The sequence below is a fragment of the Tauraco erythrolophus genome, chromosome 1 (assembly GCF_009769465.1).
Source record: "Tauraco erythrolophus isolate bTauEry1 chromosome 1, bTauEry1.pri, whole genome shotgun sequence".
Taxonomy (NCBI): domain Eukaryota; kingdom Metazoa; phylum Chordata; class Aves; order Musophagiformes; family Musophagidae; genus Tauraco; species Tauraco erythrolophus.
In genome coordinates, this window is record NC_141465.1 from 69,994,361 (window position 1) to 70,282,718 (window position 288,358).

The window sequence follows — 288,358 nt, forward strand, 5'->3', positions numbered from 1 at the left end:
TTCTCCCCTCCTCCCAGCAGGACCACAATTCTGATTCTAGTCACACATATAAGTACACGCCACCCCAGCCACGTGGGTTCCAGTCGACTTGCTCTGGGATATGAAAACCAGGCAGAAACTACCACACATGAAGGGCTGGAGACAGACTTCCAGCTCTGCGGGCAAGCGGCACAGGTCTGCTTAGGTCCACGGCATTCAGAGTTAGGCATCTCTAGAGCAGACTTATCTTGCAGAGAGCAGGACAGAGCAGTCCAGAACAGATGGATATCTGCAATTCACTCTCTGCCCTCTTTTATTTAGCAGCTTAGATATCTCCACAGAGGCCCATGAGTATGTCTAGCTGCTGGAGCCTGACCTACTGAAAAATGTGGTTACAGCTCCTTTATTTTTAAAATAGAGCTGGAGAAGGTGATGGGGTACAGGAGGTCTGAGTGGAGCAGCTTTACTCCGCCCCATTTGTTGCACACAACAGCACAGCAGTCCCAACAGTCTCTTAGGAAAGGGGAGACCTAATGGCACTTCTCTGACGGTGAAAATCAAACATGCACCTAACCCTGGGAAACCTTTAACCAGCAGGCTATGAAACAGGCTGGAACGGACAGAGGAAAGCAATAAACAGAATGGGAGAAGAGGGACTTTTCCAACTCTCCTTTTAAGATCGTTGGGTCACTGTGCTGGAATGAATGTAAGATTGAGGGTTAAAGGAACGTGAACACTACTTAAACACAAGCAAGAGAAAACATGTAAGTAAGTGCCATCTATGTCTGTAAAGCTTGTCTATCTATCTAGTGTAAATACCTTCTCATTTTTACATATGTGAAATAGCAAGCACAAAATATGGGTGTCCCAGCACAAAACCTTTTTTTGCCCTCTTGCTTTCTCATATTTTTTTTTATCCCAAAACAGTAGTACTGATGTTGATACATCTTCAGCCAACAAAAGACCACTTCTCTTCCAAGAATTCATACAGAGTTCTGCTTTTGACTTAAATGCAGTTTCTTTCAGCTGAACTCTTAAAAACCCAGAAACATATAGGCAGTTCTCTTTAAAAATTTCCGCACATTAATGATCTGTTTATTGCTAATCTTGGCCATGTTTGTGTAATTGTTATCTCTCCATGCCCATTCAAGTACCTTCACTTCGAGGATTGGTACTCTGACAAAGAACAAAGGCAGACGACAGACCTCAAAGTACAGTTCTATGAGTACAGAAAGACCAGGAAATATAAGCCATTTCCTTACATGCAGCTCAAAAAATATTACGGAAATTATAATAAAAATATTGCAACCTGGAATCAAAAGACTCAGTACACCAACATTTTCTTTGATAAAGTTTTATAAGTTGCAGTTATGCGCTAACTTCCATCCTGACAAGCCCCATTCTGTTCTCTGCATCGATCACAGCGGCCCCTCTGAGCTGACTAAGTTTCACCAAGAATGGTTTGAGAAGGTCTGGGAGCTTGCTGAAAAGCTGAACTATGGCTGAGGGTGCTGACTGGCCACATGCCTCTGCAGTGTGCGCAGCAATGAGCAACACGTTTGGATGGCTCACGTGAGACTTCAGCATGGTAGTCACTGACGAGATTCCAGGCATGCCTGCGAGGCAGCCCTCCGTGTCACCCCCTGCCGGGGAGACCAGACCAGCCCACATCTCCAGTATGGACCTCTGTTTCCATCTTTGACCTTTGGCTGTCGAAACTCACATTAATTTCAAATTTGGTTTATGAGGCCCTGGCTTAGAACAACTAATTTTCTGATCCCTTTGAAAGAAAGGAGAAACAAATAAAGTAGCAGTATGACAAGGTATTCCTGCTGTTGATGAACCAGACAGAAAGGAACTTCATTGGTTTCAAATGTAACCGCACAGTTGTGTTTGCTCAATATCAGCATTTTACTCCTTAAAAGAGTTGAAAACATTTGTTGCCTGGATGTCAAACTTATTTCTCTAGAAACACGTATAAACAACCCTTCAAAACAATCATGGAGAACACTGTCAGCGGGGGAGGCCTGGATTGCCCAGCGTTAGGCTTGGTCTGGAAAATGCTCTGTCCTCAGAGTTACGATGCCAAGGAAGGAACAAGCCATCTGCAACCGCCTGCTTGCAACCCAGTAGCTACCAGTGCACCCAACAGTGAGAGCACTGTGAAGATCCTAATTGGCAAAGGAAAGGGAGAGATAAATTGGCACATTCAGAAAGAAAGGAAAAGATGTGGGTGTGGATCCTCTCTCCAACTGTTCTGAGAATTATTTCGCTAAGAAATAATTCTTTCTTTCATATTTGAATGGGAGCCAGAACCTTTTCTAGACTGGACGCATGGCTATTGAAATAATTTAGTGTGTGACCTCAATATCATATGAATGTTTACAATTCCCACCAAAAGCAGGAGATGTATTTACACATCTTTCAGTGACAAAAAACCTGTAGAAGGAAACTGGTCCCAAGAGGAACACAAAGAGACTTTCCACCAGCCATACTAAGAAAAAGCTGGCCCCTTAGCAACTGCCTAATGCAGTCTTCCTAATGCAATGAGAACAGCAATGCTTGTGGCAATCAACTATGAATTATCAATTGGTGCAGAGTTTCAAATGCTACTTCCTTATGATGGAGTGTATAGAGAAAACTGGGAGGCAGGCTGCCAAGCATGCAAGCAGCTCGCTTCGATTCTGAGTCTTGACAGGCATGGGAACACCAACAGTGGAGGAGTACCCAAAAGCAGCACTGCTCCTGGGAACTGAGATGCCTGTGCTCGATGCTTGGGGTGAGAGAAGGAAGGACAACAGAATACAAAGTCTCTGATGCTGAGAAGACCCCAACAGACAGAAAATTGTCTTCTCAAGAGTGTCTCGGCAAGTATGTTGAAGCCAGCAATGGGAAACATGAATTCTGCACCTCTCAGAAGTGAAGCTATAAAAGACTTTCCTCTTATGGGCTGGCCTGTGGCTCTTGATTATATGAACTTTCTGGCACGCGGCCTTGACTTGAAGGCTGCATAATTTCATTCTGAAGTGAAACTTCACAACTCCACATGGTCCCTTTATTTGAGGTACTATTTACCATCCCCTCTCAAATTAAAAAGTTCTCTTGTCGCAGTCTGGAGACACTGCCTTGTAATGACTGCAGAAGCCAGACACGATACAGTGTGAACCTACCTTTCACATTTTCATAAAAGCATTTCTAATTTTGTGGCTGTCATCCAAACACGTATTTACCCAGCAAACCAGATGGAATCCAGAAGGAGCTGCTGTGATATAGTAGGCATTCAAAAAAAAAAAAGTAAAGTCTTTAAAAGGCTCAGTCAGAGTGTTAATCTTAAAAGCTTCCTAACTATATAGTACAGCGATTTGAATAACTGTCCAAGGGTCTTGCCCACTTGCCCAACACGAGTTTTTTTTGCAAACAGTACACTTCCAAGCAAGCAGTGTATGCCGTGACACAGTCTCCCGTCAAGAACTCAGTGAATGGAAGTCTCATATTTTACAGGTAAAGAAGCTGGATTCAGCTGCATTTTGTCGTTTTTTTTCCCTCACAGAGATGATTATTTTTCCTAAGAAAGGCACTAGAATATAAGATGGGAAAATCCAGTTAAAACATTTTAAAATGCCAAACAATAAAAAACAGTCACTGCTGCAGAAAAAAATTATCACTGCTGCTTATTTTTGAAGAATCTGTAATGCCATGGGAAAGGGAATCCAAAAAAAGCAGCCACGGGTCTCTGCATGAATGTACTCCAGCTCTCAGGAGTTAATGAAGGAGGGTTAAGAAGCAGAGAGCTTTTCCTAGAACAAAATTGCATCCTGGGGAGGAAGAACAATGTCCTCTGGCACTTCCCTATTTGAGACAGGTAACTTAGTTGCCTAAAGGGATGACAACTTTCGTCTTAATCCTCAACTAACGCTTGAACATGCACTAGCAACAGAGAGGTGATGCTGCAGGCAAACTAAGCTCTTTGAAGAATGTGGAACCATGGTTGCAGATATCTCTTACATCCATGGCACACAGTGATTACAGAAGGACGATAAATGTGTTGCTCATGAGCACTCCATTTTCAGTTTCACCAACTTAAGAATCAAGTTTGCTTGCAGACAAAACCCCCAGATATAAGTCTAGTACGAGTTTGAAGCTGGAAATGTATTAATAAAGGTAAGTAAAGGTAAATAATACACTAATTATTACTATTAGTTAAGGCAAGCCCATTGGCTTCCCTGATTGTAATGAGAACTCAGACACCTTGCAAATATGTAGGTGCCTAAATTTAGGTGACTTCATGCCAATTGACTCTTTGTTCAAAATAGGAAATTTTAGCTAAATCTGAAAAGTAAAAGACACAGAAGTAGCTGAAGGAAAATCTGGATGGGTAAGTTAAAATTTGTTCTGATATTTTGCTAAACTTGATTCCTGTAAATGCATGCTTTTAGAGACGCATAATGTTTTAGTCTATTATCTTTCCTTATGAGACAACAGACTCTCATCTAGCATCCAACACGGCATTCCTCATCTAAAAGGATGGTGGTCTTTAGAGCAAGAGTGCTGGAACATCTTTACACGAGCCCTTATTCCCAACACCCCATCCCTAGAAATTAAGTGTATCTCCACAGAAGCTACTGAGGTGGTTTTAAAAGGTAGTACTGCAGGAGTCAGAAGTGTTTTCTAGTCAACAGTGATGAAGAAAGCTCTCTGACTTGGCGAAGTATACTTGCTAGGGAGTCTGTGATGACAAGCTACACTGAAAGGTACAGTTTGTTTCTCTTTTAATTTTTATTCTATTATTTTATTTTATGCAAACCACTGTGCATTTTGTATCGGATTTGCACAAGTGTAAAAACTTATGCAAGGCACAAGTTGGTGGACAGTGTAATCACTTCAGATATGCAGTTACACTGCACAGTGGATCAAAAATATTTTCCATAAGGAAACAAGGGTAAAGACACTGTCAGCCCTTAATCTGAATTTGGCTTTTGTCCAATATCTTGTATTACTGGAATAAATCCCCCTTCCCATCCCTAAGAACAGAAAGACATTTGTTCACATACTAGTAGCATAATAATGAAACACAGCATCCACTCATTAAGAAGCAATTTCTATATTTAACTACTTTTAGTTTCCAAAGTCTAGTCATTTTCAGTTCTGGAAAGACATCCAAATAATGATATCATTTGCTTCAAACAATAGAAAGTCTGGATGCTATTCTATATATGGAGATTTTTTTTAGTCTATTTATAAACCACGCCAGTTATTTGACCTGTCTAGTTTACTCACCTACGTAAATTGGCAGACTCAGGAAACTTACTTAAGAACATATTATTCTTAGTGATTGGTAAACCTTAAAAGTTGCTAAATTATACTTCAGATATGCATCCAGCACTTCTGAAAAATCATCTGCACCTATTACGCTCAGAACAAACCAACCTGCCAGTGTAGGAAACACTTTTGGGTTTGAACCAGCAGCAGTGCAATCGCATTAGCCCTGCTCCTGGGGCAGGGACTGACAGAAACCAGCCGCACGGCTGTTGGCGTGGTTTGTATCGGCTGTACTTGTTCGGTGTAGTGCAACAGTGCCAGGGCTTCCCGCAATGTAAGCATAACCACTGAGATTTTATTCCAGTTTCATGATTTTTATAATTCCTTAAAAATGCTTGATTGTGTATGAACCGCATTTATAAATTGAATTAGTTAGTTAGTTTCCCTCTGAAGAATGGTTGTTTACAGCTGTAACCTGCTGACCTGGTTCTTTTGCATTCAGAGATCCTGGGAGAGGTTTTTTTTTTAATCCTTGAGAGGGGTAAGGTGGGTGACAGTTTCTAATGGCCTTTATAATCCTGTTATGCCTGCGGAATCAAATATAGCAGAGAGAGAAAGGGAGCTGAGTTGGAGTTCTTCCTGCGAAATTATTTACTAAATTACAGTTAGAAATATATAGCAAGAACTGGAGGCACGGCGCTATCACTGCGAGCGTGATTTGAAAGGAATGGATCTGTGCAGGTTTATCGGTGATGGCACAGATTGACTGACACTGCTTTTGCCATACATGTTGATGGGTAAGTCTAGTTCAGTATAACTCTTACAGCCCTGGCTCAGTTTTCAGAGTTGGCTGTTAGACAAATGACTGTACTGGAAATATTAAACGTGGAAATTTGCTATGCAATTTTTCGGAACTGCTTCTCGGGACTGGACTGGTATTTCTTTAAAAGTAAGAAGAATGGGTAAGAGATTTGCAAACTGGAAAAAGAACTACATTAAATGATGGAAGTGTTTACTGCTGACTGCTTGGTCAGATGCAACACCCACCATTTCCTTTCCCTTTCAGTCCAGAAAAAGCCCATGAGAACCAGCTTTCTTACTGATCTATTTCACTTTTCAGTTTGATTTCAAAGCTTAAGCTACTCCTTGAGCCTTCTCCTCTCTGCTCCTGTGTTGCCACTGGTAAAAGCCTTGGGCAAAGCAGACTGTTACAGACCTCTGCAAAAGTTTTGCTATCTGCAATGGGGTCATGGCAGGTAATCTAAAATATAGAAAAAGGTGTTCAGAAAAAAAGAGCGATCTCTTCTTTGTTGATATAAAAACTGACAGTCAGCTATTAGCCATAATCTCTTTCCTCACCCATACACTTTTGATCAGCAAAATGTCTCGATATATTTTCTCAAAAGAGAAGAGACCTGCGAAAGCTCCTTTTTACATTTTTTTTTAATTTATTTTGCAAATAAGATGTTCCAATATGCGTAGGAAAAACCTGAAAAATTAAACCAGGAGAAATATTACAATTCTTGCTCTCGAAACTTACATGATATATTTCAATTCCCACTTCTACCAAAACTACTTACCTACTCAGGTGACAAAATCTATAGCTCAACATAAAGCTTATTTTGTGTATTTGTAATCTGTAGATGTCAAAATCTGAAACTTAGAAAGGGCAAATTAATTTCTTCTTGATACTAAAAGATAAATAGTACTAATTTTTTTCTTTAGATACTTTTTCATCCTTCACACCCACTTCTACATAAATTTTATGAGAGGAGTGGGAAGGGTTTTTTTGCAGGGAGAGGTTCCGTTTCTTTCCAAATATCCAATTGACTATACAAGAATATTACCACAGACACACCGTGAAATGTTGGCTCAGGAGAGGATAACGTAGAATGTACATTTAATCAGAATAAGAAAAAAGGGCTCATCTTTCCCATATGTACCTATATGTGACTTACAACCTGCTTTGGTTCAGTTCGGCAGCTGGCCTGATTTCTGCAATGTTGCAGAACCGAGTTGAATGCACTTTCCCAGAGTCGCACAATGAGTCACTTGGTCCAGGACCCAAGACCTTCCTGCCTTCCAGTCCTAACCAGCAGACAAACACTGTCTGCATTGCTGCAATAAGTCTTGTGGCTGAGTCTCTACACCAAAAATGCTCTTATCATAGTACAAACAACTAACATACTGAGATTATAAACAACCAAATATCAAGCTTCTTTAAAGTGACTTAAGTGATGTCATTCAGCTTCTCTTTCACATCCTTTCTCACTATATGCTTGTCTTTTTGCAAAGAGATACACAAAAATCCAGAAATGTTTATGCCTTGGAAATAAAGAGCAGAAAACAGACAAGAGTAAAGTAAAGAGCACACCTACAGTTCACTGTATTAGCAAGGAGATGGGCTTGACTCTTAGAAGAGGTAGAACATCGCACTGTGCTCATCAAACTCAAAGGTCTTAGCAACTTATAACTGATGCTTTATTCAGAACATGTTTCCTGTGTAAGCTGTACAGTCCAGATAACTCAGGAAGAATAACTGAATTAGAAATCCAGCAGAGGCAACCAGCAGACTGGATGTATGTATTCAGCTTTCCCATAAACAACTTTCTATGAAACTACTTTGAGATGATGTCAGCTCAAAATGTTGATTATGAGACAGAATGCCCACAGCCCAAGAATGGATCTTAGAAATACATTATCCGAGATGGTGTGGAAATAACCTGAGACCACAATGATCATGTTAAAGGGTCGCATTATTGTTCAAAAAAAAAAAAAGCTCTATCTCCTTGCTTGCCTCCCTGAAACTTCACAGATCATATCTCATGCCTCTGCTTGGAACAGATCTTCAGATTAGAGACCAGTAATGAATCATAGAAGCATAGAATCGTAGAATGGTTAGAGTTGGAAGGGACCTCAAAGATCATCTAGCTCCAACACCCCTGCCATGGGCAGGGAAATCCTCCACTACACCAGGTTGCCCAAAACCTCATCCAACCCGGCCTTGAACACTTCCAGGGATGGGGCAGCCACAACTTCTCTGGGCAACCTGTTCCACTGCCTCACCACCCTCAATGTAAAAAATTTCTTCCTTATATCTAATCTAAATCTGCCCTCTTTCAATTTAAAGCCATTGCCCCTTGTCCTATCACTACACGCCCTTGTAAAAAGTCCCTCTCCAGCTTTCCTGTAGGCCCCCTTTAAGTACCGGAAGGATGTGATAAGATCACCCCGGAGCCTTCTCTTCTCCAGGCTGAACAGCCCCAACTCTCTCAGCCTGTCTTCATAGCAGAGGTGCTCCAGCCCTCGGATCATCTTTGTGGCCCTCCTCTGGACCCGCTCCAGCAGCTCCATGTCCTTCTTGTGTTGGGGACTCCAGAGCTGAATGCAGTATTCCAGGTGGGGTCTCACGAGAGCAGAGTAGAGGGGCAGAAGCACCTCCCTCAACCTGCTGGCCACGCTTCTTTTGATGCAGTCTTGGACACAGTTGGCTTTCTGGGCTGCTAGAGACTAGCGATGTCTTCACAGAATCACAGAATGTTAGGGATTGGAAGGGACCTCAAAGGATCATCTAGTCCAGTCTCCCTGCCTGAGCAAGACCACCTAGATCAGATCACACAAGAACGCGTCCAGGCGCGTTTTGAACATCTCCAGAGAAGGAGACTGCCCAACCCCTCTGGGCAGCCTGTTCCAGTGTTCTGTTACCCTTACTGGGAAGAAGTTCTTCCTCATGTTTAAGCAGAACCTCCTGTGTCCCAGCTTATATCCATTTCCCCTTGTCCTATCATTGGATGCCACTGAGAAGAGCCTGGCTCCATCCTCATGACAGTCACCCTTTACATATTAATAAACATTAATGAGGTCCCCCCTCAGTCTCCTCTTCTCCAAGCTAAAGAGACCCAGCTCCCTCAGCCTTTCCTCATAAGGGAGACGCTCCACTCCCTTAACCATCTTTGTGGCCCTGCGCTGGACTCTCTCAAGCAGTTCCTTGTCCTTCTTGAACTGAGGGGCCCAGAACTGGACACAATATTCCAGATGCGGCCTCATCAGGGCAGAGTAGAGGGGGAGGAGAACCTCTCTCGACCTACTAACCACACCCCTTCTAATACACCCCAGGTACCATTGGCCTTCTTGGCCACAAGGGCACATTGCTGGCTCATGGTCATCCTGCTGTCCACCAGGACCCTCAGACATCCCTTTCCCCTGTGCTGTTCCCCAACAGTTCAGTCCCCAACTTGTACTGGTACATGGGGTTGTTCTTACCCAGATGCAAGACTCTACACTTGCCCTTGTTGTATTTCATCAAATTTCTGCCTGCCCAACTCTCCAGCCTGTCCAGGTCTCCCTGAATGGCAGCACAGCCTTCAGGTGTGTCAGCCACTCCTCCCAGTTTAGTCTTGGCCAGTTACCATCTTATTAGGGCAGTGGTCAGGTCTAAGCTCTGAAACATAAAACCCCAGTGCCTTTTACCTGACATAAGATGCAAAACTCTGCTAAACTCTGAAGCCTGGTAGAGGAAAAGAGCTCTGCACATGTAGACTGAGGAATGAGGACTCTAGTGAATCATTACCATAGGTATGGCTCAACCACTGTCAAGACTGTTCTGCAGGGGCCCTTTGCTCACCCACACAAAGCCACAGCTTCATTTTCAGGCATCAGAAGACCACAGAAAAATCACGTATTAGTTTCGTCTTTCTTTTCCCTGATTGTGGAAAAGTCAGCATCTATGCCATATTTTATGAGCAGGATAGATCTCAAATGCAGTAAGTTTCTGGAAGAACTCTGCTACGTTTCCCCTCCTAGCAGAATCCTCTCTCACCATTTAACTCCATAAAAAGAGAATCAATTCTTGAACTGCGGAAAGTAGGGTAAAATAGCTTCATTGCTGCTTCACAAGATCTTTCCTTCTGTGTTCTTTTTTTTCCAGCCTCTAATAAATTATTGCAGTTGGTTTTTGAAAGGCAGGTCTTTTTCTTAAATAGGTAACAGCACTGACACATGATGGATCATTAATGAGGTTTCGAGTTGTATCACACTTTGTCAGCAACAGCCATTGTTCGCAGATGGATCTCAGCACTGACTGCTCAGTGACTGCAAGTTGCACAACTAGAACCTCATTTCTCCATCTAATGAGATGAACAACGGTCCTTAGAAAATTCCTACTCTCTGTTTATATTGCTTATTTTGTAATCTCTTCCCTTATGTATCCTGAAAGGTAAGAAGAGGGTTTCCCTAGTCATCGGATCCTGAAACCTTTTTAACTGAATTGGAAAGATGCTAAAACAAGTCTTGGAGGCGTTCACTCCCAACCTCATCCTCTTTATTTCCTCAGTGTGTACTTACACACAAGTGTAATTCGTTTTCCAGCTGTGAAGTGTAATAGTTTTTCTTCTGGCTCTTTTTCCTTACTTTTCTGTTTCTTCTGATGAACAGACTCTTGAGTTCCACTCAGGCAACCGCTTCTCAGAAGCAAGAGATTCCGGATCAGCTGCTACCTTTGTTTCCATTTCAATTTTACTGCTGATGTAAAATCTTTTAGCACAGTTGGACCATTTTCCTCTACAGCTCTCAGTTTTCATGACATCAACCATTCACATAGTACATTCAGATCACTTATTCTGAAATTCTTATTTCTGATAACCCAAGTATAACATTTCTGTTTCCCCAGACATTTTTGACAGCTGCCCATTACATTCCCAATGCACGCACGTGCTTGGCCCTTCTCTCTGTACAACACTGAGGTCACCAGATCGTTTGGAGAACTCCCTAAAGCAGATTACAGCCATACTAACATTAACCCTTATTTTGTGGCATTAGTGATACCCACTGTTCACCTTTATGCAGAATACTGGCTTTGGTAGCTAAGGAGAGTGCTTCTTCCTACCGGTGTTTCTGTGCTTCTGTATTATATGTGAGCCAAATTTTGGAGTCTAGGTCACCACTCATGCAGCTAGGCAAGATACTAAGAGTATGGACTTGATAAAAACAATCCTTGAAGACCTTGGTATGGTTAATAATAAAGCCCCCTTACAGATTTCCCTTCTCCTACTTACTGAGCAGAAGAACAGGTATCTATAGCAACAAATTTCCCAGAAATTCTTTTTACTTTCTGATGCCCTGCTTCTTCTCACTCATGCCCAAAAACTGTCTCCCAGTGCAAATAGCCAGTAGGGCTGAACTCAGTTGTCCCACTAATCTGACCATATCCCTTAATCATGGAAACTGAGCTTCTTGTTGCATACTGGAGAACTTCATCATCCTCTTAAAGTGTGATGTTCTTGGCTGTGAATTCTTGCTAGTATGTGAGCTAGGATTTCATGGCAAATGAGAAAGATCTTCCTGCTTGTGCTATTTTTTATTATCTTTAGGTAACTAAGAAAACATTAGTTCTTGTGTTTTCCTCATTAAGCCACAACAATAATATAAAAATCAGGTAATAAGATACTGTTAAAATCTCACAATAGCAGAAACCCTCATCATCCACACAAATTTACTTATTTAACTCCTATAGACCCAAATTCCAGAACACTAGTGTTTGTACAAAACCACAACAAATGCCACCATTATCCCACGGTGGTAATAGTCTAACTCTCCTGTCATCTTTTTCTAGCAACAGGGAACCTAAATGAAACATGACTTACATGACTGAAGACATCAGTTTATGTCAGATGCTAAAAGAGTAAAAGGATGTGCTACAAAAACAATTTTTGAGTCTTGCATTTTGACCAAAATGACAAGTTACTAGCCACCCCTGTTTCCTACCTTATCTTTTTTTAACCATTCTATTCTTCCAGGGGGAGAGCAATACAGTGCTGAAATGCTTTGCTGTCTCGATTTTGCTAGGAATAGCTGGCACAGCTGGCAAAAGGGAGGTTAACTTAACTTCTCACTTCCCCCCCCCCTCCCCCATCCCAGGAAGGCAGTAGGAAAAAAGGAATTGTTCTTCTGAATTGCACATCCGTCCAGTCTCCTCCTGGGAAGAGACAGCTATTTCTTATCTCGGCTGTTTTACATCACTGAAACTTGAAGGGAGAATTTGAAGGAAGGAAATCAGAGAAAAGACAAGAGAGATCTCAATATTTCAGAGCATTGGAGGGAACTGCTGTCTACGTACCAGAAGAAGGGTGGGGTGGTTGGTGGTGGTCGGGACAAGAATGCTGTAGGTAATGATGAGTCAGAAAATCTCCACTGATAGAAAAATAAAACTTTTTGGTGAAAAGGAGATCTTTGATCTGCTATCTGCTCTTTATACTTTTTAAAGACATTTAAATAAATACTTTTACATTATTTCAGCCTGTAACCTTCTTGTCAATAGTCATTGTCCTCTGAGATCCTAAAGAAAAGATGTGTCTGTCTACATTATTCATGCCTCAAAGATTGAAAGGAAAGAAAAACATCCTTTTTGCACTATTCTAGGACACACTGCTCCTGGAAATAGGGACTTATGGCTATATCTAGTATAAATATTGTCATTTGGTAATACTTCAACGAATGATAGCAGGGTTAATTTAGCTTTCCCTCTGGGGATCATAAATGGACACGTAGGTTCTCTGAGAAGACACAAAGAAATTTTAATTATCTCATTTAGAAGAAGCTCTGTTTAAAGGACACAGAGTTGAAATACATGAGGGGCAAACTTCAAAAGATCTGGAGTTAAAGATAAGCACCCAAACTGGAGAGTACTTATCTGAAGCTTATCTAGACTATTTGATGCTCTGTGAAATGGCACCAGAAATCCCGTACCAGCAGGCCTTCTGCAGTAATTTCTGAACTTCCTTTCAGAAACTTGATCTGTTTGGTGGCAATTCCTCACCCCTGGACCTTGCGCAACACTGTGAGCGTGGCATGAGAACACGAAAACCAGTAACTTAAGAAACTCCCATCATGGAAGTGTTAACCAGGCATTTCAGAACTCAAAACTCCTCATGCAGCAACAGGAGCTCAGACAAACCCAGCCAGTTTCTCCTGTGAAAGCAAATGGTCTGAAGACCAGACCTTTCCCAAGGACTCTCATGGACAACGAGTCTTCTCCACAGCCTAAAGAAGGAACACCGTCTGTTGGCATCCGCTAGCAAGGGAACTGAACACTGGATCAGGCTTTATGAGGCTAAATTTAACATTTCTGTTCTAGCACATTGGGCCTTTGTGTGAAAAATATCTAAGTTTAAAAGTGTAGAAAATGGTTTGCACAAACACATTTGGAAAAACTTGAATAACTTCCCTGGGGCAAATGATAGTCCTAATAAACTCCTCTAATCCTGAGAAGTGGAGAAATGTGTCCATGTGGGGACAAAGATTCCAAGCAGATTATTTCTTTCTTTTTTTTTCCCTTTAGGAAAGAATGAAGACTTAATTCAGTAAGCCTGTTCGGCGTGGCTGAGGCTCTGTGTGGATCCCTGCATCGCTGCACTTTCTGTAAAGGACCAGAAACACCACAGGGACGGCTGCGCAGTAGCTGGAGAGACCAGAGAAGGGAGTAGTCAGGAAGCAGCAGTCGCAGCTACCAGCAGCAGCAGTGACTAATGGCAAAACCAGTAGCGGACAGAGTTCAGCGCGGCAAAACACGTGTGGGGGTTAGGGCCAGAGCAGGTTTGGCTGCAGATGGCGACCACCCCCTGCGTGACCTGAGCACCCTGCTCCTGCAGGGTCAGGGGACAGGGTGGGTAAACGGGAAGGCACCGGAGCCGTCACCCCCAGCTGCTGGAGGACAGTCTGACACTGCCAGCGTGCTTCGTGATGGCAGTTTTGCCTCCTGCTGTGGATTACTTGGGTTTTCCAAAATGACGTATGATTAATTGGGAGGTAGAAAGAACAGGGAAGTGTAAAGATTTATTTATTTAGGGCCTTTCGTTTGATTCATTGTTCCTGCGGAGGGAAGTACTGCTCAATAAGAGAGTGTAATTTAGATTGCCAGACTTCTGGGTGGAGGCTCAGACTGGTGCAGTTTGTTTGGCTCTGTGAGGTGAGGTGCTTTTTTTCTCGGTAAGGAGAGCCCAAATCGATTCTGACCTATACTGTTTCTTGCCAAAGAGGTTTCTCTCACATTAAATTCCCTGTTGGGTTAGACGTCTAGGTGAACGATGTGGGCAGGTACGCATCTCTGAAGAACCAATACACACAAGCAGGTATCAAATCCAGAAGCATCACTATCTCTTACAGAGAAGGACATGATGAACCATAATTTATCACTTGGATAACTCAGCCAGGACAGGCTGCTAGTGCAATCACATTGACAAATTACGTTGCTGCCAGTGGAGTACCTCTATGCAAAAAATACAAATTGGGAATGGCACAGGCTTTGCCTTTCTGGCTTTATCTATAACAGAAGCTTTTGTCAGCAAAATGTATGTATGTAATCCACAGATGGTTGGACTGGTAAAATTGCTTAAATTGACCCTTACATTTAGCTAGGTGACTAAAAGGATGCAACTGAGATGGCACAAAGCAACGCTGCCCATTACTTCGTAATAATAAGATTACTTGTAAATATTAAATGCCATAATCATATTATTCAAGCACATGCTTAGATATTACACATTTTTGATTGAGTTTTGTCTTTTGGGAGAGATCATATGAACTATGCTAATTTATTCTCCATATTAATTCTGCTTCTTTTTAAAAAATCATTTCTCTCTTTTCCTTTTTGGAAAGAAACTCCAGCGAAAACTGAAATTCCAGAGGAATTTATTCTTTTTCGAGAGCAAGCTGTGAAAATATGCAGAATTTTCTGCTTTCCCATAATAAAACTTGCTTGGCCTCTAACACCAGAACTATCCATTTCTCCAAGTGCAGAATACATTAATAAAATATTTATCATCTAGGAAAGACATTGGCAGTGTTTTTCATACCATCTGCATTCTAACTCTGGGACTTCTCAAGAGCTGACCAAGGGTGCTGCTTGGACAGCTTTCAAAAACCAAGCAAAAAGTGCTTGACATGCCACGGGATGCGAAGAGTCTGTGAGCTGAGCTGTTACTGACCCCCACTGTTCCAGTGCACCTTGCCCCACGTCTGCAGTCTGGACATCACGTTCCAGCTTTGATAAAAGCATCCTCCTTGCCCACATTTCTACAGTAGCTCCAAAAGCATTAATTATTTCCAATTTGCAGTGCTGAAACTGTGTTAGTATGTCAGTCACTTTGTTTCATCCTAGAGAAGCTCTGTTTCCATAACGTAGTACCTGTGGCATGTATTTCATAGTGTGGTTCAGTTCCAGAGCTCAGGACATGTACTTTTGCTGCACGATATTTGCTTGCTGCAGGGCAGATGTCCATCCTACCTAAATAACTCTAGCTGAAAACTGTACCATCTGAGGAAGTGATTAAAATCAATACTATCAAACATTTTCATCATGCTGGTTTTTAACAGCACATTACGCTGCTTCTACTAATTTTTAAGCTCAATTCTGAAGTTCAATATAGTGCCTAAAAATACATTTATATGCTTTCTGCTATTGGTTTTTTTTTTCAATCTTTGGGCTCAAAAGTAATAAAAATTAATTGTGTGTGGCATGAGACAGCAACAACGGTATCAAAACACATAAAAGCCTTTAATCGGCCAAGGCAAAGTTGGCAAATATTATTTATACTGGTGTTAATTTTGACTTGTTTTTGTATTGAAACAAAAATGTAACCTTGATTACAAAGAAGGTTTTCCCCAACTTTGACTACATGTTTTAGCTCTATATGGTCAGGTCAAAAAAAATTACATGAATGCAACATACTTTCTATGTACACAGAAAGCACAGAAAACTTCAGTATCAAAATGATAGGTCACTTGAGTTATTCATTTCTTCTTTCTGAGTAGGAATAAAATGTTTTTTGTATATTTTTCCATTAAATTTATTAAATGTATTTGAAACGTAGCTTCCTTGCTTTTAGATTAAATGTAGCACACACCTTCAGGAAAATAGTAATAATAGAAAGGTCAGGCAACTTTCTTTTCCATGCCTCCATATAGAGACTCAAGGCGCTGGTGCTCTGAGACACCTCCGCCTCAGGGAGGCTGGCCCAGCTCCACTTTGCTGGGGAGATGTGATAAGGCTTCGAGTTGGATTGACAGGACTGCAGGCCATGAAGACCAAAAAGATAGTTCCAGCTGCCTCTCAAGTACAACTGGAGCCTGCAGACATTACTGCTTCAGCACAGCCTTCTGCAGATCGCTAGTCAAAAGCACAGGAGCATCAATGGAATGTGAAAGGCAGTTTTGGTATCACTTTGCTGTCTGATCTCGTTGAGGCTGTAGCCTTTCTGTTGAGGACTTCTGTCTTCTTTCACTAAATCCTCTTCCACACTGAAGTTCTTTCTCTGCTGGCATTCAACTGCTCACTTTCTTTAGGACACGGCAACACCTACCACGTGAGGAAAATAGGAGGTACCACAGGCAGCGTGTGGAGCAGGTTCCTGGCTAGCAATGCAGAAAAAGAAAATTCTTCACTTGCTCATTTGCAAAAAGCGAACACTGCTGAGAGCTCCCAAGCCTCTGTTAGCTCTGTGACTGACCTTTGGTGAACAGCTGGCAGCAAAATGAACTTTCCAGGGTGGCTGAATATCAAATAAATGTGGGTTGCCTGGACTAGAGAACAGCACAATCACCACTTATCTTGTTATGACAAAATGAGTTAGCATATTTGTCATTCTTTAGTTGATAAATATAAGCAGACACAAGGGGTATGTGGTGACATAACATCATTGTCTTCCGATCTTCTCTGTAAGCACAGCATATTCTAAACTTAGAAAAACAAAGACTGCAGAAAGGTTTCTGAGACTTAGTTTTCTAATTTCATAATGGGAAGAATGGCTTCTTCTATACTTCCTGTTCTCCTACAGGTCTGTCAGCAGGTAGATGGAAAGAGTTGTCATTAAGAAACAGGGAGCTGAATTACATCCAAGTTTAAGAAAAGAAAAAAAGAAAGAGGAGGAAACTGAACTCTAGTACTAAAGTAATACCACATAGGTGGGTTCCCAGACTTGCTTGAGCGATGGCAACAATTCTTGATATGGCAAGTGGGTGTACTTATTCTTTAAATTCACAAACGATTTTGAATTCACAAATTCAAACCTGTGCAATCACTCCTTTCATCCTGCTTTTATACACACTCGCTCCCATAACACCCTAGCTCCAGTAGCCTCAGCCAGAGCTGCAGATATCCTCTGGGCTTCTTTGCAGTACGTCCATGCTTGGAGGCAGCAATAGAAATGGGTACTTTTGATTTTGTCTGCACGCAGATGGAGACTCAAGTGAGCAGATCTGGAAGCCATCATCTCTGGCCAGCACACACATACTACTTTCAAACAGTGTGCCTATATGGCTATTTCATAAAATAAAAAGTCTAGGAATCGCGCAGGACACTGCAGTAGAAATAAAATGGAAGTTATGTTCATTTGGAATGAAAAACACACCCAAAAATATTTGGCTCCTTAATGCAGCCCAAGACATAAGGCAGAGGTCAAACCAGCCTTTCTGCAGGTTGAGCTTTCGTTATTAGACATCTGGAGTATTTAAACTTATCTCTTATCTCTATGCTTGCTGTATATGGAATTTTCCAGAGGAATTTGTCTAGCAGATGGTTTTAACTAGAGTTGGTTAAAAGCACGATGAAGCCCCAGCAGGGAAAATAAATAACAGTGTTGTGACACTAGGAACTCAGTTGTCATTGTTAGTGATGAAGAAAGATAACTGCCTGCCCTGAGCAGGAGTGCTTTGGTGGTCTCACTAAAATCTAAGATGGAGGGAAACAAGTTGGACCAAGCAGTCAGGGAAGCATCAGCCTCATAAACCTTCAAATTACAACAAGACTTTATCAGGTATTCAGTAGTCTTCAATATCAGATTTCAGGAGCGCTTGCTATGTATCTGGAAAATAAAATATCTGGAAAAAGAAATTGCCTCTCACCCAACTGGAAACTAAGAATGAAAGGCTGGGCTCCTTGGACCTTTAAGATGAAAAACATTTATTCTACAGAGGAGTTGTTCTTCTTAATTAAACTACTGAAGATAGTCACAGGGGACACAGAGGGGCAGGGGGTGGAGAAGGAATTGGGCTCTCTGCATGTTTCATGCTACCCGTGCAGCTTGTTTCTTTCAGGCTGAGGAAGGAAAATGCCTGCAGGAAGAAATGGGGGAAAAATTCCACAGGGAATTTTGAAAAGATTTCCTTCCCTCAGTTTTCTCATGGAAGAAAGTGACCTGAACTCTTAAAGATAAAATAAATGCTCCATGAAGCTTCATATGAATCAACTTCTTGTCAAAAAAAGCCTGCTCTTCTACATGCAACACTCTTTCAAAAGTTCCTCTGGAACAATTTAAAATAATTAGTTCCATCCAATCTGCACAACTCCACCACTTATGTGCTGCATTTGCAATACCAGAAGCAAAATTGAGCATGACTGAACTCTTTTCCTGCAATGTCATGTTGCTACACAAATAGTAACTGGCTTCAGGCTACGACATTGTGCTGCCCTTTGAGTCCAGGTTAGCCTGAGCGGGGTGGCTGTGCTCTTGGGCCTCTTTGGAGATGCAATGAATGGACACTGTGGGTGGTAGGTTCCCACAGTGCTAATGGTCACAGGATAAAAAAGAAGCAAGACAGAGGGCAGGGAAGGAGGAAAAAGAAAGTAGAACCAAGAAGTGGAAATCTATTATAGATCCACAAAGCTCAAAGGGAAAGAATAAACAAAGCACTATTATTCCTTCTTATGCTGCTTTTTCTGTATAATTAATTTTCTCAGTGTTTTTTTTCTTTTTACTAGATTTCTTTCATCTTCCTGTCTCCTGATCTTTCTTCGGCAAAAAAATACCATGTTGAGATGCACTCGGGCTTAAAAAAGATTAAAAGCACCACACTGTACTTAATCTCTCAAGCGTCCCTTTGTGGGGAGGCACTTCCCTGCCTCCCTGCTGGCTGCGGACCAGGCTCTTGAGCCAGGTAGCAAACACGTGGCACGGCGCACTTCACTTCAGCAGGCACGCTCCCTCCTCCACTTGACCCCAGATCACTGCCGAGCATGGAGCAGGGTCATCACATGTCCCTCGGGGAAGCCCCTGCTCCCTGTCCCCTGGCGGGGGCTGAGCCAAAGCCACCTCAGGAGAGGCTGCGGTGGATGCCGATAGCTGCTGGCAGCTGGCAGGAGCTTCCCTTGGTTGGCAGAGATGCATTTGAGAAGGTGGAAGATGTTTCTCGTTACAGGCATGTGAAACACAGCTAAGCTGTGCCCTGCAGGTTCATTACAAACAAAAACCTCACAGTGATAAATAACAGTTCCTGGGGATTTAACGTGCTGGGAAACAAATCTTGAGTCCATGTTGACATGCACAAGCCAGTGGTGTTTTCTAAATGACAAGCGGCTACAGATACCTGGAAGATCAGATGTGCTGCTGAGACACCTCAGAAGGGCCTGTTTGACACTCATTGCTGCCTGTGCAACCAGGGAAGAGACACAAACATCTCCAGAAGACAACCATGTCCAGCTATTGTGCCTCTCTAGGCACCCACCATGCAAGAGGCTCTGCCGTGCCCGGTGGGTACCTCCTCCCTGGCGGTCAGCTGAGACCTACTGCAGGGCCTCCCCATGGCCAATGCCGGGTGAGGGGAAGCCAAGCCTTTTGGAAATCTGACTTCTCTGAAGCACCTCACATTGGACATTTACTCTTCGCATTACTTTGACCATTATGAAAGGGGAACCTTGTATTAATGAGTTTATCAGGTCGACAATTTACATCAAGCAAGTAGGCAACAAGCTTTTCAGTTGCAGAGCATCTTTCATTCACTTTTCCTGGTGATACGGAGAAGTTCTTGGATTAGTGGCAAGCAAAAGGAGCAATGGACGTCTACGGCACACATTCAGAAGTATGAAAAGAAATGGAAGGATTAGAAAAGTATGCCTGATAAGTTTCGATTTATTTGAAAAACTTCATTTTACTAAGTGTGGAATTGGTTTCTATAACGGAGTTTCCAGGAGACCCTATTATTATATCATAACCATTAAATTTACAGTACTGGAAGGCTTCCTTCTGTTTCTTGGGATACCTCCCAGGAGAGCCCAGCACTGGAATGCTTGACTCAGTAAATACTTATTTTTGGAAGCATAACCTTCTTTCCAGCAAATGTGTGACCTACAGTTATTTTTGCAAAAGAAGAAATTTGGAACTATCTATCTGCACGGTATTGTTTAATAGGCTGAAAAAAATTACTTTCCCTAAAAGGAAACTTTGAAAGATACTAAATTTTGTGAGTTATTAGAGCATATTTAAGGAAATCCACAGAAGGGATCATTTTCCATGCAGGATGAATGACATACATTAGACAAGTGTGTACAGAGAGGGAAAACTTACAGTCTGATTAACCCACTAACTTTGTCGCAAGCAAGATAACTTTTCAGAAAAATACCTTTCCTATAGAGAAAGTAGCACCTCAGCCAAAAAAGTGGACTCTTACAAATAGATTTTAAATAGTGAAGCCAAAACTGCCTTACTGCGTGCTTCCTGAGTTCCGACAAAGGTGCGTTATGTCCCGAGACATGCTAAAACAACTATTTCCAAAGAAGGGAGTACTTGGTTGCATAATATTCTTTTAAAGCAGAGGTCATCAAACAAATTCTTGATTTTGAAAACTGTAAACTCAAAAGAGGAAACAGTCCCCAAGCCAGTCTTATCCAGAGAGACAAAACTTTACAACATAATACTTTCCAATGAATGGTAACAGTAATTTCATCCCTCCAGTCCGAGAACGGCTGCACTTTCTAAGTACACTATGTTTGTTTCTTTGCATTATTTTATCACAAACATCCCAGTTAGGTAACATACAATCTCCTATTCCCATTGTCATCCTTTATAAACTTAATTAAAAAGACTAACTGGAGAGAATTGTTTGTAAACAATTGTAAACAATTCTCTTCTTCAATGGGATGACCTCTTTTCCTAGGTATAAAGTATCACAGTTTGAGTTTCTCTTCTCACCCTGTGAAGCCTGTCTTAGGAAACAACAACGTAAACCATAGAAAGAAAAGAGAAAAACCCACCAAGCTCTAGACCAGCTTAACTTAAAGAACTTGACATAATCTTAAAGAAGTTAATTGAAATAGTGTGGTAGCTTTTCTGATTAGTCTTAAGAAAATATTGCAGGCTTCCCACAGTACAATGCACTCCGTCCCAAAAGCACGTAAAACTTCAGATGAGTCCGCATCCATATGAAGAAAGGATGCTGCATTACAGACCAATCCTTAATTTGTATTAGTAGCTCTTAACAGACCAATTATAATGATCTTAACAGACCAACCTTTTTATAATGTCAAAACTATTTAAAAAAAGTAACAAAAATTAGGAGAGATAATCTGCCTCTGTTCCTGTGGAGCTACGGCCTGCCTTCGAGGTGATACTTCTAGTGCTGTCCTGTGCTGGATGGAAAGATCCATTGCTACCAGTGTAGGAGGTATGTATACAGGAGTCTCTGTATGACCCCAAAAAGGGGAAAAAAAACCCTTTTATTTGTGAATGGGGATTCAATTCATACTTCCCACCATTGCAAATTTGACAATGATCATCACAGCTAGCTGAACTGGATTTAGATTTAAGATTTAGGATTTCGCCACTGTGTAGAGTAAAATTGCATTGATTGGTGAAATTTTCGCCTTACAAATGTCAAGTTATACTGCCCAGTAACAGTGTCTTGGCACTATTCCACATGCCAAATAAGACAATGAAGTTAACATCAGAGTAATGTTACGTTTGTGGAAATAGGCCAACTGATGAATGACACATATTTGAATTTCCTTATTTCCTTGCACAGAAGAATTTATGTAAATGTAAAAACACAAGGGACCTAAGTGAAAATAAGTAGGATCGTTGGTTAAATCATTTTAAATCACCATGACTATCTTAAGAGAAAGAAAAGGCAAAATTAACCGGAATTCATTATGCTGTAAGGAGCAGGCACACCAATCTCAAGTTACTATTTCCAGCCTAGTACACACAACAGGACAAGAGGGCAAAGGTAGAAATTAAAGGAAAACAAATTCGAGCTGTCGGGAAGCATTTTTCACATGAGAATTATAAATGTTGGAACACTCTATCAAGGAAGGTTAATGAGGCTAACAGCTAGCAGCCAAGGAACATAAAATCAGATGGCATCATGGGTGGATGACAAAAAGGAAGCAATTTTGTAATTATCCTGAAGGCAAGAATGATTTTGATGCTCTTTGCATACCAACACACATACATTTGCCTTTCAGTCACATCTGCAAAAACTGATAACCATCCCTAGGGGAATTACACAGCATCAGTGACAGGATAACCTAGTCCATGGGTTTTATGGAAGGTATGTAAGAAACGGGAAAGGAAGGGTTATTTTTCCTTAATTGGCTGTGATTTAAAAACTACATTCGTTTTTCCGATTTGCTGTACTTCGCAAATTTCTTATATTCACTATCCAATTAGATAATACCTAAGAACAATGAGAAAATTTATTCTTAAACTGTTCTCATGGAGCAACAAAGATAACAATTTCACTGCATCACTCTTTGACGTGACGCTGCACAACATTCTGATATGAATCACGTAGGAAATTACCATCTGACAAAATCAACACAATATATCCTAAATGGGTTTTAAACAGATATTTTGCTAAGTGTCAGATTAAATTTCACTTAGAGAGATGGGAGTTTTTGGTGACACACCATAACAATTGATTCTTCACCTGCTATATGGCAGTTGTGCAAGTTACATGGAAGAAAGTGTAACAAAGTTAACTGACGTCATGAAGATAGGGCACTACAAAATAAAGTACAATCTGGATTAAAAGCTAAAATGGGAGCAATGAAAGTACAGTTTAGTACTGCCCATTGTAAACTCTTATCCACAAAGAAACTTCGGACACACAGAGTAAGAGGGACTCTTTTTGGGGTATCTGTTTCTCTGACAAGAGGCATAACAGGCTCTTGATAATCCATCAGTTCAACATGAAGTCCCAGTACCACACTTCAATACAACATTTGGCCATATAAACTGACTACTACTGAATAGAGATAAGGAGGTTATGCATTTTTCTTAATTAACACTAATGAAATGCTTGGTCCAGTTGTGACTGACAATTTCAAGCATGAATGGAAGAGGACTTGGAGAAAAGTCATAGGGAATGGTCAAAGACTTGAAAAAGAGGCTTCTTTAGTGACAAATTTCAGATGGCTAATCTATGTAGCTTCATAAGAAGAAAGTGAGAATAGGGGTTTAAAACAACTGTTTCACCAGATACCACTGTCATCAGCAAGGGTGGCAAACATCATGGGCATGTCATTCTCCCAGCTCCCTGTCTGGCCTTGTAGCACTCCAAAACGGGTTAAATGCTACAAGCCACACACACATATATATGTGTGTGTGTATATATATACGTATATATGTGTGTGTGTGTGTGTGTATATATATATATATACATAAAGTATCTATGTAATGAAACTAGTAATGCTGAGCTCTCTCATCTACCTTGCAAATGTAAAACAAAAGCACAGTGACAGATTTTGAAGCTGGATCAATGTGGTCTGACATCTGTGTTTGTTTATTGCAAGAGTAATCAACTACTGGAACAACTTAGCAAGGGCTGTGATAGACTCTCAGACATCAGAAAAACAAAAAATACAGATGGGATGTTTCTCTAAAACTGGCACTGTAATTCAAACATGAATTTAATTCAGGAAATTCTCACAGCCTATGTTATAAACAGTAGTCTTGTTTTACACGTTCCATGTTTTTCTTCACACCAATAAGCCACATGAATCAAGTGTACTCTATCAAACTGAGTCTGTACTTTCTACTGATGATAGGCAAGGATTGCAGATGAGAGATAAAAGACCTAACAGTTTAGTGCTGTAAGTCTTACATACGAAAGTTTAATGTGGTGAAGTGTCATAGGATTGAAATGAATAAAATTCCCAGCTGGCTGCTCGCATGATCATTATGGAAGTCAAACCCCAGACACAACTCCACTGGTTGATAATAAATATAGGTGATCAGTTTGGGGACATATTCTGACTCACTCTTCCAGGACCCTATCCTGAACTTCTGGTTCCTAGAAATTAAAAATTGAACCTGCCTATAGTAAAACATTTCTCAGCTCAGACAGAGAGATATGACATGCAAGTAAAAACCCAGGAAAGCCAAAAGAAGTGTGCAATGCTAAGTCACTCATTATTACCTGAGGGAGGCTCAGAAAGCAGAACTTCAGTAACGATTAACATGAAACCCCACTGTCAGCACACATAGGCAGCATTTCTATTAATTGTTACCTGAACTTTAAATTCAGTCAATCCTATTGTGTTCTGTTGCATCTCCCAGCAACCAACAGAAAAGGTTGAATTCTTACGTCCTGATCCAAAGTATGCTCAAATCCATTGATTTAAAGGGTGTTTCTACAAATATGCTGCAATATCACTTTAAAAACTGACTGAAAACCTTAGACCATTTGATAGCGACAACTTAAATTAGAATTTTCTGTTGAAGACAACATGCTGTTTGCTACAGAGTGTTCTACTGTATCAGCACTGCGGGGTGCTGGTAGCACGAAACGGCTCTCGTAACAGTGCAGTTAATCATTACAAAAAGTGAAACCAGGAAAGCATTGTGTTCTTCAGCCTTAGATATTTAGACTCAAAGCAAGTGGTCACATGTCCTTAATAATTAGACAGAAGTCACACGATAATATACCAAGATCACACACCGCTGAGTCTTTACAAAGCATGCTGAATATACTCTTTGGAAACATGTGACCTTTTGGGGCATGTCTAATGCTGCACGGAGCAATATGGCACAGAGATTCAGAAAGCGAGTTTCAAATGACCCACCTTGGGTACTGTATCTGGCCTACACAGTGTACGTGGCAGTGTATTTGTAAATCCTGCTAGAGGAATTCAATAGGAAAGTTACAGCTGCAGAAACACAGGGCTTACTGAAAGTAACTTTTACTGTGGCAAGGTAGCCAGCTCTGTAACCCGTAGTGATGGAAATCAGCAGGCAATAGCAGGCTGCTGTGAGAGCAGAAAGATTAACACTCCTTTCCTTGTTAGTTTCAAAGTTGAGAGGTGTTACAAATAATGGAATGCAACTGTGGCATGGATACAGGTACCGAATGCTAAAGAGGAGAAAACGATTAACAGCCTGCTTATATGCCAGCAGGAAGAGAGAGAAGGTGTTCCTTCTCCTCCATGTGCTTGGCCAGGCAATAAGCACCTGCCGTTATCACGTAGATTGGGGGATGGCTCACCTGCACCATGGCTGCAGGAAGACCAACATTATGGGTATGGGCTGAGGACAGTGAGTCCTGACCTGCTTACGCTCCCTAGTTAGTCAACGACAGCTCTCATGTTGGGATTATATTTTAACACAGTCTGCACGGCTCTGCTGTTGAAGAGGTTGATGAACAGTTTGACAATCCTGCTTGAAGCACGAGAGTTGCGTGGGTCTGCAGTGGCCAGTGTTTCCAGGTCTTCCACAGACTCAGTCGCAAGCTCTGTCCTGCAGCTGGACCCCTTAGGGAGCTGCTCTCTGCTTCTGCTTGTGAAATGCTGGAGCTTCCCCTTTCCTCAGGTCTTCAGATTTTCTGGTATTTGTCTTGCTGCTTTTGGACATGCAGAAATTTCGGGAACAGATCATCAGATCAAAAGGTCAGAAGTCTTTCCTGCTTGTGCTCTGGAGCACAGCCTTTGAGTACATTGCTCATTTGAAGGTCACAAGGGACAGCTGACGTTACTAACCAGGCTCTCTGCAAAGGCCTATCTAAATTTGCATTTGGTTCTGAAGTGTCAGAAAAAAGGAAATTTTTTCAAGCTATGGCAAAACTGAGTTGGTCTTTCGTTCAAAAAAAGAAAGAACAAAACAAGCGTCAACCTTGCACTTTTATTTTAATTCACCATTTTCCCATGTCCTTTCACAGGAAAACAGCACTCTTTTTTGACAGTAGGCAAACTTGGAAGTGGGAAGATACAGTAGAGATTCTGAGACTGAACAGCAAGATCTCTGCAGCTGAAACAACTTCAGGGCAATCGGACTACAAAAAGACAACAGAATGGTCCCAGGCCTGGCTTCTTAGCTACTGAGGAATAAGACTTTCCTCAAAGAAAAGAGTAAATTTATGTTTACAGAAAAGCTGGGAACAATGGGGGATCATGAGAGTTGAATAGTCTTAGGAGGGTCCCTGTCTCTCTTTAAATAAAAAAAAATCCTGTTTCTTTTGTACGTACATAAATGGGTTTGGGGACTTGACATTTCTGCCCAGATGAATGGATTACCATGGGGTTGCCCATTATCTGCATGCAGCACTGTACTCTCTCTACAGACTATGTCTGCAGGGTAAGTAGTGAAACTACTTGGCATGTGCATTTTCATATCCCTTTATCTCCTGAGAAGGACGAGCTTTAATGTCCCAAAATTAATTATGCTATTCTATCAAGTTACGTGTGCTTGTCTTAATAGAACATTTTTTTTTAAACCTAATGAGAGATTGGTAGCCTCGAGGCTAGAAGTACATGGCCAGGGCGGCTCTCAGTCTGTCTCTCATTCATAACGAATTATGGCTGTACTTCAGTTCCTCTCTCCTTGTTTACACTTGTTACTGGCTCTCTGGAAAACAGTGAATGATATATGACTAACATGGTAATCACATTAAATGAAAATTAAATACCTTGAAGAAGTAGTAAAAATTACAGATGGTGTACTTCCAATGAAGCAGTCGACAAGCTTGGAGTCCACCTCACAGAAATTGGATTCTATACACGAAGAGTTCCCAACATGCCAGTACAATGTTTCTGACTGCCTCTGATTTGGTCACAGTAACCGTTGTATGTTTTTCCTTGGGAAAAAAATCAACAGACCAGTTGGTTCAAAGCATGAAGCTGTGCATATCTATAAAGCAGTGCAGGACCATGCAAGCGTGTTGCTGTAGGGCTCACAGGGATTCCTTACTAAGACAAATTCAAGACTCCAGTCCCAATCTTCAAAGTGATTTATGATCCATCCTCAAGCTACCTCACTAATCACCCACCTACTCAACGGTGACTCTATGTAGTACTGTGTCCCTAAGGGAAAACACAAACCTCAAGCAAGAGATTGTGGTTGTGAAAGCAGAGGTAATATTTTCTTGAAGTTCTCTAACGTCTTAGACTATAGAACATACCTTATCAAGAACAGCTACTATCTTATTCCCTTGAAGGCACAAATGGTATACTCAGTGTTGAGTAACGACGACATCACGTAAAGCTTAAAACAAAACTATTGGCAGGGGTTTTGATTTTCCTTGGCATAAATTTGCTGTTCGAGTGGGTGACATGGCAATACTGTTGCAAAGCAAGCTGCAAAGATTCAGAATGCTAACTGACATTTTCTGCATCCGATTGTAAAACAGCTCAGTTCTCCTATTTTATCTCTGCTCAGGTAAAACTACCCAATACACTGATGTATGTGAGAAACGAGAGTGGGCCCTGATGTCCAGCCAGTTAATGTTACAGTCTGAGGCACACATGCTCCAGGTCTACATTAATGTATTAAGTAGCCCCGTGCCCCGCAGCTTGACCATCTGTACCGTTTTGCTGTCAAAAAGGTCCCATGCATACCTGTTGCTTGGGCTAGGAAGCTTTCACTTGCTTTGCTTCAGTAAAGCCCTTTCTGGGCATGGTGCTGGAGTCAGCATAATGTAAGGATCCCAGGCAGTCTCTAAGGGGCCATCCTGTTTTGGAAACTAAGGAGGCTAATTACCAAGGCTAATTACTGTTATGGACACGGACAGACTGTGCCAATTGACCACAAGGGCAGAGAATACACCTGGGACTCTGGTTTACTGTAAGGGACACAGCCAGAGAGGAAACAGCCCATGGGCTTTAGTAAGTTAAGAGGTAACAGATGTGCTGGCTACCTCGTAGGCATGGACAGAGGACAGAAGATTTGGGCAACTTCATACCTACTCCTTTACACCTATTCTTACCACACACCTTCAAAGCACCTGGGGAAAACCCAGCTTCAGCCACACACTGCAAGAGAAACCCTTAAATTTCCCCATTCACTTCTTTCTTTGAGCCAGTGTCACTTGAGATTTTCCAAGTGTCATGTGGAGATGTTTGGGCTGTTTCCAGCAGACTGTTTCTCTGGCTGCCGGCTCAGGGAGATACGCAGGCTTCCCATGCTCCGTGGCTCCAGTGGCTATTCCCAGCCCTGTGCGGGAGCAGCATTCCTTTCTGCCTACTCCCTTCACCGCAGCTCAGCCCAGGACATGCCGGCAGCCCCGGTGAGCCGCTCCGCTTCTCCACCCGGAGTTGCTCCCTGGGGTCTCCACACATATGTTTAGGATGCCATGAGGCTCGGACCAGGTAGCTGAACATCAATTACATGGGATTGGCAAGGCTGCAGGTCCTTTCCTCATCTGTTTGCAGCACGCCCGGGGATTGCACAGGCAAAGTAGCAGAAGCCAACACTGTACTGAGAGTGAGTCACACACAAGCACGAAAGGGAAAGCCCACTATGCTTTCCCTGTTTCCCACCCCTACCTTAAGAAGTTATTCTGCTCCCCATGGCTGCAAGGCGCAGTAAGCATGGGTAGGACCTGACAACGGAGACTCCTGCTGTACAAGCAGCAAATCACCGATTTGTACAGATGCACTTTGTTTTCCCTTCCTTCTTTTTTGTTTATTTTTATTTTTTTTAATCCCTGAAGAAGACCAAGTTTGTTTCCAAGCCTGCGTTTCCACAGGGGACCAGGGCATGCAGCAAGGGGTCAGCTTTCTGCCGAGCCAGGAGCTGCAGCCTCCCGAGGACGGGCAGAAGGGCAGCTGCACCGCTCTGCCTGCCGCACCCGGCACGGACGGCCGGTATGCCAGCTCCAGGAGCAGTGTCCCATGTAAATGCTCACAAGCTCAAAGCTGCGCTTTAGGACAAGGCTTAAACCTGAAGCAGTTAGTCATTTTCTAATGACACAAACGAAGAAAAAAAAATTTGCAGAACAGGACAAATGGAAGAGTTTGTGCTGTATCCAAAATATTTCACTTTATCTGTCAACCCTTTTTTGTTTACAGCCTGATTATACAGTCAGAAGGTAATTTTGACAAGCAAAGAACCTTTAAAAGCCTGGTGAAATACAAAAGAATAGTTGGAATAAAGAATTTATTACTCGGCCCATCAACCAATGGTGAGAGAAGGTGTGGGCACGAGCTGCAGCTAAGACCTGCCAAAAATAAGCCAAGCCCTATTTATCGGAATGATCTTTACTTGCTGACTTCAGAAAGCTACTTCAAAATGAAGGTTGGGATCAGTTATGAATAAGTAGGACGCCTGAAATAACCCAGTAAGCGTACATCTTTAGTAACTGATATGATCTAAATGTTCTTCTGATCTTGCAAGTCTAAAATAAAAATAGAAAGAATTGGTAAATTTATGTTGAAACTTTTTTTTTTCTGACAAAAAGTAATTTTTTTCAGGAACACCTGCTCTGTCAAGCCAAAAAGAAAGCCAAATATTGCCACACTTTCAATTCACACAGAAGGCTCTGATTAATTTTGAAATTCTGTCCCAGGCCTCCTAAAAGACGTTTTGCTTTTTTTTTTTTTTTTTTACAAGGGCATGTAGTGATAGGACAAGGGGCAATGGCTTTAAACAGAAAGAGGGCAGATTTAGATTGGATATAAGAAAAAAAATTTTCACTCTGAGGCTGGTGAGGCACTGGAACAGGTTGCCCAGAGAAGTTGTAGATGCCCCATCCCTGGAAGTGTTCAAGGCCAGGTTGGATGAGGCTTTGGGCAACCTGGTGTAGTGGAGGGTTTCCCTGCCCATGGCAGGGGAGTTGGAACTAGATGGTCTTTGAGGTCCCCTCCAACCCCAACCATTCTATGATTCTATGTTAATTTCCGCTGAATTTTAAACTCACATGCCTGCCTTTCCAGTCTGCATGCTTCCTGCCCCCCCGCCACCCTCCGGCTTCCCCCCGGCCAGCCAGGCTGCCCCGGAACCCGCCGGCCGCCTCCGCCGCCTCCAGCCGCGCTGCCCAGCCCAGGGGAGCACCGGGGCCAGCTGCCCAGGCGTGCGGCCAGCTCCTGGTGCAGCTGCGCGGCCGTCCCTCGCGGTGCGGTGTGAAACAAGCTGTGTGGGAAAGCGGCCGTGAGAAGCGGGGCTTCCCCCTTGGCCCACCGGCGGCTCGCGAGCGGGGGCCAGCCATGCCTGCGCCTGGCCCTGGGCCTCCCCGAGCCATGTACGAACACAGAAGCAGAAACTGAAAGACGGCATGAAACCGCACGGGTTCAGAAAATGCAGTACCTGGTCAAACACCGTAGCCGTCAAAGAGATGAAATTTTGAAACTGCGCTGCAAAACCATGATTCGGCTGAAGTATGTGCAAATACTCACAAAAATGCAAGTTCGCTCACAAACTTACTGTGAGAGCTTTTCCCTTGCTACATGTCGTTTCTAGGGTCTGAAAACAAGGAGCTACCCTTGCACGGCCATGATTCACTCCAGCACCTTCAGCTTCCAAATGGACAAAAACAGGCACGTGAAAATCAACAACGTAGGTCCTCAGTCACTCAGAAATGTTTGCATGATAAAAATCACATACTTCCACTTCGAGCTGAGTCAACTGCTGCTGTCAACTAGCTGCTGCCATTTAAAAGAAAATAACTGTTGATAAACATCAAGAAATACTGCAAATTTCACTGTGCTTTTTGCAACTCAAGAGAAAACGAGGCACTGCGAATAGCGCGAGGCATTTGCTTCCTAAGGGAGAAGAGGTTAGAGAAGATCAGCTGCCTTCTTTGGCAAGCAAAGATGTCTTAACTGTAAGTTACTAAATTAACTTTGAGCTTTCCCAAGATCTTGAATCGGTATAATATAATATGAAGAATGTTCCACTCCTTGACCTGTTTTTGGCTTTGGAAAAACAAAAGCAAAGAACTAATAAAGAATAGTCTGATTTCAAACAAGAAACACGTTACTGCAAAAAGAAAAAAAGATCCACTAACACAAACTGTGCTCTGAACTACCGAATTAAAATATTTGTAACAAATATGTTTGCTTATAGTATAACTGAATAAGCCACAATGCAGCTTTGCATTTTGGGTAAGGCAAATCTGTTTGGACTTATAAATCATTTTCTGCACAAAATTTAAAAAATACATGGTAGGTTTAGTACCATAATGCATAAAGACTTCCTGTGGTGCAATTACTACACAATAAAACCCAGATGTGCTACTTTAAAAGCTCAAGGAAAAGTGATGCTGAAATTTTGAAACTGCTTCAGCTACTTTCAGAGTAAGATGACAAACATAACAAGATCATTTCACTACATGATAATTTATCTTGTCAGGGGTTTTGTCTCTATCAACATTTTAACCTTTGAGAAATATGGGAAGCTGACAGAACTCTGCCTCTTCTCCAAATGCATGACTATATGATATGCCATTCAATAACCCTAAAAAATAGAATTACTCCAAATATATTATTGCAGACATTCATTGAGCATTCTTCTGATCTACTCATAAGAAAAAGTGAGTAAAGAATCTATGTGTGTCTTTGCACTGAGAGATTAAAGAACATGGACATGCACAAGAACCTCCTCCTCATTGCTGACTCCAGGGAGATGCAACATATTGCTTTTCGTGTAACCTGTCTTTAGTCCTTGAACGAATAACTCGAATCAGTGTTAGGGTATGACTGCATACAAAGAATGATCTCTCTAATTTAATCCACACAGACATAGCAGAAATGGCTCCTAAAGAAATCTTCCTAGGATGAATGATATGTAATTAATAAGAAATCAGGATGAGTATTGGTTTCATAGGCGTGGCAGCAAAGAAGAATTTCAAGTAAGAACTTGAGGAATAAGAAGGGAAAGAGACATTTAAGGAAACTCTCCTACTGATGAGTGGAGCAGGTAGCATGAGAAAGGACAGACCAGAAATAAGGAATTTATAGCTATGTACCATGACTGCGTTTCCATGTATGCAATACTTGCAGTGAGTGTGTTAGTCTGCCTGACATCGTAAGATGCTGAAAGGTGAAATCCTGGATCTGATAAAAGAAAATCAAAAATCCAATTCAGGCAGCTGTTCAGCTGCCCAACTACAGCCTGATGCACACTGTGACCCTCATAGAATCATTTACTCTTTGTGGAAACACCACTGTCACATCAAGGCATAGCTGTTGGTCAGTGAAAGCGAGGGCTTTTGCCTCATGCAGCTGCCTGGATGCCACGTCCTTCACTCAGGACTTCTCATAGTTCTTTCACGGAGCTGCCGCTTCTTTACAGCTCCATGAGTGAATATAGAGTCCTCTGAACTACCAGAGGCCGGGCTGCATGAGGCTTTGAGCAACCTGCTCTAGTGGAAGGTGTCCCTGCCTGTGGCAGGGGGGTTGGACCTAGATCATCTTTAAGGTCCCTTCCAACCCAAACCATTCTATGATTTTACGATTCTATCCAATAATTCTTTCAGGGTTCAAATAAATTTTGAATAAAATGATCAGATATGCTGGAAGGCTCTCCAAAAAGATGGGGTTTTTTTTGCAAAGCATCATTATTCTGTCCAATTTTCTTATGAAACACCACTCTTACTCAAAGATGAGCCAAACTGTACACTTATTTAAACAGACATAAATAAGCCATGTCTGCCAGCCTGGAAATGCCTGAAATGAAGTTGTTCTAAAATAGGATTGCGATATTTCTTTTTGGGGGATGTCCTAAGCAGAGCTATTTCTGAAGCAGTGCCCAGGTAGGGAGTCTGGTATTTCCAGGAAGAGATGGATTCACTTTGCACAAATTAAGTAGAAGAAATCGATACATCAGATTGACGACTCATTGCTAGATCACCTGGGCAGCATGCACGCGGTACTGCATTTTGCATGCTGTGATCCTAGCGCATACATTTGCAGTGTATGTGCTCAGCAGTATGGGCTGAGTGATTACTCCACCCTGGCTACTTTCAGCCTGGAAATCCTGGGTTAACATAGAAAGTCCTCCTGTTTCAACCAGACAAAAGTTTCCAAATGGAATAAAATAGGACACATCTGGGAAAACCTGGATGTAAGATAGCCAGAGAGCACTGACACATTTTAAGTTAGAGCATTAGCTTAGGCACCTGTGCCAGCAATCTAATTTCACTATGAAGCTGACAGAAAGAAGTACATAGTACTGTCAGCTTTATCCTCTCTTTTTAAGGATTGTTGCTTCTCTCTCTGATGCCATTCCCCCCTAATATATCTCTTTATAATGTCACAGTAAGACAAGAAAATTGTGTCTCATGCACTACTTTGACTCTATTATATTCTTTCTATAAAAATCTCACTAGACATCCATACATGCTCTCCTTTTTAACAGTTGCGATCTGTTACTTGTAGTTATTTTTGCAAATGTTATTCCAACTTAATTCTCTCTCGATTTTCTTTTATCTGACAATCATTCCCTTCTTTTCTGAGATGCCATTGCTCTGATCAGAATATAGCTTGAAAAAAAGTAATTTTCATTAGAAGCAGTTTAAAAAAATATACTAAGGGGGCACCAATGAAGTCACCAAATATTACAAAACTACTTAAGAAGTGTACTTTGGGAAAGACAGAAGAAAAAAATCAGCATTAGCAGAAGATGTATTCTCTCTGAAAAGGAAAAAAACAATAACCCAATAATGGTATTTTGGATGTAATATATTTGCAGGGACAGAAAGAGGGAGAAGAAATCTGCAAACTTGGCCAAACTTTGGGTAGTTAACACAACTTAATTTTATTTAAGCCAGATGAATATTTAGAACAGTTCCAAAGTTATTTGGGGCCTTTAACATCAACAGCCAGTGTATGCCAAAGAACGCTAAAGATAACTGGAGCCTGATCCACTTAATTTGGCTCTCTCTCCTAGTATTTCCTTCCAGGGCCTCCTCTTCCTTAGTTCTCTTCAAGCCTGCAACCAGCATCCTCTCCTCTTGCAGAGACATCATTTTTTCTTCCCCAATCCTCAGATATCCTAAACATCCTCCTCCTTTTCTTCCTTTCACTTTTTTCTTTGCTCAGAAACATCCGTCTCCCTAACAGCTAGCAGCAGCCTGCCAGGCAAGACATCCAGTCAAATGCTCTGAGTTCTCTTCTTTCTCTCCTTCCTGGCTTTCTCCTTAATCTCATTCCAGTTTCTTCCTATGTGCAATTTCACTCATTCAACAACACTTATCTCCAGCAGCTGTAACTTATTCACATATATAAGGCTGTCAAACTCAGCTGCTCTGTTTGTCTCACGACAGGCAGATCCGTGACTTTTTGAGATCTGGTCCTACAGGCTTTAATCATTCATAGTATTTTTTTTAATCCAAGCTAATAAAACACTTCATAACATTAGCACATTAATCCGTGTAACAAATAGGAGAAGATTCAATGTGACAAACAGGATTACAACATAAAGGATACGATTGCCAGCAACCCACCTGAAATTACACAGGTGCTGCTGCTGCTTCACACACACACCTACTTTGTCACTTTGCAAACACACTCGACCAGAGCTGTCACTGCAAGGAGCAAGCCAACCCCTCCTCCCAGCCCCATGCCAGCCTAAGTTTCTATGAATACGACTGATGATCTGACCAAGGCTAGAATTAGCTATTGCCCCTCTTTTCTTTTTAGGGACTGGTTAGTTTAAACAAGTGATTTTCCAATTCAGTTCACCATATGACTACAGAAAGACCTGTGCTGAGAAGGGAGTGGCATACAGGTGAAAAATAGGCTGACTATTTTGGTGGCAATGCAGCTCTAACTTTTCATGGAAACATGATCAAACCTCCTCACTCACATTTGCTAGGATATTTAATCTCCCATGCAGCCACCACCTTAGGAACAGTTAAATCAGGGAAATTAGACCTTCAAGCAGGCCAATTTACTCTTCCAAGATGCTCCAGGAAAACCAGCATGTGGAAATTCAAGCAGCCATGGCAAGACTGCATCCACTAACTGAGATAGCTTGAACGCGTCTTCGGTATACCCCTACAGTCACATCACAGCCTGCAGTCTACAAGCAAGAGCATGAAGGAGAACAAATTACCCCACGCTATAGGTAAAGCTCAGGTATCATGCTACGCACGCTACAGCACAACTTCATAAAAAGAAGAGTCATACGACAAATGCCGCCTTTTTATGTCAACTGATCCCAGTGATTTCCTTCCTGGGCCTGAAACGCTTGCATTATCACCAGGCTGCTCTGGTTTCGATAGCGCGTGACAATATTATCATCCATTTAGCGCTACTCAGCAGGATGACGTTTCTATCAACACATGGCAAAGAAAAGTAACACGTGACACTCGAGGTCCTCGCGTGCGTCCCTTCCCGTGGGGCTGTGCATCCCCAGCCTGCCATCTCTCCCTCAGCCACAATGTGGAGAGACCCATGAGCCACGCAGACCGACGGGCAAGCTCTAGGTGCCAACTGCAGCTCGAGGGCAAAATTTCTATGTGTCACAACAGCTGCTGCAAAAGCCCTAGTGTTTCCCGTTTTTTATTATGCCATTTTACCACAAGGATGTAACCGCATCAGATTTCTATAAGGAGTGCTAGCTCATAAGAAAGGGGTGGAAGCTGCCGACAGTAGGATTAAAATAAAAGTAAAATGTAATCCGGGTCCCACTTGCCCACAACCACAGAGCCCTACCCACACGTGGTGTCTGACAAATGCAGCCACAAGCCAAGTCCTAGCAGCCTTTCAGGCTGGAGTACCCAGGCCTGATCCAAAACCTACTTGCATTAATAACAATCCTTCCATTAAATTCACCAAGCTTCATAACAGGCAAATGGTGCACTCCCATATACGTTATCTGTCACTTCTTTCACGTCCTTGTGACACAGACCCAAGAGTTTAGTAACTTCTGTTTACATCAACACCTCAAGCAGATATTCGCAACCACCTATACAGCATCTAACTCACCAATTTTTATTTTTGGATTTAACAATTTAATTTAAACAACGATTTATGCATAAACATGCCTCTGATTTATAAAATTAAGCCTTAACTTCAACTTCTCAGTCCTCAGATGAGGTCTGTACTCAACCGAAGATATTTCATGTGCAGGTTAGCTTCTCCAAAGTACTCTCTGGTATCTATAGCACTGCATTTTTGTCCCACCCATCTATCTTGGTGCTTTTCTTATTAAAATGAAGATGTTCTGGGGCTTGCTGTGCTATTGCTTTGACAAATTACCCAATTTGAGCAAAAGTAACAGCAGAATACTTCAAACAACCTGACACTGAAGCCTTATGCTTCTCTGCTGAACATCATTTCGTTGAAGGCAGTAATCTGTAAGGCTTGCAGAGATGATTTGTTGGTTGTTTCTTTTAATGGAATGATAGATAAGCCATCTGGCAAAGGAAAATGCAGTTCCTTACTTGCTGGTACCAAGGAAACTGCTTTTTCCTCGTCTCTCCTCAGTAAAAGTCCTAAGGCATTTTACTTACAGCATCCACTTTGACGGCTGACAGCACGACTTCCATCAGGATCAGCAGAAGCCCCAGATCCCTGCAGGGAAAGGTGAATAAACACGATATTGTTTTCAGCTAGCACAAAACAAGCACGTGATAAAATCCCGCAGTCAAAGGTGACAATACGACTTTAACAAAGTTATTTCCAAAAGCTTGCCGAGCGGAATTACTTACTGACAAACAAAAATACGTGCACTAGGAAGCTGCGAGATGTCCATTTTCGCCCCTTCCCTGCCCGGGGGCTCGGCTCAGGGCTTCCTCCCGCCGGACGGCCGCCCCTGCAAGGCAGAGAAGAGCCCGCATGTAGCGCCGGTCCCCTCGGCGGAGGTCTCCGGGCTCGGCGACGCCGCTGCCGGGGCCGGGAGCGGCCCCACCGCCCGGGCCGATTCGGGGAGGGGGCGGTCGCGCCGCTCCCCGCCCCGCGCAGAGAGCGGCGTCCCGCCGGCGCGCAGCCACCCGCGGGGCCGCGGACCCCGACGGGCCAGGCACAGCCAGCGCCCTCGACCCTTTCCTTTTCCCTTTTCCCTTTCCCCTTCCCCTGCCCCTGCCCTGGCGCCGGCCCCGCGCCCGCTCCGCACCGTTGCGCGCCGCGGTGCCGTGCCCTCCCGGGCGGCAGCGGCGGTGTGGGGCGAGGAAGCGGCGCGCCTCCCCCCTCCGCCCACCACCCCTCCTGCCGCCGGCCCGCCACCCACCCGCGGCAGGGAGGAAGGAGGAGGAACAACAACAACTTGCCCGGGGGAGGAGAGGGGGCTGCCGCCGCCCATCGGTTAACGACGCGGCGAGTCCATCGCCCCCGAAGCATTCAAGGCGCCGCGGCCGCCACGGAGGGGAGAGGCGCGCATGTGGGGCCGGCCCCGCGGAGCCCCACACTGAGCCGCCGGCGCCCCGCCGCTCAGGGACCGACGGCGCGGTGCGGTGCGCGGCAGCATGCGGCTCTGGCTGGGCTTCGGGCTGCTGCTGAGCGCCGAGCTCAGCGCCGTGTCTGCCGCGGTGAGTACGCAGGGGCGGCTTCGGGGTGCCCACGCGGGACCCTCTCACCGGGAGGCGCCGGGACGGGACGGGACTGGACGGGGTGCCGGCGTGGGGCGGCGCGGCGCAGGGACCCCCCGTGCCGACCGCCTGCCCCTGCCTGAACTGCGCGGGGCCTCCGCTCTCGCCAAGGTGGAGCAGCCAGGTGGGCTTGGCGGGGATGCCGGGCTGCCGCGGGGCTGCGCCCGCTCGTTGGCCCTCCGCGGGCGCGGAGCGGGGCGCCCGGCACCGCGCGTCAGGCCCTGGCCTCCTGGCGGGCTGGCGGCGGGGGTGCGGGCTGGCGCCGCGGGACGGGCCCCGCCGCAATCTCGCTCTCCCACGGCTCGGCGAGGAGCGGCGCTGGCTGGGGAGAGAGTATAAAGCACGCACCCACTCGGGACTTAAAAGCAGAAAGTTGTGTTTTCGCGGTAAAAAAAGAAAAAAAAAGAAAAAAAAAAAAGATGCGCTCTTATAGGAGCTAAAAAAGAGGGAAAGGAAAAAAGAAGCTGTTGGTTGCTTGGATTGAAAGTGCCGTGCTCGCTGCCTTTGACCCCCGCGATGGGCAGTAGGCTGGAGACCGCGAAGGATCCTGATGTTAATGGCTAAAGTTGGGTTTTTGGCACCTTTCCCGATGCAGCTCGATTCGGCCACAGACATTTAAAATCGAAAGCATGCAAGTAGTCTGAAAGTTTTGCTCAGGGAGCTTATTTTATCACTGAGATATTAGCTATTCGCTGTCCTTAAGTTAAGCTGTCCTTAACTCTGTCTCCTGGCCCTCCTCAAGTATTTGTGCTGTTCCTTCTGTGTCTCCAAGTAAAGGGCAGTTGACATAATAATTTGAAATAGGTCTTTTTTTTTTTTTTTTTTTTTTTGGCGTCTTCTTGCTTTCTTGCATTTGGTTGGGTTGATACTGGAGTAGCAAAATTCAGGGATGCAGAATACTCTTCAGTAGGCATGGGCAGATGGACTTCTGTCATGCTTCCTGCTGTAAATGTAAGATCTTGTATTAGTTTTTTAATCAGTAAAAGAAGTATGGGAAAGGGTTACTTGAAACTCTTTTTTCTGCAGTTTCAGATGAAATTAAGTTCTAGAATGAATTTTGGTATCTCCAGGTGACCATGGGTACGGTGTGTTTGCCTTGCATCAGCTGAAGTAAGAGATGCACTGAACTTCTGATGTCTTATCTGTTGCTCCTAAGCTGATAGTATCAGGCATACTGTGGTTGCAGTAAATCACTGGGCGATGCATCTCCTTAGGCTATTCACCCGTTGCTTGGCATTAAGCTGATTTCTTTCAGGATATAATTAATTTTGATTAATTAAAATCTTTTGAAGTGAATGAGTCATGTTTGAATTCTGAATTTGGTGTTCCTAGAGGTATAAATATGTGTCTGTGAGATATGTCGCCGTCTTGCACTATAAAGTGAAGTCATTGGGTAAACCCTGACTGTCAATCAAAGACAGAAAACTGCATAGGGAAGATGTGCTTATTACAAGAAGATACAAACTTTAATATCAATTTTACAATTTCAGGTCTTCTGTAGCAACTCTGAAGAAGCTTTGCTTTAAAATTGTCCTTTATGTGCTGGATAAATAATTTCGTTAAAATCAAGATTCCTTAAAATGTGATCTGGAGCTGTTAATTATATTATGAAGTTATCCTCATAATTAACTGTTCTTTCTGTGCTCTGCTGACTGCAGATTTACAGTTCCTCATCAGCACCACTGGGAAGCACAAGTATGCTGTGGAAGTTGAGCTCCTTGCAGTTTCGTTGCCTTTGATAAACTTTCAGCCATACATGAGTGGCCTTTCAGTCAATTCAGCTCTGTTGGCATTGTCTCCAGCTCCACGCTGCTGCCTGTCACTAGCAACTACCCAAAGGGTGATGGAGTCCACTGTTAGCCAGCAGCATACCAGGCATGGGCGGTGGTCAAGGGGCTTTTTCTCTGGAGGTCCTTGAGCCAGGCTGATGCCTCTGAGTGATTGTGGCTGGGTGATGAGATCCACTGTACACCTGGGCAGAACCTCTTCTGCTTCTGGAGAGCTGGCACAGCTGGCCCAGCACTCACATTGTCCTCAGATGAACGCGTTCCCACTGCTTACATTTAAAGAGTAGTTGTGTTAGCAGAGGACTGCGTGGTAGGCAAGGTCATATGCAGTGTTGCCATAGGCTGAATGGAGCAATGGCTTTTCTCCTGCAAAAAAAAATGATGCTGGTTCTTTCCTGTCCCAAAAAAAGCTTATATTAGCTAAATTTTTTAAAAAACTGTATTTGTGCAGCCACAGTCTTGTCATGTTCTTAGTTGCCCTGTGGCCTTCATCACAGAATTGCTGAGGCTGGAGGGCACCTTGGCGATCATCTAGTCCAGCTCCCTGCTCAGACAGGGCCAGTTACAGCAGGCTGCTCAGGGCTGTGTCCAGCTGAGTTTTGAGTATCTACGAGGATGGAGACTCCGCAACCTCTCCAGCCAACCCGTGTCAGTGCCCAGTCACCCTCTCAGTAAAACTGTTTCTTTATACATGCATCGTGGTTGTGCAGGGGTAACTGACTGAGGCTTGAGACCATGCCTGTGGATGCAAACGTACCAGAAGCAGCTCGTGCTATGTTGGTGGTGGTGATTCTGCAGTCTAACAGGGCTGGCAGAGTGAAAAATTGTTTCTTATCGCTGACATATCTGTGATTAAATACATACAAGGAGATTTGGAAGGACTGCTCTCACGGAGGCATTTGACATAGCAAAGCCAGCCTTGAGCCAGCTCCTGCCAGGATCATGTGCCTTGGTACAGAAAAGGGAGCTGCTCCCTCGCAGCTCCCACATGTTGTAATGCTGCACTATAAGACGCATCCAGATGTGGCACTGGAAGCTCAGTTATTTACATCGACCAATTATAATTAAAATATTAATTGTAGCTAATCTGGACTTTTGTACTGTTCTATGTTCTTCTCAAGAGATTAATTTTCAAATTATAAGGACAGCAGAGTGGAAGACACAGCAGTAGATTAAGATGTTTCCAGGTCAGACTGAGAGAGTGCTCCCACGAGATGCCTACAGGAGAAGCTTGTTTTGATGGATCTCTGCAGGGGTTCTCGTTTCTGACACTTTTCGGGCTGCCATTTCCTTTGAAGAAAGTCCGTTTCCTAACATTAGTACTGCTTGGTTGAGAGATGACAATGCTATGGAAATCCCGGTTTCATGTTTTGGTACCTTGTCGATGCCGCTGCAGTGCCGATCCCTGTGCTCTCTGCAACGGAGCAAGATCTTACGGCTGCACCTGAGCCCTGGGGCGAGTCACCTTTGACACAAGTGGACTGACTGCCGTGTAATGCTGGGGGAATGGAGGAGATGCTCCATCCTCTGCTGCTCGGTGGTGGATTCAGCGGTCTCTCCGAGATCCCAGCCCATCTCCCTTTCTGCTTTTAGTGTTGGCAAAGCGGGAACCAGAGTTGAGAGCAAACTCTATCCAGCTACTAGGAGAAGGCGGGCCAAAACAGTGATAAAAGCATGCATAATTTTTTCCATAAGGACAATGCTGAGTCCACCAGCGCTGTTTGAGCTGAGCATACGGTGGCAGCTGGGGATGCACTGGTGGGAGGCCAGGAGGTTTCTATCCTTGGGTAAGCCCTGTCTGGGGACTGGTGTTCCCTCCGTGGCTGGGCAGAGGCAGCTCTTGTGTTCCCCCGTCCTATTTTTAAATTGTATTTGGGGCTACAGTCTGCCACATGCAATGCTAGGCCAAAAGCAAAAAAAATAAATTGCTTCCAACTAGTCTGAATGATTTTTCTGTTCCTTTTTTGTTAAAAACATGGTTTATTGAGATGAAGAAATACAGGGCAGATAAACCGAGAGCAGATAAAAAAAATTATCTTGGGCTTTTGGCATGTGGCTGAAGAGAAGTCTTATGACTGAGTCTGAATGACTGGCAGCACTTCACTTGGGTGTGCTTCTGCTGGGTTGGGAACCTGCCTTCTGCAACCATTTGCGTCTCAGGGCTGCCACTGTCTTCCGCGCTGAGAGACCTGTCCCTTAAGGCCATTTGACATCCTTGTCCCTAAATGTCTTCACTTGTCGATACCAAGTGTATGTCTAACAAATCCTGACAGGTTCAGTGGAACAGGTTGCCCAGAGAAGTTGTGGATTCCCCATTCCTGGGAGTGTTCAAGACCAGGTTGGATGAGGCTTTGGGCAACCTGGTGTAGAGGAGGGTTTCCCTGCCCATGGCAGGGGAGTTGGAACTAGATGATCTTTGAGGTCCCTTCCAACCCTAACCATTCTATGATTCTATGATTCTAGGTTTTTAGTTCAAGATGGAGATATGGTCACTTCAATTTAGAAAATGTTGCCAGGAGTAGAGGCCTAGATGACCTTCAGTAAGTTAAGCACCTCTTGCGCTAGAAGGCTTCACAGGGACATGAGAGACAGGATTTGGTGCCCCCTATCAGTCTATGATGGGGTGCAGGAGGGTCTGAAGGAGAGAAGTACAGCACTCCCTTTTCCTCCCATTGGAGCAAGGTGGCTTGGCAGGAAGGGCTATGAGACCTGGCGAGGCCAAGGGTGCACCACAGAGGGCTATGAGAGTGTGGGCAGGAAGGTGGCCTTCCAGCCTGTGGCGAGGAGCACTTGCCAGGGCAGCGACACTCCTGGGTTTGCCTGTCTACCCCCAGAAGCAGGGAGTCATTTGGTAAATGTATATACAGAGCAAAATGCACAGGCACTTCTGGGAGCGAGGGGGCAGGCCTGGTGGCTCCTTGCTCCCAGGGGAACATCCTTTGCCCTGCTGTCCATCCTGCCTGCTTCCCCTCTGCTACTGGCCACCTCTTCTACAGTATCATGGCACAGGGTGCCGGAGTCAGGAGAGAAGGGTAGGCTGTTTTGGGAATGTCTGACAGCTGTGTTGGAGAACGTGGTCCTTGAGCCTCTCTGAGCAGTCGGTCCTGACTCATCTCCGTGAACTTCGTTCCTGGAGCCAGCTGTTGAGCGTCAGCACACGCAAGCATGTTCCTAGACCGTCATCACAAGTAGCACAGTTTTTGCTTCTGAGCATTTGTGTGTATCAAATGCCTGCAGGACTACTGCTGTTTAATTGCAGCTCATCCGCTCGGCATATGTAATCCTGGGATATAGTTAGGTTATATAGTGCCTGAGGTTGTGCTGGATGTATATACTGTCAGTTACCTGGATCACATAGGGAAGTGTAGGATAGCTGCAACAGGCAGCTAAGACAATTGTTTAAAAGGTCAGAAACCATCTCTAGGGATAGGCTTATGAATATTGTTCTTTTTATAGAACTAGACTAAACAAAGGAAGATTCAACAACCTCAACATGAGAATAAATGGACTTGCTTCATCAGTGTTTAAAAGTTACATAGTGCTCCCTTCCCAGAATTTCCGTTGACTGTCCCATCACAAAGGCCCTTAACACCTTGCAAAATTTGGTCAAAGGGAAGAATTCAGGCACGGGCTGTGACCTGACTGGAGTAGTAACCTGTGCCTTTAATGAGTAGTTAAAGGTGTGAAGTACTGCTGCAACATAACCATGTTTGTGGGAAGATAAATTTTTGACTTCTCTGGGTTGTGACTGGCTGGAATTATTCTTGGTAATTTAATACATCAGAAAAGTATGTGGCATTAGCCCTCCAAGAGTCTTTATATAGCAGTAACTTGGACAATGTGGAAGTAAAATACAGAACAAGTTAAAACATCGTCAATATGTCAGTTGCTATCATTATGCAATTCTAATCTGAATTGCAGAATTCTTTACTTGCAGTAAAGAAAAACGTATTCTTCATAAAGAGTATAAGTAGATAGTTCACTGCCTGTTACTCTCTGGCATGTATAAGCAGATTAAGGATTCTCAAAGAGTTAATCAGAAAAAAATCGTGTCCATTTTAAGTTTCTATTTAGTATTGCGAAAAATATATGTATATAACTAAGCAGGTTTGAGTAAATATTTCAAAGACCAAAAAACTGATTGTTTAGTCTTCCTTTATCTCTGACTTATTCACTTTTAGATGGAGGAGCTTGGATAAACTTTCTTAATTGGAAAAAAAAAAAAAAGTACAGTAGCATATATTTAAAAGCACTTTAGCTTCCAGTCCCTTATACTTCTGCTATATTCTGTTCAGCTCTGGATTCTCTTAGTATAACTTTGATCCAATATCTCAGACATGTATTTTTAAGGAATCCTCTTACATTGTGCCTGCTTCTGTCGAACTTCCAACATGGGCAAAAAAACATTGTAAGCCTTAAGGTTGTATTAACTCTTCTTAGCTCAGGTGAATGCATGGTGGTGGTAGGAAATACCCCTTTTCATCTCTGATTTGCCAAGTTGTCAAGTGCAACTTGTACTTACAGCTTCTGGTGAGGACTGTCGCCCTGCTTTTATAGCCGTGCTGGGGTGTTGCAGTGATATTGGTGCTGTTCTGGTGCAAGGTGCTGCAGGGTGGGAGCAGGTGGCAGGTGCCGGCAGCCTGGGAGCGCACTCGGGTGGAGATGAGTCAGCCTGGCCTCACAGCCCACAAAAAACTCCTTTTATTTTGGCCTGGATTGCCTTACAATAATGTAGTAAAAAAAGACATGGCCAAAGATGAAGGAAGCCAGAGAAGAGTTGCAGAAAGATGAGGTTTCTTTTTTTTTAGTTTGTATTTTTTTTGTTAACTTCATGTAGCATATCAAAAGGATGCTGTTCTCACACGTGTTCTGAAATAAATGACATAAGGTTTTCCAACGTTGTGCCAACCTAATGAAAAGGTTACAGAAAGAGTAACTGTGTTTTTGGCAAAGTTTCTCAGCTACTTTTATGGAATTTTACGTAGGTTAGGTTAGTTGGGTTTTTTTTTGGGTGGATCCAAGAGAAGAACTACTAAACATCCTCTGTTCCCCTCCTTTCCTCTGCCTTTTCTCTCTGTGTGTGCTCCTGCTGCCTTCACCTTTACTGCTGCTGGCAAACAGCCTCTTGCAGGGTCTGAGGAAGGGTGTGCATCTTCAACAGAACAATGTAAAGGACAAAACACAAAGTACTGTCAAGTGTGCAGAGTAAACAAATTGCAAAGTAATAATTCATTTTCTTTCATCTTTTTGTGGCTTTCATCCTCTAGTAGCAGTGACAAAGGCAGTGTTTTGAGGTGAAGGTTTTTAACATGACTGGAAGGGAACAGGCAGAAGAAATTATCAAAGTTATAAAATAAATTCAAGAATTAGTTTGATGCATAAGGATTAGTAGGAAGAACTAGAATATTTTAATTAAAAACCTAGCGAGTTAGGTCTTTCGCATTCAGAAGATACAGCCTTTTATAGATTAAGCATGGGACAAACTATCTGCAGATAACAATGTATACCTTAAAGAACATTTCAAATGCTACAACTGGGAAGCAGAAATAACTTTTTAGGTAATTTTTATCACCCCAGCGGAGAACCCTGTCCAGCTGTCAAAGTGGGAGCAGAAGAGATGTGTTGAAAAGCTTGAGTTTGCCAACTCTGTACTTCATCTCTGAATTGAGATATGATAAAAGCCACTAATCAGTTCTACATGTTGAACTTTTTTAAAAGGTGCCGGAAGTCTGGTGGTGTTCCCTAGCATGTGCTAGAAGAAAACGACTTGAGGCAACAAACATTGCGTTTCCTCTACCACCTTTAAAATTCAGTGTCCAGCCTTCTCTTTGCCTGTGTTTGTCTCAGCTGCTGTGGGATTTATAATCTCTCGGGCTACACGAGAGGTCTGTGGTTTCACCAAGACGGTGAACCTTCCTTCTAGCCAAGGTGCCCTCTCGTGTGTCTTCTGTAGATGAGGATGTTGTCTTAACATTGGGGCATGAACCTGGTAGAGTGTTTCTAAATGGTTTAGTGGATGAAAGTGTTCTAATTCATCGATATAGTTGATGCCATTCTTATGTGAAGATTATTTCTATAGGTAATCATGCTGGAAATTCACAGTGAAGTATGTAATCTTTCATGCAAATAATCACTAACTAAGGGGAAAATGTATTATTTTATCAGCTGGTTCTATTTTAATAGATAATTTATGGGGTCCTTAGTTTTGTATACTGATACTAGAATGAGAAAGGCTTTTTCTTTTTTTTTTTTTTTTTTTTTTTTTTTTTTTTGTCATGACATGTTTCAGTTGTAGCTAAGGGATAAAACAAATTAGCCCATTTTCACTGGATAGCTATGTGCTGACTGGATATTGTAAGTCGTTTGGTGTTGTTAGTCCGGTTGTTTATCTAGTGGTAGAAAACTTGTTTTCTAGTCTACTGAAGACTTCTGTTAAAATATTTTATAATCTAAAAGCATTGAAACAAATCCTAAGATTGTAATGAAACCCAAATAAGGCTGAAAAATTGCACTGGTATGGACTTAAGGGGCTGTAAAGAGTTAGAACAAAAGTTTGAAGAAAAATTAGTACAGTAATGGTTTGTACTCATAGTGCACATATTAAGAGAAAAATCAGCTAAGTGAGGGTAGACTCAAACATTCCAGGAATTTTCGTATTGTGCTTGAAGCTCTGTCCCTTTTATGGCAATGGTAAGTCAGTTATCTGATAGCAGAATAAAAAAAAGGATAAATTCTGGCTGCCATAAAGCCAAGATGCATGTGCAAGCAGTATTCAGGGCCAAAACACAGGAGAAATTTTAGCTGTAAATACACGTGCGTTTTTAACACTTGTAAAAACAGGCAAGGAAGACTAAAACTATGTAAATACTTATAATATTACAGCTTTGCTTGAGAAAATTATGAGGTTTTTTACTGAAACTTATTTTTTTTTAGCTGAAGTCTGTTGACTGGGGCTGTATCTGTTAAGAATAGCTGCATTTTTGGAATCAACTTGGAAATATTTAGAGAAAAACAGGGAATAGCAAGAGGTATAAATGAAAATGGGAAGGAAGTAAAAAGCTTAAAATTATCCTAGGAAGTCTATGGTTTTATCCTTTTTTTTTTTTTTTTTAAATGGTACAGTGATTCCAACGAGTCAAGGCTGCGTGACTCATCCAAGGGGCCAGAGTAGAAACCAGGGCAAGAAGCATCCTGAAAGCCAGGGATTAGAAGAGATTGTCAAGAACTGGTATTACAAAAAGAAGAAGTCGGGAGAGGGGGAAAGGATTAAGTGCTAGAGTCCTGCACGGACAGTTTTGCTTAGCTATAGAACAACTGTGGGAGCTGACTCTGGCTCCTGGTCCCTGCCAACAGTTGCAAGGACCCCCCCAGCTGGCAGTCCCTGCCTGGAGGGTTGGTTGTTGGCAAATCTTGGCTAGGGAAGACTCAGGCGTGGGTTCTGGTGATGTTAATTCTTATGCAATGTAATCCTACTGTCTGTGACTTTCTATTACTATTTTAAAACTTACTTCCCATTATGGACCTCAATGATAGAGCAAATGTTTTACCAATGCCTAAAGTCTTTGGGTTAAATAATGTCTCAGCTCATGCCCTTGAGAATGCCAAAATAATAGCTCAGATCATGCAGAAAAACAAATCCATCTTGTTGGGGGCGTGCCTTTGAAAATGTGCTGTGATTCACACTGGTCAGACAAACAGTGGATGCTGATTTCTGATGCATTTTCCAGGAATGGTGTGCTTGGTTGGGACAAAGCTTGTGATCTTGAATGGACTGGATGTGCCGTGAGCATAGAAGAGCTTTGAATGGTAACCCCTGAGACGTGCAGGCAGGCAGCTGCCACCCTCGCAGTGGTTCTAGCTCAGTGTCCTCTGTCCTGTCAGGTGCAGGGTCATTTCCTCAAAGTTGCTAATAATTTCATCTTCCATTTAATTAATTTTTAGAGTAGTTGAAGGTGCTAAGGATGTGGAAGGATTTTTCCTAGAGCATCGAGAAGATCAAAGATGATGGTGACAGGGCAAAGCCAGAAAACTGCATAGGTCAAAAATGAGGAAGGTGGTTTTGTGAGGATGCTTCTGTGTGATGTCATTATAAGAATCATGTTTTCTTTCTGGAATATTCAAACAAAATCCTCAAAGGAATGAGCCTAGCAAGTGATTGCCTTATACCCAATTGTGTCACCACAGTCTTTGCAAAGGCAACATACATACCTGTTAAAAAGTGTTTGTTCTAAACACCTTCCTCACGTTCAGATGCACTTACTCACCAATACCACAGGAGCTACTGGTGCTGGAATGGACTTGGCAATGTGGGAGCAAGAGAAGCAGATCTGAGCCATCCTCACGGGGAAAATAATATCCTTTAGATATGCTATTCCCAAATACTGCCAGGCCCACAGAAAGTACAACTGCACAAACCACATATAGGATATTATCAAGACTATGTTAACCTCTGAGCTGGCATCTACACGATCCCTGTGCAGCTTGAAATGAAAGCCAGCATATCGTGATTTTGGTCCACAGTTTGCAAATTACCAATTTTGTGCACAATTTTACTCACTCACACAGCACAAGACACCTGTGTCTATTGATAGACATGTGAGTCTTGACTCCGTTTCAGCAGGAGACGTTTTGTATTTGTTTAATGTCAATATATCAATATAATTTATTTTAATAAATAGTCTCCTGTTGATTAAAATCAAATGAATCATTTTAGCTTATAAAAGAGGACAGCAGGCAGAACTTAACGCAGTGCCAAAACACTCCATGTGCTGAGTATCTGTCTTCTGTTGAGCTGAGGTTTATTTTAGCTGGACTGTTATCCTGTACCATAGGACCTATAAGCAATTCTTTGTTTTTGTAAATCCCCATTCGTTATCATAGATTAAAGTCTGAACATTTCACGAACAAAACGTGAGACGTTCTGCGTTTCCCTCCCCATGCGTGCTCAGATGCATGCCATCGCTGCAACGGTAATGGACAATTACACGGAACGGGTTTGCACATGGCGCAGCGTGTATTTATATGGTGCAAGAAAAATGTATGAAATTGATTGATACGGGAAGGTGCATATGTGATTGTGTCATGTTTTGTGTTGTTTTCGATAATGCCTCTACATTTCTGATAAATGTGGTTCAGCTGTCTAGGAAATTGTTTCACAGTTCTAAATCCAAAGATATAGAAATAATATCAAATCAGTCACGAAGACAGAGAAGGAGTTCTCTGTGAAGTTGCACATATTATTGGATGAAATATTGCTGAAAAGAATTGAATGTTGTGATGTACTTAAAATGTGAGCCTCTTAGATGAGTTTTTCTGTACTTGAAGACAACTAATGAATTTCTGGAATGTTAGGTAAAATATAAAGCTTGGGTGTAATGCCACTAGTTAAAATTGAATTTATAATGTTGCATGTAAAGTGATCCGTTACTCGTCACTATTGTTTGCTCTGTTAGAAAGTATGAAGTGCAGAATACCTGTGCTTATATTTATAGTATTAGATGGAAGCTGCCAAGAAAGCATTTTTTAAATCTGAATCACACCATGCTAAAGGCAGTATTATGATGTGCCTTCATAATTAACCAATTTCATAGTTGTTGCTGGTGGTAGGCAGCAATCTCTGTTTCCCTCATTACCAATTATTAATCTGATAGCCAAATATCAAGTGATGTAGTTCATAGGAATTGTCCTTTTGACTGAATTTTGGTGCTGACGCTTCAAGATCTGACTGGCTGCAGGAATTCAGTGACCCACTAAGTGTAAAACTGAGTCTGTCATGGAGAAGCCTGAGCTTACGGAGATGTCTGCTTCTTGAGACCGCTTATTTGCCTGCCTCTGTTTGATGAGTGGAAAAAGAATGGGACTATGAAAGAGTCAAGGCACTTTGCACGTTGTGGTGAAATACTGAGATACCAGCTTGGTGCAGAAACAATTTCTAAGTGTATTGGCTGGGTAAGACCAACAGCCGCACTGAGATGTCCCCTTGTGCCTTCCCATGTCTGCTGTGCTCCCTGTGGGATAGGCAACATTTCAGCCTTTTTCTTACACCTGCTTTACTGCGGAGTACAGAAAGGGTGTATTACCTTTCTCTTCCCTGGCTATTTATTGCCTCCTACACTTAAAGCCATGGAGGTGAATCAGCACCCTTTGACTTTTGCTGGCTGCGGCACATGGCTGAGGCTCGGACTGGCCGGCAGCTGGGACATGCTCCTGCGGGACTGGCAGCAGCACCCGCTGCCCTTCATCCCGTGGGGACAGGTAGAGGAGTATGGACCAGCTGGCAGGATGCCCAGTCAGGCACTCAGTGGTCGCATCTGCTCCCCGTGAGCCCGATGATTTTTTTTTTCATATATGTTTGTTTACATGTTGGAACTTAGTGGTGATGGGCTGATAGCTTCCTAAAAACTTAGGCAATTAAAATGTGACAGAACAGGTGAAAATATATGCTGTTGTCTAATGTTGGGAAGCCATTAAAAGCCTCTGGATTTGTTGACAGCTAGGCGGTGATCGAAGAGAAACCACCTAGGCAGTGGTCAAGGTAGATTAACAGGGGAAAAACCTATTGAAGCTCTAGGCTGAGTCATCAAAGACAGTTTTTTTTAAAAATAGTAAAGGCATTAATAAAGAGACATCTTCCAAAATGTTATCAGTAGACTACAAGGCAAATTTTTTAATAGGGTTTGGTTTAGTATTTCCCACTGTTCAGTGAACACTTCAAACTAGTGTCAAAGATTGTGGATGTATTTCTTGGTACTTTTTATCTCTATTCTAGACATGTAATTAGTGCCTACTAACAGAAGGATTTGTTAATAGAACCCCCTCTGTATTACATGTAATATTAGAAAGTATTTTATACTTCATTTTGTGACAACATATCTAGCACTGCTCGCTCCTTTTAAGACTGAGAGATGCGTTATGAATAATGTAGATAAAAACCTCCTTTTGGTAAGCAAGGATCTGTTGCAGATGCTTCCCCCCCTGCCCCACCTTTCCATCATTCACTTTTATTTTTCCTCAGGAAAAGTGAGACGTTTGTCCCCTAACACCTTTAAAACCTGTGGGAACTTGTCACACGTAAGTCAGGATCATGAGTCCAGATGGATAATAAAGAAAGAATAACAGATTCCAATGACTTTCTTTTCCCTTGCCAATAAACTCAGCAAAGCCAAGATTCTGACTTTGTGGTAAAAATAAAATATTATTTTTCACTTCTTTTGGGTTAAAAGACGAACTTTCACACTGAGCAGTCTAAGGTTTTATTTTTCCTGTTTGCTTTATTCTGCGGTGCTCTTATCAAGCCGTTTTAGACATGATGCTGTGGACATTACGTCCTGTCCAAAGGAAGAGTGTCTGTTTCAGAAATAAACCTATAATGTTGTCTCTGGATATACGCCACCATGCCACAAACCCCTTGAGGGCTGTTACCTTTTGTCTGAAGAACCCAATGCGGTTGTTGCATCTCCGGCAGCTCCCCCCCTCCCAATGCACAATCGCCTGCTCCCTCAGCTACAAGCAGAATTGCAAACAGGTTCAGGTACTGCAGCCTGAAGTGATGGTCTAGGGGAAGGTGTCCCTGCCCATGGCAGGGGAATTGGAACTAGATGATCTTTAAGGTCCATTCCAACCCAAACCATTCTATCATTCTATGATTCTATGATTCTGTATTTGTAAGGAGCTTGTCCTAGAGTAGCTTTCTTGCTACTGTTCTTTCCCTTTCCCCTTTTTCATTGGTGTATATAAGGAACTCTTCTCCCTGAGCAGCTCCGGCTGGGTGCTTAGATACTCTGAGCAATTAGCATGGATCTCTAGTTCCATAAAGCTCATCAACTGCTGACCTGGTTCCTGTCCTAGGATAAGGTCAGCTTGTTGCAGATCTGGTGGACCGAGGGAGATGTTGCAGACAGTATCCAGGCCAACTGCAGGTGAACGCGGCTGGCCGCAGGCGTGGGAGCAGAAATCCACTCCCTGTTTTGCCACTGGCTGCTTTGGCAGCCCTGGGCAGTATTTTTGGCTTCTCCGTGTCTCCCGTTCCCAAAAGTGGAGTAAGGATAACAAAACTTCCTGATCTTCAGAGCAGGATAGAAGTCAGTTAGTTGTGTGGTATTCTCTGATAGGGATTATACAAAGCCGGAAAGTGTATAATAAAAATTCATTTGATCAAGATTGAAGATTAATTTTTCAGTATCACCAGCTTCAGGAATAATACAGTGTGCATGTCCCGAAATCTGGCAGCTCACACCCATCACTTAACATGTAACTATGGGTTGTCTAGCTGTTCACCGTATTGGCCTTCGCTGTTCTCATTTTATGGTGTTTCTACAGTAACCACAGAGACCAAAACTTTATTTAAAGAGGCTAAATATCAGAATAGGAAAAAGACGGATGATCAAGGGGAATTTTGTCAGAGAGTTCAGGATAATGCACCAGATTAGCTGGGGATTTCCATCTGAAGCTTTTATTTTGGCTACTTCTTCGTGACCCTCTTTGAGAACGAAGTTGTTCCTAACTTTAATGACAGTGTATTTAAAAGCATATCTTATAAATTGTTTCTGCTTAGGACCCCAAACAAGAAAACTCTTTTTTTTTTTTTTTCTACAAAAAAGGCAAGTATTCACAGAATTATTTGGAAGAGTAAAGGTAATGGATATGAATTTTGATATCCAGTGCAGAGGAAGAAAACAAAAGTGATTGGACAGAAGAGCTTTAAACCCATGTGCCTTATGATGCCTGCCAATTTGTCTGAGGAAAAAACAGCCAAGGTATCTATTTTAAATTTATATTATTGATTTTAAAAAGTCTTTTGGAAATGGAAATTTTAGCTTTCTATTTTTTTTTCACTCTCTTTAACACAAAATTCCTTTCCACTGAAGAAGGAGAAATTAAGTAAATGAATGAAGGGAAGGCTTGCCAACAGATGATAAGCTGTTGTGTTAGGATTGTTATAAATAACTATTAAAAGTTCAGATCACAGTACGAGAGTATGTTACCTGCTCTCCTCTTCTCTCACTGCTAATTGAAAATAGGAGGGGAGTGATTTAATTTTTTATGATTGATTTTACAGTGTTGGACAAGATAGGGAATGCAGGCTGTTCTCAGCTGGAGAGCAAACAGTAGAGCTATTCTTTTGGTCTGAAAACCCTGACCTCGTAGGGAAAAGTGATCCAACTGCTTCCAAAATAGGCACATCTGTATAGTGTAGTACTTTGTCTCTCAGTGATACTTGATGTACACTCCACCAGTTGACGTACGGGTGAAGTAAATGTAGAGTTCCAGGATAAAAGGCATGAAACTACACCTCATCCCAAAAATTTTAGGCACCCCTTTGTGTTTTTTGTTTAGAAAAGCTATGTCAATCTATTTCAGGAAGTACAGCAGACAGCTGCTTTTCTTCCTTCTTAGTATTTGTAGTTTCTGGTGGGCACATAAATACCTTCTCTGTCTTAAATAGATTTATGCAGATGAAATCACTCTAGCAGCATTATAAAAGTAAATTTTTCTGCATTCAGGTGCTGAAATGCAGACATGGAGATGGAAATGCAAAGCATGCATCCTGTCAGTTTGCTTTGCTCTCTTTCTCCCTTGAAGGAGCAATGTAGTTCAGATATTCAGAAGACATAATGAAATTTAAATGTGGCTATAGAGCAAGGAGTGGATGTAATCTTACATTTGTAAGTACTGTTTTTTGCTTGTAGACAATTTCTTTGTTGAGTTCAAGAATAAGAAAGCTCCCAGCTGCTGTCAGCTCCTCGCCCCAGTAGTATCAGTTAGAAATGCAGTAGGTGTTGCAGAACCAATTGGTGGGGAAATAGATCTGTTGCTTTTCTTAAAATAGTAGGCAGCCTTCTGAGCAAAAACCTTCATTCAGCTGATTAGGAGAATGAATTGATCACACTGGCAAGATATTGGGAGTCAAGAGACTTGGTCTCTGTTGTAAATATGATTCATTTTGCGGGGTTGGACAGGATAGGGAAGCAGGCTGGACTGACTTGCTGCCTGATGCCAAAGTGACTGCATCCCTCAGGGCTGCCAAAAGAGATGTTTCCAGTCCTTTTCCTCATGTATGTTAGCCTCAGTGTTCCTTTTACTGTAAGCTGGAGCCTGTTTCAGCCCAGCTGGTTCCCAGCATTGGCTGCTGGTATGGGCTGACTGCGTGATGGCCAGTGTTAGCATGGGAGAGGGAGTGGGAACGGGGCCAGACCACAGCTGTTAACAGCAGCAGGGATTTGGGCTGTGCTGCAGGGACTGTGTTAACCACAGCTTCAAGGTGTGGTTTCACATCAGAGCTGGACTGACTTAGAAGGAGGGGTGGAGGATGAGTGGGGTTGACCTTCTGGTCACAGGCAGCTATTAGTTGGCTTCCCCAAAGTGCAGCCTCGCTCCCTCTCTACTCTGTTTGCATTTGGAGCGGTGGTGGCTGTTAAATGTGTTTGCATGATGTATAGCCAAATGCACTTCCCTCTTACTGCTGTCCATATGCTGACATAATACTAATATATCTTTGTACAGAGAAAATGCTTAAAGAATATTCTGTTTTCATAGTCAAGCTCTGTGCAACCTAAATATGGGCCCCTTTCGCATCATACTAGCCTTTAATTGCTTGATGGATTTCACAGGATCCCACCTCATTCAATACACAGAACAGACTGTGCTCACTGAGTGAGGGAGGATGCAGGGTTTTTTTTTGCCTTACTTTTAGCTTTTTGGACTTGTTTCTTATTTAAGATCTCATAAACAAGTCATGCTTTGAAGGCAGAATAACTTACCTTCAGCTTCTTAGGAGCTTTGTATGGCTTTTATCACAATAATACCTAAATACCTCAAAAAAAGCACACACTGATTTTTAGACGCTTACTCCCCGGATGGAAGGAGACAGCCTATTGCTGCGCTCAGCTGTTTCACCCCATTCTGTTCGTGCGAGCCAGAGCGCTGCTTGAACCTTTCCGAAAGATTTCATAGCTGTTTGCTGACCATTTGGGAGAGGAAGCGTAGAGAAGTCCAAAGTACCTTGTAATTAGCATCTGATAGCATTTCATAGTTTGCTTTTGACACAGTAGCTTCAACGGAAGACAGGTCTTTGAGATCTTTGGTCTGAGAAAAGATCTACCACCAACCATGTAGAAAATGGAGAATGTATAATCAGTGACTGTCTGTGAAAAGTGTGGAAATGATTTGTGCGATGTCTTTAAGGAATTTTGTGGTAGAAGCAGGGACTGGATCCCATTCTCCAGGGCACCACTCAACTGCCTTATCCAGGAAATGTCTTTGCAGTTGTCTGCTTCAGATCTCCATGCACCTTGTAGTACCTGCAGCAGCCAAGCAGCAGGCACGCAGGCAGCCTGCCTTGTGACAGCAGAACCCAATGCTGAGATTCCATATTCTCTTTAAGTTGACCTCAGTGGGGCTGGCACTGACAGGGGTGGCCATGGTCTCTCACAGCTCATGCCTATTTTTGGAAGGGGAAAGCGTTTTCCAGCAGGGAGTTCCTTGTTGTGGCTTACTAGGCAGCAAAAGTGCAAGACAGATAGGGTGGTGCCAGCTTGGCCAGGCCAGGCTGACGTGGAGGACTTGGGTTGCCTCAGAGCAATAGTAATTCAGTGAGTTCAATCTGTGCAAGGAAAGCAAGAGCTCTCACAGACCACCTTAATTTTACATTTCCTGACTTGCCTTAGCATGGAAGAAGAAGGTTGTAAATCTAAAACTTTCAAAAATATTTGAAAGAACAAAGTGAATTGAACAGAAAAAGAAAAATGTAATAATTTTTCCATTTTGACTCTTTCAAGAAAGGAAGGTTGTAAAGTGTAGCTCCACCACAGAGACTGTGATGAGAGGTACCAGTCCCCTGCTGCTGTCAGTTACCCTACCACTTTCTCGAGGCGAGAGAAAGATGTGGTATTTAAAATCCTTTCTCAAAGGCTTCGTAGTTAGTTACTGAAAGCAGTGCTGAAATGGAAATTCATTTTTGCATATCTCATCCAGGCTATTGTTTTGCTCCAGTAAAGAGCCTGCACTCTGCTTTTTTCTTCTCATTTTCTCAGCCCGGTGTCTTTCACCCGACTGTATCGGTTATTTTCCTTTTACGTTATCTATTTATCTTACCTGGCTTCCCTTTTCTCCTTGCTCCTTTGCTGTCATAGTCCAGTCCCAGTGTGTTTGACTGTCGTTTTAGTCTTACCCTTCTCTCTTCACATGAAGCCAGTTGACCGTACATATATCGGCAGGGCTACTAGCTTTGCCTGTAATAAGCAAGAAAAGAGTATGCAGCAAACCACAGGTTTTGAAGTTAGCATTGTATGTACTTGAGTATTTTGCCTTTTAACTGCTGATGAGCAGGCAGTTTCCTATTTACAAGCTGCTTAATCTGTTTGATGCACCCATTACAACATCTGTGCTCCTCTTTTGGAGTTCTTGTCTTTCTGTTGAACTGTTGCCAGATACAACTGATATGTCTGAAAATATGGAAGAGTTGATGGAACAACTGTCTGTGTTTTTCCCTGGAAATTTTTCAGTAGGTTTTTGCTTCGGTGGGGTTCTGTGTTGTGTTTTATCGTTATCCCCTCCAACGCTTAAAATCGCTGTGAGAAAATGGAAAGGTCAGATGCTGCAGGACTTCCTTGTGAACCTGCTTTCCATCTCACAAATATGAAGCTTTTAAAACTAGCTAAAACCTTTGTTGAAGCAACTGGAGAATGATAAAATCTATGAATTCAGCTGAAGCAATGGCAAAACTGCAACACAGTTATTTTTAGGCTTTATGTAGACAGATGCAGCTTTTTTGCAAACCATTTTGAGTTATCTGTGGTAATAGAAAATTCCATATTACTATTAAATGTGTAAAACTTGAAGTTTTCTAAAGCATGTTTCTCCTTAGAGAGTATCTTTCAGAAGATCAGTGTTGGCACTGTGACAAGGCATGTCCTTCTACACAGGGTGCCTTCTATGCACTGTTGGTAGCAGTTAGCCCCAGCTGTTTACTGATGGCAAGTGAGCACCTCAAAACAATTCATAAAGCATTATAGATGTATTAAACACAGATTATGTTTTGAGATTTTTCAAAGTATCTGTTTAAAGTAGTAATTAATTAAAAAAAAAAAAAAAAAAGGTCCTAATTGTCCAGAAAGGTCATGATATGCCATTCTTGGAGAAAGCAATTTGACACTGAGAAGCTGGATAAAGCAGTGTGATGTAATTTTATATAGCCCTTAGGACAAAAAGAAATATGTAGTTTTCAATCTACTCGTAGGCTGAGTGGAAATACAGTAGAAGGGGAAAATCAGGAGGGTTGAGTGTAATATTGTAGCAGGTGTTGCTTGTACACGCAACAATTTCAAAGCTTATAAAGGCTAGAAAGCTCTCTACGGTTTCAGTGAGCTTCAGTTTAGATCTTGAACATTGGACTTAGGACTGTGCTAAGACTAAGAAGTGAAGAAGGAAATGAGAAGAAACCTGGCAGCCAAAAGTTCATGCTTCATTGGAGTTCCGTGGTCGGATTTTGCTAGAGGTGATCAGTAAATATTGATGAATTATTGCAGGTAGGTATCATGGCATAAACATACAGTTTAGTAAGAATGGCTAAAAAGTTTGAGGAATGATGGGAGTGGCTGCTTTGGCTACTGTTGGTGTTTGAGTAATAACTGTTTTCTTTTAATTCAAAGCGAACAAATATTAGAATTACATCACATGTCTTTTAAACATTTATGGGTGTCATAACTCCCATAATGCGTAAAACTGCAAGGAAAAAAGTTGTGCTTTTGAACAGCAAGATTTAAAATTCTCACCATTGGTATTTCATTGGTTTTTAGGACCTTTTCTTTTTATTTAAGAGTTTTGCTTTTAATATAAGTGAGTAATTGTTTTACATTTTCAAAAGAATAATAATGACATTGTGTTGGATTCTAGATAGTTCGGAGTTTAGGAATGCGACTTTTATTTTAAGGTTGCATGGGATCTCCCAAAGGCATTTCACTTTTGACCTTTAGATGAAATAAATGGATGTTTGCTTTTTGTGGAACGGACAGAGCCTACTGGTGGAGTGTAAAGGCATTTCTTATTTAGCACAAAGTCAAGCTTTATGTGGAGAATTAGATATACAGATCAAGCAACAGTACTAAAATGAAGTAATGCCAATATAATGCCAATCTTGTTCTCACCCTAAATAAGTTTACATCCTTAGACTCAAACTGCTAATATGCATCTGTGTTGTTGCCTCTGCCTTTACCTCTTTTGCTTCTTGTTTTCCATTCATTATTTCATAGTAACAGAGATGCCTGTGTGTGTACATGTGTGCTAAGGATCAGGCTTTATTTCTTCCCATGTCTGGGGTGCCCAACACGTGAGTGAGTGCATATATTTGTTAGCAGGTATGTCTAGTTTTCACAGTAGAACAGTTTTAATAGGAAATAGATAGATGCCTAGATTATGACTTCTGCAGTACATGTAACTTAAACTGTGTCTTCCTGTTATTATGGTGTTTTGTAACATGCTAATTCTTTCAGCTGTTCCTCAAGGAACTGTGCATGCAATGGCTTTGTGTGGCTTTGATTTTTTTAAGTAAAGTACATGTGCTGCAAATGGATTTTATATGTTAGAGAAGGCAAAATAAAAAAAAAAAGCACCATACATTGGAAGCAGAAGATGCAGAGATTCATTGTGATGCTCTGTAATATGTAGAAATCAATTTCTGGCCACGAACCAACCTTTTTGATGTGCAGAACCGATCAGATGGAGCAGGCTGGAGACTCTCGACAGGTGGCTTGCCCAGCTTTCCAGCAATGGGATATGCCACTGCAGGGTGACAAAAGGTTTCACTCGGCAGCTGTGAGTGCTGCCCAGCACGGTCCTACCTGCCCCAGGAGGCCTGATGGCAGATGAGTGGGACCGGGGCTCCCCTCTCCTGGCTGGGACTGTGGCCAGGTCTGTTTAGTTTTCCTCAAACAATGTGTCACGAGGAGGAAAGGCATATATTGTTTCCAGTTATTTACTGTACATACAAAGTAGGTCAAAGTAGCATCGAAACATTGACTTCCATTTTCAGGCACTTGGTTTTAGATGTACCAGCAACAACCACAAAACTCGCCAACTCCCTTCCCCTCCATCACCTGCCCTCTGCTGGACCTGCATAGTTTGGGGGAAAAGTCAAGAAAAAATATTACACAGAGAAAGCATTAATCACTCTCCCATAAACTGCTACGTTGAGTCTCAAGTGGTATACTATGGGGTATAGTAAATCCCAAGGGCACAATATGGCACCTAAGTACTGAAGTGCAGAGCATTTGCTTTTTCAGGAAAGTTATAAATGAGTTTCAGTATTTAAATGGATCATTGCTCAGCTAAAAAACTTTACAAATTTAGGTATAAATCTGAATCTTGCACAGGCCTGATTTCACTGAGAAACAGGACATTTGGGCTGGAGGGGGATTTCACAGAAGCAAGGTCTTTTGAAGAGCAGCTGCTTCTAAAACTCTTGTAGAGGCTTGAGCTCTGAATGGTCCGAGTTAAGTGCAAATGATTTCTTTGTTTCACTGAACCTCCTCACCTCTGTAGTTTGAGACCCTCTTTGTATTTAGATGAAAGAATGTCAGAGAAAGCTAAAACTTACAGGCTGCAATAGTGCCTGCAGAGTTGCTTTTGTAGGTGAGAGATGGCTCCAGCAGATGAGGAGAGAAAAGAAGATGCCTTTGTGTAGGCTTTCCTCTGACTATTTGTTTGTAGATGCACTCTTGAGCTTTAATGAGCTTTCTACACCGCTTCCTCCCAGCGCTGGGCTCTGGTGTTGTGGAAAGAATGAATTCTCAGCTCTCTCCCTGCCTTTGATTTTATCAAAGGTAGAAACAAGGGAGGGAGAGGCATTTCCCTCTGCAGTATCCTTCTCAGCAATGAAAGTGGTAGATGGAGAGACCATCCAGCTTGGCTGCTGTTTATGCTAAGCAAGTGGAGTTAGGCACCGGTTCCGCTCTTCGCTGGTAAGGAGGCAGAAAGAGGTGTTTGTCCTGTCCTGTGGGCTTAAACTGACATGTCTGGTTTTGTCCCATGCTCAGTGATATTTTGATTTTGAAAAGCTGTGGAAATATTTCTGTGCAGCTTTTCAGTCTGGTTTTGCTAATGGGAAAGTGGAAGGGGAAGTATAGTTGTAAAATAAAATTCTCACCAACCTGTTTCAAACTATAGACATATGAATCTGGGGAAGGTTCTTTTCTTTTCACGAAGTGTGCCTGTGTTAGAATAAACAGGTGGAAAATTGGAAGCAAAAGCATTGGCAGGGCTTCCTGTTCCCTCCATGGTGAGGGGATGGGGGGACAAAACCCTGGCTGCGTAAAGGGTGACGGTGGGAAGCAGCGTGAATCAGATGCACCCAAAACACAGTTTCCTGTTCTGTAGCAGCAGTGAGTTCAATGATTCCCCTCTCTGTGTTGGCTGCAGAAAAAAAAACATTCTTGCGCTCTTCCGAGTATTTAACCCGTCATCCAGTTATAGTTGTGAAAAATACAAAAAGCTTGGAGTCCATAAAAGGAGATAATTTGAAGTCAATGGGGGCAGCACAGAAAAGGAACGCAAGCAGCCGTGCGCTTCACTCTTGTGTTCTGCTCTATTAAATCAAATCTGCCAATTTAATTCATGTCTGTACAAACAAAACTTTACATGACACAACAAAAACGAGCTTGCGTTTCTGCCTTGTTGCCTCGGCTCTTTCCTAGTACTGTAACTTTCTGCCAGCTTGAGGACAGCAGGATGAGCCCTGGCGTGGGTTGAAAGGCAGGCGATTGAATAGTTGAAGCTCAGAAGTTGATTAAAAGGTTGTCCCGAATGCCTACCCCCCACCTCTGCTGTGCTCCCTGATACATATTAACCTAAATTGGTTAAATATACAACTTGATTTATGAAGCACAAAATCCCATCGGCAAATGAAAGCTACCTAAGCCTGTGGATGTAGAGTATTTCATTGTCTTGATTTTTTTTTTATTCAGTTAATAAGTTAGTGTATTAGTTACTGAAGTTAATATAGGGTGCAATAAATGAAATTCTGTGCATCTGAGTAAGTTTGATGAGGCAGGAGCATCAAAATCAGGTGGGCCATGCTTGCCCCTGAAGTTTAAGGCTGATGGATTTGACAGCGGAGAACTTCACAAGTGAAAATTTTTATCTTAAAACACTTGAAACAGAGATTAGAGAGGAAGCAGCTGTGCCCAGGTGGCTGACAGCCATGATGATGGAGCTCAGCTGAGAGTCTGGGTGCCCTTGGTGCCGGCTGCTGCGCTCTCCCTCCCCTATGTTCCTTTAGCTTTAGGCAAGTGGGAGGCATGGGGCCTCTGTCTGCCCAGAGTAAACCCGTTACCGTTCAGAGGGCTGCCATGTTCCTGGTGTCAAACAGAGCACAGCGGAGGACAGAAATAAGGCTCTGTTGTGTCCTCTTGTTCCCTGAGAGAGGACCCTGCCACTGCAGTGGGGATGAAGAGGGAGGGGAAGGTGACTGCAATGGTGGTGGTCCCGTAATCTTGTTTTTAGCCTTTCTGCTCCAGGTTCAACCCTTCCACTACCTTTCCTGCCTTTGTGCACTAGGAAACACGCTTACTGCACTGCACATCTCAGCAACACGGAGATTTCCATCCAACCTTCCTGTCCCCAAGCCCTCCCACTTGAGAGCTAGCCCTCTTCCTTCTCCTCACCACCTCCCCTACCCCCCATCAGATGCTGTGCTGGCCAAGTCTCAGACCCCCTCCTCTCCTTCTCCTCAAGGCCCACTTCTTCTTTCTAGAGGCTTTAGAAAAATAGTCTGTGATTATCAGAGATCTACCTAGACAGGAGGATAAGGGAAAAGTGAAGACATAACATATGAGAGCCTTAATATTTGCAACCTTGTTGTGCCGACCAAGTGTGACTAATACTTGGAAGACTAATGGTCAGATGCCATCATTGATCTGTTAATTGAAGATGGCTTTTGTCTTAATCTTCTGTATTACAACATGCTGGAAATGTGCGTCACTAGATGTTTACTGTTGAAGATTACTGACGTTCTTCCAGACTGCCTTGTATACGCTCACTTTTGAAGACTTTGGCACAATTGTTCTACTGGGGATTTTAGAAACATATGTTCAGGAATATATATATCTTTCATATTCCATTTGTGCAGCTGCAAACAAAAACTTGGTACTATCTCTTACTTTAGGGAAAAAGTGAAGAACGTGCTGTACCCATGTGTGAGTCATGGTTCATTTATTTTCTACAAGAAATTTTAAATGCTGTATTGCATGACCTTTGTCATCTTTGTGTACAGTGGAAAAAATATACCAAGCCAGGAATATCAATGAAAGTCTTCTCAATAACCAAAAACAGGCAAGTAAGTTCCCATTGGGTCCTTATTTTTTTTTTTTCCTTTACTAAATGGGTCTTTACTATGGAACAAATGATGATGACTGCCTGAGAATTTACAAGCTAAATAAGCTTTGAGATCGTACAGCCTCCTTGACTAACCAGCATTCTCTGATCTTACATCAAAGGAATGGGGCTTTTTTTTGGTTGGCAAACTGAGTCTGGAGCAAACATGTCCGCTTCCATGTTTTGAATTGGAAGGGTTGTTTATATTATTAATTAGTGGTTAATACATATAATGCACTTATTGCAAGTGGTGCTTGTAGCTATACCCTGTTCATTTGGTGCCATACTGAACCGGATGAAAGATAGTAAGGGAAAAATCAAAACTCCACACCTAGGCCTGAAGTGCAGCTAGAACATCTGGGACAAGGTATGTCTCCCAGGTTCTTTTCCCTCATGCTTTGAGTAATGTTATAACCCAGTGTACTGTGTAATGCAGCAAGCATTTCTCACCCGCCTCCTTTCCCCCCCCCAGCATCTCGGATTCTTTTTCATTGAAAGTTAATGTTTGGCTTGGTGCTAACCTAACAGCTTACTACAGCTTGTGCTGTGGAACTGAACATGCCTTGTAATGGATTAGATACACATCTTTAGAATAAGAAGGATAATGTGTCTGCTGTCCAGGGATATTTGTGGGGGCGGCAGAGAAATCAGAATGGACAGACAATAAAATGCTCTTTCATTCATGCCACAATTTTCGTGAAGTTTCATAATGCTGGTTTTTGTGAGTGCACACTTTCCTAGTCTGTGTTCTTGTCTTACAGTTTTTATTACGTAATATCCTGTTTATTAACATACATCCTACAAAAATGAGCCCTAACGTAAAGATACAGCAATTGCCTGGTGTAGCATTTGTCATAGGAAAATGAGAAATTCAGAGTAACTTTTTAAACCGTGAAGGGAATAAACATCTAGGAAGTATTTTAAGGGTATTGGTCTTTTAGATCTGATTTTTCCCTGTTGAGAGGGTGCTTGTAGAGATTTTAGAGATTATGAAAATGGTGATGAATTGTGAATTATGGTTGGTAATGACTATGAATTACAGTTTTCATAATTTCTGAAAGAGGAAAAAGTAGGAAATAGTTGAAAGAATAAAGTGGAAGTAGATTCTCTTTCATAGACTTAGGGATGCTTGGGTAGGATTCTGCTGGAAGCAAGACTAAACAATTAGTGTTGTAGCTTTAAGCAGCATAAACTATCCAACCGCAATGGGAAAACCAGAAAGCATAAAAGGAAACTAATTGAGTGCTTCAACAAAGAGATTGAGTGAGTTGGAGCACATTGCACAGAAAATGGCAGTGAGACCAAATTACTAGGAACCTTGTAAATAAGTACCATGGACATGTAAGGACATACTTGGAAAGATCAGGCTGAGGTGAAGTGAACAGGGAGCATAACAAAGAGACAATACTCCATGTGCTTGCATATGGTAAGAGAAAACCAAAGGCAAGAAGTTGTGCCCTAGTAATTGGAGATGAAGACCTCATGATGAGTGAGGCTTATGTGTTCAGGTGGTTAACGTGTGCATCATTAGGAATCAGAGCTATCTTGAGGAGGGAGCAGGCTAGAACCTACTTAAGTTAGATGGATATTTTAAAATAATTTGACCCTCATGACTCAGACTCATGGCAGTGCTCACAGTCTAGTTTTTTTTTAAGCTGCAGAGCCATCAGATGAAGCAGTCTCTCTCTCTCCTGCCCCTGCCCACTCCCAGGAGCTTACTCCTACTCCTGAACTCTGCCCCTTCTTGTGCTGCCATGGGAATTCATCCAGTTACGTGGTAAAGCAGGGCAGGGAGTTGATTTGTCTCAAAAATGTTGATGTTTTAAAAATCCTTTGCTCTGTTAGTTTTTGAAAATTGGCTTTCACCAACCCAGTCCACTGAATGCTTGTGGTGCTTGTAGGAGGGGATCAGTGAGAGGTTGACTTTCGGTGGCTGTGCTAACATCAAGTGTTGGTGGACCTACAGCATTGACCCATGGACTTAACCTGAACTTCCAGCCTGTAAGAACTTCCGAGGTGTAGTTGTATGTTACATCTGAACCAACAGGCTCTTATCTTCTTAATCCTAGCAGTGCGCTCTCATTACTTCTCTTGTTGCTGTAATTTTTTGTCCTACTCTGAGCCAGTTCAGCTGACTAGTCTATGAAAAAAAAAGAATTACAATTTTTAAAATAGTCTTTTTTTTTTTTTTTTTTTTTTTTTTTTGTGAGGAACAGGATGATTCCACTTGGTGGCAGTGACTGTTTGACTGAACTTGACTGAGATAGGCTCAGCTTCCCCTTTGGTAGGCTGTTGCAACCTTACAGTCATCAGCAGTTACCTTTGATGTGACCTAGGAGTCTGGACAGAGCAGCTGTAAGACCTGCTTCAGTTTGCTTTTCTTTACAAGGTGGGAAAGAAATACCTGTGAACTAATACAGACTAATCCGTTTTTCTGAAGTTCCCCAAAAAGACCTGTGGCCAACTAAAGAGAGCGGGAGCACCCGTGTGAGTAAACACCCATGTGGCTCATGCTGGCACCAGCCGTATTAATCAGTTCAGTGGCTCTGTAACACAGTATCAAGTGTTGAGTGTTGAAGCAGCAGATAGCAGTGAATTCAGTAATGATTTTAACATGTCTCATCTACTTTGTGATGCAAAAGACATGTGCAAATGTCTGGTCAAATGATGGAGGGAGGCAGTAGTATACAGTCCTCCATGTAAGGCTTGCGTGTCCTGTCTGGAAAAAAAAGGATGCGCATTGCTCCTCTGAAGTGAGAGGAAAGAGAGAAAGCACAGGTCTTGAGCTATATAAAAAGTTGTTGCAAAGTAGGTAAGAATAAATTCTCTCTGTTCTGCAGGTAAGAAAATAATCATTAAATTGCTAGGAGAAGGACTCAGGTTGGTCATTAAATTGATAAGTTTTAAGAAAGATCAGACAAACACTGTGAAGACCAGGTGTAGTTGATCCTTCCTGGAGACAGCAGGCTTGGTAACTTCTTGGGTTCTCTTTTCAGATATTATTTTTTAGTTTTTAACTTAAAGAGGAAACATGGTGCTTAACTGCCAATATACACCAGCTGAAATTTGGCATGTAGACACTGAGGTACTAGATACCTTCAGAGAAATTTATTTTGCTTCAGAGGAACTGAAGGACTGCTAGGCAATATATGATGTCCTGTAGTTGTCTCAAAGACTGACAGTTAAACTCAGTTTCAGTGTACATCAGTGAACACTTGGAAAACTAATCAAACCTATTCGCATGTTATATTCGTATGTTTCTTTGTTCCTCATCTCCCCCTTTTTAGGATGCAAGAGAGAAGTCCTTTTCAAAAATTCTCTTTTTGTTTAAAGAAGGAGGCTATGGGAGATTGTTATGAGCAAAATGGCTTTGTTTGAGTGCACCTCTAACTGAGTGAAAAATAGTGTACAAAAGGTTTAGAGAATCTTTAACTGTTCTTTTAGGCTTGTGCACCAGATGGAGACCCCAGCTGCCTGTTCCTCCTGACCCTTGGTTCACATTTTTTCAGATCTCAGCAAAGAAAAGCGACAAAAAAATAGATTTTTAATTAAGGAAGAAACATTAGCAAAGATTTTCTTTCATCAGAGAAACAGGAAGTTTTAAAAAAGCGCTTCACAGAAAGGCCTTATCTCTGTCTGATGCTGTTCCTTCTTTGTAGCTAAATTTACCATTCTCCCAGATTCTTCATGTTGCCTGTAACTGTGAATTTTTAATCATCTTGGAGACTGAACACCCATGGGAGTTATGAGGCCATTTTGAAAAACTTTAGTGAAGGCGGCTGAACTGGGTGAGGACCCGTTTAGGAGCAGAGCAGAGTTTTAATGTTTCTCAGGGCAAGGAATGTGTGTTGCCAACATGCCAGTCAATGTCGAAAAAAACTCCAGTGCCTTTTGAAAGGCTCTTTCCTAACCCCTCTTGCTTGCCCTCCCACGTAGCACAGCTTCTCAGCACTGCCTACATTTTACAAAAAACATACGTATTGGGGCAGTTAAGTGAGAAGACAGAGCCAATATATTGTTCTCTTAATTTACTTAGCATATGACCTTGCGTGTCTCTGCGGCTTATGTTAAATTACATGAGCTGTAGATTTAGTATTTCAGGCACTTTTTAAGCAATGTATTTGTTATAAAGGTAATGCTTCCCCTAGTGGGAAAAGGAAGACCGTATGGTTACAGTGACATGCCTTTGTAATTTGAGATGACTTATTTCTTTTCAGAGCTTAAGACTTTGTGTGTGTAATTATAATAGTTAAAAAAACAGATCTTTGATATTCTGAACTTCAGGCAAGCACAGTTCAATGGAGGATTGCACACAATTATTTTATTTTTTTAAGTGGTTTTCCTTCTTATTTAGAAGCCAAAAGAAAAAGATGAAAGCTTAGCTTGTATTCCCCCTGTACTTGTGATTTACAGGGTTTTGAGACACTCATTTGTGGAAGTAAGCTAAGCTGAGAAGGATTTTGGATAGCAAAACAAAAAATCAACTGAGGGTTAGAGTTGGGTGGCAGCTCTATGTGTGTTTCCACATTCCCAGACTAGAAGGGCCAGGGATAGAGAGGGAGACCTAGTCCACAGTCTTGACCCAGTCTCAATCTTCTGGCCCATCTGGAAGACTCCTCTTTTTGCCCAGCTCTTCATTCCTCCTGACATCTCCTGCTCACCACTCTTGCCCTATGAATCAAACTCCTTCATATTGTTCATTTCTCCATATCTGGTCCCAAACCCATGCTGCCTCAGCCACAGGAGGCTCTCCTGGTTCCTTTAACTGAGGCCACCCTTGCTCCATCTGCCCTGGGTTACAGCTAATGACCACATCTTCACCTTCCCCTAGATATCATGGGCTGATGCCCTCATCCTGGCAGCCTCACTAGTCTGTCCTCTTATCTGTCCCCTTTTTTCACAGAAACAAAACTATTTCCTTCTGATTTTGTGCAATTTCTGTTCTCTCAGTCTCCCAGTACACAGAGCCTCACCAGGGTTTTGGTTGCTGCTGCTCTTCTTGACCAGTTCTGCCTGTTTCTGAAACCACCTGTGAGCGCATCCCCCATCCTGCTGACCCTGAGGCTCCTTTGCTATGCTGCCCAATGTATGCTATTCCTGGGAGGGTGCTACATTTCATCTGCTGATCCAGTTAGTTATGGTTAAAGGACTGTCTTTTTTTTTTTTTTTTTTTCCGCCCCTGCTGATTTGCGTGTCTTTGAATTATGTTGGTACCTGCACTGTACGTATATTTAAAATAAATGTAATATTTTCTTTTAATTAATTGTCTGATTAAAGCCTGAATGCATGGCTGAGAGCAAAGTTCATCCCAGTTGGTGAAGTAGCTCATCCCAAACCTGCTGTTGAAGCTGCTGTTCCAAAGAACGTTGTTTTTTTCTTAGAAATATTTTCTCTCTTATCTTAGTAAACAGTGTAAAAGAAACTTTATGGAAAGTGGTGTGCTCTTGAGTACTGTTTCAGTAAATTGCTGACAGTCCATCCAGATTGTCCATTTGTCTAATGAATGCTGGTAGTAGGAGCTTATCTGATTTGTGTCATTGGAGGCATTCATTGAAATGAAATGTATGTATTATGAAGATCCACACTGTAAGTAAAAATTTTTTCCTTCATTGGCATGAATATCAGGTTGGCCAACTGAAGTTCCAGCATTGTCAATAAAGAGAGCATAGTGAGGAATTTTTCTATTTTTTATTTCTAGATTTGTTACTGTAATTCCTTCAGTAATGAAATATAAGTGTGCCATGCTTTGGAAGTATCCTAAATATCCCTACTTGATCCATATGGCCTGATGATGACCACCATTAAAAGAAGCTGTTTCTCACGCAACTCTGCTAGAACTTGAGAGTCAAAAAGCTATATAGACAAGTGGTGACTGATGATGTTTAAGAAAATTTTACAGTGTCATTTGAACCAACGTAGTTCATACTGTGTCAGAGTTTACAACATTTCCTGTTTTCAGTGCGTCATAATTGTAATATAATCTTTTTTTGATTTGGAGGGGAGATTAAATCATTACCAGGGACTAATTTTTGAAAACTGGAAGTACATGAAAAGTCAGCTGGTTTCGCTTGAAAGTGAAAATATAAAATGAAGTATAGTAGACTTCTATTTTGAAGTGAAAATAGGATGACAAATATTACAGTATTCAGTGTAGTCGCTGAAAAGCAGTTTTTCAACTTGCACCTCTCAAATGTTATTTTTTCTAGGTAAAGGCAAATACTTTGTAGAAAATCCATTTCTGTAATAATCCACTTCTATAATCTACTTCTCTAATACAATAAATATCACTTTTCTAAATCCTGAAAGTACCTTTCAAGAATTCTTAAGCTAGTGCCTGTAAACTGAATTTATTTTTATAGCCCTTTTATTATGGTTATGCACTTCCAGAAGTTATTATAAATGAAATGAGATACTTGATGCCCTAATGGCTCACATGCTGCCACTATTAATTTAGAATAAGCAGATTAACATTAAAAATTGAATCTGATAATCCTTCATTAGAGCTACATATGATTCTTCTTAAGTATGTGTGAAGCTGCTATTCTCACTTGTTCTTAGTCTGCTTTTTATACCTCATCATATTCCTGTCAAAGGGTACCTTTGGTCTACTTGATAGGCATTTGAAATTAATTTACTACATCTTGCATTTTAAAGATGGCTAATCTTGAAGACCAAAATATTTTTTTTTCCTGAGAAGGTGGTTTGAAATGTTGCTCCTGCAAAAGCCTGCCTGGGGAAGGAACTGTTGGGGCAGTCTCAGTGGCTCCTTCGCCTCTTCCTTCCTTCTTGGGGTTAATCTCAAGCCATTCAGGAGTTTATTGAAAATAGGGTGCACAATCAGAGATACGTGAATTGAAGCATATATGCAGTGCACAGAATGAGAAAAGACACAAGACTAAATTATTATTTTCACTTTATTTCCCCAGGAAATCCATTTCCCTATCCCTAAAGCTTCATATGCTCATTGGTGTGAGCTTAAGCTGACAGAAGGGTGGATGTCTTGAGACATTTTTGTGTTGTGAAAATGAGTGAGACCCTACTAATGACTTAATAGCTGTCAATCCCCTCTTAGATATGAGAAAGATTATAAATGCTCTAACTGCAGGAAAAGCTTCAGTGATAATTGGGGCTGTACTGAGACAACTGCAAATCTGTTTTTTGGTCCTTTTATTATTATTTTTAAACCATGGGAATCCTGTAGTGCCTGAAAGTTTTGTTAGTCTCCAGAAAACTGACATGATTTGTAAAGGTTACATTTCGCCACTCTTTCACTCTAGTTTTCATACACTAAGGGTTTATAGAGATGATACTACTTGTACAGTCTCTTCCGGCTAACTTCCCTCACCTCTCAAGCATCACATTTATTTTCAGAATTAAGCGTCCTCAGGCTGGATCTAACTCATGTCCTAATCTCAGCAAGACCCTGCATAGCATTCACCCACATCACCCAATGCAGATATGATTGTGGCTTCCATTCCAGTGTCACCCATGTACAAAGAAGCCAGGGTTGTCATACCTGGTCGCTAATGCACTTGGTGTTGTCATAGGCAGGGACAAAGCCGAGTACAGACCATGTCAGAGAGAGAGAAGGTGAACTGCTGTTGGTGAGAGGAAACAATTGCACATGATGCAACCTGGTGAGCAATCTGGTGTAGTGGAGAGTGTCCCTGCCCATGGCAGGGGGTTTGGAACTAGATGATCTTTGAAGTCCCTTCCAACTTTAACCATTCTATGGTTCTATGATACGTGTTTCAGACGTTTAGGAGTGAGGTCCCATGGACACAGTTTGTTCTTTTGGACGAGTTTGCAGAGCAGAAGATGATATTGTCTGTTCCAGAGCTAGATTTAAACAAAGTCCCTGTTTCTGGGAGGAGGAAAAAAAAAACAACCCATGCACTAAAAGAAAGGGTCTTTCCTATAGCTGCTCCTGCTGTAGGAAACAGCGATTCCCTTTCCCCAGAAGCATGCTGCATACATTGCATGTATTTTTGTACAACGTAATTGTGACTTGTGTCTGTCACTCGCGTCAGTCATCTTGGATATTTCTAGTCATTTTTCTGAAAGCCACAGGTGAAACTCTTTTCTTCAGGAATAGTTTCCACACAAAGATTTTCCTCCACTCCTTTTTTTGAAAGGCAGTTTCTGAAACTGGTGTTTATGATACGGCAGCTCCACTGTCTGAAATCTTATGATTGTGCACTGACTTAGAAATCACATTTATGAGATATATTTATACATTATAGTTCATACTGCAAGTTACTTGAAGAACAGTCATGCAATCTAAGTAGTAGGCTCAGGAATTCCCTGCGTGTTATCCAGGTTACTGGCTGTGCATTTGCATTGCTAGACCAGCTCTTCCCACTTCATGGTCATCCAAGCCCAAACCTTGTTGTGGCACACAGTTAAATAGTGTGAAGTGGCAAAGTAGACCGACAGGCAAATACCAATGATGCTGCATGCTGTTACAAGGTGTAACAAATCTCTTGTATTACTGTACAAGTAAGCTATAAAATAAAATAAAACAAAGTCTCCAGGGACTTGTCTCTGGTGTGAAAGTGCCCACACAGGACATGCTTAGTCAGGGAGCACCACAAATTGCCAAGAGCAGGGTTAGGATGTGAGCTGGCAGTGTGGCTGTCAGCTTGGGTGTGTGCCTGTCCGGCACTGTGTGCCAACCTAAGGATTCTTCAGGAAAGAGCAACTTGAGCACTTGGAGGCAAATTTGGTTTGTCCTTGAGCTTCCTACTGCCAATTTTTACTGCCAGCAGTGTCTTCTGGTCAAAAACTTTCTGTCCCTATACACTTTTTTGTTAGAGCCTATTTGAAGTTTGCTTGTGATTCAAGTATTTAAGATGCTTCAGGACAGGTTGTACATATGTTAGAAGTAGCACTCGAAATGAAAAAGAATAAATAATGTACAAGGAGGGGAAAAAATTGTGTAAGCGAGGGTTCCTTCTGTCTTGTACATTAGAATGAATGCTTTCATGCGGTATTTGAAATTAGTCACCACTGTTAAGAGAAAACAAAGCATTTTTAATTTGTTTTGGGTTTTGTTAAAGGAATACACATTTTTCTGGATAAGAGTGAAATTTTGCAATACCTATAATTTTTAATGTTCCATTACTCCTCCACAATGATTTAAAAATTCTGGAAATAATACATTTGAGGTTTTGCAAAGATGACATTTGGATGTTTTCTTCTTTATAAAATGGTGACACATAGCCATCTAAAAGGAAGGATGTGAAAAATAAGACCAAAGGAAGAAGGATGCTGTCTTAATGAGTATAGCAGAATCTTCTCTGGTACTAATTGCCTAATGTTTCCATCTTCCCACAGATGCTATTTTTGTATGGAGTTTTGACAATGGATGAAATGGTGATTCCGTGATCTAAAAAGTGATAGGAGTTACTGTTACATCAGGCCTTGATTAGTAGTGTAAAAGCATTTGTATTTTTGATATCTGGACATTTCAAGAAGCCTATTTCAATACATTCTATGATGACCTTCTGAGCTAAAACCAGATATTTTTTTTTTCAGTTAGAATGACTGTCTTTACCCAAGCAACTCTTAACTTTGTGATATTTTGGATTTTTTCAGAAAATCTGCCATGTGTGGAGACATGAGATAACTTCATAACATGCTGGTTTTAAGAGATAATATAAATTTTTTCACATGTGAGAAGTAAAACTGCTATGTTGAATGCATATGCATTAGGAATAAATAGCAATAAAGACAGGATCCTACGGAGGAGGTTAGAGAGTTTGTGATGGTCTTGTTTTATTTCGGCCAGTTGGAGTGCCTCTTCAATTTTTAAAGCTCTTTAGCTTGGAAAATTAGACAAAGTCTATTCATATTAACTACATAAATGAGTACCCAAATTTATGCTTGTATAGCCAAATCTAAAAGAGTAATAAGATTTTTCAAAATCACCGGATATTGCAGAGTTTCTGATCATATTGTTAGGTGATGGCAATGGGTGCAGCACTCTGTTGAAAGAATCTGCTTCAATGGTTTGGATCTGTGTGACACTGTGCAATTTTGAAAATTATGAAGCTTATTTTGATTTGTACAGAGGAAGTAATAATACTAATGTTAATGTTGTTGCTAAACTAAGCTTTGCAGGTGTTTTTCTCTTTTCCAGTAATGTTTCTCATTACTTTCATTTTTTAAACTTGGATGCTCTTGGATGCCCCTCTCCAGCAATATTCTCATTTAGTTGCTCAAAACTTATTGATATTCGGAACCTCTTGAAGGCCTTTTTGAGTTACATGGCCTATTTGGCATCATTTTTGTCTCTTTCTTGAAGGGACTGTGGGAAGGACTCAGCTCTGGGTCCCCCAACATAAGAAGGACATGGAGGTGCTGGAGCAGGTCCATGAGGAGGGTCATGAAGATGATCCGAGGGCTGGAGCACCTCTCCTATGAAGACAGGCTGAGAGTTGAGGTTGTTCAGCCTGGAGAAGAGAAGGCTTCAGGGAGACCTTGTAGTAGTCTTCCAGTACCTAAAGGGGTCCTACAGGAAAGCTGGAGAGGGACTTTTTACAAGGTCCTCTAGTGATAGGACAAGGGGCAATGGCTTTAAACTGAAAGAGGGCAGATTTTGATTAGATCTAAGGAAGAAATTTTTTGCAGTGAAGGTGGTGAGGCAGTGGAACAAGTTGCCCAGAGAAGCTGTGGCTGCCCCATCCCTGGAAGTGTTCAAGGCCAGGTTGGATGAGGCTTTGAGCAATCTGATCTAGGGGAAGGTATCCCTGCCCATGGCAGGGGGCTTGGAACTAGATGATCTTTAAGGTCCCTTCCAACCCAAACCATTCTAGATTTCTGTGATTCTACTTCCCTAGCAGTCAGTGTTTCAACACCCTCATTGTAAAAAATTTCTTCCTTATATCTAATGGAAATCTACCCTCTTTCTGTTTAAAGCCATTGCCCCTTGTCCTATCACCACACGCCCTTGTAAAAAGTCCCTCTCCAGCTTTCTTGTAGGCCCCCTTTAGGTACTGAAATACCTACTGAAATATAGTCTGAGCTTATCTGGACAGTTTTTGTAGGTGAGAGCATTTTTGCTGTACACGTTTCCTGGGCTTCTAGTTTTGTTCACATTTGACAATGCGGATGTAAACACTTCCATTTCTGATGACTCCGAGAACTACTGGAAGTTGAATAGTTTAATTGTTAAACTCCTTTTAAATAAAGTAACTTCTATTTCTTTCTAGCACTATATATGACCTCGATGAAATGTTTTGTCTGTATCTTAATAGGGTACTTTTCAAACCCAAATTATTTTACTTGAAGATCAAATAAACTGTTAGAGACAGGGAACAATAAATATCATTAAGAAGTAATATAAATAAATACCTCCTTTAAAGTGAGCATCAGTGAAATTAGGGGACTAATTGCCTTGTAAAACTTTTACTTACATTAAATCTGGTTAAAAATATGCTAATGGTAAATCAAACAGACTGAATCTATCTAAAAACTTGAATTATTTAACATTTGACTTTCTTCTTTCTTTCAACTTCTGAATTACATCAGCTAGAAAAATGATCCACGAGCAAATCCAAGTGGAGTTACCATTATCCCAGTGCAAGAAATGTGGGATGGCCCCAAAGCAAGTGCGATTTTGGCTTAAAAATAATGTTTTTTAATAATTACCCTTCAGTGTCTTTGAAATTTATCTGCTATTTTTGGTCTTTAGTTTGAAGATTTCTGATCTATGAGACAGCCAAGGAGATGAGACGTTTTAAATAATAAAAAAAAAAAAACCCTAGAAATTTTTAATTAACTCACATAACTCCCATGTAAAGCAGAGTGCCAAAAATGAAAGGATGCCTGGTAGTCAGGAATGCTCGCAACACATCTGTAAGGTGATAGTCACAAGTTTAAGGCTATGTGTAGGCAACAGTGATGCCCTTTTGGTTAATAAGCCACTTCTAATGAGTATATGTAGTGATTTTAATGACTTCTGTTTTCTTTAACTTTTCACATAGTATATATATGAGATTTTAAGAAAAAGTGTTATTTAGATGTGTGGTTAAAAGTGTGGTCTGTTCTAGGGAGTGATTTGGGAATACATCTGGTGCAATAAGGATGTTGCCATGAGAATGACATGTTCTGAACTTTGAGTTTTAGTATGACTTTTGCAGATGTGCTGGCGTTGAAAGGCGGTCTCGTGATGTGACTTTGGGTGGTTTTGCTTACATTTATCACTTTTATTCCTGTGTTTTTGAGGACACTTGTTACTCAAAATTGTCAATATTTGTATTTCTTGTTGTAGCGAAATCGTTAAGCTGGACATTTTTTCATTCATGAATCTACTCAGAATGTTCTGAAACAGCTCGACTAGTTTATAGTTTGCAAACAGGTTTAATGCTAGCCAAATGCTTGTCATTTAGGACTGTGTGAGTCTTCACATTTCTTTTGTACATGACTTGAGGTATTTTTTCATTACTTGAAGACAATTTTATTGGATTTATGCTTGTATGTTAATGTTGGGAACATACTGCAGATTGCAAGGATGTATACTTAAGGATGCAGGATAATTAGAAATTTTAAGTTTCTTTAGCAAAGTTACATACTGTGCGTGCTGCTAGATGGACTCTGGATGACGTGTCTTCCAGAGGTATTCACAGGCTGGGAAGGCTCTAGGAAAGTGCATTGGGAAGCTCCTTTTCAACATCTGTCTGAGTTCCCTGAAATTTGCAACTTATGGCATGAAGCCATGTTGGTAGTGCCGTCATGTATGGTCATTTGTGACAAGTAAGAAGCCTGACTAAGCTTGCAATCACATTACAATTAGCTGCTATTGTGAATTCAGCTAATACCCATAATGATATGAAGTGGGTCAACCTATTCTGTGAAAAAAAAAAAGAGAACATAATATGTTACAAACCAATATGGAATGAGGCTATTAAACAGAAGTCGTGGAGGTATAGAGAATGGAAAGTAACTATCAAATTTATTGAAGAAGAATTTAGACCAGCGTAACTTTAGAGATACTTTGAACCTCCTTTCACTAATACCATTAAAAATGGAAGTATCTTTGTTAGTAAGTGGAAGTTACATTGGTGGAGAAGGGAATATGATATTTCATTTTGAAGGTAAACCCTGGGGACCTCCATCTTTTTCTGGCACAGTAGCATGCGGTAGCTCCTAAATATATCAGCTTAGCAATTTATCTCAGTGCCTGATAAAATGATAAATACCTTTGATAATTAAAGTACTTGTGAAACCTATGTCAATCTTAGACACCACCACCACCCCCCATCAGACCATTCCTAAACAGTTCAACCTGTAGTCCTGCTTGCATCATCTTACCCCTTCACTGTGGCAGCATTTTTTTTGTATTTATTTAACCCAGCATGAAGATAGTTCAATAAGCTAAAATGGGCCTTTAAAATAAACAGGGGAAAAAGGTCACTCTATTTAGACCTCATGTAGTTTAATCCCAGGATACATTTGACGTGTGCCAGTGGCAGCACAAGAGTAGAGCTAGGAGTGCAGAAGGGAGAGGACAAACGTGTGGCAGATCCCACCAAGACCAGGCTCTGTGGCTTTTACCCATTGTGAACCAGCCCTTCAGTGAGTGGCAGGAGAAGTAGCCTTTGTTGTGTCCTTTGTCTTGTCCTTTGGGTGCCTTGGGCCTCTTACTGTCTGGATATCTTTTGGAAGAGCTCTGAAATTGATACTCGGCCTTCTTCTCTAACAACCCATTTTTATTCATTTCAGAAAACTGTTGTGGTGTGGTTGTGTTTGTGGTTTTTTTTGACAAAGAATGAGATCTTTAGTGTTTAGTGTTAAGCTTTTACTGGATGGATGAGCTTATTGTGGTGTATTTGGTTTTTCATTCTAAATAGCAAGCAAGGGTGTTGAAGCCTATTTGTGTCTGCTTGCTTGTTATTAATAAGTCGGAGAGATCTTATAGCTGAACATTATCTGGCTGCTTCTTACTGTTTTTAAATAAACTGCTTGCAAAGTATTTCCAGCTATATCTCAATATTCATCAATGTTTGCACTTCTGCTGACCTCTACATGTGGAATGCAGGTTAGGCAAATGTTTAATTTTACTCAGCTATAGTTTTTCCATCACTCAGGAAGTTGCCATAGAAAAGAATGGATTTTCAGCTTCTCTTCTAAATCACGTTATTTCCGTTTCTGCAATGAAAGCTATTTACATTTCTTTTTGTACTTAATTAGTACGGCATTTTTGTAAACTGTCAGATATTAAGCACTTCCCTGGATGCTCATGAAGTATGTTTTTATTTACCAAATGCAGTCAGCAACTGAAGTGGTACAATAAAAATTACGTTGTGTGCTTTACAAGAGGAAAAAAAAAAAATTTGTCAGCTTCCTGTCTAGTCAACAAAGTAACATAAAAGAAAGAGAGGACTGACAAGTTTGTTTCCTTTTGCGTCTGGCAAATGTTGCACACTAAAATAATATTTCCTGTTGCTATTTTGCTGTACTGTGGTCATGTTTCAACATTTAAATTTTTATTAAAACTGGATTTTCAAATGTCAATTTTGAAAAATGTGGGTTTGAGAAAATTGTGTCTGTTTTTCATTTGGGCCAGACAAGTAAATTAGGGTACATGTGGGTAGTACTGGTTTTTTCCTTATGACTGGGTTTTAAAAAAGCTAAAAGAATCCCATTGACCAGACATATTACTAAAATGGAGTTCCACAACTGAAAGACAAGAAAATAACCTGTTTGACAATCAGTCTAGATTAGTCTTTAGTTACTGATTTTGAGACAAATTTCTCTTTAATAGATACGCTTATTTACAGTGCATCGTGCATCTAGAATGTCATCATCCAATTGCAAGTACAAATCTTTTCTGGAATAAAGAGCTGATTTGTATAGAAAGAGATGGCATTATAGTCTCTGCCGGTATGAACATTTTGGTGCGTTTATGTAAATACTGAAATCAGAGCAAGTTAGAGGGCTAGGGCTCTAAGACTTTAGGACAATAAAAGCTACACTGATAATTTGCATTGCCGTTCTCTGAAGTCCTTTATGTCCTAGGGCTCTTAATTAAGAACTGTATCCAACAGGTGTAGAATTTAATGGGACAAAGTGTGAGATTTAGATCATTTAACTTCCACTGACATCCCTCTTCCTTCCCATGTAAGTTTGCTGTTCATCAGATGAATGAGGAAGACAGCAACATCCCTAAAGAGGTCTGATCCACCCACTCCTTATCAGCCTAATGCACACAAGTGCCCTGAGCTCTTGCAAGTCATGCAAGTCATGCAAGTCATTGCCAGCTTTTACATCCCGGTGTGGTGATAATGCTCCTCCTCAGGTAGCAGAAAGCATGTGCTCCTCTCTGTAGCAACTAATTCTCAGATGAGTGTTGCAATCAGTAGATTAGGCTGTGGTAAAGCTGCTGTGTTCTTTTTGTTGAAGTCAGGTACAGTACAAGGGAGTCATAAACCATTGTAAACCATGGGTGCCCAAGTATACTTGTGAAAAAGAGAGGCTGTTGCTCAACAAGAGAGGTATTTCCCTACTTCTGGCATTGCCTGTGCAGGATCCAGAGCCAGCACCTTGCTCCAAATGTGAGGTGCTGCCTCAGCCATGGGGCGTGGTTCTGTCAAAGTGGACTCGTGAACTGAAACAGTGATTTAGGGGTTACTTCTCAATTATCTGTTGGGTTGCTGAGCTTTAGAGGTGGTTTGAGGGATGGGGTTTGGGTTTGGATTTTTTGCCCTCTGCTTCTTTTCCTATCTCTAGACCCTTTCTTAAAGGACACCACCACTTGGACAAGCCCCTGAGTATTACCACTTAACTGGTGCTTCTCAGAGGGGAATAAAGAGGCCTTCGGGATCATTTGTTTACAACATCGAAGGAAAGAAAAAGTGCTTGTTTGGCCTTTGTTTAGTCTTCTTTATGCTTCTGAGCAGTAGCTGAGTGTCTTTACTGAGCGAGGACTTTTGTAAAACCTTGAGCTTTGCATTTAAGATGTATGTCTCTTGCGAGTTGGGACTCTTCTACAGCCACAGCCATATCATCTGAGGTCTTTAGATATGGAGAATGTCATTCAAAATGTAAGTAGAACTGAGCAAAGTGTTTCTGGAGCATGCAAAGTCTTTAGGAGAAAAGGTACTGCTGTGTCCTGCAGAGAAAGTGGCTCATGGTCAACGGCAACCTTGCCAGGAGCAAAAGCCAGAATTCACTGGCCTATTACAGAGAAAAGAAGGCAATGCTTCTCCTTACAACTTTTAAGAGTCCAGACAGATGACTCACAATTTGTTGCAAAAAATTATTGGTTTAACTGAACCAAAGTTGTAACTTGGAGCTTAAGAGAAGATGCCCAGGTAGATTGTTGACTGATGGTTTGTTAAAGTATTCGAGGAAAAACGCATAGGCTAAACTTCTGATACTGCTTCCAGGCCAAAATGCATGGTAGGGTTATAATGCAAATACTCCTAAAACAGATTTCACTTTAGGAAATACTTTTCTAATTTTAGGCCTGCCCTGTGATGCTGCAGTTTTTAGAACTGTCTGTCTGCAACAACTGACTGAAATCTTTCACTAGAGCAAGTAAATGCAGCTTTTTTTTACTGTAGCAGTGGTATTGCCATAGGATGAACCTGTTTGGAAGAGCTTTGAGATCTGTTGGGAAGAAAAGTGGGTTTATAAAATGAAATTTTGTGTATATTTTGGCTGGCTGCTAAGTAGACTAAACAGGCTGCATGCTTTTTAAATCCAGTGTTTGACAAGGATGTTGAACTGCGGTGGTTACTACTGCTGTTTCTAGAATACTGTAAGGTTCTTAAAATGTATTAATTGCTCATTAACAATCTTATAGAATCATAGAATCATAGAATCGTTAGGGCTGGAAGGGACCTTCAAAGGTCATCTAGTCCAACCCCCCTGCAAGGAACAGGGATATCTCCAACTAGATCAGGTTGCTCAGGGCCTCATCCAACCGGGCCTTGAACGTCTCCAGGGATGGAGCATCCACCACCTCTCTGGGCAACCTGTTCCAGTGTTCTACAACTCTCATGGTAAAAAATTTTTTCCTAATATCCAACCTGAATCTACCTCCCTCTATTTTAAAACCATTACCCCTTGTCCTATCACAACTGGCCCTCCTGAACAGCCTCTCCCCATCTTTCTTGTAGGCCCCCTTGAGGTACTGGAAGACCGCTATAAGGTCACCCCGGAGCCTCCTCTTCTCCAGGCTGAACAGCCCCAACTCTTTCAGCCTGTCCTCATAGGAAAGGTGCTCCAGCCCTCTTATCATCTTCGTGGCCCTCCTCTGGACCCTCTCCAACTGGTCCATGTCCTTCTTATGTTGGGGACTCCAGAACTGGACGCAATACTCCAAGTGAGGTCTTACGAGGGCAGAGTAGAGGGGGAGAATCACCTCCCTTGACCTGCTGGCCACGCTCCTCTTGATGCAGCCCAGGATGTGGTTGGCCTTCTGGGCCGCAAGAGCACATTGCCGGCTCATATTGAGCTTCTCGTCCACCAGTACTCCCAAGTCCTTCTCCTCAGGGCTGCTCACGATCCATTCTCCGCCCAGTCTGTATTTGTGCCTGGGATTGCCATGACCCAGATGTAGGACCTTGCACTTGGCCTGGTTAAACTTCATGAGGTTGGTACGGGCCCACCTCTCCAGCCTGTCGAGGTCCCTCTGGATGGCATCCCTCCCTTCCAGCGTGTCGACGGCACCACACAGCTTGGTGTCATCAGCGAACTTGCTGAGGGTGCACTCCATGCCACTGTCCACGTCACCGACAAAGATGTTGAAGAGGGCCGGGCCCAACACGGACCCCTGAGGGACGCCACTCGTGACCGGTCTCCACATGGACATCGAGCCGTTGACCACTACTCTCTGAGTACGGCCATTGAGCCAATTCCTTATCCACCGAGTGGTCCATCCATCAAACCCATGCCTCTCTAGTTTAGAGAGAAGAATGTCGTGTGGGACAGTGTCAAAAGCTTTGCACAAGTCCAGGTAGATGACATCCGTTGGTCGACCCTTGTCCACCGATGTTGTCACCCCATCATAAAAGGCCACCAAGTTGGTCAGGCACGATCTGCCTTTGGTGAAGCCATGTTGGCTATCACCCACCACCTCCTTGCTCTCCATGTGCCTTAGTATGGTTCCCAGGAGAATCTGCTCCATGACCTTGCCAGGCACAGAGGTGAGGCTGACCGGCCTGTAGTTGCTCGGGTCCTCCTTATTCCCCTTTTTAAAAATGGGGGTTATGTTCCCTCTCTTCCAGTCATCGGGGACCTCGCCAGACCGCCACGACTTCTCAAATACAATGGCCAGTGGCTTGGCAACTTCATCCGCCAGTTCCTTCAGGACCCGCGGATGGATCTCATCAGGTCCCATGGACTTGTGCACCTTCAAGTTCCTCAGATGTTCCCGAACCTGCTCTTCAAGGTTCTTTATGACTCTGTTGAGTCTGCTGACCAGAGCGAGGGTATTGCTATTTTACCTGACTCATCTTCCCTGTATCATTGAGATTAGTTAGCTATCCTCCTATCTAGTGTTGTGAAGTATGAACAATGTATTTTAAATTGTTTGTATTAATCATTATTGATTAATTATTTCATTGTCAGAATTTTTCAAAATGTTTAGGTTCTTTTTAGAAGAAAAGACGACTTCACATGAAATAAGCGTTTTTATCACGAAATCACTTAGACAGTTCTAATAAATTCATGCAATAAAAATTGCATACAATCTAGTAAAATTTGACAGCCTCTAAGTACTCTGGCTGACTGAGTCCTCCTGGAAGGATTTTAATGACAAGTGATATACACCTGCAATATGCCATGGAGGCCAGCGGGGACTTCCCCGTAAGGTTTTCCTTGCAGAACCTGCAGCATTTGACACGTAGAGGCAAATCTTAGTAACTGGATGCTGCACCTCTTGCAAGACAGGGCTGTGCATTGGGAATGTTCATGCCGTGCAGGTACAGCCACAGTTCAGGAAGCGACTCTGCAGCGGCAGTCTGTCTGTGCTGAGGAACTGCTGCCAGTACACGTGCAGAGCCCTTCCTACAGGCACTGTGTACCCACATAAAGCTGCATCATTTCATACATAATGCAAAATCAGTCTCAGGCAGGGCTGAAGGGTAAGGAACCGGTGATGGGGAGCGGAGGACTAAGATGGAGCAAATGGACATCATTCACGCAGCATATGTGACATGGAGGCAGGAGGTCTTCCGGGCAAGATCCAGCCCAGGGTGATGGTGTGAGCTGCACATGCATACAACCTCATCCGCTGGTGACGAATCATGCTGCAGGATGATGTTATGGGAAGTTAGGAGTTGCATAAGCAAAAATGCTGTCCATGCTTGGAGCCCATCCAGAGGAAAGCCATGCTCGGGCAGTGTGAGTTCAAAGCACAGCAGTGTGTATCTGTGCTGGATTGTATGTCACCTGGACTTCTTCTCTGGGCCCAAGCCTAGAAGTCCGATTAGTCTTCCTGTGCTTTTCTCACATTCTTTGGTGTGTATCCTAACCAAGAGGATTTCGCCTCTCCGTTTATTTAGTCTAGGCAAGGAAGGCCGAGGAAGAAGGTTTCCCAGTGCTGTGCTGTTTTAAAACTGTTATGTTGCGGACTACTGATGCCTCAATCTTCGGGGATCACAACCCAGAAGGTCGTTGTGATCTTCCTCGTATATCAGAAGGCTCTAACACCCTCCAAAGGTCCTTGTCACAACCAAAGGTTTCTAACAGAGAGCTTCAAGACACTGCTCTCCAGGGGCTCCTATCACTCCAGTCCCCAGGAGGGAACTGCCCCACTCCCTCCTGGGAGTGCCCCACCTTTAAACCTCCATGAGTCACGTGGTTTCCGGTTGACCAACGTGACTCACAGCACCTGTCCTAACAAGGCACAGGTGCTTTCTATTGTAGTAGCCAGGAACTCCCCCGACACTGTTACTTTTAAATGTATTTGTTTATGTTGATGTTCATGTTTATCAGCTAAGGGAAGGGAAAGCACCACTCATAGACTTGCTGTAAACATTTGGAAAATGGCTTCACTGGCTTCCTGTGTTTCGCTCCCAAGGCGTCTCCTTTGCCTTCAGGTTTATGAAAAAGCCTTGAGGAGGGTTGGGGTGCTTGGAGGGCTGTGGCTTCCCTGCAGACTCACTCTTTCACTGCACCCCCCGGTGTAGCGGGGGCTTGCAGGGGCCAGGCGAGTACTCGTTATGAAAGAGAAGACTTAGTGATGGCTGTGGACAGTGTGGCAAAGAGGTGACCTCTCCATCAGGGCGACAGCCCCACAGCTACAGGAATGGTCCCAGGCCCTTTGTGGAGTTGGGAGAGACCTTAAAGATCGTCTAGTTCCAACCCCCCTGCCATTGGCAGGGATACCTTCCACTACACCAGGTTGCTCAAAGCCTCATCCAACCTGGCCTTGAACACTTCCAGGGATGGGGTATCTACAACTTCTCTGGGCAACCTGTTCCAGTGCCTCACCACCCTCAGAGTGAAGAATTTCTTAGATCTAATCAAAATCTCCCCTCTTTCAGTTTAAACCCATTGCCGCTTGTTCTATCACCATACACCCTTGTAAAAAGCCCCACTCCAGCTTTCCTGTAGGTCCCCTTTAGGTACTGGAAAGCTGCTCTAAGGTCTCCCCAGGGCCTTCTCTTCTCCAGGCTGAACAACCCCAACTCTCTCAGCCTGTCTTTGTAGGAGAGGTGCTCCAGCCCTCCCACAGCAAAGCAGCTTGGCTTGTGGACGCGCTGCTGCAGTTTGTCCCCCTGCCAGTGGGCTGGCCCAGGCTGTGGGCATGAGGGTTTGCTCTGGTGGCAGCAGACACCTCTTCCCGCGTTCCCCAGTGCTGCTCAGAGAGGGCTGCCATGTGTGAGAGGAGGGAGTCCTCCATGGCAGTTTCCTCCCAGCCTGGTTCTGCCTCCAGCCGGGGTCGAGATGACACAGGGAGGCAGAGGATGGCCAGGAGAGGCTGCATCGCCTGCCAGGCTGGTGGCCACCGCTGCCTCTCCCTCAGCCCCTGCCTAGGTTTGGTGGCGTTGTGTTTCGCCTGCCTGCTGGAGCCATTCTGCGGCAGGCTTTCAACCACAGTGAGCACCCATGTTCGAACTCGTTAGAGGTACTCTTGTGCTTGTGAAAATAGGGACATGTGCTGGGACATCAAAGGCACAGAGGCTGGAGAAGTTCTGAGGCAGTTATAGAAATCAGCTAAGGCCCACAGGTGTGGCTTTGCTGAGAGGATGGCAAGGAGACAGCTGCCTGTCGCCCCGGCATTGCTGGCTACCGTTGGCTGAGGCAGCAGCTACAGGACACCGTTGTAATGACACCATTTCCATCTTGCCAGGTTATGGCTGGATCCAGCCTTGTACCTCTAGCAGGTGCTGGAAGTGGTTGTGCGGATCCATCCCAGAGGTCAACAAGAAAACCACACTTGTGTGATTTGCTTCAGAGACTGCAATCTCTCCACCTCATGAATGAGAACAAAGTTCGATGTTGGGTTTCCCTTCAGCTTAAATGCCTAGTTACAGTGAGAAGGTGAGTTAGGAGGCAGGGTGTTTGGATCTGCGTTCTGCAGGACAAGGAGCAGTTTGCTTTGTCCACTCCACAGTAGTTGCGTACGAGGTGAGTGGTAAGCTCGGCAACAGCCATGGTGGTTCTGCAACGGGTTTTCTTGTCCTCCTCTAGGATTTTTTTAAGTTAGCAAGGTGAGGAATGGGATCTTCTCACCTGTATTGCCTGGCTCCAATTTGCCTGTTCACAAAGCAGAAGAGTAGGTTGGGGATTATTGGCAATGACTGCCATAATTGAATGTAGGAAGAGTCGTGCCCTTTGAAATGTATTCCTCAAAGCACTTGTCACTGGATGTCAAAGTGCTGGAGTATGCTCTAATCTTCAGCTGTCAGTGAAGTAACACCAGTAACTAACACCAGAGGATCGTACTGGCACCTGAAATGTTTTTCACTTCTTTGAAAATGTAACTGAAAGTGAAGCTCTTAAATAGGAAGAGGGTACAAAACCGACTGAACCGATACTCACTTGATATTGTCTGCTTGCTGGAGGCTAAGCAGTATCTGGTAGTCTGTGGAAATAGACCTACTAGTAGGTGATGCTGATGGGAGGCTTTATATTTTAATGATAGTGCCATTATTTAGGATTCACAAACCAGTTATCTGCTTTGAGCTGTGCAGAGCTGAGCAGTATAATGTGATATTCTGAAAATTTCACTAAGTAAGCAAATACCTTGACTGTTGCCAGAGCTTCCTGTAAAAGAATGTACTTAGAGGAAACAGTTGCTTTAAGTGTCGTTTTTGTCCAAATGTGAAACAACAGGAATAACTTTGTATTTCCTGTGAACTAACTGGAAGCCCCCTGGGTTTGCATTGCTTTGTGAAAATGATGTTCAGGTCACCAACGGGAAAGTCATATTCACAGAGCAGCTTTCAGGGGGACTCCCATGACTTTACCTCCAGGACAGACCCCTGGTGAATTTGGAAAAGAATGTCAAAAATGAGGTCTCAGCAGCAAAACATTACAGCTTCAGCAATCTGGTTTTGACTGAGATGATGTGACTCTTTTTTTTTTTTTTTAAAAAAAAACCCATGTTTTTAGTGAAGTACTTCCAACCAATGCTAATTTACAAAAGAAATACTTTCTGAAATAATTAATATTAAGCATTTAAAAATATTCCTAATATCCCCTTGAGGGGCTAAAATAAGCTGGAGATCTCCAATAAGAATCTGTAGTCTGTCTGCAATTTTTGTACGAACATCCTGCAGGATTCTGGTAATTCTAAAAATAACAACAACAAATAACCCGCTCCTCCAGCCAAACAGAAAAAATTGTGCCAAAAACCACTAAGAGCCCCCCATGTCCTAAGAGCCATCACGAATTTTTTTCCAATTGTATTCTAAAACCTTTTCTTAAAATCAGTTGATTTTCTAAAAATTGTACAAGGCTTTTAAAGAAAATCAGAGCTGAATTGTTGTAATTAGTTCAAATTTCATTATGCGCATTTCAGACAGTGACTTGCTATTCCTTTCAGATATTATCTATATGTTAATTTGGAACTCTCTTAAAGTTTTCCTCAGACTAACAGGGATACTTAATTAACACACTGACATACTAGTAATCATGAAGTGACACAGTTTTCAAGAGTCAGTTTGTTGCAGGAGATTTTTCATCTGTCTAAAGCTGTCCCTAGAAGACTTATTAGGAGAACAGGTCTTCATTGACAGAAAAATGGGTGCGGATCACTTCTGCTTCCCTCTGTCCTAGTTGTGTACATCAACCTACAGTCAAAGGAGGTCTTCAAGAGAATAAGCATTTTAATTCTTCCTATCCACATATTATATCCATGTATAATGAGCCTTTGAAGATTATTGAATTGCACATGTTTCTGTTGCTTAAATGTAGGCATTTGGTGCCCTTTGGGATATTTACATAGGCCTGGCAGATACAACCCAGGTCCTAGGGGAGAGCTATTCCCACCTGGTCTGGCAATTGGAGGCAGGTGGTATCCTACAGGGCATCTTGAACAGCACTTTTTGTCTGTGCTCTGTGAATACTGGTCCTACAGAAAATGGAGATGACACAACCAAAGACTTAAAATAGTCTACTGCATGACAGAAACTTCCAGTGATTGCTGACTAGAGCTGAACTTAATCTGATGACCTAGAAGGTTAAAGCTGTGAAACCCATAAGCTTTTCCTTGGTTCAGGGAATTCTCTGAACAGTCATAGTTGAAGTCTATCTGTGATTTGCTGGGGAAAAAAAAAAAGGACGTGAAGATACGCTGCCAACTTTTTTTTTTTTTTTTTTTTCTTTTAGTGAGGGAGAAAAAGGACTTGGGATAGGAGGAAAGACTGGAGCTTGCTGACATTGTAAAATCATAAAATATTCCCTTTTGTCTATTATTTATCTGTCCATAGACATCTGAAATTGATGGATTTACAAACAAAATGAGAAGTGTACTCAATTTCTATTCTCTGCTTTAAGTCCTGAAAATGAAGGTATGGCAGATGTTCCTTTTCCAGAACCACTTTGAGAATTGAAGTTCAAATCGTCAGTCCAGGACAACTGGCTTTGTACCAGCTCCTGTAAGGGACAAACTTCTCACTCTTCAGGAGTTTGAACAAGGCCAGTCCTTTAGCAGAGACGTCGCCAAGCAGCAGCAGTTACCCTCATCCCAGCAGAGGTTACGGGAGTGACCGAGGGCGAGGGACAGTGCACCAAGTTGCTCTCTTCTCCTTTCTGACCCTCGGGAAGCTGGCAGCCCCGCTGAAGCCCCTCTGTGCACAGCAAGCCTTCTCGTGCTTCCCGCAGTACTTGTGCAAGTGCTCGCGCCAAGGTTTCCAGTCTAATTAGCAATTAATACTACTTGTCATAAAAAGTGATAGTTCCTGTGATTCGTTTCAAGCTAGTCTTATTAGTTTATTCACTCTGAAGTGATGTTTTCTGTTTAGGCACTGCACTTAAATGGATCATGGGTTTGGTTGAGAATAGTTATGATCCACCCTTCTACGTTGCTTCAGTTCAAATTTCAGTTTGACTAAATTCCAATTCAAGTTCAAATACCAATTTAGACACTAATGGAGACAGAGTATAACCTTTAAAAATTATGAGCTGGTACATTTTGATCAGAAATGGGTGAGTTTGTCAGCAAGTTCGTGGTTTGATGGAATACTATTTTACTTTAGACTTGCTGAAATAAATACTTAAACCATATTCTATGAATAAAATAGTCAAAGCTAAAATATTAATAATAATAAAATTATTAAGAAAAGATATATATTTCGGGAATTTTTGAATAGTACTGTTTGATTTTTCTGGTTTTTCTTCATTTGTTATGAGCAAAGGAAAGAAAAACTTGGACTTACAAAGAAGTTGCGTTTTCCTGATTGCTACTTCCTTGAATTTTAAAGATGCCCATGTTCAGCACAGTGAGGGGCTTTGAATCCATTCTTCAGCTCGTGGATGAGTACCCATTTTCCAGCCGATGCTTGGGAGATCTGCTGTCACGTTTGGGTAGTGCAGTTCTGTGCCCAGCCACCCAGCTCTTGTGGAGGCAGGATGAGAGCGAGTGGAAATGCCTTTATACTCCAGTGCTTTGGACTGGCATTAAGGAAGGAAGATGCTCAGGTTCCCATCTCTGATCTAATAAGATTTCAGTGTGCCATGTGAAATGAAATTATTTCAATGGGAGAGAGGGGGTCAGTCTTGCCTTTGAAGTCCTCCACAGCACAGCAGGTTTCCTCCTCTTCTAGGAGCAGTGAGCTCAGACCCTCTGAGGCAGAAGATAGCATATGGTAGAAGAACTCTAAGTCTGGGTCAAATTCTTGGTGCAAAGCTGTGTTTTGAAGGAGAGTGACTTTGAGGTTTTGTGGTTGGTTTTTGTTTAAATTATGGCAAGGAAGAATGATGTACTTACACTGAGCAATCAACTTGCTTTACCAACATTTTTACAAATATGTTTTAAAACTCTAGTTTAGGCAGGACAAATTTAATTTCTGCCCCCCCTAGAGTTCCTGTCAACTAGTATATATGACTTAACCTTTCAAAAATAATGTTTCAAAATGTACTTGTGCTAATACGTATGTTAATACTAATCCATGCCTTGCTACTGTTGTCTAAGCAGAACTGGAAGTTTGTAAGTCTGTCATTTGTAGTTTTTTTTAATAGATGAGAGTTCTTGTTTCTTGCAAATCACAGTTTTTATCCTTTTGTTTAAATACGGTATGGTCAGATATAGGAACAATGAAGCTTTTCATCCTGATATGTTTATTAAAAAAAAAAAAAAAGAGTATTTTATACTGTTTAAGTGTAGCCATCTGTTTCCATGATCTAAAGTAAATCTAATATTACAAAGGCAAATAACCAATGCTAACTTGCTAAGACAGTCTAGATTTTTTTTTTTGTTATCCTCCTTGTTCTACCTGAGTGTAAATCAGAAGTTTTAGGAACTTTAGGATTTTTTAAAAGTTGTTGATGGACTGCAAAATCAGTTAAGAAAAATGTTGAGGTTAACTGGAATATAGCAGTGATTTCTTCTAATGGTACCTTACATACAAAAGAGCAGTTCAGCTCGTTCAATACAGTTACATCTAAAGGGTGAAGACAAGAATAGTAATACAGCCATGGAGCTATTTTGACATTCTGAAGAGAGAAGAAAATATGAGAGGAATGTGAGATAAGTGTCTTGCAGTTGGCATCACCTCCCTATTCCTGTATTTGGTGGGATGTGAAACTGAAGTCATCAATTGATCCAGCTCTCTTATCAGCTACATGAGTTGTACATATATGTGCATAGCTGGAAGTGCAGTGTCTGCTACGTGGGGATAAATCTCCCTTGGCCTTCCCCCTTGTGATTAGGTTAGCGTAGGGGTAGAAGGGGTGAATTGTGTGGAGGGAGGAGATGATACTTAAAGCTGTCACTGTCAAGCAGCCGTCCCCATCCCACTGGCACAGCCTTTGCTGGTGTTTGAACTTGGAACTTGGATTGGAATCCACTTCCAGTTGGGGTTTGAAGTAAAACAAGACGCAGTGGGAAATCTTCACTGCTTCATCAGAAAACAAGATCAGTTTAAGTGTCATGTCTAAACAAAATATGTCATTTCATAATTAATGAAACACGAGATGAAATAATTGTGACTATTTTTACTTGTTGAAGCATTTCAGCTATGAATTAGAAACTTTGTGAATAGTCAGAAGATTTTGGTATCTGTGCTAGTCTCACCAGTCACCTATTTACAGGATTTTTGGTCATTTGAAAGGCACTGTGTTTTGGGTGGGAGAAGTGACTGTATTCCCTGGAATAAGATTTTCAACATGAATAGGGTAAAGTAAACAGAATTTTATTAAATTTCTATCTTACACGTGTGCTTTACAGGGTAAGATTTGAACTCGTTTGATACATATACAATTAGCCTAAGCTGGTGGGCAGCTCAGCAACTGAAATTCAGCAAGCAGAGCCTGAGCTGATGGTGTGGGAAAGACAACTACATTTTGTCCTGAAAAATGCACTTCTGTAAGAGAGGAGCATCCAAGAACTGACTCGGCCTTTGTATTTTTTTTGAGTTTTCTGTAGCCTCCAGAAATGGTGCATGTCCAAATACGGCAGTCGTCTCCCTGCTCATCTGGCTGTTTGCATCGTTCCTGTGCGAGTTCCAAGCAATAGTCCTCAGATGCCAGGAAAGTAGCTGGACGAGGAAAAACAGGGCAAAATGCAACAGAAGTCTGTAGCTACGATCTGACAGATGTCTTACAAGCTGAATTGCAGGGCAGAGTTTCTTCTATCTGCTGCAGGAACTTTTAGCAGCCTTCTCATCTCTGTCACTTGCAAGGTTTAGTACTCCTAAGGCTCGGTACGTGATTCATGGAAGTTAGGGGTCTGGGTTGGGACACCCATTCATTAGCAGCACTTTTTTAGGACTATATGTTAATATGATAGTAAATGAATGGCTGTCTTTTAGGCAAATACCCAGTATGCGCGTACCGCCTTCGTATGCGCGATATTGAAGGGCCGTAGTCTTTTTATAGTTTAATACTGATTTGCTGGCGTGATTCGCTAAGCTTATCAGTTGCAGACAGTCTGGGAGAATGAAACGGAACGGAAATGCCTGTCAAAAAATGAAGCAATTTGTATCGCTAAAATGAGCTTCTGCTTCTGGGCTGACTGATATTTTGTGGGAGGAGTAGGATAAAATTAATGTCTTCAAATATTATATGAGAGGCTGGCCTGTGGTGCAAGGGAGCTATGGCTATTTGAAAACTGCTAGCCTACTTTGCAAAATAGATGAGGTGTCATGCTGCACCTGGCCAAAATCTTTAGTCTGTAATTGGCTTCTAGACAAGGGATAAAGAGCCTGCCTTTTCATCCCCCCCTGCAGATTATGCTTCCTGCCCAGCACTATTCCTTCTCTGTTTTGGCACTAGGACAACAGTGATTGCTCCAAGCTCCATGCAGTTCCTGGGGAAGGAGTTGTTTCAAAGAGGATGTCTGGGAAATAGGACAAAACTATTTCTCTTCGTTTGTCTCAGTATGTCTAGTCTATGTGGTGGGAAATCGTGAACTGGATTCTTCATGTCATGAGACTGATTTAAAATTGTAAAAATTTAGATATAAGTATTAATTTGCATAGTTTCAGTTTACTTACCTTGTGATGATTATCTTTGTTCCTTCAGGTTGAAGTTTCCCACTTAGAGCTTGAATGCATAAGGTTCTTCAGTCATTCCTGAACGAGTATCAGAAATGCAGATCTTGTTCACAGTTCGGGAGATACTCAGCTAGATTTCTAACATTTTCCAAGGAATGGAGAACTATTGTTACGCTTTGTCCCATTCTGTCTGTAACCTGTAGCCCTCTGTTTGATCCTCTGTATCCAATTTTCTCTCCACTTTTCCCTTTGTTCTCCTACATACCCCATAATCTTTTCTGCCCATTTTGGTCTGTCCTGCTTAGTCCTCCAAGGTGTGCTTCATCTCCATTGAAAGCAAGTATCCAAAATAGACGAGATGGATCCCAGAACAGAAGTGCCTGTTTCTTGTCATTGGATAAAGGGAGACTGCAGTGACTATTAGAGATGTTTGCTCCCATGTTGGTGAACCCAGATCCTGATTTCTGTACCTGCTGTAACCATCTTGCTCTCTCAGTTTCTCACCTTATTACTTATATGCCCCTTTGACCTCCTTAAATTGACCTTTGATCCATAAGCTATTTCCAGTCTGGCCCTCCCACCTTCCCAGAGGACCAAGAGGAAGAAGCTCATACTTCCTCCTAGTGTATGCAGCATGTTACCACATCTGTCAGGTTCAAAAATACATTTTAGTATCTGGGGATAATACTATCCAGTAGTCACTGTCATTGTTGGCCAACCTTCCATCCACCTGTGAAGGTTACAGTCAGTGATGGTAGGAGACGATGCTACTGTAAAATAAACGCAGAGTGTTGTAGCACAGGTGGCCTGTTCTGGCATAGCAGGCTGCAGCACTTGACTGCAAGTAGGACCTTATACAGCTGTGCTCCCTGATGCTCAGTACCTTCTTACCTTCCTCGCCTTTGGTTATTCTAATCTGAGGCTTAAGAAACAGGAGCATCATTTTTGGGAGCACAGAAAGAGACCTGAAAGCACAAGTCCGTTCTTCTGGCCATGCTAAATTTAAGAACAAAACCCAACTGAAAAATAAATAACAACATACTTTTTTATCTAAAACAGTGCATGTTAAATAACAGGCTGAAGGAAATATGTGGGGATTAACTTGAAAACAGATGTTTATAATGATTCGATGACGTATTTTAATTACATTCCCAGATGCAATTAAAACAGACTTCTTCTGAATTCAAGGGATGTGTTGATAAAACTGATAACATTCTACATGATGCTGGAGGAGGAAGTATGAGCTGCAAACATGCGTCTCCCAGCTGCGATCTCATCAGGTCTGAAAAACTGAGAGGTCACACTGGGTCACTTCTTGAAACGGGAGGCCCAATGTTTTTCCAGGCATTACCATGTGCCGCAAGGAGGACGGCGGGTTCTTCAGTGGGTGGCGCCTGTCCCTGCTGGTCCGTACTGAGTTGGCGTTGCAGCACATGTTGACGTCATTTTGAGATCTAATTCTCTTTCTGCAGTATAGGATAAATACTAGTTCTAATCGGTGTTAATTTTCATCTTTCTGTGCATTTATAATGTAACATGGTAAAATGCTCTAACAATGTATAACAAAAAATGTGAATATTTTTACTTTATGTGAATGTGGAGAAAGTTCAACTTCAAACAACAAATTCAGTGGATCTACATATTTTAAAAAAGGATCTCAACAAAAACAATGAATTTTTCAGGAGCTGGTACTTTGATTTTATTGGACAACCTTTAATAGTTTTATTTTCAGTATCAAATGCCTTTCTCTTTGATGCTTAACTTTAGAAGAAAATTTATTTACCAAGTCAAAATGTTACTGTATGATTTAACTTTTCAGAGTGATAATGTTTATTGGTCTCGTCGGAGGTTTTCCAAATACAAATGGATTAGGTACATTTGCTCTTAATTTACCAGAGGTACTGAGGTCCCTGTAGAGTGTGGAGGGGCAGGTGCCCAGCAACTGTGCTGAGAACTGGCCCTGGAGAGGTGCTGTCTCCGGCCGTTTCTGGATAATGGCTTAACGGGGCTGCCGAAGAATCTCGTGTGTGTTGGTGGAACATTCAGTGGTACAGATTTTTTGCATGTTTTCCTCCTAGTTTGTTTCTGAGGGGCACGACAACAGTAAAAGCAGTAGACCACTTAGTTACTCACTGATTGCTTCATGACGATAAGGAGGAAAAGGAGGCAGTAGCCCAGATGCACTTAAGTGCACTGAAATACTGTGGTAATACAAAGCAACTCTAAGCTTTTATCCGTGCATCAGTTAATCTGACTTCTCTCATATGTTATCACCTTTCGTGTTTTGCAAAGAAATGTGTGGCTCTTTGTGATTATGTCATAGAAATCCCAGTCTTTTGGTTGCTGTTGTCTCGATCCAGACAAACCAACCTCCAAATCTCTCAAGTCTCCATTTTAAGACTTTTGTGAACAAAGGCTTGAAAGCTCTTAGTAGCATTTATTCATACTAAGCTCCCTTTCTCAAACACCTACATCAAGATCTTCTCTCCCTTGCTTCTGAGGGAAGTGGCACTTAGGAGTATTTCATGTGATGAGATCAGCTGTTGGGACTAGCAAGGCCAACTGCACAGCCTACCTTCCTTCCCTCCTGAGATGAAAACACCTCTCTCTCAAATCCTCCCTTCCATCTGCCCTTCAGAATTTCACCTCACAGATAGGCTTGGGAAGTCTGTTAACATCTATGCTGAAGTCCCATCATTTTCTGGAGGTACAAGTTGGCTGTATTTTGACTTTGGTTTATCTAGTGTAGAAACCCTATGAAATGGTGCTGTCTTAAGGAAAGCCTTTCAGAAAACAAGGATCTCTCTAGTACCTACTGGAAAATAATTCAGACTGGTTATGTTTTTAGACATTTTAGAATCATAGAATCATAGAATGGTTAGAGTTGGAAGGGACCTCAGAGATCATCTAGTTCCAACACCCCTGCCATGGGCAGGGAAACCCTCCACTACACCAGGAGGCCCAAAGTCTCATCCAACCTGGCCTTGAACACTTCCAGGGATGGCGCATCCACAACTTCTCTGGGAAACCTGTTCCACTGCCTCACCACGCTCTGAGTGAAAAATTTCTTCCTTATATCCAAACCAAGTCTACCTTCTTTCAGTTTAAATCCATTGACCCTTGTCCTATCACTACATGCCCTTGTAAAGAGTCCCTCTCCAGCTTTCCTGTAGGCCCCCTTTAAGTACTGGAAAGCTGCAATAAGATCACCCCGGAGCCTTCTCTTCTCCAGGCTGAACAACCCCAACTGTCTCAGCCTGTCTTCATAGGAGAGGTGCTCCAGCCCTCGGATCATCTTCATGGCCCTCCTCTGGACCCGCTCCAGTGACTCCACATCTTTCTTGTGCTGGGGACTCCAGAGCTCAATGCAGTATTCCAGGTGGGGTCTCATGAGAGCAGAGTAGAGGTACAGAATCACCTTCCTCGACCTGCTGGCCACACTTCTTTTGATGTAGCCCAGGATACGGTTGGCTTTCTGGGCTGCCAGTGCACATTGCCGGCTCATGTTGAGCTTCTCATCCACCAGCACTCTCAAGTCCTTTTCCTCAGGGCTGCTCTCAATCCATTCTCCGTTTTCTGTGGATTCTCCTGCTGCAATGAATTTGCTTTCACTGAGTGGGAGGTTACCCATCATAATGACAACTACAGTTAGTCATTATAGAGGGCAAGAAAGAAAAAAAGATCCCTTGAAGTGTGGTAGATGTAAGAAACGGACCAGAACCTTGGTGCTAGTCATTGCCTGGCCAGTAAGCACTAACAGTTGCTTCCATATCTAATATTTAACTTTAGGAGCAGTTTGCTGTCTTAGAGGCTGTGGTTTGACTTGATTTCATAAAGTGTGTCCAGAAGTACTTGCTGATAGTTTCCTGTGGTAATTATGCCGATATTTAATTTCTTTTAAAAACTATCATCTTCTTATCTGACAATTGCCAATTACTGATAAAAAATTTAGTAAATCAACATTAAGAGATCTCATGGTAAACACCCAAAGCGTGTAGGCAACATTTTTTGTTTTCAGAAAATAAACAAAAAACATATTCTTCAGGTCTGTTACTTTTCTCCTTAAGCATAGAAGATAAATCATGAACTGCAGTTTCACCATCCCTTTCTCCTCAAAGCATTGGCTCATATGTATAGAGATTAAGTAATTATGCAGAATGCAAGCGATTTATTAACAAACTGATATTAAAGAGATGCTGCTATGATTGGATTGATTTTGTTTTAAATATTCTGTTGGGCTTTGAATATATGAATATAGATCCTAGAGGAGAATCCACTTGTTTTAAATTGAGACATTCATATTGCTAGATGCAGACCATGTGTGTATTCTATAAAAATGAGTTATTTTTTAAATGGTGGCCCAAAAGGCAATGATTTAGAAGTAATATAACAGTTTTCTGTGGTTGAAAACTATAGCAGGTTTTTTCTTCTTTCACAAGGGCATCTTTTGCTGGACTGTGACTGGGACTGGAAGTGCACATCTATATAAAGATAACAAAGTGTCGCGTTGGGCTTAAGCAAACATTCCCCATGCTTACCAGCCTTGCAGTCAGGGCGGTGCTACTGACATCCCTGGCTCATTGTGGTATGTTCTGCCTGTCACTCGGTTCAGACAATTAATTTTCAATTTCTCTTCTATTTTCAGGGTTGTTCCGGTTGTGGAAAATGTGACTGCAGTGGAGTAAAAGGGCAAAAGGTAAGTTAGCTCTCTTCGCTTCGTTGTCTCGCTTAGTTAAACCACATGACGTACAATCTACTGGGTGGCAGGTGAACCGTTGGTTTCAGTGGACACTTGCATTGCCACAGGGCGTTGCCAAGGCCAGGCTACGTGCCCTTCAGCAGGGTTTTCAAAAAGCAGCCAGCTCAGTGTTCGCAGCAGCAGAGCACAAGAGGGCCAGGGCTGGGAAACAGCCGAATGCCCTGACTGTGAGGTGAAGCCCCTAGCGCAGTGCTTGGCCGTGCCCTCCCTCTTTCCCCATCGAGCAGGATGCTAACCCAGCACTCTCACCTTTCCTACACCTCACCTCCAGTCTTTTCAGTGGGTAGCAGAGGTCCTGGCTTGACATCTTGACCACCTCTGGAAGCTATGTGAGCAGAAATGCTCCCCTCAGCGTGCTGTGCAGATTGCTCTCCAGGAAGGCTGCGATGCGTCGTAAGCAACGTACCCTGACCAGGGTTAGCCCTCGGAGGCAATGACCTGCAATAGGAGGGAGGAGGTTAATAATCAACTTAAATACAGCAAAGTGTTTTAGGTCAAGAAAAAAATAATTTGAAACTTTTGGACAAAACCTGGCAAATGAGTTTTAAAGTTCCCGTTCAGCTACCCAAATTTTCTGTGTGTGAAACAGTAAAGGCACTTTAAAGGCTTCTTTTAAAGCAGTAACAGTGAAGAAAAAATATATCGTACATAAGCATTCCATTAATTCCCTCTGTAAACTGCCTGCTTTTGTAAATATTGTAGACATTCAATCACTCTCCTTATCTCTTCCAATTCTACTGTAGAGATTTTAATCTACAGTGCGATCTGTTCTGCATGCACATGTACTGTATGTCTACCATTATAAATGAGTGTAAGCCAAAAGTTTTATCATCTTGTGATTGCAGTGGGAACATTTTTCAAGGCAAGTTGTTTAGGTCACCCAAAGGAGTCCTTAGAAGAGGTGGGGGGGTTGGTTTGGGGTTTTTTTGTGTGTGTGTGTTTTGTTTTGGGGAAGTTCTTTTTTTTTTTAATAAATATGCAGCTGGTGTTCTACATTGTCTCACACGCGATAGCTGTATATTTATGGATGAAGGTCTTCAGAATGTTTGTTGATGTCCTTAGTTTGGTGATTTCCAGAACAAGGAATGTAAATGACTTAATTGGAGACTCAAGCAAAGATCATTTTCTTTATAACAAAACATAGATTAATTTGTGAGACAGATGGAAAGTGTTGAGGTTCAAAACATCTTTTAGATGGAGTTTCCTTTTTTTAATGACTCATTAATATCTGTTTATTAAAAGTCAGCTATATATTAAAACCAAATAAAGATTTGGGAAAGGTTCAGAACTCTGAGTTCATTCCTCAATATCTTGATCTTATTTTTCAGTAACAAGTACAAATGAATCATTGTAGAAAGAGAGATATACTACATTATAACTCTTATTGAAAGCCATTAGTTTTCAGTTCATAGAGTATGCCAACATCTTGTAACTAGATCATTTTAAAAAATGATAGTTTGAGGAAATAAATTGTATTAAAGCTTATGCTTCATTTATTTCCAACTGCAGTCCTGACTCTCTTCGCTAGAGCTCTTGCTGACATTTTTCACTTGCATAGTCCAGAGTCTCAAAAAGTTCTCTTTGAAAGAAGTACATGCTTCTCTGATGCGCTAGAAGCCAAAACTACCGCAAATAAATGTAGGTTATTTAAAAATATAGAAGAGAGAAATATAGCAACAGAAGTCATAGTAAATTCCAGATTACATGCAAACTTGTCCAGCAAGTCAGTGTACTCCACACTCTTCCCTGATGAGTTCCATCCCAAACTCTGGGTTTAAAAATGTGTGCAGTGAAATATTAACATACTTTTAGACTGTGTAGGAAATTTAATTATTGACATTAGAGGCGTCTAGAGAGGTGAATGAATAGTTGGACCTAGGAGACAATATTTAAGAAAGGCATTTGAAGGTATTTTGGAACGCATTTAGAAGTAACTTGATTCAGATCAATGTATGTGTCAATGCTTGTTCATTACGTTAACACTCTGAGGCTTTCAAATATGTACTTAGAATTTTGAACAGAAAATGGAGTTTTATTTAAAACTTCTGACCCCACCTTTGTTTCAGCCTAGTGCAGCTTTTCGTCCCAATTCTTTACATTTAATGCCTGTCTAGAATAAGAACAGCCTGCTACCCAGTCCCAAGCCCAAAGACAGAAGTTGGTGAGGGAAAGCAAGGGAAGCATCCTTCTTGCTTGCCTCTGTAATATTTCCAGAAATGATCTTTCCAACCAATGCATTTGGATTTGAAACATGTCTCTGCTAAACATGGTTCCCATTAACGCACTGGTCAGTAGTAGTACCTGTTGCCTCAGAGATCTACATGAATGTTGCTTAATCAGAGCAGGACTGATGAAAAAGACTGATCTAGCCAGGATCCAGGCCAGGAGAAGGCTGCCATGCCCAGCTCCTGTGGTACCCCAGGAGGCCGCATTAGAGAACATCTGCTCTCCACTTTTCGCATAGCTCCTTGCGTGAGAAGGATATACCCTTTCTGCCCTGCACCATCCAAAGCCAACATGTTGCCCACACTGGAAGCCTTTTTGATCTGGCTTCCGTGTTGTGCAGAAGTGCACAAATGCTGAAGGGCCTTTCCCAATCCACCCACACTCTTCAACAACGTAACCACACCAGTTTACTGCTGTGGGAGCTTTGGCAGCTGCGGAAGTGGGTGCTGGGTTTACCCTTTAATGCCTTAATTATTAACATCTGGAGATATATTTCCTACCGTAGTGTGGGAAGAAGTTCCAGACCCTATGATTTGGGGGTGGGGTTTAATTAAAATGCATTGGGCCAAATAATTACATTAATGATCTCACCAGGAAAAAGTGCTGAAAATCGTATTTGACTTAAAAGCTGTGAAATGCCCAAGAAACATTACCCAACAGCATTTCAGATGTGGAAGAATAAATTATATTGCCAGATTTTTGTCTCTCATTTAAGAATCTTTTCATCAATATGACCATTTGGATGGCCATATTTAGAATACATTCAATATGTTCTCTCATTAGGCTGTTTCCATGAAAACTGCATCTCTATGCCAAACTCTTTTAAGATGACTCATACTTTATCAAGGGCATATAATTGACAAAGTCTAAGGGTTTTCATCCCTTTCAGAAAATTTCAGAAAGTGAGTGTAATTGCAACAGATGGCTCTTATCCTATAAAGCCTTTATTATTACACTGAACATCAGGCTGTTATTTTAAGCTATATAATGTCAAGTATCAAGTATTTGCCAAACAAAAGGTGCAGAAATTTTAGAAAAACATAACATTGCTAAAATAATACAATAATAAATAATACCTTACTGTTTTCCATTAGACAGATTAGCCTAAAACATCTTCATTTGTTTCCTCTTACACTTTTGATTTGGTTTTCTGCATAATAAGTGACTGTTCTTTCTAACATCGCTAAAGTGTGAGATCTGTTTAAACTGATTAGAGTTTTGGATGCTTGCCTACATTTTATTGGGTTACTCAGAAGCAGACAGAAGCTATGTTCTCTCTTTTATGCCTACCTAGATTTTGAGAACATTTTCAAGCAGCTGTGGAGATAAGAAGTTCTGGCCATTAATGTGTAGTAGAAAAAGCATGCTAAGCATTTAATTACCATATGGAACAAAGACTGTATACAGCCGAGTAAAATTCTCCATGCACTGACTTTTTCCAGGAATGTTCGTTCTCTCATTCATGACTATTTACAGTCATTTTACTCCACATCAGAAACATGTATAAATGGAGGTAACACTGGAGCTTTGCTGTAACTAATACAGAATGATTAGTCTTCTAACAATTATCAGTTAGAATGCATTAAAGTATAAATTCTTATTCTTCGGTATAAATACCTTATGAAGATTGCCCTGCCTCAGCATTACCCGCTAAAAATCAGTTACAAGAATATCCAATGTGATTTTGTCATTGCACATGAAGTATTGCACTTTTTAAAAAATTAACTCTTACATAACTGCTGCTTTTGAGATTTTTTTTTGAGGTGTAAGAAAACTTGAGCAAATCATTTTATACTGACATATTTTTGTTTGCCTAATTCTGAGCCTGTATCTGTGTTATTATGCCTACATAAAAATTACTTCTCTGCTTCCCTCGATGGGTGCCTCGTCCCCGTGTGGATTGACCATGCATCAGAAGTACACAAACTGCCTTAGTTTGAGCCATTTTGGGTCTGGAAGTCAGGTAGCTCTGTTACTGTCACACATGATATTCCTGTTTGCAGGTGATTATGCTTCTCCTTTTTCTCTGGGAAATGAAGAGTTGACTGTTCCAGTTGACTGTGTCCCCGTATATTTGTTTTGCTCAGTTTTTAAGGTTTACCGGATTGGGAGGGCCTTCAAGGGCTTTTCCTGTCATTTTAGGTATCAAAAGATAGAGCAAAAATATTGGTAATATTGAGGAGTTTAAACAATATAAAACCCCTTGTTGGAGAGAACCTCTGTCAGTCAGTGGGAAGATCATTATTAAGTACTTCTGAGTTTCCTTTATGATATAGCAGGGGGCAACAATTCAGTTCCTGTAGTGGAGCAAATCAGTAATCACTAGATCTATACTTTTCATATTCAACCTGTGTTGGCAACATCAAGAGTTTTTTAATCAAGAATGTTCATTTTTACACTTTCCATCGGCATAATTTCATGACAATGTTTACTGTTTAGTTTTAATCAGTTCTTCCATAGTTTTGCTCAGTGTTTCTATTTAAGTGGCTGCTATAGGAACTTATCCTCGTGTACGGCACCTGTTCATGCCTGAGCTGGAAAGACTGTGAACTGAGGACACTAAGGAAAGCACAGCTGGATTATACATCCCAGAGAGGGACAGAAAGTTGACAAGAGGGGTGATGGGCAATGTGGGAGGCAAGATTGTGTCTGCAATCTGGAAAGGGCTAATAGATAACATGAAATCATCTAATCATTCATGAAAGGGGAAAATCAGAAGACCGTAATAAAATAAGAAAATATACTGATCAGCTGCAGATCTGATGTTCTTTGCCCACCTCTGGAGAGTTCTGCTTTTCCAAGCACTGTCCTTTTCCCTTTTTTTTCTGAGGTAAACATTGTCCCTCAGCTCCCGTGCTTTGGCATCGATAGAAATTAATCACATTTAATAGCTCAGACTTCCTAGAGAGGTCCCTTTGGAGGAGTTTTACAAGGCTGCATGTGCGCTTGCTGGATTTCCAGCTTCCATCTCCACGTTTTCAGACAGAAATGAAGTTTGAGTTGAAGATCAGTAATCAGCTCCTTCACTCACAAATCTTGTTCAAGCTGCTGCACGCAGCTGGCAGCAGCATTGACTTCTCTCTTCACTGCTCCTCTATACCAGCCATGGGTATTCTTCCCCTTTTTTCTCCTAACTCCTGCCGTTGGAGCCAGCGGCTACTTTAGCCTGCCCCTCCGTGCTCGAGTCCGTCCCCCCCCTCATTACTACAACTTAAACCCATTTGTTTTGCAGTTCTGCAGTCTTTCAGTCTTCGCTCGGCAGTCGAGCAAACTGTTCTAACAAAACTAAGGGTTACCAAAGCCCCCCAAAGCTTTTAATGTTCTGCTGACTTAGCCATGAAATACTTCTGTTACGTCCGTTTGCAGTCAGTAACAGCGTCGAGTGAGAAAAGAGGGAGAGGATGGCTGGTTTGATGCCAGTGTCTGTGTTCACTCACGCACTCAACCCAGTATTTGCTTTTAACTGCACACAGTGATCTTTGACACAAGCCTTGGTGAGAATTATTTTTGTTAGCATATCAAAACATTTAAAAATGTTCCAGCTGAACTTCAGTGGATGCTGTCACATGCTTTCTTTAAGAGCTACAAAATTTATGGGTAGATTTTGCCATTCTAGTTACTCTTAAATGTTCTAAAGTATAGAAACATGATTTTCCAGATGGGGGTCTAAGTTGCTTTTCCCTTGTCTTTACCTTAATTTTGCTTTTCTTCTCATGTGAAAGATGACATAGGAGAAGATTTGACCTGTTACTGAAAGCTAATAATTATTTTCATCACTTAGGTTAACTTTCCTCGCTATGTTGTCTATAACTCAATTTATTTACTGTTCTGTAAAACTTTCTCAGATGTTAAACTTACCTGAAAGGAAATGTAAATCCTTTTTATTGTCTCTTCAAAATGTTTTCTCAGCTGTTCTTGCTCCTTCTGTGATATTAAGCTTCTTTCTTGGCTAAACTAAAGAGGTTCTCCAGCTGGTTAGGAACCTGCTGGTGTGATAAAGTTCTCCACTATCACTTTTTTAGCAGCTACTTTGCGTTTCCTCGTTGAAAATCCCACTTTCATGCTGCTTCTAACTGTTTTCTCTCCTTCCAGGCATATATGGCTACAAGTTTTGTTATTGCTTCTGCTGGAAGTGTTTTTGAGAATTTTGCATTAAATTTGGCTTTTTACCCTTTCTTAATGAGATCCAAACTTTAAGAGAATTCAGATCTGCTTTTCTGAAAGTCAACATCATATGGCCAGATGTTTTCAATGACTAACATGAGTTATGACCTTTCACTGATAATATAGGTCTAAAATCTGAAATAGGAGGCAGCTGAGCAAGGAGTATCAAACAACTGACTACCACTAGTATGAGATTAAAAAAAAAAAAAACAACCCAAAACCAAACCCCCAAACCACTTTTTGCTCTTGGCTAGAAAGACTAGAAAGTGACTTAAGGAGATTATCATATTACCGTGTTTCCCTAGTAATAACTATATATGCCCAGGTTGCTTCTTGTGAATATTGCTACAGAGAAAAGATAGGCAGAGACTGATTATTAAGTGCATCAAATATTAGATTCTTGTGTGGGAAATGACATATCACAGAACCATCAATTATAATGGCTGGCTTGGTCTGAGATCCCCAGCAAACACAAAATAAATTGAATTCCAGAATGATTTAAAGAAGCCTTAGGGGTAAACTACAAAATGTAGCTACTGCCGTTCCCCAGACATATGCTGTCCCAGACTTGTAATCTACACCCACAAAACCCTATCTGCATCGTAGAGTATTAATGGTATGGGCAGAAAGATGAACATACAGAAAGCAGAAGATGACTGCGGGTGCTGTCACGCATATGACCAGATACTAAAAAACTGCAAGCCGGGGCATAAGTTTTATAGTCACTAGGTAGTCAGTAGACTCTGGAAGCGTGACTGTTTGCTTGGACAAAATTATAGATTTGGGAACATTCCAAACTACATGTGGGTATTACACAGGCACTGGATAGCTCCACTTCCCAAGCAAGCAGATTTCAGAGAAGAGGAGATCTTGTAGGTCTTTTCTCATCTTACTCTCATCTCATATTTGGGAAACTTTAGTGACTTCACTGAAGGCTTGTATCTGTCAGATCAAAATCATTGAATCATAGAAGGTTTGGGTTGGAAGGGACCTCAAAGATCATCTAGTTCCAACCCACCTGCCATGGGCAGGGAAACCCTTCACTACACCAGGTTGCTCAAAGCCTCATCCAACCTGGCCTTGAACACTTCCAGGGATGGAGCATCCACAACTTCTCTGGGAAACCTGTTCCAGTGCCTCACCACGCTCTGAGTGAAAAATTTCTTCCTTATATCCAATCTAAATCTACCTTCTTTCAGTTTAAATCCATTGACCCTTGTCCTATCACTACATGCCCTTGTAAAGAGTCCCTCTCCAGCTTTCCTGTAGGCCCCCTTTAAGTACTGGAAAGCTGCAATAAGATCACCCCAGAGCCTTCCCTTCTCCAGGCTGAACAACCCCAACTGTCTCAGCCTGTCTTCATAGGAGAGGTGCTCCAGCCCTCGGATCATCTTCATGGTCCTCCTCTGGACCCGCTCCAGCAGCTCCATGTCTTTCTTGTGTTGGGGACTCCAGAGCTGAACGCAGTATTCCAGGTGGGGTCTCACGAGAGCAGAGTAGAGGTACAGAATCACCTCCCTCAACCTGCTGGCCACACTTCTTTCGATGCAGCCCAGGACACGGTTGGCTTTCTGGGCTGCCAGTGCATGGTGCCAGCTCATGTTGAGCAAGTCCTTTTCCTCAGGGCTGCTCTCAATCTATTGTCCACCCAGCCTGTCCTTGTGTTTGGGATTGCCCCGACCCACATGCAGGACCTTGCACTTGGCCTTGTTGAACTTCATTACGTTCTCAGAGGCCCACCTCTCCAGCCTGTCAAGGTCCCTCTGGATGGCATCCCTTCCTTCCAGCCAAATAAGGCCCTGTAATCCTTCGAGAAAGCATAGTGAAGACATACACTAACAGCAGTTGTACAAGTGTAAATTCAAACTCTGTGAGGCAAGAGAGCATGTTTTATTCCATGAAGAAATGCCTGAGATTACTATACCAACACCTTTACAAAGAAAGATATGCATCTGGCAACAGCTGCTTAAAAGGTCATATTATGCCAACTGAAATACTGTGTGAAAACCTTCAGAAGTCAGCTCTGGAAACTACATATGAGCACACCCCATCAGATAGTATTACTAGGGTATCTGCTTTTATAACACTCTTGCCATAGAGATAAATTAATCAGTGATTCCACTAGTTTGTGTTAATCAAAGATGCATACTATATCGAGTGCAAAAATATATCTTAATATTGGAAACATTACCAGAGACGTTTGGTTTCATTTGGGCAAAAGGGACAAATGATTCAAATGACTGTCTCATGCGAAGAAAATCTGATGGCTCCAGATGCCACTTAGCAGTTTGGTCTGTCGGCTGGGAAACTGTACAAAACTTTCAATACTTAGCATACCCCATTCAGTATTATTCAAAGTCTTTTGACACCTCGTTCTTTTCAGCAATAGCAGCTTTGTTGGTGTGTTCTCTTTATGAAACATAGATGTTCTTTTCCCTGATTTGAAGTAAAAGGATAATTTTACCCTGAGTGACATAAAGAAAGGGTAAATCAATAGAAACACGCTACTGTCACTGCAGAATTGACACAAACATTGTGAAATGGCCTGATTTTCAAAACTATTTATAAACCACAAGTCTTCTTGAAGAACATCAGATCTGCAGCTGATCCGTATATTTGCTTATTTTATTATGGTCTTCTGATTTTCCCCATTTCAGGAATGATTAGGTGATTTCATGTTATCTTTCAATAGCAAAACCGTCTCTGCACCCCACCTGTCATCGGCACCGTCGGCCCTCGGGAGGGGCCGGGGAGAGCTGTCCCATGTGGCTGTCACCATAGCGGCAGGGCTGTGTCACTTCCTCGCTGCGCCATGGGCTTCATGTGTTCTGACCGGCCCCTCGGCAACACATCTGTCGCCTTTCTTTTTTTTTCTTTTTTTTTTCTTTCTTTTTTTTTTTTTTTTTTGTAAAAAATAAAAACTTAAAGACACCTGTTAAGCTGTGCACCACCAACTTCTGGTTGGCATTCACTGGCCAATAACAATGCTGCTATCCTCCACAATGTCAAAATAAGGAAAATGTTTGCTTTTCATTATTATTACTAATGATTGTTGCATCTTCGACAACTTGATCTGCTTAGGTTGAACAACCCTGAAGGTACTAGAAAAAAATTATATTGTAGTGTCTGTTGTCCAGTGCTTCTGGTTGAGTCAGGAGACTCTAGGGATTAAATTGAAGAAACGCTGATTTATACTTTTGAGGCACAACATTGTCTGCTCTGCTTTCTGGTATTTTAATGATAAGAAGTCAGAAGCTAAAATATTTCCTTTAGCTTTCGTGGAAAGATATTTCGCTCCTATGCAACTTCCAAAATGTTCAAAACTTTAGAAATGCCATTTCAAACCTAACCCCAAAAAGCAGCTGGAATAACACTGTCTGGACTAGTAGTGGCTGTCATGTACTCTCTCAGATATGAGCTACTTCATTATGAGAACTTTATTGCAGTCTGTACTGTCTAGGACCAGCTGCCCATGTTTTTACTATTTATGGAAGAGATTATTTTCTGTAAATATGTCCATGACAAACCTTTGGCAAGAAAATAAAACTTGCATGTGACGTAACATTTCATTCCAGGTCTAGGATCTGAACAAAAATAAATTTAAAAAACCTGAAAAGTTCAAGACTTTCTTTCTTTCTGCTGTTTCATCTTTAAATGTGAGCCTTTAAACAATGCCAAATGCAAACAAATGCTAAATAATTTTCACTAATGAAGAAGGAAGGGCGGGGAGTATTTTTACCCCTTATATTCTTGGGCCTTCAACACTGGAAGTGGTTTAACACAATGTGCAATAAAACAAAGGAAGAGTTACTCAGACCTAATGAGTTCAACAGATGATTAGAAGGGGTGGGAAATATAGTACCCTTTTGATTCAACCTGTCTCCAGGTGATAGAATTTCCTTCTTTTTGCACTGCAAATGTATTCGTCCTTCAAACATCCTCTTCCCTCCTGGTTCTTTGAGGTTCTTCTATTCCCCAGCTTGGCTCTAACTGATGGGAAGAAGCTCCTTGACCCACTTCTGGTTTAAAAAAAAAAAAAAAAAAGTTTGGAAAACCCATGCATACCTTTGGTAAAAGGTTTGTGTGACATCCTCCTGAAATGTCATGAGCTCTGTGGGTTGTGGGTTTTTTTTTCAAAAATCCAGAAAAGTTCAAACATGAAGACAATGAACCACATTGGTGTCAAGCTGCCAAGCTTTGTGCAGACAAACTTCCACAGCTGGAAAATAAAGTTCACTTGCTGTCTTTTGGCTTCTGCTATCTGTTAATCTTGTCTTTGTATTCCTGTCCTTCATATACCATGCGCTCAATCATGCTTTGAGGTAGACTACTTCTGGCTTATAAGATATTCAAACTAGGGATCATGCATGCTGTCCTTTGTGAATGAATGAAAGGCGCGTGTACCTCAATAAACTTGAGTGACTTTTTCTTCTTTTTTTTCTTTTTCTTTTTTTTGATGGAGGGAAAACAAGCAAAATAGTATTTTGCTGTAAGTGCAAATATGTTCCTCCTCAGGATCCTAGCTACTTCTGGATCTGCAACGTTTATCTACACTGGAGTCAAATATTACACAAAAAGTACATCAGCCAAAGACACACAAATGTAAGAAAACACTGAGAGCTGAAGTTAAGAGTGTACATGGCTCAAGCAGTCCAAAAAAGTGAAATTTGGGCACCTCCATTGAAGAGACTGACTACTGCAGTTGGAAAATGAGGAATAACTGTGGGGCAAGCAAGAAGACGAATTACATGAAGAAGATTTGGCAATTATGTAGGGAGGGGCCATTACTTATAGCTGATTTAACTGAAATTGTACGATGCTCACAGGCAACCAGTTGCTTGACACTAATTCAACAGAGACCAAGTCTGTAGCCATGACTGCCTTTCAAATGTTAACTTCACTTCACTCAGCTTATTTTTCTTCTTATTCAGCTTCTAAATCAAATTCAGACACACTGTATATCCACCCGCTTACTTGCACACCATCTAAGCATATACATACTGATATGTAGAGAAAAGATTAATCAAAGATCGTTATTTCTATTTTTATACTCCTGGGAAGCACTTAGCAGCTTCCTGTGGAATGCTCTGTGCAGCCATGAGGTGACACTGAAATATGCTTTCAGTCTAAGCATTCTTTCGTGTTTAGGAGGCAGGGGCACAGGCTCAGTCCCTGAACCGTAAACCTGAACAATGTTTATACTGATAGATTCACTATTGGAGGTTTGGGTTCTTTTTGTGTCAAGCTGCGCAGGTTCCCCAGTGTTGTAAATTCGTGATACTCGGGAACGGATGATACTTTTATAGTAGGAAGAGTAATCCTTTCAGGGAGTGAAAAACCAGAGCTGAGTGAGATGCCATCGTTTGGCATCGTTTGGCAGCTTCGGCCCCTGTGTATGCGAACCTGTATGGCACTGGCTTTTGCACTGTAAGTGGGTGCTTCTCAGTGTTCCCACCTCAAAGTGCAGCCTGCAAAATGATTTAACTGTGGGATCAAAGGAGTCCCATGGGGTGAAAGTCATCGAGGAGGGAGCAAAGGCAGAAGGAGATGGCAGAACTAGCACCGTGGTAGAGAGGGCATGACTACCTGTTCCCAGGAGCTGTTGGAGTTGCTCTTTGTTGACCTACACATCTGCATATAACATAGAGCAGCCCTGGTAATGCTTGAAGTTGTGCAGGGGACTCATCCAGCCCACAGCCAGCCCGACTGTGGAGCTGTGCAGGTGATGTAAAACTGTCATGACTGCTCCTTCTGTTAGTCAGGCCAAAAATGCTGGACTCATGTTTCCACATGACGTGAGCTTTCTCAGATGCTTCCTAGCAGTGCAAGAATCCAGACTTTGCTGACTCTCCCCCCTGCTTACCCCCTGGCCCCCCTCTTCCATTCTGCGTGCTGTCAGGGGCTCAGCCTCAAAACTTCTGGGTGAGCCAAGATTTTTGCAGAGCTCCTACACAGATTCTTTGCATGTCTTCACAGTTAGGTTTGTGTAATTAATTACTTGTTACTTACGCGGCTCCAGAATCGTATAGCTATAGCACAAATAGATTCTAGTGCTGAAGGATGTGCAGTGGGAATTTTGTAATGTTAAGCATCCTTAGTGCATTTGAGGACGCTTGCCCTGTGAGTATATAGCAATAATTCTGTTTGACTGATATCCGCCTCACACTTTCAATAAAATACTGAAAATGGTAAGTGCAGCTGAGGACAAACAGATGATATATGTTGTACGTGTTTATTTTAATCCTGGAAGATATTCAGGGCCGGTGCTCCCTCTGGTGGTTAAAAATACTCTTTTAATAAAGAATTGGGTATTCCCCACCTCTCTGTCTTCGCTACCATAACACTGAGGCAATTACAATTCTGCAACACATGTTTAAAAGAGAGCGGAGAGAAGCACAGTGACTTGAGAGCGCTGCTCAGATCGCACAACAGCCTTTCCCACTGTGCGGTGTAATTACCGGTCTGACACCTCGGAGCCAATTCACTTGAGTGCTCGCAGATGTGTCAGCCGAAGGCACAAACACAGAGCCTGCGTTCACCTCTCACGTGGCTTGGGATAGCCTGGGCAGAAACCATGTAGTGCCTTGCAGGGCTGTTGTGCTTCGCTGTAGATTTTACAAGGTCACTCTGGAGCATCAAGGTGTGATGAATGTTTTGGATGGTGGGTTTTCTTGTTAACAGTTGCCCCTAGGTCCAAAGCTAATTTATTTCAAAAGCAATGTTTGAGACGGTTTCTAAAATAAGGCTGAGGATAAGCGAAAAATAGGAAAGAACACTGAATTGTCAGGCCCTATTTCTCTCTTTTTGGAAAATTCATCAATTTTCGACTCAAAGCAGTTGCATTTCTTTGCCACACATGTCCTTGGTGGCGTTTCAGTTCAATAAGCTTTTGGGGAGAGGGAAGCATGTGTGTTCATGAGAGACAGAGTCTGAGCTTATAATGACATTGGAGTCAGCAGCAACACTGGTCTGAAGACTACTTCTGCAGCAAGGTCAAGTATTTGTTGGCTCCCAGCTCATTTCCTCTTGCAGCGAAGGCACAGCTGAGGAGCTATGGTGGATGAACTCCAACAAACCCCACTGTGCTGCTGTGAGAAGCTGCTCTCACTGTCTTTCTGCTCTGCATCCTGCATTGATTAGTCCTCCTCGCATCGGTTTTGGCAGCCGCCTGGCCACCTGATGAGCTCCTCAGGTCACTGAAGCGAGAGCGAGCTCACTCGCTAAAGAAAAGTGAGTAACTTTAGTGAACTGAACTGGTGCAGTAGAGGCTGAGGGAATCATACCAGCTGGCATAAAAAAGGGTGAGGTGGCATCATCCCTTTAAAAGGAGGAGAAGGAGAAGAGCCACCTTTGCCGAGTAGATCAGCTCAGCTGCCTTTTGACATCTCTGACTGAAACTGAGTTTTATGTCTTTTCAGCTGAAGGGCAGGCACGTGTCTGTCCTGCCATCTGCAGGGCGATTGCTGGCAGAGGCAAATGAAGCATCTTTCAAATGGCTTTGGAAAGATCTGCACGTTGTTATTCACCACGTGCCTGAGTCTCTGGAGAGCCTGAGAACATCATATTTGTATGCGTCCAGACACCCTGTGAGCCCGCACTTCTGGAAACAGTTGATTTATATCCATTTTACCAGTCTCTGAAGTCTCAACTCTCCCAGTCTAGCAGTCCCTAGACAAAATAATAGGGGAAGTAATTTATAATGGGGTGGTGATTATTTCCTGCCCCTCAGCACTTAATTTATTACAGCTGAATCTTCTGAAACTACTTACTTCATGTGAGTCTCTTGCATAGCAATCTGGAGTTGTTCCATGTGTCAAACAGGATTTCGTGGCTAATTTGGAGGGGTAGGTGCCAGCGGAAATATCAGCCCATGTAGTTATACTCTTAACAGGTTCACCTCTGTTTAGAAGTCCCTTCAATTGCTTTTAATTTGAACTACCTAATGGAAAGGCATTTGGTTGCATGTCACAAATCTTGCTTATTAAATGAGTGTCTTCTTACGTAGAACCTCCGCATTTTCAGCAGCTGAGTGGCAGAATATTCATTTTTGTGAGCTGTGTAATGAATTCTCCTTTGTGCTTTCTGACAGTTTGCCTTGAATCAGCAGAGGTACAGATGACTTGGTACATCTGTTTCAATTTTTGAGTCTCATGAATTGATTTGTAAGAAGCAGAAGCTCTTTCAATATTACTTGCCAAGATTTTACAGCTGTGAATATTGGAACTTGAACAATACATAGTCCCTTGCAGTTAGAGTCTCATGCTCTTCACACATCACAGCTAGAAATCTCAGTCTCGAGCGAAAAATAAGTGGGGTAGCAGCGGTGATCTGGTGCTTGCCAGTTTATGTAGTGTGGGTGCTTAATGAGTTGCAGCATAAATGTAGTGCAAACACGAGCTGTTGGGCTGTTTGGCTGAAACATTCAGTGAAGAAAGGAACTGGGCAGACAAGCAGGGAAGTGATGCTGCTCAAGTGTTTCCTTGCAATGCAAGGCATCTTCAGGACATGCTTATGTCTGTACTGCGCAACGTGATAAAGCAATAGCTTCATCTGAGCTTGAAGTTCCAAATAAGCCACTTTGGTTAGGAAAGCAGCAGTACAAGTATTGCTACCTCGGTGATCTCTGCGGACTAATCTACCCAATGACATTAGGACACGTGTGAGCTCTGCATTCACGTGACGTTACATCTTCTAGATGGTAGAGTTTCTGTTCTCTCTTGTTCAGTGTAGATACTTAGAGACTGATAAGAGTTTTACTGTAATTTAGTGTAGTTTCATTTATGCAAAAAAAGCCATCTTGTGGTGGAAGTTGGTACTAACTGAAGCAGGAGCACTGAAGTTAGACCTCTGTTCATCAGTGCTGCTTCTTTCCTTACAAATTTCGGCAAGCCAGTTTTCTAAGACTATCATACAAAGAGGCAGTCTGATACCTGGACTAAAGAAAGGGACTGGAACACAGGAGGCATCCTTAGGTCTGTTACTGGGTCTTGGTGGAATAAGTTGTCCTAACTTCTCTGAGTTTCCGTGGATGGCTTCGAGGACTAAGATCCCATTGACTGTGTGGCTTGAGACTGCTCAGGTTTGAGCTACTTGCAATACTTAGCTTGGACTACTTACCCCAAACCTACTTTACAGTAAAATCAAATGGGAAGGCCAGGTAGAGAGAGAGATGTAACCAGTGTTTAAGTCCATGCTCCCCTGTTAGAAACGTTCTAAGTGGCCAACGTGGCAGGTTGCGTGCAGAGAGGGATCCGTCAGCTCTCACACCCACAGTTGCTGTTATGTTTACTTCCCTCTGACAAACCACAGGCAGAAAGATGAGCTCAGTTTCAGTATGAGAAACCGTGAGTCTGCAGTATTTGGGACGGCACTCCACATGCTCGGAAGTTATGCTCTCCAGGCCTTTGGACATCCAGTAGCTTGACTGGATGTCCAGAAGTCTTGGACAAATAGCTGGTTATTTTTCTTGTTGGCCTAACTGTTCAAGTCAATAAAATAAAATGTTTCTATGGAAACCTGGATGTATCTTAGCTCGAAGAGACTCGATGTTGTCTCGGCTCTGCTCCTGCAGCTATGTTTTACCCCTCAGACAGGGCAGCCTGGGAGGTTGAAGACAGGCTGGAGAGAATTGACTATAGTTGCCTTGGAAGCCCAAGCTTTTATTCGTTTCAGCCTTGAGTTAACCTCCTTGGCAAGCTGAAGCACTTATTACCTTAGTGAGTGATTTACAGGCATGTTAAGGCCCTTTTACAGTGCCAGAACAGTCTTAAGGGAGCCTTAGACTAAGTGAAAATCTGATCTGTATATCTCAGTTTTATCTTTCCTTAAGAATGTAGGAAAGACTATTTCCTTGCATTGCAGAGTGCAGTGGTTCAAAGTGTGTTGAAATCCTCAGATGGCCAGAACTCCTGAGCGCATGAAGTATTAGCTGTATTGCACATGACTCATATTTCTCCGTAGGTGTCAGAATAATCTTGTTTTCTTCTCATTTGCACATATTGTACTTTTCTTCAGCAGTGCAAAACCCTGTTTTCTGTACTTGAGTGTCTTCTCCCTCCTTAGTCCATGTTCCAGCAGGTCATGAGAGCAAGTGCCCAGGGTTCAGTGGAAAATCCTGGTCTGAAGCGACACAACATCTGGTTTTGGACAGATACATGTTACTGCAGTGCCAATTAGCCAGCCAAATTATGGGTTTAAGAACTTTAGTAAACTGTTCAATGTTTCAGATAGCTTTCAGATTTTAGGATAATTACTTCAACGTTTTTTCAGAGACCTGGATCTCAATGCATTCTTCCTCAAAATATTTTTCAAAACAGTTCTAATTACTTTAGAACTTGGACTAAGTACTTTTTAACTCTTACAACTGACCTAGAAAGATATTTCTTCAGCTGTTCTGCTGTTAGGTTTGTTTTGCTGTGTTTTGTGTCTAACACACTGCCTGGGATTTGGGTTACTAACAAACTATTCTCAAACCATGACAAAGAATACTGCGGAGCAAATAGAGGAAATCATGTCATTTTGGCACTTCAAGGAAAAACCGATTGTTTGCCACAGAAAGAACCTTTTTATTGAAAAAAAATAGTTTTGTGAGAGGAGGGAGAGGCAGCCGGAGAATTTTTCCTGGCACGAAATTTTAATAAATGAATGTTATTTTGATTTCGCTGTCTCATGCTCTTATCATCTGAGTTATTGTTTTCTCCCCTCTTTCCTCCTTGGCTCTGCTCTTCTTACCGGTTAGTCACCTTTCTTCGCCTTTGTCTCTTCATCTTCTTAACAAAAACCCAACCAAGGAGCTAAAAACCAACATCAACTCAGTAACTCCACAAATATTCCAATTCCTCTCACCTTCTGAAACTGTAACTAGCATCATGACCATGGGTCATCCATGGTTTCCTCTGCCTGCATATCATAACCTTCTCATTGCAAGATGCCTGTTATACCTACTCGAAGAGTGAGCTCTCCAAGACTTTGATGTTCTTCTTCTCTTGTGTGCTTAGTCCTCAGCTGACTCCTGCAAGTTACCAGAATATTGCTGGGAATCTTTGTCCTGAGCAAACAGGAGAAAAGTTTCTTGGTATTCACCATCCTAAAATCCAAATACTGAATTGTTTGTTAATTACAAATAGCAATCTTATCTCTCACTGTTTTGCTGAAAATACTTAAATCTTTGCGTGGCTTCCTTTTGTGTGTTTTGAACCTGTTTGATTTTATTTCCTTGTTGGTATCTTTTGAAAATTGGTCTGTGTTTTGAGTTTCTAAAACAGACGTCGTATTTTTTCGTTGTTGTCCAAACCTGCATGCCTTTTCCTTTTTGCAGTTGCTCGCTAATGTTTTATTCATCCAATATTCTCACATTTTTTGAACAATGTGAAGTGTTTCTCCCTGTTTCACATCACACCTTGAAAGTACAACTCTAGTTACTTTCTATGTGGAACATTCGGCTTTTGATTTGCTTGATTTGCTGTTTTCAGACTTTGACATGCATCATTTTTTCCCACTTCCCTATGCGTAGATTTTGCAGCCTTTATTCGACAGTTTCCCTCTTGGTTTCACTAGGAGTCACAAGTATAGTGAACGTATAATAGCTGCAATATTGATCTAGAGTGTGGATGGATTTTCTGCCTCTGGATTTATCTGATTTAAATGCGTTTGGGGTTGTAGGGAGAGGGACAGAAACGTAGATGTCCTATACAGCATTAAAGAAGAATCTAAAGGATAACACATACAATCTGTGCATGCAACTTCTTGGGCAGATCCTGTATCTTGAAGCACTCTGACTCTGAAATTCAAGACTAAGTGACAAGCCTGGCCTCCAAAATCTGCTGTTGTGAATGATATGTAAGAAGACGCGTGGTATCAACCATTCACACAGTGACTGAAAAGTGATATTTGTGGTTTTCAGGAATTTAATTGCTGATTTGGGGTGTTCGATTTTCTATCAGGATTTAGCAGTATCTCTATAGGAATGCAGATAGGTCTTATTAGAGGGAAAGTGGCCTTTCTCATCCCAGGGGTATAAACATGCTATGAACAGTGCTACCAGGGAGACAGCACTCACAGAGAAAAGGTTTCATCAACATTCAAAGAGTGCTTTGCCATTATGCCATACTCGGCCTCCACTAACCTGTTATTGAACCAGAAATATTTCTTTGCTTATAATAATCCTTCTTTCAAATACCAACATGAAGTGTTTGCTTGCACATGTAGCTTCTTACCACCTGACAGGTTTCTTGAAACAGGGAATATATGGCTTGCTTGAAGAAGCAGCTTCAGTTGTTTAGTTGCTAATGAGTTTTCTCCTTCCACAGGGGGAAAGAGGCTTACCGGGACTACAGGGTGTGATTGGGTTTCCTGGAATGCAAGGACCTGAAGGTCCTCCTGGGCCACCAGGGCTTAAGGTAAGAACTTAAGCTTCAATATTTAAAACACTCAGATTTCCCTAAATTGTTGTCCCTTGGAATGACAAAGCTATGTCTTTTCCTTTGCAGGGTGATACTGGAGAACCAGGACTGCCAGGAACAAAGGGAACGAGAGTGAGTTCTAACTTACTTTTTTGCAATTCTGATGATTATGGGTTTATATGTCTTTAACTCTCCATGGCTGCATTCAAGTGCAAGACGAGGTTGGTCTCTTCTTTGAGTTAATCAATGGCATCCCCTTGTGCTGCATAGTAATTTCAAAATTCTTGCTTTTACCTTTGAAGTTCTTTCTGCATTGGGCAGTCAGTGCCTTTGTCTATTTGCATTTTCACCTGATACTTACTGCTGCATCAACAGCACTGGTTTTAATATGCCTTTGATATCTTTCTGACATACGGAGAGGCTTTTTTCCAGCTTGAATATCAATCAACCTTATTACCTCATGCAAAATTCTCCTTTACGTTTGCCATCTGACCTCCTTGAAACACTCCAGCAGAGAAGCTGACACACCCATGAGTGCATACGTGTTAAAAATGTGCATGGGGTGCAGAGCTGAATTAAAGCCAGGGTCAAAGATCTCTTGACTTTGCTGGAAGAGGCTCTGAATATGCCTGTAAACTTCCTGTTGTCATTTCTGTTTAATGTGGCACTTTCATAACACTTATTTTAGCACATTGTATTTGCCAGGGCCATGTCTTTTAGGATTTTGTGAGGCATCAAGTCATTCTGAGCATCTTCACGTTTTGTAATGTGATAATGAAAGAGGATTCGAATGACTTGATCAGTAATGATGCATACATTTTCAGCTACACCCTGTTGTCCACAGATTTTCAAAATGCCATCTCAGTTTTGTTCTCCGTTTGTCTGCAGTTGCTGCAGCACATTTAGTTTATTGAATCAAGTGCAGTGTATGAGCTGTTGCAGAGAAGATATTCTGTAAGATCAAGAAATCCTTGTTTCAGTCCATGATGTATCCTGAGTGGTAATGTAAATTGGCATCTCCTGGCAGTCATATTTGTGTGTTACAGTGCCAGTAGGCTGTATTTTAGCAATTATAAAGTTTTGGAAGATACAAATATACTAAGCACAGGATTCCCATACATCTTTTCTGCTTCACAATACATGTATTAGGAAATACTGCATGAATAAATAAGATGGTAGGATGAAAATGATGTGCCAAATCAAACTCCTGATTCATTACAATGGAAAGCTGTTCAAGGAAAAAGAGTTATCTCAACCTGGTAGGTTTTTTGATAATAAAGATTAATTGATACATTGATGTGGAGTGTGAAGGATACAGAAGCATCTTTACAGTGCGTTAACATCCTTTTCTGCTATGAAGAGGTGTCTACAATAAATTTCATTTTGCAAACGATGATTGTGAGAAGACAGCACCTCTGCACTCTTTTATACCTGAACATAGGACTCCGGTCCAATTCCTGTTGAAGGAAATGTATATTGCTGCTTAAAAAGTTAAAGAAATACTCAAAGTTACTTTCAGTTATCGATTATTATGATGCCATGTTTCAGAAGTTTTGAAGATTAGAGATATTTTGTTAAGGAGATTTAAAAGAAACTGTTACTTGATTTTCGACTGTCACCACTGGAGAGGCAACTTGTGCTACAGCTTGTTCTTTTGTGGATTTGTCATTTAATTTACGGTTTTTGTCAATTGCAGGGTCCCCCAGGAGTATCAGGCTTTCCAGGAAACCCAGGCCTTCCTGTACGTATGAAGTATATGTATTTTTACAAAGAAATCAAAGTTTTAATCGTGACACCTGACCTGGATTGTTGCTGATATTGCTAATTTCTTTACTTTCTTTTCATGTAGGGCATTCCTGGACAAGATGGCCCTCCTGGTCCACCTGGCATTCCAGGATGTAATGGCACAAAGGTGACATTTACATATGTTTATAACAGCATTTCTATGTTGAAAGAAAAATATATCTCAAACATATTCTCCCTAAACAAAACCAATTTCTCTGTTCCCTTCAGGGTGAAAGAGGTCCAGTAGGTCCCCCAGGTTTACCAGGACTGACTGGGAGCATAGTAAGTAGATCCTTTCACGCATGACTTGCTTGTTTCAACCCTAATTCTTGAAATGCAAATATAACTATATGAAATTACATAGAGTAGGATATGTAAAATATACAATACTGAGGAAAAATAACATCAAAAATGTCTTTTCCACAGGGACCCCCAGGACCTCCTGGAATGAAGGTACATTTTACTCTTAAGTGTGTTCATGTCCTGCTTCTAACAATAATAATTAGGGTGAACTCTACACCCTCTAGGACTAGCAGTCCTTACTTAAGGACTGAAAAATTGTACTGACCTATTTCACTTTGTACTCTGTTCTGCAGTCTCACTAAATAAAGACAGTGGGGCAACTACCAGTTAATACCAATTGAACATATATGTTGTTCCATGCAGGTCTTAAATGTGTAAGTATTACATGGATTACAACAGAAGAAAATAGCACATATCATAAATTATTTAGAAGTAGTATGGTGGCCACCCAATTGTGCATAAAAATTGAGACAGATTTTATGGTTCAAACATTTGGTTTTATATTGACTTTTCATTTATCTAAATAGTTTCGAATAGATAATGTTTGTGGAAGAAGATCATACAGCCCACAATATGAGAAGCATCCAACACATACTAAACAGTTTTCATAAAGAAAAAAATTAATTTATCTAACCAGGTATCTGAGTGTGTTTTGTGAGCTGGAGAATGAGATATTGAATGACAACAGAGAGCTTTTGCTCTTTTAAATGAACAGATATAATTTGGAAGTATAAGCTAAATATAAGTCTAGGTGTAATCTCAGAGTTGTAATGACATGAATACCTGAAGTTGTAAAATGCCATTTTCTCTTTCTCTCACATGGGAAGAACAGACTTAGTCTATAAACTATGAAGTACTTGAATGTTTCTTTCCTAGGCATGTATACATAGGTACACAACTCTTGAAATAAAATCACTTACAATTTTACAACCTTGTACACAAACACAGGAAAAATGGGATCTTTTGCTATCAAAAAAAGAGACATAAAGAAGTGGATAATGATCAGTATGGTTTTATAAAGTAAGACCAAGTAGATTCCTTTTTTGAAGAAAAAGTATGCCATAAATGGCTTTTTACGTCAAAAGACTGAAGATCTCAACCGGGAAAAGAGATTGTGAGGTTACCACTTCTCTCAGCAGCCAGGTCAGATGCTCCAGTTGTGTGGTGACACTGTAGCAGTGATAGATTTAGTGGGAAAATCTTTCTCATTACCCATTACAGTATAGGAAATTAGGCTATGAAGGAAGATTTGATACTGGAATCTCTTCAGGTGGCTTTAAAGGACGTATGGTAATTAAAGTCTTAACTTTTAACATCTCTTACTATGTTTCACCTGAATTAAAAGAAGTAAAGTGACTTTTATAAGTCAGCTTTCCAAATGATTCCAAACTTTGCATAGCTCCGACTTTCCTATCATCTCAATATTAATGTTTTTGAATGTATTTGAATGGATGTTCAAGTATTATTCTTTTTCTTTTCCTATTACAGGGCGATCCAGGTGAAGTGATTGGTCTTTTACCTCCTAGTTTACTAAAAGGTGATAAAGGTTTTCCTGGCCAACCTGGACTACCTGTAAGTCTAAACGATGTTTGAATAGCAGTAAGCTTTAATTAAAATTTTTTCAGTAACATGAAATTATCAAATAAATACCACTTTTTAATTATGCCATTTTAATTTTTCATAGGGTCCACCTGGAACTCCAGGGTTTCAGGGACCAATGGGGCCACAAGGGCCTCCAGGAGAGCCAGTAAGTTTCCTCACATGGTCATTTTCACTTTACTTACAGAGCTTTATTATAAGAGAGTTCTACAAGGTGTGTATAGACAGTGTTTGTTGGGATTTGGGAAAGATAACCTGTGGTTCCAGGCTTCATGTTTAGCCTCCTGGTCTCTACCATGGCAGATATGACTAGGTAACATAGATTTTCAATAGCAGCTGCTGCTACAGTCATCTTCTCTTCTTGCAGACTTGGAGGGTATTTTTGTGTGGGAGAGGTTGTAATAGTTATTCCTCCTTTCCTATCTTCCCTCACTTAATTTATAGAAAATAAACCACAAACCTAACTGCCTGATCTAAATCAAAATGTTTGCCGAGGTTGTTCTTATGGGAAGCCACAATAAGTAGTACTGTGGAAAGCAGGATAGCAACTGTCTTATTATGGTAGTTGCCAAATGATGAAGGCACTTCAGCTATTTCACATTTTGACAAGTCTAATAAATACCTAATATCTCCTCTTCCTCTACCGGATGCAAGTGACACTAGAAAGGATCAGTTCCTTCCATCCGGTAAAAGTCCACCCAGTGTATCCAGCTGTTAAAGTGAGCTGTGCGAGATTTCTTACCCTTCTGAAGAAAAGTGAAAGTGATGTAAAGGAAAATGGTGGTTCAGTTTAGTCAGCATTTGCACTTGCTGATGTGAAAAAGAACAATTTTTTATGAAAGAAAACTGAAGACTAATATTTAGCATGCAAAACTGCAAAACTGAAAAGAAAAAAAAAGTCGGCAATAAAGTTATTTTACAGTTCAGTACCATAGACTTTTTTTTGATTGTCTGTTGTCTAGATGCTGATTAGGTCCAACCCTCTTAACTGCAAAAGAAGATCTGATGAGATATCTTAGACAGACTTTGTTTGATTTTATTATTTATTCTAAGTTGTGAGTTATGGACAGTAGCCGGAAAAGACTTTCTGTCTTAATTTAATGGAAAGATTTGCATTTTGCTGTCTTTAATGAATAAGGCATTATTCCAACTAATGAACTTTATGCATACATATGCTAAAATGTACTCTCTTGTAGGGTCCCCCAGGGCCACCGGGGCTCCCAGGTGAGAAGGTAAGACTCTTTTAATTATAAAAATTAAATCTGTTTGTTTGTTTATTTATTTGGCACATCAGTTCCCCAAAAAGCTGGAAGTGAATGGTCCTAAAGGAGTAGGGTTTTTACACTTCGGGATCGGTTTTTGTGTCTTAATGAGCATCATAAAGAAAGATTTTTAACACCTTTTTTAGATGTTTGTCAAATTTGTTTGAATCTATTATCTCACTTGATCAAATCAATAGTAATTACAACATTCTGTGATTATTTGAACTCATCAAAAAATGTTGAAATTTTCAGTAAAATATTGGGAAAAAAAGCATACTGACAATAAAATCATCTGATAATTTTCATTCTATATATTTTTTTTCACAAACTACTGACTTAAGAAAACAGCAGGGAAGGTTAAGACACAATTATTCATTTGTTTCACACATGCATCTGGAAGACATACCCTGTCTTTTATATCCTCTCTTAACTTTTGCCATGTATGAAATACCTTCATGTATGTGTATGTACACACTGCTGATAAACATTGACTAAGTATGTGTAATTTTTATTTTCAGGGCTACATGGGCTTGGGCTTTCAGGGTCCCAAAGGTGAAAAGGTAAGTCTCTTTTGAAAACTTCTAGAGAACAACTGTCAGAAATATTCTCGATACTTTGTTTTAAATAAATAAACTTGGAATCAATCTACAGAGAAAATCAGCATTGTAATTTTTGGAAGACTTGAGCAAATCTGTAACTTAAACCTAAATGAACAAAAGTCATAAGCGGTTACAAACTTTGTTTGTGATGATATTATACCTGACATTAATTTAGGTCATTATCCAGTTTTCCAGCTGTGACTAGTACCAACTACTTTAATTTGCAGTAAGCAGATCTGGAAACGTTTACTTTGTGTTTTAGGACTCATCATGAGATTTATTTGAAATTGATTTAGTTCTGAGGGATGAAATTTAATGTGCTGTCCAGAATTATCAGAATTAATTGTGGTAGGACTCTTGAGGGCCTGTCTGCCTTATTTTGGATTGGTAGTGTATACTTTTGAAGCAGATCTTTCGGTTGTTCCCTTTCACTGTGTTTTGACTCAGCCAGGAGCAGTTTTCAGAGCACACAGACTGGTTTACTTTTGAGTGAAACTAAGCCAAAAGATGTGCTCCGGGATCCCATTTATTCTCTTAACCAGCATCGAATGGGAGGTAAAACACGTTAGGTTTACTATGTTGCCTCTTCCACTGAGAAGTGCCTTATGTTGCATTTTCAGGAGCCAAGAAATGCATGTAGTCATGGGTTATTTGGTAAACTGATAGAGTGTCTGAGCCCTTCTCCAGAAGTGTCTCAGGAGTGTCATTGACAGAGGCCTTCTGAACTATGAGTAAATTATGTTACTTAGGTGCTGGTTTTTTTATCCACCACCTTACGTATGTGTTTTGAGCGACATCGTTCCTGATGGTAAGGACTTTTTGCTACGTGACACATTGTTGAGATTAACTTGTTATGATAAAATTTCTTGAAAAATGCTGTCCATAGAAGTATGTGGAGATTTCCTGGACTCCTCAAGTTCGTCTTTAGCAAAAAATAAATGGTATTGCTATGCATTACTGCTTGACAGAAATGTACCAAGCCTTTTTGGAGGTGTTTTACTGTAAAAGATAGTGCTTTTGTGTTATGTAAGGAGATGAGGTTCTGACCCTGCTATGGACATATACATACCAAAAAAGTATGATCCACAGTTACTGTCTTGAAGTTAGCCTCTATGGACATTTGTAAAGCTGATGGAATGCTACAGGCTTTGACTAACGTTTTCCTTCAGGCATCGACTTTCTGCACCTGACCTCTTTCTCCCTAATCTCCTTCCTCCTAAAGGAGGCACTAAAAAGCTTTTTTACTGTTATAATAATTAATTGGGTATCTTCCTGGTATTTGGTACTAATCAATCTTCACCCTAAAAAGAGATTCAGAGATCTTTCTTCAGGGCAGTCTCTGTCACCCATTATACAGTTGTGTCTTCTATAACTGTGTATGTAACCCTTTCTCTGTCTGATTTTACTGAAATAAAAATTAAAAAAAAAAACATTTAGCTCTATTTTTAAAAGTGAGTGGTAATTCTCTTTAATGTTACTGGTCTTAGTAACGTTTGTTCTCAGTGCCAGTACTGTTTTCAATGGACTGTCTTGGATTTGGTGTTGACAGGGAGAACAAGGGGTAAGAGGACCTCCTGGCCCACCAGGACCAGCACCACATATGAAAGAAAAAGGGAGTGAAATCATAAGGGGAGAAAAGGTGAGACCTTAGATAATTAATCTTGTTGTACTCGTCATTAAAATATGATCAATAGGAATTAGCAAACATAAGTAAAGCAGGAAAAAGAAATTATTAAGTCACCTACAGCCAATTTTTCAAAAATTTCTCCCAGTCTAGCTTCATGAATTAATTTTGAGTGTTTTTCTAGGAGTTTCTCTGGAAAATAGATGATAAAATGATAAATACATCAATAATTGCATAAATAAGTAATACATACAGCAGAGGACATTTTGAGGAAGGACTGATAAGCGTAGTCTTGTAAACACTAAATACTCTAAAAATTTGAATTAAGTAGCTTGGACTTTTCATATACAGAATCACGTTCATGGAATCTGAGTGCTAATGAATTTTTCAATTATTGAGTTAGTCTAAGCAATATATACTAGTATAATAAACTAGCTTAATGGATTCACGTTTTGTGTTTGTCTAACCTCTTGCACATCTTACTGTTAGGCATAGTTCTTGAAGTGGATAATAGGGTTAAATGTGCTTTTTCTGACATGAAGAATTAAGTGATTTACAACCTAAATGAATAATGGTTAAGATTTTGCTTACTAATCTGATTTTGTTTTCTGATTTCATTAGGGTGACCCAGGTGAAAAGGGTGAACAGGGAGACCCAGTGAGTATTGTGTAGTTTCTTTTGATTACTATAAAAATTGTGAAGAGTAGCATAATGGCCCTAAATATTTTCATAGCTATTTGATAAAAGTAAATTTACTTTAGAATTTGACAGTGTTATTAATCAAGTGTATTTTTATTTTCCAGGGATTGCCAGGTTCAGCTTTTAAAGGAGAAAAGGGTGAACCTGGGAAACCTGGTCCACGTGTAAGTATGCTCAACTTTATCAATACCATAATTACATTTGTTGCATTGTTTCCCTAAGCTAATTAAACTTAGTAACAGTTAGTGAAACAGCTTGTTTGGTACATTTCAAACAAGCAAGTTTTGCTGTAGGACAGGTGTACAAGTCAAATCAGTAGCAACGTGTGCTATTAGTATGTAACATGCTTTCAGATAACTAAAGACATCTGATAGTAGCTTGCAGTGCTGAAAGCAAAGGCAAGACTCCCATTGATTCCGCAAGATTAAATCGTTCCGGAACAGAAGGAAAAGCAAAGTAAAACAAATCACTCTGTTGCAATGACTTTAGCTAAATGGAATGTGTTGAATTTATTTCAAATACTCTTATGTGCAACCTACAAAATAAGCCTGCTTTGCCTAAAGGTACCATTTCTTGCAAAGAAGAGAAATAGAGAAAAAAATTGAGATATACTGAGTTGCTGATTTCTAGCCTGATTGTAGATGCTTGAGGGCATAAGGTCTGTTACATTTGCCTAGTCTGACCTGTATCATAATCTCATCCATACAATTTCTGTAGGAGTTATGCTCTATCTTTCATAGCTGAGCTGGTAGCAAAACCGTACGTTTTCTACATGAAAACGTACCTAGAGTATTGTTTCTCAAATTGCGGGTCTTCATAAACTGTCAGAAAAAGACCCAGCAGCACATCTGTAGACATTGAATTGTACTTCAATCTGAAAAAAAGAAAATCTTCCTCTCTAATATACTTCAAGGTCAAGTGTTCTGTCATCCTTTCGGTAAAGATATGCGATGGGATTATCTGTGCTATCATGTACGTATTTTTACTCTTACAGTGTAAGAGTAAGTGCTCGAAAGGATGGAGGAATGTTGGCCTAGAACTTTTTGAGGAAACCAGAGCATCTTTGATTCAAAGCTTTCAGTTTCTGCAGAGTTCCCTGAACAAAGTTTCTAAGATAATTTATATATAATTGTTGCTATTCAAGGAAATCATAGCTGCTTCTGAAATTCAAATACGGCTTGAAAGATGAACAGATGTTAAGATCTGATATTCTAGTTTCATGAAATGAAATCATATGATTAATTACAATCACAGTGCACGTTTGAAGACTCTCCTGACTTTACAGATCATATTTTTAATTAATCATTATAAATTACTCTTAACTCTTCTTTATAAGATACCATACCTGCACACTTCAGTGGTGATGACCTGTTCATGTTGGTTGTATCATTTTTATCCTTTAATTGTATTGTTTTAGATGGAATTTTTTGATCTGAAACTGATGGGATTATTTTTTAGACTGAATCCAGCACTGTTACTTTGTGTATTAAGTATATGCATTTTCTTGGTTTTATGGGATATATTCATATTGCTTATGATACGCATACAGTCAGTTGTGATCTGATCTAGGTGGTCCTGCTCTGGCAGGGGGATTGGACTAGATGATCCTTTGAGGTCCCTTCCAATCCCTAACATTCTGTGATTCTGTAAGCACTGTGACATCAACTGAAAGCCAGCCTCCAGTGGATTAGTCTGCAAGTCTAGTGCCAGTCCCTTTATGGTCCATAGGAAGAGTAAGGGAATGCTGAAAATGCTGGCAGGGGGACTGGAACTAGATGATCTTTGAGGTCCCTTCCAACCCTAACCATTCTATGATTCTATGATTCTATGAAAAGTAGGTTAGACCATTTAGGTCATTTATCACATACCTGTTGATTATCTCAAGGGAATCTTAATCCCCTCTGTAGGTTAACATATTGGGTGGATGAACTACTTAAGCATATGGTTTAATGGGAGATTAGGGATGGTTGGACTAGATGATCTCTAAGGTCTTTTCCAACCTAGAAATCTATGAAATCTATGAAAATATTGGTCTAATAGTGAATCATTTTGCTCCGGAGGAGGGAGTCGTGGATTCTAGGTTATCATCCACCTTGTGATTTGAAATTATAGCTTTCAATTTAGAGAAAGTGTTTTTTACCGCTAGATTACCACACCATCTGATATGCAGCCACTCTGCAAGCCTTATGCTGAAACTGAGACACCAAATGTCTATGAATAATGTCTATGAATAAAGGTTTTGTGAGGCTGGAGAGTATATATATATATATATATATATATATATATATAAAGGGATTGCTATGAAGGGAAAAGTTTCTGGGTCTGGTTTCAGTTTCCTGTGCTGTTGATGTATTTTGTCTTGAAGCCTCCTTGACTGGGAAATCCGTATGTTATTCCTGGATCTAGGAACAGATTTTGAGGATTTTATTTAATTCTGCAGCTTGTGGGACGTAGAGCAACATAAGCACTAGGCAATCACAATTTGCCTGCTTGGTACCCGCTGCACTGTTAGCACACTTTGGTTAATGCATTACAATAGTGATTGCTTTGTTCTAGTGTTTCACCCACCATATTTAGAAATTGCAATTATGTGGCCATCTGTTTAAGATGAGTGGAACTTGGTATTTTACAGGGAAAGCCTGGAAAAGATGGTGAACCAGGACCAAAAGGAGAACATGTATGTATTTTACCCTATTTCCAGTACTGTTTCTTACATTCAGAACAAAGAACTGTCTGTGTATTAGAAATGGTTGAAGTTTTCTAGCCTTTGGAATTGTTTACTTAAAGTTGTTACTTTCAATGAATTAGTGTCTGGTTTGAAAATTGAAAACTTGGATGCTGCCAGGGCTAAGATGCAGCTATATTTGTCTTTTCTGGTTTTGCTGTCTTCTACACACAGGGTTTGCCTGGTGGGTTTGGAATTCCAGGACGACCTGGGGAGCCTGGTGCAAAGGTGCGTAGTAGTGACCCTTGCTTCCCATCACACAGAAAGTTAAGAGCTTCTATGGCCTGTTCATAGATGTGCATTAAAGCAATATTAAATGAATGTTACTAAGTTGTAAAGTCATCACTCAAAGTCTAGGAAAAATCAAAATTAAAGTAGCTTAGGTATCCCTGGTTTAGATCTCTTGTATGAATTGATTAATGCAGGCTTTATTTCCACGAGCTCTTTGCCCAGCCAGCATATGTACAAATGTACTTTCCTAAAAATCCCAGTTTCTCATTACATAGTGTAAAGCAGTACAGGCCTGCAAACTACCTACCCACTGCTTACTACAATGGTCCAGATACTTATCATTTGGAAGTTGTATGAATCTCTATCAAAGTGTTCATTTGCTAAAGAAATCCCATTTTGTGAGAAAGAATATCTGATCTGGATTTAAAATGTGAATCGTATTTTGATTTAGGGTGACAAAGGTGAACGAGGTTTTCCAGGACCTCCAGGAAGAGTAAGTAAAATAAATTCTTGTTTTATTTTAAACTTAAATGAATATACAAATTTTGGTAAAGACAAAGGGCTCAAACAATGGGGAAAAAAAGAGACTATGCATGTTCCAATCCTTTTCTAAACATTCATGTCCTTATTTTTTCTTAACGGAAATAAAAGTAGGATACAGTTCTATGCTTGAAATTTGAGAAAGGAGCTCTCAAAGATTCTGAATTTCTAATGTTTTTGGACTATGAAAATGTTAGGCATTGTTAATCCATATAAAGTATCCAAAAGAGAGTTCAAAAGAGTAAGTCTGCTTTGCAGACTGTATTTTTTGTTAACAATTCAAATAAAAAATTGGATTAGTCAGCAAGAAATAGATCATTGATGGTGTTGCTTTCCCAACATGGGGGGAAATTCCCAACATCTACTACTTTGATCTGAAAAATGATGCACACTTCCTGAAAATCTTATTGTAAATGTTAGTATCCTATATATCAAGCTCAGATCAATGTTAACAGGAATTGCCAAAACAGAATATTTTAAAATTAAAGGTAATACAAACCTAATGGGTCAGTGCTTAGACCATGCTGAAGTTTCTTAGAAAGGTTCTTTTTTGTTCAGAAAGGTACTATAAAGCTCTCCACTTAATCCTACTGCTGATATGAAGAAATTGTGGCAAAATAGGAAATCTTTATTTTCCCTGGTAATTCCTCAGTACCTACAGCCCTCTCACAGCAGTTGTTACATATAGCTGAAATTGCAAGTATAACCAAAACTGCTCAAAATTGTTATTGGAAAACAAAATGGTCTCTGTACCATCAGGTCAGGATAGTGGAAATACAAATGAGGGCACAGTTTATGTTTCTAGTGTACTAGTCTTTGTCCTGTGATTCAGGTTTTAGATCCTGTACCAGTAGATACCTTTGGTGAAAAAGGAGAGCCTGGAGTTTCAGGTTTGCCAGGACTGAAAGGTCAAAAAGGTGAAAAAGGTATGTATTTTTGTCATGTCTCTTTGGTTGATTTATGCTTTTAGTTTTCTTATTAGAGGAAATGAAAACTGCGCTATCTGTGAGCTCAGGAGCTCTATATGAGAGTGACATGTTCCAGTTATTTATTTAATTGCTTTCAGGTTATTACATAGAATCATAGAATCATAGAATGGTTAGGGTTGGAAGGGACCTCAAAGATCATCTAGTTCCAACACCCCTGCCATGGGCAGGAGCACCTTCCACTACACCAGGTTGCCCAAAGCCTCATCTAACCTGGCCTTGAACACTTCCAGGGATGAGGCAGCCACAACATCTCTGGGAAACCTGTTCCACTGCCTCACCACCCTCTGACTGAAAAATTTCTTCCTTGTATCTAATCTAAATCTACCCTCTTTCATTTTAAAGCCATTGCCCCTTGTCCTATCACTACATGCCCTTGTAAAAAGTCCCTCTCCAGCTTTCCTGGAGGCCCCCTTTAGTTACTGGAAGGCTGCAATAAGATCACCCCGGAGCCTTCTCTTCTCCAGGCTGAACAGCCCCAACTCTCTCAGCCTGTCTTCATAGCAGAGGTGCTCCAGCCCTTGGATTATCTTCGTGGCCCTCCTCTGGACTCGCTCCAGCAGCTCCATGTCCTTCAATTTTGTTGTAGTTTGTAGGAAGCTTCTTCTCATCGTAAATAAGACTGCCTTTCAGTTATAGATATGAAAAGGATAAACTGGGACCTGTTTTTGTGGCAGTTAAACAATCCAGTGAGATTATTTAAGAAAAATAGAAATCAACACAAGCATAAAGAGAGTGCTAATGCAGAGAATCTTGAGACTTCTTTAAAAAAGTTACTAGCTAAATTTTAATCTTAAAATTGGTTTGTCTAATTTACAAAAATCATCAGTAAACAGGGAAAATCAAGCATTCCCTTTCCCAGTTTCCCCATTACAGACCTTACCCTATTGAAGAAAGATTGGTGGAGAAGACAGTGCACAGCAGGGCCTTTTTCATAAATGTATTGTTTGCAGATATCTATAGATTATTTAACTTAACCTTTGATTCAGGGCTCACTGGCTTGCAATGCGTACTTAAATACTATGTGCTAAAAATTGACCGACGTTGGCATTGCTGACTTTGTTGTCTAATTGAAAACCTCTCTTTCTAAAGGTTTCCCTGGTATACAAGGAATCCCAGGACCTCCAGGTATGAATTTATGGCCACTGATTTTATTCACATTTTTCCTATGTTCTTCCTGGATGAAGAGTCCTGAGAGATATTCTCTTTAGCTGCTGCCAGTTACTGCCTGACTTACAGAACGCCCAGGCAGTTGCCTTTCTGAGGGTCTGATCACCCTCCTAGACCCTTCCTGTGGATTGCTTTTCTCAGGTCTCCGATGTGATCCAGCCTTGCTCTTTGTGTAGAGCCCTGATAACTTGCTGCTTAAATTGAAGTAGTAGTGTGAGGTCGTCAGAGATAGCCCAGAGACTATGGCTTCATTGGGCAAGAAGAGTTGTAAAATGTGAATATGTGCGTGGGTATGTGCATATGTACCTGTGTATCTATACTTATATGTAAATAATTTGTTCTGCACTCATTTCAGCTCTATATGTGTTTACATAAATATAATAAAACACAGTTTGTAGAGAGAAATGCTAACATTTATTAGATCAAAATCATTCCTGAAGGCTTCCTGCCTTTTTATGACTATAACTTGATCTAATAAAAGTTATTTCTTTTGCCTGCAAATGCTGCCTTTTGCATAGTCTTAACATCTTCACATTCATGACAACTATTATGTATATATGCTATTATGTATATATGTACATTTACATGTGTTTGACCTAAACCACAGTTATTTGCTTTTTAAAAATTAAGCAAATCATCTCTGGAAACCTGACTCTAGCACATCCTGCAGTGATACTACCATTACCTCATTTTCTCACATTTTCTATCTTGACAGTGAGCTAAATATGAAAATAATGTGAGCCAGGGTCAAATAATTTCCAGGAAATTTTTCACAGTTTAGGGAGAAGATACTATATACCGCAGGCTGTAATAGTCCTTAAAGAATTCTGTGTGACAAGACAAGAAAAATAGTAGCTCTTAGTCTGTCATTACTCTACAGAAATTGAGATTTGTGTGACTTTCATATCCTCCTTCAACGTTGCAGAAGGCTCAAAATGGTTTAGTGATCAAGTCTAGTGATAAGTTGTGAACTGAAATAACTCATTAAGGTATGAAGACCTGTGTGACTGTACAGATAGCCAAAAGGAGATCTTCAGTAGGTTTTTTCTAGCTGTTTAAGTGCTTCTCTTTATTTGCTGTTGTTTGCTCATTATTCCTACAAATAGTTTTGGTTTTAGCATTCTTGAAATCTGCTAGCTTTATTGAATACTTACTTACTGAAGTTCTTGAGAGATGCTGTCCCTTTCTAGATGTGTTTAAAATCTGGTTTATTACGAGATAAGGAAGAATGTAGCAGTTTCTAAGTGTAATAGCTTCTAAGTGTTACAGCTAAATTAACTCCTATGTTGCCACTTTTTCCTACCAAGCAAAAGTTCATTAAACTAAATCTCAGAAAGGCAGGCAGCACAGAATAAGTGTTTGTCTAGGGACCTAACCAAAGTGAGTTATTCTGAGCTGCAGTGTGTATGTAACCTCAATTTTGTATAAATCACCAGTAGTAAAAACACAGTCCCTTTTTATTTTGCACTAACATCTTTCTGTTTATCTGAAATCTAATGACAGTTAGTATGTTGATAATGTTACTGCCTTTCTGCTTGTAACTTTTTCTGATGTATGTTTTACCCTGTCCAAAGGTCGACCGCTTCCAGACAGGGTAGGATCACCTGGTGTCCCTGGAGAGAGAGGTGAAAAAGGTGAAAAGGGTTCTCCAGGATCCCCTTTACCTGGACCCCCTGGAAGAGATGGTTTCCCAGGTCCCCCGGGGTTGCCTGGCCCACCAGGTCCTCCAGGTGTAACAGGTAGGTAAAGCACTCAGTTGCTTTTTACAATGAAGACTCAATAATGCACGTTGCATGCACATAAAAATGGATAAGGAGACAAGATTATAAAAGCTGTAATAAGAATGCATCTATGTTGTAGAAGAAATATATATGAGTTGTTAACAGACCAAGTAACAGCTGTTCCATGATGCAGCGAGCCACTTGTTTCTTTAATGGGACAAGGATTCTTTGCTAACTGTTTTTGAAATTTCTTCAAAAGTACACTGTGGACTGTTACCATTTAACCAAATAATTGACTTTGATACATATTGGTTTCCTCTGTGTCCTAATGTGCCAATTTAGCGATACTTACAGATTTTCAGTTAAAAAAATAACAGATACTAACATTGTTGACATAGAAGATAGCTGTTCAGTATCACAACTTACAAGTCTGCAGTACCAATCTATGTAAAAGGTGTAAGAACTGCTGACCAAGAGAATAGTCGTCTAGAACTTTTTATTGTGAAATGAAATTATCTTACAGGAGAATGGGGTCAACGCTTGATTTATAGAGGTAAATGAAAAGCTAGTAATGATGTGGCAAATACATAATAATATTAGTGGTAATTATAACAAAATTGTACAGCAATGTATAATTAGATTCTGAGAAAGCATTTTTAAAGAGAAAAATGGTTAGGTTTTGCTTTGCAATGAAGCAATGAAAAAAGTACATCTGAAAGCAGCCCGTGCTTAATAGCTTCTCACCACTGATGTTTTAATTCTTTTATTGAAGGAAAACTTTTGCTATAGGTGATACTGTTACTGTGAGTTAAATTGTCATTTCAACGTAAAGAACGATATCCCTGTTACAGTGGTTCAGGTAGTCTAAAACTATTGAAAGGAATGTTATTCTCTATGGAATACCTAAAGCAAAATACTTGGTTCAAAAACAACTGAAGATGGAAGATGCCTAGTTGTTTCTATGTTTGCCAGTGAAGCAGTACCAAGTCAAGCACCTAGAATACAGAATTAAATAGCTAAATCCTACCTTGCCCTAAAAATAAGAGCAATTCCTGGTTTTTGTACAAGATGTTTCTGTCACTGCTTAATTCTACTCCTGCCCTGGGCATAAGGAGAAGCAATTTGTTTTCATTTAGCCATTGTTTGCCAAGTTTCACATTAACATTTTGCCTACTGGCTTTGGCCAAAATGATGTCGTACTGTATTGAGTCAGAACCTGTGCCATACCATCAAACAGAACAAGTGCAATTTGTATTCTCATATCAAGCCTGCTAAATATTCTCATTTGTTACCTATTTCAGTTCCTAACATACAAGGTTTCTTGTTTGCAGGAAGTTTGATCAGTGTGAAGAAGTTAAATAGATGTTAATAAGCTGTAGCTGTACTTGACCTAGAAAGTTTCCTAAAATATTGAAAACCAAAGTCACGGTACAAAAGACTCTACTTAATGAATTTCTTCAGAACATCAATATTCTCCATTCTCTTCAGGGTCAAAACAGCAATTTTTCACCCACCACACCTTTCTTAGCCAAAACTTAGAATAAAAATGAATTTTATGTGAAAGTTGTTGTAACCTTATTATGACAGAGCCTGTCTTTTTCCTCTAATTCTTGGTGTTTCTTGAGCAGTATATAGGGCATCAGAATACAGAATCCCAGTTAAATTTTTCAAAGTAAAACAAATAGAAAAATAAAATACTATCCTGATTTACCACTATTCATAGACACATTCAGCCGGGACATTCATGAATGCAGCCCTATAATGGAAACTTCCACTTGTCAAGCATTCTTTATTGCATTTGCATTGCAGATGGAATTGATCAATGCCAGCAAGGAGAACCTGGTGCACCAGGTATTCCTGGACCTCCAGGAAGAGATGGATTTCCAGGAGAGATGGGAGAGAAAGGTAATATCATTTAAAGTGATTGCTTTCTAATGCTCTGTACCCTGGAGCTTGCGTATGTAAAGAGGCTGTGCAGGTCAGGCTGGATCCAGAGAAAGTGTGCTTAAAGGAAGTTAAACAAATAGTTCATGAACAAGGAAGATGTTTCTTGATCCTCTGGCGAGTGAAAGAAGGATAGTGTGTGTTGAGTTGGGTGACACTAGCTTCAGTTAGGTTTCACTTGGCCTGCACGTTGCTGGAAAGTGATAAGGGATGGCACAGGGCTAAAAGAGGAGCTGAGAAAAAAGCAAGGTTTGAGTATAGCCCCATTAAGTGTAAATTGAACTGTTCATGGCAATTTAAGATGTGAATTCTGAGATGAAAAATTAAGAGAGGGGCAGAGGAGTTGGAAATGGAAATGTTTTATGAATCATTGTCATAGTATAATTGAAGCTAAAATTGTAACACCTATAAATAGGACTGTCAACCATGTGTTTTAGCAACACTGACAAAATGGATATATAAAAAAAAGCTCCACTCGTTTACAGGATGGTTCATCCTTCCTAATCTCATTCTGCTCTCTGCTTTTCTAAAACTACAAAATTGCAATGACTGTAGAGGGTGCTCCTTTTTCTGCTTTAATCTTTTTATTTTTCTATACCCAGTGTATATTTCTTTTCTTCTTTTTGATCCTGTTCAGCCTGGTCCTTTTTCACTGATCTGTTAAATGTTATCCCTAGGATAAAACTTAAGTTGATTTTCATGCCATTCCTTCAAAAAATTTAAAGAATTTTGAATATCAGTTTGCTGATAAATTCTCTTTGAAGCATTTAATTAGAAGTAGCACATTTATTTTTATTCTTTCAACATTAAATGTATCAAATTGATGTTTACCCCTGAATCCAACTGCTTGCAGTTGACATGAATCTTTTCATTGTTATTCATTAGTTTTGTTGTTTTTTTCTTTTTCAGGTGACAAAGGTGAATCCTGTGCCTTATGTGATCAAGTAGGACCTCCTGGACTGCCAGGACCACAAGGGCCACCAGGTCCAGCAGGTAAAAAGTCATTAACTACCTGAGAATTAACTATGTAGCCTAAAAGTTAAAAAAGCAGCATATACGATAAAATTTTCTCCCACTAATCAAATTGTTTGTGTAACTAATGGAAGGAAGATGGAATATTCCTGTTTTTGGCCTGATTCCAAATTTCCAATGCAATCAACAAGAATTACCCAGGAAGCAGAAATTTGCCGCACTGGAGGGTCTTTGCAAACTGTGGTCCGAATATTTTCACAGAAAATTGTGAAAGTGAAAAATAACGTGGGAAGCATTTGCCCTATGTGCCCAGGCTTGGCAGTGGTCTATACATACATTTCCAATCCTACCATTAAATTCTGTGGAAAAACAAAATTATTATTTTTCTGATACCATATGAGAGAAGTGCCACCTGCAAACAGTGGTGTTATACCTAATGTTTGTTATAATGGCTGTTAAGAAAAATTAATATGGTTTAGGTAGTTTCAAAACTGCAGTGGTTACTTGATAGGTCTAAGTAGTAAGGTGAATTCATTTCTAAGCCAAATGAATCATCAACTTCTGAGTTTATGAATGTGTGTCCACATTATGTGTTTACATATAGCACATAAGCACGTGAATCCAGACAACTTCACTCACTGTAGCAACATTATGTTAATATAACTGGGGATGGAATGAGACACTTTGAGAAGGATCATAGAGAATTCACAAAAAATGAGCTATTTATAAAAGCACATAATAAATAGAATTGTATTTTTGTCTCTCTGATAAGGTTTTCCAGGACAATCAGGTTTCAAGGGTGACAGAGGCTTACCTGGACTTGATGGCCTTCCAGGTGTACCTGTAAGTAATGCCTTGCCAAATGCTATGTGTCCTATAAGGCATGTGATCAAAAAACATGTAGTTGTTGGTGTGGTCATATAATAGTTCAGTTTAAAAACAGACTAGCACAGTGATACAATGAAATTAAGGAACTATGCCTAGCAAGATAAACTAGGAAGCAGTGTGGTTGAGCTATGAGAGGTAAAAAGAGCTGTCAGATATGGGTTATATTTCTGTGTTCGCCCATCCTATGAACTCAGCAGGACACATGTCCTTCTGACTGAGCAAGCTAAGCAGTGGAATTGGGTAAAAAGTAGGATTTTGCAGAAAAGGAGTTGCAGGTCTGCCCTGACCTTCTTGTGAATCGTTCCAATAACTCTTTGCTGTTGTGCACATACATATTGAGAGAGAGACAGTGCCATCTAGCGTAGTGCAAGCAATGTAATATTAGCATGCAATACACTTCAGCAGTTTTTCTGAGTTTTGGGAGATGTGTGCAATATCTTCCATAAAACATGATTAGTTAGCAGGAAAGATGAGTAGTTTTGAAGAAATAAAGGAAGGCTGTGAAAGTGGGTAATATCCTGATAATATGATCACTTGTAAATTATGTTGACGCCGCGCAACACAACTCTCAGTGAGTAAGGCCAGATAGCAGAAGCGGAACAGCCATAAGCATATCACTTGTCTAAAATGTAACACAAATTACTCCTGTACTAGCACAACTACATTTGATCTTGTTGGAGTTCACTTTGGTGCCCCTACGTACACTGTGGTGTGCTGTCAAGACCTACTTTAGCATACACATTCCTGTAGTATAACATGGATTTTGACATCGTTCCCAATGTAAGTAGACTGAGTTTGTCAGAGTCTTCCCAGACTTTTTTTCACAAAGCTGTTTTCTTCTTCCAACTGATCACTTTTGACAACATAACTTCTCAGTGACCTTCATGTTTACTAGCTTTAGCACATGCTGAAGTACACAAGCTCCCTCTATCACCACTGGTGAGAGAGAGGCACCTTCAGAAGTTAAAGCAACCCACCTGTATGAATTCCTTACTCAAGGAATTTATTTCTCTTCCTTGAGTATAAATAAAGCCTACATGCCTGAATTCAGCCGATGAAAGTTAGCTAGAATGAAGTCCATTCTCTATTTTCACAATGATAAATAAGATGATATTACCCAGTGGCTGAATTTACTATAATATCAATGGGATCCATGAAAGAAACAGTGGAGAAAAATAGAAGACATCTAATGTATTTAAGCTTTCTTTGCTTCTGGTGTTTGTTCTCAGCCCATGTTTTGCCAAACTTTTATATTTTCCTTTTATTGCCTCTTACCTTCTGTTCATGTCTTTCATCAGACAAGGACTGGCTGCTGTTTTGCGTGCTTTTAAGCTTGTTTTGCGCCATAAAGTTCAGCCAGATGGTGATCCAGTGTATAGGTTAGCTTGGAAAAACTACATAGAGGCCAGCCTCGCAAGCTCACATTGTTTAGAGCCGTGCCAGAGCATCAGAGTCTGATTCAGGACCCACCAAAGCTAATGGAAAGATTGCCTTTGATCGTGTTCTGGTTCAGATTTAAGTGGAGGGCACACATCAGCCATAAGCAGTGGACATTGCCCATGAAGTTTGTGCTTTACTACACTAGTGAGTAGCTCTGATTCACCAGAAGTTAGAGAGACTGTTCCTATAAGAAAAGTTCATTTAAGTCCTAGAAAATATGTAGGGGAAAATTGAAATTCTGGAAGTCTTATAGCTATATTATTAGGTAGATAATTTCTTCCCAGGAGAGCCTACAAAACTCTTTTCTGAGCATGTGCATAGTATTCTGACAGTACCAACTGAATGTGAGTGTTAATTGTACAAAATCAATGAGCCTTAGTATGAAGGGAAACATGTATTTGCATCAGCTGAATGTCATAGATAAACTACCCAGGGAGAAGCTTTCAGCCTTCAGTTAGCCTTAGCTTGTTGGAGTTTTACATAAGCCAATTCATGTAATTTCATAGACAATCTGTATATTTGATGAATATTGTACTTGTTTTAAAAGGTTTTGAAAGAAATAAAATCATGAATAGGGCTTGTATAAGCAATTTATACCTGTAAGTTTGGCCGAGTTTGTCTTTGCATACTGGAAATGTGTTATTTTACTGTATTAGTACTACTTCTGCTGATGTTATGAATTATCATGGAAATGTAGAGATACTTTTGTTGCATTTGCGTCAGGGAAATATGTTCCACAGTGTTACAGAATTCAGCATTTAAAGGTGGGGGCAGGCACTTTAACTCTGAAAATGCTTTTTCAAAAAGCCTTGTTTACCTTGATGCTGATACTGTATAAATATGCATAACTGAAATCCAGTGGATAGTTTCTTGAAAATTCACAGTAGTTTTTTGGTGTCAGGGGCTGCAGTTCTTGTGGTGTAAGTTTATTTGCACCATCTAAAATGATATACTTGTGATATGACAAATGACAAAATGGTTGAGACAAGAAGATTTGCTTTAATTCCTTATTCACACTACTGTGTCCTGGAAAATATTCTAGTTTGACCTTCTCAATTGAAAACTTAATGGTTTACTTGTTTTGGGTTTACTCTTTAATTTCTGAAGATTCTATGATTTGCTTTCTTTTGTATCAGTTGAATGGTTGGTAGGGCAACTGATGACATCTGAATTTGTGAAATTTCAGGGGCCCCCCGGCACTCCAGGACTTATGGGCAGCCCTGGGGCAAAAGGAGAACCAGGAGATTTTACTTATGATTCTATCCTGAAAGGTGAAAAGGGAGATCCTGGTTTACCAGGACAACCAGGTACACCTGGAAGAGAAGGAAGACCAGGAAAAGATGGGTTGCCAGGTCTCCAGGGTCCAAAAGGAGTAGCGGTATGTGTGTTTCCTTATGTTTACATATTGTGCTACTGTGTGTGTGTTTATGTTTACGTACTGTCCTATACATTCTGTCTTTCAGATCAGAATTCGCGTGTTCTTATGCCCTATACATGCTTTATTTTTATTGACCTCATTCATTGTTCCACATCTTATCCTTACCTTGAATAGTTTGTTCTTCCTCCGAGGAAGACTCCAGTTTCCCTGGAACTAGAGGAAGATAACCCTTCAACAACAGACTATTTCAGAGTTAGATTTTGACTCTTTCTTTTGACAGGTCATGCAAATAAGTGATCTGACTCAGATGTATTCAGCATGTATTCAGTTACTTTCAGGACTGTAGAGCAAGGTTACTCCCCCCACAGAGTTGTGGGCATGGACAATAGTTTTGTTTCTTTCTCCCTGTCTCCCAGCTTGATAGTGAGAACTAGTGTGGATGATTTAGCTGATATCTGGAGATGATTGAAGGTATGCAGTTATCCAAGTAGAGATTGTTAAGACAAGATTCAACTCTGTTCTAGCATACTTCTTGTGGAAACTAGTGCTTCAAGGTCTTGCACTGATAGAGAGTTCAACTGATATGGATGTGGAGCTGAATGTGGAGCTCACATCTGCTCCCAGATCCACCACTGGGAACATAGCCTATGTGGTCCAGTTAGCTGCATTGCATACTAGATAGGATTTCCATGTGCTATTCCATGTGAAACCCAGTTCTATTTGCATTGAACTCAGTGATAAAAAAATCCACTTTCTTCAGCATTACAGAAACCTGTGCTGAATCCACGTTACAAAATATTGAAAGAGAGAGGATGGCATGTCCTGTCTTGCCAACCAGGCAAGAGGTACACTTATACTTTCCAAAAATTAGGGTACAGCTGGCTTGAAAGGAGAACGTGGTCCCCCCGGCCAACCTGGATTTCCTGGAGTACGTGGTGAAAGAGGTTTTCCTGGTCCACCTGGGATAGGCACTGCAGGGTTACCCGGGGACAAAGGAGACAGAGGCTTTGCTGGAACCCCAGGTTTACCAGGCCTTCCAGGTAATGCTATAGTATGCTTTTTTTTTTTTTTAAAAAAAAAAAAAGGTCTATCCTTCAAGTGATACAACTTAGAGGATCACCGGAATTTAAGATTAAAATAAAAAGACTTTCTAATTTAAATCACCATTTACTTTCAACAGTAGAATTGTGAATCTTTGAGGGGAGTTTTCTTGAAGAGTTTGTTAGGCCAAGTGGGGTGGTTTAGGTTCATCCTAAACTGAGTTCACCCTAGTTTTCTATGAATCTTCTGCAAAAAAACTTCGTAACAAGTCAGTTGTAAGGGTATGGAGGGACTAACATGACTGGCTAGGTGAATGTTCCTTGTTTAACTTCATTGGTTCCTGTACTTAATACGTCTTTACGTTCTCAGGAGCAAAGGGTGAAGCAGGACGAACTGTACCACTCCCGGGACCTCCTGGGGCAGATGGCCTTCCTGGGCCACCTGGTTTCCCTGGACCCCAAGGTACAGTAGCCTATTAATCTTTGTCTGATGGTCATAATGGCTCTGCTCCCCAGAGGCTAGCCTTAGTATTAACATTAGTCTTGTTTTCACTTGCAAAGGTGACAAAGGGAATCCTGGGCTTCCAGGTAGACCCGGCCTGCCAGGAGAGAAAGGTGCTGTTGGGCAGCCAGGGATAGGGTTCCCTGGACCTCCAGGACCCAAAGGTAAGATAAAGTTATCCATCTAACAGCTGATGTAACTAGAGTGTGGATGGAGTCCTGCACTATTGTCCAGCCACAGCTGCATGAGTTTTGGGAGGTGAAGAATTTCCCTTGTGAAAGTTCACAAGCACCACAATAAGCGTACTTTCAACACACGCTCACATTTGCTTTGTGCAGCGATGTGGTGCAGATACAGACGGTGTCAAAGCTGCTGCCAGAATAGAAACTGATATAATACAACATATTAAATTGCAGCAACTGAGGTTGCTTAGAAATGAGATGACCTTTCTGAGAGATGAAAATCTGTGTGTGTTTGTCAAAAAACCATGCTGACATAACTATAACATTTCTGGGCCAGAGCTAGCATTTCTGCTGCACCCCAGATGGCTGAGAGTGGTTTGGTTAGAGTACCAGCTTACTTGGCACAAGTTTAGTCTTCCCTGCATGGTCGTTGTCAGGGTGTGCACATAGCTCAAAGGGAGTGTAAACGTTCATATTCTAGTTTTGTATTTTTAGGAGATGTATTTCATAGTGTTGCTACTCATTTAGAACTAGATGAATGAGCTTTCAGCAGCCACTTCAGTCCTCAAAATTTTTGTGTGTCTTCATTATTATTTCATTTATTATGATTCCACACCAATGAACTGTGAGAGTCAGAAAGGAGAAAGGGCAAATCTTTACCTATGACCACCTCTAGTTCCTCCAAGACTGGTATGGGATGGACCTGAACAGAAGAGTCCCGTTGCATCTGGAAAAGGATTGCTATATGCTCTTTGATGCCAGCAAGAAAGGAATGACATATCAAATACATTTCTTTCAAGAACTCTTCCTTGAATTCAGCTCTGTCCAATGACTTTCCTGGGGCTTAGCCTAAAACCTGGATTTCCTATTCCTTTGCCTGGGCAAGGAACTTCATCTAAATTTATTGAGTGTGTGCTAGTGTTGAGTGAGTGCTGTCTTTAAGTGATTTGCAGAACGTTGTATCTATTCTGTCCTCCATTCCCAAGGCACAGTGGATGGGCCAGCTGTGGCATAGAAACCTTCTATGTGCAACCCATAGCAGGACGTGTAGGACATGTCACACAACACACACTGAACAAAAGGTGCTGATTCACAGATGAATTTGTTGTGCGTCTCTCAGTCTGATGCCCTGCACATTAAGTTGACTTTTCTGAAGAAGGCTTTGGGAACCTAGTTTTGCAGACAGGATGTTTCTCAATTACATGAGCCCACAGGCTATTAATATAAGAGGACAAACTCAGCATTTATTTCTTCTGGGTGGTTGTTTCTCCTCAGAAGCTAAATGCTGCACAAAGCTCAGCATTTGAGTCTCTGTTGAGACATTTGTGTGCTGGTATCCCTAAAAGTTAGACATAAAAACTGCACAGACCTTTTTGAGCATGTTCCTGTGAGGATGTGAATAGTTCCATTAGAGGCTTGAAGAAACAGCAGAGGACACTTACAGCAGAGACGGTAATGATGTGAGGTTTGGTTTGTTTTGTTTTACAGGTTTCCAAGGTCAGCCTGGCTCACCTGGTCTGCCAGGGACCCCGGGAACCCCTGGCCTAGATGGTTTGCCAGGTGTACCAGGTTTACAAGGCCAAAAAGTAGGTGTCAGCTGCTGATACTGCTATCTGTGACTGCCTATGCTAACAGGGATGTGTGCAAAGATCCTGCTCTTTAAAAAAAAAAAAAAAGTTGACCAAATTGCCCTTCATCTTATGTTTCCCACTATGCACACAAAGGAACAGAGTAGATGGATGGGTGCTTGACCTGAATGCTAAAGGGCTTACAGCTCTCCCCTGAAGTCATGTATAGGGCTCTGCCTCTGCGTGATTTAAATAGTCAGTGAATGGTTTCTTGGGTTTGATGTGCTGATTCCCGGTCTCTTGTGTTTCTTTGGCTAGGGTGAACCTGGTGTAGGTCTCCCTGGCCCTAAGGGATCGCCAGGCCCCCCAGGCACCCCCGGCAGCCCTGGGGAAAAGGGAAGCGCAGGACTGCCTGGCTTACGTGGAGAGCAAGGCTTCCCGGGCTTGGCCGGACAGCAAGGGCTCAGAGGTAACATTACCCGAAAAATATGGCTCTGTGTTGCTATTTCTTTTTTAAAGTCACTCCCCAACAGATGCAGCGAAAAGTCTGTTCACCACTGAGATATCCTACTGATACCTCAGGGTGCTGCCCTTTTTCCTTCCCCTTGTTTTCTCCTACCAACCACCGGTAGCTGATGGAAGCAGCAAAGAGCAGCCCCTCCTTCCAGTCCGGGTGGGAGGTGTTGGAGGCTGAAATGGCACCTTGTTGGCTGAGTGCCTCCAAAGCACTTTTTCCAGCATCTCCAGGAAACAAGATTTCAAACAACATTGGAGGACACTCAGTCTGCATCTCTGTCTCCCCGCAGGTGACCCGGGCCTCCCAGGACCACAAGGCTTGCAGGGCCCTCCGGGCGCGCCGGGGCTGGGTCCACCAGGATCGCCAGGACCCCCCGGGCAGCCAGGACCTCAGGGGCCACAAGGTGAAAGGGGAGTGCGCCCGTAGCGGTGCTTAGGAGTGAAATTTGGGCGTAAATGGGTGTTGGCATTGAAAAAAGCGTTGCTCGTGAAATATTTTGCGGAGTGAGGTTGGTGGAGGTGCTTGGCGGGGGACATGACACCAGACCTCTGTCTGGTCCAAAACGCAGGGTGAGATCTCCTGGGAAAACACCTGCCGTGTTTGGTTTCCTCAGGTCATCAGTGGGTAATATATACAGGATGAAAACCTCACTTAGAAAATGAGGACTGTTTCTGCTGTCTGGCCTTGAGTCTTCATTATTCATGCCATGTAATTTCTGAACCACAGGTGGACATTATCAGATATTCTCGTTAATGGTGTTCCCTGTGCTCTGTTAAGGACTAATCTTGTATCTTCTGTTTTTGGTAGGATTTCCTGGAATAAAAGGAGAAAGGGGCTTCCCTGGTATCCCAGGTCTAGATATGCCAGGACCCAAAGGGGATAAAGGTAGCCAGGGCCAGCCCGGAGTACCGGGGTCTGTGGGGTTACCTGGCCTGCCGGGTCCGCAGGGGAACACTGGACTGAAAGGATCAGCAGGTAAATATCTTTTCACTCAGTCACTGGCATCTTTGAAAACTGTTTTATTGAGATGTGGTAGCATGCCCTATAACTCGTTTAGGAATTGATCCATCAAAGAGTCTGAGCTTGGGAAAACACTTGGGCTGATGTCAGTAAAGCATGTGTAACTGAGCTGCTACTCAAGCCCTTTGGTGGAACAAATCCAGCAACTTACGGGAACTAGCCTTTAGCCTGTTATAATTAAAGAGGATTATTCTGCAGTTTCAGTGACAGAATGTGGTTTTAATAATGCCGTTGTTAATGACAGCTTTGTTTACTGTAATAGGAAGTTTTAAGAATCTGTCAAAAACCCATCACAAAATGTATTTTATTCTGATTTTCATAACACTGTTTTTACTGTTGTTTTCTCTATCAGGCTATTGTAGATTAATCATCTTTGTCCCATTTTTCTTTAAGTAGTACAATGCCTAATATGATAAGGAGTAAATGATTCCATTTTTTATAGTTCTTTAAACTGATTGCTTTCCTTCTGTTTATCACTCTTTTACTTTGATTTCAGGAGCCAAAGGAGAAATGGGAGTTATGGGAACTCCTGGATTGCCAGGAACTCCTGGACCAGCCGGAGATCGAGGGTTGCCTGGTGAAAAAGGTAAGAGAGAGATTTTCTCAAATTCAAAATTGTAAAATCTACATTTTTCCTGGCAAAAGGAAAGTCTGGAAATAACCAAACAGAAGGAGTATGCTTGGCCTAAGGAATGTTTTATGTCAAGTAACCTCCCTGTAAGTTAGAAATAGCGTAATTTAGAAAGTTATGTCCTGGGAGTAATCATGTATTTGGGCATGTAGCCAGATTTTTGATCTGTTCTTCAACAGCATAAGGGTTTGCTAGGCGTGAGGATGCTATAGATATTTCTCCAAGAAAAATACCATGTTCAAAATTATAAAAAGCCAGCAGGAAGGTCTGAAATTTAAATTCTCTAAATTTAATTTAATTAAATTATTCAAATAATTACTGCCAAACTCCTATCCCGATTGTTTTGAGAGTCTAAAATTAATGACTGTGAAGCTGGAAAAATACGTCAACTTTTTTGACAGAGCTATTATGAAGTCGTGGTATAAAAAAAATTCATATGAGATAAATGAGATGTCCCAGAGCCTGGTATTTGGTGCTTTAAATTTGAATAAATAGCTAATTTAATTTGTTGTTGTCTACTAAATATTTTTGCAGTTTTATATGCCCTTATAATATTTTGTGCTATCCCTTTATAGGTAGCCAAGGTCTCAAAGGCGTAGTTGGACCACAGGGTGATCCTGGTGTCAAAGGAGACAAAGGTGAAGCCGGTCTCCCAGGAAAACCTGGAACGATGGACAACATGGACATGGTTAGTCTCAAAGGCCAAAAGGGAGATCAAGGAGAAAAAGGTAACTTCAGTCTCTTAACTGTGGATAAGTGTAATTAACACACTTATACTGTTAAGCAGCAATGCTTTGAGTTCAGTCGTATCTTAGTTTCAGGCAACAGTTTTTAAATAAGTTTAAAGAATTCCACACAGCAAATGCAGATATTTTTCTGGTATCTTTCAACTCCGTAGAAACAAAGATTAATCACAGACAGAAAGGGTTTTGGTTGGGTGGAAGAGGTTCAGTTTGCCCTTAAAAAATCTCTTTCACCTCTTTTATCACAAGACTCTCTCAAAAAATGAGAAATTTAAAAGTAGAAACTAGAGCTTGCCAGAAGAGGAAAGCTGTCTTTCATGTAAAACATATAGTGGAAACACTATTGTGGCCATGAAGACCAACTGATACTGTAAGAAGAAATGGGAAGTCTTTTTTGGCACACATCTTTCTTTGTGATCTGAAGAAATTTCAGGAAAGACACATGTGGATGCCACTGATACCAAAAGATCAACTTACATCAGTTTAGAAACGTCTGGAAATATGCAGGAGAAAGACAATTGACTTTCTACTTAGAAACTTAATGGTGGTAGAGATGATTAGTTTTTTAGACAGCACATTCTTCTTGGATTTTTATTTTTACTGCCACATGAAAATTTAGTTGTTTAAGATGATTCTCTCTCCTGTTTATCTTTTCAAAGAAAAAATAGTGTATATTTTGTATATTTTTATTATTAGTCCTTTTTTTATATTTTTCTTTTTATTAAAAAATCCCATAAGAGTTTTGAAATAAATTATAACTGTTTTAGTTAAAATAGAAATGGGGCTTAGAAGGGAGCTACCAAAATCACAGTCGTCTGTCTCCCTCAACCAAATCCTTCAGCCTTTCATTGTAGATCATGTTTTCTGAAATAACTATGATTCTTGTTACCCTTTCTGACTTCTCCCCAGTTTGGCTGCATCCTTGTTAGAGTGCGCTTTGCTGAAACAAGTGAAGTACTTCAACTCAGACCCTGCTACAATGAAGTTTCCCTTTCTTGAAATGACAGCCAACTCAGTTTGTGATTAGCTATAATCCTCAGTCCTTTGCTTCTGGACTGCTGCCTATGCAATCGTTTTTCATTTTATATGCATGCTTTTGACTTCTCCTTACCACTTATGTGGTGTATTACACTTTTTGAATTTCATTGTGTTGATTTTCAACCTTTACTCCAACTCTTCAAAATCCTTCTGCAGTCTAATCCTGTCCTCTTTTCAAGCCTTTCCGGTTTAGTGTCATCTGTACATTTTGTCAGTGTATTCTCTGTTGGGCCCAGGACAGAGCGCTTGAGACTCCTTTCCAGTTTGACATTGAATCACCAGTAACTTTACTATGTTTGAACTTTGGGAACAGGAGAGTTTCCCAGTCTAGGTACCTCTTATCTCCATGCCCTGTCTACTTGTCAGAATGAGACCTGGGCTCATGTGTCCTGGTTGGGTCTCAGAGAAACCTAGGCATGTGAATAGGCAGTGCTTCCCAGCTTAGACAGCCAGGGACTGCAAAGGAGGGCCAGGGCAAGTGTGGAGTGCATCTGCCTCTAAGCTGAGATTAGCTTCTGAGAGTACTTTTGTATTTGAGGAAAATACAGCCTATAAAGATTTCATCTAGATTAATTTTTCTCATTTGTTTCTTATCTCTTATACGTAAGGTGGTATGAAAAGCCTTAAAGCAAATCCACATGGGTTGTTTTTCATTACTTTTTTACCTACTATTGGTCTATAGGTTGACTGGTTGATAATTAGTTTTATTTCTTCTCCAGAAATCCAAATTAGGCACACTGGTTGCATGCATATAAAGAAGCCTTTGCTGAGAAATTAAAATGGTTCATTTCTTTGATTTCTAGCTTCTCCATCTCTCCAGCACTAATAATGCACACTTGCAAACTAGTATGCTCTACCTTTTCCTGGCCACGTGTACAGATTGGCCTAGCTCACTCAGACTGGAAGGGTACATTCCAAACAGACACCAGCCTGCAAATTGCTGCTGTTATTCAGCCCATCTCATTCTCTTCAACCCAAAGATACTTAGTACCAGCAAAGAAAAATAACCTAGTCATACTCCGTGACTTTGCTGACCTATTAGCTGCCTTCATCTCTCTAGGCACTGTTTTAAAAAGCTCTGAAAATACAAACTGTGCAGAAAAGACATAGTATTTTTGTGGAAGGTTGTCAGTGATGTTTAATGAAAAAATGTGATTTTAGACATCTAGAATTTGTTTTAACAAAATTCCCTTACTTAAAAACATTCAGCAAGCCATGTTCAGTAACCTATTGTTGTGCACCTGTATGCAACACTAACAGAAACGGTTATGACCAAAAAGCTTCGACCTTAAAGCTGGAGAAGACACACACCGCAGAATAGGAGGTGGAGCCTTCTGGCATGATAAAGATGCTTTAACATTAGATAGAACTGCGGAAACGGCAAATTTATGGCTGTGAACTGGTTGTTCACATGTACCTTTTTAGACAGCAGAATAGTCAAATCAATCATTTCTGTTAACACCTGATATTGTCTGGCACTTCCGAAGTAACTCATTAATCTAACTCAAAACACATGTTCATTTGCAATTTCTTTTAGAGATATGACTTGCTTTGTAATTTGCAGGGACACCTGTAAAATTGTAATAGTTTGCAGCCTTTCCTCAGCACTGGTTTAATGACTGAAGAGTTGTGTTTTACTGAAGTGTGACTCTACTGTACAATGTAAGAAACTTGAATTCAGCCATTACCTTGTTGAGCAGAGAGAAGCAACAGTGATCAAAAATTAACTAGAAAGATTATTATATGGCATTACAGTAAATTTTGATAAAACTGATCTCACTGTGTTTGTTTTCTTGGTGTCCAGGGGACCATGGAGCAACAGGAGAAAAAGGGTTGCGTGGGGAATATGGAGAACCAGGAATTCCAGGGAAGGATGGTGAACCTGGTACTCCAGGACATCCAGGTATGTCTGAAGCTAGCAACAGAGAGACTGTTCGTCAGGTATTTTAAACCACATGAACTAATGGGACTCTTATTTTCTCTGCTGTCCTTAGGACCAAAAGGTGATCAGGGCCCCCCAGGATACCCAGGGGATCCAGGTCTTCCAGGACAAAAAGGATCGGTTGGTGAAATGGGTTTGCCAGGTACTGATTGCTGGGAGTATCTTATTATTGTTTTCCTCAAGTTAATATAGAACATTATGAGAGACCTGTATGGAATATTTGTTGGTGTAGATCTACTAAATGATTGCACTATTTGCAGTGTCTGAAATTTAGGCTTTTGGGACATTGCTTTCTCAATCCTATTGTGATATACAAATAATAGGATAGCTTCCTAAGTTTCTGCATGCAAATCCTTTAGCTGGATGTGTAGGATTTGTGTATTTGATGCAGACAGGCAGTTTTTCAAGTGATACGCGTTTGTCTGTCTGTCTCTGTTTCTGCTAGTGCATGAACTGCATTAAGCTTCTTGTGTATTTTCCCCCTTCTAAAAAGTTTGGTGAGTTGCTGTGTACTGCATGTTAATTACAAACTGTAGTGGTCTGGGAAGAGTGTTATTGTGGAGGAGGTTGATAAAGAGTAGAATGGAGGAGAACCTATATCTCAACATGGAAGCTTTGTCTCCTTTCAGATGTCCTTGTGCCTAACATATTTAAGAAATCAAAGGTGAAAGACTGAAATGGTAAAGAGGGACAGAAAAATTTGCTACAGCAGAGTCCCTTCTTCACTGTGGTCCTGTTAGAAATTACTCAAATCAACATAAACTTTTATTCAAATCATATTTCTAGCAAGAGCTCCTGTTTACTCTGAATCCAAGATTATGACCATCTCTTATGAGGAGAGCTTATCTTTACTAAAAATGTCCCATTTAGAGAGTGAATCTCAAAGGTTAATTTACTAGTCATTTTAGTGAGTTACATTGCTTTTCTAGCTCTGAATAGCTAAGGCAACACCGAAAAATCATTGTCAACACTCCTAGGGTACCACTAGCTCTGATGCACCCATTTTTCCTTTTCTCTTGCTAGGAACACCTGGAGAAAAGGGTCTGCCGGGAGTACCAGGTTCACCAGGCACACCAGGGTTCCCTGGGCAAAAAGGTGAAAAAGGAGACAAAGGAGCACCGGGTTTTCCTGGAATTGGCTTCCCAGGATCTCCTGGTGAGAAGGTATTTACACCCCTAAGAATTTAACTGTCTGTCCCTACCAAGTACCTCATTTGAAAAGATGCTATTGGCCTTTAAGCTATTTTATTATATTTTTTATTACGCTTATGTCATGGTTTAGCCCGACCAGCAACTAAGCACCACATAGATGCTTGCTCACCCTCCCCAACCCCCAAGGGATGGGGAAGAGAATTAAAGAGGAAAAGGGAAAGAGACCCATGGGCTGAGATAAGAACAAATAATAATAATAATAATGATGATGATGATGATAATAATAATTGAATATATATGTATAGTTATAATAATATATACAAGCAAGTGATGCACAGTATAACTACTCACCAACCAGTGACCAAGGCCTGCCCCGTTCCAGCTAACGATCCTGAAATAGATAAGTCCTGCCACCAGTTCCAGACGAGCGAGAGGCCTGAAAAGAGAGTAAGAGGGATAGCACTCTGAGAGTGAGAGCTCCTGGAAGAGCAAAGGCTCTTCTTTCCAGTCAACCCACATCCATATACTGAACATAATGTTGCATGATATGGAATACTTCGTTGGCCAATTTGGCCCTCAATCCTCAAACTAAATTCAAATGATAAGGGCAATTTGTGAACCCTTTGTCCCAGCCATGCTCCCCCCAGCCTGTTGTGCTCCTGCACACTGGCAAGAACGTGGGAAGCGGAAAAGTCCTTGAGGCCTCAGTGCCAACTGTATACATTAGTGCGTTATTAAGATTCTTCTCATAGTGAATCCCGGACTAAAACCAAAACACGGAGCTCTTCTAGCTGCTAAAAAGAAGTACTAACTGTCCCAGCTGAAACCAGGACAGCTCATTTAAATACCTGATGAGAAACTTGAAAGGTGTGCATACGCACATATGCATTGTTTAGTGGGACCATTATCTCCAGGGTTCTTATTTATTCTGTCTCTTCAGAATACTCTAATTTACAGTGCTGGAAATGTCGAGGAAGGAAAGAACTTTTAAAAATACTGAGGAAATAAAGTGGAAAGGGCTTCTTACAAACAGAGTAAATAATCACATTAAAATAGTGTTCTTACAAACAGAGCAAATAATCACATTGAAATAGTGTTTCTGTACTTTTACAGAGATACTGGGAAGCTGAAAAAAAACTATAAAATGCTTAGAAATTACTGAAAAGAGGACTATATTAATACTGTCTGTAAAGTTAATTTAATCTCTAATAGTATTCTAATAGGATTCTCATTCATTTCACATTTCTTTTCCAAGCTATACAATGACAGCAATCATGAATTTATAAGTAAAATTTGTAAAAATAAAACTTATTAATCTGGTAACAAACTTGCTGAAGACTTAAAAAAAAAAGATTTTTTTGAAGATGATTAAGTGTAATAAGTAAGTTAAGAGGCTAATTTGGAAAAGACTTTGTAAAATAGCTATTGGTAGAAAAGTCAATAATTCTGATAGTGGAATTTAATGCCAAATTTAATCCTAAATGACTTTATTTCTGAATGGAAAAAGAATGAAATTCTTTATAAGTCTGATGGATAAGAGGGGTAACATCTACCATTGCAAATACAAAAAGCTGTTTCAGAATTAATGTGTGGATTTTACAATGTGTGCTGCTTCTTCTAGGGAGAACCAGGAAGAACTGGTAGCCCAGGTTTATCTGGAGATAAGGGTGAAAAGGGTAGCGCAGGAATTCCTGGAATGCCGGGTGCCCCAGGTCCCAAAGGATCCCCTGGCATGGCAGGATTTCCAGGCAAGTGTTTATGCTTTAATAAAACTGATATTGCAGTGAAAAATTAATGTGAAACTTAGACCAAATATCCTTGTCTTCTTCTTTTCTTTAGGGAGCCCCGGCCCCCATGGAGAAAAGGGTGATAAAGGACTTCCTGGCTTAAATGGCATTCCAGGCATAAAAGGAGAAGCAGGTAGAAAAGAAATGTAAAATATCAAATACTCTTTAAAGTATTGTTCACCTCCAGGCAGCGGCTAAAACAAATACTGTGGCATTCTACATTCGTTTTGGCTCAGGTATTTCCTGGTACATTTGTTCATTTCATAAGCTAAAAAGGACAGTGCTGTTTCCCAGGTAAACCTGAGTCAGTGTAGTGTGGGGCTAACACTTCTTTTGCGCCATTTGTGGAATAGATTTTACCACCTTCCATATGACTGGTTGTTGCTCTAGCCATTAATTCTGTTCTTTCTGAGTTCATTTAGAAACCATAAAGTTGATCCACGGGCCCAAACCTGAATCATCACATTAGCATCATTATACAGATATAATGGGTGGATGATGGTAGAGCAGTGGATGTGGTCTACAGTAAAGCATTTGACACAGTCTCCCACGGCATCCTCACAGCTAAACTGAGGAAGTGTGGTCTGGATGATCGGGTAGTGAGGTGGATTGTGAACTGGCTGAAGGATAGAAGCCAGAGAGCAGTGGTCAATGAGACAGAGTCCAGTTGGAGGCCTGTATCCAGTGGAGTCCCTCAAGGGTCAGTACTGGGACCAATATTGTTCAACATATTCATCAATGACTTGAATGAGGGAATAGAGTGCATGGTCAGCAAGTTTGCTGATGACACTAAACTGGAAGGAGTGGCTGACACACCTGAAGGCTGTGCTGCCATTCAGAGAGACCTGGACAGGCTGGAGAGTTGGGCGGGGAGAAATTTAATGAAATATAACAAGGGCAAATGTAGAGTCTTGCATTTGGGTAAGAACAACCCCATGTACCAGTACAAGTTGGGAACTGAACTGTTGGGGAACAGCACAGGTGAAAGGGACCTGGGGGTCCTGGTGGACAGCAGGATAACCATGAGCCAGCAATGTGCCCTTGTGGCCAAGAAGGCCAATGGCATCCTGGGGTGTATTAGAAGGGGTGTGGTTAGTAGGTCGAGAGAGGTTCTCCTCCCCCTCTACTCTGCCCTGGTGAGGCCACATCTGGAGTATTGTGTCCAGTTCTGGGCCCCTCAGTTCAAGAAGGACAAGGAACTGCTTGAGAGAGTACAGCGCAGGGCCACAAAGATGATTAAGGGAGTGGAGCGTCTCCCTTATGAGGAAAGGCTGAGGGAGCTGGGTCTCTTTAGCTTGGAGAAGAGGAGACTGAGGGAGGACCTCATTAATGTTTCTAAATATGTAAAGAGGGACTATCATGAGGATGGAGCCAGGCTCTTCTCAGTGACATCCAATGATAGGACAAGGGGAAATGGATATAAGCTGGAACATAGGAGGTTCTGCTTAAACGTGAGGAAGAACTTCTTCCCAGTAAGGGCAACAGAACACTGGAAAAGGCTGCCCAGAGAGGTTGTGGAGTCTCCCTCTCTGGAGATGTTCAAAACCCGCTTGGACGCGTTCTTGTGTGATCTGATCTAGGTGGTCCTGCTCCGACAGGGGAATTGGACTAGATGATCCTTTGAGGTCCCTTCCAATCCCTAATATTCTGTGATTCTGTGATATTAAAGAGGAAATAGAGTAGGGAGGAGAGTAAATCCATTGCTGTTATAACAAAATTTTTGAACATCAGGCCTTGTGTTCTTAGTTTGCTGTCTGCGGGACACATTATCTCAGTGGACAATGGGCTGTGCCATTCACAAGTCTTTGTTGGAGTTCCTGCACTCTAAACTCACTGAAATTCATGATAATTAGCTATGTCCAAAACTGTAATACTTGAGCCCTGTCACACGCTAATTTAATTCAGAAGTAACCTCAGAGAAAAATCACAGTGAAGTCATCATCCTGTGTTTGCTTAGTCTCTAGGGGAGAAAAAGAATAACTTAAGCTTTTCTTTAGAGGAAAAGAATGTGTAAAAAAAAGTTGAATGATCCATAGGTGAAATTAAAATATCAATGATTTTCCAGGTGAACCTGGTATTCCGGGTCCTGCTGGTTCCATTGGACAGAAGGGTGAACCAGGTTATGATGGGATTCCAGGTGCAGCTGGTGCAAAGGGTGAACAAGGTACTGTGACTGTCATGTTAAGTTTATGGGATATGAAAATGCACAGAGACAGGCTACACAAGAGTAGCTGGTAGAGAAGTGTGCTGGATTTGAGAGACTTTGGATGAAACCTTAGAACACAAAGTTAGTATGGTGTCTTGCAAACTGCTGACAATCATCCATCATTGTAAAGCTGATCATTTAGATGAGCAACTGTGTTTAATCAGTGTCATCTTGAAAGAATTTCTTTCACAGAAGTGGGAATTCTTTACAGAATTGGTGTTTTGGAACTAATTTCAGTCTGCAACTTATCTGTGAAATAATGGAGCAGGCTTGCCTTTTCTTAGGGTAGAGTTTTCAGTCATACAGCACCGGTTGTGCTAGATAACGTATACAACGTATACATATACAATGTAACAAAGGCAGTGTCTGCCCTAAAGGACTTTTTCATAAACCATTTATTTAGATTTTATATTTGCTTAATAGAGTTTTGTTCATTACAAGTAAAATTTAAGTACTGTCCCATCTTTTAATTTTTTGCTGCTTCTGTATTACAGGACTTCCAGGTAGAGGACTTCCAGGATTTCCCGGTGCAAAGGGAGATAAAGGTAAAACACTTCCTTAAACAAACAGCAAACCTTCCTCCCAACATATTATAAACATAATTCTGTAATTCAGACATACTTATCTACTTCATTCTTTTACATGCTGTACCTTTTCAGAGCAGGCAGAAACTCTGAGAGGCTAAAATACTAATTTCTGTTACAGTGGCAGCATCTTGGACATGAGTTAGATATGCCCTAAAATAGGTAATTATTCATAGTGTGAAATTTACTGCAAGCTGTGCTGTGGTGAGGTAATATAAATAACTCCTATATTTGTGTGCTGTGCTTTTGACTCCAAGTATTTCTGTTTTCCTACTAATTTTGCAAGAATCAAAGTCTAGTGAGGCTCTGTGCACCAGACAGTTAAGGACAGTAGTTTCGTGGCCAGGATACTGCAGTAATTTTTTTACCTGAGTCTGTTGTGCAGCCCAGGTGCAATTTTATTCGTTACTAAAATAGTTATTCTCTATAGCTCAGTAGTGCCTGACTAGGCAATGCACAGGAGCATGGTGCAGAGATGCAGAATATAGCGGAGACCTGATGAGATCTTACTGAAAATTGTTATTACCTAGACTCAAGGCTTACTACCTGGGGTACAGGCACATAGCTATCACAATTTCCAGACCACTTGTGGTCTTCACAAAGTGTGTCACCACACTATGCTGTGAGAATGACTTAATTGGCTGGAGTCAGTGCTTGTTCAAGGTGTCTGTGATGCATCATGCTCCACTTTATGAAATAACTATGTCCTAGGCACTGGACTGCAATAGATACAGTAGTGAAGAAATGTCAAGCTGCTGCTGATAAAGGAAATTGTGTGTACTTAAAGGATTTTCAATTTTAAACGTCCAGAAAACAAAAAATATTCAACTAGTTCATCTATGAAATTAACATGACATGGTAGATTTTGAAGGACTTATATATCACTCCACCTCACTCATTCATTCTATAAATACAAGAAACTTGTGTGGACAGTAGAAAGCAATAAACCAGAATTTTAGAATATCTTTTATTTACCATCTCAGAGTAATTTAACAGTCATTAATTGCTGAGGAAGCCCTAATATTAGAGAACTTATTTTAATAAGCAAATTTTCTAATCATAGCTCAGTAAGGCATGTAGAATGCTAGATTGTGAGAGTACCTTTCTCACCTTACTCAGTTCTCTTTTTCTGTCAGCACAGCTCATTTTAAAATGTCTGAATTTAGAGTAAACAGATAGCCAATTGACATAATTGGTGTTTGAAATATGTTGTAGTTCCAAAAAAACAAGTCCAGGATTTAGAGACTGTGTTCTGTTTGGCAAAGAGCCAGGGATAGTTTTCTTTATACATTTTATTTCTTATTATTGTACTTATACCAGCTAATCTATATTCTTTTTGCTCAACCATGATCTAAAATTCAACTGAATTGCAAATGTCAACTATTTGTACAAGCCTGAAAGTAAGTACTAAGTGTCTAAATCTGGATCTTAGTAAAAAAAAATCTCTTTTTCTCGAGGAGCGAGTCCTTTTGTACTTAGTCAAGCAAAACATCCATTACTTAGCTGTGACAATAACAGTTGAAATGGAGTAAGGTTTTGGGGGCTTTATATTCCTTGTGGAAGGAGAGAGGTGCTGAATGTTCGTCTATTTTTAGAGAGAATTAAAATAGCCCAGTGATCAGTTCAGCTAAGAAAAGAGATGTCAGTCAAACTACTCTTTTCCTCATACTTTGTGTCATAACGTGGAGAATAATACAGTTTTCTTTAAGTTTCACATTTTTGTGCAAATGTATAAAGGCACGGTCAGTATTTTCTTAAGGAATAAATCTTACTATGAGTGGATTTTGAGGCAGAGTGTGTCAGTGATTGTGATCCTTTCTCTAATCACGTTTTGGGGATTGTTTCAAATCTTAGGTGCGAAAGGTGATGTGGGTTTTCCAGGATCCCCCGGAAGTCCGGGGATCCCAGGCCTGAAAGGAGAACCAGGATATGCTGGTCCACCGGGCCCTAAGGGCAGCCAAGGTCTTCCTGGACTGCCAGGAAGTGCGATTGAGGGCCCCAAAGGAGACAGAGGACCCCAAGGCCAACCTGGACTTCCAGGTAATTCTTTATCTTTCAGATTAATGTACTGCTGTTAATCAAAGCTCACCTAATTAACTAATGATATAACCAATATTGTGCATCCTTGTTTATCCTCTTCGCACAGATCAGGGAAAAGCTCCCCTTCACAGGCAGTTTGGCATTATGTCCTAGAAGGGGCCGATTTTGTGTTCTCAGGCAGTTGATTTTGTTCAGAAGTTTTTCTGACATTGAGAAGTTTCCTCCGATTTCCATGTTTTCCCCTGGACTTTATTTACTGTTTCGAGGCAGCCATGGTTGTATGTTCCTATGTCTTGGAGTGTTGATGTGTTTAAAAATGGCCCAGCATGGCCTTACATTGGCAGTGGCCCTGTGCTAGAGGTTACGGAGGAGAGCAGAGCAGAGCTGCAATACATCTCCAGCATGTTTATACCTGAGAACATATGATCTGCTTGTTCTGCACATACAGAAAACTCTCCACTATTTTCCATCAGCCACAGGCTCATAAATGATAGATGCCTAATCAGATAGACAGTCATACGGACCTCCCTGCGACAGATTCTCCTCCTTACTTTCTTGAAATGTTGTTACGATAATTACTTTGGTTCTGCCCATCTGTAGATTGAGCCAGCTCGTCCTCCATCATGTGCTGCTCTGAACAAATTTTGCCACTATGTACTCTCTTCTTCTGGTTTGTAGGTTTACCAGGTCCAATAGGGCCGCCAGGACCCCCAGGTCTGAAAGGGGCCAAAGGAGAGCAGGGGAGCAATGGCTGGCCTGGGACTCCTGGAGGTCCGGGAGTCAAGGGTGATCCGGGTTTCCAGGGAATACCAGTAAGTTACTTTCAGTACACTCCAGATTTGCTGAAACCTGGTTCTTCTAATTAATGGGTATATTAATCATAGATATTTCTTGCTCAAAATAATGATACTTTATGCTCAAAGTGCCTTTGGACTCACTGCTGATGATGTAAAGTCAGTTTGAAAACATTTCAATTCTCTCCTTTTACAGGCTGCCTACCAATAAGCCCCAGTGAGCTAATGAACTTATTAGAAATTTATAGATAGTGAGTGGTAACATACAACACCCAGAATATAATTTACAGTGTATTAACAGCACAGGATGGCTGCAGAGCATCCATAAATCCTGCAAATGCATTAGTAGTTAATTTTAAAGGTTGCATATTTCACGATAAATTGCCTTCTGAAAATACCTGAACTGTTTGGTTTTGTTATGAAACCTTTCAAATAAAGTGCACTTTCAGTACTGTCAGTAATGAAATATAGCTGCTGGTTTAGAAATACAAACAGGCAATGCTATTAATACATTGCTGTCATATATTATTCATTTTCCCTGATCTAAAACAGTCTCTTTTCTGTATGTTAGGAAGAATGAAGTAGAATAGGACAGTCACCCAGAATAGTTCATCTTCTATACTCTTTCTCACAGAGTGTCTGCTGCCTTTTTCCACACTGAAAAATACTCTGTATATTTTAACTTTTCATTTCCTCTTTCCTACTAAGAAAATAATAATAATAATAAAATTTATGGAAGAAAGAATAAGAAAGTAGGTAGGTATGACTCAACAATTCCTAGCATACATCGGGAAGGAAGACTCAGGAATAAGGTCATAGATTCATAGATTCATAGATTTCTAGGTTGGAAAAGACCTTAGAGATCATCGAGTCCAACCATCCCTAATCCCCATTAAACCATATCCTCAAGTAGCTCATCCACCCTATTCTTAAACACATCCAGGGATGGGGACTCAACCACTTCCCTGGGCAGCCTATTCCAGTGGCTGACAACCCTTTCAGAGAAGAAATACTTCCTAACATCCAACCTGAATCTCCCCTGACTAAGCTTATGCCCATTTCCTCTTGTTCTATCTCCCATCACTAATGTAAAGAGCCCTTCCCCTACCTCCCCACCATCTTTTCTCAAGTATTTATAGGCCGTAATCAGGTCTCCCCTCAGCCTCCTCTTCTCCAGGCTAAACAGCCCCAACTCCCTCAGCCGCTCCTCATAAGTTTTATTTTCCAGCCCCTTGACCAGTTTAGTTGCCCTTCTTTGGACTCGCTCCAGGAGCTCAATATCTCTCTTAAAGCGAGGGGCCCAAAACTGGACACAATATTCCAGGTGCGGCCTCACCAGTGCCGAGTACAGGGGCAGGATCACTTCCCTGCTCCTGCTGGTCACACTATTCTTGATACATGCCAGTATCCCATTGGCCTTTTTGGCCGCCTGGGCACACTGCTGGCTCATATCAAGCCGGTAGTCAACCAACACCCCCAGGTCCTTCTCCGCCAGGCAGCTCTCCAGCCACTCCTCCCCGAGCCTATAGCGATGCTTGGGGTTTTTATACCCCAAGTGAAGGACTCTGCACTTGGCCTTATTAAAGCTCATGCCATTGGCCTCAGCCCAACGATCCAGTCTGTTCAAATCCCTCTGAAGGGCCTCCCTACCCTCGAGCAGATCGACACAGCCTCCCAGCTTGGTGTCGTCCGCAAATTTACTGAGGGTACGTTCAATCCCCTCATCCAGGTCATTGATAAAGATGTTAAACAGAACTGGACCCAGCACTGAGCCCTGGGGAACCCCACTGGTGACCGGCCTCCAGCCGGATTTAGCCCCATTTACCACCACTCTTTGGGCCGGGCCATCCAGCCAGTTTTTAACCCAAAGGAGGGTGTGCCTATCCAGGCCCGCAGTTACCAGTTTCTCCACCAGAACACTATGAGAAACTGTATCAAAGGCTTTACTGAGGTCCAGGAAAACTACATCCACAGCCCTTCCCTCGTCAACCAGGCGGGTCACCCTGTCATAGAAGGTGATCAGGTTTGATTGGCAAGACCTGCCTTTCATAAACCCATGTTGACTGGGCCTGATCACCCGGTTAACCTGTATGTGCTCATTAATAGCACTCAAGATAACCTGTTCCATGACTTTGCCCGTCACCGAGGTCAGACTGACAGGCCTGTAGTTCCCCGGATCCTCCTTCCGCCCTTTTTTGTAAATGGGGGTAACATCCGCCAGCCTCCAGTCCAGCGGAACTTCCCCAGTGAGCCAAGACTGCCCAAAGATAATGGACAGGTCCTGATATGAAAAGCAGGATACTGATAGTGGACTTGAAAGGTCCACTTTATTCTTGATAAAGCAAAGATTTACTGCATCCTTTTCTGCATCCAGGAGTCACTTCACAGAGACATTTACGATTTGCTTCAATATTCTGCCACTAGATCTTGGCTATGCCTTTTTATCTTTGAGACCAGACCGTACCATACCATCCCATACTATACCATCTTTGAGGGTTGTAAATTTCAAAGTAGCATCCCAGTATATTTTCCCTATTTTTAGAATTTGCAGTACTTCTGCAAAGAGCTAAATTTCTATACCCTAGGAAATGCTAAAGCTTTTCACAGGTTGATATTCCAGTCCAAGACTGTTTCTTAATCAAGAACGAAAATGCCAAAGGATTTTAATTCCTTGCCTTCAGTCAGAAGAAAATGTTTTACTATCCTTGAGCCACAATGCGTAGTATTGGGTTGTTAAATCAGTGTGAACTGCTCCAGTGAGAGTTATTTCAATATAAATATATTCAATAAATTTCAATATTAAACTTCCTCTGGTGATACGCACTAAGATGGGTTTCTTATGTCTTCGTCCTCCTCAATGTGACAGGCTCGTGCTGTGATTACAGCTCAATTGCTCATACAGGTCTCCAGGTACATGGTAAACGGAAAGGAGATTTTGTTATAACATGGGTGACACAGCCTGTCCAAAAATCCTATCCAAAAAAAGTGAATGCAGAAATGAGAAAAGAAACATTTCATTTCATCATTTTCATGGACTGAAATAGTTTTGTTTTGTTTGGAACAGATCCAAACCAAAATGTCGTTTGCCAAGCTATATCTGATGGGGGGAAAAAAAAGCTTAAGAAACTGCATACTGTTGTGGAAAAAGTGATTTGATGGAAAGCTTCCAATAAACTCCTCTTATAAATAATCCTGATTTATAATTTATAATAATATGATTATATTTATAATTATAATTTATAACCTACAATAATAGTTTTTTTAATTATAACCTAGAAAGAAGTTATTAAAAAACCCTCTTTTACTGAGATTTTCTGACTCATGGCTGTCTTCTGAACGGAAGCTAGCCGTCCTGTTTTGTGCTACAGAAGTTCACATGTTATGATACAAAGAGAGGGCCATTTCTTTAAACAGTCTTGCTTACTCTGACTGTGTGACTGAAGGAAATCAGGGAACTTTACTTCATTAATACTTCCCTTACCACTCCAAGGGTAGCATTTCTTTTGTTTAACTTTGGAAGTTTCACTGCTGACATCCATTTTTGAGCTAGTCATATCTTCTCCGTTTATAGTCAGGGGAAAGAATTATACGTTTGTAGGGAGCCATTCTTCTCATCTTGATGTAAACATCTAACTTACGTCAAATGAAAAATCACTCCTGTGTGCGTCTATTCTATTGCTCTCCAAATATGATGAGATGAATCCTATCATTCGTATTATTTTTCACTGAGTACTCAATTCACATCTCCACCTTCTGATCAGTAAGTTACTTAGCAAAGGAATTTTGTTCCTTTCCTCCATCTGTGTTCCATATTTTAGTATGTGGGGGACTATCAGTGCCATATTGCTTCAGCCAGGGAGAAACTCTAAAATGTCCTTACAACCTTTTTGCAGATGATCTGCAACAGATAAAAGAAGGAAAGGAAATTGGCAGTCATTTAAATACTATTTACAGTGTCTTTTTGAAATGTGGGCTGGGTTTTCCTTGAAGTGAGGCTACAATTAACTTGTTCATTATTTGCAGGGGAGCAGTTTATAATAGTGAAGACAGAAGGAGGAGTTCATGTTATATTTGAAGGGTTTAGGTCCTTGAGTATTTTAGCCCTGTTGAAAAGTAAAAATCTTCACAGGATTATAAATTGTTGAGCTCGTTTAATTTCATTCCACATATGAATGTAAAAGTTTTCAAGTCTGCTGTGGTCTAGAATTACCCCATTTAATTATTTATCTAGCAACCGCCTGCTGGGGCTGCACTGAAATTTGTATTTACTGAGATTTGCACTTACTGATGTTTTTCGTAGCAATATGGTCTATGGTAGAGAATCTTTTTATTAGCTAGACTGTTAGTGAGACCTTATTCTGATCTGCTATCTTTGTAAGGCAAAAAATAGTATACTAAGAACAAGATGTCATGCTTTTTCCTGTAACAGAAGCTTCTCATCTAATCATCGTAGGGAATAACCATTCCTTAAACTTAATGACTTTTCTCTCATATTATTTTTTCTTCTTAGATTTCCAAAAATACACAGCCCATTCGAGAGTCATATCATAATAGTGTTGGATAACTATACTTCATGTTTTCTTTTATACAGGGTAGTCCTGGTTTACCAGGAGATATTGGTCAAAAGGGTGATCTGGGACCTCCAGGAGTTCCAGGTGTTCCAGGTGAGAAGAAAATTTACCATATTCCTAAAAAGTATGCAAAGATATCTCTTTCATATCCTTCCTCTCCCAAAAAAGATGCTTCAAGAATGTTGACTCTATGTTACAAATTATTGAAACAGGGCATTGAAAGCTGCATCAAAAAGCGTACAAGAACATCTAGATTTTTCTCCAGGTTTTTTGCCTCTTGCCTGTTGTCTTGCTTTCCCAATTTTAAGGGTACGCTTGCTTTAAAAGGTGGATGTAAAATCAATTGTTTAGACATTACTAGTCAAGAACCTTCAAGATTTTCTTGTGAATTGGAGAGGCAAATGTTAGAGCTATATTTGAGGTAACATGGGCTCAGTGTGTCTCCATTTTTGACTATATTGCTGCAGCTGTCACCATCGTATACATGAGAACACCACGTGTATGAAAAATGCAGTTATTAATTGAAAAAAATTAATTCTTATAATTTAGAGAAAGATTTTATTAAATTGTTTTCAGTCATCATTTCTTTGGTGACTTAGTGCTGTTTATGTCTTGTTTTTACAAACAAGAACAAACAAACAAACAAAAAGTACTTGTGCGAATAAAGTCATGGTCCTTACATGATAATGAGGTCATACATGATTATTCTGCACATATTCTTCCAAATCAAGAAATTACTGACTTTTCATGTAAATATTTCCTTTGACTTCAGGTCCAAAAGGATCTCCTGGCTTCCCAGGCCTTAAGGGTGAGCGAGGTGACCAAGGTCTTCCTGGATCTAAAGGTATGATATAAAGACTTGCTTTTTTTTCCAGATGTTGTTACTAAAATTGTTATTTGTGACTAATCAAAAGATTCTTCTCTCCTCTTTTTATTCAGTGTAAAAAGGTAGAATATGAAACCAGATACCATGGTATCAGCACCTGAACTGTCAGGTTAGATTGAAGTATTAGGTAGAGGGTGAATGTATTTATCTCTTGCTCTGAAAACTCAATACTGAGGTTTTGTCATTTTTAGAATCTTTAAATGGTATCATAGAATCGTAGAATGGTTTGGTTTGGAAGGGATGTTAAAGATCATCTAGTTCCAAACCTGTTTGCACAGCCTGGTCACAGTGCTTCTGGTCAGATCTACATCTGTGGGCCTGCTCTGTCCTGTCAAGTGGGAGATAGGAATGTAGGAGGTAGCAATATGGTTTTTAGCAGCAGTATGTGCAGCTACTTTGGTGTTACTAGAGGCTTGCCAGTGGCAGAGGTCCAGCCCAGGCTGTTTCCCATGTTGTGCCTTGAACCCCATTGTCTTCTACCCTCAGTCAACTGCGGGTTTGGCTTCTTAACAGGTATGACTCTACTCAATGCACATATAAAGTCTTGGACGCATTGACGTCTTGTAGCTATAGGCTTTGTCTGTTCTCTGACTACCTAAATGGCAATACAAGGCAACACTGTTTTCTCAGTTTTTTATTGTGCAATATTAAATACGTGCTGATTTCCTTTATTACCTTTGGCAGGTTTACAAGGCCCACCAGGCCCACCAGGTGCTTTTCAGCTTGTTAAAGGGGATCCTGGCTTGCCCGGCCCTGTAGGACCAGTTGGTCTCAAAGGATTCCCAGGACTTCCAGGTCCCAAAGGACAGCAAGGTGAGAGTTTCTAACTTGCCAGTAGAAATACATTTTAAATAACATAAAAATAGACCAATGGTAGGCTAGACTCCAGAAGATTTTTGGTATAATATTATCCAGCTTTTTATAAGCCACTGAAATTGTGTCAGCGATGAGGAAGAGATCCTTCTTTTTGAAGCTCATCCAGTCACAGAAGCAGATGCCTTCCTAGTGATTTTTCTGCAGGCTCTCACTGCAGTCTTCACATCAGTATCTGAGATCAGCAGCAAGCAGAATGACTTGCAACACACTGCTCATCCTTTCCCCAGAATGTATTTGTTAGGGTATCCTCTGTCTTTAGTGTTGAATCCAAGCTTAATTACTGTGTGTCTCTGGGAGAAGACAAGCATGAGGAAAAACACTGTGATCTTGGAGCGGAAAGTGCTTCCCAAGGAAGTTTATTCCATAACCCTAGATTTCGACTTTTAGTCCAGACATTGAAATTTTTATTAAGAAAAGCTGAACTGCAAAAATTAAACACATTAGGAAATAAGAGAATGGAGCAAAAGGTAAAAGAATGAAATGCTGGCTCAAAGACACATGTCCTTCAGAATGACAGGACATGGAGAGTGAGAGCTCAGAGGTGTTCTTAAGCTATTAAAATTCTAAGGAAAAGTTTTCCTTCTGATTGTTTTGGGAGAAGATGATGGGGAATTACGGTGGAATATAATTAATATCTTCCTTCTATTTAATGTAGTAGATACAGAAGTTTGCTCTTGAAGGTGGAGTTACAACTCTGCAACTGTCGCCAATTAGGAAATAGCTATGAAATAATCTCAGTGATTGAACACAGCATGGGTTTTCTTGTATGGGATCTGTCACTGTTCTCTACTAGTCACTTCAATACATGAACACAATATTGCTTTTTGAGTGGTCAGGAAAAGGACAGCTTTGTCTATCTAAAGCTTCTGATGTGCCACAGAAATGTTGGCACGATGCTGATGGTGTTAACTTCTTTTTCCCGAAGTCAGAGTTACTAGAAATTGATAAAGGGAAGACATAATATATGTCCAAAAACTTGCTTGGGAAGAAGCTAAGAGAATACTGATGATCCTACTATTTACGGTCTATTTTTGATTGAGTCATATGATAAGCATAAAGGGAAGAGATTGCTGCCCTTCCTTTTCATATTCCAGGAAAATACTAGTTATTTCAGAAGCCCATCCTCTTCTTACTTCTCTGTTCTTCTCTGCTATAATCACATCTCCTGCAGTAACCCACATATGTGCTCTAGATATTGAAATATACTCACTGAATCTGTATGAGTTTGGTTTATACTGAGGTATGCCTGTGCTGTACCATATGAAAAGCCAACAAGTCGGAACTAACATGAAGTAATACCCAGTAATAACTGTTCCTTGTTTTTCAACAGGGGTGACAGGACCTTCAGGTGTACCTGGACCACCTGGTAGTCCAGGGTTTGATGGTAAACCTGGGCAAAAAGGAGAAGTTGGTCCTTATGGTCCCCCAGGTAAGCCCATGAGTTCTTCAAAGACTTGGCTCCTTGCTAGAAAAACAACGTAGGAGATTAGGTGTGAACGTATCTAATTTCACTTCTTCGGTTATGTAGGCAGAGTACTGCTGTTTGTAGAGATAAAAGAACGCTCTCTCTATTGTAGGGCCCAGAGGATTCCCTGGTCCACCTGGCCCTGGAGGTTTGCCAGGTGCTATGGGCCCACCAGGTGCACCATCTGTTGCTCATGGCTTCCTTGTTACCCGACACAGTCAAACCACTGAAGAACCGTCGTGTCCGTTTGGAACAAGGCTGATTTACCATGGCTACTCCCTGCTTTATGTACAAGGCAATGAAAGAGCCCATGGCCAAGATCTGGGTAAGTAGAGACCAAAGGAGAATTCAATTAGAATTCATTACAAACCAAATGTTTCTTTCATTTGTAGAACTGTATTGAACAAACCTGTGTAATTATTCTTGGCTAGCTGGTGCTTTATTATGCCTTCTAGGTTGGTACAGATAATGGTTTAGTGTATAGTGGAAACAATCTCAGTTTATTTAAGAAAGTCTTTGTCAAAGCCTTTGACGTGGTCATCCATAGTATCTTTGTAGTCAAATTAGCAAGATATGGGCTGGCTAAGTAGATGATAAGGTGAGTGGAAAACTGATGGGTCCGTCAGCCTCAGAGGGATGTGATCAGATGTACAAGATCTGAGTGGTGGTTGTTGATTAGTGATGTCCCTTGGGAATTAGTACTGGACCAATATTGTTTAAGGAATTTCTTAATGACTTGGGTGGTAGGATAGAGGGCACTCTGAGCAAGTTTGTGGGTAATGCCAGATTGGGAGGAACAGTTGATTCCCTAGTGGACACAGCTGCCATTCAGAAGGATCTAGCCAAGCTGGAGAAAAGGGCTAAGAAGAACTTCAAGAAGCTCAGTAAAGGCAAATGCAAAAGGGTACACCAAAACGAAATAACCTCGTGCGACAGGACAGACTGAGGACTGGCTGCTATTTTCAGTAGCAGCATTACCGGCTGCTGGGAAGCTGCTTTGCAGAAGAGGACCTGGGAGTCCTAGTGAGCAGCACTGAACATGAGTTAGCAGTGTGCCCTTACAACAACTGCCCCATTCCCTACTGCCCAACCTACTGGGCTCTACTGACAAAAGTGCAACCAGCAGATGGAGGAAAGCGATTCTTCCCCTCTGTCTGGCAGTTGTGAGACCACATTTGGGCCTCCCAGAACAAGGAAGATGTTGATATACTGCAGTGAATACAACAGTTCTACTAAGATGGATAGTGGGGTCTGGACAGACTGATGGAACTGGGTTTGCTCAGCCTTTACAGAAATTTAGGGAAGGCCTTTATTGCTGTCTCCAGCTGTCTCCAGGGAGTGTAGAGAAGACGGAGCCAAGCTCTTCTCAGAGAGGCTCAGTGACAGAAGCAGCAATAGACACAAGTATGAGATATATTCCAGTGAAACATAAAGAAAAGCTTTTTTACCGTGCTGGTGCTCAAACACTGGAACAGGACTCCAGAGAGCTAGTTGAATCTCTGTCTTGAGATACTCAAAACTCAACTGGCTATGGACCTAAGCAGTTTGATCTAACTGGCAGGGGCTTAGAACAGATGACCTCTAGAGGTCCATTCCAACCTAAGTTATTCCGTAAATGTGCAGGCAAGACTGAGCTACACCTTGCCTTGTCCTGTTTCTTCCTTATGGAGCTAAGAGAAGTCACCTCCTCTGAGAGAACTTGGTCCTCCAGAGCAAGTGTCATCTGCTTTTTAGCTGCTTGTGGAAATATTTGTTTGACAGTTGACAATGGTTGAACAAAAATGAGTTAACAAGTAACCTTTCACTTAACATTTCAGGCACGGCAGGAAGCTGTCTTCGTAAATTTAGTACCATGCCTTTCTTATTCTGCAATATCAACAACGTATGTAACTTTGCGTCAAGGAATGACTATTCCTACTGGCTGTCCACTCCTGAACCCATGCCAATGAGTATGGCTCCTATCACTGGGGATAATATCAGGCCATTCATCAGCAGGTATGGTTTCAGTTCTGCTGTGTTTGAGAAATGAAGAAACCTGTGAGAAGTGCGTATTGTACTTTATTTTTTTGGAAAAGGCTTTTAATCTGTATATTTTTATTTCCTGCCTTTAAATTTAAAGTTTGAGTTCCTTTGATGAAATGTTTCAAAGCGTGCGTGTTTTCAGTTTAGACTTTGATCAAAAGTAAATCCACTTTGGGGGAAACCCAAACAAATAGAGTAGTCTGTTTCAAGTCTAATTGAAATGAAAAGGTTTACTTTGAAATGGTGTTTTGCAAAAGCTATGATGTACTTTGAAGAAGTTTTGAACTTATTCACAATTCTTGTCCAAAATAATTCTTCTTTTTTTGACTAGCCATAGCTAGAAGCTTTTTAGGGCTCAGTTTCCTTTTGTTTGAAAATGGTACCATTATTTAGCATAGAGTAGACTGCCAGTCTTCTTCCTTTGTTTTGGACATACTGCTTGAATACAGCTATTATTGTCCGAATTAAAGGAAACAGTTGCACAATCAATCATCTATTTTTTAATAATTCCAGATTCTCAGCTAGCATAAAGTATGGCACTTATTCTAGACATAACTGTTCTGCATCAATCCAACACCTTGAACTTTTGGTCCACTTTAAATTTTAAGGCCACTAGCAGAAGTTTTCCAGGTGTAATAGGCCCAGTGCTGCAGGTAGAGGTGTGAGCAAGTGTGTGGTGAGCTGTACCACTGACATTAGATGAGAATCTGACAAGCGAAGCTCCAACTTGTAAGTTAAATGGTAATCAGTAGATATAGGCATTACTGTGATTCCCGTTGTTGCTTCTAATCTGTATCAGCTCTTGCTGATCCCTCTTCCTGCCATATAAATTGAATGAGAGTGGAGATTGCTGTTACAGTTTTCTTGGGTCTGTATATGCCATCCAAGAGAAAGTGTGATTCAAATCATCAGTGGGTTGTGGTCTTGACATCTTGGTATGTTCAAAAACCTATTTGGCTCTATGCAAAACATTTGATGTTTATTTCGCATAATAGAATCCATCTCTATTTTTTCTCATCTCTGTATTCTATTTTTGGCTTAGTGCCATAGAAATTGATATGCCTTGAAAATGAGTGGGCAGATTGAGGACAAGATTAACAAGAGATACTACAGTTTTTGTTGGTCTTGCTTTTTCGGTTGCTCATTGGATGTGAATGGAAGGGACTTGACTTTCAGAAAAATTCAAATGACCAGTCTCTGAAATTTGTGTTCCTTTTATGCCGTCCCCCGTCAAGTACCTAAAATAACCTTTAATAATATCTTTTAAACTCTTGCTCAAGGAGGTACCCACCAACATTTTGCTTTATCTTATGCATATAGAGTAGCTTTTGCACCATAAAAATGTCTTATGTTTTGTATCTATATGTGTGTGTATATGTATATGGGTTTTCTCCTTTTAGCCGTAGTAGGGAGTGAGATAATTGTAATACACATTTTTTAAACCAGCAAGAAATCTGAGAAAACTCTTCTTTCAATTTATTTTATTAGTGGAGGCTTTTAAACCAACAGTTTTCCCTGTCCAGAAGTTGAAAAGGTGTAGAAGTGTCACTTGCTGCCTTGGGTCATGGGACTTCTTTTCATGTAAGGCCTTCCACTGAAATACCAGAAATCTCTTGAAGCAAAGCAGACGTCCAAGAATAGAAGCAGCTTTACATTCTTCTTTTAACTTACTCTTTCATTGATGTGTTTCTTAAAATAACTGTCTTGCTTCTGCACTAAAGATGAAGGCAGTAGGTATGAAAGCAGTCTTCACAAGTCAGAAATAGAAGGCTTTCATTCTGAATTTCCTTGCTTCTGTGTGTTTTCCAGAATCCAACTTAATCCATTTTGCGCTTGATTCCTTTCACTGCTCTGATAATAGGAATCAGACTGTTTAGTTCTACGCGTCTGTTTTGAATCATTATCATCATTGCTAACTGCAGTAGCCAATTTAGGAGTTGTACAAGAAAAAGTGGATTATCTCTACCAAATTCCTTATTACCAGCTCTCGTATTAAAATTTCCAGGCCAACTCACGTTTTTCATGATTCTCCTGTGGAGGCACAATCAATCATTGGATTATTCAGTAACCTAGCAATTCTGAGACACAATGAATTTATCTGAAGTAAAAGAACTAGTGCTGCATAGCTTTCTGAAGAGTTGCTTTCAAGTTCATTGTTCAAGTTCTTCGCTAGAAATCTCTTACAGCAGATAATGACCACAAATATAAATAAAAGCCACTTTCAAGGAAAATGCATGGGGCAGTCTGCATTAGATTAGATTAGCAGTGATTACCTTTGTAAGACATTTTCCAGAGAGATGGCTGTCTTTCTGGAAGTCACTCAGGGCTATGTTTGGGATGATGAATGGCTGTTACTTTTCTCTGATCACGGTAGACCACTTTTAAGGGATACTTGCTGAGTTGCAATGTTTGTCTATTTGCCTCTCATGTTCATGACATTGAGCACTTTCAGAAACTACAGTAAAAATGAGACTAGAAAAAGATAAATATGTTTAAATATTTAGATAAGGCCAAATGCAAGGTCCTACATCTGGGTCGTGGCAATCCCAGGCATAAATACAGACTGGGTGGTGATTGGATCGAGAGCAGCCCTGAGGAGAAGGACTTGGGAGTACTGGTGGACGAGAAGCTCAATATGAGCCGGCAATGTGCTTTTGCGGCCCAGAAGGCCAACCGCGTCCTGGGCTGCATCAAGAGGAGTGTGGCCAGCAGGTCGAGGGAGGTGATTCTCCCCCTCTACTCTGCCCTTGTGAGACCTCACTTGGAGTACTGCGTCCAGTTCTGGAGCCCCCAACATAAGAAGGACATGGACCAGTTGGAGAGGGTCCAGAGGAGGGCCACGAAGATGATAAGAGGGCTGGAGCACCTTTCCTATGAGGACAGGCTGAAAGAGTTGGGGCTGTTCAGCCTGGAGAAGAGGAGGCTCCGGGGTGACCTTATAGCGGTCTTCCAGTACCTCAAGGGGGCCTACAGGAAAGATGGGGAGAGGCTGTTCAGGAGGGCCAGTTATGATAGGACAAGGGGTAATGGTTTTAAAATAGAGGGAGGTAGGTTCAGGTTGGATATTAGGAAAAAATTTTTTACTATGAGAGTGGTAGAACACTGGAACAGGTTGCCCAGAGAGGTGGTGGATGCTCCATCCCTGGAGACGTTCAAGGCCAGGTTGGACAAGGCCCTGAGCAACCTGATCTAGTTGGAGATATCCCTGTTCCTTGCAGGGGGGTTGGACTAGATGACCTTCGAAGGTCCCTTCCAGCCCTAACCATTCTATGATTCTATGATAAGAAGTCTCTTCTTTGCTCATAGGAAGGCTAATAGGGATAAGACTTAGTAGTTAAAGTGTCCCTAAGTAAATGAGAGAAAAAAAAAAAAAAAGAACCAATTGTTTTTTTTTCTAAACGAGACATTTCGATTTTCCTTTGTTTTTGAAGCTGATGCCATTTTCTAATTCAAGATTCCTTAAAGAAAGTAATTTCTGAAAAAAAAAGAAGATGTATGAATCCTCAAGTGCATGTAACTCATTCATGTCTTGGTCTTTCTAGATGCTCTGTGTGTGAAGCTCCTGCTATGGTAATAGCCGTTCACAGTCAAACAATTCAAATACCACCATGTCCTGAAGGCTGGAGTTCACTTTGGATTGGTTACTCCTTTGTCATGGTAAGTGCATTGGAGCATACTCTGAGTTGAGAAAAGCATTTATTTCAGGCGTTTGACCTACACTCCTGCTCTGGGAAAATTAATATCTGACTATGTCACTTCATGTATTAGGAGGGCATTAGACCTCCACCCTTTCTGGTGACTTTAAAAAGTTTCTGGCTAAGTACTAAATGAGAATAGTGCTATAGCAACTAGTTGTTCACTTTTGGGGAAATGCATGCAGCTTGCTCTCTTGTTTGCAGCTCCAGCACAGGATCCAAGTGCTGAATAAATGAGGAAATAAGAATAATTTTCCATTTTCCTTCTGCATCTGTGTTGCAGTAGCTTCCTAGAGTGGTAGCATATCAGTGCCTGTCCTCTTCCCGTTTTTTGTTAAGAAAACCTTCAGTTTGAAAATGGCAGTTTTGACCTTTTGTGCAGTTTCTTCAGCTGCGTCTATGCTAGTAACGTAAATAGGTCCAGGGAGTCACCTGGAAGAGGCACTCTGTAGTCCTCCATAGTGGTTAGTTGTTAGCATGCTTCCTGTCATACTCGCAGCCTGTATCAGCAGCAGCTCTCCCAGACAAGGTTTGGGCATGGTCCGAGAAACAGCATGGATCCAGAGCTGTTAGCACTCGGCAGTGGGAGAGAGGCCACTGTGATGTGGAGGAGGAATTGAGTTAAGCTATTTGGATATAAACTGTACCAGTCTGTATGCTTTCTGGCCAGAGAGCTGGCCCTGGCCTGTTGCTAGCATAGAGATGACTTGGGTCCTACTGTCCGTCCTGAAGGATTTCTGTGCCTACAGCTGCCCTGAAGTTGATGTTGCTGGTGTATTGTGCTGCCATAAAGTGAGAGAACCCAGTGCCAACTCTGGGACCCCTTCAGCTCCACCTCCTTGTTCCTCCTTGAGTTGAGGGACAGAGCAACAGATGGACACAACAGAGAACAAGGACAGGCATGTGAAGAAATATTTGTGCAGGAGAGTTAATGGGTGTTATAGCAGAAGAGGGAAAGAGTCCCTCTCTGACTGATGCTTTCGCATTTTTCTAGCACACCAGTGCTGGTGCGGAGGGCTCTGGCCAGGCCCTGGCGTCTCCTGGTTCCTGCCTAGAGGAGTTTCGCAGCGCTCCCTTCATCGAATGCCATGGCCGGGGCACCTGCAATTATTATGCAAATGCTTACAGCTTCTGGCTTGCCACTATAGAGAGGAATGAGATGTTCAAGTAAGTTCATGATTTATTTATCAGTATTTGAGACTCAGTCAAGCCTTGTCACTGAATAAGAGAAGTATTGTTTGAATATAATACATGGTTCCAGTATTGGCTGAGCCCCAGCCTGGTTAGTATGTGCAGTTAATGATTTTCGTAGCAAAAAGAAAAAAATTATAATAGCTTTTGGGGGAATTAATGAATGTATCTTCCGTTAGTGTTTACAATGTGTCATTTGTACCTGGTATTTTGCTTTTCAGAATAATCCATCAATGTTTGCATTTGCACCATGTTTGATTGTATTCACTGAGTCGTAACTGGGATAGGCTGACGTACTGATTGAAATTAAGTTTGAGTATAGCATTCCTCCTAGTGGATGTTAACACAACAGAACGTCTTGAAATTAGTGCAGGTGTTCAACTAAGTGAGCTGAACGATTATTTACGTTTCCCTAATGTTGGAGGAAGTATGTCTGAATAAAACACAGCTGAAGGTGGGGGTCTTAGGCATTTCTTCGGTCCCGTTGAGGTTCTAAGTTCAGGAATTAAGTGCTGGTAGGCTTTGTTCTGGTTTCCTACACATAAGTATTTTTCAACACAGTCTAATTTGTTCCATATGAATTTTATTAATATGTTAGCATATAGACCAGTTCCCACGTCTGCATAGCTTACCGGATTAGCAGACATTCCTCTGGAGTGCAGGCAAGCATCCTCTCCCACCGCAGTCCAGGCTGCCACTCCTGGTACCCTTTGTCTGGTACCCTTTGTCTCTTCATGTCTTCTAGATCTGTGAATGCTCCTTAGCCTGTCTCCGTCAAAATGAAGCAGGTTGTTTAGCCAGTTTTGGCCGTTTGTCAGTGAGATACTTATCTCCTGAGTAGGTAGAAAAATTGGGCGCTGGGACTGATTATCACTGGAGCTGTGATAATCTCATCAACCAGAAAAGCTGCTACAGTTTCTTTGCTTGGTTTTTCACTACTCCCCAAATTCCAGCATGTTTTCAACTACTGATTAAATAGGTAGTGTCTTCTGGTTAAGAAAACACTCAGCCTGATGACAGAACCGAAGTGGGCGATGTTTAAAACTAATCTTGGGATAGTTTGTGACCAAACTTGAAAGTGAACATACGCTGGAGAACTTAGGGACACCTTCTTGGTTCAGCACAGCTTAAAGAGGCGCTTGGCTGCATGCAACGCTTGTGTTGTCAATTATAAACCTGAAACCTGACTGTTTGTATCAACAATGGTTAGTGAATCTTTTCGTTTGTTTCTTTTTAACAGGAAACCAACTCCCTCAACTTTGAAAGCAGGGGATCTGCGCTCAAATGTTAGCCGTTGTCAAGTCTGTATGAGAAAAACATAATGACTTTTGAATTTCGACTAATTTCACACAATATGGTGCTATTCGTTTAACAGCAATGAAGCCTAGACATATATCATATGTACCTCATTGTTGTCCAATATGAAAACAGTAAAGTGCCTTTTAGGAACTTGCATAACTAACACACACTGCTTTACTGGCCCTGTCCTTGCTGAAGAAGAAAAGAGACAACAAAGATAAGCTTCAAATGTTGACATGCCAAATGGCACTTTTGATCAAAATATTTGTATTTTTTATATAAATGCAATGCACTGATAATAGAATAAAAAGTCAGCGTTTATCCAGAAAAAAATGCAAAGGTGCTAGGAGGTATGCAGTTCTGCCTTATACTGTTTGACCCCCCTTTCTCATTCTTGTATTATATATTTAGATTCATTTTTCTTCCCCAGAGAAGTTTGTTGTTACCATTATCTAGGTGTCAAATCCCAGACTCTTGGGTATGTACTTATTGTTCCTGTACAAAGCAATACTAATGTAAAAAAGAGTTTTGGGATTACAGACTGTGGTTAAGCAACATGTAACCATCTTTTCACAACATAGAGTGCCATCCTGCAAACCTTTGCTTCTGTTTTTAGTCTTTAGTGCTATTGGTTTTAATGGGACTACATCTGGAACAGATTGCCAAACAGGTTTCCCAAATGGGCAAGTAAGTGTTTCTGCTATGTTGGTACTATGCAGCTTCTTTATGCAGTAGAACAAACTTTCCTGTGGAATAAAGAATGATTCAGCAATGGTCAAGAAAAAAATATATATATAAATATTTTAGTAATTTATATAGATATCAACCATTAAGCAAATCAAGCTCTGAGTTCATAATTTCAAAAAGAAGCTTACAAAAGTTTTCTTCTTTTCAGTGTCATGAATTTGGTGTTAAATGCCAAAATATGATGTGAAATGTTCATTTTACAGAGGTCATTTCAATGCTGAAGTTGCAGAGACTGAACCCAGGTTAATAGCTATTTGTGTTTATTATAGTAAATCCTGCTTTGAGCTTATAGTCTTTATTCTGTATTTAATATTTTTCAGGGTTTTAAATACTACTCACACACTGAATGACTTGATTTTGAAAAGTATAAGGCCTTAATTTTGTTAATATTGTGCCAAAAAAATTCTTCAAAGTGGCCTCAGAAATATTCCTAAAGAATTTCTATGCAATGATACCATTGTTAGAGCACATCTGTGTTCAAAAGTGTTTTATAGACTATTATCATGCAAATACCAAAAGATTTTTGCAAATGCCAAGGCCTTTGTATAATTCCTTACATGTGTATTTCTTAAGAATTCAAGTTTGTAATAAAACTATTTGTGTAAAAAAAAACAGAAGAAAGGAAAAAGTTTTTACTAATGTTATTAGTATTCATTTACAGCAATGAATTAATTTTTAATAAGCCACCAATAAATGCACAAGCTTGCTGCAATCCTAGATTATTTCTGTTTTGCACATCTTTCAGATGTACAAAGCATCTTCAAAAGCAGAAAAAAGGACACTTTATTGACACCTTATTTGTTACCTTATAAGAACTGGTACTGATAGATGAAACGTGTTAAGCATCTATTAGTGAAACATGTTTGATGTGAACATAGAATCATAGAATCATAGAATGGTTAGGGCTGGAAGGGACCTTCAAAGGTCATCTAGTCCAACCCCCCTGCAAGGAACAGGGATATCTCCAACTAGATCAGGTTGCTCAGGGCCTTGTCCAACCTGGCCTTGAACGTCTCCAGGGATGGAGCATCCACCACCTCTCTGGGCAACCTGTTCCAGTGTTCAACATGTTACAGAAAATCTGCTGACTTCGTCTTAGCTCATGGGAAGCAATCAAGTTATACACATTTTTCACTCTTCCCTGGAATTTTTCATGCACAAATCAGAACTGAATTATTCAGGATAAAAATTAAAATATCTCATATAATTTTGCTTGTAAGCGAGCAAAGTGAATCTTGGCTCTGGTTGTCTGAAGAGGAAATGGGCCGTGATATCTTTTTCCTTGGCAAAAGCACGAAATTTTTTCATGTTTTGTGTTGTTTTCCCAAGTTTGTGAAGAGGCGGCTGCTCCTGCTGCTGTTCTGAACTCACTTTCACTTACAATCCTTGAGGATCTTGGCTGGCCAAATGACAGAGCGGCCCTGTATAGGAATTGGCCATTTTCTTTAGCACCGATTCCTAACTCTCGTGGAAGTTTTGCCAGATGATCATTTTATTTATAATTGACTGGTCCTCACAAAAGTCCCTTATAGCCTATGGAATACCAGAGTCAGGTTATGTCTAATCAGCCGGGTTCAGGGTTTTCCAGAGCACCACTTGTTACTCGGAAGAAGAGGAGACTATAGGGTGATTCCTTGCGCATGTAGGAAGAATTAAGCAGACCTTCAGCCTTCTCTAACTCAGAGGATCCAAGCTGCTGCCGAGGCTTTCTAATTGCACTCTGCAGCTTATGTCCTGGTCAGATAGGGATTTAATTTCCTTGGGTCCAGATGTCTCAGAACTGCCTGACAGTTTAAATTCATGAAGTCCTGCGTGTATGTTTACATCAAATCTGTGCTTAAGAATACGACTCCTTTTTTCTAGTCGAAGGGTACACTGCAGCTGGGTGTGTACTAACCTGTCTTCTCAACTAGGAGCATTGTGGAAACAAGATCCTTTGAAATTTTCAAGAATGTTTTGAACTATAGTTTCATGTCTTACTTATCTAGTAGTAATTGTTTATTCCATAACCTCCAGCTCATAAAATGGCCTAAACTATTGTCGTGCTGAAGATGCTATTTCTACTCAGGTCACTGAGTAAACTTTTTGATGGTTATTGAATACCTATCAGATCTACTGATAATGTTGTGAATGCTAGATTTCGAAGCCTTGGGTGAGGAAGAGCCCATACTCCAAAGCAGAAAAGAAGCGTGAAACACTTTCTTGCTTTCAAAAATCTGTAAGTAAGTACCCCGTATTCAGTCATTTATGGCCAGCATTGTTGCTACAGTACAGTTCATTGTGTGAACAGGCAACTGCAAACACATAATTTGTTAAAATTGCCTTGCATCAGCTTAAATTTCAGGAGAAAGCTTTCCTGAAGAAGTACAGCTAGTTTTTGAATGCAGTACTAGAGGAGTTGCTTTCACGACCCAGATAAATACCTTCCTACAACAGCAGGTGGTGCCGTTGCTCTCCTTATGGTAAGGTTGAGACTAACAACTTTACACTAACAAATCCCTGGTTCTCTAATCCACTAAAATGTAAAGAAGCCTGATAGTTCTCTATTTTCCCAGGTCTCTGTCTGTATTCTGACATGTTCTAGTCACCAGCAATTTTCCTTCTGAAGTAGGGATGGAGCAGCCTTCAGTAAATAAACAAAAAAAAAAAATCTGTTCATAGACAAAATAAAAATATAATGAAATAGCCCAATATATATTTTGAAACAAATGATCTCTTAGCCTGTGTGTCTTTTCTGAGAGATGTACATTCAGTTTATAATTATATCTTTTATCCTTTTTGTACTGGTAACTTCCTCGGGGAAATACACTTTTTTCTATGAAACAGGACTCTTGAGAACAATGTGCCCACACTAGGCTGCCTGAAAAGCGATTGTATTAAAGCCATACCTTTTTATGACTGAGATCGTAAAGCTGCATGACTTGTTGAGAATTCCTTTCATAGATTCATAGATTTCTAGGTTGGAAAAGACCTTAGAGATCATCGAGTCCAGCCGTCCCTAATCCCCCATTAAACCATATCCCTAAGTAGTTCATCCACCCTTTTCTTAAACACATTCAGGGATGGGGACTCAACCACCTCCCTGGGCAGCCTATTCCAGTGGCTGACAACCCTTTCAGAGAAGAAATACTTCCTAACATCCAACCTGAATCTCCCCTGACTAAGCTTATACCCATTTCCTCTTGTTCTATCACCCAACACTAATGTAAAGAGCCCTTCCCCTACCTCCCACCATCCCTTCTCAAGTATTTGTAGGCTGTAATCAGGTCTCCCCTCAGCCTCCTCTTCTCCAGGCTAAACAGCCCCAACTCCCTCAGCCGCTCCCCATAATTTCCTCCCTTTCATGTTTCACAAACCGTGAGTAATTGGCACTGCTACACAAGACGGATCATGAACATGTGGAACACAGGGCCGGGCACATGGGTCCCAGAGCGCCCACTAAACCCAGTAAACAGCAAATATGGCACCTGGCGCAAAGAAAGATCCCTGACAATTTGAAATGGCAAGTGTGTTGCTATCTGCTTGTATCTCCATCCCTTGCTCTAGTGATGGTGATGGACAGTGCCTGCACTCGGACCTTCAGAAGGAGTCCCGCAGTGTTCTTCCTGAGGCTGCAGTGGAGCTTCTTCTCTCTTTGTTTTTCACGGAGCGGCAGCGATGTGCTGCCCGCTGCGGTTCCACCTCTTCAGACAGAAATAATCTTTCTTATGAACTTCACATTCTGAATTTGATAACACAGCGGGAACATGAGCGACCAGTGTGGCTCCTTAAATGCATACATCAGGCTCAGGCTGATGCCGAGACCAGTGATGGTCTGGGATATAACTGATCATTATTAAGAAAAGGAGTATCCAGTGGCCACATGGAAGCATTCAGGCTCTCTGTTCTCAGACCGAGGTAGGAGTGTAGAGAGAAGGAAATTATTCCAGCTATTTCACTAGTTATAGTATCGTTTATTTCGTACGAACGTAGTATTAGTGGTGAGCTTGCAATATTGGGGGAGTCTGTACAGCGTAATTATAAATAAAAAATATTATGCAAATTTACTTTTACCACTAACAAGGAAGAAGCACCACGTGTTATTTGTGAAAGATGTGCTAACAGAACAGCCTCAAAAAATAATTTCCTGAAAGCATACACTTTATACAATTCTCTTCCTTCAGAGTGTCAGGAAAATGCTTCCAAAAACACAAAGAGAAGATGTGTGGTTTTGGTTATTTCTCTCTAGCAAACAATATGCTGCTTGTGTTGTTTGAGGTGTTAATACCTGTGGGAGCATAAATCACTGCTACTTCTCACAAACTCAGAAATGCTTTCTATGGTAAAGATATTTCACCCAGTCAGGCTTACTGACACCACCTTCTGTCTTCAGCTGCCACTGTAAGAGGATGTTACTCTGAGCTGAATATTCTTACTTGTCTTTTCAGTGTTGATTTCTAAAGATATATTCCTTTCCAACTTCTTACTCTCTTCAAACCAAAGAGAAGAGAGCGTTGCTTTTATGTAAACAATCAAAAGATTTACAAACGTCTGAATCTTTTCGTTTTACATATGTGAGAGAGCTGCCTTCATTTTCCTCTGGCTATATGCAGTCAGCTGTATTTATTATAATTGGCGTGCAGAGGACAGAAGAATTGACAGAGTGAAAGTTATAGATGGAACACGATCATTTGATGCTCTGTCAACTCCTGTCTCGCCTAAGAAAACATGTTACATTTCATGCAGAGTCGTGGCAGGCTTCATTTGTCATCTCAGCTTCATGAAGTGTGATTTACACTGTAGAAAATAAGCATGTAAAATGACCTGGGCAGGGGAGAAAGTCCTTGTAAAACAGTTTAAGGAGCATTGATCAAACCTTTCTATTATTCTTAACGCACAGCTTTTAGACCAGTGTAACTCACTGAGTTCTTTCTCTAGAACCTACCTCTCAGGCTCACACCGAAGTGGTTATTTCTCACCATCGGTTTCTGGAAGAGGTTCAAAGTGGAGAGCACTAGCACGCACCCAGTGCTCTCTTCTGCCAAAGCTTTTGTTATCTTTGTAGGCATAGTAGCTGGCGGTGGAAGATGTTCCCCTCTTTCTATTTCCTCTAAATAATTATAGCAGCGTTTTTTCCAGTCTAATTTTGGACATGAACCTGTTTGTGAGATGTGATCAAAGTGGCAACCAAATCGTAGGGACCTGAAATGCAATCACATGAACCACATGTCAAGGATTGTTTCTGTGTACCACTTTCAAAAATGTATCTGGGAATCCCCACGCTATCTGTGATGCTCAGAGACTGATTCCCAGGGGAGTCTCAGTAAGTATTGGTTTACATTTTTTATATTGAAAACTACCTCCTATTATCATAGCTTGGAAGATGTGTTGCAGCGTCTGAGGGAACTCTGACAGGTAAGAAGGTGAGTACCAGATGGGAGTAAATGAAGACTCTGGGTAGCTCAACAGGCACATCTACAAAGAAAAAGACTGTTTGCTCTCATTTCCACATAGATTGACTATGGCTTTTTCACAGAATATTTGACCACCCTTGACCAGCATTTGGGAACTGTCAACCATCTCTATTCAAAGCCAATACCATCCAGGCCTTTTAGCATTGTCCCTGAACTAAGGAAAGGACATAGCCCAGGGCCATGAAAGATACACCTTGTCTTATTCTCACTCCTCTCTTTGCCAATAAAAAAAAACACATAGAAAAGAAAAGAAGTGCTGGTGTTCCAATAAAAATACACTGCAGCTCTCCTCCTCATCTGTTCAAAGGCAAATCTTACTTCAGGGAAAGATGGTGGACTCTCTAAAATGGGAAAGAAAAATCTGAACTGGAAATTTGAGAACATGCTCTCTAGGTAATATATTCACGTTATACCAACAGTTACTCAAAGTAAGAAAGACAATACCTGAAATGCTATAATCACCTACAGTTGTGAGGGAATTTGAGGGATTCCCTACACAGATGAGGATTTCTTAACAGGAAAGCTACAGAAGTTATGAAGGCGAAATTGAAAAAAATATAGAAATCACTGGCTGCGTAGACTCTCCTGAACACAACCTTATACATTTGAAACAAAAATCAGATTCAGATTCCAAAGATTACTGTGATTGCTAGTGGTGCAAACCAGAAGCACAACATTTCCTACAGGAAGGCACTGCAACCTGGGGATCACAGGGCAATAGTTGGGATTCAGCTCAGATGAGGTGCCTTGGAGCCCCTGCAAGGTTTCACTTAGAGCCAGCCAGAGAACTGACCTAAAAAGTTGAGTAGATCCTACTAGTCAAAGCCTGAGATTGTCTGAGAGGACATTTGTGAAGAGAATCTGGAAGCTATGGCCAAGCACTCAATTTAGCGCTACAAAAAATATGAGCTGTTCTGTGTTGCTTTAGTACCAACACATTTTTTGGCATACTTTGTCCTGATCTATTGTAGTTAGAGAAATCTAGCCAACACATGTATGTTAGTAACTATCAGGAAGAGTAGATTTCTTTCTTGAAACACACATTACAGTGGAAATTTTTAAACTTTTTCTCCTCTTTTCAAGCAGATTGCAAAGAATCACAGAGAGAGAGAATTTTTCTAGTTGTTTGTTTGCTGTTGCAAAGCACTGAACATGACCCCTCAGGAATGTGTAGGAGAGGAAATGAAAAGCAGACGTGGGAAGCTGAAAAAGCAGCACTTCTCCTCTATCATTAAGTATATAATAAGGTAGATTACATCAGTTGTTGGCCTAGTCTCCCTGGTGAACAGGTGTCATAGATACAGCACTGTCTAATCAAATATTAACTCATCATGTGGCAGCAAGTACTAAGAGAGGGAACGTGTCAGATCATCTACCTCCTTTCACATGCAGCCAACTCTTCCGTGAGGGACTGAGGTTCAGCAAAGGACATTCTTGTCATTCTTATGGCATGAATCTGATTTTATATAGTTGCCTAGACTTGCGACGACCAATTTTTTTCTGTTTCCTATAACAAAAGTATGTCGGATACTAACATGTGAACAGCTGCAAACTCAGACAAGGGGTTATGTTTATGTACATAGTTCTAAAGAAAACTCATAGCAGTTTAGTAGTAACTCCTTCAACTGTTATTTAGAATAAACTGATATACAAGATTTTTGATTCCTATATTTCTGTGTTATTTACAATTGCAAATAAATGCCGTTGCTTCCATTTTACAAGCAAGAAAAATGGAAATGAAAATTACACGCCGTTAGTTAGAAAAGAAGTCAGTCCTTAACTCCTGGACCAGGTCTGTCCCTGCTGGATCGTGGTCTGCCCCAAAGTGTCTGGCACTCCTGAACAGTAATGAAAAAAAGAAGTACTTGTTTAGTTATTGAATATTCCATTGCATTTGTTAGACTTGTTGTTTTATACAACCTTATCCAGAATTGAAAGTGTTGCAATAGTTTTAAAATGACAGCTGGATCAGATCCGTGGGTATTGTACAGAAGATGTCAAATAACATTAAAGGAGAAACCTGATGAGAGTTGCCTTTTGTCATCGCAGCCACTTTCCTGGAGGAGAAGAAAATCAGGAAAGTATGGTATTCGAAGTAGAGCCTCTGAAGTGAACTAATGATAAATGAAATGAGGCAATAAATTTTTTTTCAGGGAAGACAGCATATCACTTACTCTCTTTTTCTTTGAGCTCCAGGAAGAGTCAGTATAGAAGGAGAATGATGGCTAGGAGAAAATGTTCTGGATTACCAAGTATCTTGACATACGAACTCTTACGAGTGTCCTCCTTGATCCATTCTGGCTGTCCTTTTTCTGAGATCAGTAGTCTAAAACTCCTCCACACAGTTTTAAGGAGGGAGCTAAAACCTCTTCCTGTTTAATAGAGAAGGACCTTAGTAAATTGGGTGTAGATTGATCACAAAATAAATCAGCCTGGAGAGTCCTTTATAACCATGAAAGGAAAGAGACTTAGAGCTGTTTTTTCAATAAAAGTGTAAGTGCAAAAAAATGTTAAGGCTGGATAAATTTGTGCAGTTATTTGGTGGGATTGCCTGAGCTGGCAAGGCTGAAAAACTATGATGTTTTCCATCCCAATTTGTGTTAGCCCTTACTGAAAATAAATGCCCAGCTGTTAGACATATCCACAGTTTCCTATTATCAGATATTGCCCTTCCATGTTCCAGTGGGATTTTTGTTATGGATAATATATATTTATGCATTCGTGTGTGTATATATATATATAAAATCAACAGTAATTTTATAAGTATTTTACATCTAAGAAGTGTTATCCTCTGATACTGTACTACTTTTTCAAAGCACTATTAAAATTCAGCTGAACGAAGGGTGAACTCAACGTACAAGACCTACGAAGTCCTACTCTGTAGTTTTTGATTGCTCAATGAAGGTGGGAGATGTGCCAAAAGCTGGAGAGATCTAGGTGTAAATTGTAGCTCTGACTCAGCTCCACCTTGAATGGAGATGCAGGTGCAAACCGTTCGCTCTCCACCCAGCTTGTTTTTGGGAAGAAGCCCAGAGGCACTGGAAAGGGCAGATGAGCTGGTAGTGAGCTCCGGCAGGTTCACGATCTGGGCAATCAGCGAGTCAGGACTGACGGGTGCATAACGGGGTAAATTTGCTGGGGCTGGGACATGGCCATGGTGCACAGCCTCCAAACACCACACCACCTGCCCCACCGTGCAAATACAGCTGGTGTCATCCCACTCCGCTTCTGCTCAAGTCAGTGTTGGCCCACAGGAGAAGGGCTGTTGAGGTTTGAGTACCTTGAAAAATCCCTTGCGATGTGTTTAAGAGTTCAGAACAAGCACCGCTAGGCCACCTGTTGGTGATAAAGCCTTGTCGTTTATTTGAGATTAATTGAGGGTGTCTCTTCGCGTTCTGTGTTGTATCGCCTTCAGCATCTTTTGGATACGTGAACGTGACAGAGCCGGTGAAAGGAGGCAGTCTTCTTGAACTCTCACTTCTGGAAAGGAGACCAGTAAGAGCTTGTCATCAGTTTTTGTTAACACTAAATATTTTAGCAAGCTCTTGCCATTTTAAATATTGTGGGGAAAACAAAGCAGTCATCTGCCTCCTCTAGCAATTTTCATAGCTCATGAGACTAATCGTTCCTGTCAGGTAGCTGGATAGCTTTTTCATTCTTTACAGCTGACAGTCTTTTTACGTTTGGTATTGAGAGCACAGGCTTCAGCCTCGTGCTACAGAGCATATCCTACATATCTTAATCACTTCCTAGAATCTCTCACCTTTTGAAAGGTTTTGCACTGCGCTGCAAAGCACAGAAAAGACAGCATTGAGTCTACAGGATTCCTACTCTCCGGAGGATTTGTTGGCATAAGTGTAGTGCTCACAGTGAGAGGCATAGAGAGCAGGCTCCAGTCTGATCTCTGTGAACTTGTGATCCTCACTTTTATTTCATCCTCAGCGTGTGCTGTGAGTTGTTCTAGATTTGAATTTTTTTAAATAGCTATATTATTGGTGGGTCCTTGAGGGCTTGTTACAGAAAAAGAAATACAGAATAGGAATATTCTCTTGGTTTTGTAAGGAGAAGTGGAAGCTCACTACCGGCAGAGAGATTCTGCTGCAGTAAACTTGTACTAGTGGGACAGGTTTAAGCACTTAATCCTTTTGCTGCTCCTGTTACAACAATTCCTAGAATATGGCAACACTAACAGGATGTTTTTCATAGAGATTAAAAAGGATTATTCATTTTAGTGACTCATCTCCAGCCAGTCCATTGTTGAAAGCCGTGGCTGATTGTACAAACCGTGTGTTTTCCTGATGAAAGGGAAGCAAACTGAAGAGACCTGTTCCTTTTCAGCCACCATCTATTCTGACCTTTGCTCTCTGTTATCAATATAACAGTTAAAAATCCCAACAAAGTCTAGTTCTCTTTAGTGTGCCCCATGTGTTGGCCCAAGCATCTGTCTTCCCTGCCCTTTACCTCCATAGACTATTCAGAGACAAACACCACCACACCATGCAGTGTCTGCCCCTCTGTTTTGTTTCACAGTGCTGTACTGTCTGTGTGTCAATATTAGGGGCACATCCTCATCTGGTCCTGCTTAGAAGTGAATCTAACACTAGAGTAGAACAATAGGCCTAAGAATTTTTCCTGTAACAAAAAAAAGTCCTCTTTTGACAAGGTAACAAGGGCAGCTGGGTGGAAACACAAGAGCAAGTAAATTGTTTCACAAAAAGATGTAAAAATCTCTTGCTTTTCTACAGCAGGGCAGGAATTGTGGTGCTGAGTAAGGCTCCCTACTCTCATGCTCCTCTACTATACATACACGCAGTCTGCCTCTTTTCTAAGGGTAAACTATAAACTTCTGATTGAATTCATTTTCAGTCCTCTTAGTCTGCTTAGAAAAGGTTTAAATAGGAAGGACAAACAACAAAAGCCTTTACTTTAAAAAAACACAGCCTAGGTTGGAGTGTCTTTTTTAATATTAACTTTCCTGGCACAATTGAACAGTTTCGCACCTTTTGCTTATCAACAAGTTTCTCTGTGAAAAGCTTGTCACTTAAATATTTTTGTATGTGGGAAAGTCAACTTTCTTTCTAGAGACCTACTTTCAATCTTTCAGTTTTGTAGATCTTCTTCTGGCTTGTTACCCACCACTTTACGGACATGAATTGCCAGAGGTCTTTTGAAGTATAACAGATGGAAATATTTGAGAGAACTTTTTGGGATATGTTCTCTAAATAACTAATTGTACCCAGTAACAAAAGTAACTTTCTTACATTGTAAACAAAATGGACTTCAGTTAAACGTCATGGAGCAAAAATTGCTTTGATGAATGATTTTCCCATGAAGCAGGAGATATACATTCTCTTGAAATCATTGACATAGTACGTACTGCCATCTGGGTATCATGAGAAAGCACCTGGCTTGCTTCCTTACCTGCTGCTCTCGTCCTTTCTCAGTGACCACATCAAAGTGTACTATGAACACAGAGATGTCATCAAATGCCAAGCTTTTGACCTAACGTCATTTGCTCCGGGCTTTTCTAATGGAATTGATCATCCCTCTTTTGCAGGTGGAGGAGCTGAGGCAAAGGTGGCTGTGGGCCATGGGCCAGGAGCAGGGCTAGACCTCAACTTCTTCACACACGCGATGCCTACTCTGAGGCCATGTCCACATCCGCTGTTGTTGTCATGTCCACAATTACTGCCAATTACTGCCTGTATAAAAATATTCCTTGTGAAACATTGAAGCATCTTAAGAGACCATGTGATAATAGTAGATTTATATAACGATTCACGCTGCAGTACTAACCCGAAATCAGTCACGGCTAAGCATAAAGACGCTTTCCCTGCTCCACTTTATTTGATACGTGTCTATGCGTAGGTCACTAAGAGTACATTAGGAATGCAGTGACATTTGTCATTCAAACTATCACGTTGACCAAGCCCCTAAGAGCATTAATTATTTTGTGAGAGACCTTACTCAGTTATGTGTCTCAGGCTGGTGCATTGCCAAAAAATAGTTATCTTTTCTTATTTTTTTTAATGAATCAAAATTTTCTTTACACACTAGCGCCCAGTGTTAGATGGGATTGTAGTCCTTAGATACTACCAGTCTAATACGAAGATTCATTGGGTAACAAACAAAAAGAGGTTAAAATTGCAAACTGCTAGCTGTCTGTCATGGTTGAACCCCAGCCAGCAAGTAAGCACCACACAGCTGCTCGCTCACTCCCCTCCCTCAGCAAGATGAGGGGAAGCGAATTGGAAGCGTGAAAGTGAGAAGACTCATGGGTTGAGATAAGACCAGTTTAATAACAGAAATAAAATAATAATAATAATAAAAATTGTAATGAAAAGGAAAATAACAGAGAGAAATAAAACTCAAGAAAGACAAGTGATGCAAATGAAAACAATTGCTCAACACCAACTGACCTATGCCCAGCCAGTCCCTGAGCAGCGGTCCCTCAGCCAACCCTCACCTTAGTTTTAATGCTGAGCATGACGTCATATGGTATGGAATAACCCTTTGGTCACTTGGAGCCATCTGTCCCAGTTGTGTCTCCTCCTGACTTCTCGTGCACTCCCAGACTACTCACTGGTGGGGTGGGGTGAGGAGCAGAAAAGCCTTGATGCTGTGTAAGCACTGCTCAGCAATAACAAAAACATCTCTGCATTACCAGCACTGTTTTCAGCACAAATCCAAAACGTAGTCCTGTACTAGCTACTATGAAGAAAATTAACTTCATCCTAGCCAAAACCAGCACACTTTCCTATGTTTTCTTTCTTTGTGGCAGATTGCTGAGGTTCCTGCTGCACTGTTCAATCTTTCAGGAACTGAAAGGCAAGAAGCTATTTCATTGCCCACAGGAACTCAAGGGAGTTTGCATGATAGTCGAGTAGTAAGAAACCATTTAAATTGGTGCTGTTGCCAGGAAAATTGTAGTATAGTTTAAGTCTTTGTCATGAATCCATGAGATTTTTTCTTCCATAGACTGAAGCGAGAACCATAAACTGTACTAAAAAATCAATATAAATTAGTAATGTGTTATAGAGGGAACAAACAAGATTTTTCTAGAATTTAGGAGCCAATTGTCTGTAGACTACTGCTGATGGCTTAATCTCCATTTCATTCTGTGAACAATAGGACATATGGCCAGCTTCTGGTTTCCTGGATACTTCCAAAGCATCTTTATTTCCAGTTAGCAATGCTATCCGCTGAGAAGTCAAATCCCCACAGTGCAGGCTGCTGAGTCTTTGCACTCTGCCAGAATAAAGGTGCTACCCTAGTGGTACGTAGCCCAACTGGAGCCGCGGCTATGATAGGAAACCGAGCAGAGACAGGGCAGTCTGGAAACTCTGTCCCTGGTCATTATGTTCATTGCTGCTATAAAAAGACTTCAGTCAATTATGAATTTTGTCAGAACATTCTAATACGAGTGGAAGGAGAAGGTCACTTTGAAAATAGCTCATATTTATTTGTCTGTCAATGCTCATCAGAAATTATACACATACACCAGATGCTAGACTGGCTGTGCCCTTTGTTCATAACACAGGCAATTAAAACAAAAAGAAGAATGTCCAAGTGGTATAGTTTTAATAATCCTGAAGATTAGCAACTAATCCCAAACCATAATGAATTTTCCATCAATATGACTTGTAGGTCACTGTCACTATAAATCTAGTTCAATGAAGTCCATTAACTAAAGTAACGCTCATGGACTGTAGAAAAACAGAACAGAAGCCAGGGTCAGTGGTGTAAAAAATAAAGATAATAAAACATTGCCCAGAAGGTTCTGTATTAACAACCTGTAGATGGCAGTGCACTCAACTCCTACTCATACTCTGCAAGGAAAATACCTTTAAGGAGGTAAACATCCATCAGCTTTTCCATTTGCATCACTTTCTGTTCCATTCCATCTTAATAATACCAAGTCTTAGTGCCACATGGCTACTAGAGTCCTTGTCTTTAATCAATCAAAGGAATGTTCTTTAAATGACAGGCATCTTGGGTGAAAAGACTTGGACTTCTTCTCAAGTACCTAAATCCTGGCCAAAATGGTTCCACCTCTGTGACCCTATAGAGAAATAGGTGTGTGAGGGGAGATATGTCCTTGAGAAAATGGGAAAAAAATCCTCTGGTCAGAGCATGCCTTTGCTGAGTATGCTATACGAGCACTGGCAGCGTAACATGAAGTACCAAAAAGTCAGTCCTAGAATGCTCTCGGTGACTCACAGTACCTGAGGTCACAACCCAGGGAAGTCTGAGACTCTAGTGCAGATGAAGTCTCTTAAGACCGAAATGGTGAACCAGACGCCTTCTGTTCAGAAGCCAACTTATCTGGGAGGGAAAGGGAGTACATGGAATTCCTTTAAACTATGTTGTGACTGAACACTGACATGAACCCATGATGTGAATGAATGTCTGAAATGGTATGAAAAACATATCCGTGTGAACAAATGAACATTTGACACTACCTCCCACAATCTCAGTTAAGATGCTATAGCCTGGATAGGTGGACAACTAGATTGGTAAGAAACCAGTTGGATGGTCAGGCTCAGAGGGTCACATTCAGTGGATTCTGGGAATCATTTTCTGCCTGGAGCGTGCAACAGGGTAGGTGCCACAGTGTCTGTCCTGGGACCTGTGCTGCTTAATGTTCTCAGTGACCTGGAGGAGTCATTATATAATAATGAATTATATGAATAGTATAATTATATGACAAATAATTTCACACTGTCATCAAATTTGCAGATAATGTCAAATTGGGTGTGGCCAGCCAACAGTCTCCATGGAAGGGCTGTTATTCAGAGGGACGTAGACAAACTGGAGAGACGGGCCACCAGGAATCTCATGAAACTCAAAAAATCAAATGCACAGTGCTGCATCTGAGAAGGAAAAGTCTCTTGCAATGACACAGGCTGGGCACAGACTATCCGGGCAGCAGCTCTGGGAAAGGGGCTCTGGGTCAGGGAGCTGGGCAGGAGCCGGCAGCGAGCCCTGGCAGCAGAGATGGCCCGCAGCATTCGGGGCTGCATCAGCAGGAGCACCGTCAAGGGGTTGGGGCAGGGGCTGCCCCTCTGCCCAGCACTCGTTGTTAGACCACATCTGGGTACCGTGGCCAGTTCGGTGCCCCCCAGTGCCGGAAAGACACCAATAACCTGGAGTGGGTTCACCCCGCGATGCTCAGGGCAGGAGCACTGCCCAGAGCAGAGGCTGGGGCAGAAGGGCTTGTCCAGCCGGGGGCAGAGATGGCTGTGGGGGCACCTCACAGCCACCCCAGTGCCTACGGGGAGAGGATGGAGAGGGACAGCCGGGCTCTTCCCCAGCCGTGCGTGGTGTGGGAACAAGGTACGGCAGGCAGGGGCTGAACCGAGAGGGGTTCAGGCTGTTACTGAAACCTCCCCCTGCAAGGACAGGCAGGCCAGGGGCGGGTAGAGGGACCGGCTGCCCTGGGAGGCTGGGTGGGTTCCGTCCTTGGGGCGTTTTAAGACCTGTCTGGGCAAAGCCCTGAGCAACCTGGTCTGACCTCACAGCTGGCCCTGCTTGGAGCAGGGGTGCAAGAGGGACCTCCTGAGGTCCTTTCCAACATGAACTATGTTATGATTCCATTATTCTAACCAACAATATTAGATGTAGGAGTATGAAGAAAATTTCTCCTGTTGTGATGCTATTCCCTTCCAATTACGTATTGGTGATAAATCCCGGCTGGGGACAGTAACCCAGACACCTGCATCTTGACCACCGGCATAAATCAGTGTACCCTTTATTGACTGAGCATATGCTGTTGCTCATTTTTTACTGTGAATGACAATTTTGTCAACAGAATAGTTCAATCCTTCTTTTCAAATATAGAATAATAGAATCATTTAGGTTGGAAAGGACCTTTAAGATCATTGAGTCCAACCGTTAACCTAAGACTGCCAAGTGCACCACTAAACTGTGTCCCTAAACACCACATCTACACGCCTTTTAAGAACCTCCAGTAATGGTGACTCCCCCACTTCTCTGGGCAGCCTGTTGCGAAGCTTGATGACCCTTTCAGTGAAGAAGATTTTCCTAATATCCAAACTAAACTTTCCCTGACAAAACTTGAGGCCATTTCCTCTTGTCCTATCACCTGTTACTTGGGAGAAGAGACCGACACCCACCTCGCTACAACCTCCTTTCACGTAGTTGTAGAGAGTGATAAGGTCTCTCCTCAGTCTCCTTTTCTCCAGAGTAAACAATCTCAGTTCCCTGAGCTGCTCCTAATGAGGCTTGTGCTCTAGATCCTTCATCAGCTCCATTGCTCTTTTTGGACACGCTCCAACACCTCAATCTGTTCCTTGTAGTGAGAGGCCCAAAACCAAACACAGTATCTGAGGTGTGGCCTCACCAGTGCCAAGTACAGGAGGACAGTCACTTCCCTAGTCCTGCTGGCCACACTATTTCTGATACGAGCCAGGATGCTACTGGCTGCCTTGGCCACCTGGGCACACTGCTGGCTCATATTCATCCACCTGTCGACCAACACTCCCAGGTCCTTTTCCACCAGGCAGCTTTCCAGCTTCCCAAGCCTGTTGTGTTGCACAGGGTTGTGTTGACCAAAGTCAGGACCTGACATTTGGCCTTGCTGACGCGCATACAGTTGGCCTCGGCCCATCGATCTAGCCTGACCAGATCCTTCTGTAGAGCCTTTCTACTCTCAAGCAGATCAATACTCCTGCCCAGCTTGGTGTTGTCTGCACTTACTGAGGGTGCACTTGATCCCATTGTCCAGATCATTGATAAAGACATTTTACAGAACTGATCCCAGTACTGAGCCCTGGGGAACACCACTTGTGACCAGCTACCAACTGGATTTAACTCCATTCACCACCACTCTTTGGGCCTGGCCACCCAGCCAGGTTTTTACCCAGTGAAGTGTATGCCTGTACAAGCCATAAGCAGCTAGTTTCTCCAGGAGAATGTTGTGGGAAATGATGTCAAAGGCTTTACTATATTCTAGGTAGACAACATCCACAGCCTTTCCTTCGTTCTCTAAGCAGGACACCTTGTCGTAGAAGGAGATCAGGTTAGTCCAGTGGGACCTGCCTTTCATAAACCTGTGCTGACTGGGCCTGATCGCCTGGTTGGTCTGTACATGTACATGTGGAAAAAAGAACCAAATCAAGGGTTCTGCTTTTTTTTTCCATCACTGTTTACAGTTCACCACCAGTATCCTGTAATGGGCTTGAGTGTGACTTAAGAGTACATTTTGTTTCTAATTTGTTCTTGTTTTAAAGCTCTGCTATAATTTTAAATTTTATTGGTCATTCACTGTGACTGGTGACATTTCACTGATTCCTCAGCTTCTATTATCGCCTTTCTTTTTAAAGCTAAAACCTATCATCACTGACATATTTCTTTCCTTCTCAGATTCTAAATATTTATTTTGAGTATTTCTTTATCACTCTGCATCTTTTTCTTTTTAATCCATTACATTTTTCATGGTTGCCCAATCAGTTTTTATTTAGCATCCAAGAACTACTTCTTAAACATTTCCTCATGTGCTTTTTTAAAGCATTTCTTCCTCTATGCATACATTCCAGTCTATAATGTTGCCAGTTAGTTTAAGCATTAAAAAATGACTATTTAAAGCTTGATAAAATACAATGCTGGTTAGTAACAGTACTGTGGTCAAATGCATTTAACCCAGTTGTGATGGAATGAATGGACTGGATCTCTGCTTACCTTAAAGCCTTCTTGAAAAAACCTTTGAAAACAAAAAATTGTAAAACAAAAAGGGGAAATTATTGCATCCAATCATTATTACCCAGCTGGACTGAGTTGAATACAATGAACTAATCAACTCAAGGTACAGACCCTGCCTACAAGAGGCAGGCCATCTCTTCCTGGCTGCGGAATATGCAACAGTGTCCTTGGTGCCGCAGCCCAGGCTGGTGAGCAACATAATTGTTCCTGTGACTTCTTCTGCAGTACCTTCTGTATCTACTTCAGTATTATCTATGCTCACTGCTTCAAATTTTGTGCAACCCCTACCCTGTAATTTTTCAACTGCTTCTCACTGAGTACTTTATAAATGGAATATAAAAGTCTGTGTACTTCAAAGACTCTTCAACCTGGACAGCGTCATGGTTCATAGAAATGAGTTTCATGTTTAGAAGCAATATCTGATGCCTTAGTCATTGGGATCCTGTAGACTCACTGCTTTAGACCACAGTGCTGGTGCCACAGTCTTCTTGAGCCGCTAATTACCAAGATATTATTCCTTGTTAGATGGAGAAGCTCTAGTTTCTGGTTAAATGTAGAGTAGGGACCATGGCAAGACAGTAAATTGAACAAACGCAGGAATGGAGGCTATAGCACTCTGAAAAATAAAAATATTCTGTGAAGATCCTCCAACTTTGATCTCACTCTTCTAGCATATCCTTGGTTTGATCAGTGATGTTGCACAATATTTTCATTCCTTCCTCAGCCTGATTTTCTTTTCCTTACAGAACTGGGGTCCAGGTTGCAAAACACAGGGCTCCTTTCCTAGTCAGCTTTCTAGGAAAAAAACCTTTGAAATTAGTAACCATCATGCCTGTATGGAGGCATGCCACGCTTTGGTAGCCCATGATGTCTCTGCCGTGCACCTGGGCAGTAGCTGTCACATCAGGGTATGATGCCTTCGGTACAGCATGGCTACTGCAGCTCACCGAGGAGGCTGCAATCCTGCTCCTACTGCACTGCTCTGTGCTCACTCTGCAGCTTCTCCGCCCTCTCCCCACCAACTCTTTCAACCCACAGGTTGAGAAATTGCATTCTCAGCATTTTTAACTGCTCCAGTAAGTAAAACCTAGCATGTGTAGTTAATCATTGACCTTTATTTTTATTAATGTAGCGCTAGCGGTTCAGAATAAGAGACTCTTGAGTCTTCTGAGAAATAAAACAGGAGGGGGAGGCAGGGAAAGGTGTGCTCACTCCATTACTGACCACGTTCCAGCGACTGACACATCACTGGGTGTAACCCATAGCAGCTATAGGAACTGCTGTAGTTTAAAGCTGTTTCTCAGGGATTTTCCACTGGCTTCAGATCCTCCAGACTTATGAGCTCTACAGTTGTTCCCCACTCTACCTTGGAAACTTCTGTACCAGGCTTGTGAAAACAGCCACCTATTTTGGCCCTGACCTACCTGTCTTGGGTAGAATCTGACTTCTGAGGCTCATACAAGTTCCCCAAATGCTGCTTGATTATTTGGGGATGTGTGGGAGGGATGCTGAACTGGTGTCTTCTGGTTTCTTATGTGTAAATGTATACAGTGTACGTAGATGTGTATGGATATGTGGATGGATATAGATTCAGCTGGCTTCAGATGCAGGATGCATCTGCGCCTCAGTGAGATAAGGCAACTCCCCTTTATGAAGCTGAACTCTACCTTGTCGAGGGAAAAAAACAGGGGAGTGGGCTTTACAGAAAATGAGCCCTCCACCTGCGAACCATCCAAATATGTGCATCAAATAGAGACTTTAAATTTTAGTAGGCTTGTAATCAAGGTTGTGCAGACGCTTGTCATTTTTAGGAATGCACAAAATCTGGTGGGCAAGGATGCGGTAGGTAAGAAAAAGATGAGACAAAAAAATTCTGATCATGGTAACAGTTAATTAGAGTGTTGTTATTTGTGGTATAGGGGGTAAACACTTACCTTTGAGAGAAATGCTGAGAAGCAGTTAACATCCAACCATACAGTGTCATGTTTTGTATCAGATCTTGCAGGAAAGAGAAGGTTGCCCTTGTAATGCAAACATGCATGAAACAAAAATGCTTGTGCATGAATGCCATATCCAATGCAAAGGAAACAGACAAACTGAAAACGAACAGGCCATCAAGCAAAATACATAAAATGAAAACACACATACTACCTGCTTCTTTTCACTAAGTGACATAGGCTGAATCTTACCTGAAGGATGCATTTGTAATGAGTGGATGTACTTTTAATGCATTTGTACCTCCTCTCATTCAGAAAGTGAATTCCTTTTTTTCTGTGGTCTCTGAGAGGAGGTAATTCCCCATGCAGGCTCTCATTCCCAGCTGAGCCCTGTGTCCCCTGTTGTGCAGTCCTGTACACTCGTACTGCATCTCCTTGTCGTTGAAAAGAGATGAAACAGCAGCACAGAGGAGATACCTGGCAGTGGAGTTTTACTGTGTGTCAGTGCTGTAAATTGCAGCGGGGGTAAGGAGTGGCTCTAACCCCTGAATCCAACTACCTACCATAAAACAAAGCACTTTGTAGTAATTTAAATGAAGTACCTCTGCATTCGCAAGCTTTGCAGAAGACTTTCCCAGTATTGATGTGATCTGAAGTGAAACTCCTACCACCCCTTCGAGCCTATTTGCTTTCATATCCTAAATGCATGAGTTTCTTAGGAAGAGGAATATTGGTAAAGTCTTAAATGACTTACAGCAGCTAATTAAAAAAGTGACAGACAATAAATGAACTAAAATCTGCCCATTAAGCCCCTGCTAGTGTCCATCTTCACCCTGACAAAGAGGTAACCTACAAAGCTGAGCCACCTGACTTGAATTAATTGGGACATCTGGGGCAGTCCGGGAATGTGCTAGAGAAAGATGTTTCTCCAAGAGACACGTTTACACTGATATGTAAAATATGAAGTTATCCCTACATATTCCCTAGAATTGCTTGCTAACTCAAAAGCTACTACATGAAGTTATTTTTATTAGCTGTGTGTCCTAGTTTTGGCAATGAAAACCTCATGACTATTAAACGCAGTTACATGGTGACTTCACTTCTAGAATTGGAAGGTCCATATTGTTTGGGTCAGTCCTGTTAAATCAAAGGTCTTATCAAGTGAATTTAGCTATACCTTTAAGAATCCTTAGCATACATCACTGAAACTACTTGTCCTGCATTATCCAGAAGCTAACAACGCTAATCATTAGCTAGATGCTAGACAAAGTGGCCCCCTGTCAGAGCCCTTGGCTCAGAGCAGTTTCTCAAAAAAAACAGACACTATCCGGGAACAAAATATTACCTGCATTAAATACTCTGAGTGGCAGAATGAAGTAGCTAAAATCAACAGAGCTGAAATTTCCTGGAAATTTGGAAGGCAAATGGCTGGAACAGTGCTTCATTCTGTATCTGTGTTTTGCACTGACAAATCTGCTAAGTTTTGTCATATATGCCAAAAATAAAAGCCAAGTGAAGTGAAGGAGCCCATGCTGATGTCACAGAAAAAAATCAGTATCCTGGAGCAAAGGAGACAGATTTGTTTGTTAAGGAGCATGGGACTGGAAAAGATCTCTGAATCTTCATTACTTCAGATGGAAAAAACCCTGTGTCCTTGCTGTAAAATCTTAATCTCACTGCAAAGATATCATCTTATTAAAACACACTACAGATAAAACAGGTCATTGTACCAATGAAATCTGCTTTTGCTTGACATGTTATTTCACTGAGTTCTAAGCACAACTTTGTCCTGGACTTTCAATCCTTTTTCTAGCACTGAAGAGCTAGTGGGTCTGTGCAGCTGGACAGTGGGCCACGGTCTAGTGGATGTGAGCTCAGGCAGATGGAAAAGATCATGCATTTAACCACATAAATCCAGCTTGGTAGAAAACAGATAGTAAAATACTGATTAGAAAAGACAGGATGGTCAGGCTCCGTACAAAACCACTCTAAAATCATACTGATGAAGACTGGACTGTTCCCTCCTGCTACTTTAACACAGGAATGTTTGCAGCATGAAAAACCCAAGTCACAGTGAACCTGGAGCCGTGTAAAGAAAGAGCTGATTTAGTAGATTCTCCCACACTGCTGTTGAACATGGCTCTAACCATGTTGTGAGCCCAAACTTGCTTCACATCCACACTGTGGTTTGAAGACAAGCTAGAGGATTGGGGGGTGCTTGGGCTTGGATTAGCTCTGAGTTTAGGCATGAATTTACTCTTTACACCAAACCCATCCTACTTGAACCGGGCTTTTTAGCCCCAGCTTGAGAAACAGGCTGGAAGTGTGCAAGAACCATATGCATGAGGCTGCTATTTAGATCAGTTAATAGACTGGTTATAAATATCACATTAACGTCATGTAACTATTGTCACTTCTGTTATCCTTAGCTAGGAAAAGAAAGTCTTGGGAATGATATTTTCAAGGGACTTTTCTACAAGCCAGCTGAAACCGGTTATGTTACACGCCGGCTCGTGTAATGGGCTGCTGTCGGCTGGGGCCCAGACGCACAGTCAAAAAGACTTTGTCAAGCCCTTGGCTCTGATGGGGGAGTGAGGAGCAAGCAGGTTATTTCTAAACTTTAGCAGCTAGCCTGTATTAGTTAGCTCACTTCTACGTGCAGCCTGGACACTCCTGAAATGTCTGTCACAGGATACAAACCTTTATGATTTCTTTAACGCCAAACCCTTGGGCTCAGAACCAGTTCAGGTTAAATGAATACCTGCTATTATTCTCAGCTATTTCAGCTTAAAGTAAGCCCAGTACGCTTAGTTATTTAGCAAGCAGTTGCTTCATGTTTTTAGTGAGTGTGAGGACACTCACGCCTGTCTCGCTGGTCCACAACACCCTGCAGATAGTCTCAGCTTCTCAGTGTGAAAGGCTGTGCAGGGCCACCCACTCTGGCAGATGTCCTGCTGCCGTGTGACTTCTGCTGCAGTAGACCAAAAAGCCTCTTCACAAAGCAAAAAACCCTGTTGAAATAGGGGAGGGCCAGAGGAGACTCTCATCCAGCATATTCTCTGGCGTTAGGATCTGATTCTTAAGCTTTGGGTGTAGCTCCCTGCTCCTCAGCCGCGTCTTGCTCGCTCGCTCGTTTGTTTTGGCTTCACGCCTGCCTTTCACTTCTTGCTCCTATAACATACAGTCACATGGCACACAGACCCAACGCCATGCAAGTTAGTTTTATGTAGTTACATGACTGATGAAATCGCTAAGCAGAAGCCTCTTTTTTGAACAAAGATTATAGATTTTCTTCTCACGGGACTCGAGACTTTGCTAAGGATATAGCTTTGCTTCGCAGCAGAGGTTTTGCAGCCAGTTTCAAATCACAGAAAAACTCTGAAGATATTTGTAACATCCTCACAAGCCTTCTTTGTCTTTCTGTTTGCATTGGTATGTTCCTGCACATAGAATTATCAGCGACAGGTCTTTCGGTTGCTTTTTTTTTTTTCCTTTATGCTTTCTTTTTTTCATGACTCGTATGATATTGAGTCAAACTTCAGTGGTACAACATTAGTGATTTTACTGGAGGTAAACATCACCTATTTTAATTTTCTGAGAGACTTTAGACTGTAGCCCCACCCTTCAGGGCTGAGTTATGATCACATCACTCTCTCAAAGAGGGCAAGTCAGGTTACAGTGCTCACTAGATTAACCAAACATAAAACCTGAATGCAACAGTTCACAATCACAATGAGTAAATGCCCTTGAGAAACAAGAGTTCCCGTTTAGCAGAACAACAACAAATTAGCTTGTTATGAATAACATTTACAATAACTTCACAAGCGAAGCTGCCATTCTGTTCTTCTAACTGTGTAAGACACAAAGTCACAAGGTGAAACTGCCAACTGCTAGGAAAGAGAGTAAAATTCACTCCTTCACATCAGGGCTGATTAGAAATAACTATTGCATCTCAATTGGTGTTCTTTTTAGGCTGCTACTGCTCAGCTAAGGATCCTTTCCCCTGATGACAGTTTTGTAAGATAAATCTTGCAGGTGCTGAACTGCATTCAAATTGCACATAGCACTCTGCAGACTAATAAGAAGGCGGATCAATTCAAGAAGTTGAAAAATGTAATCTTGCAAACACATGTGAATGATCTTTTTGATTTCAAATGAGAGCTGTGATGTGATTAAATTTTCTCATGTGCATACGCATTTGCAAGATTAGGCCTGAAGCATGAAACTTAATGCATGATTTAAAAAAGAAAAAGGAAAGAATCTCTTTTTGGTGAAAGAACAGAGAAAATAGTGCTTTTTTTAGGCTTTACTGACTTTATGTATCTTTCTACTTAAACTATGTGTATGGGTTAGGGATTTTTAATTTATATGTATGGTGGAATGGAGGTCAGAGTTGCAAAACCAAGTAATGAATAAAAATAAGAAAAAACACTTTTTATGAGGTGAGAGAGCATCATGATAGAGGTGCAGAGTCTGGTGTTGAGAAGCAGCCGGAAGGTAAGGCAGCACCAAATCTCTGTCTCTGCTGATTTTAGATTTGGAAGGTGAAGGGACAGATTTTGAAAGCAAGATGGGTAACAGCTGTTACATGAAAAATGCTAAGCAAAGACACATGCAAGGCAGTGCTCAGCATCATGTTCATCCTCCTCTTCCCCATATTGTGATTTACTTCAGACAACTTAGCTCAGAAAAATTTAATGTTTATCTTTACTATGCTTTGGAATGGTGTGATTTTGTTGTGAAAGACACACATTTATATCAAAGCAGAATATCTGTCCAAGGCCAGACTTCACCACATTTTTTGCAACTGTAGGCATTGACCCCAGCCTAGTTAAAGTGGTTAAAGATCATGTCCTGATGCCATTTCATGCCTAGGCAGGTGCTATTTTATTCTCAAAGGACCTATTTGGAGCTGGAAATCGAACAGAGCACAGGACAGGAAGCGGGTAGACAAAGGTTTTTCTGGGATATGACTATAGGGAAGGCTAAGGCAAACTCATTTTAGCAGCAGCATGTCATGGTCAAGGTAGGAAAACTGCAGAGACTACAGGGAAAGCTATTAGATCCACAGGCAGATGGTCAATGTGAGTTTAGCACTTAAGATCAAATTGAGCAATGGAATGAATCTCACCCTAAACTGTGTTTAAAAAGTGATAAGTGGGATTCAATTTGAGTCTACGATGCCTAAATTGTGGTTACAGTATGTAGGTGTCACATATGGGCCACTCAACTAAGCTCCCACTACTGTCAACAGAGGTTTAGTCAATGGGATCCAGAGAGAAGTGCAGCAGACAAGTTGCTCGGGGCACGATTCAGCTGTCTAAACATAGACATCGAATGCCAGTTGAGATGCCCAGGGCTGTACCATCTGGCCTACAGCTGCCTCTCCTCAAACAAGTAGGACAAACAGGTCTGTATTATATCTGCCAGCCCACACAGATGTCTCAGATACCTTCACGCATCTGAAATGGATGCTGGACCCTTATGTCTAGGGGTACATCTGAACCAGTTGAATAGAGTCCTAGATGCCTATTTAGGAATGAGCCCTGGGATGCTTTCCAGGTTCTCCTAAATTTAGGTGTTTTAAACCTGATATGGTTCCCATACAGACACTAATTCCAAGTTAGTCATTATCACCGCTCTCACAGGTGTACATATAAACAGAGTCCTGCTAAAAGTGAGCCATGTAATCTGAAAATGGTACTCAAGATAATGCTAGGGTATTCCTGGTGGTATTCTCTGACTTTTGGGGTTTTTTTTAACTATGAAGAGAGGCAACACTGAATAACTTGCACTTTAATATCTGACTTCTAGACATCTAAACCCAGGTGAAGTGAAACCCAGTCTAGGGAAATTGTTCCAGAAGAATTGACAAGATTTTTGGTCTACACAAGCAAAAAATATTTTCCATGTAATTAGTGGTGCAACTTTATCTGAATGATTTCATACTGGTCTGAACACTTTTATTCTGAGATCATTTTCCAATTTCACTTATATTGCTTGTGACGAGGCTGGGGTAAACCAGTTCCAGCATAAGTGTGCCTGTGTGGCATAACATTTCACTCCAGAGACAAAGGCTTGGCAATAGAAGAAGGGAAAGGAGAGAAGGGCTGGTAAAACCAATGTCACTGGGGAGGTTAGTCAAACCATGGACAATGGTAGTAAAAGGAAGCACCCATTTAAGTTCGTTCTGATTTTCTAATAGTGATGATAAAATGTTGGCTCTATTTGCTTTGTTTTTAAATGGTTTGTGTTTTTATACTTACTGGCTGTTCCTTCCATTGTGAGCCTTTTGTTTGATACAAATTGTTTCAATATGTCTTTGAACTGCCTGTTTGAACATGCGGCTTCATTCACTTCTGTTTTCAAGAACAAAATATCTCGAGCACTTGAAAATGTTTAGAAATAACTCCACACTCATAAAACATTAAAATCTTTGCAAGTGCCTGGAGTAGGAAATGCTGCTGGTTTGTAAGATGTGCAGCCTATTTGAAAACCAATTGTGTATTTCATTTAAAATGAAAGTGTGTAAAAATAGTTTGTTGGTTTAAAGCAATTTTAATTTAAGCTGTTCCTTAGAATGGCTCCCATCCTCAAAGCTTCTCTTTTTTGGTGCCATTATCAGCCGACTCCAATCCTGCAAACACTTGTGCATGACACAACAATTGCTGTAATCTAATCGGCTTCAGTGGGACAATACCTAAGAATAATGTTATGTCTGAAAGTTTTTGCAGGAGCAGAGTCTCTGTGAAGTATGCCTGCTCCCCAACTGAGGGATCTAACTTTAGTCACTTGCATGGTGCGTGTAGGAACCATATCTGTCTAACTTAGCCAGTTGCTGCCAACAGTGATGGAACCTTTCTTCTGAAGGTGGCATGGATTGTGGTCAGATGAGAATTGATGTCATCCTAAGGTTGCAAATGTGTTTCAGGATGTGTATCTGTAATGCTGCTCAAAAGAAGCAATGTTTTGTGTTATCAGGGGCCAATGGCACAGTTTTATAAAAGACTGTGATAAAAGGTATTATAAAGGAAGCAGAGAAGACATTCTTTCAATATGCAAATTTCTGTGCCTTCTTTCATGAGTGCTTCAACTTTGCAACTTTGAATTAAAGTTGCCCCTGTATAGTTGTTTTTGGTGTGGTTTTTTACCATTTCATTTTGTCAATGCAAAGCCATTCCAATTATTCCCTCCTGGGAAATGTCTGAATCACAGTCTTCAATGTGGAAACACAGGAAGCCTAAGTCACCTTTACCAAGGAATCCCTTCTGTGGAAAGTCTGGAAACTTTACAGTGTTATTTGCTATACTGGCTGAGGTATTTTTGTTCCATTAAAAACAGATGCTATTCCTTAGTATTAAGACAGATTAATTTCACAGATACAATGAGATCCTATTATAGCAATCTGGTTTTGTTTTTAAACAGAACAATTTCATGGTATGCATGACGCCTGGCTATAATATAACTGTTTTGATGTGCAAATGGAAATCTGGGAATCTGACTTTCTTACAGTATATGTAAAAGGTGGCTATATTTGTAGACTCTAAAAGAGGATTCAACTGTACAAGTGTTTGAATACATACCATCTGTGTTAAACATATGTTCTTTTTAGGCTTGAATTTGCCATTGCTACTTTTTCTTTGAAATAACTACAATGTACTTCAAACTGACCAGGCATCTCAGAATTCAAGATTAATTGACAGCCATCTTGTAAAAACTTGACACATATTGATAGTAACTAGCTCTGTAATTAACAAAAAAAAAAAGAAAAAAAGAAAAAAAAAAGAATTGGAATAATTGTGAGACGAGGCATTTCCCAGCGCCTCAGTGAGAACTTAGTGTGACCTGGGGTAGAGCCAGCCGTGCGCAGATGTAAGCTTCAAAAGTGGCGAGAGAGGACCTTGGCAGCACGAGCACGAAACGTGACCGGAGAACGGCGAGCAGCCTATGGTATTGTTGTCACATCTGGTCCCAGCGACGGGAGTGAATGGAAGGCTGCTTATAAACAGCTGAGCTGTGGTACAGTTGTCCTGCAGCCTTTCCAAGCGAGGTACGTTTTCAGTGAGTAGAGGCTTAGTTATGGAATTTAGTTCTCTTTCAAGAACATCTGTGGCTTGCTTTTTTAATTAGAAGGGCAGTCCACAAACAACCTACTTCTTATGCTGGGAGAAGAAACAACGTCTCAGAAGGAAGCTCAGGGCTTTAGAAAGATGCAACGACTCACAAGGGGGAAAAATAATCAAGCAGCCGTGCTTTTCAGAACAGCCACATCATTTTTTGATAGTGTGGTGTCACTGAGCCCTGACAGTTACATGTGTGATACAAAATGAAATGTCACTGGGTCTTCCATTTATTATACTCCATCATAATTGATAGCCTGAGTCTTTCCAACACTGGCTTTGATCTCGCTGTTTGATTTATGTGAGCTGACTCTAGTGCCTTGGAAAACCTCAGTTGAAATCAGTGGGGTTGTGCAAGGGTGTATATTTTGCCCTGCAGTTCAGGCTGCAGGATAGGAAAATAATTTTATAAGATTGGAAATTGCTTTCTGGATTTGCTACTATGAAATGCCAGACTAATGTACTCAAAATTTTCATTTTCATAAATGAGCCTGTTAGTATATGACTGTAGAATGTGAACTTCTGGAACACTGTGTTGGATTGCTGAGCACTTCCAGGCCAGCACTCAGCTGACTCGCAGGGCATTGAGACTGCTGAGTGGATAAAGAGATTTGAATATAACTCATGAAAGTAAATGAAGGAGAGGAAAGCTGATTGTAACAACAGCAACAACAACAACAAATCTTTTTAGTTTTCATATCAAATGATTGAAAAAGGTCTCTCTGTTTTCCCTAAGCAGGGAAACTCAGGTCTTACCTCTCACAGTCTGCTCATCTTCTCAGATTTCTTCCTTGACGCTTCTTTAAAATTTGTGGCAGCCCATCTCTTGGTGACTCCTTACTCAACCGAATACCAAATTATTAATTTAGAGAGAAGGAGGCTGCTTGCAGGTCCATCCCTGTCCCCAAGATATTCTAATATTTTTTATTATTTTATATATATTGGCTAAAGTAGAAAATTTTAATTAAAAATAAACACTTATGTAGCTTTGAGGATCTAGGCAATATTTATTATAAATAAATGTTCTATATCTGTGTATTTGTTTATATATAAACCAATAAATATTAGAATATCTCAGCAGTCCCCTGAGACTTGTGGGAAAGTCTGGAACTCAAAAGACCTAACCTTGGTGAAGGGGAACCATGTTAGAGAGCACTTAAAAAAAACAGACATGCTGAAGTTTACGGCCACTCTTGATTCTGTTTGCAAGGTCATGGTGCCTGAGGGTTGTTTCTGAGGACTGGAAGAAAGCAAATGTCACTCCTGTGTTCAGGAAGAGCAAGAAGGAGGATCTCTGGATCTACAGGCTGGTCAGCCTCTCCTCAATCCAAGGGAAGGGGATGGAACGACTGATCCCGAAAACCATTTCCAGACATGCAAAGGACAAAAAGATGATTGAGATTGGTCAGCAAGGGTTTACAAATGGGGACTCATGCTTAACCAACCTGGTAGTCTTCTCCATTGAGGGACTAGCTTGGTGGATGAGAGGAGATTTGCAAACATTGTTTAAGTTGACCTTAGTAAGGCTTTTGACAGTGTGTCCCACAACATCCTCGTAGACAAGCTGACAAGATACAGATTATCGTGCTGTCTTATACATACTTATTATACATACTTATCGTACACAGGGAGGTGAATTGAAAACTGTCTGAATGACCAGACCCAAAGGATTGCAGTCAGTGGCGCAAAGCCCAGTTTGGGGCAAATCACTTGGAGTGTACTCCAGGGGTCAATGCTGAGATCGATAATATTCGACATCTTCATTAATGACCTGAACAGTGGGGCAGAGTGCACCCACAGTGAGTTAGCAAGCAACGCAAAACTTGGAAGAGTGGTGGATACACCAGATAGTGTGCGGTCTTTCAGAGAGACCCAGATAGGCTGGAGAACTGGGCAAAGAGAAACCTTAGAAAGTTCAACAAAGGAAACGGCAAGTCCAGCATCTGAAGAGGAATAGCTCCATGCACCAGCATATGCTGGGGGACCCTCAGCTGGAAAGTAGCTTTGCAGAAAAGTATGTGAGGGTCAACAAGCTGAACATGAGACAGAAATGTGCCCTTGTGGTGAAGGCCAACAGCACAGTACTAGGAAAGGCGTCGCCAGCAGGTCAACGGAAATGATCCTTTCTTTCAGCACTGGTGAGGCCATATCTAAAGTGCTGGGTCTAGTTCTGGGATCCCCAGTAAAAGAGACACGGACATACTAGAAATTGTCCAGCAAACAGCCACAAAGATGATGAAGAGACTGAAGCATCTCTCCTGTGAGGAAAGGCTGAGAGAGCTGAGACTGTTTGGCCTGGAGAAGAGAAGTTTGAGGGGGATTTTAACAATGTGTATAAACACTCATGAATGAGAGAGCCAGGATCTTTTCAGCAGTGTCTAGTGACAGGACAAGAGGCAATGGGCATAAATTAAAAAAAAAAAAAAAAAAAAAAATCCAAACACACTAAAACCCCCATTTTACTGTGAGAGTGGTCAAACACAGGAATGAATGGCTCAGAGAGAGGCTGTGAAGTCTCCATCCTTGGAAATATTTAAAATCTTCCTGGACAGAGTCCTAGGCAACCAACTCTATCTGACCATAGTTGAGAAGCGAGGCTGGACTAGGTGATCTCAAGAGGTCCCTTCCAACCTCAACTATTCTGTGATTCTGTGATATTCCACAGAGAGTTGCTGCCGTGCGTAATTGTGTTTGCTCATCAGATATAAAAATATCTCTGTAGAATTACTCAGTATCAGAGCAGCTGCACGTAAGGATCGTAATTCAAAACAAAAGCTCTTTTACTACTAATTACCTCAAAACCTACAGGAACTTCCTAGGCCACAAAGGGTGAATTGACTCCCTCAGAGTGACTATTCCCCAGATTCCTCCTGTTCTAGTTCTGCAGCTCTCCAATACAGTGCAAATGGCACTTACCAATAAAATAAAGTTGTAGCTATTTGGTTAGTTACTTGAAATGGTCTCAAGTAATATCTCTGGAGGCAGGTTATAAGAACTGGGCTGAGACTAGACTGAAAGCCGTGAGGAATACAGCTATCACATAGGATTTCTGCTTTTCTTCCTAGTCTGTAGTTATACTGGGAATTCTGTCGTAAGGGTGACATGCTATGTCAATTCTATAGAGTATTTTCCTTTTATGGTTAAGCTTTGTTACTCATCTAGCTGCTTATACGAACATTGCCCTGACTGCTTGGCAATACACTGTAATTAATTTATACTAAGTACTGCTGCCTTTAAACGAGGAGTTTTTAAATGCAGTCATTTGTAGAAGAAATAGCGTTTCACAATCCAGATAAATTATTGAAGTACTGGAATGAGGTTTTCTTAATACTATATTCTATTCTGTTTAGTGGCACTAAGATACTAAGATAAGAAAATTAGTCTTCAACAGTAAAAGCCATTTGAGTATATCAGACACTTCATGTGATGACAATCAGTTTGCTGTTGCCACATAACCTCTTTCCTCTCTCAATAATGCTGAAGAAGACACTGTTTGTTCTTTGTACTTTCTTAATGCACATTTGTCTCCTATCTCTAAGCACAGAAACAGCAACCACTGCCATATAACTGAAAAAAAAACACAAAAATGTACAGGTTTCCAGAAAGAATCAGATTTTCTATGCAAGTTCTGTCCAGTTGGTCACTTCCCAGAAATAGTGGACTGTGTGATAGATGCACATATTTTCGTGTTTGGGAAATCCCAGAAAGAAATGCACCACACTTTACAGGTATGTGCCCTCTGAGTGCCCAAACCAGACCTCCCTACCCCTGTTTCAAGCCCCTTTCACCTTTTATGCTCTCATGCCTTCCCTGTCTTCCCCAGAACAACCCTCTCCCCTCATGCTCCCATACTCTGGCTCTCTTCCCAGGCACAGCCCAATCTTTGGACATCATTCCTTGTCACAGACCCTCAGTCCTTCCTCTCTCTCCAAACCACTGGCTAATTCCCTTACCCATCTCACATACATCCCAGTTTACCCCCAATCCGTTCCCATGGCACAGGCCCAAAGTGCAAGTCCGAGATGCTGTACCGAGAACCAGCAGTTGCTTCTTTGGACGCTCGCTGCAAGTGCCAGGATCGAGCAGTATAGAACGGGTGATGTAGGCTGCTGTGAGTCCGGCAGTAACAGCCCCAATTCTCCCTTCTCAGCCCTCCCATACCTGTAAAGCATTTATCGACGCCTTGGTTGACTGGGTGGCTGCAAGGTTCTCTTACATCTGGATCCGCTGCTCATTTAAGACAGTATAGATCAGCGTCAATAAAGAAATGCAATATGTAGAGTGCTCAGGACTGAATTAGCCATGAGCTGTGTGGGCACTCACACTCACAGTGGGTCTGCTGCTTCCCTCTGCTATCTTTTTAATGGTAGCCAAGACGGTGCTAGGGAAGGGGAAGGGGGAAAGCGAGTCTTCCTACCTCAGAGTCACTAGGTAAAGATAGCTTTGGAGCTTTGCAGGAAAGGCAAGCGATGGGAGAAAAATCTTTGAGGCAAAGTGAAGAGAAAGGTAAGACCTGAAACTTGCATAGGATCTGAAGCACGTTTTTGAATGCCATACTGGAGAATGGTTTTCTATCCTGTCAAGACAGGAGTTTTCCTCTTAAACTTAGTGATGTCAATAGGTACTTAGCAACATTTTGGCAGCCAAATGCAGTAATTTGGTTACTGCTTTGTTACTTGCTAGAAAATGCACTGATAATCTGATGGGAAAGGACAGCCTATGGCCTCTTTATCCGGCCATTCTTACCCTCCAGGCTGCCCCTCTTTTGCTTATTTTCCTAACCATTCTTGTTTTCTGCTCCTTCTCAGGAACCTCTCTCGAAATTACCTATTTCCACCTTTCCATCTCCCTTCCCCTTGCTCCAGTCTTCCGCCAAGTCCACATGTCCCTTTGCAGGCTTCATCTTCCTGTGCTGTCTCCCGAGGTTCTTCCTTCTGCTGCCTCTTCCCCCTGCCCACAGTCCCCTTCCCACCTTTGCCCTCGGGTCATTCCCCTAACCTGGCCGCTCCAGCTCCAGCTCCAGCTCTTGGTTTCCTTTTCTGCTTTGCCCAGGCAAAACCGAAGTCTTGCTCTGCCCTCTGCAGCTTCCACCTGGAACGTGTGCAGGAAGGGTGCAATATCTTGGCATTTAGTTATAGATTTCTAAACAGTAGGTGAAACAGCTGTTTTTCAAAGGCTTATAGCTGGACTGTATCGGATGGAAAAAAGTAAAATTTTTTTACGTGTAAGCCACTCATCCCTCCTTAGATTTCAAGTGCCTTCTGTGAACCTCTAGATTTAAGAATAGGTTTTAAACATTTTTTAAAAATGTGGAAAACACCATCCTCTCCCCACATCCACTCTTGTGGGTGGGTGGAACTTGCCATGTCAAATTTTCAACAAAAATTTAGCATTCAGTGTCCACCTTAATCTGAAGTCTTTCATGCATGTACTTAGAGCTAGATAAATCCCATACTGAGAAGTCTGGCTGAGAGTATTACCATAGAAAGTGCCAGGCTAGGTTCCCAACAGGAGTTGCTACCAATCCCAACTAGTATAGAAATAGGGGGAAAAAAAGATTCTTGATTTAAAACATAAACTACTGAACATGCTAGTAAGATACGTTACACTGACACTATGTTTTGGTGTCACCTCAACCAAGACTCAATTAAGACAGCTCAAAAATCATACTGACTTTGTTTAGCTTTGTGTCAAGTTCTGACTGAACAACCAACCGCTCATAAGACATAAGAGAGATAATAAACATGGCCAGCTTTTTTTTTTTCCCAACATGAATTTGGAGGAGAGAGGGAATAATGGGCTGAGAAATGTTTCATTTCTTCTTGTCACGGTGAAAGAAAGGAAAAATACACTCAAGATGTCTGTTTAAAAGATCCATTTAAATGAGACCACTGTCAAAGGAGGTAATTATTTTTTTATCATAAAAGCTTGACAGCCTCCTTTTAGGGCTGAAATGCAGAAACAAAATGAAATCCTTTGTATGATGGATTGAGTTAATGCACAGCAGCTTTTTGAGTGGGAAAATCACAGAAGTGATTAGCTTATTTTTATTACTTTAGCTAGAGAGACTGGATACTGCTGCTACAACTAGTCATCGGGGTATAATTAATAGACCATTTGCTAATAGAATGTAGAGCTTTAAAGTCAGATGCCGTTTGGGATTTCAGCTATCTTGCCGCATCCTGGAGGGTTGTAAAGAGTGCGGAGCTGTGGGGCGTGATCCAAGTTGTTCTCCTGAACCCTGCATGGTTAATCTGGGTTTCCCAGAGAGACCTTTGCTGTGCAGAGGTCTAGACAGGCTATGGGGCCTGCCTGGCTGCCGCGGCTGGGCTGCGAGCCCTTTGGCAGCCTGCACGCCAGGGTGTGTGCGCTCGGCCGCCGGCTGTGCCAGGTGCCAAAAAAAGTCCCAAACTCAGCTCGGCAGCCAGGAGAGGTGGGGCTGTTTTGCAAGAGGAAGTGAGGAGACACTTTTAACATCTCTGGTCAGATGGTGAGGGCTGGCTGGAGAAGTGAAGAGCTACCCAGAGCCTTTGTGTGAGCTCTGACCTGCTGGTACATGGTGAAATCTCAGAGTGCCATAGGCAGAGTTTCTTTCTGTTGTCACTCCGTCAGAGGTACCCCTTCTTCCTCGCCCACATGCAGTCGCAAAGGTGGTGTCTGTTGAGGCTATCCCGAGGTGAGCTGACAGAAGAGTCTCTTTCCAGCACCTCTGGGTGTTGCAGGTCTTTATAAGAAAAGGAGTGAGGGAGGAACACAGTTTCACTCTAGTTGCTTTGTACATATGTGCTCATCCAAGGGAAAAAAGAAGAAAAATTGACCAGGAATTTGAAAATAGTGTGAGTAAGGGACTCCCGGACCCTGACACAAGCAGAGACGTAGTCCACTGCTCTCTAACAAACATTATCCTGGGTTTAGGATACATCTCAGCCCTGGAGAGCCATATTTAGGTTACCGTGAACTTCAAGCTGTCCCAGTTTGTGCTGGAGATGGGGTCAGTCTCCCTGTAAGGTCAAAGACCAGAACCATGTCTCACTGATACGGCCTCTTCTATTTCTTATTTTTCATGTAGAAGGGAATATGGACCTATGTGTTTATTCACACGTTCCTGATTAAAATGTTGTTTACCACTGGAGGAAAGAGCATTTGAGATCATGTGTGTGGGAGATATTAAGAAAGTAAGTGTAATGAAAGCTCTGAAGTCTTGTGATTCCCAGATAGGATGCTAAAAGCAAGAAAAAGTAATTTGTTGTGAATGCAGTGTAAACTTTGAAGACTCACAGTCTATTTCTCTGCCTCTCTGACACATTCTGCAGGATGTCAGAAATACGAGATTCAATAGTCTCCAGACTTTTTTTTTCCATTTTATTCTGAATTGTTTGCAGGTCTTTAGATGTCCCTATACTGCTGTATACCCATTCACAACTTTTCTCCCTGAATCCCTGAGCCTGCAGTTAGCCAGGGAAAGGACATAGATGTCCCTTCCTTCTCCTGTCCCATGCTGCTTCTCTGCTGTCCATGTAGGTTTTGTTTCACAGTTTACATTTACCTTTCATTTTACGTTTTCCCATCCCTATGGCCCTGCCTGATCCCAGGTTTTTTCTTTTTCACACTTCACACCCCACACCACCCCCCAGTTTGTACAGCTAGAATCACAGCAGGTAATCTTATCTGCGGCTCTTGAGAGCTCCCACAGCAGACCCAGGCATACCATGAAGATAGTTTCCAGAGCTGAACTAGCTACTGCACATCAACTGCCATGGTAGCTGCCTTTGCATGTTCTTAGTCTGCAGCAAATGCAAGATAATTCAGCTTATCTTAACTCTTTATTACTGCAGGCTCAATTAAATCCAATTACCTCTCATTTGTGACAAGATTACACACACACAGGATTACTGCCACTCAGCTGATGGTGGAGAATCTGACAACTGAGCCCAGCCTAAACATTTCTTACTACTCTTAAGGATAATTCATACCGCTGTCTGCATCTCTTCTGAGTTTGTTCCCCTAGAGCTTCATCTCTGGGAGAAGGCGGTACGCTTCTAAGTGCCAGTGCCTGTTACTAAAGGAATTTATATTAGGCTAAACTGGTGACAGTGGAGAGAAAGGACCAGGCTCCCCAGTGAATGGAAAGTCTTAGCCTCAGACTTATGATACTCTAAGCATTGAAAGGTTAGGAAATTCTCTTACAGGAATCCCAGGCCCTGCACAGTTAGCCAGCAGTTATCAGAGACGTTTCTAGGGATGAAGTCATGCAATATTTCTGTTACTGTTTGGTGTGTTTCAACAGGAGAGAAATTAAAGCTCGGATCTGCCCGATACATTTACAGTTAAGTTTTGGAGAAGTTTACTGCTAAGCAGGTACACAGGATGAAAAGCTTAATCAGAAGAGATGGAAGAATTCAAGGTATACATGAGAAAGGATCAGTGCAGCAGAAGGTGTATGTGGGTGGAGAATGGCAGTACAGGCAACCTCTGAGGAGACAAGGAACTTTCTGTGAATATTAGGCCACAAATAGAAGAAGGACCATTTTAATATGGCATATATTCAGAGGCCCTGATGAGTAAGATATTTATAGAAAAAAAATGCACATGTGATGTTCTGCCATCTGAGGCTTAGTGACTCCCAGAAATCTGCTACTTAGGCAATCCACTATTCACATGATAGGAGCATGTGAAAATCATCACAAAATAAGGTGCACTTTTACTTTTTTTTTAATAAAACAAAGCAGCTTGCACAAGGTAAGCACAGATTACCTTTGCACGTAACATTAGTAGCTGGCTTTTCAGGTAAGGTAGTAATAGTTTGTAATGCTGTAACTAAAAAAGAGATCTTCATCTATTTCTCTCAAGCAGATTTTCTGGGTTTTGAAGAACCGATTTTGTACCAGAATGATCTTGAGTGTCATACTGCTAGCACTCCAGAAAAGTATTCTAGCACCCGCTCGCGCACAGAATTAGCTCTACTTATATTCCTAAAAAGAAGATCAAATGAATTATACTATTTGCTATTAATAATTTCACATGTATCTCCCGAGAGCAATGATGTTGTAAATATTCAGCAGTTTCTATTCATACAGTGATAGGAAGAGGTAATACACCACATTATGGATAACTGAATTTCAAAATAAGTGGAGGACCAAATGTTTCATCTATATATAACACAAAATGCTTTTAAAATGTGCTCTCCTACAGTTTTGGTTGTTGTTCAATGACAAAACCTAAAAACTAGACAAGAACGAACTATGTCCGTGTCAATTTGTTTGTAAAGCACCCTTTTTGAACACTGTGATGGATTATGAGTCAAATGGCTTGCTCTTTATGTTCACAGCATACAACAGGGATTTCAATAAGGTCAAAACCAGTAAGGTAAACCTTGAAAGCATTTGCTATTTATAAATCACTGAACTTTGAACAAGTACACATCGTACACTGGAATTTGACCTTAACAGAAATAAAATCTAAACGGGATTGAAACTCACACAGTCGTTATACCTCTTCTCACACAATATCATATTTAAAGCATGTTCTCCTAGGAGCTTCTCCAGTGAACACGGTTCATAGGTCAAAATGTTCAGCTTCCTTTATCATAGCCTTAAATATACAACTTCCTTAAGTGTGAGTGGATTTTAGAAAAAAAAAAACCCGAAATCGTTAAGAAAGAAACTGGGACATCACATTTACATATTTTTTCAACATAAGTTCACAATCAGCCTGAGAAGTACAATTCTGGGGTTGAGTTCAGTCCGGTTCCCTCCTGCCAACTGGAGACACTGGGGCAGAAAATCTAGATGATTTTACAGTTTAAATTCAATTCTGTCAAGATATAGTGACTTTTACTAATCATATTTACTTGTAAAGATTCTTTAACACCAAATTTTCAGCTGAACTCTGGAAAGTGTCAGACCTTCTGTATCTGCTTTCTGTGGATTTACATCAGATCTGCACTGAATCTGACTGGCCTCATTAACTGCAGGTGTGATACAGAGTCACAAGGTGCACAGGTGATTTTAGCTACGTAGGACTGCAAACGTCAAGGCAAAGATATTCAAGTGCTCGTACTGTATGCAAACCTTCAAATTCCTAAGGCAGTCCTGGATAGGGAGGTATGAGAAGACACCCCTCATGTTGGCTATGCTGTGGTAATGAAACAGCTGGGAGGGAGGGGGAGCTGATATTATCTTCAGTTGACCTAGATGGGTTTGGAAGAGGACACATGTCTACAGCTTCAGCCAGAGGTTATAAATATAGGATTAAGTTCCCATTCCTTTATGCTGCACTTCCCTCTAGGAAAGCTGAGTTACCTCAGTGTTTCCACAGTCGTGAACCGCTGATCTTTGCCATTATAGCTAAATAACCACATTTTTGTTCCAGAGCTGTCTGTCTACCATTTACAGGTCGCCCATTAAACTGACCTGTATGTATGAGTTTTTCATATAGTAATTATATTTGGGGATCAAATCTTTTTGGTGCCAAGATATCTTTCCTATGATTTGTACTCAGTAAATGAAAGATATGTTTCAGATTTTGGAGACAGAGAGATGAAAGACTCAATGATCCTCTTAACAATTTATTCAAAATGTGGATAATATATTTAGATAAAGAGAAATGTTACAGCCGTGAGAAAGATCTATTAAGCTGTCTGAAAGGAGAAGAAATTACAGAAATGAAAGAAAAGGAACAGAAAATTATGTTCTTCATGGGACTGTCTTCGATCCTTTTGCAATGTCCTCAGCTCTCTTCATGCACAGTATGAAGCCCAGCTGTTGATCAGCCACACAAACAGTGCGGATGTGACTCTTATACCACATTTTAACCATGCCAAAGTGACTGTCAGCAGGCATGATCCATAGGCAGTCTTGTAGAAAGGAAAGAACGACAAAATGAAAATAACACTCTCATCTGAAGAGGAGGATTTTGTGCTTGTGTTGGACATGGAAAACTGGTCACATCAGACACCACAGTGAATAATCAGGCCTTGTGTGTTCATCTAGAGGCGACTCCATCATCCGGCAGCTGAAGAGGAGCTGCTGAGTGACAGAAATCATGGGTTGAGATGCCAGAGTGAAGGGCTCTTTTTACAAACTCAGGCTGTGAGATCTCCTTGTAGCATATTTAAAAATCTTCATAGTCTTAATTTGTTCCAGTCTTGCTGGTCAAGTTCATGTCTCCTATCCACAGGTACTGGCTAGGAAGGTAAATGCTTTGATGGAGAGTTCAGTCAGGAGCAAACCTCTCGGGGTTTGCTGCGTTACTGTTACCGTGCAGTGGGCAGGCTTCTGGGGACTGAAAACAACAGAAGAAACACCAGCATGTGAAGTATCAAAATGTACCTTTGCTTCACAGCTTGGCCATTCTGTCAAATACTGGTAGAGAAACTACAGATGCTTCTTGTTTTTTGAGGCCTAGAAGGGCAGAACAACCTTCTGATACTAGTTTGTTTGTGTTAAGTTTGATAAACACCTGAGGCCAAAAAGGATCACTGTCTGTGCTGAAGGCTGGAACAAAAAATCAGACACACATTTTATTAATGATATCTCAGGGTAAAAGAGTCCTCAGACAATCTTTTCTGACATCACGTTATACTGTGAGCAGTTGTGCTGAGATTCAGGGAAAGATGAAGTGATGACTTGAACAGATAGAGAGTGAATTGTAATTTGGAGGTAAAATAAGTCCTCTTTTCATTAATAATTTAGAGGGATAAAATTTACACTGACTTCACTAGGAATTTGCCCCATGTGGCATCATTTAAAGCACTCTGAGGCTTGAGCCCTGGACATTTGGAAGCAATGAGTTCATAGGGAAAAATTTTGCCATTCACTTTGCTTTCCTGAATTTTGCTTTGTTTCTGTGATTAAAGGAATGCCTGCCACCTCTGCCTCTCTTTAACGTTTCAGTTTTCCACAATGAGTGTATCTTTCAGAATGTGTGTAAACCTATCACTTGAAACACAGATATTATTTTTATACCAGCATAAGCAGTCTGTGATCTTCAATATCTCTAAATGTGAAATGACCTATAGTAACCTGCTGATATGTGAATGTGTTTACTTTTCAGTCAGCTTTGAGTGTCAAATGCTAAATGCAGCATATAAAGACATTAGGTGAATCTGTAACATTTTCTAGAAGAATCTGGGTCCATAGCCTTTGAGTAGCCTTTTGTGGATTTCACAAGCACAGCAGTAAAAGAAATAACTCATTTAAGATGCATGAAGTTAAATTACCTGGTAATTAAATAAACCCAAAGATGCAAAGTTGACAAGAGTCTGTAAATGCCCAAATGGGGCCATATCCTGGAACAAGCACTTCCTAAGATCAAACCAGATCTGGCTACAGTGACCTAGGATAGATAAATTCAGGTTACCTAGCACCAGACTGTAAACAAGCTCTAGTTCAGAGCTGACCCAAACTACATTACGCTAGACTCTGTGCTGAAATGGAGCTGAATGATGAATTAATAGAATCATAGAATGGTTTGGGTTGGAGGGACCTTAAAGATCATCTAGTTCCAACCCCCGTGCCATGAGCAAGGACATCTTCCACTAGATCAGGTTGCTCAAAGCCTCATCCAACCTGGCTTTGAACCCCTCCATAGTTGAATTCATTCAACTGTCATTCTGATATGACTGATACTGTCTAACTCTAGTATTACCTGTGGCTTTTTGCTCATTTTAGGAACGTGTAGATGTTGTAAGTGGATTGGTTCTGACATGTGCACTGCATGTACTTTTAACTCAAGGAAACTTTTTCCTTTCACTCATGTGAAGCTCATCATGAGCATAGACTTGTTCCTACCCATTCCATGGCATGAAGTGGGCACAAGTTTTCTAAGTGTTTCAGAGCTCTGGCTTCAAGGAAAAAAACTGACCTGATCTTTATAGGAGTGGCTTTCAGCCAAGCAGTGACTGTTAAACAGATAGCCACAGGCAAGAGGGTCTGGCTGGGTCCCTGCCACAAAAGAAAAGAGGTTCGATAACCAGTCCTCAGCCCAAGACTAAGTGTCACAGACAGGATTATGTCTATCCAATGCAGGGCTAGCGCTGCTAGATGCTATTTGCCCAGGCGAGGGAAAATGGGAATCATTTGAAACAACAGCCAAGCAGTGGGAACAATCAGATCTCCAGGAGCTGAACTCATTCACTTGTCCTCTTGCTGAGCAGCAGGGACTATTTTTGTGGCTCCTGAGAAATGTGTTGCCTTAGAAGGGATAAGAGGAAGAATGGTTCTGTCCCTAGCTTTCTGCAAACCAACTTTCAGAAAAGAGTACAAAAAATGTAGGTTTTACTTTTAGAGATACCAGTCTTCCAGGAACTCCTGGAGTAGTATTTCTTCACACTGCCCTATTCCAGGGAAGTTTTTATCCCACATGATCCACCCAAGGGAAATAAATATGAATCTACCTTCCTGCCTTATCACACCAGGAGCTCAGAAGCACTCCTGATACTTGGGTATGCCTCTCCCTATAGAGCAGCAGGGTGTTTCCTTCAAACCAAAAATGCCTGTGTGGGAATACTGAGCACCATCTATAGCCCCTTCCTTTGGACACCCCAGTTGGGAATTGTGTTCTGTGCTGCAGAGAAGACCAATTTGGTAGCACTCTTCAGTGTTTTTCTATTTTTGGACTGCAACAGAAAGTGTTTTATTTGGGATTTGTTTTCCTCACCACCACAGAACTATGATGTTGTTCTTTTGTTGTTGTTGATCTTCTGTATCAGTTGGAGGAATTAAGCAAACACTTTATTTGTCAATCTGGCAAATGGAAAAAAAAAAAAAAGAGAAAAGAACAAATCTAACATCACAGGATGCTAAGAAAATTAATTCTATTTTTAGCCTGGTACATTTTCAGACATGTAAACACCTCTGTTAATCGCAGACCCTGTGGCAGTGCTCTAGGGATTATTGAATTGCTTGGAAAGCTGGCAGCCCTATATGGCATACCAGTGAAGGACTTGACAAGGCTAATTGTGTTCCAAGTTGTTTTCAGCACCAGTGGGAAATGAGGTCTGTGTCCTGGATGTACTGTACAAACTAAGTAGTAATGACGGAGGAAAGGGAGGTGGGAAGAGCAAGGTGCTGAATAAAGGTAACAGGATCTATAAGCATATGACATTTCACGAATATATTTGGCCTCTGGAATTTGAAAAGCAGTTGCATGTCTAAAGAGAGTGAGAGGTACTATGAAGAGTGCCTATGTTTCCCTTGGAAATTTTAAACGGCTGTTAGATCTTTAGTATATCTTTCTACCTCTCTTCCATGTAACAGTAAGAATACAAAATTCAGTATTAATGAAGTTTCCCCTCTAGACATGGGATTTTTCAAATCCAAAGAAGTTATTTTTTTCTTCCATACATTTATGAAGCCTAAAATTTATATCCGCAAAGTTTCAAGCTTTAGTAATAACATTTCAGGATTGTCCTCTCTTGGAAGTTCCCGGTAGTATCAAATGATTTGCAAATACATTTTGCTTGTCTTCCTGTCTTCAGATACGGGTTTCCATCTAATTTATTTCTTGAGTGACTTATCTGCTGTCCTATGAAGTGTTCCTTAGAGAGTACTTAATTCAAAACCTGTGTAAGCAGGTGAAACTTCTGTGGTCTTTGCACCTGTTTATCTCACATTTAAAATCGATTCTGTTTGTCAAATTCAATATATTTAACCAAACTACTTTCACAGCATTTGGAATGTATTCATCAACCATTTGTGTGACTCGCAAGGTTCTGGTGGGAGGAGGCAGGTAACCTTTTATGGCTTAAAGCTCCAGGAAAACTAGCTTGCTTTCTGTGCTGCAGGAACAAACATGCCATAAAAACACCTCATCGAAACAGATTTAACAACATTTCCTCTTTTTATGAGCACAGCAGTAGATTGGTGTTAAGTCTGACTTTGGTGCCTTCTTGTTTTTCTCTGTCATATGCTGTTAAGCATACAATGTCCTGCAGAAAGTGAGCCGGTTCTTCTTTCTTAGGGCATATCTTCCAGTCTTACAGTGGCAACGCAATCTAAGATTACGACCATACTCAAGTGTGCTAGCTCTTAAGAGTTGGTGTTATGAGCCCTCTGACTGAGGGTTTAATGACAGGAAATTTTGGGGAATGCAATCTCAAAGGGAAGTTGTTGGCATCATGGGGCTCAGAAATAATCTGTCTAACAGAATAATAAGAGGGAAGCCAGATAAAAGGATGAAAGGATGTGAGAGGAGGTATGGAGGAACAGAGGCCTGGGGAAAATAGCCAGGAAATGAGAGAAGGTCTGGAAGAATATCAGGGGTGTGATGAAAAGAGATTGTGAGGAGAAGCGTTTCCAGAAGGGAGAAGCCTGGCAGAGAAGTATGAAGTGGTATTAAAGGGAGTGATGCATGCTCTGGCTTGGAAGCAGGAGCAGACTGAGGCTTGCAATGCAAGCACTCTCCTTCTAGGGCTCTGTGCCAAAAAGCAAAAGGATTTTTATGTTTGGGAGCGGGCTCACAGGCAAAATATAAGCTCGTTCTCCTAAAGGCATTATGCAGCCTTTTGTTGGTACACTTAGAAGAAACCGGTGAGGATGTTGCTTCCTATCAAATTTTTTCAGTAAGATCTGGAGTGAGCAGGTCCTGAAGGATACGTGTATCATCTCACTAAAAAGAAAGAGAGTAGAGTGTGTTCTCTGGCCCACCAAGGAAGTGGCAGTGAAACAATAGGGCTAGAATCTTTCTTCTTTCAGTCAAATAAGCTGTTCTTATCCATTTTCTCTACTGGAAGCAGGTGTTTGCCTATGTTCTCCCCTGAATCATGCTTAAATATGGGCCTGAAGGAGCTAAACTAAGAGCAGGAGCCCACTAGCTGTGTGCCTGGTCCATGGCCCTGTTTGTCCATTCTGTCATGGTTTGATGTGGAGGGAGGGTGGTTCTGGTGGCAGGAGAGGGGTTTTGGTCCCTGTGACCTCCCCGGTCTTGGAACCGGGTTAGGCTTAGTTCTGGCCACCAGATCAGACTGCCATCCCCCTCGGGATTGAGCCAATAGGGCGCCTCTGCGAATTGCCCTATTTAAGTCAGGACAAGGGAACCGGAAAAGGTGCTTCGCCCAGGATCAAGCAGAGAAGGGAGGAGGGCACTGCCCCCGCTCCCTGGCTCCCGGCTGGGCAGCTGCCTGTGTTGGGCCGGTGCCGCCCATGGAGAATGGCAGCGGCGGAGCCAGCTGGGGAACTCGGGGGCACCCCACTCCCAGGGTGCCCACTGGGCTGAGTTCACCTGGAGAGGACTCAGATCTGAGAGAAACAGCTGCATCAACAGGGGGTCAGTGAGGATGGAGCGGGAGGAGGTGTGCCGGAGCCGAGTTTCCCCTGCGGCTGATGGTGAGATAGCAGGCGGCCCCCCTGCAACCAGGACGGCCTTGGTGGAGCAGAGACCCACTCGCAGCCCGTGGGGAGAAGATGCCTGAGCCTGAGGATGGTCGTGTTGGGATGCACGACAAGGCAGAGAGGCATCTGGAGTCTGCGTGACGACCCACGCCGGAGCGAGTGGCTACAGCTCCCTAAGTACCCGAGACTGTGGTATAGCCCACACCGGAGCAATCTGTGGGGAAGGATTGTTTCCAGTGGGCTGGACTCACGCTGGAGAAGTCTGTGGATTTTTCCGCGTGGGTAGGGGATCCATTGGAGCAGGGGAAAAGGGTGTAAGGACTCCTTCTCCTTTAAGAAAGAAGCAGCAGTAACAGCACGGAATGAACTGACCTGCACTCCCCCAGTCCCTGCCCCCTGTGCTGCTGGGGGGAGGAGGTAGAGCCGGGAGGAAAAGGAGGGGGGGGGGAAGGTGTCAGTTTTAAGATCTGGTTTTGTTTCTTTCTGTCCTCTCAAGTAATCGGTTTTTGTTTCCCTTTGTCCTTCTAAGTAATCATTAATAAACTGTTTTGCTTTGAGAAAAGCTCTGCCTGTTTTGCCCGGGACCATGGTTGGTGGGTGCTCCCTCTGTTCTTGTCTCAGCCCTCAGTCCCTTTGTTTTTTTTTCTCTCCTCTCTACTTTACTGGAGAAGGAGAGACTGTGTGAGTTTTAGTTGCTGGATCAGCCTAAAACCACTACAGTTTCCCAGAAAAGTCATAACCCATGAAAGTGCACTGGGGTTCAGAAACAAATGAGAAAAGGATATCTTGCTGCAGATAAATTCTCGAGTCATTCTTTAGCTCTGAAAATTGATGTGAAGTCTTCAAGGGATATTTCTAGTCAATACAGGTTTTCCTGCTTTCCTCTACACCTGGCATGAATGAGATCAGTATCTAAAACCTGCAAAAGGATAAGCGTAGAGCTGGTCTCACAGTTTCCCCTATCAGAGTGATGATCATCTATTGACAGGGGTGCCAAGTCACCAATGGAGCCTTGGGATAGTGCCAGCACTGTGATGATTTTTAAAATAAGTTTGAAATACATCAAAAAATGTTGATATACAGATGAAAGGTTCAGTATAGGGATAGTCCCCTTCTGTAAGGACCCTGAATATTTAAAGACGAGTTAACTGGTGATGGAGAGGTATTAGAGAGATTGGTCCCAAAATGTGAAGTAAACATTCATGATTATTTTGCTGTATTATCAAGAAATTAGTAGGTAATCTGTATTGGTGTGTGTCATAGTGTAACCTGCAGCACGGTTTCCTGATGATCTAATCTGGTGTCATAGTTGGAGAGTGTATCTGTCCCACATGCCCTGTCCTTTACATGGTCTTGGGATAAAAGGGCAAGGAAAGTAAATTATGCATCTCTTTGCAAAATAGAGCTGGGATGTAGCCAATGTACCTGTGCAGATCCATAAATTGAAGAGTACTCAAATCTTTCTATCACATCCTATGCAGTTGTAGTGGATTTGGTTTTCATGAAGCTGAACTTTTTACGAAGGTAATAATAAATAAGTTGACAAGAATCTATTCTGAGAGAAGCTGGAACTATCAAGACCAAGAGCTGCTATGATTACCCCACAGACATCAGCACAAAAATGGCGATATATTCTGCCAACAAACAATGTGCTGTTCCATTGCTGTAGAACTATCAGGCCCAAATTGCCATCTGTGTCTCCTGCAGTGTTCAGTGTCCCATGTGGCTAATTAGCTGGCATATGTCATCATGTGAAAGAAGGAATCGTTCTGTCTTGTTGGAGGATTTTTTTTTGTTCAGAATTTAAGATATCTACGCTTGTTCATCTAAAAGATAAAGGGTTTATTATGGCGAACCATATATGTTTCGAGCACTACACAGAACAAATAGGGCACATAATCTTGGCGGTAAAGAATTTATCTAATTTAGACAAAAAGCTTAGAGGGGCAAGTAGATGACTAGTCATACATTTTCGAAACTTCTTCAGATGGAAAACTGGGTTTTGAAGACAAAAAGTTCACAAGAAATTCTAGCTTTGAACTGTCTTGTTTTTAGGAACTGACTACAAGTTCCAGTTCAGATATTCCACTGCAGTGTCTTGCAAAAGTAATAGTTAGGCTGTTCAGGGTTTTCTTTTTTATATATCATTCCCCTTCATAAACTGAACTGCAGTCCCACAGATGCGATCTCGTCTCTTGCTAATAGGAGACCATGTGGTGTCTCATGGAAGGTGTAGGCTAAACAGTAAACCTTTTTTACAGAGAAGCATGTACAGCAAATAGTCTATAACTCCCACTGAAATAGAAATATTTAATCAAAAAGAGATTCATAACAAATTTCCACAAGGCAATTTCATTTCATTGGTTTTGTCTGTCTTTCCCTTGTAGAAGGGCACTGTCTCCAGGCCAAACAGACATCAAGGAGCCAGAAGGGTGGGGGATTTGTAGTTGAAAAGATGAAGAGAGGAACCTGGTTTCTGAAACACTTGGAGCTGACAATACGGCTAGTAATCTGTGGCTGTTTTTTAAAGAATTATAACCTGGCAGACTCATTCAGCTTCTGCTGACTCTAAAAGGTTATTGAGATAAATATATGGTTGCTTACTTTAGCAGTATAAGTTTGCCTAAATAATTCTTCAAACCTTAGAGGAAAAGAAATTTGGCCTGAGACAGCTATTCTGAACTCAAGCAGCAATGTCTAGATATATTAGCCAATATTATTATTCATAATTAATACATATTCATAATTATTATGACTAAACTAATATCTAGTTACAGCGAAAATGCTTCTGCGGCAAGTACTCTGGGATAAAACCCACTTTTTTCCATCCAGAACCTGAGGGCAGTACTAAATGATTCCTGTTTCATGCAACAAGGCTCTGTTGAAAATAAAATTTCAAATGAAGCCCTAAAGACAGCAGTGAAGGTGGAATTCAACAGTAAGAGTCCTTCTTTAGCAGGAATTTTCTTGTTATTTCATGGAGTTAAGTTGGTCTGGCAGGGCTCTGTATCTTTCAGCTGAATCCCATACATGAAATAATTTCCTATCGTGATTTAGAAAGTAATTATTAATCTGTGCCCAGAGAAAATTCAGGGTAGATCTGAAAACTCTTCAACAATTTATCTTTGATGAGAGCAAGCTAGATCTCTGCAGAGATTCCCTTAGATAAGTCCCACTGACGTTCTTCTGGGCTTTCAAATACAGTTTGCAACTTCGGAACTACAATAAATCTGTAATGAATCACCTCAGCAGCCTCTCTCAGGGGCTTTTATCCCATGTATTTTGCCAGCTTTCTTAAACATGCTTTACTGTATATTGACATTTCAGCTTTTTGGGTATTTCTGTTTCTTTGCCCGTATGAACCACTCCTTAAAATGACCTGTTTCCCTGGCACCCAGAATGAAACTGGAACAGCTTGTCCTGGCAACCGTTGCTAGTCTACAATAATTGGATGCATTAAAAATAAAAACAACAACAAAACAATTGTTTTTCCTCATTCCTTCCCAGTCGAAATCAATTAGTCACAGCCTTTATTTAGCACGTGACATTTACCTAAGCAAAGGCAACTGGTGAACCGGTTATGTGTAACAGTCCTGGGGAGCACAGATCTTACTCATGCTCCAGGCTTCGCTCTGTTGTCCTGCTTGTCATCAAGGGTTAGTCACTATTTAGGGCAGAGCAGGATGTTTTTGGTAACAGGGCAAACTGCTATGAGATCCTTATTGCCATGAATTTCAATGGAATTGAACAGGGTAACCGGTTTCTTTACTTGCTGTTGGGAGTACCCGTCAGGAGCATGCCACGCGAAGACATTTCCCTGCTGAGCTTCATGCCAGGGCCACATCCTGAGCATAAATTGTCACCTTTGGTGCTTGCTGGCTGCGGTCCTTCAGATCTCCGTGTGCTCCTGCTCATGCAAAGGTGTGTGCAACAAATCACACACTTGTTCCTCCATAAGATGGTACCTGTCCCTCTCCCTCCCCACCCTCATCCTGGCCGTGCTTATCTCCAGGCTCCAGGGAGAAGTTGGGGATCATTGTATTTTCTTGACAGACACCTGACTCTTGACATTTGGGTGTAGTTGTCTTAGGAATGCTGCTCAAGTCAGGGCAAAATTCAACTGGGGGAGAAATCAGGAAAGTCTTGGTTTAGTTCATGTTGTTTCATTTTGGTTGAGGTAAATCTCGTGGAAGTGGAGGGGTTAGGGGACTTGCTGCAGAGTTGGATTCATTTCCCTTCTTGGGCTGAGGTCATCTGGAGCTACATCACCCATGTGTGACAGAAACGCTTAGCCACCTGGCATCAGGCAGATGACCTCTTGATATCATCTTTGAAAAAACATACAGTTCTGGCTCTCTAACCTACTTGTATTGGTATGTGTTTGGGCAGTAGAGTAGCTGGGATCTAGGTACCTGTCTTCACACGTGGTACGAGCCCTAATAATAGTTGGTATTCCTTTTTCTGCAGCCTCCTGCCAGTGTGGTGACTCCAACTTGTCATTTTCTTTGCATTTATTACCAGCATCTAAGAGAGGATTGAGCCAAATGAAATGCTTAATGCAACATGTGAAGACTTTGCTTGAGGTTTCCCTTAGCTTCAACAAGAAAAATCAGGAATAACACTTGGTTTGTGCCCTATTGAATTGTTCTTGATTTTACCCCCATTACTGTCACATCAGACTTTATCACTGTCTCAGTTCTGACCAGCCTTGTGTGTTGCCTGTGTTTTGAGGGGTGTTTTCTGTCTGTCAACTGTCTCACTCAGAAAAAGGCTCTTTCTTTTCTCTGACACTATCTTGAATGAAAAATGATGGTCTCACCTCTCAGTTTCATCTAGGCATCACTCTGCTTCTGCAAAGCAAGCTGTTTTGGCCCGTTCATTCACATGAGGACATTCTTTAACTCTATCAGCTGGTGATTAATCATTGCTTAGATACAGAATATATAAAAAAATTATTTTTAAAAGATACAATGCTATTCATAAAAGCCTCCAAGGGTGACTTTGAAGTTTGAAGATAATTATTTGGCAAGCAATGTGGGGTCTGCTGACATGGTTGGTTAAAGAACATATTGTGCTAATTTACAGCTATACTAACAGAGATAAGAAGCCTGAACTACAGAATTGAGTACAATCAGGGGCATGTAAATGGGACCTATGTCATGCCTGCTGGATCTCCTGAAGTTCTGGCTCTAGTTTAGAGCATTTCTTTATTTAAAACCTCACTGTCAAAAAGAGAGATATGTTGGATGTTCCAGAGGAATGTGGAAGCTGGAAGACTCTTCAGAAAATGAGATTTCCCTTTAATGCTTGATACGTGATTAATCTATAGTTATCTGCTTTTCCTCTCCTGGCTAATTACTGAAGGTATGAATTTTATTCCCTGGTTTAATACATCTATCAGTGTTAAATACTTTATGGGATGAATTGAGAGGTTCTGAACTTCGCAAAGACTCCACAGGCGAGGGTGTAGGTCAGCAAATAAGTGTAAGGACATTGGTCTTCTAGTTTGGCCTCACTGAGAGTACTTTGAAATGAACTTTGGTTATTCATGCAGGAGTGATTTAAAATACCTGCTCCATTTTTCTGCCAAACATTATTACCCCAGCAGCAGAGGCAGTAGAAAGGGTGATATACCCTTCTCTCAGCCACAGAGGTCAGAGCCTGGTGTATTCGCTGAAACTGCAATAAGTCTTAGCTTTTGAGCAGTAACTCCTGGCTGTGTGGGCAGGCAGCTGAGAGTAATAACTCCTTAAATTATTCCAGCGTACATTGCAAGAACTCATTTAGAGACACTCTGCATGATCTTGGGCCCCTATTTTCTATTGTGTGTTTCCTTTCATGAAGCTTTTTGTACAGATGGTATGTTTGTATGTACCTGTGGTAGTTAGGTTTCTCATCTGATAACATCTAACAACTGCAAGGTCAGTAATCCCAGTAGCTTACTTGAGCCCATAAATGACACCTCCTTTTTTTTCTGAGAGGATGATTTTTATTAAGTCTGTTTTCTGGGTTTGATTCTTTTGCTCAGAAAATGAAGGAAACACAGTCTAAGCACGTATTAAATTTTGAAAGAGTTGTTTCCTTTTTTCCATGTAATCTTTGGCTTCCTACACCTTGAAATATTTCTGTCCTCCTCCCTTTGCCCTAAAGAACTCTGATAGTAGGTTTGGGTGAAGGCACCAAAAAATAAAAGTAGTGAAATGTGTGAAAAATCAGAAGGGTGTCTCCTTTTCTTGGATTGCTTCCTTTGAACAAAGTCTGAAGCAATTTAAGAAAAACATGATCTTTTCTGCTACTTCCATTAAGGAAGGTCAGTTATCAGTGGGTTTTACCTGTGTAGAGAAGTTACCTTACCACAAATACAATTTTCACTCTTATTCCTTAAATTTACTTTCTTGATAACCATGCTACTTTGTATAATCTGTGAAATCATAACAAAATTTTAAAATTATCGGTAAGCACAAGCTGTAGTTCTGATTAGAAACCTTTATTACTTCAAGTTTTCATCTCAGTTTAGATTAGTTTAGATTAGAAGGCACTTTCCCTCATACCCCTTCCCCCAAACCTTATTCATCTGGGTTCCACCCTGAACCTGTTTGTAGTGACTTTTATGCTATAGTTTCATACTGAGATGTGTGTGTATTTTCGATGCAACTGTAGATGCAGAGGTAAGTATCTGGTGCCTGGGAGTATTTCAGACATACTATCTCAAGGATTGCTGTAGACCATCTGCACCAATTTTCAGGGTAGACCTGCAAGAGAATGTTTGTGCTGGACAGTGGTGTGGTGTTCAGAAAGCAAACTTACTTCTAATTTGCTAGCTTGCTACCTCACTGGCAAACTGGCTCTTGAGAATCAGTTAATGATAGCTCATATATCTGAAGTTGGCACTGCATTGTGGAGTGCAGCCATAGCCTTAAGAGCCTTTAAAGGATGAGTGGCTATTACTGATCTATAAAATGTTATTGCGTAGCAATTTATTCCACAAAATCAAAATGACACAGGGAGAAACAGTATTCATTACATAAACAGCACACTTTGACAAACAAGATTGACATTCTATAAGCAGCACACATGTAGGAATGAGAACTTCATAAAACAAATCGTGAAAGGAACAAACTGTTACAGTCTGATGTAATTTCAGTAATTTTGTAATTGAGAATTTCCACCCACTACGCATGAAAGGAAAAGTACACATAGTCCTGCACACCCATTATGTATTTGCTTCTTCGATAGTGGCAAACATGTTAGCTGTTGCAATGATGGCCTTGGGTCCTTTCCGTTATTCCTTGACCATTCACAGAGATGTAATTGCTTCCTAGAGTTAGGAAAGGGAAAACTTGCATTTTGATCATTAATATCATTCCTAATTGGAAGAAACACAATTTTAACCAAAACAAAAACAGCTATTTAATTGGAGGGCTTTTTCACAGCAAGACAAAATAAGCTTATTGAGAGGAAAACTGTATGATAGCTTACAGTTTATTCCTTTCAGAGAGCAGTAATGGAAACCATCCTTTTGAACGTAATTACATATGTGAACAATCAGTGAGATCTGCCAAAGTTTTCATTGCTGCGAAGTTCATCTTTCATCTTTTCAAACATTTATTTATAGATCCATATCAGTTACAGGAAGAACAACAGCATCTATGGCCTCCATTATAAATGTTTGTACTAATTGGTAGAAAAGTGTACATATACAAAAACACATACCAGTATTTCAGGCACACACCAGAAACTTCTGTACTGCTAAAAGTAAAATCAAACTCATATTTTCCATTTCCATTTTTGAACGTACCTTTGTGTTATGCTGCAAATTTTACTGACTTATTAGGTTCACACACTGCTTATCACTCCAACTTACATTATTCATACAAACCAAGCCTGAACATCAAATATTGGAAGGCCAAGTTTTGGCACTGCACTTCTGGAAAGATGTGAACCAGTTGGAAAGAAGCCAGAGGAAAGAAACAGGAATGAGTAGAGGTCTAGAAAATATGACCCATGAGAAAAGATTGAAGGTACCAAGTTTGTTTAGTCTAGAGAGGAGCAGATGGAGGGGAAAAATTTTAATAGTTTTCAAATATCTAAAAAGGACCTATGCTTATCTATTTTCCAAGCTGATGGCTGATAAAGCAAGAAGGAATGATTTTAAATGGTAGTAAGGGAGAGGCAGATGAGGCACTAGGAAATATACTGTAATGGTATACCCAGGGAAGCACTGCAAGAGTGCTGGAATCTCAATCATCTGAAGATTTTAAAGAGCAGGTGAGAAAGCCATCAACCAAGAGCAGACTTTATGGGGGGCAGGTGGGAGGGGGGCAGGGGAATGAATGAAGGGGTTGAACTAGGCAATCTTTTGAGGATGTTTTGAAAACTCCTTGTTCCTAGATTACATGATTTCACATCCTGGGCTGTTACAGTAGGGTATCAAACTCCCTTCAGTACCCTTTCAGGCATTCACGACAGCCTGGGGACAGATCTCATTTTCCAGATCAGGATGAACCAGTGGAAAATGTTACCACCCCACATCGTTTCATGCAGTGGGAGCACACCGTTTCCTTGTTCTGTCTTTCCAGTCAGCTACCACATAAGAGTGGCTTATGTGGATGTTCCAGAACCATTTCAGTCAAAATAACTAAATTAGCGAAGATCTATTTGAGGTGTGTATACTAATCTGGCTATCTCATTTGACCGAGCAGCTTCTGCCACTAGGTCTCCAGCAAGATCAACCGCAAGGAGTGGGTGAGGCTGGACTATTCTGTTGAGCACGTTTTCTTCTCCCCTCTTAAGACGTTGTGGACATTGCTCTGACCATAATTATCCCTGATAATCTTGCTGCTTTCCCACCTGCCATCCTTCTTTCAAGGAACGAATTTCTTTACCATTTCCTCACATCCAATTCATTTTTAGATAATTTTTGCTCTGTTGGACAAAACTCATGCATCATGGGTTGTACCTCTGACATTTTTTACCAGACATAAAGTTAATATATGTTAGGATGACTTACAGTCAGTGAAAGACAATGTGGGGTTGGAGGCTGCCATTGTCCTCAGAAAGAAATGGCCGAGGTAGATAATTTTTTACTGTTGTTTTAAATATCACATTCATTCTGATATATTGCCTTTCTGGCAAACTGGGTCCATTCTTCAGGAACTGCCAGCATGAAGCTGATAATGCATTACACACTGCAAAATCAGTCCAAGAAGCTATAGTGATAACTGGCAGGGCATCCTCTTCTTAACAGCCTGTTAATATTTAGAGGGTAACTCGGACATTTCAGTTCTTTGCTAGCTGAAACTCAGGATATAACTTTAGATTCTGGGGAAGAAAAGAGAAACTACTAAGAGACTGATCAAATGATACTTCTCAGACTCTTACACTGAGATCCAAAAAAGGCTTACAGGTTGTGTGCTTTGCCTTTTGGTGCCGGGATTCAAGTTGAACCGGCAGCCCCACGCCAGGTACCTGGACCCTCTCTTCAGTACATGGGGAAAGCATCTCAGAGCAGAGGAGACTGCAAATGCCTGTGACCTGGGCAGAAAGCCAACCCAGCTGGCTGCTGGAAAACACAACAGGTGGAGGCACCCTGAAAAGCTCTGTTTTCTCCTGGTGCCTGTCCTAGCCACTGGCCTGTGTTTGGGATGCTGTGAGGCTTACGTGGATCTTCTTGAAAAGCGATCTGTGAGTGGCATGTCAGAGAAAGGAGCTAGAAGTGAGCTGGCATACTGGGGAAGGATGCTAACCTCCCCAGTGAATGAGGCCACCTGGGAGCTAACCCGAGCCTTACAGCTGTGATATGTACCAGCCAGCAGCCAAGTGCCGCTATTACAGGCGAAAATGTGAGTTATTCTCCTTGCTACCCGATGCCTCTGGGTGAATCTGTATTTACCATACCCTTGTGGACTGATTTTGATCAAAGCCGGAGAATGCCTTCAGCCTGGGGACTCCCATACTGAAGAGCTATCCCCTGCCTGTGGAGTCTCTGGACTGGGAGAGGAGACTGCTGCCATATCTCTCTTCTAGCTACTTCATACAAAGGAAGAGTCCTTGCCTACTCTATTTTTGAAACAAAGGCAAGGAAAATGTTTGGGACCGTGAATCTTGAGGGATACAACTGAACAAGGTGTGTGCATTCCAGCATATCCAACGAAAGCCTTCCCCAAATAAGCCTTGGTTGTCTTAGCTATGTCAGTATTCAGTACGTTAGCTATTGTAGGTCGTTGTGATGTGCTTGTTTGCAGCATCTCCTGAGCTGGCATCTTAGGAGGAAGCAATACTTTGCAGGACTGGGGAGAAAATATTGATGAAAGATTTTGAAGACTTCGTATCTTAGTTAACTCGTGTCTTTTTTGAGACAATGTAAAAGGGGCAGGGGGACCTGTGTTCTTGACAGGGATAATCTTTTTATTACATGGATATTTTTTCAGGGATCTCATGAAAGTGGACATGTTTAGCAGTACATCGCAGACTGGTAAGTCTAAGTCCATGACTGTTAAAGGCTAAAATAAACCCCAAACTTTCTTCCAGCTTTTTGAGACCTTGCATCCATCTGCCACATCTCTTGTCCTACCTTCCATTTCTGGACCCTCTAAAACTCCCAGGTGTGTATAAGCATGACTCACACAACCTCCATCTGCTCGGTGAGCCACGTTGGGCGTAAGAACCTTATATCGCTGCCATGAAGCCAAAGGGTTCCCTTCGAACTAAACACACTTTTTGGGTGGATAGAATGCCATCTTAAAGGGATACTCCTAGCTGAGGATTTTATTGCACTTGCATGTAACCATTCAGATGATGCAGAGGCTATAACGGCTTGTATGTTATAAAAAATCAGTAAGGCATTGGAAGATGAAAATGGATTCCAAAGAGCTGAACATTTTACAAGAGTTCTTCAAGATTTAGGATTGTCATAGAATTTAGCACAACCCTCATCGGCTTTGAGTTAAAGATTTAGAGTTGCTCTTATTCTTAATGGGATTTGTAGTCACTCATTTTATAAAGATACTTTGCTAATTTTGCAAGAGGTACTGTACATAGAGTCTCTTTCCTTGCTAGCTATCTGTTTTCAAAGGCAAATATATGTAAAGATGCATTTCATTCAGACTAGAAGCTGAAATCCTTGCCAGACACAGCATAACACTAATGAAGATCACTACCATTTGTTTGGAGTGTTAGAAATAGCTGTAAAAATGGAAGCTAGTTCTATTCTGTACATCCTCAGTTTACAGGTTTACGTACAGTTTACAGATTTATTCACATTAATCTAATGAAATTTAACAAGATAGTTAAAAGTATGTTGTCAGTTTCTTGTAAATTGTTCCTTCTATCTGTAAGCAGATCTGGTAACACTGGGTGACAAGGTAGAAGTGGCAAAAGGTGTGTGGCAGGGGAAATCAGTAACGCTGATAGTAGTAGAATATTATTTTGCGTGTGTACTGGTCAGAATAGAAAGACATTTACCAGAGCAAAACCTACTATCTAGAAATACAACGTTGCCTAAAACATTTCAGCAACACAGCCAAGGAGTAAGTGACTTCAGGAAATGAGAAGTAACTCTGGTTTAGCTCAGGAAAACCAGTTCCTTTTCTTGAAACGATTTTATAACCCTTCACTTGCATATAAATCGCAAGTAGCAAGAGACTTGTTAGAGTTGTACAGGCATGTTTTGTATGACGAGCAGCCTCCTCCCAGCTGCAGTTTTTGGGGGCGGGGAGTGGGGAACAGTAGCAGCAGCATTCTTCATAGGGTTGCCATTCACGCTTCAAATGGGACATATACAAGGACTAGAAGAACACTGGTGCTGTTCTGAGTGTATATTAGAAAGCACCAAAGTGGATATAATTTATCCCTGTGGCATCCAGATGCCATGGAAACCCACCTAATATAAGCCAGGATGTTTCTTTTGTGATTTAAATTCCATTTCTTCTGGCCCACATGAAGCATATGAATACCACCAAGGGAGAATTCGCATATAAACTACCGAATGCTTCTTAGCAATTTCAAACCTTTTCCAAAGTGACAGGAAGATCATTTGTATGATCCCTGTGTACATTTTCAACCCTTTAGTTGCTTCAAGAAGATGCAGAAAACTCTTTAATGTAAAACTTTACGTAAAGCTCTGTCTGTGACATTTTAGTATGAACACTCTTACACAAAACCAGATTGCATTGTACTTCCACCGGACAGAGAAGTGCCCAGGACAGAGAGCTTAATGAAGGAACTATTTCATAGAATCATAGGATGATTTGGGTTGGAAGGGACCTTAAAGATCATCTAGTTCCAATCCACTGCCATGGGCAGGGACACCTTCCCCTAGATCAGGTTACTCAAAGCCTCATCTAGCCTGGCTTTGAACACTTCCAGAGATGGGATATCCACAGCTTCTCTGGGCAATCCAGTGTTTCACCATCCTCAGAGTGAAGAATTTCCTCCTTGGATCTAATCTAAATCTGCCCTCTTTCAGTTTAAAGCCATTGCCCCTTGTCCTATCACTACATGCCCTTGTAAAAAGTATAGAATCATAGAATGATTTCCTTACGGAGTGACTAAATAGAAGGCCCTAAAAATTCTTAAAATCTTGCTTAATGGTTTAGACAACATTTTATTAACTTTTTTGGCAACATGGTTCTCAATCTCTGAAGGTTCCCACTCATTGTGAGAAAGGAAAGAAGATAGTTCATATGCTAAAGAGGAGTAAGATAGTTGTGTTGCTGGAAATCTAACTTTAGGAGCAAAGTTCAAACTAGATTTTGTAGGAAAGGGAGAGGCTGCATGCCAAACTGAATTGTCTATAATACCCTTAAAATTCAGTAAGGACCAGCTGAAGACTCGATCAGCTTTCCTGTGTTTTTTCAGAGACAAATAAGTAGTCACTAGAATTGCTTAAGTCCTCTCATGGAGTTTCTGAGGCTGAGTTCTGTAGGTCAGCTTCACGTCACAGAACACAGACGTTCTCTCTCAATCACTCACCACCTTCCAGCAGTATCCTTCAGCTCCTTCACAAATCTGAAATGAATCTTCCAGCGCTGAAGCTTAGAAAACTCTTTTCTCTAAAAGTGTTTCTTGTTAGCAGATGACTAATCCTTGCCATCTCTGCCTGCCTGTGCTATTAGGAACCTCCCCTTGTACTGCTTGTGTTTTCCTGTGTCTCGATGTTGCAACACTTGTATTCACAGGTATTCTGTTTTTTTGCTGTCTACAACAGCTGAATTGTTGACAGCAATTTGTGGGTGAATAGATACCTGTGGAAAAAAGTGAGTGCCATGCTTAATGCTCTGGAATGCTTTGATAATGACCACGGTATATTTATTTTCTTTAAGGTTGGTCAACAGCTGTCGGCAAGGTGCAGGGAAGAACTGCTTCTGTCAGCCCAATTGGAGCTATATTCTTCAGTAGAGTTCTTAATTAATAAACTCAAAGTAGAATTTATTCAATAATATTGCTTAAATATTTACACATATATTTTCTTACAAGTTCTGAGACCAACACTTTGTGTTGCCTACAATAAATACTTTGCCTCCAAAGGCTGCTTTGGTAAAAGTCACTCTTCTTTCCTGCTTTACTGATTCATTTCCCTATTGTTGAAGGTCTCTGGCAGAGGAGCGCATGAGTAGGCTACCAGGCTACTTTGGATACCACCACCATTAACCACCTGCAGGAAGTTATCACTCCAAAGAGGGTGAGCAAAGCAGAACATGTGCCCACACCTTGGCTGTTCCAGTTCATGCTTAAGCTGCTGATGGCAGTGGATTCACATTAATATGCCAAAGTGCAAAGCACATGGCTTTCTGTCTGATTTCTTTTGTAACGTTGATAGTGACACTAGCAGAACAAAAAGTTGCTACAGAATAGAGGAGACCCATAACATCTTCTCTCGCTCCAGCTGTTGACCAGTGAATGCAATCATCTGTCAGAGTAACTGCAGTCAGAGATATCACTGCAAATGATACCTTGTTGCAAGGGCAACAAGAAAAGCTTCTATAGTTATGTCAGCGATAAAAAGAGATCTAGGGAAAATGTAGGCCCTCTCCAGAAGGAAATGGGGGACCTGGCTACCCAGGATACGGAGAAGGCTGAGGTTCTCAATGACTTCTTTGCCTCAGTCTTCACTGGCAAGAGCTCCAGCGGCACAGCCCAAGTCACAGAAGGCAAAGGCAGGGACTGTGAGAATGTAGAACCGCCCGCTGTAGGAGAAGATCAGGTTCGAGACCATCTAAAGAACCTGAAGGTGGACAAGTCCATGGGACCTGATGAGGTGCATCCGCGGGTCCTGAGGGAACTGGCAGATGAAGTTGCTAAGCCACTATCCATCACATTTCAGAAGTCGTGGCAGTCTGGTGAAGTTCCCACTGACTGGAAAAGGGGAAACATAGCCCCCATTTTTAAAAAGGGAAAAAAAAAAGACCCAGGGAACTACAGGCCAGTCAGTCTCACCTCTGTGCCTGGCAAGATCATGGAGCAGATCCTCCTGGCGACTATGCTAAGGCACATAGAAAATAAGGAGGTGATTGGTGACAGCCAACATGGCTTCACTAAGGGCAAATCCTGCCTGACTTATTTGGTGGCCTTCTATGATGAAGTTACGGCATTGATGGATAGGGGAAGAGCAACTGACATTGTCTACCTGGACTTATCCAAAGCATTTGATACTGTCCCACATGACATCCTTGTCTCTAAACTGGAAAGCCATGGTTTTGATGAATGGACCACTCGGTGGATAAGGAATTGGCTGGATGGTCGCACTCAAAGAGTTGTGGTCAACGGTTCAATGTCCAAGTGGAGGCCAGTGACGAGTGGTGTTCCTCAGGGGTCAGTACTGGGGCCAGTGTTATTTAAAATCTTTGTTGGTGACATGGACAGTGGGATTGAGTGCACCCTCAGCAAGTTCACAGATGACACCAAGTTGTGTGGTGTTGTGGACATGCTGGAGGGAAGGGATGCCATCCAGAGGGACCTTGACAGGCTGGAGAGGTGGGCCTGTGAGAACCTCATGAAGTTCAACAAGGCCAAGTGCAAGGTTCTGCACGTGGGTCGGGGCAATCCCAAGCACAAGTACAGGCTGGGTGGAGAATGGATTGAGAGCAGCCCTGAGGAGAAGGACTTGGGAGTGCTGGTGGATGAGAAGCTCAACATGAGCCGGCAATATGCGCTGGCAGCCCAGAAAGCCAACCATATCCTGGGCTGTATCAAGAGGAGCGTGGCCAGCAGGTCGAGGGAGGTGATTCTGCCCCTCTCCTCTGCTCTCGTGAGACCCTACCTGGAATACTGCTTTCAGCTCTGGAGTCCCCAGCACAAGAAGGACATGGAGCTGCTGGAGCGAGTCCAGAAGAGGGCCACGAAGATGATCTGAGGGCTGGAACGCCTCTGCTATGAAGAAAGGTTGAAAGAGTTGGGGCTGTTCAGCCTGGAGAAGAGAAGGCTCCAGGGTGATCTTATCGCAGCCTTCCAGTACTTAAAGGGGGCCTACAGGAAAGCTGGAGAGGGACTTTTTACAAGGGCATGTAGTGACAGGACAAGGGGCAATGGATTTAAACTGAAAGAGGGCAGATTTCGATTAGATATAAGGAAGAAATTTTTCACTCAGAGGGTGGTGAGGCAGTGGAACAGGTTTCCCAGAGAAGTTGTAGATGCCCCATCCCTGGAAGTGTTCAAGGCCAGGTTGGATGAGGCTTTGGGCAACCTGGTGTAGTGGAGGGTTTCCCTGCCCATGGCAGGGGAGTTGGAACTAGATGATCTTTGAGTCCCTTCCAACTCTAACCATTCTATGATTCTATGATTCTATGATAAGTCTTACAGATGTATCTGAACATGTTTTGAAGTACCTGCCTTGGATATGGCCTGAGAAACAGCTGAGGCAGCACGGAGGCCAGTGAAGGCTATGTTTCCAGTTATGTATTCAGCTTCTCAGTTGGTTTGCACAACCCAAGCTGAGAGTTGTGCTACCATAGCTACATACTAACATCACTCATGCTAGTTTAAAGTTAGACTGAGGCTTGTGTGCATGATCTCTGGTCACGGCTCTGCACAAATAGACCAGCTCTGCCCTTATTTGTTTGTACAGTGGGGTTTCAGTTCCCCACTGGGACCTTCAGGCACTGCTGCAATAGAAATAATAATGAATCATTAATAACTTCTGCTGAATCATTTGAAAACTATTCACTGTGCAGTTGATGTTTATTTATTAGTGCAGAATAGGTGATGCAACAAAAGACAGCAAACAAAATGGGCTGTGGACTGTTTTGCTCCAATTCATTGTACATTTTCTTCTGGGGATAATTACGTCTTCAAATGAAAGCAAATTATGTGCATTTGTGGTTGGAAAGATTCTCCTTGCCTCCAAATATCTTCTTAAAATGGCTTTGTTTGTTAGTCCTGATATTGCTTTACTATTAATGCAGTACTGATAAAGTGTGTGGAGAGAGGTGGGGTTTTTTCCAAAATAGAGTTATGAGATGTCACAACTGGGTATGTTCTGTCTTTCTGTTCATATTTCTATGTTCTTTTGGCATAGATTCATGCCAACCGCCACCTTTGGACCTAAAACAGCTAGATGGAGCTCTTTCCTCTCTAATTAACAGGAAACAATTTTAAAGAACTAATTTAAACTCTTTGGAGCAATCCTGCCGATGAAAATATTCTTATTTTTTAAATAAGATAGCTCTGAGTAAGAGCTATGTAGGAAGGTTTTGCAAGATTAGACCCAAAAGCTTAAACTGGAAAGATGTTAATAGTGTGCATGTGAACAGAGCTAGTTCTGCAGTGCATGGACTATTGACAAAAAAGATAAAATTCAAGCAAACGAAGTATAACTCAAATATTTCCTGTCAAGCAGTATCTCTGTGATTTATATACACATATATACAAAAGACTAGATTAGATGATATAATGGTCTGTCTTTGACTCAATTAATCTAGACAGATGTCAAGTGCATTTGTTCGTGAAGATAGCGAAGATGCTGTTTGTAAGGAGCTGTGTTGAAACAAGCCAGGTAGAGGTCCTATGATCTTAAATAGCATGGCCAAGAGAAGACTAAACATTGTCTTGAAAATGTACAAAGCAGGACAGCAGTCTCAGATATTCATACCAGTTACTCTCACTAAGTTAGGAAAATCTACCCTAGCATGGATGTATTTCTTTCTGTCAGCCCTCAGGACATGAAGATAAATGAAAATGGAGAACTATTTACCTTAAAAATATGCACAGTAAAGATATGCATAATTTCTACAAATTTCATTAGATATTACATTTTTTGAAAAGTAAAAGTAACAGTAATAAACGAAGATCTGAGGATGTTTACTCTTTGTTTTCCTTTGTAATGCATATACTAAGGCTGAGATTGCACTAAAACCTCTTAGAATCAATGGAAGATTTTCCCACTGATTTGAGGGAACTAAAAATAAACTATATCACATAATTGCTTTCACAAACAACTCATCAAACTCCAGAGTTGAAACTGCGCTTCTGTCAACTACTAAGAGGTTCTGGTTATAGGCCAAGACACAACCGAGCTTCTGCTTTGTTCTTCTCTTCATAGTCTATCAACACCATAAGCTAGCAGAAGGGACAGAGTTGCAATGACACTTTGTGACATCCATGCATCATCTCAACTTCAGAGCGCGCAAGCATTTTCCAGAGACTACCACAGCCTCTTGCTAGTTCTGCTGCCTAAGGCTTGGAGCCTGTCTACCTAGGCAGCTGAAGGGTGGTGGGTATACTTGCTTCTCTTAAGCACTGCCATTGCCATGGCCCTGAACGGAGAACTCTAAAGTGGACCCAGGGATTTTCTCAGTTGTACATGGCACTGTGGACCTGAAGGAGTTCTGCTTGACCTATATGATTCTGTCGCATGCTGTTACAGTCAGTCACAACTTCTATCCCTCTTTGCCTGTTTAGCTCCAGCTAACAATAGTTATTGCTTGTTGGCATAGCTCCTACTGGAAAGCTGTTCCAGGATATCACTGCACTGAAGATTAGAAACCTTTTAATCTCCAGATATAACTTATTAATAGCCACTTTATACCTACCTGTTCTTGTACAAGTATACCTGAAAGCTTAAATAGACCTTCTCCCTCCATGGTGCTAATGGAATAGAGTCAAGCTGTGGCTACATTAGCAAATTAATTTCAGTAATAAGACCGGATTGGTAGACAGAATCAGCGAGTGCTGAGACTCTTGTGTTACATCCTTTACAGGCAGTTTGGAGTTTACTTAGAGTATGATTTATTCTGCTTGAATGTCCCTGCTGCACATGTAGTTCAAAACTTTCTAAAGGAAATCTGTGCCTCAGACCTTTTCTTCCTGAATCTCAACTTCTTCTGGGAGCTGCCACACTGTCCATCTGCCTCATGCAGATTCATGCCACTGCGCTCACAGCATTTTCCTCACTGCTATTATCTGTGTAAGGTCAAATAGTGCAAATAGGTGACATCAGCAAATTTGTTGAGACCTTTGCAATCCAGGGGTTGAAGAACTTGTGTGTGTTGGGACATGTGCAGCAGGGACATTCAAACAGGATAAATCATACTCTAAGTAAACTCCAAACTGCCTGTAAAGGATGTAACACAAGAGTCTCAGCACTCACTGATTCTGTCTACCAATCCAGTCTTATTACTGAAATTAATTTGCAGGGCCCTTCCTTCTCATCCGCTTCCCAGTGCACGGCAGCTATGAGCACCTAAACTGCAAGGGCTACCACCACTTGTTGTTCGGGCCCAAGGCAGGCCAAGATGTCTTGACAGAGTTCACCAACAGGACTCAGGATACTCATGCCATCTGTGGCTCTGGCCGTGAAGTCATTGGGGTGCTGGCACCATCTTTTCAAGCTGAACGAGGATCATTCAGGGAGCTCGGGCCCTGTGGAGATGCCGTATACCCGTGCACAATTGGATTACGAGTCTGTGCTGAGGACTACACTGCCAAGGATGGGAACACTGCCTTACTGCAGGGAGCGTCTTACTGCATGTGCAAGTCACTTGCATTTGGTCAACGCACTGCAAGCTGGAGGGCAACACAGAGCAGCCTTCATGCCAGTGCCCTCCAAATTACGGATGCCTGCAAATTTGTGGAAGAGCGTATTTTGAACTGAAACTGTGAGGAACAGTTCTTTCAGAAAAACTGTGCACAACCTGTTGCACTCTGCAAACAAAACACTTGGGATGATGCGTATGTTTGGGATGCTATTTGTTCCTTCATTGATGGAGGGCATCTGAGACAAGATGTCTACCTGTCTTCATCTTTTCCAGAAATGAAACTTCATAATGGAAATCAAAAAGTTTAAAAGAGAAAAAAAATCCTGAAATGTCTTTTAGATCTGCTTAGTCTTCCTTCTCCTCCAGGAGAGGCTACAGGGGATTTCTATAGTCCTGGGGGGGCTTCAGCTGCTCACTGGTAGCACTCAACACGCTATCCCTCTTCAGCAAACGTGGTTACTTTAGCTAAGCCTTCTCTAGCTCTCTCTGCCTCCTGTGACTTTTTCTGTGTATTAGTACGTGCTTTGACTCAATAACTCTCAGGAAACCATCCCCACCCTCTGTTGAGCTGAGTCTCCTGCCCTCACAAGTCTTCCCTGGAGTAGCTGCTTGGGGGGGGATGCAGTACCCAGAACAGACAAGCAGCTCAGGTAAAAGGGGTGGTGGGTGGGTGTGTTTTTTGCTGCTCAGCAAAGATCTGACAGAAGAAGGGGGCCTTGAAGGTGGTTTGCTTGCATGTGGAACTGCAGGGAGCTGGCAGCAGACACAGTGGTGGGAGGGAAGCTTTTTGGAGGCTCTGTTCGTTGAAGCTGCCTGGGGGATGGGACAATCGATAAGCGTTGGAGTAGGAGAGCTAGCTGGCCCTGAATGGTGGGAAGGAATCCCTCAGCAGAAAGATTTTCCTCCTGTGTCAGACAAAGCTCTTTCTTACTCCTTCTTCATTCTTTTAAAATTTTAGGAGAAAATCTCCCATCTCTTCCATGCCGAGGCTTTTGCCTCAAATGCTCAATTCATGGAGAGACCGAACGCTTCCAGCCACACAAGTTGCACATGTTCCTTGCCCCAGAGGGACTTAAAACTGAAGTCCCAGAAACTGTGATTGCCCTCCCACACATGAAGCACTTAGGGGCCAAGCTTTCTGCAATGAAACAGCTATTCAAGGAACCGCTACTACACCCTTCCCATGCTATGATGGGCCATCGGTACCTACAACCCACACTCCCTCCTCCAGCAGCTTCCTCTTATCCCATGCAAAAAAATCACTGCATGTGCAAGGATGGCCCAGAGTTTTCAATCGAGGTGAAATACCTGTAACTAGGCTGAAATGGGTTAGCACTGGTGACTTCATCTCCTGAGCTGACAGGCCCTGTCACTTGTAGGGAGATCAACATAGTAGAGGATGGGAAAGCCAACATGGCCAAGAACTGCTTAGGAGCAAGGACAGAAAGAGTGACAGGGAAGGGATGCAGGAGGTGGGGAAGAAAACATAGTCAGTAGTGCAGACGTTCCCCTGGGGAACATTGCCCACTGCTGACAATGTTGTGACATAACTCAGTGGGGATAACATTGGCAAAAACTGGCTAGCATGGTTGATTCAAAAGGTCAACACAATGCCTGTAAAAATGTCTGCTGAAGAGAGGGAAGCAGTCATTGTGCTGTGCAGAGCTTGCTCTCTCTCCACCAGGCTGTCTACCTGCCATTGCTGGTGCGGAGGTCGCTCTTCAGGTCCCTTTCTCCTCCAGCTCCTTTACTTCTCAGGAACCTGGGCTTGAAGCTCTGAAGCAAAGTGGAGGAGCTGCTGTTGTTGCCCATTCTGCTCTTGAGGTCCTCGTCTTTTTAAGCATCCAGAATAATTCTTTTAACATGAACTCTGAATTGCGTCTCCTCCTTCCTTGAGCCCGAGGCACTGCACCATCCTCTGAGGTGGTCTCTTGAGCCTTCTGCTTACAGCAGCGTTGGGATGGGTAGGCAAAGGAGTGATGAGGCAAGCTCTGTGCTCCATCTTCACGAGAGAGCTCTTGGGGGAGAGGAGGGCAAGTTTGTCAGTCTGTCTGTGCCTCTGAGGGTGCAGTGCCCTGTTCTGTTGCCTGTGGTCATCTTCCCCACCGTTTTCAAGCTGTCATCGGCATAGCTTTCTGGAGAACTGGAACAGACACTTTTCTACCCTGACAGACTTTTGAGAGGCAGGTGAACCCAATGTCTGAATAGCCCATCAGGTACTGATTAATTACCTCTATCCTATGTCCAGAACTTTGACACAGGAGAAAAAATCTCCAGTAGGCAGTTAGCTTCTGCTACAGTGGAAGGCAGAGCAGCAAGAAGCTTCAAGTCTTCAAGTGTTGAGAGCAGCACAGCAGAAAGTTTCTGTTAGGCAGTGAGAGCAGAAAGCTTCCTCCGTGCCCACAATGATCCCTTTTTTTTTCTTTCACTGCCTGGAATGTGTATGTATTGAACGGAGACATTCTGGCTCCCAGAGGTAGTAGGTGAAGTTTTTGATTGCAGTGAGGACATCCCCTGAGGATTTGTCACAAATCTTCTGGATGCTTTGCTACCACCTGTCAGACTGAGGAAACAGTCTGGGGCTGTGTGTTATAAGGACTGTGTGTTATAGGGGCTGTGCAGAACCTTACAGGGTGCTCCCTCCAGTAACCAAACTCCTGGAGTTGCTGCTGGTGCCAACATATGTCCACTTTCCCATCTCTCTCCAGGTCATGAGACACCATGCTGTGGACTTCCATTAGAATTGATGGTGTGTCTGCAAATATGATGGAGAACCCTTTTATCTTTCCACTTTTCATCCAGGAATACAAGACCTACAGATTATCCTCTGTTTGCAGGCTGTCTGTTCAAATGGGAACAAAACTGCTTCTCTGCCATAGATGCTGTGTTCCTGGAAGCACATTTTCTCCAAAACTTCATTAAGTCTTTGATGCTATAATGGATTTCTATGAAAGGATGGGCATTACCATGGGAAGTCCTGGAAGGAGGTGGGCATGCACAAGCTTGCAGAACCACATAGCTTCTTTTTTTTTTGAGAACATGGAAGAAAGATGCAGACGAGTGGTAGCCAGATGCTACCCCAGTAACATCCTTGTGGTGTAAAAACAGGAAAACCTTTCAGTACCTGCTCTTCAGTCTCATGACTGAGGGCAGGAATGGGAGCAATAGTGTTACTGTGCATGGTGTCATCACTACATCTTCAGATGATAATCCAGTGTATACAGGAAGGAGAAGGGCCCATGCAAGAGTGTCAGTTCACAGAAGGCTAAGAGGGATGAATCATCATGGTGTGCTGCATTTCCAGCTTGCCTGGATGCCTAGACTGAGCTAGACGCTCCTGATGGGTGGGAGTGGATGAATGGGTTTGGATGTAGGCAGTTGCTACATGGAAAAATTCTCTGGCAGTTTATAATTCTTGGAGAATAGTTTGCAAAAGTGGTCAGACCAGCAATACACTAAACCACAGCTCTAAACATACAGCTGCAATACAGCTGCTAGAAGTTCACTCCTTCTCTTCCCAGCCTAGAGACATGAGTATGAAACTGTACTCTTACCCATACTCGAATTAACCTGGACAGAGGGTGAGTGTTGCAAGTCATGGCAGGATTGACCAAAGCAGGAGCCCCTCAGAATGCCCTCACATGCCTTGTGCAGGGTTTAGAGGTGGGGTCTTGAGGTCAGTACTGGCCTGGTGACATTGTGACTCATGGCTATGGAGATTCAAACAAGCAGCCAACTTTGTGGTAGACTTGCAACCACAGAACTTTTAAAGCGGTCTATAATGGACACAGATCTTCTTCTGTCTCCAAAGTATGATTATTTTCTTCAGAAAAACTGTCTTTCTCTTCTTGAATTTAATACAACGTTTCTAGCAACCTGCTGATACTGTCACTGTGTTATTCAACTGCCCAAGTAGTTTTCAGCGTGTTCATCCCACAGTGTTATGAAAGATGTCATTTCCTCAAGTCTCTGTAAATCTACTAGGATAATGGGCAGGTGTCTGGTACTTTGACAGACAAGACAAAGATTGCGAGTTGGAAAAGGAAGCAGTGACAAGGTTGGGCTGGTAACCAAGGGCAAGGGTAGCAAACCCAGAGATGCCTCTGTAGCAGATGAAGGGTCATTTGCAAAAACAGCTGAGGCATAGCGGTTGTCAGAAAAGCAGAGACAGCACTTGTTCCTTTGCATGGCAGGAGAGACACTTATGGTGGTGTAGGATCTGTGGAAGAGTCAAGAGCCTCCTCACAGCACAAGTATTTTACATAACACCTCGTGGTAATGTGGCCCACACCCTGACTCGAAACTCACTGTCTCTGTGGAGCATCGGAGCACTTCTGAAGAGGCACACCACAAGCACTGTCTTCTGAATCAAGAAGCTGGAACAGAGGCAAGCAGGGGAGTCTCTTCAAAACTGCACCACTGTTTCAAGCCACAGTGTCAATGTAGACATCACCTCACACTCTCTTCTCAGCCTTCAGAGAGTGAGGGGAAACAAGCTAAGATGTTCATGTTGGTGTCCTGGCCTCATAGCTGAGATGTGGCACTGTGAATTGGTGCAATACCTACAGGATCCCTGGTTTAGTTTCCATGCCCACTTTTTCTTCTGAGGAATTTGAGTAGAAGAATGCTTTTTTTTAAATCTGACCCACTCCAATATAAAAATTGGTATCTGGGACTGGGAACTTGGAAGCATCTATGGGTCAGTAATATGGACATGACTTATATGCTGCCTCCTCTGAACCTACTGTGTTGCACTGCAGTTAGATGCCTCCTAGCGTGTCCAAAAAGACCAATGTTGACGGCAAACCTACCTCTTTAGCTCTATGTAGAGGGCCTTTTTTTTTTCTCATTTCTCAGTATATGATCCAAGAAGATGCCTTCCAAAAGTCCTATAGTATTGAAAAGATTGAGCAAAAGTAATCTAAGTAATTTGGGACAGTAAACTTATCCTGTGGAATCTATGTGCTTCTTTTATTTCTCTCCTTAAATGATAATTTTGGAACTGAACAAAGTGGGGAAGAAGGGACTGGATTTTTTTATTCCATTGACGTGTAACAAAGGGCTGTGGTTTAAATCAATTGTTTCCTCTCTTTAGGAGGAAACTTTGCACAATTTAACACATGTTTTAAAAGCAAATATTTGACATAGAATTATAACTATTAAAAAACAAAATGAAAGCTTCCCAATTTGGTGTCTGGCATTTCCCCTTCACTACTTTGTATCTTCCAGTTAGATAAGCATCAATGAATCATCACAAGGTGTTTGCCCGAGGTACAGCTGTGTGATCACGTCTAACTTTATTCCTCACAATTTAAGGGATTAGCAGGAGCATAAATTAAGAGTTTCATCTACTTCAATCATTAAGCACAAATATTCAAGTTTTCTATATCTTTTTACACTTATTGTGTGATGATAATCAATATGAGATTTTTGTTTTGCTCTTTTAATGCATTTCTTTGAAAACAAGATACTCTAGTATTTCAAGATGAAGCATTGCTGAGATTTTGCACACTATCAGACACCAAAAATCTCCTGAAATAACCTGATAAAACATATTTAAAATCAGACCTGCTTAATCCTAAATCAATCATGAAGCCCCATTTCTATATAGGCCAGAAGAATCTTTGAGCTAACAAAAAGGTGACAGGAAACCAGATAACCAGATATTTGGATAAAGTAAGAAGGGATTAACCAGGCCTGAGTGATGTCCTGCAAAACAAGGAAGAGTAAATGCCAGTTCAGAGTTCAGAAGGGCAGATAAGAAATAATATTGCACACTACCTCCTCTTTGCCCTATTAATAGTAGGACCTGGGTTGACAAGCGCCTTGATAGCCATGGGCCTTGCAGAAAGCTGCCAGCAGAGTCCAGCTATGCATGCACTGTGGCAAACAAGGCTCAGAGACTCTATCTGGAACAAAAGGAAGTCATTTCTAGCATGCAGGAGGTCCTGGTGGATTGGCAGAGCCACAGGAGAGATATATCAAAGCAAATCCAATTTTAAAGCCCCTGTGTGGTCAGTGCCCTGCTGTGCTGGTAAGAGTCATCTTTGGTGTCCTTGTTTTTTCTTCTCCCATTTTGAATAGCACAAGGAACATGTTCCCAGAATAGCTCATGAAGCTGCCTCTTTCCTGCTCCTCCCTTAGCCTTTTTGTTAGGACCTTCTACCATGATCCTGGGGCAAGCTACTAGCTTATAATGGCAGTGGAGATTCCTGTTATTAATTAGTCAATAAGAACTTAAGCTTCACTTGATTTGGATTCCTGCAGTTTATCTACATTGTCATGTGCTTAGAAATACTATGCTTGTCATCTTTCACTTTCTCCTATTGTTTATAACACTCCCTTGTGTTATTTCCTATGCTAAAATGTAGGATGCTATCATATGTCTGTGGAATGGAAGTGAGCATGTCTATAAAGGGATGTTCTACATAACTAGATGTTTCTCTGAGATGTGGGAGTATACTGACATAACCATTTGTGCATCTGAGCCTCCTCTGATTCCTTTCAGACCCCTTATCATACCCAACATGCTTCAAGTGCAACAGTATTTTCAGATTTGTAGTTGAATATTAACCATTTCCTATTTATTGTCTCAGATAACCTAGTTGGGGATAAGGTGAGGAAAACAAATGACGACGATACTATGCCACAGGGAAAACAGAAAGATTTAAAAAGTTGTCAGATTAAAATGGATCATTCTTTTCCAGGCAGTAGCCAATATCAGATACCTCAGGAAAAGTCGCACCTAATATCCACACAGTTGGTTTCTAATGCTGCTGATGGTATTGTTTCCTGATCCATTAGTGATCTAAAAAATTTCCTGTCCTTGTGTATATCTGAAAAATGAGTCCTAGAATGGATCAGGATGTTCTAAAATAGAAAATCAGGAAGACATTGCTCCAAACGGAAACATTAGGCTTAATCTTTGTGAGGATGGTGATAAAAAAACGACATCAGTCAATAGTCACCATCAACCATACCTGCAAATTAACACATCTGCACTCTGCCAGGGAAATGTGGCACTATTCCTTCATCTTCTTATGAAATTATTTTTGTCCTTCCCTGCTTCCTTCCTTCCCTCGTTCCCTCTCCACCCATCTCCACCTCCCTAAACAAGGAATCTAATCAGGGTAGAGAGGCCCAGTAGGAAGAGAAAGAGGAAACAGCTAGTGGAAAGGTATGGCTGGGCAGGTTGGCAGGCAGATTAGCCAGGTGATGGATGATACTCAGGAATGTTTGCACACTGGGCCTCCTTAATTGCTTTCCATGAAGTAGTGAGCTAAACAAGGAAGGGCTGATTTTGTTTCATTCTGAATTGCTCACATGGCCAAAGTTTCATTTCATCAGATCCTTTTCCTTGTCACCTTGAGCTCCTTATCGTTCGATCAATGAATATTCTCAATTTTTCTTCTTTTTATGTATCTTATACATCTGCTATTTGGCTTTCTGAGTAATGATAGCACAGCAGGGTAAAGGATGAAAAGGGGAGAAAAATGCATGCTTGCAATCCTTGAATTACATACGACCTGCTAGAGTGCAGTACAAAACACTGTCCATGTTATAAAATCCTAGCATGTCAGAGTACATTATTAGCAGAAAACTTATCCCCCCACAGCTCCCATACACTCAATTCAAGTCTTAGGGGAGATCCTATATAAACATTTGATGTATGCACTCTGTCTTTGATATTATTTTATTCTTAATAAAGAAGAAAATTCAAAGCTTCAGTTAAGCACAAGGTAACATAAACAACAGAAGGCAGTGATGGGCAGAGTATAGGCAAATATAGGATTGCACAGGTACTTCCCTAAACCTGTTTTTCCATGCCAGGACTATATTTTTTTCCCAACAGCCACTAATGCCTGTGCCCTCCCTGAGGGGCTCCCTACCAAAGGGGACACTATAGAAGCTCTGCAGTCAAGGCTTTGGGACTAAGCATGGCTGATGGCAGTAAGCTCCCTGCTCAAGGTGTCTTTGTTGCCCTTGTTGTGGGCTGGAGGTGAGAATGAGTAAAATACAGTCTCTGAGCAGTCTGGCAGAGGTAGCATGCTTCTGCTCTTTCCAGCTGGGACCTGGATGTTCGTTTGCACAAGGGAAGGGGCCTTTTCCTATTTTAGATTGTGCAACTGAGTGCGTATTGAGTAAAATGACTTGGATAGTTGTAGTGCAGTCCCACTTTGTTAATTAAACCAGAGTTGTGTTTAATTCATTTTGACAGCACACTTCTTCCCCCTGCTATATTTGTAACAGCAGGAATCCTACTCGCTGGCTAATAGTTCCACAGAAACATGCAATTACAGAAATTGCCTATCAGTCTTCATGTCTTTTGCTGTGGCCAACATAGTGAAAGCGCTGAAACTTATCTGACCAGATGTGAATTGGGTGTGTGCCATGGAGGCTTTCCTGTCCCTCCAGGCAATCACAGGCAGCACAAATTTGTGTGTCAGGAAGGGGACAGAAGTATAGCTCCAGATGTTCTTAATGGCTGTCAAATTCCTCAGTCCTATTTAGAAATAAGCACTGTTCTCTCTGAACCCTTGAGCTAACTCTTAGAGTAGACTTAACTAGTTACCTAACATAAAGAGTGAAAAAGAGAGTAGGTGTATGGTGTGAATCCATGGCGGTGTGCAGACTAGATGTTAGACAGGGTAAGAAGAAACTGTTTCCTTCCATCCATCAGCTAACTGTGAGAATGGTAACCAGAGAAAATACAGTCTGGTAGGAGAAACTGGAATCTGCAACAGTGTATTCATTGTGAAATTAAAGAAATATATAAGCAATAACATCTTGATGTGTAGAAGAGAAGAAGAAAAGAAGCATTGCTTTTGGCAGAAGAAAAGCTGACTTTTTCCTTCCATCCACATCTACACCTTCTGTGTCTGTTTATTCACCTCTCAGGCCCTAGGGTGCTCTTTGAACAATGGCTCATAAGAACATTCACAGTTCCAGGAAGATGTTTGAAAGTGCTATCTTTGTCCATTATACACGGCATTTTAACCTGCAGCTGAAAATACAACACAAGAATTCATTAGATGCCACTGCACCCCTGTGAGAAAGGAAAGGCTTGTCTTCTTTATTTTGCGAAGAAACAACAGCAATTATTAATGCTCAAGTACAAACCTACGACATCAATAACAAAAGCTGAAACACAGTGCAGCTTTCCTCTGTGCAACAGTCATCTTCTTCCTTTTAATACGCTTACTAGTTAAAAAAGAATGAGGAATCCAAGCTAATAAAATACAGGGAATTATTCATGCAGGCTAACCTCAACCTTGTAGGGCCAGTCTCTCTAGACACTAAACAGAGACAGTTAGGATGAGCTACCTACTAAAGGAGACCTACTTTCTCCCTCTTTCTTTCCTTCCCTCTCATCTTCTGAACACAAGTGGCCGATTGAACATAGCTTGTCAGCAGTTTGGAGAAGACGCCCGTGTGAGAACAATGTTAAATGCTTGATGTTATGCAGGAGCTGAGGCCAGAGGGCAATCCAGACCCTGGCGTGGAGAGGAGGCTGCGGACTCCAGCACTGGTCTTTCACATCCCTTTCACATCCCACCATGAAGTAACGAGCCCCTTGGTTCAAAACAACCTCCTTACTACTGGGACCAACCCTCTTGTTCCTCTTCTCCTTGGATCTCCTATATATGTGGTGTGTACTTTATGACTCTTGATCATGCAAGTATGCTATATTGGCTTCTGTTGGCAAGAAGACCTGGAGTCATTTAAGAAATTAAGATAAAATTGCAGGGAGACACCCTTCAGGGTGAGATATGGTGTTTTAAAGTTATTTTTAGACTTCTAATTTCAACCGAAAATAATTTTTTTAAGTATATGAGTCCTTGACCACATGAGAGTTAAGCACCTGAATACCTTTAAATCTGTGGTTCCTAATCCATGCTGAATATGTATTACCATCTTAGGCAAAACAAGACACTTGAAAGTTTACTGTTTGATCTAAGCCCTCAGCTGACATTTATCAGAGCTGTTCAGGTGCCCGTTCATTTATTTTTCTCCCCAAGAAAAGTATTTCCACATTTTAAAATAATTATTTTAATTATTTTCTCTAATGAAATAGTTGAACTGACAAATATTTCACAAGTTATTTCACTTTCTTCTCTGACTTACTCACTTTTTGTGTATGTTTGCTTGTCCTAGTGAGCAAAGAGAGATGGGACATCGCGGCCGACGTAAAAGCGCAACCCTTTGTTTTTTTAGTATACAATGACTTGCTCAGTGCCCTGGAAATTTATTTCCATGACAGCCTTCTTGAATGGCATATTTGCCATTTTCAGTTTACTCTGCGTGTGTTTGCGTATGCGTGTGTGAACATGCGTGTGTGCTGGCAGGTGGGTGTGCCCACAGAACAATTCCCATTGATGAGAAAGGTAAGGAGGAGGTATTTAGGAGATGTTATGAAAGACTTAGAAGGAAATAGTGTGCGTAGCTGCCTGAGTGAATTAATTATTAATGTTTATAGCTTAAAAGTTTTTAGAAGCCCAGCTGTTCAGGGTATGCATGTGCGTACGTAGGTGTGCGTGCATGTACGTGTGTGTGTGTATGCATGTAAATATAAAGGTTAATGACTCACGCTGTGTTTAGTCAATGGATGAGTAAAAGTGCTCAGGCTTCAAGCAACAACTAGCAAACATGCCGGAGAATATCCACCCTAGTAATAATCACCCAGAACCCGTAAACGGTGAAATTTCACTTGTTCGGGACTTTCTGACAGCCCTGATATTATCATTGCAGCTTATAGGGTCTTTTATAATGTGACAGAGAGACATATTGCTTTTTTTTTTTACAAAAATATCATGCACGTTTACAGGTGGATGATAATACTTCCAACAGCAGACTGGTTTATTCCAGGAGAAGCTATGTAGCTGGTTTGAAATGGTAGAAGTCTGGTGTTCCCAGAAATGAGCTGTATTTCAGGAAACAGCTGCACAACTAGCCAACATTCAGCTTGGCATGAGAGCTCATTTTGTCTTCATTTCTGAATAACTTATGGAAAAATTCTATGGTGAAAAAAACTCCCTAACCCAAACAAGTGAAGAGAGACAAGAACTTAAAAAGTGAAAAAAAATAAATAAAAGCATTAAGACACTATAGCTGAGGATGAAAAGAGAGTTCTGATTTTTGTAATGAATAATTTATTTGCAAAAAGGACAAGAAATTACATTTATTTGATTTTCACCGCTTCTCCAGGAGTAAGAGCTTTTGCTTACAACCCAGAAGGCCTAGGTCTTGTTCTTTTCTCTGCTTAAGTGGATTTGCACCTGGACCTCCAGCCCGAGAAGCAGTGTGTCTGGATGCTCTGAAATCAGTTATGTGTTCTCAGTTTCTGTAGCTGAAGCTTTCCCAGCTCTATGAGATCCTGAAACGTGAACCGAACCTGGTAATCAAAACCGTTCATAAACTCCTTCTAAAACAGTCAGTTTAGTCTCTCTGTACCAATGAGTATTTAAGGATTTTCTCTCTAGTGAGTGGAAAAGGTTCGAATATTTACAGATGGAGTAGGAAATTGAACCTCAGATTCCCACATCTGCCTGAAGAAGTAATGATAATTCTTTTTTTCCATGCCATTTTTGTAATCAATGCCTACATCTATCCTTTCTTTTCCATTACCTCATTATTTTTAATTATCTTATTTGAAAATAAGCAAAAAGTTTAACTTGTTCTAAGGTTTTGGCTTTTTTTTTTTTTTACTTGATCATTTCAACAAGACAAATGGGGTGCTTTTATTTGTTCATGTCACAGTATCCCCCAGATTTTGCTTTCAAAAACTTGGTTGCATGTGTTATACTTTTCCTGCTTAAAGCTATAGCAAACCAGTGCTCGTTGCTGGCCAGAGCATGTGGTCCCTGACTGCTCACAGAAATAGAGTAATATCACACCCTCCAGAAGTGGCTGCAGAAAGTGGACAGAAAGGACTCATCCTCAAAGCTCTGAGGTCCTGACTTAGAGAAAGAGCAAAAGCCAGGCTACGAGAATTTCAGTAATTCTTTGGTGCTTTATATCAAAAGAATTTTTAGAATTTTAAGATTTTATATATATGAAGATTTTTAGTAGTGAGCAAATTCCAGTTAAGTCTCAAGTTTCTTCCTTTTCTGTCACTTTGCCAGGTTTAATCAGGGATTAAAGCTGAAACTTGCACACCCCTAGCATGAAAGGTTCACGCGTGAGGAATTGGGGCAAGGAGAACTGCGGAATCTGCTCTGGCAAACTCAGCCACACTCACTCTTGAGCCTGGAGAAGCAAGGAAAGCACAGAGAGAAGGTCTGCATCTGAGAAGGCCCACTAGCACTGCACATATAGAAACCTGAGTACACCCAGCTGGTGTAGAAGTAGTTAGCATCCAGAATGTGAGTCCTCTTGCAACATACCGTTTACTGTTCACAGGGGAATTAGGTATGGTTGCACCTGAAAAGGTTAGAAGTTAGAGGACGGGATGTTCCTATCAAATTACATTATGAGTTGCAGGTCCGAAGCTTGGCTGATTAGGCTTCTGAAGTCCAGGTAGCCAAGTTTTGTGCTGCTTATACTCACAATATACACAACATCCAGAAGCTCACCTTCTACTGTCTTCATTTTAGTACTCCCGCCTTCAAGGGTGAGGTCAGCAAGCCAAACATCAGTGGAGATGCAGTCTTCATCAGTTCCCTTCCAGAAAGATAACATTCAACTTTAACTTGTGTGTGTGTGTAGAGATGGGAGAACAGCCACCACTATTGTGACAACAAAGACGTGCTTTGACGAAATCTGGGGTGGTTGAGGAAAGAGGTTTATTGAGAGCCAGAGAATAGTACTTTGAGGCAAAAGCCTGATGTGGTGTGGAAGGGATGTAACATTCCTCACCTACACGGTTTTCCTCAAAGCCTCTTTCCACACAGAACCGCCCTGGCATGTCAGAGCTAAACAGTAGCAGTGTACCAGATATCATTACACAAGTGTTAAAAACCTGAACGACGCAATGCCAAACATGCATCGTGTGCAGGTGAAACCTGCTGAGCCCACACTCATGAAGGCCTCACAGCAAGTGACAGCACCCTTGGAAAGAGGGAGGTGCCTTACACCTTGTAGGTGTGGATGGTGGTGGATGCTCCATCCCTGGAGACGTTCAAGGCCAGGTTGGACAAGGCCCTGAGCAACCTGATCTAGTTGGAGATATCCCTGTTCCTTGCAGGGGGGTTGGACTAGATGACCTTTGAAGGTCCCTTCCAGCCCTAACCATTCTATGATTCTATGATTCTAGGGTCATAAATACCAGCTTCTGTGTACTCCTGCTTTATCAAGTAAAACTTCAAAAACTTTTGGGAAAATTTCTTCAATATTCCTGAGTGTGTAGATTATGGGTGTTCAGGGCGTGGGAAGTCTACCCAGTCTATACACTAGATGCATTTGTAAAGTACTAACTGCCCAGGTATCTGAAAAGGCATGGGGCACCTCAGGTTTTCACCGCAGAACAACTCCCTCTTCAAGTTGCTTTGTGTTGTGGTTGTGCATACCGCTTGCCCGGCTGTTAGCGAAAGCAAATTAAAGTTATAACAGACCCACCTTGATCAACATCTGACCACCTCCAGGCAACCGGTGGCATGAGCCATGCATGCTTATTGATCTGTAATTCCTTGACTCTCAGCAGCTGCTTTCCCTCCTCCCACCCTTTCCTCTGAGGGCACTTCCTACTTGAAAAGCATCGGATGTCTGGGGCAGATTTTACCAGTCCTGCTGCTGAGCCCTGTCTTGGCAAAGAGCCTCATGGGATCATATCAGCCCTGCTGCCAGCTGTAACAGCATGGCCAAGAACTCACATACCTTGCCAGTTTTCCTTTAGTTCTTGTTTAGCCAGCTACAAAGCAAAAACAATCCAAAAATCATTTGTCACTTAGGTCCCTGAAGCATGTAAAAATTAAAAGGTCCATCGAAACATGTCTTTAATAGAAAAGCAAGAAGGTAGCTGGGAGAAGTTTGTGTACTTTGTATAAATAATAGTTAACATTCATAAATAAAGTTAAACTCAATTCTGTGACTAGGTTTGGAGTAGCAATTCAGAGGCAGACGAGAAAAGAAGGGTAGAAACATGAAGTCATGTACTAAAATAGGTTTCGATACCAAACAATGTGATATTGCAGAAAATCCTGTATCTCTCTTTCAAAAGTATCATAAGGGATGTTCATGAGATCGAAACCAGAGAAACCAGTTCTTCAGTAACTAGTAAATTAATTGGAGCAGTAACCAAAACTAGAATTATAAAATGCTGGGATGAATGTGACATAACAGGAGCAAATAAGCACTACCTTTGCACAGAAAATGTCTGTCTGTGAGAGTCTCAGCATAACAACGGATTCCAAGGGATGGAACTGACAAAAAACAAGAATTGCACTTTGTATGAAAGATTTATGTTTGGGCAATTTGGATCCTCTCAGTTTTTTTGTTAAAATGCCAGAAACTCCTGGTAAATGGGAGATCCAAGCACACATCAATGGACTTCAGCACTCGGAGTAGAGCCTTAAATCTCAGTGCTTTCCATCCCAGGGAAGAGCCCCAACTCTACAGCATTAACAATCATCCTCACTCCCTCATTCTCACACACACACACACACACACACACACTTATTTTTGCCACAATTTTGTGTGATCTTAACGCATATAGAAAGGTTGCCAATGAATGTTTCTCTAGAAAGGCAGAACGTTTGAAATAAAAGTTGAATTCCAAAATTAAAATATTTCGTTGAAAAATTCCAAACCATACTTAATAGAAAAGCAAGCAGTCCTGAGACCCAAAGTGTTTTTATTAAAGCCTGTCACAAAATTTTTATAATTGTGACTATGTATAACAAACAGTGTTATCTATTTTGGATTAAATAGAGCTTCTAGGGATTACTGGAATCAAAAGTGACTCTCAGCACGCAGGAAAAACATTTTTTGCACCATCTGAACTGTCATGAAAATCTCTGCTTCTAATGTAACATCAGTAATAGAAATCAAACAATACTGAGATAGACAAGAAGATGGAGAAGAATATGGTTATGTAAACTGGGAGTATGCCAAATGATGGTAGTCACGTCTAAGAACAACAAAGCAAAACAAAACAAAGCCTGAATTGAAGTTTCGTGGCAATGGTCTAGAATCATGAGGATTATGCAGAAACTTCTGTATCGTGAGAGCGTGAGATAGTTCATGCTAGGAAGGAGACAAGTAACAGAGGGACTAAGAGACAGAGATGAAATATTGAAAATGTAAATAGAGAGAGAATGTAAATGGAGAGATTCCTTTTATGGGTCTCATAACATGAGAGAAAGGGGATGGCCTGTGACATTGGGAAACAACATGTTTAAACACCCCTTAAAAGAAGTGCTTTTTATACAACGTGTAATTATTTCTCAGGACTGATTGTTAGAAGATGATTGAGGCAAAGGGCTTAGCAGGATTTGAAAAATGATTAGACTTTTATGCAGATAATAGGAACATTCATAGTTAAATAATTGACGGGATAAGAAATGTACAGGATATATCCATGGTGTGTTATGGCATAAGAGAACTTCTAGTTAGTGGAGGTGAGGTAGATATTCCTTCCATGTCTAGATTATTCTGCACCTGTTCATTCTGAGTTTTCTTTCACCTTTTTCTGAAGCATTTGCTGTCAGGCTCAGGGTGCTACAGAGACAGGAAGATTAGAGAATTGCATCTGTTTGATTCTAAGACCTAGAACTGGATCTGGGGAAGATGAAAACTTGTACAAAATATTTTGTGCTACCCAGGTACTTCTCTCCAGACCATGCGCAGAGTTGTTGAGACCCTCATGATGTTGGAAGCTTTTTGCCCTCTACTGAGCTTGGACAAAACTGACTGATGTCTTCCCGAAAAAGTCTGGGAGGATCAGCATGGGCTGCTTTGTCTAAGAAGGGTTTTTTCAAAAACAACGATGACCTGAAACGGAGCCAGGTGAGCTCTAGGACAGGGTACAGCTGGGACTGATGGATGTACTCTCTGTCAGCAGAGGTGATGATAGCTCAGAGGATACCTGCCGTTCACCAGTGTCTCGTGGAATCTCAGGGTCTTCATTCCCCAGGCTCCCTTCCAGCCCCAAAACCTCAATGTCTTCTCTGCAAAAGCAGAGGAAGAACGATGTTTTCCTGCACCTCACCTCACAGCAGAGTTGGGGTCTGGCTGTAGCACTCACCTAGAACTGGAAGCTGGGAAGAAATCACTGATCTGATAACAAACACAGTCTCTGAGATGAACTGAATCATTTAAAAAGGATGAGAAAGTTACAGTTCTCAGCCCAATCCACAGTGAGATTTGAATTTCTCTACTTCTGTAGCACAGTTTCTCTTAGCTTTTCAGGGAAGCATACCTGTAGAGAAGACACTTTATCCACTGACCTCAGTTGTACAGCATTTACAGCAATTTCACCATCCAAAAAATGTTGCGATTATCACAGTACTGATCAACTAGCCTACTCTCAATAATGATGGGATGCTGATCTGTGGTGACAGAGGAATTTAAGTCTTTTAAGAAAGGCTGGGAAATTATTTTAGAGAGTGAAAGAAAAATTTTAAAAAAAGTAAAATGACTATCCTTGCTAAGCCTGTTTACATCCAGCATTGTCAAGTAGATTACATTACATATATGAGGAGGCTGTATGTCTTTTGTGAGTCATTCTATGGGTCTTATTGAAGAATGAGATAAGGTTAAATGTGGTTCTCTATTGGCTGTTTCACCAGCTGTCTGGCCTCCTATTATTTTAGGATTGTTCTTAGAAGATTATACAGAATGCAAAAGATTCAGTCTGTAGTTTCTGAGAAGCTCTTTCACTCAATATTTCGTATTTCTTCTGTGATCAGGCCTAGAGACAGTAACAGAGACCACCGTCTTCTGCAATCCTCTGAAGAAGAGATTCTCTATTCCAAAGATCTTATGTTAATTAGGATTTTTAATAAAGTCTGTCATCTTAAAAATTATACTGTAAAAGTAAGTCGACAGCATATGCTTGACCTTAAAATTACTTGAATACAATAACTTTAAAAAATGTACTTTCATGGCTTATATATAATAACCAAGCTATGTTGATCCTCAATGTCAATGTAATACCATTTTCAGTTGGCATAATAATTGGATGCAATATTATAAATAACGTTTACAGTTTAAAATGTGTGGAAACAGACAGGATGTGCATGGTTTAACCAGACTAACATAAAATGACTTAGTTAAACTGATTCTTCATATAGTGAAATCTGACTGATGCCTGCATAGCCTATGAAACTGGTCATACACATAGCATAGACATTTCTGTGTGATTAAGGCTTAAAATCTGCAAAGCAAAATATTACATCTTTAAATGATTGAAAAGTAACCGTGGTGGGTTTTCGCCCATTTCCACAATAATAGAAAATATTTTAAAAACTCTGTTTTTCTTTACCAAGTACATCTAATTGATGAACTTGTTTTTCTGCTACTTTCTTAAAGAACAATTGAAGTTTTGGGACATGTGTGTATGAAAAGTTATGGATATTTTCAGGAATTTGTGCTTTTCCAGCTGAAATCCATATGCCATAATACAAAAACCATGTCAGTGATTTATTTTTCTTGCTTACATATTTTCAACAATTTTCATTGTGTGTCTGCACAATTTATATATTTCCAGTAAACAACAACTTGTTTTGCAACAGGCAGAGATTTGAATACCAGCTCTGTGCAACAGGATACAGAGATTTTTTATAAAGAAATTACGAATGATGTGATTGAGTAATGTCAGGTCCCCTCATTTTTAATTAGAAGTAGCCGAAATAGGGCCAAATTTAAAGAAACCTCAGTCATGAGAGGTAGTGCTTTCTGATAAAACAGCAACTCAAACACATCTGTATAAGAACTCATTAAATTATATATATATATATATACACACACAACTACAATATCTTTTGAGAAGCAGTTTTATACACACTGGTATTAAATTACTTCCTATGAGACGATTTTTCTTTTGTGTGCTTTTTGAAGAAAATGCTAGCAATGTTACTGAGCAGTTTTAATGCTGGAGAAACTGGTTAATAAATCCAGGTTAGTCCATAATATTGTCAATGAGAGAAAAAAGGAGTATGCTCATGTTTACTAAACAGCCAGTTGAGGTAAATTGAAGAAATCCTCTGACCTAGTTCTGATTCAATTACACAGCATGAAACCAGACTAATTCTGGAATTAGTCCTGAAATAATTCAAGGAAGTTCTGAATCAACATCGCAGCCTTTGGAGTAAAAACTGCCCAAGAGTTGTCCTGTCACTCAGCTGTAATATTTCAAGTTGTTCTTCTGAGGTTAAATAAATTCTTTTAAATCTCCTTGAAAATGCTTTTGAAATTAAAGGAATATTGTCACCACCACTTTTAATAAGACTCTAGCCATTTTCTTGTTCCGATTGCTCGAGTTACAATAAACTTAAAGAAATCTCATAATCTGTGAGAAGTCTGACAGGTCTCACTGAATAAGATAATGCTCACCATCAAGAAAGAAATCAGAGCTTTTATCAAAATGCTTTGATCATTTTCAAAAATATATTTATTTTCTTTTAGCTATTTCAAATGTTATTTTAACCTTTATCTTTTAAACATACTTTTCAATTTCTTTTAACATCTCCTTTGTGTATATACTCCATTCTCACAACTTCTCTTTAGTGTTTATTACTCAAATGTAGGCTGATGATCTTCCACTGAGCTGGGGGAATCTAAAAGGAGAGGAAGAGGTCCAGAGAACAAGGGAGAGGGCAGCAGCAACTTTGCAGAGTGCAGTCACATGTAAATATCAGGCAAATTAGTCTGTGCTTGAACGGGTTTTGAACCAAAGGTGTAGAGATAGACAGTAATTTCCCAAGTTCTTTTCATGCCTCTGATAAGGGTCTGGCCATATCAGTAGTGTTTTAGAAGACTGTATTTCTGTGTATAAGGTTCTCTGCTTTCATAAATGTGGTGCTTCCAAGCCATTCCTTCATCTTCTCATTGGTTAAAACATGACATGCTTTTCAAATCTGGGCACCCGGCTTTGTCTCCTAGAGAAACAAACACCAAAGAGTCTCTCGGTCCCCATGAGTCCACCGAGCACCTTTCCTCATGAGAGCCAGTCCTTCCTCAGAAATGAAGGTTAATCAGCTGATCAAGTAAAGTATAACTTGCCACCTTAATTAATCCTTAATCATGCCGTTACATCATTGCAGCTGGCCCCAGCCCCACCGCCCAGTGCAGATGTGGGGCTCTGCCTTGCCCTCAGGCCCTGCAGCACTGCAGGCAATGGGCAGCCCGGCAGCTGCGGGTCTTGGGAAGGAAGGAGGTAAAGTTCACCTGGAAACTTCCAAGTTCTCCCTCCGGCAATGTCTTCCTTTCCATGTGCATATGCCCTGTTATTATTTAATGTGATAGAAAACATGCTTGTTCTCAGGGTGCTACACAGTTTGAAATGTCTATTATCTTCATTCTTTTTCAACAACAGTTTTATGTGGTTCAGCTCTGCTGGTAATTCAGATAAAGATGATGGTGATCAACATGAGGGTGTTCCTGAAAACACAGTGAGAGGTAATTCAGGATGCACTATTTTCAAGTAGGTTGAAGGGAGGTAGCTCTCTCCTTATGACTCTTTTTTATTGTGTAAACATAAACTCTTTCACGTCTGGTTACTTTGTTCATCATGTGGCTGTTCATACACTTACACAATTTCTTAATTAAAAATTGCAAAATCTTTACAGTTTCATCTCCCTGGTCCTGTCTCAAAATTAACCTGTTGAAAGAAAACGCTCCCATGGAAGCTGTGTGCTGTACAAGGACTCAAATAACTACAGTGACTTTGTTGCACACTCCCTGCAAACTTGCTAAAGCAAAACATGTTGAACAAATGCATCCTCTTTTGCCTGTGAAATTTTTCTGTTTGCCATGGAAACTCTCTTTGCTTGTTGGTTCAAGCACCCAATGTTGATACTTGGAACTCACAGGACAGTTTTATCTTCAAAGAAGTGGCTAACGGTGGATCAAGAATTTCTTTGGTACAGTCTTTATACACTTAAAAATATATTTATATATTTTAAAATATATTTATATATTTAAAAAATTAAATTTCTGATCTCCTGAACACTATAATACTAAGGAGGAGACAGCTTCTGTTTTCAGGAATTCAGACAGGTCCTTTCAGTTAGTACTTTCCCCCAAAAAAGCATTCTATGATTCTATGATTATTTACCCAAAAAGCACTGCCTGCGGGCATAACACACACTGCTGGATTTCTCTTTTCCTCCTGGCATTGTACTCACTTTCTGACTGTCTCATACCCAGCTGCAAAATAAATCAGTACTACCAGATCCTGTTTCTGCAAGCAAACCCCCGGGAAACCTATCAGTTCACATAGCTTTGGTTTTGCTCTCGCTTTGTCGGGCATTATCTTAGTATTACAGCTGCCACTGACCAAAGGAATGTTTAATTGCTGTTTCAGTACACATTGGATGAAGGATATGTTTAGTGTAAGCATTACCTTTAAGCACACCTATACCTGATGGTAGCTTTTGCCCTCTTTCAGCTGGACTTCAGTCAGTTCTGCCTCAGTGCCCAAGGTGCTGTACATTAGGAGCTTCCCTGCACATTGGAGCACCAGACCCAGAGATCCCTCACACGCATGTGTTGTGGGAAGGGAGAGGCTTCAATGCGAGGTTGTAGCCTGGGGGAATTTGACTTTTTCAACACATATTTGAGATCCTTTCTGAGTCTAGTACAATTGTCCAGCTGATCATGGAAGAGGCTGGCCAGTGAATTTGGATACAAGATAAACTGTGCATAAATACGCAGGGCCTTTGTGGTGGGGAAGTTGGGAACCAAATGCTGGAGTCAAATCAGACTTCATGAACCTGTACAATAGATCCTTGTGTTTTGCTTTGATAAGTCACCAGACATACTAAATAAGTCAACACTTGCTTTATGTCACAGAGTTAGTAGTATTTCATTTTCACTCTGCACGGCAAAGAAAAGTCACTCTTGAAGATGCGAGGTATATAATGAAGTTTAAGTGCACATACAAAGGGAACCACACTCGTCTTCCTGGGAGAAACATTTACAGAAGAAACGAGTCACATCCCTCGGCACCTCACCTCCCCTGCTGCGCTCTTCTGTGGGGATTCCTTCTGCAAACTTCATCTGTCATTCTCACCTGTGGCAGAAATAATTTCCCCCACCTATCTAATCATGACGTAATGTTTACTGAAGACAATAAAAAAGTCTTGATTTCAAGCCTGAAGAAGGCATGCCTATCCAAAAGGCTGTCTGTATTACTGACTGGTTTAAGATCTTACATGTTCCTACAAGATTTGCCTAAAATATCTTTTGGCTGTTCCTTCTATAGCAATATGATTAAAGCTGTCCTTGGCTTACAGAGACACAGGATTAAGGATCTATGCCCCCTTACAAGTGCTCTTCTTGGACTTGAGCATCTGAATGTCCCTAAGCACAGCTAGGCTCTGAATGCGATATTAAGTGCAAGACGAACGGTGTGTAAATAAACACATAAAAAATCCCAGTGAAGCTCCTCAGCTGTTTCCACTGCAAAATTAGTTCCTCAAAATATTGTTCTAGATATCAATTCTTGTTTTAAGTACTGTGAAACGTAGAATTACATTCTTAGTGCATCTATATGTTAGCTGGAGCCCTGTCCCTAGTTTACCATACTAAAATTAGACAGAGAAGTATGATTTCTGTTTTTGTAAACTAGGTTAACTATTAGCAGTCACATTTTCATGGCTGAACTTTCCCAGAAATATACATTTATGTCCTGTGCAACTACTCTCTTATGAAAATATCACCAATAGCATCAATTGTATGTGCTCCTCTCACACGCCCAGGGTGCCAGCTTTTTAGGTACCTGCGGGCTGAGCACAGTGTAGGTTCAGCAACAGAAACCTTCCCATCAAAGATTGCCAGGTCTCCACAGATTTCAGCTCCGAGAAACTGACCACACGTCCTCTGCTGACAGCAGCAATGCCACAGTGGGGATGCTTGGCCATCCCCCCTGCTGCACCCTCAGCAGATTCGCTTGTGCAAGCACTTTTTACCCTGTTTCAGCTTTAACCTGGCTCGTTTTGATGGACATGGGTCAGGGACTGACTATCCAAGCAGCTCAGCCAGCAGGTCTATAGGACAGTGATTCCTAGTAGCCTGGCAGCGACAGCCCTTAAAGGTGGGCTCTTCACCTCTTCCCCTGCAGCTAACAGAGGGAATGGTGACCTAATCATTGAAGGTTTTGGTTGTCTTTTCCTTTTTTTTTAAATGTTTTTGCCTCTGAATCTGCTTTAGCACAAGAACAACAACTGGTAGACTAGTGGCAATGCGTGCTAAGGAACAGACGTATGAATTTGTACAGGAAGGAATATGAAAGGAAATATTCTATCTTAGAACATGGAGGTTTTATTTTTCCAGGCACTAGAGAGATTATCAAACTACAGAGGAGGACTGTTTTCATGCTTTCCCTGAAATTCTTTTCTGTAGCTCACTGAGCTTCTGATTCATTCATTCTGCGCAAAACAGAGTGATTACAGACTTTAAAAGCCTGTATCTTTATTGCTGTGGATATACTCTTCCCCTTCTTTTTTGTTGCTAAGCCAAATGGCTAAAAAGAATGATTAATTTATCTTTTAGTCCAGAATGCATTATGGACAAATATCAACCACTATTTCATAACTTTTAGCAAATGAAGCTTTATCTTCTGAGGTGTGAAAATGTGTGTCTTAACAACAGTATCTTTCCTTTTTTTCTGTAGGCGCTGTCACTAACATCCTGCTGCTGGGAGATCAGAGGGACCCAGATTTCTTCCTGCTTGACTAGCGCAAGGGCAGACCTACATAGAGACAAGCAGATGCTTCCTTGGGAGAAGCTGGCAGCTCAGGCACAGTGGAAGAGCAAAATACCTGCTTGACACCTCTGTGCTCTATCAGCAGAGGAAAAGAAAGAGGGAAATAAGTGGTTCCTCGAAGCAGCATTTCCCAGGCCCTGCTATAGCACTGCAGAGAGACGGAGGTGAGCGGGCAGGTGGCAGCATGTGGTGGTACCATCGACCTTCTGGGTTGGAGATTGACTGGTAAGTCAGCACAGGATGTCGGGGAAGGCGGCTTACTGGCAGCAGTGCAGGTTAACAAGTGCAGAATATGTTATCTTCGTAGGTTTTCCTGCACCTGAACAGAGATGGCAGCCAGGTGAAAGGGAGGTGCAGTGCCAAACACTTTGCAACAACCTGATGCCAGCCACTTGTGGTAGAGCTACATCCCCCTGCGCTTCAACTTCAGCTCGTACTGGAGGAGAATGCAGCAGAACAGAACCCCACATCACCCGTTCTCCTTTCTGCCTCCCTTCTCTGACCATTCCTCCTTTTCTCCTCTGCTCCCCGCCTCTCTTATGACATTCCTGTTTCTCCTTATGCTGGCTGTCTTTGTGACTGAGCTTGCCTAAGAATCCCTGCATCTTTCATTATTTAGAGAGAAGCTTCAATGTCTTATATTAATTTTGAATTGTATAACAATACTGAATACCTCACACTAGCTTAGTACCTTCATCAGAGGTTCTCCAACCATTTTCAGTGAAGATGGTAGAATTTCTATCGTTTCAACTCTACCTAATACACAGCTGGGTAAACTGAGGCATAAATATGCAATTTGTCCACTTCACAAAGCAATTTGTCCAATATCATGCTGAGTTCCAGGATCTGTTTCACATGTCAAATTAAAGTTACAATATGATAACAATGCTGCAAAATGGCATTATCATTTGTCTTCATTCAAAACAGTCTGATGACGAGTATGTAAACATTCAACTTGGACATCAATTGCAGGGTCCTTAGGTAGCCAGGCTAGGAGACAAGTCACCCTGCTGAAGTGGGAAGAGTCTACTCACATTCACATCCACCAGCACAAACTTGTCCTACCTCTTCAATGTTGTTGAAGCATGATGCCACCAAAGCCTTGTGCCAATAAATATCCCCAGGACAAGGCTGCTTACAAGTCTCTGCCATTCACGAAATTCTCTAAATATTCACTGTCATGTGCAACATTTCAAAGGCATAACAGTAAGAAAATATGTGCTATTTTACAAGGGCGAGCTAAATGCTTTTCTTTTGCCGTGTGCTTGAGATGAAAAGAAACCAGGCAATTAAATAGGGAAGTCTGGGGCTTGTTTTATGGCATCGTATGTGACCACAAAAGGGAGAGAGGTAATTGCCATTGGTGTGTGATATCCTTTAGGAATCTGACTCAGAGAATATCTCTACATCCTAGAATACTGGTGTTTTATAAAGCCTGCAGGCACATCAGTCTTCAGTAAGAGAGCTCACCTCGTTAAAGCATTTAAAATTAATTTTAATCCAGGGAATTCAACTCCTGTCTTTAAACCTTTACAAACAAGTTTAAAGCTGCCATGTACCATAAATTCCTGGTGGTCCACGGTGATTTTTTTATAAGCTGAACAAAGCATAACAATTACATGAGGGATTCAGTGAGGCCCAGTTGGAGTGTACAGATAATATGCTTAGAGAAGAGTTCTTTCTACCTTTTACAATAGCTATTCTATGTATAACGTCTACAGAAAATGTCACTGTGATAACAACTATCCCTTAAGTCAGGCGTGTTATAATGAAAAGACAGTGCTGCTCCTTTATGCGTATGACAATAAAACAGGAAGGTTGGTATCCTGTCCCGTAGCCAGCACAGTGTAATATAGGTGCAGCTTGCCATATACCAAGATGCTGAAATTCGTCCTTTTTTGCTGCAAAATAGGGAGAAATCTGCTGCTGCTTGACTTCACGTGTTCCTTCTTACTGAACTGTGCAAACAAATGTTGCATGTTCATAGCTCTGAGGAGAAACAACATGGAATTTCAGCTCTTATCCTTTTAACTTCACAATGGCAAAATATACTGACACTGACAAATATGCAGCCAATACCTGACCGATCAGGCTTCGTCTCCCAGGCTGTTCCAGTTCCTTCCTATTTGGCCTCTATCTTGTCATGTAGTGAGGCAACGTTGATTCCCACCTCTTCTTTGTCCAAGATTCTGACCTTCACTATCTGTTACGTTGCAAGAAGGTGCTCTGTGCCTTCACTGCTGATATTTCACTGTGTAAACATACCATTATTGGTGCTGAGACTCTTCCCTGGAGCCAGCACGATGACACTGCTGCTTATTGAGCTGATCCCTGTGACCCTGCTGTGCTGCTGTGCGCTTTGGCAGCAGAGCCCCGTTGCAATCCCAAAGGCAGCGACCCCATTGCACCAGCAGGTCTCAGGCTGAAGCACCAATAGCTTGTGGGACGCTGCTCGCCATCCCATCAGGTTTCCTGATCCAGGTCTCTGCAAGGTTGCGCTCTCCAAAAGTGAAAAGTTGCCCCCCTCAACTCTACACTAAGTGGTGGTGTTTTTTTAAATGGGACCGCTTCTTCGATCCTAGAAAGAAGCAGCTGAGATGAAAGAAGATGGACATCTCTTAAACCTGCTTCCCTGGAGAAATCTTAAGTGAACCCTTATGCTCATTTATTTTCTGTTGGTATTTACACGCTGACTTCAGTCATAATTAAACTGCAAACTCCTTAGGGCAGAGACTCGCCTTTTGTTCTGTGTTAATTAACAGTTTATGCAACAAGGCCTCTATGACTCGACTTCTGAGTGATACAAAAATCAATGTGTTATATTTTTCAGGTTTGGGGAAGGTTCTGGCTCTCTTCACACAGAGAAGATTGACAGCTGGTTTAGAGTAGTAATGCATGCACGTTAATTGAATGCTGCTCCTAAAATGATAAGCAGTTAGAATTCAGTTGCTGCTAAGACTTGCATGATCATATTAGGGATTTTGAGTGAGTAGTTTACTGTAGTCACTCCCATCTCTCCAGGCTTTATTTCAGCCTGTCTGCACAGTCAGTAAAGGAACAATGCATTGATTTACTCCCAGTTCGTATTTTCAGTGTTTTCTGGAGTGGTTAGGTTTGGAAACATATTTATTTTCCTAAGTTAAAACTTGGATTCCTGGGGGATTCCAATGGGCTGCTAATTTTGTAATGGCTGCCAGGAGCAGCTACTGACCAAGTGCCTTTGCTCTTCTGGCTCCAGTCTCTGGGTCAGTTAGAAAACAGTAAATATTTTCCATGGAATTTTACAAAAGAGCTACAAAAACTTCTCAGAGGGGAAAAAAAATCAGGTGTATTTCAAATATTCTGTACAATACTAAAATTGTTTGATTCTGAACACTGGGAATGTTTCAGTTGCTTAACTGGTTGGTAAGAAAAAGTAAAAGAATGAAATATGCTATGTGAAAATTTTCTTTTCAAAGTCAGTTTTTCATTCAAACTTTTAAATCATCTATATATGTGACAAATATAAACCACATGGGAATTTAAGTTATTGTTTGCATAATGTGTCAGAGAAAGAAATTTAGAACTTTTTCCAAGCATCAGAGAAACTTTAGGAGTTCACAAACTGTCACCAGTCTCATTAATCACCCTGGATTTTTAAGTATGTAATTCTAACCATGCTAAACAATTAAATCAAAGTTAAGGCCAAAGCTTGCCTCTAAATACACACAAGCAATATCCATTTAAGTCAACGTGAGGACAAAATTTATCTCTTAAGTCTTTTAACTGATAAAGTCCTAAAATAGCTTTACAGGCAAGAATTTCCTGGCAAGACTAGAGTTTTGCAAATCTAAAAGCATGCAATCATATTTCAATGTAAAATAGCATATAAATATCAAGCTACATCTTGAATTGTAGCCAAATGCAACACTATATCAAGCATGGCTCAGGAGCGCTATATACAAAACTAATGCTTTGTCAAGTTTCTGTATCGGCACATAAAAACACAGAAATTTCCACATACATACACATCATGTACGGAATTGGAAGCTGCCATTGTCCTTTTTGTCCCAGTTATAAGCTGTTTTGCTAAAAGGAATATAAAATTTAGCTTTTAAAGTCGGAGCGGGATGTAAGAGGAGAGTGTTTCAAGGATAGCTGTATATCTAAGGCCAGGTTCGGATAAACCTGCTGCCACTGTGTAGTGCTGTATTGCTCCAGCAGCCACATGCAGCTCAATCAGTGGCTTCCTCTTAAGAGTCAAGTAAGGTACTTCTGAGTTTAAGTAGCACAAAAGTTTTGATAAAAGCCTTTTGAACCACCCACTCAGTTGGGTTAATCTCAAAAGCCAGTGAGAAATTTTAACATGTCAGAAAGTAATAATACAATTAATCTTTTCAGAACATAAGTTCCTATTTGGCTATTTTGCTCAGCCTATGTAGATCCATCCTTATTTAAAATTGTATACATTATAACTTTTCATTTCCTCTCCTAAACCTGATGTGTCGTATTATGTATTGCTGGAGCCCCATCCTGGAGGAAAACACACTTCAGCAGTGGAGCAAGTGATTTGTCCATAGATGGGAGTTGAAGACAAGTGCTTAGTGACTGATGGAATGGAGAAAGAAGAAGCCGCCGTGTTGGGATGCAGCACTGAGGATGACGTTGTCATAGTGATAAATTAAAGCCGTCTCTGCAGCAACATTGTGAACAGATGTTAGTGGCTCTTGTCAAGGCCAGAGAAGAGGACTTTGAGGCAGTCAGGGTAATAAGAGCCCAGACTGCTGCCTTAGCTCTATGAATGGAAAACAATAGAAGGCACAAGACCAAATAGGAATGAACTCCTCGGCTAGAGTGGTGATGGTAAAGTACCTACAGATGGCCAAGCTTTCTTTCCTTGACACAGGCCATCTGGATTTATGTTCACATTGTGAGTCTGTATGTAAGATCACTGAAAATAAATTTTTCTTTCTATGTCAGAACTACCCATAATGTCCGCAGTCCAGCAGTTAAGAGTCCTGGAGAGAGAAGGAGACAAAGACAAGAGACATCAGTGGGACCTTTCTGAGCTGTATCTGACTAGGAAAGGGAGGCATAATTGAGGAGACCTGAAGAGATTTCTTCAGCTCTGATGCCAAATCAGCTCCTTCAACAAAAGCCCACCCACCAGTGGGTGCTGAACTGCCTCAGTTCACTGTCTAAACTTCTCAGGTAAATCAAAGCTTGTGACAGCTGCCTGGCACCACTCAGCAGTGCTTCCAGGGCGGTTTCACAAACAGATCTGCTGTCTGTACAGAATCAGAGGGTAGAGGATGGTGCAGACCATTGGAGGTAGTCTCTCCCAACACACCTACTCAAAGCAAGACCAGGGCTTTGCTTAGTCAAGATCTGGATATCCGTGGATGGATTGTTCACAACCTCCCCGGCCTCCTGTTTCAGTGTCTGACCACCCTCATGGTGAAAATATTTTTCTTATATCAAGTTGGGAATTGCCCATGTTACCGCTTGTGCCCATCACTACTTCTCCTTCCACCCTGCCTCTCTGGAAAGAGTCTGGCTCTGTCCTCTTTGTACCCTTCCATGAAGCAGCTGCAGACAGCAGTCAGGTATCCTCTTCACCTTCTCATGTGGATGAGCAAACCCAGTTCTTGGAAGCAGCAGAACAGAGGGCTGAATCTAACCACATCAGCCACCCCTAGCTGTGTCATCCCCAATACTAAACCAGAGTCTATAGTGCTGCCAGTGGGGAGATAGCATCTTGTTGCTTCCACTCTGTTCACTGAAACAGACTTCTCGAGAGCCCTCTTTGTAAACTAAGTTTCTTAGAAGAAAAAGGCCCCTGTATCTGTGATCAAGTTCTTATTCTAGAGACAACAATTTTCAAGACACATACTACAGAAAAACTGCTAGCCTTCCGATCAAACAGTAGAAAAAGAATATATCCATCTCCCTAGTTCCTGCTGTTTGATTTCTAAAAGCAGTGGAATGGAAAAACTGTCTTTTGGTGAAAAATGAGTTAAAGCAGAATTTCATTTGTGAATGTCTTAGCTTTTTCTTCTGGTACCTTTTAAGTTTTCAGAGGACAGTGGTTTTTTGCATTCCTGTTTTCATAAAACAATACACAGCAACACACCAAGAGCCCTAAACCACATAAAACCATACCAGGCTTTTTTTCCTATTTTTCTCCCACATTAATTAACTCTTCTTGAAGAAATAGTATCTACTTGAAAAAACTTCCATCAAACGCACTGGTCACGGTTGCATTCCGTCTTCCCCACGCATGCATCTGTTCTAGCATTCGGTATTCAGAACACCATAACTTTCTTAAGCAAATTGAATTCATTTTATGAAACAAATCAGAGTTATTCCATATTGATTAGTAAGTTAGTTACATTGCAAATTTGTCTGCCAACTGACCTCATTTTAAATACCAAAGCATGGAGGTTTTGCTTCATCTTTCACCAGTGCTTATTTAAGAATGGCTTAATTTTGTCAATGCCACTGAGGTTTTCTTGAAGTGAGAAAAAAACCCATGGGTTTATTGAGTCTGGATGCTAGTGTAAACAATGCAAACACAGATGAGGATTCATACTGTTTATTAGTGTATGTACATATAGACATACATACACACAGAATATACACAGAAAGCATTTAGAAAGAGTTAAGGTACAATTGCATTTCAGTGCAGTCCAAGTTAAAAAAAAAAAAGTAACTTAATAACATGTTTTTTGATAACATTCAGCTTTATTATTTTTATTGCTTTACATTTTTAAGAAAGACTGTTTGGAGGGTCTAATAATTGAAGAAGCTATAGATCCCCTGCGCGCTGGTCCCAGTCCAATTCACATATCCCTCACACTTACAGCTTGGGACATTCATAGGTTTGTCACTGTTACGCAGCCATATTATTGTACTGCCACTGATTTTCTTTACTGTTTAAAAAACAGGTAAAAGCTTCTGAGAAAAACACTTTCTGGTGGCATGTTCTGTTATCTCCCTGTCTTCTCTGTTCCCTCAGAATCCAGCTTGATCAATCAGTTGCCTCTGATTGCAAAGCTGATTTAAGAGCTCTTACCTTCCCCACCTTTGGCCGCTCATTCCTACTGCCGAGCACCAGGTCGCTGTCCCCTCAGCAGCGCTGAAGCAACAGTTACATCGCTGAAATAATCCAAGATTTAAAAAAAAAAAAAACGAAACACAAACTTGTGAAAGATATTGGTGGGTTTTTTGTCTGGTTATTGTTTTGGGTTTTTTTTAAACCCGATATGGTGGCTGGCACAACTCCACAGAATTAAACTAGCACAGCTGAGGAAGTGATCAACTGTAGCTATGGGGCAGGAATAAACAGTAAATACAGGAACCTCTTAAATCAGCTGCCACCTGAAAAAAGTTCCTGTAACTACCATCATTGTGTGATGTGCTGGGGGAGTAGAAGAGTATTTTTATGAATATAACTGCAGTGATTCATGTGTTTGGTGTTCTGGAATGTGTTGAGCATATGGTATTGCAGGCTTTATGTAAGTGACCTTGCAAGTTTGTATTTTCAAATCTATTATGGAACGACTAATGAATAGGTTCTGATTTCTCCTTCCTACTGGCGTAAATCTTGAGTTTCTGATAAATAAGTGCACTGTTTGGGACAGACTCTGCAACCATTCCTGTGGGACAAGCATTTCTTCCATCCCAATGGAATGAGGAGTTCTCCACAACAAGATTTCTCAGGAGATTTTTGCTCCTGGCATAAACTACCTTGGGTTTTTTTCCGTGGGAAGAAATGATGTGAGCCATGATAGCGATACAGAGAGATACTGAATACAAAGTTTTATCTTTTTCCAGGAGCACAAATAAGCTAGAAATCATCCTACTGTTCTTGTTCCTTGACACAGCTATAAGACTGGGACTTTACTAGTGAGCGACATGCTGCTAGGGAATATTACTGGGCCCAGAAAGTCCGTCATCCCTGGTGCTGCACTGGTGGACATTTCCACCACAGAGTTTTGGCCTGGCATACTGTGGGTGCTGTGTTGAAGAAAAGAACTTTGTCTGGACTTCTCGGTTAACTTGTTGACCATCTCAGTAAAAACCTGGTACCTACATGCCAGGACCAGCAGAATCTTTCTTCCAAGTTTTATCATCTTTCATGGAGACCATCAAGATCCTAATGGCACATTGTAGGCAAATACATTTCCTCTATATTGCACTGAAATTCCTATGGTAGGCATTTAACAGTCGCATACTGTGTTTCGCTGGCTTCTAAATAGTGCTCCAAAAGGATGATAACTGTATTTTTTCACTTTGAATAGTTCATTCTAAATATTAGATCAAATAGATTCACTTTTAAGTGAAAGGCCTCAACTAGCACTTTGCAGAGTACTGGACTGTCTTTGGTGACACATATGGTCTGCAGGGCTTCAGATGCAGAAATTGATCAGAATAGCTCTTCCAAAATAATTATTCCTCTGAGCCATTCTGCAGGCACTAATCCAAAATGTAAATGATCATGTTCCAGAATAATCGCTCTACTTACAAAGCAGGGTAAATACCCTAAAATGAAATAATTTCTATTCCAAATTAGGCTCTCTGTATAGAGGAGTTGTTCTAGAATATAGGAATAGCAAGAAAATATATAGACTGTGTTAAGATTTTGATCTTAAGCACTGATGTCAGTAATTTTACTAAAAATTATTATATTTCTACATTCCTGAAGTCATTTAGAGCATGTGTGGTCATTTCACACATGCACATCTACAAAGCTCAATGATTATGTCAGATGTATTTGTACCAAGTGAAAAACAAATCAAGTTTGAGTTCCCAGTTTTGCATATTTACTATGGAGACAGGGCTTTTTTTTGTATTTTGAGTATAGCACATCCAATGTAATGAACTAGTTTACTTGCTTGAATGATAAACCAACTAAGGCCCCTTTTAGATGAGCATTTATTTTTGTGGCAGAGCAAGTTCACAAGTCATATCTCCCCATCCGTATGCTCTCCCATCGTACAGCTGTATAGTGAACCAGGCTGAGAAGCAGATAACCCAGAAAAACACACAGAAAAGTTTATCTTTTTAATCTGTAATAATTTCTTAGTCCACTTTGGAGCCTTTATATGACACCATGCACAACTGTACCACACTTGACATACAAAGGGAAAGGAATGGCAGGCTGACAATAACAACCCCTTTTCCTTTTATTTCCTTGGAACCTTCCATTGCTTTACCTAAACATAGAAAACTTTCCGCTGTTAAAAGCAGTAACGAATAATTTCCAAAGCAAAAGGGAGCGTGTGTGTCTCTGTATCCGGTTGCTCTCAATCAGTCCAACAGCACAGCGTTGTGAAAGAGGATCATATTCCTTCATCAGCTCTCAGTATCCATAGTAATTAGTATTGTGTTTAAAGCTATATTAGCTTTTTTTTTCTTATAAGATACTATGCTGAGTTGCCAGTATTTTAGCTTCTTTTCTTTTCCCAATGGCCTCTAAGAGTTTGGTTCAGGTCTCTACAAGTAGCACGGCCTGCTCGAAATTGTATTGCAACACCACAATTCTAATTATTTGCATGCAAAATTAAAATGCAAGAGAATAATTATGCCAAAAATGTTCTCTTGTCTAGACAAAAACTTTGAAGGATGGTAGGATGGGGGAAGGCTTCTGTATTTCTCTCCGAGTGATTCTGCACAACTACCGTACAGAACAAGCACCCCGAGTATAGTACCTCTGGAATAAGTCAGACCTGCTGATTATCAGTATACATGCACCAAGACAATTAGGTTTTGATAGCATCAGATTGACTACTTTTAAGGTACTAACTGCATACTACATGGAGTAAGACCAACATGTCCTGGCTGTGCTGGCTTTACTTCATACCTGAATTTTGCAGGAAAAATGACCACTGGTTAATATAGTCTTCTTCAATGGGCACAAAAATTTTGAGTGGTAAAGACAACCAGCCTAGAAATCCATGGATATACGTGGTCAGGCCCCATGGTAAATCTGATCTTAGGAGCAGTCTTTCAGATAGAACAGTCAACTGTGAAAAGAACTCTGAAAATATCTTCTTGAAGGCATCCTGCTAATTAAGGAGTTGAAATTCAAGCAACTACGTTAGGAAATGTTTCGTGAATGTCGGTGCACATCTTTGTGCATGTGCCAGATTTTTGAATGTATAGCTTTTCCATTGCCAGGGATACGAATGTGAAAATGCCTAATAAGTAAGCCTTGAGCCAAGCAGAAATGAGACAGCCAGAAAAATCTGGCTAACCTAAGCCACTTTTTGATATTTCTCTCAAGAAGACATCTATAAAGCATTAAATTTTAGGACCAAGGCTTTTTACCGTTCCTAAAGTGTTAGGAGGAAGAGCACAGTAAAAAGCCGGGGCCAATAAATCGTTACGAAAAATCGTTACTGAGCAGGCACAGAAGCCAAATTAAAAATAGGACTATCATCACTTTATTAAGAGTCATATTTTTTTAAAATGCCTGCAGGGAAGTACTTCTCCTACTTTTGCCCCAAGAGCAAATCCTGGTTCTGCAGTTGTCCTCGGACAAGCACACACAAACACCTACAGACAGCTTCATTTGAATATGTACACATACCCTGAACGGCAGAAACTGTACATGCCATATCTTGTGAAAGGTATTCTGTCCATGAACTTAAGCAGTCTTCACAGGAACGTGAGTACAGGCTGTGCATTACGTCCATGACCGAGTAGGAGATACCAGGAACTGGGTCAAATGATGGGTGGCGGGGGTCCAGGGCGCAGGAGTCATGTGTCTAACACGTGTGCGTGAGGCTATGTGATGGGGGCATCCCAGGGCACTGCGGATCACATGCTGGGAGGGCGAGAGAGGAGGGAAGGCTATGCTGCTGGTCTGCGAGATCCCCTGTGGAGACACGCTGATGACTGGGTAAGTAAATAACTGGCTCCTTTCCAGCTGACGGATGCCGAACACCAGCTGCAGCCTGAAGTAGGAGAGTAACCAGGGCACTGCTCTGTATGTGTGTCGTGTTGGCTTGTCCAGGCAAGGGAGCGTCCGTGTACAAACACAGGACTGAAAGTTTCTGATCTTTAAATCATACCAGAAACTCTGTTCCTGCTCTGTCCTTATGTAAGGAGGTTTTGTTCATCTAATAGAGAGGATTCAGTTCCAAAGAGAGTGAGAGGCAGAATTTCAAGTTGCCTTCCTCATATGAGGACAAGATGTTAGTAATTGACAGTAGACTGTATTTGTACACAAGATTGTATTTGAGAACCAAGGATTTAATAGAGACATGCTAGGGGTGGATGACAGGGGTATTTTGTTGGTCTTGTTTATTTGATGGCTATTTGATCTGTTTCTTACAGTAAGAAATGGGGTTTACTGCTGTTTCATATTTGCTGTGTCATTCATTGTCACACTTTCACAAAAATCTGGCCCGCAGTAAGCATGGTTGAAATTTCCTGTTCTTATGATTGGAGTCACAAGAAGGCACTATGATGAGTCAGGCTACGATGTAAGACAGGACTTAGGGATCAGAACCCGAAAAGAGACAAATGTATAGGACTAAATCTGCAATTTTAGATTTCTATTTAGGTACTGCCTTGACTTGCAAGCTCCCTGATGGGAACCCTGTGCAGTTCCCGCTCACCCTCTGAACACCTCAGTTCTCACAAGTGTGATTGAAAGGCAGCTGCTTAGCTTCACTATGCATAATTACCCTGGGGATCCTAATCTATTTAGCATTATCAGAGCACGCCTACAACATACACACAGGATTGGGCTCTTCAAGCAATGTTATTGTTTCCACTTCTTAAGAAACTAGAACGAAGTAGTGGTCTTCTTTCATAATTTAGTGGTCAGAGCATCTACTCAGGAAGTGGAAAACCCACTTTGGTGTGCTCAGATCAACATCTGTTTGACCATGTTGTTCTCTAGCAGCTTCCTTCCTCAACCAGTTAAAGCTATGCCACCACCATACAGCAGAGATTTCAGCCTTACTGGGGAATGGGATGGAAAGACATACTTATGATACAGCATCTCAGTGGGCTAGCACTGACCTGAGAGCATGAGCTCCTGTGTTATCATTTCTAGGATAAATTCTGTATGTCATCCAATGGCTATTTTATTTAAACACAAAACCAAAGCTGAGAGAAGGGACCGGCATGCAGATACACTCTGTTGTGCCTTCAACGATAAGCCAAAGAGTAATTCATTTGTCCATATTGCGTGCTCCATCTCTGGTTTCGCCATTTCTGTGGTAACCCTTTCTTCTCTGCTCACTGCAAGGTGAAGGAAAGGTAGATGATGGCCTTCATGGAGATTAATAGCAACAATCTCTGAAAAAAAACCCACCTAAATTAAGCTGATAGCTTCATAACTTACCTTAGGGAGCTGAGAAAGTGTAGAGCACGTTCCTCCCTCCAACCCTCACACCCATTTGGTGGGACAAAAATCTTCTAGCCTGAACCACAGCAACTAGTGGAAAAGTCTATGGAAGGAGTTGGACTGGAGAAATGATTGCAGTTGACTTGCCTAGACAAATACAGAAAAATTAAACAGCAGAGACAACCTGTGCTGATGGAGGAGTTGTAAAGAAAGCCAGAAATATCGGTACTATCGCAGAATTTTCTCAGAGTTAGCTGTCCCCAAATAGGTTTGCCAGAAGAGAAAGCAAATGAAAGTTAAGAGAAAGTAAGTGAAAGTTATACTCTATCAAAAGTGGAAGAAGGGGAAAAGTCCCATGATACAATCATCTCAGAAGAAATTCTGCCTAGTAGCATTTGGATTGAAAAAACTAAAGGACAGACATGAGCTTGAGACTCTGTGACCCAAAGAGATACCATCATTTGACTAACTTTCCGTTTGCTTTATTCCTTCACTGATATCCTGCTGGAGAAGCTGAAGAACGAAATTCCTTGGATTCCTCGAGAAAAGAAGACATCACAAGTGTTTGCAGCGCTTGCATGAAGAAACATATGGTGAGGTGGAAAGATGGAGCGCAGCCATTCAGGGAGTACGTTTCCGGGGGCTGTACAAGCAGTATCACACCACTGCCAGAGCAGCACATGCCTCAGGGCAGTTGGGTTCAGGCCCTTGGCCCACATTCCCTACCACCAACCTCCTTCCCTTCTCAGATCATGCAGGATGAAGAGCCCTGGTTCTGCAGAGATGACCTGAAGGGGCAGCCTGGAGATGATATCAAATTGTGTTGCTTCTGCTTTCTCTCACAGCTGTCATGGCTTGTTCCTCTGTTTGCTTCCAAGCCAACAGCAGCCTCACCTGTTGTCAGTATTCAGGCTCTCAAGCTCTTTAAGCTCTTTGCTGAAAGATGCTCCCCAAGTGTCAGCTCCAACCATGCCTGAGCCACACCAGCAAAGGTGCAACCCCAATAATAGTATGCAGAAATTATACTGAAGTGATAAATACTTGAATGATTAATCATTAGTCATATGATTCACTCTGATAAGCTAAACTAGAATAGCACTGCTATCTTGATTCAGGCTCTGAAAGGAAGTGAGCTGGCTGCTGCAGCACCTAAAGGCAAGCAGCTGCCCCACAGTCAGCCCTCCCCGGCTTTCAGGAGGCTCTGTTGGTTTGGCCTGCCTTCTGGCTGTGTTGGTGGCACCTAGCCACAACCGTTTCCTGGGCTATCCTGGAGGTAGACCCTAGGATCTGTCATTTCTAGATTCCAAGGTAACCCGTTGCCCGATGAAACCTGGAGCCTGACTTACTTAATGTGGTAGTTTTGTTCTCTAAGAGTCTTCCAAACAATGCTACTGAAAGTACTTTTTCTGTACACTGTGTTATTAGCAGATACCTCCCATAAAGCCAATAGAGACCGGGTAAATACACTGACTGTGTTAATGACTGGTTAATGAAAGCAAGAGATGAGTTATAACGGCATCAGTTTTTGAGAAACTAGCAGCAGAAGCAGATACGCTTGTTGCTTTCTTACATTTTAGTGTGTAAGTCCTGCTCACTACTGAGATTGGTAGAGAACTGAATTGCACGGTCAGCTGGACTATGCGGTCACCTCTTTCCTCACTAGCTGCAGTAACTCTAAGTCTCAAACTTCTGTAAAAACAAGGGGGGATCCTTGAAGGCCAAGCAGCGAGTGCTTCCTTAGGGCAGTTAAAATGCTGCAGTGTATGTGTGTATTTAAATATATGTGTGTGTATATGAAAACGTAGTCCGAAACGTCTGTAGGAGAGACAATTATATCAACACTGCAACAGGAAGGTAGATGGCCTTTCTTGTTTGAGTACAAGTAGTCCTCTAAGTAATAGCACGGTTGCATAACAGTACGGAAATTTAAAGCTGATCTGTGTTTGCTCTAACAAATGTAAGGCTGGCGCCCTGTCAGTTATGACTCAAGTAACACATTATAACACTTCAACCATATTGAACTGTGCGTCACCAGAGGAGTTATTTCGTACTCTCTTTTCTTACAGAGGAAGAGCAAGTAGTGGAATGGATTTTTTTTTTTTTTTTAATTTGGTGTGCTGTGTGGGTTTCCATTCATTTTGGCTGGGATGCATTGTAACGTGATACGACTGTAAGGCTGGCTTTCTTACAAAAGCGCTTTACCTGAGTAACAGTGTTGTTTCTAGAGAACTATGTTTGACTCAGTACTCTCTACTACAAGCACTTGTAAGGTAAGGAGGTCATAAAACTCAGCAAAAGAAAAAGATTTAAGGGTTTTAATTTCACTGTTGACTAAAGTGAGGAAAACAACTCCCTCTGTTTTTCTCTCTGCTTTTCTGCAGAGAGGTCTGCAGTCGCTGTTGCTGAAGACCACTGACCAAGCAACGGAGCTGGAGCAGCTGTGATTTCATCCACACTTTACCTCTATGCAGTAATATTGCCCTATTCTTCATAAAGAGTTGTGGTAGTCCAAAACATATAACACTTGCAGTTTGCTTTAGTATGTTGTTGTGAGGGTTTTTGTCAGATTCTATTTTAATCTTTATTTTCAAAATTAGGCAATTTCTCCTGTTAGCCACTGTATCTTTCATTTCAAATAGCAAATCTTTTCATTCATTCATTCACTTATTGTCACCGTTTTAAAATCACTTTTCCTCTTTTATGTTGCAGGATACAATACTTATGCATGTCATAACTGGCTGCTTAATCTGGTGTTTGGTTCAATATGCAGTTAACCCTTCTTTTCCAAGAGCAGCTGAGCAGGTATCCTCCTTTCTTCTCCCTTCTCTCACAAAAGCCCTTTCTCTCTCTCTCCCTCTCTGTATATTTGCTATAATGTAGCTCCCTGTTCTGCTACGAAAAGATGGGGATGAAAGAAAATCTTTGTCGTTTCTCCCTTGCTTAAGTGCTTGAAGCAACATTCTGTGGGCAGTGATTTTCTCTGTCACCCTGTACAGTCATTCGCCAGGTTCCTCTTTACCTGTGGAAATCTTACAAGTAGCAATAGAAAGAGACAAACCAAACTACAGAGTTTGTCATGGGCATTAAGAAACAAGTAGTTTTATCCAAAAGTGTTTCTAACTAAATGTTTGTCTCCTTTGTTTTTAAACTCATTAGGCATAATTGCCTACATTCGTACAGAAATCTCATTCTCTGAAGTGTCTTGAAGCTTGAAATCTTTAACCTCATTAAATTAGATCTAGATGCAAAAGGGGCAGGTGTTACCTTTGACAGTGGAATTTCTGGATCATTTAGGTACTTTGGATATTTTTGTGTAACCTTAAGCTATAAAGAAGGCTATTCTACTTCAGGTTGTCAACATTATAGAAGAAACACAGGTCTAAGATAACAAGCTTAGTTTTCATTACTTTGCAAATCAGTGAAAGAATTAGATGGTTGCAGTACACCACACTGTTTTCAAATACGGATCTGATGCACTCCTTGACTATCCCAAGTAAATGATGCTACAGGGAAATGATGCTAGAAATAAAAGTCAGACTCCACACAGGAATGCTTGATGCAGAATACATGTGGATTCTTCACACTACCAGTCCCAAGGAGTTGTGTTTCAGAGGGTGTTTTAAAAACTGGCTTCAAATCATTCATAAGTGGTTGTTGCCATTGTTAGTAATATGCAACAGAGTCTCTCAGTCACAAAGCAGCATGAAACTTATTAAGATCTGAGTATTATTGACTTCAACTGATGACTGTTTAAATGTGGGCTTTGACTCATGTTTAGAAGATTTAGCTGGGAAGTGGCCATTGTCCCAGGTGCCCATCCTGTCCAAAGTTTCAACCACAATAAAAAAGTTGTTTAAATGGGATTGACATCCAGTCCTCCACTGTTGTAATTTCCAGCATGATATATTAATGTATGATCAGCATTAACATAAAAGTACTACCAATTTCTGTTTATGACTATAGGACAAACTATAAACAGAGGTGATTCAGGTACCTGTCCTGCTAAGTCACTTCTGGGAAAGAGATGGGATGGTTGTGGGTGAAAGCTGTCTCAGCTGTCCCAGCTGAATTAGTCAGTGAATACAAGCCTGAACCTTTTTAGGAACTGTGTTGTAAGTTTGTTCTACCAGAACTGGAAGTGTTCATGTGTCTATCTAGAAGCTCCATTCAAAGAGATCATGAGTTCCCAGACAAGCAAGTAAATAAGTATTAATTAGACTGGAATTAAGGCTGACAGTATATTTCAGAGGCCTATTGTTACAATCCTTGCGTAAAAGATGCAGATATTAAAAAAAAAAAAGGCAGTGAAAGCTTTGACAACAGCTGATATTGCAGGTGACTCAGGTGTTTCTCCTGGTTCTTTTTATCTTTTCCTGAGAAGTCCTGTTAAGGCTGTAAGATAGCAGCTCTGGGCTATGCCCTTTCAAATCACACCTACCACTCATTCCTTCCTTACTTATTCATTGTCTCATCACTCATCTGCTCCCATTTATCCATTTACTAATGACATTCATTATCTACTTCAAAATTATCTCCCCATCCGCTTATTGAATGAGGGATTCAGATAGCTCAAGGAGTTTTATTTTCTGTTTTAAACTTCTTTTTCCTACATTTTAGAGGGTTTCCTCTCAGAGGTGGAGATGCAGAAACCTGTGGAACTTGGGAGAAGCTTGCTGCTGGTGCAGTCTTTCCCCTCCAGAAGTGCCTCAGGGTACAGAGCTTTTGACCTTCTCCATTTCCCTCCCTGTTGCCATTGAATGTCAGAAACTCCACAGGAGCAGGATAAACTTCTCTGCTCCCATGAGATTTTTCACTCACTGCACTTAAAAAGCACGTGCTGGGCTCTGAAACACTCCAGACTAAATTACTGACTAAGGTTAGTCACAACACTTTTTACTAATCATAATGTTTGAGCTCAAACATTTTCTGCAGTGTCTCCCCTCAAAATTATTTTATAGACAAAACCCACAACCTTCAGAATGAAACATTTTGGACTTTAAAACCCAACATCAGTATTTTTGGAGAGGAAAGATCCAAATTATCTCTATCACAAAGCATTTTCTAGTACTGAACAATTCCTAAACTTTAGAAGTTTACAGAACTTGGTAACATTATAATTTTCTTTAACACCTTTTCTTTTAGATAGAGAAGATTCTTCATTTTTTAATAGAAGTTTTCTAGCCATCATTGTTATAAAGAATGCCCAAGACTTAAAACCAAACATAGATACAAAGAACTCCAAATTTATCACATGTAAAATTTGATGTTTAAGATATTCTCATTAATTTTGCTTGACTCATGATTCTTGAATGCTGTGATTGGCAACACTAAATAAAAACTCATTAAAACTTCACAGTCTTCTATTAACAGCCTTGAAATCTAACTTTATTTTTTTATTATTTCTAAATACAGAAATCCTTTCATGGTTGTGAAAAACTCAGCTGTAGCCCACCCTTCTCCACCTTATTTCCTTGTTAGTTTAAAAATGATTTTTCATCTCCTGCTTCCAAAAGACTTACCTGAATAAAATTAATAAGACAGTAAAAATATTATCAGTGTCATGGTTTGATGTTGGGGGGGAGGTCCGGGTGGCAGGAGCTGCCCATCAGACCGGACTCCCAACCCCCTCGGGGCTTGAGCCAATTGGCGCCTCTGCGAATTGCCCTACTGACGTCGGGACAAAGGAACCAGAAAGGTGTGCCAGTGCCCAGGAGCAAGGAGAAAGGAGGGTGGCACTGGCCCCGGGCTCCCGGCTGGGCCAGTGGCCCGGGCCGGGCTGGCACCCCTCGCTGAGGATGGCGGTGACGGAGCCGCTTGGGGAACTTGGGGAGAGCCCCGCTCCCGGGGCGCCCACCGGGCCAAGTTCACCCAGAAAAGACTGAGATCTGAGAGAAACGGCCACACAGATGATCCAGGTCAGTGAAGATGGAACGGGACAACGTGTGCTGCAGCTGAGTCCCCCCTGCAAGCAGCCCCTTTGCAGCCAGTCCTTGGTGGAGCAAGCAGAGACCCACTCGCAGCCCGTGGAACATCCACGTCGGAGAAGAGATGCCAGAGCCCGAGTACGGTACGCATCTAGAGTCCGTGGGATGACCCCCACCGATGGGGAGGTGTTTCGTTAAAGGAGATGCCTGAGCCTGAGACTGTTGTGAGTCATGGGCACAGGTCAAGGCGCATTTACACATTTATGCATTCACGCATTTACGCATCTAAGTCCGGGCGCATTTACACATTTTAAGTCTGTACGGAGATGCATTTCAGGTCGATATGGCGACCCACGCCAGAGCGCATTTTAAGTCTGTATGATGACCCACGCCAGAGCAAGTGGCAACAACTCCTTAAAAGTCCGAGACTGTGGTAAAGCCCACACTCAGGGCAATCCGATGGGATAAGGATTGCTTCCTGCGGTTAGGATCTCACGCTTTCCCGTGAGTAGCGGATCCACTGGAGCAAGGAACAATGGTGTAAGGACTCCTTCTTCTTTAAGAGAAGCGGCAGTAACAACATGGAATGAACTGACCTGCACTCCCCCATTCCCTGCCCCCTGCGCCGCTAGGGGGAGGAAGTAGAGCCGGGAAGAAAAGGCAAAGCAGGGGGGAGTGGTGGTGTTTTTAAGATCTGGCCTTGTTTTCTTGTTATCCTCTCAAGTAACCGTTTTTGTTTGCTTTTCTCTTTCTAGGTAGCTGTTAATAAACTGTTTTGCTTTAAGAAAACAGCCTCTTTTGCCCAGGACCATGGTTGATGGGTGCTCCTCTGTTCCTGTCTTGACCCTCTGCTCTTTTATTATATTTTTCTCCTCTCCATTTTACTGGAGTGGGAGAGCTGCGTGGAGGTTAGTTGCTGGATCGGACTAACCCACGACAATCTGGCAGCATATTTGAACACAAGAGAAATTTTCCTAGAGACTAAAGAGAATGAGAGCAAAAATTAGATCTGAATGAAACAAAAGAGAGAGTGCTAATTATGGACTTAGTGCCACCATTTCCTCTTCCACTTGCAAAACGCAAATATAATTCCCATTGAGTTGTTTAAAAGATCACATGTCTGAATTACAAAACAGCGTGTGCCATAATAGCCTTTTGAATAATCGCATTTGCTTAGAATCAATGTATCGAGTGACTGAAGGAGGTACGTCTCTCACTGTGAATGTTATGATACACTGTACATCTGTTGACAAAATCCATTCATGTTTACAGAGCTGGACCCTGGGTGATTTATATTTCCAGGTATAACATAAATCTGTGTTTATGATTGCTTCAGTTCCTACATATGCTGATGAATCACATTCTGTGACCGTGGATAACATCTGAAGATCTGAAGATGACTTACAGTTAGACAAAAGAAAGTTTTTTCTAAAACACCCTGGGAAAGGAAGAGGTAGACTCATTCACACCTCACCTTAGTGCAGTGACAGGGCTGTGCTGCTGGAATTGGGCTCTGGTCACCAGGCTCTTACTTGCTGTGGAGGTTTCCCCACCAGTACTACCTTATATGTACCATACAGCTGCCTTCGGCGACCTAAGGGCAGAGAAAAAGCTTGTCTTTTCCAGCTTCATCTCCCATGCTCAATGGAAGGCCTCCTCTCCCTCTATGTTCCCCTATTCCCTGCTGATCCCATGACAGTTGTGACACCTCACTATGTGCTCCTTCTCCACAATCTGCCATCCACATGTGTGTGAGTGCAGCAAAGCTAGTATCCAGCAGCTCCCTCTCCCTCACCAGAAGAAAATAAATCAAAGCAAGCTTCACTATGGAGTTGCCATACCAGACGGGCTGAGCTGAGCTGAGCATCTTTTCCTTCAGGTACAATCACCTTTCTACCTCTGCTACAGCTTTGCAAGACAGGGTTTTTGACTTTGCCCTAGGACAAGAACTGTTTTTGTCTATAAATAACAATAACAACAAAAAATCCACCAGATTTTCAGGTTTTTAGTCAGTGGGGTTTTTTGGTTTGCTTTTTTTGTTTTCTGGAACAGTAGCAGGAGGAGAGGATACGCTCTTCTGATAACTTTATTTTGTTTTATGTATCAGGACTGCAGTCATACACTGAGAGCTTGTAAATCATAGGCTGAAACTTGGAGGCAGCAAAAAGTTTCAAGTGAAGTCTAGTAGACTTTTCCAAGAGCCCCTAGCAGACCGTATGCCGACAGCCACAGGAGTCACTTGGTGAGCCGTGCAGGGAGCAGTCTCCATCTGAACTCACCCAAGCTCGGCACCTTTCTGGGCTCAGCCAGCAGGTAGGGAGGTCATTTTTAGCTCACCGAGGGGAGCCGCCGCTTCTGGCTGCTGGGAGAGCCGGAGCGGGAGGCTTGGCTCTGCTCCCTGGCTGGACTCGCACACAATGTGCCCATAAGGGCTCTGCCAGCTCCCCGCTGGTGTCTGGCTGCTGGCTGGCAGATGTAAACGGCTCCTTAGCTGGAGGGTGACCATGCTGTTCAAAGCCAACACACATACACACACAATGAATATTTTTATTCCCTCGTATAAATTGTTAGACATTTGCTGCCAATTATTTGCTAGAAGTTAAGGCTTAAAAAGCCTTCTGCAGTCCTTTTCTAGCTCTTTCCACTCCCTAAAATATAGCATTAATCTTGCTTTGGCTCTGAGCATTTTGTATTTTATTATTTTTATTCAGGGTGATATCTGGCCACTGGTATTTTGTTTATATGACAGGAGGAAAATTTTTGTATTCCCAGGCAAATGTTTTACCCCTCACACATATGTTGTCCTGTTAGCAAAAGAGGGCCTGATGCCCCAAAGAGGGGAGGTGCTCAGACCCAGGCTTGCCTCAGAACTAGAGTGGTCAACATTTTGGCTCTACGGGGACCCTTGCCTGTGTCACGGACTGCAGGAACAGGCCAATGTTTGTCCAAAAAGTGCAGAGAACAATATTGTTCTTCTTTGGCATCTCTTTTGAGGCCTAAGGGTATTAAGCGTAATATGAAAGCTAAATTTTTTTTTAATATTTTGCTGCTTGTAAAATCAGCCATCAGCAGGGATGGGCATTAGGCTCTTGGTTTCCACTTACTACAGGAAACAGGGAAGAAACCCTTAATTTAATGAGACATTTCTCATTATTACAAGTAACATGACTACTGCCTTCTCTCTCTTTTTAAAAGAATCTCTTAGACTCTGTACTCAAAGTACCTTTCTCTTTCTCTCAAAGTTATGATGTTTTGACAGAGCTTCTACATATTTCAGAAATTTGTTGACTTCAAGTTGTTCCTGTTCTTCTTGGCATTCTCACATCATGACAATTACAGAAACCTTTTAATTTTTGTTTTCTTCCCTAATTTTGTTGTCTACATACCAGAATGAGGACAACAGCTTTAGAAAGCATGCTTACTTAGTATTTTGACATATTAAAGATATCTGCTCTTTGAAGTTAAGGAGGATGGGTTGTTGAATCCCCAAGTAACTTCTAATTTCATACAAGCACTATTTTCAGGGTTTGCAGAATTTCCTTCAACTCATATTTATTGCTTGATTTTTTTCATTTTCTTGCTGAAGTGGAAGGTGGCCTTCTCTATTTGTTTATAATGCTACTACTGCTGTGAACTTAGTACCAGCCAAGTACTTAAAATTAAAACAATACACAAAACATGTACACAAAGCTCACAGCAGGGAAAATATTTGATTCCAAATCTGTGCAGACATGGAGAGGAAAAGGACTAAAAATTGCCAAGTAACTTAGAGTTGTGGAATAAAGCTGTACACAGGTGTACTCCCTAAATGCAGGCTTTCTTGAAGATGGGTTCTGTTGTCAGCAGTCCAAGTATGTATTTTCTCCAAGCAATACCATATTTGGCTTGCTTTTGACATATCAATGGCTTTTGACAAATGTATTTAATCTTTATCACTTCATGGTTGAGTTATAAATAAAACTTATTGTCAAAACGATCTTCCTACAGCTCCAACATAAATCCATACCTGTACCTTACATCTATTCCTGTTTTTTAAGCTATGATGTCACTCACTTTAAACCTGAAGATGCACGTAGTACACAAAATTAGTGTCTGCTCAGTTTTGCAGCTGAAGGCTGTTCACTGCAGAAACAAGGAGCTCTGTGAATTCACTGAGAAACAGGGTGTGGGGAGTTAATATAATGGAATGAATCCCTTTATTAATTTAAGCTCCTATATCAGTGTTCTGTGCTTTTCATACTGCTTGGGCTTTTGCTGCCTGCCAACCTCAATTTGAAGCTTTGAAACATCAGAAGGGATGTCCGTAACCTCAGTAGCATTACTCTCTGCTGGTACGAGTGGAATGTTGGCCCTGCACAGGGAAACCACGTCTCTCCTTGTTAACTCCTACTGATAAAGCAGTGCATGAAAGCTGTGGATACATCTCGTACGTAATTTGGTTTGTTTGAACTGGAAAATATCGCAGTTCATTGACCTTTTATTAGTTTACCAAGAAAAATGTAAATGTTGGAATTTGTGAGCCAACGTGCGGCAGAAATGGTACATCCTGGTGCAAAATGTGTTGTAGAAACTTTGCTTTCCCTTGTGTTGTCTAAAGGAAATAAATAAATAAAACTAACAAACTTCTGTTTATTCTTTTCACCAGCTGGCTTTCAAAGCACCTCCATATTTAAATGTGAACTGTAGATCTTTAGCTAAGATGTAATATTCTTTGCTACAATAGCAACAAATATAAGAAAATATATTCCAGATTAGTAATAAACACTATATAAATTCATACGCATTCCATGTATAGTCTGTCACTATTTGGTTGTCACTGACTACTTGCAGGGATATACACACAATTCAGCTTCCACTCAAATCGCTATAAGACTACTTTTACTTAATGAGCAGGGATTGACAAGATTTGTTCAAGTAATAAATTCCATCTCTGCTTATTTTGTGAAAACATGTATACATGAGGTTGAGAAATAAAAGTTTTCTTGGAATAAACTTGGAGTGACCACACGATTTACAGATGACAAGGCTGCAGTGTGCCCAAATCAGTGTATCGTAAATGTGTTACACACACAAAGGGCACATGTTTTCGAATAATTTTTTTTAATATTTATAGAGTTCTTTTTTACATTTGTGGGACATCTCTCTCAGCAGCTGGTGCAATGCAAAGAGGAAGCACTGGGTTTTTTCTTGCTGAGTTCTATTATGGTTCCAGAACTGTATGACTACATTGCATGAATGGAATGTAATGGAACGTAATGGAATAGAATAGAATAGAATAGAATAGAATAGAATAGAATAGAATAGAATAGCATATTTCAATTGGAAGGGACCTACAACAATTGTCTAGTCCAACTGCCTGACCACTTCAGGGCTAACCAAAAGTTAAAGCATGTTCTTAAGGGCATTGTCCAAATGCCTCTTAAACACTGACAGGCTTGGGGCATCGACCACCTCTCCAGGAAGCCTATTGCAGTGTTTGATCACCCTCTTGTGCAGCCTAAAACTCACCTGGTACACCTTTGACAGTGCCCTGTCACTGAATCATAGGGAAAAGAGGTCAGCATCTCCCTCTCCATGTTCCCTCCTCAGGAAGATGTAGACAGCAATGAGTTCGCCCCTCAGTCTCCTTCTCTCCAAACTAGACAAATGCGAAGTCCTTAGCTGCTCCTTACAGGACATGCCTTCCAGCCCTTTCACCAGCGTTGTTGCCCTTCTCTGGACACATTCAAGGATCTTCACATCCTTCTGAAATTGTGGGCCCAAAACTACACACAGTACTTGAGGTGAGGCCACATCAACTCTGAACACAGTGAGATAATCACATCTGACCAGTTGTTTATGCTGTATTTGATGCACCCCAGGATGTGGTTTGCCCTCTTGGCTGCCAGGGCACACTGCTGACTCCCAGTGAGCCTGCTGCTGACCAGCACCCCCAGATCCCTTTCTGCAGGGCTGCTCTCCAGCCACTCCTCTCCCAATTTACACTTGTGTCTGGTGTTACTCCACCCTAGGTGCAGGATCCAGCATTTGAACTTGTTAAACTTCTTCTCATTAATCATAGCCAAATGCTCCAAACTGTCTAGATCCCTTTGCAAGGCCTTCTGTCCCTCGAGAGAGTCAACAGTACCTCCCAGGTCGGTATCATCAGCAAACTTGCTAATGGTGCATTCAACTCCTGCATACAGATCATTGATAAATATATTAAACAGAACTGGCTGTAGAATTGAATCCTGAGGAACATCGCTGAGTGACACGTCACCAGCCAGATGTAGCCCCATTCACTACAACACTTTGAGCTCAGTTTTTCAACCAGTTCTTCATCCAGTGACCTGTGAATCCACTTATCCCACAGTTGAACCAGAAGGATGCTGTGAGGGATACTACCAAACGCCTTACTAAAATCCAGAAGAAGTATATCCACTGCCTTCCCTTCATCCACTAGGTGTGATCTTATCATAGAAGGATATCAAATTAGTTAAATAGGACTTTTCTTTTGTGAACCCATGTTGACCATGCCTGATGATTGCATTATTCTTTAAATGTCTTTCAATAGTACCTAAAACAACAGTACGGTTCATGCCAACAGTTGGTCCATGGCACACACAATGTATGCATATCAGGTGACTGCTGGAGGACCTTGAGCCAACGTTGCAGGTGAGGTGCTCTGGGTGGTGGCTCTCTGTGTTTCTCCAACCTTGATTCCCTCTGGAGGGAAGCTGCTCTGAACAACAGTGTTGTTCATGCTTGTATATCACATTTCTAAGTATAAAAGAAAGGGAAATTAATGTAAAAAACCAACCTCCTCTGGTACATTAAATCACTAATATAGAAGCACAGACTGCATTTTTATGTTCCTGAGTCACTCCATTATCACCTTGCAAGCGTGTCTCTATATATAATATCATCCACAAATTTTCCAAGATACATCAATGATGATATTATAAATATATGCCTTATAAATAAATGGTATCATACAAAAACAACATATACACACCTCGGTATGTTCTTAGTGCATAGTAATGCATTTGTCTTTTCCAGATCTTCTAAAATTAGTACTGAGAAGTCATGCTTCTAAAGTCAAGTTTTCACTTCAATGCAAGATCATTGCACCATATCCAGTAGGACTGGATGCTGCTAGGTGGTAAGGACCATTGAAAAGAAGACCATTGGCTTCTTCCTATTCATGATATGAAAATAGGATAGGCTTTTTTCAAATTGTGGAATTTATTGCACTTCATTGATAGTCAAAAAATTAGGTAGAATATATTATTATAACTAAGTAGTGGAAGGATCTTTGAGTTCAAAAGACAAATGGACTTGTTTCTTGGAGCTTAAGAAACAGGCCATGTGATTTGAATGGCAATGCTCTATAACTTAAGACTCTGTAAGGTGATTTTGTTTCAGAGTTCAAACTCTTCTATTGTATGCTGAAAGTCTTTCAAGACCATTATGTGTTCAGAAATCTCTTAAACATCTGTATATCTCCAAGGGGAGGGGGATGTCAATTTGCAGAAAAGATAAATAATTTCTTTTTTAGTATTATGATGCCACAGTTTAATACAAAATATATAAGGCAATTAAGATATTATATCTGCAGGGTTTAGGTTTAATAAAAGTAGTATACAAAAAGATTTAGCTATTCTAATGTGGGTAGAAAGAAATCTATAGGCAAGAGGCAATCCGTAAAGTAATAAGTAATTGACTTACTATGGAATGATTCATGTCTCAACTCTATGTGGAGTACAGACAGTAGATATTCCAGAGCACAGAACACACTGTACCCTGGACTGTAAAATAGCAAAAGTCCTTAGACCAGAAAGAGCTTACGAGATAGGCACGAATGCTTTAAACACCGTCATGAACGGGGGAGGACAACCATTCCAGATTTAAGCTTGCTGTAATAGTAGCCCCCGTGCTCAGTGGAAACTGATGCCTCTCATGTGACGAAGGGTAACCTTGAAGATGCTGACATATGCCACACAACTAGATGCAGAACGTAAAGCATCTCCTTCCAGCTCCTCTGCATGGTGTGACATTGGTACCCTTTAACTGAATTTCAGCGACGTGTTTTATTTTGTTGTTTTTCAAATCCATGCATTTTTCCCTTCTAAAATCTGCCTCAGAATGACTAAATTAAGGATATATAATTAGTTTTTTCTATCAAATGTGAAGTGAAATACTGATATCACTAAATAGAAATGCTCATCAGAAGTTGCTTCATCTCTTAATAATTTTTGTCAGTTTTTAGCAAAGAAGCAAGAAGAGAGATAAAGTTTTCTCTGATGGATTAATTTGACAGATAGCTAAGACACTTTTCAAAGAATAATTGAGTGAACTGCTACTTAAAATTATTAAGAATATAAGAAATAGTGTTAAAATAGATGCTCAACTCCAAAGACAGCAAATAAAATTCCTGGTATGCCAGCTACAAACTTGGTGGTGGTCAGGAGGAGGGTTAGAAAGACATTTCTAGACTTCCTTGTAGAGATAGCCCTTCTTATGTAAACCACTACTCAAGACTTTGACCTTAAGCCATCACTGCAATTTTATTTCAGGACAATTGAGAGTAGTCCAATAAGCTCTCCATAAAATAAAACATTTTTAGATAGTAATCAGCTGTAGATGAAAATTAAGCCATTCCCAGACTGTGTAATGAAAGGCTGTGGTAAGTTGTCCGCATCTGGTCCTTGGAAACATTTAAAGTGCTTGCCATGAACCTTAACAATAAAAGGGCATGAGGCAGGCTGCAAATAAAATTAAAAGGGTAAGAACAGACATATCTGGTCTCAAAAATTTGAGACCGCTGTTCTCAAATTCTTTTTGCTAATTTTTTTATTTCCCTAGACTTTAGTTTGAGAGCACAAAATGTGAGCACTTACTCTTATATTTCAGGTCAATTTAGCTTTTTCTGTCCTCCTCCACTGAAGTTGCTGACTCTGTTAACCTGCTCCTGAGGCCCTCCTGAAGTGGCCTCATGTATGAAAGATATGTACTTTGAAACACATTAATTTCTTAACAGATCAGCCTGTCCTTCTCATTATTCTGTATCACAAACTATTTCAGACATGAAGTTGGTCTTGTTTCTACCAGCCACCATGCTTCTACAGGATTTACCGGTGAGGAATTAGTCTTTGGAGACAGACAAGGGCACCATCTCCTTTCAGATATATTCATAAAAGCATTGAAAAACTGCTAGTTTTTCTATTAGTCCACTGTTTATAGGAACTTACAGTTTTGTCAGTCTGGTACCTCTCAGAAGACAATTCATTGTCCTTGGGGAAGTGAGCATGGCGGTTTGGTTTCCAAGGGTTTCCATGCGCTCCACAGTAATGATGTTCCTGCTGTCAGGGGATCCTAGCCAAAGTGCTGCTTTTCAGAAAGAAACTGCCAAGCTCCTACTTGAAGACTTGAGAAATACTCTCAATAGGTAAGTTATCAAGTGCGACAAAACATGGAAACAAAAATTCCTTTCCTAAAGTTCCAGGTCTCTGATTCTACGTAATTTATGACTTTGTTTTCCCTGCTCTTGATCACATTGGGTGGGGAATGTTCTGAATGTGCAGGCTGTTGGAGTGAGAATGGATGGGACACGCAGGAATCTGCGTGTAGACCATCAGGGGAAAAACAAATTCGCTGAAGTGTTGTTTGCATCTGTGTACTTACAGAATAAAATTTTTAGCAGATACAGATTAATATTAATATAAATTCTTTGACATCTAAGAACTACTCTGATTTACACCAGCCAGGAATCTTGTCCTTGAGAATCTTGTTTTCTTTGTTTTCCTGGATCCTTATCAGTATCTGGCAATTTACTTTTGATAAATTTACATAATATACAGTAATTTACCTACAAAATTTATCAACATAACTTTCAGCAAAACAAGCCCTAAGTTTTGAGATACAGACAACTCTTAATACTTACTGAAGATGCTGGGAGCAAACAACACTGCACTTCATAAAATGGTCCTAAATTTTTGTAACTAAAATGACCCATTTTATGTCATTCCATACTTACTGAAAGCTTTTCAACACGGTTGCATACTCAGCTTCATGACTCATGCTGGAGAAACTGCGAACACTCTTCTTAACCATTAAGAAAACTGTGTTGAGCTTTTCACGGATACCTGAAAAGGGGTTGAGGGGATCCCCATTCAGTATGCTGGAGCTTTCAAATGTAACTCTTGATCTGAATCTAAACAAGTAGTAGTACTTTGTGGCTAAATTTTGAAGGAAAATATGTGTATTTGGACAGTCTTGTTGATTTTTTTCTAGTTACATATTTAGTAACATAGGCCATCTTATGCTTTCTATGAATCTTATTAGTTATGAAGTTGCTGGAAAACTGGCTTAAATCCACAGCTTCTAGGTATTTCAGAAATAGTTCTCACTCTGTTTTTCCGTGTTTAAAGGAATATAATTTCTGCCAGCTATCACCACAAAACAATTAATTTATTTCACAGTAACTTCAGCTACTGTTTGCAATGGCTTTAGTTACAGCTTTAAAAAATATCTGGTCAGGCTTGCCAGGAATGTTTTTCAGGTTTTAATATCTTTATTTATGGAACCCATTACTTTCCTAAAGAGTTTTTCAATCCCTACAAGAAGAAACTGTTATGTGTATATCAGAAAAGTTAATTAAAACAAAATTTCTTGCCTGAGACAGACCAAAATCCATAAAGAATAATCTTTGTACTCCTTGGTTGGCATATCTTATCTTTAGGAATTAGATAAGCAGCTCCTAGAGCTAAATATACTCTTCTTCTTTCTTTCTTTTTTTTTTTTTTTGAGTGACTAATAAATTTTGGTGTGTCAGTCTTTGGCAGTTTAGCCTGAACTGTTATTAAGAGGTCCTCACTTTTAGAGAAGCTTGTGGTTTTTTGTCTTTTGATTTGCCTAATGTGAGTATCTGAAAATTAATATATTCAAGATGTGGCTTCATGGCATAAAGCACTCAGTGAGAACAATGACTTTAGATACTCTTTTCCCTTTCTCCTCCTGCCATCTGGAATCATAGCACGTGAATGAGAGAAAACCCTCAGCTCTGATGAAAAATTGTGGCACCACACTGCAAGGCTGAACACAGAATTGAAAATCTTGCAGATAAACTTTTTGTAGTGTGAAACAATGACCCAGAAAGGCAAAGACTGTCATTCCCTTCTGCAACTCTTCTTTGAGGTAGATGGTGTAGATTCATTCCTTCAAAATAATACAGGTTGCTTCCAATTAGAATCTGGCAATTACTTCTGGGAAAAAAAAAAAACTGCATTGGGAGTTTTGTGTTGTAAATTCTGGTTTTATTGTTTACCTGTCCGGTGCCTGTGGGTGAAATTGGAAAAATATGAGAAAGCGATGATTTTTTTTAACAGGATAATGACAACGGTGAACATTGCTCTGCCTTCGGTACAGCAGGCAAAATCTTACACACTGTGGCATCCTGTGCTGGAAGGAAATCTATTGCCCCTGTAGCTCCCCAGGTAAATTCAAGCCTGATTAATTACTTCTGGAGGGCCATTCACTGCCAAGTGTTTCCTATGGGAGCCACAGTACAAGAAGAATTACATGGCACTTTTGGCAAAAGATAACAGACGGGGCGCTAATTGGTCTATGACAGTGACAGTCATAACTTTGTCGAAAAATAACCTTTGCTTAAGCAGAATTAAGTAAAAGGATTTGAATGTCTCTGCCCACAAACACTACCCACCTCTCTATCAACAGTGTTCAGAGACATGACATTCAGAGAAATCATAAATCTTGAACTCTTTTTCTCCATCAAATGTGACTTTGATAAGTTAACTTAGATATTATACTTGGTTGTATCCTAGCACAGAACAGGCTAGATTGTAAATCACATCTATTTGTGGGTCTATAGCTAATTGAACAATAATTACTAGAAAATTAAGAAACACTAATTTGTTGGTGCTGATTTTCTTCACAAGAGGACATAAGATCATATCTTCTTCTATTAAAGAGAGTCACTTTGCTTCTCCCCATAATCCCAAGGATTATTAAAGTCTAACTTTATCCTCACTGTTACAAGTTAGCAAATTACTTAGGCTTTTTATTTATGTGGATTGATAGGGCATCTGGGAAATGATTGTTCATTAGGAGAAAGCTGGCCTAAATACATGAAATCATTTTTTGAGATATGACCAAGGCATGACGCAAGCTGATGACATATTAGCAATGATTTTAGCAGCTATTTAATTCATCCATGGCAAATGAGCTAGTATATTTAATTACAATTTTATGTGCTGTTGATACTGGTGCTATAAATAAGGAAATTACATGTGGGTCACTCCAGTGTTTGGTTGTGGAACTGTTTACTTGACATACTGATGTCATTAAATTATTATTCCAGATCACCGGGTAATCATGGTGACTTTTTACAAGAGGGAATCATCTTTTCATTGAGTCAGTTTCTAATTCAGTCCCTGAATTCCTTTAGTTCCAGATCTATTTTGAGCAAAATATACAGAGGGGCTACAAGTGTATTTGTGTTGCTTAAGTCTCTTTGTGTGAAATTCAAGTATGAATAACTTGTTTTGGCAGTCCAGTTTCTGGATCCTGCCCTAAAGCCTGCTGAAAGCAAAGGAAGGGCAGTCAGGTCTCTTGATACTGCATAACAAAAGTGGGATAGGAATGAGCAACTGGCTTGAAGCCTCCATGTCTCCGCTGACTTGTACCCACACTGCTTAGAGTTAGTCTTTTTTCTATAAGAATTGCCTGGAACGAGCAAGATGGGACAAGCCAGTGCAGAGCTGGGGACTGAGCTAACCAATCATCTGTGGCGAAGATTAAGACTAGGGCTAGAGCTCACTCCCTGGCTCGTGCTTATTTAGCAAGGTGTACCTTCACTGACCTCCCTGAGGTCTGGGTTAGACATTTTCAGTAGCGTTGTTTGCTGCTGACTCACCTGATATAGTATGAACAGTACATGGAATGGATGTAGTTTTGACTGACAGCTTATAAGCTCTTAATGGAATTTGTCCCCTTGTTTGCATTAAATGCAATGGAAATGAGAGTTCAATATGTCTAATTTGATTAATACTAGGTGAAAAGCATAGCTGTGCTAGCTGAGGGGCATCATGAATTCACAGTTTCACAACTACTCAGCTTCAGTGGTAAGACTCGTTTAATGAGTTCTCATCCTTTCTCCTCCCTCCATCTCAGTTGGCCCTTTTCTGCCCCCAGTTGCTCTTTCCCACGCCCTGTCCCCTCCAAAGCAAATGTTATTTTTAATCCAAATCAGTTCAGTGATCCAGTTTAGATTGCAGTTCCACAAACAGTTGTGTTGACACAACTGTGGAGGTGGTACAATATGGGCAGGCAGGAATGAGTGGTTAGGGACAGCAGATTGCGAAATGACAGCTTGAAAGTGATACCTGGAAATGAAAGACTTTTTACATTGGACCTATAGAACAATTATCACAATTATACATCAACAAATCAGAACATAAAGCTTGGTAGATAAAGTCAACAAAATAAATCACCTTGTCTTCATAGGAACCCTAAAGCTGGGAGTTCTGGTAATCTGCCTTTTTCTGCCTTTCGTTCTGCCAAGCTTAAGCAACAGCTGAAATGTTCAAGACTGTCCTGAATTATAAAATGGATTGCATATGTTGTTGTTTCCCTGCCATCTCCTCCAGTCCTGGGTGAGTTTGTTTTTCATTTTGTATGTTTATGTCAAACTCTCTGTCATTCTATTGCCCATCTAATTCCTCATTCAGTTTTATAGTTAAGCAGTAATTAGAAATTATCACTGGGGAAAAAGTATGGTTTAGTTATTTGATGTGATCCAGCCTGAAATATAAGTTCTTCAAAAGTAGCAGTAAGAGGATTGCAGAAGACTTATTCTTACCTCAAATAAAATGTTAAACCCTGTAACTTAGAACAAGTGCTTCTTCTCATAACCAACTCTAAACAAAGTACAGGGAGGTTTATAATGGAGAAAACCAAGATTATGTTTCCTTTTCTTAAAGAATTTGAATGAAAGGAACTCAGAAAAAAAGGACAACAAAGCAGCCAGCTATATAATGGGTATGACAGATCCTTCCCACATCTCAGTCCTTCTAGGGACCAAGCCCTCCCATTTGGAGGTTTGTAGATGGACACATTTGTTAGGGATAAACTGATGTACAGTGCGAGTAAGCGCCTCCGGTTCCTCAGTCTCCTTTGCCACACAGCCACTGAGATGTGGGTGGGACGAGCAGGGAACGGGCAGTGGGGGATCGAGGCAGGCATGTGTGCCTGAACCCCTAGCAGCTGCCCTTGTGAAATCCACTGCCCGTCTCTGTGCTGTGAAAGATGCAGAGAGCTCTTCAGTCCTTCAGAAAATCTTCCAGTAAAAATGAGATATTATTTTTTCATGGTAGGAAAAAAACCCACACCTGATTGGCTCTCTACTTATTCTTTTTCTTTTTTTTTTTTCTAACCAGCTTTACCTATTCATAAAATAAGGCAGAAGGGGCAAGAGATTTATCTTCCTTTTGGGTGCTATTAGCCCACAGAGACTCACGAGATAAGAGGGAAAGGCAAGCAGCAAGAGCGTCACATATCAAACCCTGTTCTTTTTTTAATCAGGAATGTAGTGGGAGCAGGAAGGAGGCTGGATCAGGCAATGAATTAAATAATTCATAATAAATATGAATTAAAACATATTTGCAAGAACTTTTGTCTTTAAAATCTTTTCTGTCATGTTTTTTAACAATAGAGAGGACTCCTCTCACATACAGGGAAGATGAGGCCTTAAAAATTTGCGTCAGATTTCTCTTTCC

The 288,358-nt window shown here is 41.3% G+C and overlaps 1 protein-coding gene across 1 annotated transcript; it reads left to right on the forward strand.

Moving 5' to 3' along the window:
- Nucleotides 1-37,617: 37,617 nt before the first annotated feature.
- COL4A1 (collagen type IV alpha 1 chain) lies at nucleotides 37,618-169,196 on the forward strand. The gene is made up of 52 exons (XM_086610839.1): nucleotides 37,618-37,680; nucleotides 94,653-94,703; nucleotides 113,465-113,554; nucleotides 113,645-113,689; nucleotides 115,254-115,298; nucleotides 115,407-115,469; nucleotides 115,571-115,624; nucleotides 115,769-115,795; nucleotides 117,134-117,217; nucleotides 117,330-117,392; nucleotides 118,441-118,476; nucleotides 119,025-119,066; nucleotides 120,655-120,744; nucleotides 121,351-121,386; nucleotides 121,533-121,592; nucleotides 124,061-124,105; nucleotides 124,328-124,381; nucleotides 124,836-124,877; nucleotides 125,757-125,850; nucleotides 127,003-127,038; nucleotides 128,655-128,819; nucleotides 130,611-130,706; nucleotides 131,655-131,738; nucleotides 132,490-132,560; nucleotides 135,232-135,423; nucleotides 136,295-136,463; nucleotides 136,834-136,926; nucleotides 137,025-137,129; nucleotides 138,636-138,733; nucleotides 139,034-139,184; nucleotides 139,522-139,635; nucleotides 140,040-140,207; nucleotides 140,749-140,838; nucleotides 141,459-141,611; nucleotides 144,469-144,567; nucleotides 144,659-144,748; nucleotides 145,630-145,769; nucleotides 147,379-147,509; nucleotides 147,601-147,677; nucleotides 149,610-149,708; nucleotides 150,245-150,295; nucleotides 152,189-152,374; nucleotides 153,053-153,186; nucleotides 157,760-157,832; nucleotides 158,512-158,583; nucleotides 159,310-159,438; nucleotides 160,832-160,930; nucleotides 161,079-161,291; nucleotides 162,784-162,961; nucleotides 166,531-166,645; nucleotides 167,678-167,850; nucleotides 169,115-169,196. Exons 1-52 carry the CDS (start codon nucleotides 37,618-37,620, stop codon nucleotides 169,194-169,196), a joined length of 5,010 nt encoding a protein of 1,669 aa, XP_086466965.1.
- Nucleotides 169,197-288,358: the final 119,162 nt, after the last annotated feature.

Excerpts from the sequence above, each read along its gene's own strand:
- COL4A1 (XM_086610839.1), top strand. The coding sequence starts at position 37,618 with ATGCGGCTCTGGCTGGGCTTCGGGCTGCTGCTGAGCGCCGAGCTCAGC. Across the intron at positions 140,839-141,458 it reads AGGGTTGCCTGGTGAAAAAG|GTAGCCAAGGTCTCAAAGGC; the intron begins GTAAGAGAGAGA and ends ATCCCTTTATAG. Across the intron at positions 162,962-166,530 it reads ATCAGGCCATTCATCAGCAG|ATGCTCTGTGTGTGAAGCTC; the intron begins GTATGGTTTCAG and ends TGGTCTTTCTAG.